This window comes from Lygodium microphyllum, chromosome 18 (genome assembly GCF_053477565.2).
Source record: "Lygodium microphyllum isolate KBCC chromosome 18, Lygodium_microphyllum_v1.1.10, whole genome shotgun sequence".
Lineage (NCBI taxonomy): Eukaryota > Viridiplantae > Streptophyta > Polypodiopsida > Schizaeales > Lygodiaceae > Lygodium > Lygodium microphyllum.
Genome location: NC_141152.1, coordinates 79,579,132 through 79,863,843, shown reverse-complemented (window position 1 = coordinate 79,863,843; position 284,712 = coordinate 79,579,132). Strand labels below are relative to the sequence as shown.

The following is a 284,712-nucleotide window of genomic DNA, read 5'->3' as shown; positions in this document are numbered from 1 at the left end:
ATGTTACAAGGTAATAATTTGCCTCTTTTTCTGAGCAAACCCATTATTTCAATCTATAGAGAGACAAATGCGGCAGGCTTGCACAGACAACATTGAAGCTCTGCTCATTAGAGCCTTTAGTGTGCACAGATGTATCTGTTAGAGTTCTCGTCCTGTCGGCACAAGTTTGAGGTGTAAGCAACTGCAACCTTACAAGTTATACCACATTTATTCAACCACCAAAAAGCTTTACATCTCCTGGATCTTGTTGTAATTAACATGGCTAGCCCTCAAAAAGTTTCACCATTGACCATTTTCCGAAAATAAATCCAGCAAGGCCAAGGTCTGCATATCCCAAACACTTAAGAAAGTCAGTCAAAGAAAATATTATACCAAACTAAGCTCTCCAACTCATGCTAGACATGTAAAATATTTCTACCTCAGGAATAGAAAGTTGCAGACGGAACTTAGGCCCATCATAATGATGAAGAACAGGCCTGAAAGAGTCCTCTTCTAGTGGTTTGGAGATCTTTCGTACTCGTATTCTAACCTATTTGGGGGAACAAATCATGAGCATTACGAACCTTGCACAGGAATCAAGACCCCTAACACAGGTAGAATAATAATAGACTCAAGCCCTAGACTAACCTGGGCTGGAAATCTAGATTCTCCCTTACTTTTCTTGTCCTCCCATGCAGTGGGGTCAATATTAGACCCTCCAAAACTTGCAGCCTGAATTAACAATGCCATCAAGACAATTAGACTATCTCTTGAAAATGTGAAATAACAGTTCATAAAGCCTAAAGCTATGAGGCATTGCCGTTCTACACAAACCTCATAGACACCAAGAAGCTGGTGTGTGGTATAATTGTAGAGAAATAAAGGCAGGCCTGGTTGAATAGCACGGACAGAATCCCTGTATCTTTGAGGCAAACCTGATACACAGAGCCGGACCAAAACAAAGAATAAGAAATGTAACAATGCAAAACAAGCTCTTGACAAGAAGCATACATGAAAGTAGAGTAGGGCACATCTAGAAACTGAGGACTTCAAATGCCTTTGTTCCAAACTTATAAAGAGGATGGCATATGAGGGACCATGCTAACTTTCTGCATCCAGCAGGTTTAGAGACATAATCGTGCATTTCCAAGTACATGTGGGTTGGGGTGGGCTGGGAACAGAAAGTGGAAAAAGTCTCGTGCTTCAGTTTTCTAAACCAATGCTTGCCAATGAGCAGGAAGTGGGAAAAGTCTCACGCCTCTGTTTTCTAAACCAATGCATGTCAATGGCCAAGAAATAGGAAGCATCCTCAACCTTCTTCTGCACGGTGAAAGCTCACATTAAAGAAATATAACGTACCAAATAGTTGCCGCTTGAGATCTTCAGCCATGGTGTCATTGTTGCATACAAAAATGTACCCACCCAGTGTTTCATTCCTTGGAAGAGCTTCTGCAGGTGGAAGGGACTTGAATCGTTTGTCAGCACTACTTCCAAGTTGACTATGAGAGGAATTATTGAATCCTGAGCCCAACTTCCCGAACTCCCCCAACTTTGAATCTCCAGCTGTATTTTTCTGATTCAATCCTTCCCCTTTCACCTCATCCAGCCTGTGCTTTGTCCGCCCTTTGAACTGTCGAATGCTCTTGTCATAAGAAACTACCCTGACATCTGACCTGGAATGATCAAAATTTGATCGCATTTGTGCAGCAATTGCCAGTTTTGATGCGGCAAGTTTCCAGCTATGGTCCTCTTGAACTTCAGTTTGTCCTTGTGAGTTGTCCCCAAATTGCCAATAGAAGGGATACAGGTTCTCCATTGCAACCTAGATCAAGCAAACCATAAGAAATGTGAGAAGGCTAAGTTAAAGCTGTTCAAAAGTGACAAAATGGGTATTTTTCGTATCAAAGTGTCTGTAAATGAGATAGTAATGTGGTAAATTTACCACCACCCCTCAGTCAATGAGACAGATCAGTCAATGTTCTGGGAAATGAGACAATGATTAGGCACATCTCCTCCTACGACCCCACACTATCTCAAGAATTGCCATGACAAAGAAAGTAAAAAGAATGAAGTTACAAGAACATATCACTGGCATGTCACTTCATCTCTTGGTGAGTATATCTAACAGCAAGGATGTGAGCAGGCTGAGTTGCTAGCCCAAAATTGCAAATCAGTCCAAGTATTCCCAATCCATTCTCAACATTAACCACATGAACTCAGCTGTACAGGCAGGCCTTAAAGATCCAAATGCTCTGCATTCGCTGCTTGCTTCAACCCAAACTCTCCATAGAGGGGAAAAAAAGTTTGCAACTGTACTATATAAAACGGGTGAATGTAGCCCACTGTACGACAATTAGGGCACGCTGCACCATATGGCCTCACAATTTTTGTCTAGATGTTTACATGCCCTGATTGTCAGAGAAGAGCTGCTTAGGCAAGACAAGCGTATGTTTTGCGCAGCCTTTGCAATTTCAGGTTAGCGCATATTCATAGATACAGAAAACACCCCTGATTACATGAGGCTTGCATTTTCTCAGTGATTACACAGGAATCGCATTTTCTCAGTGATTACACAGGAATCGCATTTTCTCACTGATAACATACGAGAACTCACCCAATTACATGAAGAATTGCGTTTTCTCACTGGTTACATAAAGAATTGCATTTTCTGACGAATTAATAAGAATTGGTCTGAGAGAGAGAGAGAGAGAGAGAGAGAGAGAGAGAGAGAGAGAGAGAGAGAGAGTGTGTGTGTGTGTGTGTGTGTGTGTGTGAGAGAGAGAGAGACTGACCAGAATGATGAGGCCGAATTGGAGGGACTCCTCGAACAGGATCGACTTGCCTCTGTCTCGGACAACCTCGGTATTTTCTTTTGTGACAGTAAATGAAAGCCTGAGTATACACGCAAGGGAGCAAAGGACGAAGGAGGCTGTGTGTGACGAGAGAGAGAGAGAGAGAAGCTGACTTGCTGAAGTTGGGGGGAAGAGAAGCCCCGCGGCGAGGGGGCAGTCGAAAAGAGAGAGAAATAACAAAGAAGGGCGGATTTTGTATTTGAGAGAGAGAGAGAGAGAGAGAGAGAGAGATGGGTCCCCAAATGGCCCATGAGACATGAACATATAACTCAAGTGAAGATGATGTCTCAGCATGACACTAGTAATAAAAAGTAAATCACATGGAAAAGTCCTGTCCCTCGAGCAACAAGTTGAAATTTCCATAATGGCCTGCCTTTAAAAAAAGGAACACAATACAGGTTTGCTTTTCTTTTGAGAGAAAGTGAAAGGGAATCATGTACAATTGAAGCAGGTTGGATGGAGGCAGGTTGGACACATTGAGAGAAGTGCAACCGGACAGTATGGACATGTAGTGTGGCTTAGACTATAAGCGCGCACGCACACACGCACACACACACACACATACATACAATACAAAGGAATCGTGCACATTGGAGCTAGTTGGATGGGGCAACATTGGACACATAGCAAGCACATTGGTGTAAGTTCAACATACTTGCACATGGACAGTCTAGACATGTAGTGTGGCTTAGGTTGTTAGATCACAGACACACATACCCATGATACATTTAGACAAAGCACCTTAAACAATATTATACATTTACGCTTTTCTTACAGAGGTATTATATCTTTACATACACATTTACACAAAATAATAGATTACACTTTTTTTAAAGCAAGCTTCATACTACAAGTAACAAAGAGTCCTTCTTATACAACCTCCTTAACAAATTATCCTATGGGCATTAGGTCATGAATCTTCTTTCAATGTTGCCACAAACAATATTGAATTATCTTTAACATCGTCTTTCTTCTTACTACTATATTATTTTTGTTGTAGGTTTGGAAAGCCCCGAACCCCCAAAAGGCTTCCCGAACCTACCTCCTTTTCCAAACCTCCCTTTTTCAATCAAAACCCCCTCCCCTCTTTCCCATGTGCAAACTCTCATTTTCTCTTCCCCCTTCCTTTTTTCATTAAAGCCCTCCCCTTCCCCCCCCCCCCCCCCCCCTCTCACTTATAATCTATTTCTTTCTTTTCCCCTCCCTTTTTTAATTAAATTCCTTCCCCCCCCCTCTCTCTCTCTTCTTTAAATCAAACTTCTTTTTCAATCAAAAGTTTCTCTCTCTCAATTTTTTAATTTAAATTTTCTTTTTAATTAAAAATTTTTAATAGATTTTTTAATTTAAAATTTTTTAAACATAGTTTTTCACACACTTTGAGAGGGAGATAGAAGAAGAGAGAGAGAGAGAGAGAAGAAGAATGATAAAAAGAAGAAGACGGAGAGAGGAGGGGGGAAAGAGTGAATAGAATAGTCTTTTTTAAATTAAACATTTTCCTTCTTCCCCTCCCCCCTCTCTCTTCCCTCATGTGTAGGGCCTAGGTTCTCTCTCTTTCTCTCTCAATTAGATTAAATTTTTTAATTTAAACTTTCTTTTTAATGAAATATTTTTTTAATTTAAAGTATCTTGAACATAATTCCTCCCCCCTCTCTCTCTCTCATGTGTAGGGCCTAGCTTCTCTCTCTCTCTCTCTCTCTCTCTCTCTCTCTCTCTCTCTCTCTCTCTCTCTCATTAAATCAAACTTCTTTTTTAATCAAAAGTCTCTCTCTCTCTCTCTCTCTCTCCCTCTCTCTCAGATTAAACTTTTCTTTTAATTAAATATTTTAAAAGTTTTTTAAATTTAAATTTTTTAACCTAATTTTTCACACACTTTGAGAGGGAGATAGAATAAGAGAGAGAGAGAGAGAGAGAGAGAGAGAGAGAGAGAGAGAGAGGGAGGGGGGAGAGGAAAGAGAACAGTCTTTTTTAAATTAAACATTTTTCTTCTCCCCTTTCCCCCTCTCTCATGTGTAGAAGAAGAAGAAGAAGAAGAAGAAGAAGAAGAAGAAGAAGAAGAGGGAGAGGGAGAAGGAGAGGGAGGGAAAGAGGAAAGAGAATAGTTTTCTTTAAATTAAACATTTTTCTTCTCCCCCTCCCCCTCTCTCTCATGTGTAGGGCCTAGGTTCTCTCTCTTTCTCTCTCTCTCTCTCTCTCTCTCTGTGATTAAACTTTTTAATTAAATATTTCTAAAAGCATTTTTAATTTAAAAAAATTTTGACATAGTTTTTCAAACACTTTGAGAGGGAGATAGAAGAAGAAGAAGAAGAAGGAGAAGGATAAAAGAAAGAAGAAGAAGAAGAAAGAGAAAAAGATGGAGAGAGGGGGAAAGAGAAAAGAGAATAGTCTTTTTTAAATTAAACCCTTTTTAATATAGTTTTGGACTTAGAGAGAAAGACTGAGAGAAAATATATAATTTGAAAGAGAGAGAAAATAGGGGGAGAGAAAGGAAAAGAGAGAATATAGAAAAATAGAGAGAGAAGAAAAAATATATAGACCGAAAAGAGAGAAAGAGAAAAAAACTTGAAAGAGAAAGAGAGAGAAAAAGAAAAATAAGGACAGAGGGAGAGAGAGATAGAGAGAAACCAATAGAAATATACAAAGAGCAAAAAAGAAAGAAGTGGAGAGGGAGGAACAGAGAGGGGGAATAGAGAGAAAGAAAATTATAGAGATGAGAAATATAAAATTTAAGAGAGAGAGAGAGAGAGAGAGAGAGAGAGAGAGAGAGAAAGAGAAAGAGAGAGGAAAAGGAAAAAGGAAAAAAGAGGAGAGAGGGGAGATAAGAAAAGGGGAAGAGAGACAAAGAGAAGAAAAAGATAGAGAGAAAAGAAGAAGAAGAGAGAGAATTTGAACATAGAGAGACAATTATAGAGAGAGGAAAGATAAAATTTAAAAGAAAGAGAAAAGAAAAAAATTTAAAGAGAAGAAAAAAAAAGAAAAAATAGGAGAGAGAAGGAAAAGAGAGAGAGACAGAGAGAGAGAGAGTAAGAAGAAGAAGAAGAAGAAGAAGAAGAAGAAATAGGAAAAGAGGAAGAGAGATGGGGAAAAAGAGAGAAAGAGATATATATATTTTAAATTTAAATCTTTTTTGAGAGAAGAAGGGAGAGAGGGAACACACACACACACACACACACACACAGAAGATATAATTTAAAAGAGAGAGAGAGAAAGGGAGAGAAGAAAAAGATAAAATTTAAAAGAGAGAGGGAGAGAAGAAAAAAAGGAAAAGTAGGAGAAAAGGGAGAAGAAAGGGGGGCGGAGAGAAAGAGAGAGAGAGAGAGAGAGAATAAAATGAGAGAGAAGAAAAGAAGAGAGAGAATATAAACATCAAGAGAGAGAAGTATATATAGGGAAAAGATAAAATTTACATACTTTAAGAGGGACTGAGGGGGGGAGAAAGAAAGTGAAAGAAGATGAAGAAGAAAGAGAGAGAGAGAGAGAGAGAGAGAGAGAGAGAGAGAGAGAGATGAAGAAGAAGAAGAAGAAGTTGCCGTGAAGCAGCCTAGTGTTCTATGCACACGGAACGCTAGTTAACTTTAAACGTCATCATTTAAACTCTTAGTTGTTGAATGTGTGACTAGGACATAAACTATATAATTTAATTATTCTAAAAGAAGTAATATGTACTTGCACTCAAATTTTGTGATTGATATAGTGCTTATATTTTGAAAAACAAAAGACAAGTAAATAAACCATGTGAGCTTGATACTTAAAACCTTTCCTTGCTATCTTATTTAAAAAAGTGACAGAGATAGTAAAAGAACATGTGGAGTCTATAGTCTAATAGATTCATTTTTAAAAAAGGTGTAGTAGTTCCACCAAAAATGTAATGAGAAAAGAAAAAGGTTAAGTCTAAGAAAAGAAAAAGATTAAGTCTAAATACTTATGTGGATGAAATAAAAATTCCATACTTAGATGACTATGCAATCAATTCACCATTGAAAGGTTCAAACATGAGACTTTGCCAAAAGAGATGATCTTCTCTATCATCGAATGAAGTCACTTTTCACAAGTAATGATTTATCTATTTTATCACAACAAAAATGTACTTCAACCCACCATTGGTAGAGGGGATCTCACATGAAAAGTTAGTGTGTTACAGATAGTACATAGCTATTTAAAACACATCAATGTGTAATTGAAATTGGTAACACACAATCAATTGGAAGCATGATTTATAGCCTTGGGCACTCTTATATCTACCAAGGCTTCAAGATAGTAAGCCCATATCATAAAACGAAGTTGAATGCATTGGATGTAGGGGTAGAGAGAAAACTTCAACAACATAATAAGCTAGGGGACACACACACACACACACACACACACACACACACACACACACACACACACACACACACACACACACACACACACACACACACACACACACACACACACACACACACACACACACACACACACACACACAGAAATAACATAACTAGCACAACCTCTCCCTATCTCCTCATATATGACATTCTCTTATGTGTTGTCGCTATATAATCATGTAGCTCATTATTTCCTAGATGGGAGCTCCCTTGTGTATATCTTGTTTCTTTTTCAATATTGCTCTTCATTTTGGTTTAAATAGCATGATTTTGGCACAATTTGTTGCCTCGATTGCCACTTCCTTATTGTAACACATAGGTGCGTGTGCACGTGCATGCACACACACACACACACACACACACACAAGATGATGATGCAATTCAACTGCACTATTGTGTTTACTTCTCCCAAATTGTTGTTTCTCCCTCATCTTGAAGCTTAGTGATGAACCTAAGTTGGAAAGTATTGTCCACCACATGGCACTAAGTACATTATCCAAAGACACTCGGATGGATTGGTTAAATAAACTTGATGTATTAGAATTCATAGTATTGTTCATGTGGTGATCACATCTAAAGGATATCTTCTTACATGTGTCTAACATATGTATGGTCTACCTACAAACAAAAAAATGTGCTTGGACCTTAGTGGATATTTTGAGGCTAAATTTACAAGTTATGAATAAGACAAAATAGTTCATGAATACATGATTTTGAAAGATTAATCATTATATATACTTGAATGTCAAAGTACGTCATTCAAAGAACAACATAAAAGAAGACACCAACTCTATGGGATTTATTGAAAAACGTATATTTTATGTGGATATATAGTAGATAGTTGTTCTTGACAAAAAATCAATATACAATAAAAATGTTAACAAATAACAAATTGGAAGCATGATTGATAGCCTTGGGCACTTCCATAGCCACCTAAGCCTTAAGACAATAAGCGCACACCACAAAATGAAGATGAATGAATTGAAGATAGGCTTAGAGAGAAAAAAAGGTTAAGAATAATGCAAGCTTTAATTAAGGAGGTAAATGTGAGAGAAATAAATACATTTGCCAACTAGTGGCGACAAGGCAACTAGGATTTTGTTGGACATCTTCAAAAAAGTATGAAAGACTCTAAAGTTGGACCTCCTCTTGCCAAGTTTGCTAAAGACCATCAGAATACTCTCCTTGTGTAGTGTAAAGTCTAGGCCGCAACATCTCTTCTCAAAAATCATGATATTTCTAAACCTTCATACTTGTTTGATTAAGACATCCCTAATTATATCCCAAAGTCATGCCATCACTAAGTCATTCATGCTTCCCAAAGAGAGCTCCTTTGCAATCTATTCTCCCATAGAAGCCCACATTCTCCACCCATTTCATTGCTTTATGCCAAAGGGGTCTCACTTTTAGGCACTCCCAAAAATAGTGTTGCAAGGACTCCACATACCTCTTGCATAAACCACACACAAGGGAGGATCTTCCTAACTTAGCCAACCTCTCCCTAGTTCACCATGTGTTCATGATGGTTCTCCACACCACTATATTTAGTCAATGTGATGGGGTCCAAATCCAAATTCTCCTAACCCTCCTTTTCCATGTCCTTGGCTTGGTTTTGGGATGACTTCGCCTCCCCACTGCTCACGAAGTTTGAAGATGAAGCGACCATCCCTCATTTGAAAATCCTTCCCTCTTCTGGCAACAACATTTTTGAATCTTTTTTTAGTCTAAAAGCATCTCAATAGCTCTAAATCCTTCAACATATATGAGATAGGCCAGCCCTCCGCGACTCTAGTCAAAACCCCCCCTAAACATGCAACATCTCCTTCATCTAGCCTATACTACCAAGACACATCCTACCTTGTGTGCCATTCTAAGGAGTGGGAGTTACAAATATCAACCTAGGTTGTAAGGCCTTTGATGTAAATGATGCACGTGTTGGGGGTAAAGGCGCATGTGCCTAGTTGTCAGTGTGTTACTACACTAACAGTACTCGCACACCTGTACACTACAAGTGGCTGGGTGCCCATCACTCTCACTTCATTCTTTATTCTTTCAGTGCCATTTGAATAAAGGGAAGGCCTGTCACACATTGTGATTGGAGTTTCCACATCTCATATGTGTGTGTCTCTCTCTCTTGCTCTTACTCCTTCCACCATAGCTCTCGCTTCCACTCACATGCTTCCACTTTGAGCTCACTCCCTTCAACTAGTATCAGAGCCAACTATTCAAGGAGCTTCTTTATCCTTTGCTTCAGTTTGGATTCAAAGCTTCAACTCAAGGTTTCATGGCATCCATTGTTTCTTCTCGAGATATGTATTGAGTCTTGCCTTCTTCTAACTCGTTCCAGCTTGCTCCATCTTGTTGAGGAGCTTCCCAAGGCTTAACTGAGCCTTGTTAAGTGCTTATTGAGATGAGGAATAGCCATTTTATCCATTTTTGAGTGGATACAGAGCATGATGTAGAAGGCATCGACAATTATGGCAGCTTGATAGCACTATCGTATTTTGGCCAATAACTTTTGCATACAATATTGAATTTAGACGTTCAAATAGCTAGAAACAAAGGGCATGATGAGATCTACGAATTTGTGCACTCAATCATAGAGTTGATTTTGTGCACTTTTCTATTCCCTATTTCACCTAGAATATAGCTTTTCTAGTTTGGAAGCAAACAGTAAAGTCCATAATGCATGTTTGATGCTTCACACATGCTATTTTGGTGCCTGAATGGTATGGTTATGCTTTTGGGATGATTTGACCACACATTTGGCTCAATTTTCTCAAATATTTCATTGTTGTAATAACAAGGCTAAATGTCATTTATCTAGAAAAAGCATATGCCTACTTGATGTTTATGAGGCTTGGTATTGTTGCCCAAATGTTTGCTTGATATTTGGGAATGCTTGACACATGTCTTAGAATGCTTTTGGGCTTCAATTGAGCTTGCCTTCACTCACTTTTGATTGTCATATTTCGTGCAATACAAATGATCAAAATGGAACAGTTACACACAACCTTTTCTCATAAAACATAAATCCATCAGAGTAAGACAGTGAATCAATTGGAATCCAGTTATTTGTAACTAATGTATTCCAATCAGCTTGAAAACTAGGGTCTTGATCAACAAGCAGTTATTTGATAAAGATTATGCTCATTATGCTTTGAAGCTACTTAGGTACCTTATATTGGATGTACTGACACTTTGGTTGTCATGTATGCCTAGGGATATGTTTATGACATGCTCCTAAGCTGAGATTGGAGCTTGGATGCTTTGACATTGGCTATCATTCTAGTCCTTGGATGCTACTTGAACACTACAATTAGAGTCTTGCAAACTATTTGGATTCAATGCTTCCGAATGTATGCTCTATGGATATTGGATACTCAAATGTCATTCACATGATGTTTTGATCTTTGCTTGCTCATTTGGCATTCGACATTTGCTTCAGTGGGAGCTACTTGGCTTTGTGTATTGAGCCACTTTGACATTTGGATGTACTACAAAGCATTTGGTTTTTGCAATTGAGCTTGAGGCTTATCATAGTGAGACAGTGCGACTCATTGTGACATGTATATACTCTCTTGACATTTATTGGATGCAATTGCCCTATTGTGGGCTGATTTGATCTCTTAACTTTGACTTGGTCCTTATGACTGTTAGCGTGTTGTTAGTGGTATTTATATGCTTCTGGGTTATATATTGAGCTTTTACCTAGTGGGTTATGCATCTGGCAGTTCTCTTCATTTACCCTTGGGACCTACCCTGTGCATGACGTCTATGCATGTATGGTTTCTCACACATTGTAGTGATAGTCTTCATTGCTAGTTGTTCTTGGCTTCTTCCTTCTTGATTGCTCACAGTTGGTTGTTGGCATATTGTTGCAATTTATTACAATACCCTATCATTTCAATTTTATGCATTCTATTTGAGGGCAGTCACTTGCCCTTGATAGTCTTTTTCTCCCAAATTATTGAAGCTCATTACTTTGCTAATATCTCTAGTGTCCCTCTTGTTTAAGCAGTGATTTTGGGGTTGATTTGTAGGATACTACAGTAGCTTGTCTTGCCTTTCTTTATACTTGCTTGGTCTCATTATGGCTAGTGATTCTCGCGACAATACTATCTTCAATATTGAGAAACTAGATGGAATCGATTATAGCTATTGGAAGACCCATATATGGCATGTTTTAGTGCAAAAATTACAAGTTTTGATCACTCAAAAATGGGGGTGCCAAACCCAAAAACATTGTGGCTGAGGATTGGGATGAACTAGATGAGCTATGCAAGTCCACCATCATATTATCACTCTCTAAGTAGGTTCACTACAATGTTGTAACTAGAAATCAAACTACATATGAGCTTTGGACACAGATTAAGAATCTTTATGACAAGTAGAGTCATGCATCTCAAATGTACTAGCCAAAACGGTTGATGGACCTTCACATGAAGGAAGGGACTTCTATGTATGCACGTTTGAATGAGTTTCACTCCATTATTAACCATTTAGCTTCGCAGGAGATTGAGTTTAAGGATACTTTACATCCTTTATTTCTGCTTGGTACTCTATTTGAGTTGTGGGACACTTTTTGTACTGCTCTCTATGCTAAGGATGGATTGAAATTGCAGGATGTTGAGAGTGCCCTCTTGACAGAAGATGTGAGCAGAAAGAATGTAGATGCTTCTCATACATCACATGCATTGACTGTGAGAGGCCGATTGGATGGAAATGGCTATGGTAGAGACTCTAACATGTCTCAGTCTAGGACATATGGATAGTCACGCAATAAGTCTTGTAGCCATAAGTCTAGTCTTACTTGTCATTACTATGGAAAAGAAAGTCATATTTGGTCACAGTGTCATAAAATGCAAGAAGGCAAGTGCAAGGAAAAGGGAAAGGGTAAAGTGCATGACAAGAGTGATGATTGCAGCATTGTGCCTAGCAAGTCTAGTATCAAGATTGATTAGATTAATATGGTGCAACCTTATGTATTTGATGATCTTATCTTGGCGCCTTTTTCTTTGGATGCTTCATAGCTGAATGATGCTTTGTCAGGATATACTTAGTGAATGATGCTTTGCCAAGATGTACTTAGTGTTGGTTGATAGATTCAAGGGCTTCCTTTCATGTGATCCCTCATAGAGAGTAGTTTCACTCTTATCGCAATATGACTGGATCTATTCATTTGGGTAATGACTTGGCATTGGAGATAGTTTGTATTGGTGATGTCCATTATGTTCACTCTTCATGATGTACATCATGTACGAGCTCTCACGAAGAGACTTATCTTTGCCAATACCTTGGATGATGCAAGTTATGTTGTCTCTCTTTTGGTGATTCCTCATGGAAGATCACCCATGAGAATCTTGTTATTGCATGTGATGCTAAGTCTAGTACCCTCTATCCTTTGCTTGTATATATGGGTCAGTTGACCATGTTTTGGTTGTGGCTGCATTCCACATGTATCTCTTTGGCCTCATCGCCTTAGGCATATGTCTTTAAAAGGAATGAAAATGCTTACCAGTTTGTGGTATCTTCTGCCCCTAGATTATAAGTGTTTTGAGTCTTGTGATCACTGTTTATATGGTAGGCAGACACCTAGTATGCATATGAAGTCTAGCATCAAGCACATGGGTGAGCCTTTAGCTCTTATTCATTTGGATGTATGTGGTCCCATGCCTTGTTGGACGTACTAGGTGGTATGAAGTAATTTGTCACATTCATTGATGATTACTCACATAAGATCTGGGCTTACCCTATTAAGCAGAAATCAAATGCCTTGTCTACCTTTTAGTGTTGGCTTGCCCTTGTTGAGAACCTGTTTGGGTATAGACTGAAATACCTAAGGTCAGATAATGGGGATGTGTATGTCTCAAAAGCTTTTGAGTAGTTTTGCAATGAGTAGGGTATTAAGCATCTAATGACCACCCCCTACACCTCTCCTCAGAATGGTATTGTCAAATGCATAAGACAATTCAAGAGAGAGTCCGGAATATGCTTAGCTAGGCAAGCTTACCACAACACTTTTAATCAGTCCCCGTGCAGTGGTATTGATTTCCAAGTTGCCGAGGAGGTATGGACTAGAAAACCTCCATTATATGCTCATTGCATATCTTTGGTTGTGAGGTATTCTACCATGTTCCCAAGGATAAGCGTAATAAGTTGGATCCTACGTCCGTGAAATGCATCTTTCTTGGTGGTTATGGGGATGACGGGCTATCACCTATTGGATCCACTGGCTCGTAAGGTTATCCGTAGCCATGATATTGTTTTCCATGAGGAAAAGATGCATAAGCAACTTGAGCATGTGGTTGAGGTACACAAGGTCATCTTTCAAGAGGAGCCTTTTGCTCCTATAAAACTAGCTAGATAGCCTATAGCACAACTAATCCTCCAGTGGCCCCCCAGGCCCCGCATGTTGTGCATGATCAGTTTGCTTTGAGGTGCTCTACTAGAGCTTGACGTCAGTGATGTTAGCCTGAGTGCTTTACGCCCTCCATGGATTATGTTATGGTGATAGATGTAGGTGAGCCTCTCTCTTATGATGAGGCTGTGCACAAATATGATATTCACTCATGGGATAGGGCTATGCAGTTAGAGTTTAGGCTAACCATAGATGGGATTTTGTTCCTTTGTATAATGGCAAGAAGGCACTGCCATGCAAGTGGTTATACAAGTTGAAAAGTATCCCTGGACATCCCAAGCCCTCTTATAAGGCCAAATTGGTAGCTAAGGATTTCAAGCACAAATATGGTGTTGAATTTGATGAAGTCTTTTCTCCTATGGTCAAAATTACAACCCTACACTTGGTACTAGCACTAGTTTCTCGGTTAGATTTGGACCTTTATCGGATGGATGTAAAGACAACTTTTTTACATGGGGACTTGCATAATGAGATCTATATGCAATAGCCTAAGGGCTTTGAAGAAAAAGGCAAGGAGCACCTAGTGTGTAGGTTGAGAAAGGGCCTTTATGGCCTTAAGCAAGCACCTAGGGAATGGTACCACAAGTTTGATGCTTTTATGCATTCACAGGGATATAGCCATAGTGCTATGGATCTGTGTTTATATATGAAAATGGCTCCTGATGGGAGCCTTATGATTTTGGTACTCTATGTGGACAATATGCTTATTATTGAGAGAGCTCATGATGAGCTAGATACCTTGAAACCTCAACTCAAGAAGAGCTTTGAGATAAAGGACATGGGACATGCCTTGCATATTCTTGGAATGCACGTCACACGTGATTGCTCTAAGGGGCTCCTTTATCTATCATCATAGAAGGAGTATATCCAAAAAGTCATTGAGCGGTTTCATATGCAGGATGTTAAGCCTGTTGGATGTCCTCTACCTTCTCATGTGAAGGTTAGTTAGGATGATTGTCCATAGTTTGATGAGCAAAAGGTTGAGATGGTCAAGATCCCTTATGCATCCACACCGTGGATAATTTGATGTATGCCATGATAGCCACTCATCTTGATATAGCGTTTGTACTGAGAGTTGTGGCATGCTATATGGCTACACCTGGTAGATGCGACATTGGGATGTTGTCAAGTATATTAAAATATACACCTTCATCAATGAGAGCAATGGTGCCATGCTTTCTTTTATCTATGAGTTAACCCTAATAAATACAAGTAGTTTTAGCTCTTCATCATCATGATCAATGGGAATGGCCTTGACCCTTCTTATCATAATATTAGCTCAGGGAAGTTACTATATGTATATCCTCTACATCACATGTGTTCAAGGCCTATTTATAAATATCCTTATTTGTGAATTTTTCATGAATAAAACATAACCCTTTTCTATTCAATCAGTAAATAACTCCTTTATATTACATGCTTGTATATGTAAAAAAATGTATAAAAATGGTATTTTAAAATACCTTATTTTGAACCCACATGATGCACACATATATTCGTGAGTAATTGACCCGAGAATATTAGGAACTATACACCCAAATGGACTAGTATTGGATTCTTGGCATTTAGGACAACCTTGATACATACTGATATAATGATGCACTCATTGCATCTTGAGTCTACCTTATCTTCTAATATAGTTTTTGCTTCTCTTGACACATGCCATGTAGTTCTAAAACTTGATCATTTCTCTTGGGTGGTGCATGCCTCTGAACCTAGGCTCCCTTTCTTTGCCTAACATCATCATTGGAACCATTTTGTATGGTCCACAAGTACTTCATTGTCCTCTTCATTGTATGACGTAAGTATTCATATCCAGTTCTTCATCAATGTCTCCTCCATGTATTTTGGAAAGTGTTACAATTGGTGTAGGGCATCTTGATATACCTATAGGGTTAATGTTCACCATGTTGCTAACTATCTTTGATCATTTGGCATGGGTAGAGCTAAAGGATCTCCTCTACCATAGTGGAACTATTGATACATTTGATAAGGGCTCGAAGGGTAGGGTTGAGGATACAAAATTCTCTTTGGAAATTGGCAGTTGGTTGTGTTGTTCCCAAACATAATTACTAGATGTCAATCGTACATAAAGACATTTCACTAAAAGGTGGTTGCCTCCACCATGCATGTGTTATACATTAGGCCTTGTAGGACATCCTCTCAAGGCCTCTTGGAGTTTTGCAAGCTAGTTTTCTCACTATGTATAGTGACTCTCTTGTTGTGGATAGTTATGATGATTGTTGTTTAAATTGTTTTACTATTCATTTCCTTAAACAGATCATTCACTCTTATCACTTTTGCATTTACTTAAAACAAGTTATCTCTTTTTAAATATGAATTGCTAGCTAGATCTTTATACAATTGCTTGTTCTTCATTCCATTTATAAAGACCACGGCAACAACCTTTTGATTTGGTCCCTCAATAGAGGGGATTCTTTTATAGAGGCTATGCACATGTGTAATATAATCACATATTTGCTCCTTGTCCCTTTGGCCCATGTTCATGAGCTTGACAATGAGGTTGTTAACATAGGTTACTTCTAAGAATCACTTGATGAAAAAATCCTTCACCATATCAAAGTCATTCATTTTAGCTACTTCTAGACTTGTAAACCAAGTCCATCCTTTCTCACTTAGAGCTAAAAGGATTTTCTTTCTTGTTAGTGTCTTGGAGGTTGTTAGCCTCATTAACCTACTCATAGTATTCAATAAAAATATAGGTTCCATTCCACACTCTATATTTATCTAATTTTTCAGTATCTATTGGATTCCTTGGTTGGTTACTTGTCCCAAAAGTCACATCTAGCCTTATGGGAATGTTGGTGGCTTTTTCAGCACTACTTGCCTTCATGGAGGTTCTAGTTCTATCTAGTAAACCTCCAAAAAGCCACTCTATTGTTGAATCTTGCAAGGATCCAAGCACCCTAATCAGAATCTTCTAGATGTCCTCCATCTTTGTATCCCTTCTAAGCATAGCTTCCCTTTTTTCCCTTGTGTCCAATTAAACTCTAAATCAAAGCTCTTTCTATTCTTCTTTTAATTTATGGGTTTGATATGATTTTAGCACTAGTCTTCTTGTATGCTCCACCCTCCTTTTTATGTCATGTTGAAAATTTAGGTATTGGATGTTTTGAGGGAAATATGTATTATCAATTCCTAAACCCTCCATTGCAATGTATGTTTCTTCAACTAGCAAAGCTTTAATGATGCTAATGGGGGGAAATATGCAGTATCAAATCCTAAACTCTCCATTGCATAGTGTGTTCGTTCAACTACTAAAGATTTAATGATGTTAATGGGGGTAGGGATGGTTGTAATTCCAAGGAGTTTCTATCTGCAAGAAGAAACTTCTCAAAGTTTGAATTCCTCTAATTGTAAGAAGGTTGGTAGCACTTCAAATGCTCCAGTAGTTGTGCATTTTTAGCTCTATTTTCTTAATTAGGAATTTGTAGTTCCCTACAGTCTCTATGTACTGATATATGTGAAGATTTTCTCATTGAATTCTGAAGTTGTAAGTTCTCAAATCTATTTCATTCTAAGGCTTCTCCTTGCCTCATTTAAGAAAATGTATCCTTTAACTTGGAACTCATTTATTTAAGGCTGGAAGCATCTAGGCATGTTAATTGATATCACAACTTGTGGATTTTGATCCTAGGCTCTATGAGTGTGTGTTTTTCTATATCAAGGTTTAATAACAACCTTGCCAACCTCAATGACATAAGAGGTATCATTTTCAAGCAAGATTCACAATCATCTAGGTCATAAGAGATCATGTAAGTCCATCTAGGACCTAAAGATACTTGCCCAAGGAGGAGTCCTCCCAAATGTTCAAGGTGCCCTTTTACTTTGAAATTTATGAGCCTAGGGATTTCAAGCATCCTCAGAATGTGCTTTTAAGAAAAGTTAACAACCATATAGGTCATTCATATTAGAGCTAGGTCCATCTAATACCTTAAAATCGCTGATTGAGCAGTATAATCCAAGGAAGAGTCCCACTATCTCAATAAACCAAGCTTTGCATAAAAAATATCCACAAGTGCATCCACTAAAGTGTATCCAACTTATTAGGTGACCAAGAAAAGATCAAAACATCAAGCATGCATCTAGGCAACCGAGATACAATAAGTATACATTAGGGAGCATGTAATCCAATAAGTTTCAAACCCACAAGTGAATAAGCATTGAAGCAAGTGGCAAGTGTTCAAATACATTCAATGTAGCTCAAAGCTAAGCCTCAAATGTCACCATAGACATGTCCAAGCACATATATTAGTACCAAGCATTTGCATACTCGAGAAGCATGTAGGCCTTCTATGCATAGATCTTTCCCAGTTAAATCCTTGCTGACCAAACAATGTACATAAGTAAAACCCTACAAAAATTGAGCTATTTGAGCTCAACACAATCCAATAATCACCTCAATGTATCCTCATGATATCCATCAATGATTCAGATACTAAATAGGCATCAATAGAAGCTTGAATGAGCTTCAAAAATTGAAGGGAAGTTGTCTCAAACGTGTACATAGCAAGTTTGTTGTACATAACAACACTAACAAAGATTGAAGAGCTCCCAAATGATGCTGAAATGCAAGCACCAATGCTAGGAAGCAAGCCAAAGTGGCCACCAAGTGCGGAAGATGCGCAAGGAGTGATTTAATGGTTGTTGCATGTCATGAAGAAGGCCTAAAAATCAGGCACAATTCACAGTAATTATGCTAATTATTTGCTGCTAATGTTGGCTACTAATGGTCTTTGAAGTCCCTTGAACCCCTGGAGCAAGGCTCAATAGTTTTTTTTAGAGTTTCAAAATTTTTCTTTTATAAGCAAGCCGGGAGGAAGTAGAAGCATAATGCATACCTTGGAGGGCTAAAGCAATGGCTTCCATAAAACAGTGAATGAAACTTTGTCATGGGTTGAAGCAATGCTAAGTGAATCTCCTCAAGTCCAAGCTTTGATACTTGAAAGGTAGAGTCCAAGTGGAAGCAAACAAGAGGAAGCAAGCATGAAGCAAGAGTTATGGCAAATGGACCAAGAGAGCAAGATACCATGTGTGAGAACTCTAGCAGCCACTTGAATGTGTGATCAATCTTTCCTTATTCAAAAGTCATTGAAAGAATAAAGAAACAATGATGGGTGCCCTCGCCACCTGCAAATGTAAAGGTGTGCTGTTACAGTGTACACTGAGTAAATGTGGGCATTTAGGCACAAGTGCCTTTACCCCCGACACAAGAGGGGACTTTGATTTTATAGCCTTTCCTTAGGCATATAACTATATCATATACACCTTGAAGTCCTAGACTCAAAGGATTAAGTAGCAATACTTGACCTTGACTACTTAACTAATTCAGAGAGACACCTTTGATACATCTTTGGGAGGCATACTATTTGAGTTAGTTGGTATCACACCTTAGAGCCACACTTCACAAATTAGTATACACCTCTAAAAACCTTGAGACAAGTCAATGCATGTGAAACATGAGTATAGGAGACATAACACATAGCCTAGAATGTGTGTGTATGTGCTTCAATACTTTTGTAATCTATAATATCTCACGTAAACTTTATGTATATACTCTCTTGTATGCTATTGGACGTAGTTACCTCCACTTGTGGGCTGATTTGATTCCGTATGCCTTGGATACTGACACTTACCTCTATCAACATTTTTTCATTGATGTATACAAAAAACGATTGAGGGGTTGAAGGTCTTTGTGTGTAGGGGGGGAGAGAGAGAGAGAGAGAGAGAGAGAGAGAGAGAGAGAGAGAGAGAGAGAGAGAGAGAGAGAGAGAGAGAGAGAGAGTGTGTGTGTGTGTGTGTGTGTGTGTGTGAACATGCCATGGGCTTTTTGTTCTGAATTCTACATGCTTGGAGAGAGTTGAAGATCAGTAAACTGAAAGTTTTTTGTTGTTTTGGATGTGATGGTCATGTCCATGGAAGTGGAGCTTTGGAATCGGGTCTATTGTGCTTCAATTCCTACATTCCATGTGGGTGATCAAAAGGGATTGCTCTCACCTTCCTTCCTTTTTCTACTACTTCAAGAAAACTAATTATCATGGAAGTTTGTTTGATGTATTGCTTTTTGTGAGTGGAACAATAGGAGAGATATTGTAATTTTGAGTTACAGATGGTGTATGGCAGGTGTCTAGCGATTTTTTTTTGTAAGAAAGGGAAATGAAGGCTTTTAGTGGTGGAGAGTCTATTATCATACAAAGATTGCATATTCTTGTCATAGGATGAATATGGAAGTTGAGTTAATGGCAATATAAGGAGTTTGTATAGCTGTAACAATTCTAGAGTATAAGTTTCTTTGAAACTGGAAAGATTTTATCTACAATTATCTCCAAATATTTTTTTCTACTATTCTATATTGTTTTTGTCAGAGTACCATGCTACCCGCAGACCCATAAAACCTACAATTTGTGTTTCTTGCACTTCACAGTTCCTACAGTCATAGGCTAAATATGGAATTGGAACTTATGGAAATATAAGGAGTTTGTAGTTGTAACAATTGTAGACTATAAGTCTCTTTGAAATTGGAAATATTTTCTCTACAATTATCTCCAAATATTTTTGTCTTCTATTATGTAGTGTTTTTGTCAGAGAATGCCATCCTATAATATTTGCAATTTCATATTGAATACATATCTAAATGTGAAAACAGCTTTCTACCCATGTAAACCTATAAAACCTACAATTTTGTGTTTCTTGCACTCCACAGTTCCTCTAGACTCGTGGTTCCTATAAATTTGCAAGTCTATGATTCTAAAAATCTAAATTGTCAGAAGCCCAAATAGAAATTTGAATGTAAATCAAGTGACATGAAGAAGACTTGTTGTGTTTGTTGTAGTGTCACCTTGGGTCCTTCATTATCAGTAGAGATCCTTGGTTTTTCTTCTATGGTTTTGTCTTGGGGGTTGATAGATGCCAACCACCTAATTCACCTACTAATGTTGAATATAATGTGAGGATCATGGAGATCCATATGTGCACCAAACTATGCCCTCAAAAGTCTAAATGAGCTCCCATAGCTATATGTACCTCAACCAACTAACTTTAGCCCATAAAACTTAGAGAATTTCAATGTGATAATCGGACTTTCAAGCCATGCATGATGACTCTCAAGATGGCATCCACCATCAGATCTAATTAGTGCCCTACAAAGCTATGAAGTAAACCAATATGAGCTAGGCCAAACTATGTCACACTAAAGCCCAATATAAATCCCATTAAAACCCCATGATAAATCAATTTAAAATCTACAACTTAATAGGCCTATTATGGTAGATTTGATCACCCTTAGTTAAATCCACATGAATGTAGGTACATGTAGGCTTCTAGTTGATTAGCTAGTGAGCCCCAAACTAGGTCATGGGGGCAATGATGGCCAAAGCATAACCTCTCAAGAGTAATGATTTAAGTACAAAATATTCATGTACCTAATATATGGAGTCCATTTACACATACCTAATATATGGAGACTTTTTCTCAAACTATTTGCATGATTAATCATATTTGTAGTTGTTAATATCATCATTCCTAGGGCAAATTTGTAGTTTATGATATGATAGTAATGTGTGAACATACCTAGGTTACCTCTTCCAATAGAAATGGTGCCTCAGGCTTTCCAATGGTGTGGTGGTAAGACAAAGAAAGAGAATCATTGAGAAGGCTTCTTTCAATATTGATGCATGGATGGAACATAAAGAAATAGAAATTTTGAGAAGGAAAGAAAAGGAAGAACATAAAAACACAAACAATCTAACAATAGAATATATGAAAAGAAAAAAGAGATATTTGAGAAAGTTAAGTTTTTTAAAAAATTATTACAATTTGAGGTGGCATCTAGTGGTCATAATCAAATTTTTTGGGAGACAGGATATTGTTTTTAAGGTCCTAATCAAAATCTTCAAAAAGGGACTCATTAAGCATGAAAGTAAAGAGAAGAGAAAGACAAGGGGGATCAGCCATTCTTATATAATATGAATGTAACCCAAAATTTGAGGAAATCAAGCAATTAATGAGGTATCCTTCCTCCTCCATTTTAATTTAGTTGAGATGTGATTAACAAATTAATCCAAATCCTCAAAGGGCCCTCTTCGATTCAAAAATTTTCCTAATGAGAGGAAGAAATAAACTCAAGTCTAATCAATCTAAGGTTTTAAAACTTCATGTAAAATATAAAATAGCTTATTGACTTTCAAGGAAGTGTCTAACAAAAATAATAATCCACCACTAGGCACTTTGTAAATATCAATGACCAATGATGCTCTACCACAAATCCGTCACTACATCTCCAAAACATATAATCTCGATGGCACCATAAAATATGAATATAATAAAATAGGTGAGAATCAATTGAATGCTCAACTTAATATTGTAAACATATCCACTACCTATCTTTGTATATCAACCGATTCTAACAATAAATAACATTAGTGTGATAAATAAATAAAATCAGTCATTTTCATCAACATTGAAAATATTAATAATAATCAATAATTAATAGATACTCCATGGATATCCCACTATTAAAGAGTACCTATAGGAAATCTAAGTGTGCATGTAACCAAATGATAGTACATGCAAACATCTATATTATGGAGTCACCCCATTGATAGTGTTACCCACATACATAAGATCAAGTGTTATGTTTGGAATAGTTAGATATCTCTAATACCTTTCACCCAAAAGAGAACCATCTAAGGTCATCAGGATCCCCTTGAGAATGTGCCCCACTACATAGAGGAGAACCATTTAAGCTTATCATCTCTTTGGCAATATTTCCTCATGCCAACATACCCTAGAGATGGAAAAGCAAGTCTCTTTAGTTGTTGCTACTAACATGATACATAGATAACAACTCTCCTTAGTTGTTACTAGTGTGTCGATACATAGATATCATGTCACTCGAAACTCTCCTCATTTGGTAAGGAACATGAGACATAGATAACAAGGTGAGATAGGAGCATAGACCATGAACAATCACCTATTGGAATTCATCAACTGGATTTAACAAGTTAATCATTATAGAAATTGTCACTGCAGGTAGTTGGTCTAGTCTAACCTTTTGGCAACTCTTTTTTATGAATGAAAATATGGATAGAGAAATCTCCATATGGTCCATATCTCTAATAGTTTCATGTATAAACTTTTAGTATCCTCATCAAGTAAAGAAGGTAAAAACTTGGATGGATAGTTTATACATCCTTTACTTGACGAGGATGTATAAACTGTCTTACACTAGTGAAAACAATAAGAAAATGAAAACTACGAAAATTGAAGAATATGATTTTATTTGGTTAAGAATTGAAAATCATTGATTGAGAAGTAAAGAAAAAGCCCAAATTTAAAACTTGCTCCTAGATCTTATCAACTTTTTAGAATCTCTTGGAAAATCAATGATCTAGATAATATTATTTTGAGGATAGTTTCATCTAGATAATATTATTTTGAGGATTAGTAGGAATATCACTAACAAAGTCTATAGAAATATGTTCATAGAGCAAGGTAGAAATTCAAAGAGATAGAAGCAAATCATATTTTTTCCTATTGTCTATTTTTACACTTTGAGAAATTTGGCATTAAAAAAGAAAGAAAGTAACATTCTTATTGATATAAGGGCAATAAAAATCATCCTTTGAAATTGCAAAGAGTAGAGATAATACCACAATGACTTATATAAGGAGGATCGCATACTTTTTAAATTAAAAAATATAAAAAAAGAATGAGCTATATAAGGTTCAAAAAAGACAAATCATCAACATGGGAAAAATAATGAAATAGAACCCAATTTCTATTGAAAATTCAAAGCCAAGGTTCATGTAAACCAAGACAATTGAAATATGTGTCTTCCATAGGATCTAATAAAAGAATGGATGTTATATAGAGATGGTTATGAATCAAAGCATCAAATACAACATTCTTACGGCCAAGTTGATATTGAATGAGGTTGAAAAGATTGAACAAAAGAATCCCACCAAATATAATGATCATAAATTTGAGGCTAGATGAGAAGATATTCAAACTTTGCATATCAGGTTTTATCATAAATTTAGAGTGCATTAAATAAATTTTCTATACACATAATATGCACAAAATGCATGGACTACAACCAAAAGCTCCTTATAAGTACTATATTTTAAGCTCATTAGGTTTAAGTTTACAAATTGAAAAGGTAATGAGATGTGAGTCTTACATTAAAATAGTACCAAGTAGATTGTGTAATTGCAAAGTGAGTCAATGAATTCAATTGAAAAGGAATCGAATCATTGCAAGGTAGGCTTATTTATTTTCCTACACTAAAGATTAAAAAGTAGGTGATTTTGTGGCTAGAAACAACAAGGATTTGGCCTATTTAAAAATCGCTTTTCATTAGTATTGCTAGCAAATTTTATTGTTTTCATTGCCTAACAAAGAAGCATGGATTCATGCATGCTTTAATAAATCAAAAGACTTTGTCACCTTTTGCCTAATTTAAAAAAAAACATTTCTTAAGAAACATTATTAGAGGTAAAGCAACAAAGAAATTTGCAAACAAACTTGTGATAAATGTATGCCAACCCTATGAAAGATCTAACTTCACAAACATTTTTAGGTCTTGGCCATGTTGAAATTGTATCAACCTTCTTTCAATTGACTTTAATGCCTTCTCCTAGAATAAGAGATTCTATTTCAGATTGAAAGCCATCACTCTTTTCTAAGTTCAAATATAATCAATTTTGTTTCAATAGCTTAAGGGCTAAAGATAAATCCTCTTTACGCTCTTCTTTGTCTTACTAACAATAAGAATGTCATCAAAGAAGCCAATTATATATTCTTAATGTTTCAAGAAAATTCGATTTATCATTTTGCTAGAGAAATAGATAGATTATTATGTATAATCATTATTGTGTATGCTCTATAATCAATTGAAATCGATTGATGTTCCCAAGTGTTAACCCCAATGCAAAGAAAGCAAAAAGAAAATTAAAAAGATGCAGGGCAAAGCAAAAAAAGGCAGTTTGACTGAAGAAATAGGAGGAAAAAAGGCCAAAAGCACAAGGACAACCTTAAAAGTTCAGGGCAAGTGCAAAATAGGAAAGGTGCATCCTAAAATTTTGTAATAGAGCATTGGGCTCCCTCTTATGCAATTTTTAAATGTAGCCAGGCATGGGTGAAGGCACAATGTAAATAGAGGGAATAGGAAAAGTGGAGCTAGAATAAAATGGCTGGTCATGTAAAAAAGGGATGGGTAGCCAAAGGGGATTATGGCTTGTATAAAAGGCAAAAGGGAGTGAAGAAGCTCATTCTTGTGTGTGGCTAAAACTAGCTCTCTTCTTCTTCTTCTTCTTCTTCTTCTTCTTCTTCTTCTTCTTCTTCTTCTTCTTCTTCTTCTTCTTCTCTTGTCTCGTGCATAGAAATGGAGCATGGAGCTTAAGGATTGAGCTTGCACCTTGGATCCTGGAGCTATCAAAGTGCTTCAGGGAGAAGGCAACTCGATTGAGCATGAAGGTAAGCTCACTATCCTTGTAGGTGTGAGAGTGTGCACGGCTATGTTAGAGCTAGCCATTGCACTTGGCTTGAAACGCTCAAAACAACAAGTGGTTTGTGGGTCTTGGCAATCGAGTGTGAGCTCCCACACCAAGGCATTCCCAAAATAATATCACTAGACTATAAAGTTACAATAAGAAAGTCTCTCCTTTCAACATAATAACCCGTATAAATTTATAATCCCTTCACTTCATTGGTGCCATTATGTTTGGAATATAAAAAATTCTCTTCAATTTGCTAATAGAAGGTTCAATTTTCTAATAGAATTTTTAGAAATAAAATATTGTGTTCTTATTAATCTCATAGCAAAGAATACAAAATCAAAGTCAAAGAAGTTGGCAAAAAATGTACAAAGCCAAGGGGGGTAATGTTAACCCCTAGTGCAAAGAAAGTAAAAATAAAATTAAAAAGATACAGAGCAAAGCGGGAAAAGGTGGCCAAACTGAAAAAATAGGAGGAAAAAATGCTAAAAGCACAAGGACAACCTTAAAAGTTCAAGGCAAGTGCAAAAGAGGAAAGGTACACCCTAAATTTTTGTAAGAGAGCATCAGGTTCCCTCCTGTGCAATTTGTAAACATAGATAGGCATGGGTGAAGGCACAATGTAAATAGGAAGGGAATAGGAAAATTGGAGCTAGAGTAAAAAGGCCTATCATGTAAAAAAGGGATGGGTGCCCAAAGGGGATTATGGCTTGTATAAAAGGCAAAAAGTGAATGAAGAAGCTCATTCTTGTGTATGGCCAAAAATACCTCTCTTCTTCTTCTTCTTCTTCTTCTTCTTCTTCTTCTTCTTCTTCTTGCTTGCTTGCTTCGGCTTGTGCGTAAGAGAGAGTGTGTGAGGGTGAGGGACCATGGTGGAGAAGCTCTCCATCTTCTCCTCTCTTCTTCTTCTCTTCTCTTCTCTTATCCTCTTTGGTCTTGCTTGCAACAACAATGGAGCATGAAGCTTGGAGCTTAAGGATTGAGCTTGCACCTTGGATCCTGGAGCTATCAAAGTGCTTTAGGGAGAAGGCAACTCGATCGAGCATAAAGGTAAGCTCACGATACTTGTAGGTGTGAGAATGTACATGGCTATGTGAGAGGTAGCCATTGCACTTAGCTTGAAACGCTCGAAACAATAAGTGGTCCGTGGGTCTTGGCGGCCAAACGTGAGCTCCCACATTTTGGTTCCATTGCTGGGACAACATATTCAAGCTTTGAGTGCTTGTGTGCTTCGAATCAAGCATTGAAGTAAGGTTTTCCCCAAACTGGTGCTTGAGATAGGTAGAAATAGAGGGAGTTGAAGAAGTATTCAATCTCCTTTGCAACAAGTTTTTTTGTTTTTGGATTTAGGTAAGTGGGTTAGATTAGTGTAAGTGGTTGCTTGTGATTTGGATGCATTTAGGTAAGGAAAAAAGAAAAACACACAATAGGATTTTTACTATAATAGCACGCCCAAAACAGGGAAAAAAAAGGAAAAAGACATCTTCAAGGCATTAAGACGGCAAATAGAGATAAGGGGGAGGTAAAAGACCAAACAAAGAGGGGTTTAAGAAGTCAAGAGGGCAGGGGGAGAGCTCATTTCTCATTTCTAAGTTGAGGGAGAGAGCTTTTGAGAGAGAGAGAGAGAGAGAGAGAGAGAGAGAGAGAGAGAGAGAGAGAGAGAGAGAGAGAGAGAGAGAGAGAGAGAGAGAGAGAGAGAGAGAGAGAGTGTGTGTGTGTGTGTGTGTGATTTGTCGTCTCACAATTTTTGTCGTTCTGGAACTTTCTGCACTGCGCTCGAATGGATTCACAGTCGTTCGAGTCCTGCTACAGTCTCGACAATTCGAGTCTTTAGTTTTTTCAACAAACCATACCACTCATTTGAGTCCTAGACTTGGACTTGGACAACGATATTTAGCCTTGGACGGCTAACGTTGGCCTTGGGCGTCCAATTCAGACTCCAAAAATAGTCCGCTCAAATGCATACACATTCACCCTCAGATGGCCGAGCGCCCATTCACTCTGACCGCTTCGAACTCGGACGTCCAAATCACATACTTGGACACTCACTCGGACAAACTATACAAAATCTAGATTCTCGCAAATTGGACCCACACCACGGTAGACAGAGCCCAAGCCCAAGCTAGAGAACACCCCCATCAGCCTCCAAATGCGTAGAACATCTCGTAGGGCCACCAGACTTATGAATCACAACCTAATGGTCCAAAAAACGACTGCAATTACTAACCCTCAGCCATGTGTCCAGATAGAGACCTGAACTAACTTACCAAACCTGCTACCCCTTAGACCACTCGTCTAGAGCATCGTAGAGACCAAAACGAACAAGCTAGAATAGCCATCACTCGCACGAGAAAGGATCAGGAAAAGTGTGTGCTACATTGTATTGTTTTCATTGAATTCACACACTACATCAGTTAAACATTTGACATGTACCAGAAAAGCTAAAAGCTTGATTTCGCACAATGCATATTATTGAGGAACACCCCACTAGCATATGAGTGCATGTAACATTGAGTATTGTTTTAAATAACAAGGAATCCATGCGAGATAAGATGAGCTGAATGAACCCACTAGTAATAAGAGAACCCTAGACATCGAATAATGGCCAAAGACACTAATCATTGAATACTACGGGACTTGAATTGTCGAGCCACTTAGGGAGCAGCAATAATAGGTACGATTAGGGATGCAACTCTACTCAACTTGATCAATCTGATTGACATCCTAGTTGCTCAAGAAATTAGTAACATATCAGGAGCCAGACCAACCCTGAAAATGACGAGCTTGACTTGGGATGATTCCCAGTTGACATCCAAAAAATGATAACTTGGTATGACCTGCAAACCAAAATGGAGCATCACGGTAGACCGCCGGCCAAAAGGACATCATTGCTGATCTCAAGGAAGAATGGAAGTTGGCAAGGAAAGCATTGTAGGGCATAGCTACCTAGAACTAAGAGCAACAAGCTCAAAAGTTGAGGCAAGTTATAGAAATGGGCAAAGTCCAACATGTCTTAGCGCTTGCCAACTGAAATAGGACAGGACCAAATGCTAAGAGGGAGAGAGTGCTAGAGGTCAATGAGCAAGCTTCTCATGAAGTGACTCTTAGACAATACAACTGTAGAGCAAAGCGGAGCAGACCTGGCAACTTCATTGCTAGCAAGACTCGAAATCACAATAGACCAACTGAGGACATCATAGCCAATGTTGAGGAAGAGAAGAAGTTAGCAAGGAAAGTGTTGAAGGGTATAGTTGCCTACAATCAAGATCAACAAGCTCAAAACTTGAGGCAAGACATAAAAATGTGCGAAGTCCAACATGTCTTAGTGCACTCACTAACTGAAATAGGACAGAGCCAAATGCTGAGAAGTTGGCAAGTAAAGAGTTGTAGGGTATAGTTGCCTACAATCAAGATCAGCAAGCTCAAAAGATGAGGCAAGACATAGAAATGTGCGAAGTCCAACATGTCTTAGTTCACTCACCAACTGAAATAGGACAGAGCCAAACGCTGAGAGAGAGAGAGAGAGAGAGAGAGAGAGAGAGAGAGAGAGAGAGAGAGAGAGAGAGAGAGAGAGAGAGAGAGAGAGAGAGAGAGAGAGAGAGAGAGAGAGAGAGAGAGAGAGAGAGAGAGAGAGAGAGAGAGAGAGAGAGAGAGAGAGAGAGAGAGAGAGAGAGAGAGAGAGAGCACTAGAGGCCAATCTCACACCAAGCAAGCTTCTCATCATGAAGCGACTCTTAGACAACATGGTTGTAGAGCAAAGTGGAGCAGCCGTGGCAACTTTGTTGTTGCTAGCAGGACTAGGAATCACCCCAAATTGTAAGAACTAGAAAAAGATACATGTGGTTCGTAAGCAACTAGACAAGTAAACCTGACAATCATCTGTATAGCTTTGTGGAGTAGTTTGAGCAAGTATGCAAGGTGAATGGCCTCAGAGACCTTGCTAAATGTGCACAAGCTTTCAGACTTTGCCTAGGAGACAAAGGACAGATTTGGTACACCAGTCTAGACAAACACAATAGCTTAATAATCTCAAGAGTCTCTCCACCAAGAGATTCTCTAAGGCGGGATACTCTGACAACCTCATCATTAGGCTAATGAATGTCAATCAAAAGAAAAAGGAGGATATCCAAGACTACGTCACCCATGTGTGGAGTCCCAAGTCCTAGAGCATGGATTGCCTAAGAGACCTATAGAGAAGGCTAGGCTAAAGCATCTTATCCTTAAGATTTAGCCCTATCAATTAATTGCTAGCCAGCTCTATAGACTAGGACATGATGGGTTATTGCAAAGATGCATGTGTGAGCATGAAATGCATGATGTGCTTGCCAAAGCACATGGTGGAATTGTTGGAGGATACTTCAACGGAGACATTATAGCACACAAGGTACTACAATCTCAACTGTGATGGCCACCCTATTCCGCGATGCTACTAAGTTTGTGAAGCATTATGACGAATGTCAAAGGACCAAAGTATCCATTCGTAAGGACAAGATGGAGTTGACCTCGGTAATAGCACAAAATTCCTTTAAAAGTGGGAGATCAACTTTATTTTACCAATCAGCCCTGTGGTGTAGTATTCACAAGTGAAGTACATCATTGTAGCAATGGATTATCTCATGAAATAGATTGAATCTTGGGCCATCAAGAATAATGATGCTAGGACCATGGCTAAGTTTCTTTGGGAGTAGGTGATCTCTTGATTTGGTTGTCCCATCGAGCTAGTTAGTAATCAAGGCATGCACTTCATTAATGAAGTGATTGCCCATTTACTATTCACATTCTTGATCATCCATAGAAAATCATCACTATACTAACCTCAAGCTAATGTTTAGATGGAATCCATGAACAAGATCCTAGTGAAGTCTTGACTAAGGTAGTATTTGCCTCGCATAGTGACTTGGGACAATTTACTCATGATAGCACTATGGGCCTATAGGATAGTCTACAAAAGACGATCGTAGGGCAAACACCATTGAAGTTGACATATGGGATCGAAGTGATCTTGCCTCCAGTGGAATTTTTATTCCAAGGTTGAGAGTGGCAGAAGAGAGATGGGATGGAAAGGAGGCATGGACGGAACGCCTGGTAGAGCTAGAATGCCTTTTTGAGACCTGACTCCTAGCTGCCCATGCACTAATTTGCGAAAAGGAAAGATGCAAGAGTTGGTTTGACAAACATGCAAACAACAAGGTGACCTAGTGCTATTGTACTTTGTAAAGGACCATAAGTAGAAGATGAAGTTCAGAGGATTGGGGCCTTTCAAAGTCCACAACATTAGTCGAATTGGCATCGTAGAGCTTGAGACCCTAGATGGAGAGGGTGTAGGCTTCTTCAATTGTAGTCACCTCAAGAAGTACTACCCTCCAATGCATCCACTACATGAGCCTCCAATGCTAGAACCATCTATGAACATAAGAGTAGCCTTCATCACTAAGATAGAGAACAAGGATGAGGAAGCAATAGCACCGGCCTATCTATGCATATAAGTGATTGCCCAAAAGACACATGCCTTTGATGCACTTATTGATGAGGGAGATGACTTTAATATCCTTGCACATGATAACTAGACCCTCATTGGTCAGCCCTAACTACACCATACTAACACTAAACTCAAACTGATGCACTTATTGATGAGGGAGATGACTTTAATATCCTTGCACATGATAACTAGACCCTCATTGGTCAGCCCTAACTACACCATACTAACACTAAACTCAAACCCGTTTGGGGGACAATCCTACTCACTGTTGGAAAAGTGTAAAATATCGGTCCATATTGAGACTAAAAGCCTACATATGATCTTCTATGTATTGCTTGACACTAAAGCCACCAGTCATGAATCCTTGTTAGGACATGCATTCAAGAAACAAGCACACTACAATGTCGACTATGACTCCCAGCGCATTCACCTTACCATTGGCAATGTTTGGATAGTGATGACTTTTAGCAAGGGTAGCGTGACTCCATCGAAGCAGCCTGCAATGCCATTGGTAGAGGAACCTAGTGTAAGGTCTAAGGAGGGGGGTTGTGACTTGTCCCACCTAGCCAAGAAAAACTGGCCACAACCCAAAGGAGACACACCCAAGACCACTAGGCAACAACTGAAATGGATGAACTAACGACAACTGCAGTTGCCTAGAAGCAAACTGCATGAACCCGTACAGAACCTCATGCCCTAGGCCTAAGAGACAAATTCGGTGCTACATAAGCAAATGAACAATCAAGCCACGATGGGTGCCCAAAGACCTATTGTGTACTCAAGGCTACTACGAAGGCAATAACTAGATTTGGTCTCCCAAGACTACAAGCGGCACACATGCCCCTCAATCCAAGCCCTCTAGCCCATCTCCACAAAATGGTAAGCCAACCAGGAATGAGAAATCAATTGACTCAAAAGGCACCAAACCTATAGAACCTCAACGAGTCTATTGACCAAAATCATAACCAGCTACCCCTAGACCACCAACTCAATCTGACACTCCCAATGTCCCAACTACTCCACAAGAAAAAAGCAACACATCACTTGAGCCTTAGGACCAGCCACGAGGGACAACTTAGTCACTTGCGTTAGATGATTGGATGTCACCTTCACCATGCTAGCTAGGAGCTATGAATGACTTAACTTAGGTCTCTTAGACGAGCTGTTAGTAGCAAATGTACGCTCCTTGCCATGAACATGGGAAGAATTTGAATTCATGTTTGTCAAGATTCCCATAGTAGAGCCGAGGAATTGATCACCAATAAGATCTCTCAAGAGCAAGCTCACAAACAATGGCTGATCACATCCTATATAATAGGAGCAAAGTCTCTATAACAAGCAAGATGCTAGAAGAGTTGAAAAAGCTAGTCGACTCTGACTCTTCTTTTCTCCACAAATGGTATGCTCTTTGTCTCCAATGGGAATAAGAGGGCTACCAAAGTATGACCAATGCTCAACAAAGACGAGGAATCAAAACCTCTAAGTATAACCTATGTGGCTCCTATCTTGTTCAGAGTATTGGCCATTGGTCACAATCGACCGTTAGAGGAACACATTATGGTCCACCCCTATTTTGACCAAACCAAGGAAGAACTACATATTGCTAGCAAGATGAACTCTAGTGACTTCCTAATTGATGTCCTAACCTACATTACACACATAAGGATTTTCACCACTCTCAAGGAGGAGGGGGTAAGGTGGAAAAGAAGTCAAAACTTGACCCTTAAACAAAATTTTAAAAGTGAAAAGGATGAACAAAAGTTTATTTATACTTAAGGAAAATTTTCATAAAATTCTTGTTTGGATTGTGTGTACTTGAAGTAAAAATTTTCATTCTGTACTTGAGCATTTCACATTTCCATAGCATATATTCATGATCCCCTTATCTTTTTGTAAAAATTCATTTCAAGTGAATTAATAGTGAGCTATTGCATCATGTCAGGAACTCGAGATGGTAGGGCACAACAAAGGCAGCAAGCTTCCATTCATAGAAGAAGAGTAGACCAGATACTACCTAACGGTGGAAACAAGGGCCTTTAATTGGCTTAAGTGCAGAAACATTTAGAACTTAGAAGATATGGCAATGGAAGATAAGTAATAAAATAGATTGTCGACCAGTGTAATCTTAGTTAATATGTGGAGAAGGTCAGCCAAGCCATTGATTACATAAAGTGCACGGAGTTCTTGCAAACTTTCGATGCTAACAGGAACCGTGGCACCATGACAGTGAGGCAAAGAGAAGAGACTCGCAGAGTAGAAGTTGAGTTGAGTCCCAAAATGGTGGAAAGAGCTCTAGAGCTAGTCAACAAGCCCAAGAGGCAGCCCAAGAGAGATGTTTATAGTATGCTATATAGTGATAGACAAGGCCCAAGTATATACAAATGATGGAGTCGAGTTAGCCAACATCCCTAAACTCGACATCAGTCTCTGCACAGCAGGAAAAAATAGTCCATGCTCTGTTCTCCAGTCAAAGGTACAATGCCTTAATGAGTAGGATTGGAGTGCCATTTCTCGAGAGCCTCATAGTGCAGCTAAGTCTCTGGATGAAATCAATTCAAATGGCTGTGTGCGTAAGACTATTGAATATTTAGCAAAAGTGCTAGCCACAGGAGCTAGAGCAATAGGTGGGGAGTCTCTTGCTTCCATAGTGGAGATGACAAGGAAAAAGCCATCAGCCAAGGCCTCCAATATGGGGTTTGGAGGTATGCTCACAGCCATCATTGAGGAGGCCATTGGAGACTTAGAAAGACAAGAAGTGGTGGAAGAAACCCCCAAGTGCTCATTGGCCCACAAATTGCCTGTGCAATCATCCATAAAGATGAGTAGCCCAGTCTCTTTCTCCAATGGAAACTTGGGGGATGAAGAGGCAGCGAGAGTGCAAATGGAAGAAGCAGAGTAAGCCGCAAAAAATAAGAAAGCTCTACTCCAAGCCCAGCACAGCAACAAGAGGCTTCGAGTGAGAGAACTATTAGTGGGGAAGGGAAGGAGGGCTTATTCCCATTGAGCCAAGGAGAAAAAGGAAAAATCAAGTTGAACATCCCAAGGAAGAAGAAGAAAACCATAGCAGGAGACAAAGAATTAGAAGCCGCAAAGAAGGAGTCGAAAGAGCTAGAAGATGAACAAAAAAGAAGGCAAATAGAGGACAAGGAAAGGATGAAAAGAGAAGATGATGAGCAAATGGACATAGCCTTGAGGTTGCTATTAGAGCAATCCTCCCACTGCATCTTGAAGAGTTGACAAGGAGAAGCACAAGTGATGAACTAGGCTCTCTAACACTTCAGTAGAGGAAAGAGCTCAAGGGCCCATTGTGCCAGGCAAAAGAAAGGTCCCCCACGTACCCACCACCACCAGCCCTAATTGCCACACCTACCACCACCTAGGATACCTCAAAAGTGGGAGTGGACCAAAGCAATGTGGTGGCATGGGTGTAGTACCTATGAAACTCGATGAAGTAGCTTGGCTGTGTGCTAAGTGGCGGGTCCCCAATAATAGGAACAAAGAGACCTGTTGTTGAGGATGCATAATCTAGAAAAGACCCTAAGAAGTCTAAGGTCAAAGCATAGACAATGTCCATGCCATTAGCCATACCAACAGCAACCAACTACGATGAATATGTGAGGAGCTCCTAGGCCAACTCCAAAAGATGAAGGAAGAACGGAAGGCCGCTATGGCAAAGTTAGAGATTGAGAAGGATATATTCGCGATGCCTACCAGCTAGAGAAGACAAAGCAGATAACCATCTATCACACGTAGGTGAATGATCTAAAGAAGGAACTAGAAGCAAGGAAGGAAGTGGAGGTGGAGAAGGAAGAAGAGAGTGCAAAAAGGAACTCCTAGTGGAGAAGGTAGAGGGTGAAATAGGGCTAGAAATGGACTTTTCAGCCTCATACAAGGGTAAAAGGACACGAAGATCACCTTAAATAACTAAAGAACCTCGGAGATGAGTTCGTCTCGGTGAGGAGCCACAAAGGGTGAAGACATAGGCCCATGCAGAGTCTCATAAGGAGAGACAACAAAAGGAATGGCTGTTTAAGGAATCGCAAGAGGCTAGGGCACAGAATGATGAGATGTCAACTAAAAGGCTGCTAGAGGAGGAACACCAACTCCTTGGGACCCTCCAAGAGCAGGAACGACTAAAAGATGAGGTAAATCATCATAGGCAAGACAAGGAGAAGAGGTCAGAAATTTGGAGAGAACAAGAGGAAGTGGTGACAATGGTATCATAAGAGCTAAGTGAGAGTCAAGGAAAGATGGATGAGAAGGCCAAGGCCTGAGAAGGGAGAAATATTAGAAGGTCCAAAAACCTATCCAAATGCCTTTCCCTAGCAAAGAGCGGGAGAATCATGGCAGAAGCAAGGGCCGAAGTAGTGAAGGCAAGGCTAAAAGTCCAGCAACATGCCTTCCTCAACATAGTGCTTCATGTAACTCAGGCTGGAGATGAGGACTCCATGGAAGGGCTAAAGAGGAAGGTGGAGATCTCAAGGAGAGCCATAAGGTATGGGCTCCAAGACCACACCCCTAGAACCAGCACTAGCCCAAGCTTGATGCAACCAAGGAAACCTATAATGCAAGTAGGGCTCTTGAGGGAAGAGTTAGAACGACTTGGAATTGGAGAGCAAGAGCACCAAGAGCAATCAACCACAATGGCCCAAGCAAAACCACCAAGGGAAGAAGGGCCTGGTTTTGAGCAACTTGATGACACCAAGGGAAAACCCACCCCCACCTCCATCAACAGAAGCGCAAGGCCAAGAAGAAGAAGGTCCGACCACCACTGCAAAAAGAATGATCAAGACCAAAAGAAAATGCACAGAGTTGGCTGAATTCATGAGGATGAAGTTCAATGCTAGACCATAAGAAGTGTTCGATGTCCAGAACTGCAAATTGAGAAACAAATGCCTATCAATTGGGCATGGGAATTGAACCATTGGGAGAATGGGTATAGGCTATTTGAATTTGTATTCTTCTATCCTTTTGCCCTGAATCGAGTGCTTTCTCCACAAGTAGTTAAAGTAGCCATCCAACTCTTAAAGAGGCTAGGGAGGTAGTGGCTAAAGACGAGAGGGTAAAAAATCGCACATTATGTAGAAGAGAGCTTGCAAAATACTAGGAGGATAAGGTCATGGAAGAGCCAAGAAAAGTCAAAGGCTATGAATCCCAATCTAAATGGCGCGGAAAGATCCGAGATAACAATTTTGAGGCATGGATGGCTTTTTGTAATATGCTACCATAACGAACAAGAAGACCCAACCTACATGGCTTACCCAAGGCGCCATGGTGTGGAATTTGACCGGGAAAAGCATGGTAGGTATGATTTCCCTTTGATCTACAACGTCAATGCCACCAAACCTAAAGAATGCCTAACCTTTGGGGCACAAGGCCTTTGACCCTCCATCACTTACTTCTTGGACGAGTTCATTGCATATCCCGATCCCACTTTCCTTACCACTTGTAATTAGCTCTGCCTCTTGCGAATCCTACTTTAAGAAAAACTTGTAGCCCAAGAAGAGTGCCTACCACTCCTCTATTCTGATATCAATGCAAGGATAGATAGCTCTGCAATGACCCGCCTGATGTTAAGGCCTATTCTCTTGCCAGCTTTTTGCATGAGCCTTTTGGAAGATATGAGTGACAGCAGGTTCTCAAAGTGTAATCATCCTTTCCTCTCTACTATCCCTCTCAATGTAAGAATTAACCAAAAGGGCTACATGCAAAGCCATGCATTCCTTAGCAAATCTATTAGGCTCCTTTGAAATGTAGCTACTAAAGACCATTAGGATGATGTCTAGTGTGCTCCCTCCCAATGTATCTCAAAAAATAAAAAATAAAAAACAAAGAAAAGACCCACGTGAAGTAAAATGAAAGGAACAAAGAGCTTTCTCATGTGACATTAGAGTGCCACAAACACATTGCACGTAGGGGTTCTCAAGTTAGGTGCATCCAGTGGCCTCAGTCGCGGGGCCTCTATGCCTAACCCCCTAGCCCTCCTTGTTCCCCCACTTCACACTTAGGGAACATTTAAGGGCAGGACACACCTAGGGAATTTGCACTCTAGACCAATCTCCTTAAGTCACACACACAACACCTCCCCTTGTATACAAATTGGGTCCTTAAGTATGCGACAACACCACAGGCTTCCTTGAGGTTTAGGCCCAGCTCCTAGTTTCATTGGCACGAACACCATGCACTACACGGTGAGGTAGGCACACCCCCCAAGTAGTGCACTTAAAATTCCTTTCTAGGTACATTTCACAATCCGTGATTGACCCACCGACTTTGGAGGCCCTCGTCACCCACTCAATCTACTCTTGGCATCCACAACCTCATATCCATTTTGTGATGCTTTTTCTCCACACCCAATCCCCACGAAGCCCCATCATTGACCCACATGTCGACTCTTCAATCACCCGAGCCCTCATCAACAACTGCCAGAAACGAGTGCCATGGGATTGACATTTAGCTAGGAGGGGGATAATGTTAACCCTAATGCAAAGAAAGTAAAAAGAAAATTAAAAAGACGAAGGTCAAAGTAGAAAAAGACAGCAAAAAACACTTTAAAAAATAGGAGGAAAAAGGCCAAAGCACAAGGACAACCTTAAAAGTTCAGGGCAAGTGCAAAAGAGGAAAGGTGCACCCTAAATTTTTGTAAGAGAGCATCATGCTCCCTCATGTGCAATTTATAAATGTAGACAAGCATGGGTGAAGGCAAAATGTAAATAGGAAGGGAATAGGAAAAGTGGAGCTAGAATAAAATGGCCGATCATGTAAAAAAGGGATGGGTGCCCAAAGGGGATTAGGGCTTATATAAATGTAAAAAGTGAATGAAAGCCCATTCTTGTGTGTGGACAAAACTAGCTCTCCTCTTCTTCTTCTTCTTGCTTGCTTGTGCTTGTGCGTGAGGAGAGAGAGTGTGTGAGGGTGAGTGATCGTGGTGGAGAAGCTCTCCATCTTCTCCTCTCTTCTCTTATCTCGTATGCGGCAATGGAGCATGGAGCTTGGAGCTTGAGAATTGAGCTTGCTTGAGCTTGCACCTTGGATCCTGGAGCTAGCAGAGTGCTTGAGGGAGGAGGCAACTCAATCGAGCATGAAGGTAAGCTCACTATACTTGTAGGTGTGAGAGTGTGCATGGCTATGTGAGAGGTACCCATTGCACTTGGCTTGAAACATTCGAAAGAATAAGTGGTTCGTGGGTCTTGGCAGCCGAGCGTGAGCTCCCACACCAAGGCATTCCCAAAATAATATGACTAGACTATAAAGTTAGATAAGAAAGTCTCTCCTTTCAACATAATAACCTGTATAAATTTATAATCCCTTAACTTCTTTGGTGCCATTATGTTTGGAATATAAAAAAGTTTCCTCAATTTGCTAACTAGAAGATTCAATTTCCTAATAGAATTTTTAGAAATAAAATATTGTGTTCTTATTAATGCCATAGCAAAGAATACAAAATCAAAGTTAAAGAAGTTGGCCAAAATTGTACAAATCCAAAGTCAAAGGAGACCAGCCAATAAAAATTCAAAGCTAAGGAAAGTAAGTTAAACATCCAATGAGATGCCAAAAAAATTTGGATGCCCATTGGAGTGACATGTGATACCTCCCTCCATTCCGCTTTTGCCACTAGTGTCATATATGCAAAGACTTGGTGGCCTAAGGAAGTCAAGTCTTGGTTGGGATTCCTCTTGGGTCTCCATTGAAGTTGAGTGGATGACTAGTGCAATTGGTTGCAAGTTCTTAAATTGAGTGTCCAATTGTTATTTTAGTAGAGTTTTGTTCGATTGCGTAATAAATTACTAAGGTGGAGGGTTATGAGTATTAGTTGGTGTGTGACGTATGGTTAAGTCCCCTAATCTAAAAGTAGGGATGACTCATGCATCTAAGAATTATAAATGAATTCGTTTGTCAACATGATTAACATTACAATTCGTTAGGTATTCTCCATTTCCCTAACAAGGAGGTGTGTTTTCCCTACAAGGGTTCATTTTTGTGTCAGTAAGAGTTAATTGCAATTGACCTAATTGCTTCCCAAAAAAGTGTAGAAGGGTATTGTAGTCAAAACCCTCAATTAGAGCATTTGCAGCAATAGCCTTGGCTCCATCACCTGGACTTGGAGATACGTTGGTGGCATTATGGATTCATCCTTAGAGTCTAAGTTACTAATAATGGTTGCTTTAACATTAATGTATACAATGGTGGGAGAAAGGTGTGCTTGATACAATTGATTAAGCTATGTTTGTTTCTTGAATTGTTCATACCATGCTCAATCAACCACAATGGACTTGATGGGGGACATCAGGTTCGTTCATGGGAGGTTCATGTAATTAATGTCCAAATGGATAATATTTTTAAATGTGACTTCCATTGAAGTGCCCAATGCTTTATCCATCCATGGATTTCAATTCCACATTGCCTATTCTAATAATGCAAATGTGGTAATGTTGGAGGCCTTAGAGTTTGAGCTTTTGCTTATGGACTTTGATTGAATAAAAAAACATTGAATCCCCTTTATCAAAGGTTCTCATAGCACAATGACAAGTTAGATTAAGGGAAAAATAAATTTTCTTTGATCATGTTTTACCACTCATAGCTATTATTGAGGAGGGTAGAATCCATGGAAGATGGATCTATTGATGCTTTATGGATTTTTACAAAGTTATTGATACATTCCCAAGAGCCAGATTGATGCACAAGTTAAATGACTTGGGAGTGCCTAGTCAAGATCCAAATTGATGTCCAAGTTACATGACTTGGGAGTACTTAAAGAGCTTATTTGAGGAATTCTAGCATTGTGTGAATCTCATTTTTCTTTGAGTTGCATTTCTCTCTTCTTCAATGCTAATGATGAGATTTCCAACTATATCTCTCCAACCGGGGGGGATAGAGGAGTCCAACTTTGGTAGGTGCTTGGATACCCTTCTTGCAATATATAGATAGCATTATGGTAATGGATAATTCTCCATAGCAGCTACAAAGCTATCTAGATGTATTCTATTCACATGTATAAGAAAATGGGCTTTCAATTAACCTTGGTAGAATCAAGGTTATGGTATTGTATACCACATCACACTGGGTTATAGGAGATCGCCACCTAGATTACTTATGGGCAAGAGGAGATGGAACATATGGAGTCTTATACATATTTGGCTATCTTATTCATGGGGTCCAGTTTCTCTATGAGGGAGGTAGCAAATTCTAGATTGGCATGAGCATATGTTGCATTCAATGTTTTTGAGAGGATGTGCTCACACATGTAGTTCGAAGAGCCTACTACACTAAGATATGGTTGTTTGATATATTAGTCACACCCACACCATTATACATAGTATATATATGGGGACCTAGTGTTGAGGCAAATGCACCAACAGTCGGGACTTTGGACGGACTTCTATTCTTTCAGAAGCTGGAACTCACGTTGGCGACAATCTCTCACCTTGTCTCTCACGCTCCGCTCTAACTAACCAAGCATTCTCCTCTCCAACCCAAGGAAGCAAGAACACAAGACTAGCTCGAGTTGTAGTGAACTCACCTAACTTACCTTTCAAAGGCTCGAAGATAGTTCCACGACCACGATCAACACGATCCGATGCCGTCGCTCCTTCGCATCCACCACCAAGCACACCAACAAGTCGAAGAGCTAGTAGAGATGACGAGAAAAGGAAGAAGACGACGAAGAGCTTCACCTTCCCTCAGTCCCTCGCTCAAAACACCTCTCACTCTCTCCCTCTCAGTCACTCTAAACACAATGGAAGCAAGATGATAGAATAGAAAGATTGAATGGTTGCACTAACAGAGCTTCCGCAGCATGAATGTGCCAAAGGGGGTGAATACAACTGAGACCTCCCACCCTTATATAGACATAGAATTAGGGTTAGGGTTAGGGTTAGGGTTTGCGCCCCTTTTGCGTTTAGGGTTTCCACAACTGTGAATTAGGGTTTGCACCCTCTTTGGGCATCCTACCCACATAGTGGGCTTTAGGCCGGTCAATCCTTGAAACATGCTTGAACCTTAGCCTAAATAGACCAAGCCTACACTATTCTAATCACAATTACATGTGCGCAACCCACGCAACACATGTGGGTGCGACAAATACAACTACGGGTGATAAATACAATATGTACGGGAGTGAGCCCGGCTCTCACAAAATAATACAACCATGATAGTCTGATGATGTCCATGAGTAAAAAGTAATACACAAGTGCCCAAAGTAATACAATGAAGCTCCACAAAATAGTAATCCACCAAAAAATAGTATCCAGCACTTGCGCTTTCTGCAGCCTTCTCAAAATACCGTTAACATTATTTCCCCCCTAGACGAGTGCCAGTCCCATGGCACTCACGTCGTAGGTAGCATGCTGTAGCTTGCACCGAAGACGCGGAATGCTGGGAACAGTCCTGATCAAGTAATAGTCCTGATGGAGAAGAAATGGATGTGGCTGATGAAGAACGGTGGTTGTTGAAGATGAGGATGTTGCCTACTGCGGGTGGTACAAATGATGTTGCTCAAATTGTGGTAGATGGTGAGACTGATGGTGTTGCTAGTGACAAATCCTGTAAAAGTTGGCTATGCTGAAGATACACTTGATTGTTGATCCTTCTGATGAATAGAACTTGAATGGTCATTGGAAAATGGAATAGAGGTCGTAGAAGATGGGAGATGCAATGTTGATGTAGAAGTGATGCACATGATTCTCCACAACTCGAATACCTGCAAAGTAAAACCTCACGTGCAGTCACTCCCTAGGGGAAAAGTGCTAGTCTTCTGATCGTGCATAGGACATATGATGATGTTGGTTTGGGAGATGGGTCGAACTCCAGGCAAGCCTGAAGTGTTGTCCCACACTTGAGGATCCAAAACCGTGAATAGATTATGGTGCAAATACTATAGTATGTGCACGTGCATATATAGTCTAATACATAGGTAGAAGACTTCTCCATGGGTGCTTCTGTTGATGATGATGCTCGATGATGAGGAAGCAAGGGAGCTTGATCTGATGAAGATGGAAAGAATGGTAGGTACTGTGAAAAAAAAAGGTTGTTGTTGAAGATGCAAGGGAGACACCTAAGTGGGATAGATAAAGGAATTCTTGAAGCGCATGGTTCTCCACTGGATCAACCACATGTGGTAGGTGACCTGAGGTGATGTGGTGTTACTGAGATAAATGAAGTAGAAATGAAAAGTGCACGTGACTCAGGGAGACAGGTCTAACCTAGGCGAGCCGAGACTCCCTAGGTATGTCCTGACCTTGATGTGCCCTAAGAAAATGTGTGGGGAAATGGAAAAAGGGCTAGGGGGTTAGAGACGGAGCCAGCCGACCAAAGCCACTGGACACATCCAACTTGAGGACCCCTAGGTGCAGTGCAGTGCATGTGAGTGCATATATATATATACTTTTTTTTTTGCTTTCTCTTTTTTTTTGTGGTTTTTTTTTTTCATCATGTGATGCACAAGGGAGTCACTCCTCAGGAAGTGGTTGCGAGGTAAGTGAAAGACACCGCTGCAAGGTAAGTGAAAGACACCTGCAAAGAGAGTCAAGGGAACAGTGGGAACAATAGCTTTGCTAGGGCTAGCTTTCCGCTTCGGGCAATCGGAATACATGTGAGTGATTCCACACTCAGGACACCTTTGACCAGATTCGTTCTCCTTTGATTGTTCTTGTTTTTGCGGGCAACGTGTGGAGATGTGACCAGGTTGGCCACAAGTCCAGCAGGCAAGAGTCTTGCGGGGTTGTATCAAGCCGCGCCCTCGACCTCGTTTCAACATCATGATCGGGATTGGTCTATAGTCCATGAGCACCACATTTCCTTCTTCGTCATAAGAGACAAATGGGTTGGTATAATCATCGTCCTCAACGGGCTCTTCAACATAGTGGACAGGGGGATCACTAGGTGGGTGAGTTATGATAGGGCCTGGAGGCCGTGGGATGCCGGATGGGTTAATGTCAGCTCGAGGAGCTACAGGTCTATGGTCAGGAGGAGCAGGAAGAGCCATCTGCTGAGGTCTAGGGTATGGAAACCCACGATTTGCGTAGGGTGCAGCATAGGGAAGCCGCCTAGGTGCTCTACAAGTAGAAGCTTCGTGACCAGAGAGCATTCGGATGGCAAGTGATCACCGCCGCAATGTATGCACTGCACGTTTTGTCAGTACGGTCGAGGCTGCCTGAATGAGTCGATCATTTTTAAGAGCTCTTGCTGTTGTTTCATCACATCAACCATGAGATGCTGAGTCTGGGTGTTTCCTATCTCAAGTTTGCCTCTACTAGATTGGGATTCAGATTCTAGGCTTTTTCCTTTCTTGTCGCGAGTTCTCTGCTTGTGTAGGTCTTCTATGCGGATTGCTTCATCTAAGACTCCATTGAGATTTGCTCGATCTAGCACGGAATTGCTAGCCAGTGCCTCATAGATCTTTTCATCATGGATACCCTTGATGAAAGCCTTCGTGACTGCTTTAGCAGCTGGTTTTTCAGCTAGTGGGATTCTCTTATAGAGGCCTTTTAATCGAGACACATAGTCTCTCATGCTCTCTTCGTCGTGTTGTTCAATATTCATGAATCGGACAATTAAATTGTCCCCGTAGCCTGCCTCGGCAAATCGCTTTATGAAGAGAGTCTTAAGAGCTGCGAAGGAAGCCTTCTCAGCTAGATCGAGGCCAGTAAACCAAGTACGACCCTTCTCGCCCATGCAAAGCCCAAAGGCTTGAGCCTGCTTGGCATCGCCTATAAGGTTATTGGCCTCGCAAACTTGCTCAAATTGCTCTATGAAGCTGTACGGGTCGTCGCCAGCACGATACTTATCAATTTGCTTGGCCACTAGGGGAACTTTGGCTTGGTCTCGTTGGGCAGGTATATTATCCATCCCAATAAGCAGTGTTTGAGCCATGTGAGCTTCCACAGTGAGCAAGTCGGTATGATCAAAGAGCCTGCGTTGGACGAGGTCCGTTAAAGTATTAGTGGATGATCCTGATGTTCCAGCATTCAGCAACATGTGCTTGATCCCATCCAATTCGGTTTTCATGTTCAAAAGTTCTTGCTTTGGGTCCATCATGTGTTCGAGGATCTTGCTAAAAGTACTAGTTCCTTGGTCTTTGAGGATCATGAGTTTTTTCCTCAAGGTCTGCTGGGGAGAGTCGAGCACGATCAAAGCGTGCAGCTATTTGGTAGCTATCCAAGGACTCTCGGACATCTTGTGGAAGAGAGTCTAAAAATGTTGCTTCATCCATTGTGAAGGTTGTTGGGACAGTAAGAGTCTCGGGGCTAGGGCTCCGCTCCCTAGGAGGAGGGAGGATCACCTTGCCATTTCGCAAGCGCATACAACTAAATCAATGAGAGGTTATCCTAGGTCTTAGCAATGGTCCTCAGTGAATGATGGTTCAAATGTTTCAGAACGTCCGAATTGGTTGTTTTGTTGAGTTGTTGAGTGGGAGTGAAAAGTACCTGAAGGGTTCTCTCAATATTGGTCAAATACACACATTCTCTTCATCGTTTCCATTTTTAAAGAAAACACACGAAGTATGAAATCAAGCTTTCTTCCTTTCAAATACAATGTGCATGGGGACAAGCAATTCCGCCAAGTATCACAACCAGGTCATGATGACAATATGGCAAGTAAGGACGGCACTTGATACCAATACTTAAAGCAAGAGGTTCAAATTTAGAATGTGAGTAAAACAAGTAGGAGTGAAGCTTAAGGCATAGATTAAGAGACTATGGGTGGGAATGTTAGTGAGAGTTAAGAGAGGATGAGTGAGTAGGGATGAGTGAGAGATGAGTGTGGAGAAGTAAGTGGGAGATTGTGGAGAAGTAAGTGGGGATTAGTGAGAGAGGAGTATGAGTGAGGGGTGATTGGTGCAAGTGATAATTAGGGTTTGTGAGGGATTAGGGTTGGGGTGGTACTAGTGAGTGATAAGAGGTGGTGCGAGTGAATAAGGTGCTAGGTGGGTGCGAATGAGTGTGACCTAGGTGGTGCGAATGAGTGTGACCTAGGTGGTGCGAATGAGGTGGTGCGAATGAGTATGACCTAGGTGGTGCGAATGAGGTGGTACGAATGAGTATGACCTAGGTGATGCGAACGAGGTGGTGCGAATGAGTATGACCTAGGTGGTGCGAATGAGGTGGTGCGAGTGAGTATGACCTAGGTGGTGCGAATGAGGTGGTGGGAGTGAATAAGGTGCTAGGTGGGTGCGAATGAGTGTGACCTAGGTGGTGCGAATGAGGTGGTGCGAATGAGTATGACCTAGGTGGTGCAAATGAGGTGGTGTGAATGCGAATGAGGTGGTGCGAATGAGTGTGACCTAGGTGGTGCGAATGAGGTGGTGCGAATGAGTATGACCTAGGTGGTGCGAATGAGTATGACCTAGGTGGTGCAAATGAGGTGGTGCGAATGAGTATGACCTAGGTGGTGCGAATGAGTATGACCTAGTGCAAATGAGGTGGTGCGAGTTGTAAGATTGTGCAAACCCTAGGCGGTTCAAGGATGGTGGTGCGAGTAAGTGAGGTGGTGCGAGTTGATGTGTTAGAGCAAGGGTGAGAAAAAAAAAAGAAAATAAAAAATTATATATATATATATATATATATATATATATATATATATATATATATATATATATCTTTCCTATTCCCCTACCGACCCTTCTGGCCGACTTCCCTACTTATTCTCATTAATCCGCTTCTCCTTCTCAACTGCTTCCACTTCCCTTCTCTCCTAGTCTTCTTCCTCAACTTCTCATATTCTCCTACGCTTCCTCTTCTTCGTACTCTTATCTTCTTCTATCCCCTTCTTCTTATTCTTCTTATTCACCTTCTTCCCCTCTTTCTTCCACTTCTCTTATTCTTCTTCCTCACTCCTTCTTACTTTCTTCTTCTCTTGTTTTTCTATCCTCCTCTTCTTCTTCTTTTTCTATCGTTCTTCTATCTCAATCCTTGCATCTTCTTCTTCTTCTTCTTGTATTCTTCTTCTCTTCTTCTTACTCTTCTTCTTCTAGCTCTCTTCCTCACTACCTCTTGCCCTTCCTTTTTCTCTATTTCACCCTTTTTTTCAATCTCTTCTTCTTCCCAACCATCTTCTATCTACTTCTTCTTGGCCTTCTTTGCTTTCTCCTTCCTCTACCTCACAAGCAAAGAACTTTAGAAGACGAGTACAAAGGCAAGCAGTATATTTGGTTAGAGCTCAACCATAAACATGTATGTAACCAATGACAAAAGCAAGAACGATGAACCCTCATCTCCCAACGTTCCCACACAAGATGTCCAACAACAAGAAGAGCGTTTTGAGTTTTGAGTTTTGAGTTTTCTTGTGTTTTTGTGTTTTTGTGTTTTTGAGTTTATGGTTTGTGTTTTCTTCTATTCTACCCTATTCCAATCTCAATCCAACAACCGGTTCCTTCCGATTTGGCCCTTCCTAACCTAGCCGCATGGGTTTCGGAAGCTAGCCACAAACGCGGACGATCGGAACCACATCGATCCTATCCACACCCATGCACAAGCCTCCTATTCTGCCACACGGTGGGAGTGTGAGAACCTCGGCGGTTGCACCATCCTAGGTCCCGGCAACGGAACAAAATGTTGAGGCAAACGCACCAACAGTTGGGACTTTGGATGGACTTCTATTCTTTCAGAAGCTGCAACTCACGTTGGCGACAATCTCTCACCTTGTCTCTCACGCTCCGCTCTAACTAACCAAGCATTCTCCTCTCCAACCCAAGGAAGCAAGAACACAAGATTAGCTCTAGTTGTAGTGAACTCACCTAACTTACCTTTCAAAGGCTCGAAGATAGTTCCACGACCACGACCACGATCAACATGATCCGATGCCGTCGCTCCTTCGCATCCACCACCAAGCACACCAACGAGTCGAAGAGCTAGTAGAGACGACGAGAAAAGCAAGAAGACGACGAAGAGTTTCACCTTCCCTCAGTCCCTCGCTTAACACACCTCTCACTCTCTCCCTCTCAGTCACTCTCAACACAATGGAAGCAAGATGATAGAATAGAAAGATTGAATGGTTGCACTAACAGAGCTTTCGCAGCATGAATGTGCCAAAGGGGGTGAATACAACTGAGACCTCCCACCCTTATATAGACATAGAATTAGGGTTAGGGTTAGGGTTTGCGCCCCTTTTGCGATTAGGGTTAGGGTTAGGGTTTGCGCCCCTTTTGCGTTTAGGATTTCCACAACTGTGAATTAGGGTTTGTACCCTCTTTGGGCATCCTACCCATATAGTGGGCTTTAGGCCGGTCAATCCTTGAAACATGCTTGAACCTTAGCCTAAATAGACCAAGCCTACACTATTCTAATCACAATTACATGTGCGCAACCCACGCAACACATGCGGGTGCGACAAATACAACTACGGGTGATAAATACAATGTGCACGGGAGTGAGTCCGGCTCTCACAAAATAATACAACCATGATAGTCTGATGATGCCCATGAGTAAAAAGTAATACACAAGTGCCCAAAGTAATACAATGAAGCTCCACAAAATAGTAATCCACCAAAAAATAGTATCCAACACTTGCGCTTTCTGCAACCTTCTCAAAATACCGTTAACACCTAGCCTTGATCATTGCAATAGATCTAGTCGTACATATGATGGATGGAGAGACCCTTAGTATCCATGATTTCTAGGATGATTAGATGTAAGGATTCATTTCCACATGAGATAACCAACTAAGTTGGGGTCTCATTCGATTGTGCTAGAGGCATTTGTCAAATCCATACCATAGGTTTACAACTTGTGGGACTTGCCTACATGTGCCAAGTTTATCAACAAGAGCCAAAGATTAAGAAGCATTACATCTACAATTTTTTTGCAAATTATGAAATTCAAGAGTGCTTTCATAGTGTGTTGAAGGATGTTTTTGGGCCACTATCAAGAGTCATAGAGTACACTGATCAAAGTTGTTGTAATCTCTTTCTTCTAGAGATATGAGGGTTTAGAGAGACTATCCTTAAAGGTAGAGCACCAACATGTTGGGGGCCTATCTAGAATGAGCTCATAGATTTCTTTACAAGACATACCTTGGAAAAATCAAAATGGTCACAAGCTACATCAAAGAGTACTAAGTTCCCTTGTACAAGCTCAATTTGTATCTATCCAAGGGATATTGATTGATCAAGCGGCTCAACTTGGCTAATCTAGACATCCTAGATCTCGAGATTGATGCATTGACCACACATGCATAGTAGGATACAAGAGATTATTGCTTGATAGGCTTCCCAAGTTCTTTTCTATAGGGGATGGAATTGAGGCTATGAATCAACGACCAATAATGAGGTGTGGCCAAAAAGACATAATTGAGACTCATAGTGTGAAATTATATTAAAGCCATGAGGGCCAACATAGGCTTACTTCAAAAGACCTTTAGATATAGGGATGTTGTCTTATACACAAAGACCATTAGAGCCCACGTGCCCACCTACCAAAGATGGGAGGTTTCAAATGGGATACGACTTGTTGTCCTCTAAAATGGTCACAAGGCAAGACCATAGAGTCAAGAGGGGTGGTAGTATACAAGGAGCTATGACACATTGTAAGTCACATCACAGCCCATGGAAAAAGTTCACATACTATGGAGATCATCTATTGGCTTTGGGAGGAATGCATCGACTAGACATTCTTAAAGTCTACTAGCTAGATGCCTAGATTGGATGCTCTCCACACAAGCATACATCTAGGCGATCCAGAGAAGCCCCCCTACATAATCTACATAAGATTCAGAGCATGCACAAAGGATTACGTGTTATGATCCTTACCTCTCACACCAAATGTACACTCTTTTACCATCTCCCCATAGTTGCATCATACCTCCGTTTTAGCATTAGCTATTGATATGATTCAACCCAAGGAGATGTCCTTAGCACAGCAAGTACCATTTTACCATGGAGGAATTTGTTTACTACGAGCTATATTGGGGTTTGTAGGACATAGACCCATACATCCATACATACCCATGGAGGAGTTCCTAACACAACTTGGTTTTACTCCATACCTCAACAACCACATTTTCCTCACATCTAACCTTCTCTCATCACGACGAACAAGAACACCCCACAAAATACATGGTATGATGATGGATGTTGAGTAACTCATACTTGTCTCTAGCAAGAGAAAGCATGAGAAAACCATACAGATGGCCAAGCATGTGCTATCTTTTGTCGTTCAATGTGGAAGAAGCAAATAACCTACTTAGCCAAGTTAGAGCGTAAGCTTTATAAGCTATTCTTGTGGGGCTAGATAATAAGGTGGTGTGGAAGGCATTCCCGTGGGCCTAGAGACTATACCCCTATTACCTCTCCAAATAAATGGCATACATATGCTTCCTCACTCAACCAAGTGCATGGACAACCTCCTCTCCCTCAACCACTAGTAAGAAAATATATAGGATTAGAACACCATTGATATACTCTAGAATGGTCAAAGACAAGACCATAATGGGCTAGTAGTAGGGCACACCTCACATGAGAGGGATGCGTTGTCACTCTCCTTGTCCACTCATTCAATAGAACCCTTTGTGAAAGCTTCCCTAACCATAGTGGTCAACTATGTGTGATAGCCAAGCTTGATGGATGTGTACTAGAGCATGAGTTGAGAAAATGGGCAAAGATGAACGAATATCAACAGGCATGTGGAGAGGTAAGGTTGAAAATAGTTATTCTCTCTCCACCACATCCTCACTCTAAGCTATCATCGAGGAGGATAGAGCCCATGGGAGACATATTGTTTCTTTGTGTATTTTCACAAAGCATTTCATACAATGCCAAAAGCCAAGCCCATGTGAAGGTTGTAAGAGTAAGGGGTCCCTAATAAGGTGCAAAACATTGTTCTAGCATTTTATGAGTCGATCACTACATAGGTTTGAGCTATAGGAGTGACCTTGAGGGAGATCATGAGCACTATTAGACTAAACTATGGATGCCTACTCTAAACTATTCTCACTTCAAGTTATAGATTAATGAGATATCAAATTATATTGATAGATTGGGAAGAGATGGGCTTGGCCTTGGGGAGTATTAATACCTCTGCTATTGAATGCTAGTGATACTACGCTTACCTCAAACAACCCAAAGGTTGTAAAACCATTTAGATGCATTAAAGACCTTTTGCTAGGATAGAGACCTTACAATCAACCTTGCTGAGGCCAAGGTTATGGAATTCGACACAACTCGATGGATTAGAAAAGTAGAGTCTCAAATCACATATGGTGGAGAGATAGTGGAGCTAGTCGAGAGATATGTCTACCTAGGAATTACTTTCGCTTAACTGAGATTTCCTTTAAGAAAAGCTACAGTTAGACACATAACTCTATGACATTAAGAGCCATGGAGAACCAATGTGCACACATACAAGTCCAAGAAACTTGTACAAAGCTGACTCTTTGACACATTGACTACAACTATTCTTATATGGAGCTCCTATTTGTGGACCCATCATCTACCATAGGAGGAGATCCGCAACAAAGTAGTGTTTACCGCAGCACAGAGGAGCGGGAAATGGGAAAAAAGAAAAGAAGGAAAAGGTGCCTTAACTGGCAACCAGACCCTGGAAAAAATTAAATGCATGGGCACGACCTTCAAGAAGTCTTAGAGTCGCCCAAGGAGAGTAAAAGAATAAAAAGCGCACCATTAAGTGCGAAAACACTTCCAAAACCTTGTAAGAGAGCGCCAGGCTCATTCCTGTGCAAATTGTATGCATTAGTTGGGGATAGGATAGACTAGAATGGTGGGAAATGAGAAATGGGCCTAGGCTAATGGCCAGCCATGTAAAAAAGGGGGATGACCACCCATGAAAAGTAGGGCATGTATATAAAGTTGAAAAGTGAATGGAAAGCTCATTCTTGTGTGTGGCCAAAGCTTCTTCTTCTTCTTCGCTTGTTTCTTGCCTTCTTGCTTGTGCTTGAGAGACGGATTGAGAGAGTGTGAGGGAGTGATTGTGTGAGAGTGAGGGATCTTGGAGAAGAAGCTCTCCGTCTTCTCTCTTCATCTTCTCCTCCTCTCTTCTCTTCTCTTGTCTCGCGCGTGGCTATGGAGGATGAAGCTCATGGGAGAGGGATTGAGGTGGCTTGAGCTTGCCTCAAGGATCGTGGAGCTATCGGTGTGCAAGAAAGAGGAGGGTACTCGATCGAGCATCAAGGTAAGCTCACTACACCCGTAAGGTAGGCATTGCACGTCGGCTATGTGAGAGGTAGCCATGGCCGCTCGGTTCGAAACACTTGAGCAATAAGTGGTCCGTAGGTCTCGGGGTAGAGCTCAAAGCTCCCCTCCATTTTGGTTCCATTGCCGGGACTGACGGAATCAAGCCTTGAGCGCCGCGCACATCAAATCGAGCATAGAAGTAGGGTTTGCAGCCTGAACCGGTGCTCGAGATAACTAGGAGATTTAGGAGGGTTTAATCCGTGAACCAAGTAAGTATTTGGGTTTGTTGGAAGCATTAGATTAGGACTACTATTCTGCATTTCTGTTTTGCATATTGGCTGCACTAGATTAAGGTTAGATTAGGGTAAGAAAAGAGATAATAGAGGTTCTGGCCGCTGCTGGAAACAGGGGACTAGATTCAAGTTTCTGGGTGAAACAGGGACAGAGAACTGACTATAAGGTTTTACAGTGCTGGGAAAGGACCTTAAGAGGCTTGGGAGGCTAGGAAAAACCTCATTTCTTTGGCTAGCCTTGTGAGAGAGAGAGAGAGAGAGAGAGAGAGAGAGAGAGAGAGAGAGAGAGAGAGAGAGAGAGAGAGAGAGAGAGAGAGAGAGAGAGAGAGAGAGAGAGAGAGAGAGAGAGAGAGCTTCTGGTTCACATGACGAGGAAACGCTACCCCGATTCTAGGCGCCATCGATTTGTGCTGCTCCAGGTGAGTCTGGTGTTTTCCAATAGTGCTCTAATCAGATATGGGAAGTCTGTGGTGATTGTGTGCAGCAGACATTAAGAAGGATTCAAACGCGCCAGAATTGCGCCTGCCGCCGACGCAGTCGGACCAACTCGCAGTGGTCCGATTCCTAGAATCGAACCACCCGAGTCCTGGAGTCAGACCGTCCAATCCCCAGAATCGGACCGTCTGACTGAAGGAGTCAGACCATCCCTGTCCGAGTCCCAGAATCGGACACCCCGATCGGACGTGCCACGTGGCACTCGAACTGCCCATTAAAGTCGGACCATTAGAGTCGCACCATCGTAGCCGGACTCGGACCAGTCCATAGTCGGACCACTTTGAAAGTAGGACCACCCTCCTGGTCCGATTCCCAAAATCGAACCACTAGGGTCGGACGAGTCCCAAAATCAGACCAACCCTGTCCGACTATTAGAGTCGGACCAGACCGGTCCGATTGCAAGAATCAGACCGTCCGACTCCCAGAGTCGGACCAGCTCTGTCCGATTTCCAGAATCGGACTATCCTGCTAGAAGGAAAAGATAAGGATCTTTTGCTGGGCTTGCCACAGACCTGACCCCAGGACGCAACCCTGAACACCCCCAAGACCCAGTTTGACCATTAGAACCTCAGAGACCAATCGAACTTAGGGTGCGGAACGACCGTAAAATAGCCGGGAACCGAGTTGAGAACTCAAATTAGGCTAGGAACGTGGGTAGAAACAAGGTGGAGTTTGCATAAAACGCTTTCCGCATCGGCACTTCACTATTGTGCTCCACTAAGTCTGCACAGCAAGAAAAGAGAAAAGCCTATTTTTGCACCAAGCACCACGAAAGCACTAAGCACAACGTGTGAGTAAGGATCCTAGCTGCTTTCAAATAACAAGGAACACACCTGGATATCTAATAACATTAAGGAACCCACTAGTAGAAGAAGACCCTAAGACTTAGACAGAGGCATGAGTGCCCTACTAGTAGTACTTGGATAAGACACGAAGACACGAGAAGCAACAAGATAGAGGAGTGGAAGCTGCCGGAGCTGATTGGATTCATTGACAACCTTGTGGAGCTGGAAGCGGAAACAATGTCCAGATCAAGAGGCGAACAAGGGGAAGACTAATTAGACTTAGGAGAATTTCCAACCTCAGTCCAGGAACTCGTCCACGACTATGATCTACTCACCAGGACCGTGATCCAAGGCAGATCTGTAGAGAAAGTGGTAGCTAACCTGGAAGAAGAGAGAATAGCTATCAAGAGAGCGCTGGAAGGCATAATTGCCTACAACCATGAGCAAAGGGCTAGAAGGCTGCAACAAGACGTGGATATGTACGAGGCTAGACAAGTACTAGACCTAGCTAGGGCAGCCAAGTCCGGACCGAACGCAGAGAGGGAACGAGCAGTAGAGGCTCGCATGACGTTGAGTGAACGGGCAGTAGAGGCTCGCATGACGTTGAGTGAACGGGCAGTAGCTACTCATGGACAATACATCCGTGGAACAGAGTGCTACTACCCTAGCCGCCGCGCTACTGTCAGGATTGGGAGTCATACAAGGGACTAAAGGGCAGGCTAGAATCCCCATAGTAGCAAAACAACTAGCTCGATATGAACCTAGCAGTGACCCTTAAAGCTTCATGGAGCAGTTCGAGCAAGTATGTGAGGCTAACGGTCTTGCTGACCCTACGCAGCGAGCTCAAGCCTTCGGCCTGTGCTTAGGCGACAAGGGGAAGACCTGGTACTCTAGTCTGGATGATATAGAACGTACAAACTTTGCTCGCCTTAAGGGCCTCTTCATCAAGAGGTTTTCGGAGGCAGGGTATTCAGATAACCTCATTGTAAGGTTGATGAATATCAGTCAAAGGGAGAAGGAGGACGTTAGCGATTACGTTACTCAAGTGCACAGCCTCTACAAGAGAATCCCTGCCAATGAGCGACCTACCGAGAGGGCAGTGTCTACAGTGTTCATGAATGGGATTCGGAGTGAGGAGCTCTACAAGGCTTTGGCCAGTAACTCCACCTTACAACGAGACGTGCTAGCTCGAGTCTTCCAGGAGGCAATACGCGTAGATGATCAACTCAGGGAACGTAGCATGAGGACAACCCTGAGAGATCAACCACCTTGGGGGAAAAAGCACCTGCTAGCGTGCAGGATAAGGGAAAGAGTGTAGACCACGACCAAGGGATGGCAGAGATGAGAATGGAGATTGCACGGTTGTAAGAGCTCGTGAGAAAGCCTGTGAGATCACATGTACAATGTGTGTACTGCGGCGGCAATCACCTCCCAGTTGAGTGCCAAGATCCTAGATCTCGGCCGAGCTCAAATTGCGGTAGGTTCGGGCATGATGCAGCGCATTGCAGAATGCCGAGGAGATTCCCATACACGCAACAGTACAACCCTCCATACTTAGGTAATAGGCGACCTAATTTCTTTGGCAGGGGAGCCCAGTTAGCTCTTCCAACACCAACTGACTCAAGACCTGCCGTGCCTAGGCTGGAGATGAACCCAACTGGTATACCCAGGCCACCAGGGCCTTTTGTGACTCACCCATCTAGCGATGCTCTTAATCACTTTGTGGAGGAGCCCAATGAGGAAGAGACATATGTCAATCCGTACATATTCTATGACGAGGAGGGCAACCGAGTCCTGATGGACTATCGGCCAATGCCGATGATGGCTTTAGGAAGAGGAAGAGGAAGAGGCAGAGGCTTTGGAGGACCCAGCCAGGATCCAGTCACATGCTGGACTTGCGGCCACCCAGGCCACATTTCATCACACTCCCCAGAGCGAGAACAAGCTAACAAGGACAAAGCGGATCTCCGATGCGCGGAGTGTGGAATCACACATCTGTTTCCTGACTGTCCTAGGCGGAAACCATCAACCAGCTCTGTCAACATGCCATCGGTGCCTTTGGGGCTCTTTGGAGTGGAAACTTTTGGTAGTGAGGATACGCCCATCCTACTACATGCTATGACGCGAGCTCAAACGAAACAAGCAGGCATCTCCTTGCCAGGGCCAAGTAACCTGGATGTAACCTCAATAGGGAAGAAAAGCCGGAGGAGACGGAAAAAGAGAACCGATGCAAAGATAACCCTTAAAACCGAGGAAATGACTATGCTAGTGACGGGAAAGAAGGTCACAGACGCAGAGGCAGAGACCTCGGCTCCTAAGACAGCAGAGCTAGGGTGTGCCAAGGTAGGGGAGTATCCCCACCCCAAACGGCAACTCGACGCTATAGCCAAGGTCAAGGAGTGGGTCAAGGATGCCCAAAAGCACCTCGAGGATGCTGAACCTATATTGGAAGATCCTATGGACGACTTCTCCAGTGTGAGCACACCAGTCTCACCCTCAAAACCACAGGCTGGGAGCATACCTGCACCACTGGGAGTGACTCAGCAGCAAGACCGCGGGGAAACTTACCAGGGCAGACAGAACGCATGGCCTAGAATTGCTAGCCTCAGAGAAAAACAAGGGTCCACTAACCTCCTCACAACCTTGCTGTCCACTCCAGTGACTCTAAGCTTGGAGGATCTGCTTAGGCAAAATCACTCCTTGTGGCAGGAGTTAAAAGACTTGATCGAGGGACACGCAGGACTTGCGGGTGCTGATCCGCCAGATCATGATGCAGTTACACGGATTCCAAGTCTAACTCTACACTCAAATCCTAAGTCTTTGCACATCAATGCTTTTTGGGAAGGCACTGAAATGCACGCAGTTTTGCCCGTCCTAGCCTTAGGAGACATGACTCGAAAAGGAATTGTAGACACAGGCGCCGGTGTTAGTGTGCTAAACCATGCAGTCGTAGAGGCATGGGGAAACCCTCCTGTAGAGATTGCTAGATTCAATGTCACGTTAGCAAACGGAATGAGGGTAAGACCATTTGGGGTCTTAAAGAATTGGCCGGTAAAGATTGCCGGTGTGCAATTTTCGGTAAACTTCATTGACATGAAGGGAGTGGATTATGACATACTATTAGGCCGACCTTGGATGAGGAACGCACGTGTCATAGAGGACTGGGGCAATGGATTGATTTTCCCAGGGAACAGAACTAGTGCAGTGAGGGTAGAGATGGACACTTGGACGACGACACATGTTGACCTAGCTGCCATCTCGGCTATACTAAAAGGCGATACTCAAACAACCAAACCTTATGGATCGCTCGCTAGATATATTCCTTGCCCCGAGGATGAGAGGGATTGGATGCACGTTTTGGCAACCATTGATCTACCATTCTCGGATGAGGCAGAACCACATCAGCAGGCTGCTAAAGCCGCAGCCATGCCAACTGAGGAGCCAGTTGTGCCACTTTGCATGATGGCAGGAAGTTCACTCAACCCGGGCAAACCGGCCTCGTCCCACATCCCCAACAAAAAATTAGAGCTTCAGGAAATCGTAGAGTATCTGACCAATAAATTGGACGGCAATTTGGCTGCTAACTTAAAACCCCTACGTGACCTTTTAGCTAAACCAGAATGGAAATGGACCAAGGTCCACAACCTGAACTTGTTATATAACTGGGCTTTAGTTACTGATGACAAGGAGATTGAAGAGGGAAGCTTAGGGGATGATGAGCAGTCAGAAGGACAGGACCCGGATGATGAGGAGTATGAGGACTGTCACTCTACGGGAGAAGAGAGTGAAGAAGAGATAGACACAAGTAGTCACCACCAAATACATGGGAGGTTATGATGAGTGGGAGTAGATGGAGACTGTAGTGATGATCATCTCCTATATCATCCCGATGTGATAATCAATGTAAATACGAGAGCACCATCTATCATGGTTTGAGACCCTCTTCTAAAAAGTGATTTTTATGTACAAGCTTTAGAGTCTCATGAGATACAGATACTCTAAACTTGTTCTAGAGTCATCCAAATAACTAGCATTGCAAAGTAGCATTGGCTGTTTGTATGCTCAAATGACTAGATAGCTACAAATACATGGGCTGCACATGGATAAGCTTCCATCTTTACAATATAGCTTAGATTCCCCTTTCCTACAACCCATTTGAGAAAATTTCAACAAGATCATCAACATGAACATTATTCGACTACATGAGGACTTGATTGACATTTATAGAGGATCTAGGGATGAAAATGGCTTTCTACCGATGGTTTTTTAATTTGACCAAGATATATGGACACACAAGTCCCACAGAGTGGTGTGCCATTGTTTAGCTCCACACATCTTCACATCCATGACAAGCAGAGACTAGTCACCATAGAGAAAATTCTCTTTGCTAGCTTTGCCACCTTAAGCTAAAGACTAAGGCGCACTACATATACAAGTGCCTATTTTACTATGAGATCAGAGGGCACTTCCACTACCTATTCTGAGAGAGATTTGGACATGTATTTAGAGTGATGGACTTTGAAACCACAATTGCCTTGGCCTATTCCTTTTGGAGCAATGCCAACAAAGAGACACCTCCTACAAACTTGGTGAAAGCACCTTGGGTATACACGATAGTACATCCTTACTAACTTTTTAATTTTTGTAGTCATATCCAACACTTTGATGCACACTATATTTGGTTCTACCATGAAGATCCACCATAGAGCCACCAAGAGATATAGACCTTGCCATGCACAACATATTGATCCATGTCCCTACTTGGGGCACCACCAAAGGATATAAACAATATTCCCACACCATTGAGTAGCCCTATCTTCATACTTCACCTCATCAACATTGGATAGACCCATGAGAAATATTATGGTATGATATTGATCATTTCAACTTCATATGATAAAAAATACTTAGTATTGTTAGTCCATCAAGTTGATTATTATTTCCTACCTAGATGTTTCTTATAGCATTATGCTTTGTTTATTTACTTTATTCTACTTAGAAAACATGATAGTTCTATAAATCCAAATATATCTGGCTTTGTCTCATAGGCTGATTTGGCCTTTTGACCTTGCCTTGTTTGTCACTACACTCACACAAACCTTAACCATGGTCATCAAACTGTTTCCATTCCATGGGGTTAACATGATCGGCCTTCGGACCCATCAAAATGGCTTATGCATTGATAGAACACATTTTAATGCACCGTGACATTATCCTAATGACTCATCTTGCCCCGTCCACTCTGTGTGTGTGTGTGTGTGTGTGTGTGCACCCCCCCTCCCCGTGGGCCTCCTACTCTCCCTCCTAGTCAACCTTGCTCTTCATCACAGCCATGCCCATCTCCCCACCACACCTAGCCAACGACAACAACTACAATAGCAAATCTTTGACCTATAGAGGAAGTTCATTCTTGCTAAAATGAAATTTTGGAGATAAAGTAATGAACCCAAAAATTGAAAACTCATTTTTGATGTATTTTGATGGATCATAGCATAAAGCACATCAAGCATCATCATGAGGAACTGTAATTTATGATCCACATGGGAAGTTAATAAGGAAAGAAACTGTTACACTTGAGGTAACCAATAACAATGAAACAGAATATGCGACCTTGCAAGTAGCTATTATACTTTGTTGAAGAATGGGAATTCAAAGATTGAGGATTAGAGGCGATCCACTACTATTAATCCTACCGCTTAATGTCTTTCTTCTAACTCTCTCTCTCTCTCTCTCTCAAACACTAGCAAAGACCAAGTCATGGTGGGAGCACCCAAAATGTGTAAGGTAACACACCATCTAGGAGCCGCACGCAAGGGGAGAAGAGTGAGAAGTACTCTACTATCTAGGGCTACCTCAATAAAATCAAAGATGTCCACGTGCATTAAAGTGTGGAAAAACTTCAAAAGGTGTGCAAAATCCAAGACCATGTTTTGGAAAATGTAAAAGAACTTATTATAAATGTGTGATGATCTCTAGGATGATCAGGGTAAGTTCTCAATGCCATATGAGATAGTTCGAGTAGAGATGGGAGCACCACCAATTGTGGTTCAAACCCTTTTCCAAAGAGTCATTTTTATGTGCAAGCTTTGGAGCCTCCTAAGTGAATGATACTCTAGGCTCGCTCTAGGGTCATCTAGCTAGCTAACACTTCAAGGTGATACTAAGTGTTGGTATGCCCAAACAAGACACATGGTTGCAACTACATGGCTACATATGGATCACCTTCAATCCCTACAATATAGCTTAGACTCCCCTATCTTAAAGCTTAGCCAAAAGGAGCTGAACAAGATCATCTGGATGGACAAAGATGACTTTCTATTGAAAGCATCTTCTTGGTACACCCTAATGGTTTTGTAGTCCGACCAAGATACATGGACATACATCTGTTACATGCAGTACAATGTGCCACTCATCAACTCCATACATCCTTGCACTAATTGCAAATGGAGATTGGCCACTATGGAGTAGATAACCTTCGCCCAAAGAGTCAGATTTGCCAGCTTTGCCAACTTGAGTTGAAGACTTAAGTGCTACATACACAGTTTCCCAGTGTACTATGAGATCAAAGTGTGCTTCAACAATCTGTTTCAAGAGGGATTTGGACCACTATCCAAGGATGTGACATCACGAATCTGCATTGCGCTGGACTCATCCTCTTGGAGCTACGCCATCATAGAGAACCCTTCTCATAGTTTCGAGGAAGACACCTTGGGAATCCACAACGCACCCTTACTGACGTTTTTAGAGATACAAATACACTTGATATCATACCCCACACCAACTCATGGTTCCACCATGAGGTCGTTAGACAGAACCATTGAGAGATGTGAAGCACGCTGCCCATGACAAGGCACCATGGGAGAGTACAGATGATACTAGCATGTCCTCAAGCAGCTCTACCTTGATACTTCAACCTATCCATGTTAGATAGACCCATGAGAGATATATTAAATCCCTAGCTTGAGGGCAGGCGCGCGCGGGGCGGGGGGGTGACTTAACTGGTCGTGAGCATTACCTGCCATTTTCATTTTGTATAATACTTATAAGATAATTAGAATAGTCATTGGCATAGTTTTCATTTCCATTTTGTAACACTCCAGAATAGTGTTAAAAGACTTTATCAGTAGCACAAAATTTACACAGAGAACTACAGCAGATTCCCTGTATTGGCTCTTTTGCTTGGTTATTAGCAGGGGTATGACCATATCATACCCAAAAGAATAGCCCTTTTACATATTGACCAAGTGTCCAGTTGATCCATGAGTTATAAGAGTGCTTCCAAACTAAAGTTTGTACAGTTTATTTGAGTGATGAGATTGTGTCCTCTCTTAAAGAATTACACTTTTATACATGACTCACATAAAGACTATGTCGAGCCACACTTATGTAGCTGAATCATTTGTAAAAACTGCACAACTCATTCTTCCTGTAGAAAAGCCAAGAGAACCCCCCAATATCAACTCTTGTCTGTCTGCTTACTACTCATGGCACGAAACAGTCCTATTCCCCATTTTTGCCCCAATGCTTCAAACATCCCAATACTCTGATTCGCTGATGTTGGAGGCTGCAAACCTTCTTGACTGTGTTGAGTCTCTGAAGGACCTGTAGCTACTATACTGCCTTGATCAAAGGCTACCGAAGGTGGTACAGTACTTGCTTCACTTTCCCTGACACCATCTTGCACACTGCATTGTTCGAGTGATGCAGCAATTGCTTCCATCAGCATCTGATACAGACAAACCTTTTGATGATCAGTCTGCAAGTACTCACCTGATCCTATAAACATCCAATTCTAACCACAGAAGCATTTTTATATTAACCACCATTGTTTCATTCTTTCTTTGGTGTGGTTAATGACACTTGTATATAAAGAAGGGTAAAGATAGCTGGCAAGCCATCTGCTACATTAGCACCATGCCCAGAAGTGAGAAAACCTAATTGTGATGGAAAAGCATAGCAAGACATTTGTACATGTAAGCAACCTTTGGAAAATGAAATTCCACAACAATATAATTGATAAATGATTACAAGAAACCCATTAATAATATTTACTGTTATGTGTCACTCCCAGTTTTAATACAGAGTTATCACTTTCAAAAATCACTATGCTACTCAAGAAATCAGGCACATCTATGGTAGGTATACTGGTCTTACCCGCTCTTCATCTTCTGCAGTTGATGGGACTTCCGCAAAACTGTTTTGAGATAAAAGATCTCTAGAGCCTGCCAAGTTTTCATGGAAGAGATTGTTCTGGTTCTGATGGATAGTTTCGTTGTGTGATGCCTGTACCAAATCATCACCAGTTTCTTTACTTCCTTGCATCTGTTTTTGAAAGTGAGGAAGAAGTGTTACAGTGTAGGCCAAACATGAACAAGTAATGAAGCCTCTACAAAACCATGAGACATTATACATTTGAACACCCTGCTGAATCAGCAAGCTACTTAATACTCATCAAAAATCCTTTTCAAAACTATATTCTGCACAAATAGATACAACAAATGACCTCAATGAAAGTGGATTTTCAGAATCCACACTGACATTAGAATCTCCAGATTGATCCTAAGCCCAAAATGTTGAAACAGAGTCATCTGCCTCCCTCTTAGAGGGGAGAGATGTCAGCTCCACATGCATATAGGTTCCAGGTTCCTCTATTAAGCACACACAAACTCCGGGGTATGAGTTGCTGAGTAGAAAAACCAGAAATGAGTTTGATCAATTGTGAGGTTTCTGCAATGGATGTGTCAAACAGAGGTGGTAAGGAGGACCCAGTATTCAAGTAGTCAAGAGACTGAACTTACAATGCAAACATTGGTTGAATCCACAAACTGACAAAACATAAGCCTGAGTTTCAACTGCTGATCTAGATAACCTTTAGGCTTTGGGACACACAAGTGCTTGATTCCAGATTAGAAGATGCTGATTTATAGAACATATTGATTTGGTTTAGATGCCTCGCATTTGCTAGTCCTCATTAAAAGGAAGGTCACATGCATGCATGCTTCTTCCAATCCAATTGATAATTTTAAGAAGTTTCCAACCGATCCTCATAAGAATGATCTCATTGTGGCAGAGGATCTTATAGTTGTGCTCATTCTATTTTACTTCATATTCCCAAAGGAATTACCAGAGCCTCGTTTCAGTTCCACTTCCAGATCAAGACTGAGCCAGAGTCCAGCCTATAAGTGAGAGGATCAATACAGTAAATTTTCATTTTAGAGTCAGTAGAACACAGCTTTTCAGATAGGGTGCTTATACTCTCTTCCATGCTCAACCTCTCGGGGCACCTTCATGGCAGATTTCCATTGTTTCAATGTTGAGATGCAGTTATTTCTTCGTGGCCAGCTCCAATATGGGCACACCAGTATTTTGTCTCAGGTGCCTTGCCACCCCATCACCTTGCATATATATCACTACAATCTACACCCAGTTAATGCAGCACTTTTTCCTTATTCCTCATTTCAGTTTTCCATCTGTGCCCTCAATCATTGTAAGTCAAGAGTGAGAGTTTCTATTCTTAGTTTTAAACTTCCCATTTTCTTGGAATTGTCTTGGTGGAATTTGAGGCATTAGAGAGAACAGGTGAGAGGAGGGAGAATAGGTGGACAGCAAGCATAGAGAAAATAGATATAAGATTTTGCCAAAGGCACAAAAGGTTGGTGGAGATAGGCCTGCTAGGCAGGAGGCCAGGTGGCTGTCGGCAGGGATCAGGAATAGCAGGTTCAAGTATGGCTAGACAGGAGGATGTAACTTGTGGGCTGAAGATTAAGGCTGCCCAATGTACTAAGAGAAGTGTGAGAGCAAGGGAAAGGGGGGAGGGAGCAGGAGCTAGAGGCAAGGATAGGAAGCACATATGTGGCAGCTCCAAGAGCTCAGTCAGCTGGCTAGTAGACTCTTTTCCCTACACTTGACTTCAAAAATGCCCTCATACATGTCCACCTGTATGACTCATATTAAGCCTTGCCAAATTGGATAGTGAATGTCACCTATGATGTCTGCTTCATTATTATGCTCCTCAGATGATGCCAAAACAACATAGCAAAATGTTTGGCTATAGTCGTAAGAATAGATTTTTCATAATACAAGGAAAAACTATATAGAATGATTGATATGTTTGACCTCATAAAGCATGATGTTCAATAATGCATTCGTCTTACACTACAGACAACATCAACAATATCTAAATTCATACAAAACCTGTGAAGAAGAGGAGGATGGTCCCTCTGCACTTAGCTCCTCATTTGTCAAAAGCCTTGAAATATCTTCTTGCAAGTCTTCAAGATGTGAAGGCACCTGTTGGATATACCCCAACAAAAGAGATCATAATGCAAGACAATTATAGCTGCTTTGAATACTGAAGGCTCATACTCATAATTACATAGTTGAATGCAGCCTAACAGCAAGAATACACGTCTTAGAACAAGTCCATCCTGCATAATACCATTATGTTTATGCCTCATAATCAAGGGGTGCATTAAAATATATGTGGAAAGTTCAAACATCTGCATACATGCACATTAGCATTTCTTTTTGGGTTATGCTTCACATTACTGGTAGGAAAGCTCAGAAGAGATGAAAACCCACAACTAAACCCAATTTATTGAGTACAAACTCTCAAGGTGCAAAACTTAAAGTCATGCAAGAAATCTCACAGAGATTGAGGAACATAAGAGTGTTTGTCAATCTGAAAGTTAGAAAAAATACTGTGATTTCTATCAACATAAAGCCCAATATCAGGTCCAACTTCCAAGCAAAAATCAGTCAAATGTGTCTCATCTGCCAGAGACATAGCACTATGCATGAAAAAGGCACTCATTGAAATCTCATTAAAGTATAGCATACAATCTTCACAAAAGATCTTAAGTATTAAAAAAACTCAGAGAAGATGTTGACTGTTCAAGGGAGGAGGAACATCTATGACAATTGGAAGAACCACTTCTGTTTGCTGAATCCCTCTCCGCAGCATTCCATAATGCATCTCTGAATAGAAGCTGAGAATCAAGGAACTAAACTAACTAGGCACATCATTGAACTGGCCAAGAATGTTACTATTCTGACAAAAGCACTGCAACATGAGGAGAAAGAACTGACTCAACTGAGGAGATGATCAGCCAGTTGACTAGGAGAACACACTAGAAAATGTATGCAATTAGTTTGCTCAAGAGATGAGATACTACGGGGGTCGGAGAAGACACTAGAAAATATGAAGAACAGGAAAGAACTTTCAGTGGAGCTTTAGCCCAAGTACTTTCCATACTTGGAATCTACTACTGCAGAATGTTGATATGACAGCAAAGCAGATCACCTGTACAAATATGTGGCCTTGCTCTGATAAGCAATGATCCATCTACTAACGAGTCCAGCCAGTGAATCAATGAAATTGAGGACATTTGGGCACAAAGTAAAGGATACCTTCAATGAAACAAACGGCATGCTGCTGCCTATGCATACATATCAGTAGTAAGGCACACTAATCTAGATAGCATTATGCCAGACCTTTACATTTCTCTCATTCTCATTGTTAATTGTTCTTCTGAAGGGTGGGCACTATTCACCCTTCTCACACAATTTGTTCAGCAGCATAGCATCCTGGACAATATCTACAACTTCTGGAAATCCACAGCTCTTGCTCATTCTAGGAATCCAGACTTCATTGTGCTATTTCTCCATTTCAAAAGACATCCAATATAGTAGCGGGAGAGTTTCTGAGGGTTCTATGGGTCCTCTTTCTCTTCCTTTTCATAGCAGAGGTCATCAGCTCTTTCTTGACAGATAAATCTGTGATAGTATACTTAGATGGAGATGAGGGCAACTTCACGACATTTGTAGCAGCCATTGAGGTCTTTGGGGTCAAACCTCACCAGCTCTCATTTTTGACACAAATCCTCTGGCCTTTGGGTGTCCCATACCCAACTGTACAATTAGAGACCTCATCAAGAGTCCAATATATATCAATCCCTACTCAGACTTCTTCAAGTCCTATATTGGCCAAGTGAAGCATCTCATGATGAACTTTATTTGGTCGAGAGGAGTTGGGAGCCTAGCCAGTGCAAAGGTAGCATCAGATATCATCATTCATCCCAGTTCTAGAGACAACATAGTTGCAGTAGTGCCATGTACAAAAGGTTTCATACTAAACCATACTTTAGGCTTTGCACCATATGTAATAGCACCATGAGGCACCATCTCAATGGATACTTCTTTTCTGGTCTGATCAGCACTTTGAGGCAAGTTAAATGCTTCTTAAACTAATATTATTCTTGCACGGGATTATGTTGTTTGAGATTCAAACAAGTTCTCTACTTTTTTGTTCCACAAAAAGAAGGGGGCAGGGTGGAGTAGCTTTTAGGAGAGAAAAGCATATTTCAATCGTATCATATCTTTGAAAATCATAAGGTTGTTGGGTTTGACTCAAGCCTACGCTCACAAAGGAGTGTCGGTGATCTTCAATAGGACATTGGGACACTTTGTACTCTCCGTACAAGAGGTTTTTTCCCCCACATTTATTTCTTTTCATTTATGTGCCTTTGTTACACAATTTTGGGCACTTATTGTGCTTTACACTCTTCGGGTGTCAACACCCTAAGGTTTAAGGGTTGTACTTTGTACTTGCACCTTACGCTTCAGACTATTGCATTGGGTGTCGTACTATCACACTCTCACATTGTCAACTGTACTCTTAGTTGAGCTTCAATCTATCCTTTCTTCTAATATTTGGTATGAGAGTTGAGTTCAGCTCAGTCAACACTCCATTGTCCTACTCAGGGGTTGTTACGTCCAAGGGCATCCAATTAGTATAGTTCGATGCTAGTATGGTACTAATCGGACTAATAAATCTTATCCGATGTTACATCCGATGAAAGAAAAAATGCATATAATATTGTCTATGCTTAATGTTCGGACTCAAAAGTTAAACATAAACTTAGAGATTCAAGTCAAAAGTGCAAAAGAGAGTTGAAACAAGACTCAAGAAGAGTGTAGCATGTATAATGAAACCAACAACTTTACTATGAGCCAAATGTGCAATCTCACACAAAAAGTATACAAAATTTGATTGAGATAAAAGCCATCATCCATGGCTCAATTCGAATCAAGATACATGATTACTCTAGGTCCTCATATCACTCTTGGCATCAAAGGTGGAAGCATCCTCGTCGCCGCTTCAGAAGCCATCACCCTCCTCAACAAAATTACCCTTACTAATAACATTGCCCTTATCATCATACTTGGGCTCTCTAAGCTCTAGGTAAGAGATAGTGATAGGCATGTCCTCCTAGGTCGAACTAGAAGTACTTCTCGAGCTACTCCCACACCTCATGTAGCATGTAAGGGTCCCACAAGCATCATGGGCAGCCGATGTGGATGCTGAAGTGGAAGCTCCATCACCATCGGCGCGAGGGTAAATAACACGACGAGCACGGTGTGCACAAGTGCAAGAGACTCACTGATCTATCTCCTTGAGCTCCAAGTAAAGCTCCCTAAAGATTTGCTCCTCCTCCAAGTCTTTCACACGAGTCACACTTTTAAGTGTGCTAGAGGAGAGCTTGAGTGAATCCACATTGATCTATACATTTAAAGGATGAAAAACTTAGATTAAACAAATGAAATTTCTCTAAATATATTTCATAATCTATGAATAAAGTTATGAACTAAAAAGTATAAAAATTAGATATATGATACTTGTCTTACCATAGACATTTCATGCATATTACGTAGCATGCATAAATTGGAGTGACAATAAATTAGTCACTCCAATTGTCATGTACTAAGCTTATTACAAATTTTGGTATGCACAAGGGAATATGCGAACCAATTCCTCTCATATACACCCAACAAACAATCCTAAACCATATAAAGAAAAAATAAGTTTAAACTTTAAACTTGCAAGTTGTAAGTTGTAACTAAAATTAAATAAAAAAACAAAAGAGATTTTCAAACATGTCCAAGAATGCGTAAGGCCACTCTTTAAGGTGGAGCAATTCACAACCAAATGACTCTTACAAAAAAAGGGGCTTCACCAACAATGATTCCCGCTTCCAACAAATGGTAGATGCAAAAGTGGTGCCCCTTTGATCGCTATAATTGATGAGCTCTTGGAGAAAGGCACCATGATGCTCTTTCGCCAGAGCCCTTGGAAGAAAAGCATCATGATCGGTAAGGACATTGGCATCCATGAAGAGGGAGGGTTTTTTTAAAGCAAGATGCAAGAGTACCGCAAATCTATGTATGGGTCACTTCATCCACTCCAACCTTTTCTTTGTCAAAAAGAGAATATCATCTCTTTTAGGGATGGTATCCAAGATATCACTACAATAGATGTAAGATGATAGAGATTTAGAGGGAGATTTACAGCTGAAATTTGAAAAGAAAGAGAGTGAGACAATATGATTTATAAATTCTAAAACTAAAAAGAAGCATGAATCATTTTTTTAAAAAAGAAATAAAAACAATACCATGAAGAAGAGGCCTCCCCAACCAACAAGGTCGACGATTGTATCTTCTCCATCACATCCGCCATAAGATGATAGAGGAGGGCAATAGTAGCCCCCTCCATGTCCATCATGTGAAGCACCTTGTAGATGGGAGTGACGGCAATGACAATGCCTCTCGCATCCATCCAAAATTCCTCCTTTGAGCAAAGCCTTTGAATGGCCTTTGCTTCCACTTGGCTTGATGTGGACTCCCCTTCAAGTCACTCCTTAAACTCATCTGACACGACCGTTTTTTGTAGCTTATTGCGAATATCATAGAGACACATGAGGAAAAGCCACATGACTGCAAACTGAGTCTTCGAGGGCTTCTCCAACTCCAAGTCCGAGTATGAGCGATAAATCGCAAGAACTCGGACCTTGAACTTGACAAAGCCAACGATTGTACAAGCATCGTTGACAATCCTTCCCATCCACTCCAACTTGCGTATATCTTCCATAAGAAGATCTAGACAATGTGTAGTGCATGGTGTCCATACTATGGGAAACTTAGCCTCAAGTTTCCGCCCCATAGATGCACAATTCGAGGCGTTGTCCATTACAACTTGCACCACATTTTGCTGCCCAACCTATAAGATTATACACAATGAAATTAAAATAAATTTGAAAAGTTAAAAGAAAAGAGAGATTACAAAATAATGGATTTAGAAGCATTACCTCAATGATGGCTTGCTGTATGTGCCGATACATGAACGAGCCAGTGGTTTTCCTTCCCCTTTTGCCCGCATCTATCACTCCTAGGAAGTATATGCCAAGTGGGCAAGAGACAAGGATGTTGATGATCCCCCTTTTCTTGCGGTCACTCTATCCATCGGACAGGATAGAGCATCCATATTTCACAAAACCGACACGCACGGGCTCAAGGGACATGTCAATTCTCTCTCTCTCATCATCGAGTTTCTTGGTACACATGTCATTATATGTGACACCGTACCATCCCTCACATGGACCAAGGACCGGAATGGCTTTCACCATCCGCTTCCATCGATCCACTTTGAGAATATGGAAAGAGATATTGCACTCAATTATGGTATGTGCAATCTCTATTTCCGCTTGCCTTTGCCTCTCCTTGAGAAAGGAAAGAGGACCGGAAACTTGTCCTGTTGCTTGGGCAAGAGTGGCTTGTCTCTTGGGAATAGGTGCACCACTCAAATGGCTTTTTCTAGAGGGTGGGATAGAGGAGGCCTATCCAACGAAGAAAATCAAGACAGTTGGAGACCGATCGTCTTCCGCATCTGAGACCTCATGATCGAGAGAGATCACCTCCTCACTTGCCCTTGAAAGGCCTTTACGTCGCTTCAATGGCAAGTATTTCTGACGACAATCTTCATAGATATCGTCGGGAATACCGAGGCATGGTGTGGCTTTCCCTCCTAATTTGCAAAGGTGGATGAGTAGGCGAGTGATAGATGAGATTTGGAGTTTTAGGCAATACTTGCATTGCCACTTGCAAGAGATTTCAAATTCTGAAATTTGAATGGTGGCCCATCATCCATGGGAGAAGATGGTTGCATTGTGCCATTGTGTATATATGAGGAGAGAGAGATGGATGAAATTTGAATCATGAGAGAGGAAGAGGCAAGGAGAAAGAGTTTTTAAGCTTGTTAGTTTAAAACTTTAATCTCTAATCTTTTCTCTTGAGTCTTTGTGTGAGAGAAAGAAAAGAAGAATAGAGAAGATTCAAGAAAGAAAAGAAGAAAAGAAAGCGGTAAGAAAGAAAAGAAGAAAAGAAAGCGCTGAAAGAAACAGGTTACGGGGGAAAACAGTAAAAAAAAGTGACCATTTGTTGGCCGCAGGCGTACAAGTAACGGTCGACCATCAAACATGGCACAGTCGAGCAACTAGGGTGGGGAACTGACCAGACGGGTCTCTCAGCATGACCGGACTAAACTGGACAGTCGAAGAAGTTGACCCACGGGAGTGGACAACCCTAGTCCTACTCGTGCTTCAGCTGGTGAGTTGCTGCCTTTGTCTGTAGCAGCAATGCATCACCACCATGTTTACCACCAGCTGCCAAAAGCCAACTCCCCATCGCCTGAAGTGCTCCAGTCAACCCAGCACACAGTTTGCCCCCAGCATTAGCAGGCGTCTCTCCCTTCGCCAACGATGGCATCAGTTCTGTGTGTTACCTCCAGGCATCGCCGCCAGCTGTCCAGCACCATGCGCCACCTGCAGTGCCTCAATGCTGCCCCACCCCTGACTGTCTGTGCCTACAAGGGGGCCCGCCAGCTCTAGGCACTACCGCCAGAGCCGCCCGCCAGCTACCTATGTGACTGCCAGCACCGCTGTTGAGCAGCGCTTCACTTGCCCAATTCGCTAGCTGAGCTGCCCGCACCACCACTTGCTCTATCAGGTCATCCAAGTCTGAGTACCAAGTTCGGCTCTGCACAAATTGCAGCAAAGGTAAAAAGAAAAATTAATTAATTTTTTATTCAAATTTACTCCTCTAGAATGGGCTTTTTCCCAAGCAGACGATCTTTATCTGTACACGTGTCTGGGACACAATTATTGCAGAGATTTTGTGAATTTTGGGTCAGAAATTTGGGGCTTTTGTTGTCAACTCAGAGATTGTTAAATGTAAATCTCTGACAGTCTGAAATAGACTGATTTTGTGCATTTTGGGACAAGAAACTTTGGGGCTTTTGCATTTTCGGTGATGCTGAGCATTTATTGCACCTTGGACAGCATGCATTTCAGACAGTTTCTGACAGAGCGTGATTAAATTTGCTAATTACAGCAAAGTACTTGCTGTAATTTCTGGAAATTCTGAGATTTCTAGGTTGATCCAGCTTGAGATATTGCTCTTTTTCTCTCTGATCAATGACATTTATCATGGCAATTCAAGGAGGTGATGTATTTACAGATGTATCCAAGGAGGATAGGTTGGATGGCAACAACTATTCCCTCTGGTCCTTTATGATGAAGAATGTGCTGATTACAAAGAATCTTTGGGATTGTGTCAACAGTGAAGAAATTAGGCCCGGAATTGTGACTCTTGCTGCTACTACTCTAAGAAGACGTGGACAACGGGCAACTGAGCCTCTTCAACCCACTCCAGCTCAGTCACTTCCCAAGAGATCAGCAACACAAAAGGCATGGGACACACCAGATGCACAAGCTTTGTCATTGATTGCATTGGCAGTTTAGTGGTCTATCATCCCTCACATTCAGTTTGCAGCTTCTTCACGAAAAGCATGGCTCATCTTAGAGCAGATGTTTGCCGGAAAGAATGAGACATGCATCTCTTTCTTGAAGAAGGATCTTGAGACTGTGAAGATGGATGAGGGTGATTCTATGCAAGATCATCTAAATAAAATTCAGGACTTGCATGAGTAGCTTATGAATGTAGATGAGAATTGCTCAAATGCACAGTTGATATCTACTACCTTGAATTTATTGCTGCCCTCGTACTTGGCCTTTTGTACGGCCTTTCTCACCATGAGGATTTCTCCACAGCCACTTACTGTTCTTCAATTGGTTAGTTTGCTCTTAGAGGAAGAGTAGACAAGAAAGAATAGTGGTGTGGATGTCATAGCCTCTGAGCATGCTTTGCTGGCACGGCAAAAGGGCAAGGGCAGCCAAGCCAAAAATGCTCTACAGAGCTCTGGGATATCAAGTGCTTCACAGAGTAGCAAGAAATAGGGGGACATGCAAGCCAAGAAGGGCGAGTGTCACTATTGCACAAAGCCAGGACACTACATTACTGAATGTAGAAAGCGCATAGCCAAGGAAAAGGAGTCAAGGATGTCCATTTCTGATGCACCTTCTACTGCCACTAAGTTCGCGTCCTTTGTTGCAGAAAGGGACTATTGTTTTTACACATGCAATTATGACTCTTCTTGGGCTCATAGAGCATTTAGCTCTACTGAGGATGCGAGCACATGGTTTTTTGACTGTGGTACTTCCGGCCACATCACACCTTGCAGAGATTTGTTTGCTTTTTTTATTGCAGCCCCGGTTGGCAAGTCTGTACAGTGTGCCAATAATGCATCATACCCTATTGGAGGCATTGGGGACATTGTGTTGACAGCCATTGATGGCTCTATTCTCCACTTGAAGGATGCCTTGTTCGTGCCAAGCACAAAGAAGATTTTGTGCCAACCACACCTTCTTTGGCAAGGTGTGGTTTGCAAGTCACCTTTGATAATGATAAATGTATGGTCAAAGATAAGGAACACATGACTTTGGTTTTGACTCATACTCTATGTCATAGGTGATATAAGTTTAATGCTTTTTCAATTGATCAATTGGTCTATCTAGCGTCTACTCTCACTCTTGCTATGTCACAGACGAAGATATGGCATACTCGCATGGGGCATGTAAACTATGGTAGCTTGATGGATATACAGCATACACAGATGCTTGATGGTTTACCTCTCTTGAGAGACCTCCTAAGCATATATGCAAGGGATGTATTTTGGGAAAAATGCATCATTTTCATTTCCCCCTGATGTTGCTTTTAGAGCGACTACTAGATTACAAATTGTGCACTCAGATGTATGTGGCCCTATACAGACAAAGTAATTGGGTGGCTGTTACTATTTTGTCACTTTCATTGATGACTTTGCTCATTTTTGTTGGGTCTACTCTTTGGTTAAAAAGTTTTTTTGGCTTCTGTAGCACTTGCTGAAAATCAACCTGGCTGCAAGGCATAGTTGCCTTCGTATGACGTACAATACAAACATCAATCTGGCTGCAAGGCATAGTTGCCTCCGTACAACATACGGTACTGTTCGCACTGTATGATGCGTATGATATTTTGGCCTATCTGGGCCACCTTGCCTGCGCGTCCTGCATCCCGCGTCCCGTGTTCCCTGCACCCCCCGCCTTTACTTCTACGTATTCCACTTGCCTCCGTGGCATTTTTTGGGGGGGTGGAAAGCCTTGGATAGGTCCCATCCCCTTCTCCGGCCATGCACTCCTCCCCCCAGCTCTTGATGACACCAAAAAAAGCATAAAAACAAGGCATAAAAATGTCCATGCATATACCATAATTTAATCTTTTGTAAAGGAAATAATATTTGCATTGTTGCAAAAGCACTAAAATACACCTTACATATGAAGGGGTCACATCCAATCCATCATAAATAAATGGTATACACAAAAGTATACATGCATGCATTTGCAAAAGGTTAGAAAGAATTGAAATGTGAAGGCTAAAGCCTTACGAATACAAATGTATCAAAAAAAATTTCAAGAAATAATAAAAATATGAAGGGTTGTGTGTCATTTGGGGAAAAGGTGGGGTGGAGTGCACAGCTGATTATGTGCCTCTTACTCTCATTTCTACTAAGATTCACACACTCTCCCTTTATGGTGTATTTCTCTCTTCTCTCTCCTCAGTCTTTTGTGCAGAAATTCCTCTTTTCCCTTTTGCTCTTTCTTTTTGTGCATAATGGTTGAAGCTATGGATGAAGATGATGAATTTTTTTATTATTAAGAGAGATTTATGGTTTCTTTTCAGTTTGAGATCAATGGCAGAGCCATACACATAGATTTTGTATGTTGTTTCCTTGGTTTTGTGGTTGTGTCTATTCGTGGGAGGGTTGCTGTCATTTTGGTGCACAGTCGGGGAATAAGCTGATCTCAACAACTACAGCCTCAAGAAGGAAGAAGCAATCTATTTATTAAACAAAATAGAGGAGGAAGAAGAAGCAACAAAAACAAGCTCATCTCATTCTATCTTCTTCATCTAGGCTGCTTCTACAGGAGAACATGAGAAGGGAAAGTGCAACAATAAATGGTAGCCCATGGATAATTGGAATAAAAGAAAGAAGATAAGATTCATGAATGCTACATTCGTATCTTCTTTGAGGCCCATGATTTGCTCACGGGAGCGGAGGAACAATAGCAAGCAGAAGACTATGGATTTGTGAAACTCCACCCCTCATCCCCACCAATGCAAGCCACCCTCATCATTTAGTGGTAGCAATGGCCATTGAGCCCCCCTTCAATGACCATCCAAAGACAGAAAAATAGAAAGTAGAAGAAATTAAGAAAGAAAGGATTTGAGAGAGATTGACAAGAATAAGGGGAAGAATCCAGTCAATGTATGTCATAATTTATCAGTTGTTCCTTCGTTGTTCTCCTCTCTGGTGGAGGCTGGCTATGGTGATCAGAATTCGTCCAGCAGTGTTTCGCATAGGCATGTGTGGTGATGAGGAGGTGTGGTGATGAGGCGGAAAAGGAGAAGAAGAGCTTGGTGTCTTGAAAATGGAGCAGCATTGGCCACAACCAAAAACAACCGCAACCTGCACAAACCCTCATCGATGTACCTGATGCATTGACCGAGCTACTTCTGATTAACGGCCAAGCATCGAAGCCAACCAGCTGTTGGCACCTCGAAAACATAGAAGAAGAAAAATGAGAAGCAAGAGGGGGAAACGAGATTTTAGAGAGAGAGAGAGAGAAAAAGAATCTGCAGAGTATCATAAGGGTTTTGTAAGAAAAGGCAGCAGGTATTCGGGGGTCAAGGAAAGCAAGGCACACATTATTAGAAGAAGAAGAAGATGTTGAAGAACAAGTAGTGCGACTCTTCATCGGCTACTCTCCTTGTCCATGGGTCTTTTGACAAGAACCAAAATCGTCCCACAGACAGAAAGAGAGAGAGAAGGTAGGTACTCATGGCCACCCCTGTTGAGCAAGACAAAACCGAGGAGAAAAAGAAGAAAGGAGAAGCGAGAAAGAAAGAACTAGGATTAAGGCTGCCATGCCTATCCGATCCTTTCCTCCTACTCCTCAAAAAGTCCTGCATAACTGTGGAAAATGGATCAGAAAGGACACGTTCTTGGAGAAGCCTCATTCATGGCTAAGAAATTCCATCAAGCGCATCTCAGCCATGGCGGCTGGTCAACCGTGCCTATGCAAGTTTTGGATCTTTTGGCCAGATGATTTGGAATGTTCAATGGCCATGTTCGTGTCATCATAGAAGGAGATTCGGTGTGTCAGCAGAAAGAAAAGGACGCCAACAGAAAGAGAGAACGGAGACAGACATAGAGAGAGAGAGAGAGAAAGAGAGGTCTCTTTAGAATCAAACCATGGTTCCCTTGTGCCCTACGGAAGAAACAACCAATCTTCTGCCTCACCTGCATCCCTCTCTCCTACCTATGTAACCCTAACCTCCCTGATATTTTCTTCCTACCTCAACTTCGCATTTGCTAGCATCTCAACGGGCCACGCTCCCGACCTCACGGAAGTGGAAAAAGACATTCCAGACACACAAACAGAGAAAGAGTACGAGAATGGGAGTGTGAGTAGCCAATCCTCACATCCACGCTAGTCCTGGGATCACACGTCAATGAAGGCTTCGAGTCACTCGGCCAGATGATGACAACATGAGAGAAGAAGAAGCCTGAATTGACAAGCAGGCGCACACCATCCCACATCGCACTTTTGAGGAGAAAGAGGGCGAGTGAGCCTATCATGGCTTCCTCTTGGCCTTCACATTAGACGATCAGCCTTCACAGTAAACGAAGATGAAAGGATAAGAAGAAGAGAAGGAGGCGGCAGCAACAATAGAGACACCTTCTTCCCTCTTCTCAGATTTTCAAACCCTTATCCCCTTTTAAAGAGTGCTTCCTTCCCTCTTCCAATCTGACAAAGAGTTAGATAGATAGAGAGAGAGCGAACGAAGCCAGTCTACCTGTCATCATCCCTTTTATCAATAGCAGATGGTGCTATGTCCATCGATGATTCTCAAGCACAGTCTAGGCAATCCCAACCCATTCTCCCTAACATTATAATTCCCTTATTCTTGACGGCCTAGATAAGCAAGATGCACAGCAACCTAGTAGGATGAAGGCCAGAGGCGGAAGAACGAAGCTAAGAGGAACAAGAAGAAGAGAGGTTCTTGCTGAGAGGATAGGGATAAGACAAAGCAAAAGAAGAAGAAAAGAAAAGATGCTCAACATGAGGCCACAGAAAGTGAGAGAGGTGGTCTCCCTAATTTCTGTAGACCCATCCTTTTCTTGGCCCTTTCCTTTGTCCCACATGTCTCTTCTCCTTTGCTATACCTCCCCTATCCCTTATCCACTTCAACATTTTCCATGTTCATTTAATTCCATAAACCCCTTTCTCAATAGGCTATTCATATGCGTCTCCTTCATTAGCCCCTCTTATACACCCCATTTACCCCTTGAATATCATTTTCGGTACCTCCCATTCCACTTCAACCCTATCTCATCTTAGTGTGGCAAGTCACGACAGAGATCACAAAGGACAGATAAGTACTTTTCTAAAATATTTAAAAGAACGTTTCTCAAATCTAATAACCCTCTCTCCCTATATAACTTTCCACAATTTATGTTAATTCAACCAGTATTTTCAGATGGTTTGTAAGATTTAAAATGAATTTATATGATGGTTTTGGTGCTTCAAAAAATATTTTTGCCTTTTATGGAAATATTTTTTAAGTGAAAAATTAGTAGAAAAAGGGTAGAGGGATGTGTGGAATTTTTTGAGATTTTTTTGAATTTTTTTCTGTATTTTTACTAATTTTAAATCAGCACCACTAATTACTTATGTGGTCCCCTCTTGTTTTTCCCCTCTTCCTTAATCATTATGAACATACAATACAAACACATTGACCTTTTAAATCAAGCTTACACCAATTACCATAGGAACATATCCTATAGAAAATCCAATGGAATATTCCCATGCTCTCCTCTTTTTCAATACACAAGTGAGCTTTATTTTGATGAGGTGCCCTTTAGAGCTACATGATGGAGGAAGTCATTCTTCTTTTTCCATGGGATGGAGAAGTTATACTCATGATCCCTTATTGAAGATAGAACCCTATCTTTTGGAGACTATACAAGTTTTTCAATGTGGGAGTGTTTGAGACACGAGTTCCCTTACTCCGGTGGTCATGGATTTGGAGTCCCCATACCCTACCATGGCTAGGCCTTGCAATCAAAGTTGTTCTACTAACATTTTTGGAAATGTTTTGTGTTAGAAAGTGGTTCTTCTTTGACAAGGTTCGCGAGGACGCTTCACATTTCAGTGTGGGAGGAATATGATGACACCAAAAGAAGCATAAAAACAAGGCACAAAAATGTCCATGCATATACCATAATTTTATCTTTTGTAAAGGGAATAATATTTGCATTGTTGCAAAAGCACTAAAATACACCTTACACATGAGGGGGTCACATCCAATCCATCATAAATAAATGGTATACACAAAAGTGTACATGCGTGCATTTGCTAAAGGTTAGAAAGAATTGAAATGTGAAAGCTAAAGCCTTACGAATACAAATGTATCAAAAAAAATTTCAAGAAATAATAAAAATATGAAGGGTTGTGTGTCTTTTGGGGAAAAGGTGGGGTGGGTGTACGGCTGATTATGTGCCTCTTTCTCTCCTTTCTACCAAGATTCGCACACTCTCCCTTTATGGTGCCCTTTCTCTCTCCTCTCTCCTTTGTCTTTTGTGCAGAAATTCCTCTTTTCCCTTTTGCTCTTTCCTTTTGTGCATAATGGTTGAGGCTATGGATGAAGATGATGAAGATGACGAATTTGTTTGTTAATTTTTAGAGAGAGATTTATGGTTTCTTTTCAGTTTTGAGATCAACGGCATAGCCATACACAAAGATTTTGTATGTTATTTTCTCGGTTTTGTGGTTGTTTCTATTTGTGGGAGGGTTGTTGTCAGCCCTCTTTGGATTCCTTCCAGCTGGCAGCCCTCTCTTTGACCGTTGACCCCTCTTTGACTATTTGAACTTTGACCCTTCGAATCTCATCTCCCATTCCCTCTATCCCACACCCTCTCAAAGTATTTGCCATTCTTATCTCCCGTCCCCTCTCTCTCACCCTTGCTCTTTCAAGTTTCAACTTTACCCCAACCCTCGAGCCTCTTGAGTCTCCCTCCCTTTCAACTTTCAAGACTCAAGTTTCAAGAGTCGAGACTCAAGCATCTCTCTCTCTTTTTTCGTGAAGATAATTGAATTAAGTAGTAAATATTTTACATCACACCATCAGGTCGGCTTAGAAATAACGGAAAATAATAGTCATGAAGGAAAGTCTACACACACTCTAACACAAAAATAATACTTTTCTCGAAATCATCCGAAATCACAAACATCCAATTGCGTTAGGGAGACGAGCTGTAATGTAGGCAAAGGATAGTAGCTCATAATTCTATCCTGTATGGCCGTCCAAATAACATGATACCCTCTAGGCATCCGAAAGTGCTGGCGAATACACCGAAATGAATAAAGACGTGCCTGTCCAGGAATGACACCATCCTGGACTAACCAAAACCCCAACCGAGCCATGCGGTTAAACTTGTCTCTCTGCGTATCTTTGTCTGGCTAGTCCAACAACCTGGAAGAGGCCAGTACTTCGCCTAGGAGAGAATTCTCCTCCTTGCAAGAATCGGAGGGGCGCCAAGCCGAAAAACATAAAATTGCCTTCCAAGATTCGATCATATGGGAAAGGAGAAAAGACTTGGAGACCTTAAAAAATATGTGGAGTTAAGCACATGCCACCAAGAAGCATGAATACACAAAGAGCCTACAGAAGAGCTAACCTCAAAGCAACCATATGAAAATTAACATCCAACAGAGCTGCTCCCCCCATCCTTTTAGGAGTAGTCACGTGCTGCCATGAAATCCACACCTGACCAAGCAATTTCCTTTCTTCTTCCATAACATGAATCGGATAGGTTGGACCAATTCCAATAGGGCCTTCTTAGTCTAAGGAAGCAAAGGCAAGAAAAACGAAATCATGCTGATCATAATGCATTGTGCAACTTTAAGTCTCATATGGAGAGGCTAGCCTTATGACTTCCAGTACATAAATAGATCATGAATACGAGATGCCATCCAATCCAACAAGGCACGAGGAGCCATCTCCACCCCAATAGGATAACCCAAGTGTCTAATTACATTCCCCTTCGGAATCACAATACCATTCCAACCCAAAGCCTGCAAATCACTTTCCGTATAAGAGAGCAGAGTGGATTTTTGAGCATTAATATGGAGTCCTGATGCCATAGCAAAAAGTTTCCACGCGACCATTGCCCATTAACATTGGAGTGATCAGTCTTAAGAACCATAAAGGAATCATCTGCCAAAGATTGACCCACAAGTTGGGCCTCACTAGGAAGAGACAAACCAATGATCTCACCTTGATTGGCCAACTTATCCAGCAAAGAAAGCACCGGGTGAGTAACTAATGCAAACAACAAAGGACTAAGAGGGCAGCCTTGAGAGAGAGAGAGTGGGATAAGGTAATTTCATCAGTGATGCCTCCATTAAGTGCAATACAGGTCACTGCCCCCTGACCAATAGTATCCACAAGAGAAACCATACATGGCCCAAAACCCATGGTGAACATTAGCTGCCTCAGAAAAGACAAGCTTACATGATCAAATTCCTTTTCAATATCAAGCTGGAGCATGACCACCTGCTGGCCTGAAGCTTTTGCAAAGTCAATCCCCAATTGAATATTCAAAATGTTATGCATTATATTCCGACCCTTAATGAAACCGTATTGGTGAGGATGAACCAAATGCGGAAATACTTTCTGCAATCTGTTGGCAATGATTTTTGAAACGATTTTGTATAAAGAGCCCATAATAGAAAAGGGTCCCCATTGTTTCAAAGAAGTAGGAGAGGGGGAACCTTGGGCAATAACCAAATGATGGCAATCTTCCAGTCTGAAGGCATTGCCATTGAAATGTCTGGCTAATAGGCTGGGGAGCTAGGTGAACATGAGTAGACCGAGGCTCCTGTCTAGCACTACGGCAAACCACCGTAACCCAAGAGTTATCCTAAGGAGACAAGTTCTAATCCCCCCGAAGGCGAAGCATGCTGATTTCCAGCTTGAGAAGCAACCTTCTTTCCATCTAGTTGTCCCTACTGGATAATCTGCTCAGAAGCGGCTTCAGGCTGCTAAGCTACCTGCTGAGGAAGATGGTCATGCATATCCAAATCACGATCCAAAGATGGCTGCATTACCTCATGGCTTCTATCACATTCTGAAATGAAATGTCCCAATTGTCCACACCTGAAACAGTGTACAGCAAATATGCCTCGTTTGAGCTCATAGACCAAAGTTTGCAACCCCGAAACCTGAAAATGAACTTTAGTCAAGCAAGGTTTCCCTATCTCCCAAAGCATGCATGCCCTATTCCTATTTACGAGAGGCAAAAAAATCAACCACCTCGACCCAAATTGGGCATGTCTACCTCAATATCTCCTAAAATTCGGCCATAGGCCTCCAAGGAACCATATGGACTAGCTGGCCATCCATGAACAACGGGATACGTCGCATAATATGAGCCCACACTTCCGGGAAATGGAAAAGGACCTCAAAAAAACCCCTCACGCCATCATAGATCTCTTCCACAAGGGATGCCTGGTCTTGCCTTAAAACATCATCCTAACACATCGCCACCTTGGCAAGCATGGATAGCAACCATGCACGGATGCTGGAGATCAATGGGGTCTTTCCCGTAAAGTAAAAGATGGCAGCCCTCTCATGGAAGGCAGCAATCTGCTGTAGAACCAGATCAGCACCCATAACAGTGACCACATGTTCCCCTTGTGGTAAAGAACTCACTTTACCCTCATTAGCTTGAGCATATTCCCACATCAGATGATTGGCAAAGGACAGCATAAACTGAAAGGACTCATTAGTCTGAGAGCACAAGGCATGAACATTTTGCTGAGGCAAATTCAGGGCACACAAGTCCAGTTCTTCAACCGACATCTTGCGACGTTTACCCATCTCGTCCCCTTCCATTAACTGCCCAGAATCCTCAGCGAACGAATCGCCATCTGATTCCACCAAGTCTTTGTCCTCCCCATTTCCAATATGCTGGTCTATAAAGGCCATGTCAATACCATTAGATTCCTGCAAGTTAGCCATTCCCAAGCTTTATGCTGATTACAGAAATTATCCAACTCTGGCTGTCTTTCACAGAACAGGACAAAACCTGTCTCCTTCAGTAGGCCGTTGTACCCCAGGACCTCAGGACCACAGCCCCAATCTATACACTGCTCTTCAGTGAAAACAGGCCTTTAACAATCTCTCTCACTCACACTCTGACTTACCCAGATTAGGGCAGGTCGTCACACCCATGTTGTCGGGCCCAGAACAGGGGATGTCAGATTAGGTCAGGTTGATACTGATTACCAGGAGCTGGGATAGAAGTCGCTCGTCCAGACGAAAGACGGACGTCAAAAGGGACAGGAGACGAATCGACAGGCAGGACGAGATGAGACCCCGCGCTGGTCAGAGCAAGGAAAACCAGATAGCAAGACAGGCTGATGTTCGCAAGGGCAGGACTCGAGCAGGGCGGAACAGACCCTGCGCTGGTGACGGAAGGAGTTAGGTAGAACGCGAGGCAGGAAGACATGACGTCTGATCAGGGGAAGCACATCCGCATGTCCTCTAGTCCACCTTCACCCATCACGAAGGAATGCCGAGAGGACCTCCAGGTATGCATTAAAACCGAAGTTGAGGCTTCGAGAGAGGGATGGGAGGAAAAAATCAAAGCAAACATGAAGGAAGAATTAGAAGGGAATAAGGAGGGGTGGATTGAGGTAGTGAAGAAGAACATTAAGAAGGAGGTCCAGGAAGAAAATAAAAAGGAGGTAGTCCGGGTTCAGGAGACCTTAGAGGAGGAGAGGCTCAGGAACGCGCGTAGATTGAACGTGCGTATTACCGGGCTCCCCGAAGGGGCCTCTCCGGAGGAGGACGCACGCGGGCTATGCACCCGACTAAGACACTCCTAAGGTATTGTTGCGTCTATCTCCCTTCTCAACTCCACTCTTCTCTAGCAACCTGGTACTCGTAGCAGGACCTCCGCATCCACCATCCTGTACACCTCCCGCCATGTCCTGATGGTACGAACGGGCCGGCCTCCCAACCAACTCACTGGATGTGGGGGTGCTCCCCAATTTGTGCCCCTTCTCAATCTCTAACCTAGGGGTTCCAAATCACTGGTTAACGATCTATCTCTTCCTAGTAGCCTGGGGGGCTTTGGATTAGGGCCTTACGGAAGCCCTACCACACACGGAGCAAGCTGCATAGAAAGGGGGATCTGGGGGGGGTGATCTAGGCTGTCATGAAGATCTATCTCAGGGACGGCCTCCACTCACCGCCAAGCCTCAGTCTACAATCTTGAAGACCCTCCTGCAATAGAATCTTCTAGGTCTGCCCTCCTAGTATGAGGCCACGGACTACTAGCTTGCCCAAGAGGGCCATACTCTGATACTCTGGGTCTATGATCCCAAGCCCTCTCTCTAACCAATGCCGGATGATGGTCGCCCATGCCACATTGGCCTTGAAATACCTGGGACCGTTTGACCCGGACCAAAGGAACTTCTACACTAGGTGGCGAAGCTACACTACACATGATGAGGAGAAGCACCAACACGAGATGTACCAAGCCGTCGCTAGGACGACCTCGTTAACCACCAGGGCTCGGCTTGCTAGTGAGAGGCGAGCAGTACTCCAGTAAGTTAGCTTCCTCCGAATAGAGTCGAGGACTAGAAGAAACTGATGGGCGGGAGTGATGTCGAGTCCAACCTAGAACCCTAGGTAGTGAACGGTCTGCCCTCTGCTCACCCATCTAAATCCCAGGTGGACGCCCCACTCTGTGCTAGAGTCCGGGTTTGTGAGGAAGCCAACCGACTTTCACAAGTTGATTTTCGCTCCCGCTGCAGTACAGAACACCTCAATAGCCAGTCTCACTCTCTCTAGCATCAACTCATCATCCTCTATGTAGAGTGTTGTATCATCTGCATACTCTGAGTCTAACAGCTCAGTCTCCTCTCTCACTGGAAGCCGGAGGCCGCGTAACCTGCTCACACGTGACCTGAGGAAGTAGAGACCCTAGAGGTTAGCAACGCAAAAGCATAGATTTACAAGGCATTGCACATGAAGAGCATGAGACCTAGAAGGCTCTCCTTTTCACAATTGGTTTTAGACATGCCTAAGGAGACTCCACCTTCTGCATGTGAGATACATCACTAGACTTGTCGGAGCTACATGCAGCTGCAAGATAGCAAGTGTCTAATCGCCCTATTGTCAATCTACCCAAGCCCACTGGAGCTTACCCAGCAGTGTCTAATCACCCTGTTATCAATAGCCTATAAGAAACTAGCAAAGATGATCAGCAACAAACTTTATCCACTCCTTCCAGATATCACAGTCAGTCAGTCAGGGATATCACCTACCCTACAGAGGTTAAGGTGCATGGCATGATCTTCATCATTGAGGCTAGTTCCTCTGCAGTTGTGAGCCTCACTGGGTGGCATACTTGGAAGGCCCACTCCCAGCTAATATTTAACAGAGAGAGCCTTACAACATGTGCCACATTTGCAGAGCTTTGATTGTCCATAATTCACTTATACAAAGCCGCTAGGAGAAACCTCAAAGGGACTCTTGGCATCAACAGGAGCTTCAACAGCAGTTCCTTCACAGTCAGAATTGCCATAGCCTATATTTCACTTCACGGCATGGCAAACCCCAAATGTGTTACACTCCACCATGGCTTCTTTTTCCCACCCCCCCAACCCGCCTTGAGAAGCCTTGTATTTAGATGTGATTTGCTTTCAACTCCAGCTAGACTGGAGAGCATTTGTGCTTCCATCCAAACAAGCCCAAACAAAACTCCCTATGAGGTGACGAAGCTGAGCCACACGAGGAAGAGAAATACCAACAAGAAGCAATGTACCATACTAGGCTGTCACCAAGAGCACTTGGCTGACAACTAGGGCCTTGTCTGCTAGGGAGAGCTTGGTGATGCTCCAATATGTAAGCTTCCTTCTAATGGAGTCAAGTACTGGGAGAAACTGCTAGTTGGGGTAATGTCGAGGCCCACTTGGTAACCAAGTTAACCCATCTGAACCCCAAGTAGATGCCCCACTCAATGCTAGACTCTAGATTTGTGGGAAACCCAATTGACTTCCGTAAGTTGATCCTCGAGACCATAGCAATCTCCATCACCTCCTGTGGACAAGAGTGGACCCTCTCATCGTAGTCATGAAGTCTCTCGATCTGCTCTCCAGAGGTTCGTGACCGATGCATCTGGAAGAACTCTCTGCACGTCGTGTCCCCCTTCTACACCCAAAATGCTATTGAGGTGTGGAAGGAGAACTCTGAGCACCTATTCTGGTGGCTTGCGAGGTTTGTCTATGTATTTTCTTTTGATTAATATAAATAGCCACACCTCTGTGTGCAAAAAGAAAAGACTCTCCCTCCATTGTATTGTTTTTATTTTGAAAGTCCCAGACAGGCTATCTTTTACTTTGGATGTTTTGTCCTGAGGAGATTTATTAATAGAATCGTTCTTATCTCTCAAAGAAAGATAAACCATCCAGCCTTGCCCACACATAAATTCCTCATCAATCTTCTTTACCTTGTATTGTATTGGATGAGCAAATCTAGTAGAAGAAACCCGACCTCGAGATTTCATGAGCTTGGAAATGTGTAAAATCACCATCTTTCCAGCATAGTATTGCACATGTTACTGAGAAAGGATTAATAGTTTTGTCAAACATCTTCAAACATACATGTTGGATAGACTCAAGAAAGAATTATATAAGAGCAGTAAACACAGTGACAGCTCTTGTCTCAAGATGGAACAATACATTGCTTTCTTCACTATAAGAAACTAGCTAGTAGGAAAAGTAAATACCCTCTTTCATACCAAGAAAGCCACCCACTTCATGAGAACTCAAACTTTTCAATGCATGTTTATAGAAGAATGCACAGAAGTTCAAAGACATAAAGCAGTTGCAAAACTAGTACTCATAAACCTAGATACATAATACATTCAGTTACCTCTGTACGACTCATGTGCCAACCAGAGCCCAATTCACTTTTGTCACCTAGTGACTCTACATTGAACCCTGTTCTACAACCATACACAGTGAAATACAAAAATCAACCAACTTCTTATAAAGAAATTCCTAGTTATGGAAATTTGGAGGCTGCATACTTCTAAACAAACAGCATACTTACCTTCAGCATCTAAATTGGATGACACTGAAGGTTGCATTGCCCTCAATACTTGAAGCCATACACTCTGCTTGTACAAGCACACAGGGCAATCACAGATTGTAAACACCAGATATAGCAAGTTTTCAAAATGACAATGGTATCAAAGAGAAAATTACAGTTACTAAGCTCAAACTATAGAGAGGATGCTACTACAGAAGAATGGAATCACAAGAAAACCTAATTATTTAAAGATCTCAAACTTACCTGCATCCTTCCATGTTTACTAAATGAGAATGCCATAATTAAAAAGAAAGTTTTATTTGCAGAAATGAGCCCAGAAGGTTCCCATTTATACAACAGTTAATTAGAAAGTGCAAGAACAAAACAAGAATATTACTTGATTGAAACAAAAAAGCAACGAGTGGGATCTAATCATGCCAGTGTCAATTACTGACCATTTACAGTCGATGGATAAAAAAGCTCACAAAATTTCGTTATTTTCTGTTTTGATTTCTTTGTCCTTTGAAAACTGTTCACATACTTCCCATATAATTGTCCATGACAAACAACATAGCTTTATATTACTCAAATGCTGGGCCGTGCAAACATTTGCAAATGTTTGTGAAAACTGAATAATGTTTGGCCCAAACACTCTTGACATTTTGGAGCATTAAAAAATAACATGACGTTTTAAAACGGACATTTACCTAGCCTTTTAGCCTTTCCCTAGGCTTTGTAATTATTTTGATGTATAAAATGGAAGGTCTTAGTGAAGCTCCATCGCTACAACTTATTGCTAAAGCCACTTCTTGATGTTGCCTATCAATCTTATGGCTCTGTACAGTTCAGCTCCAGACAACCAAACGTACTTGAAACTTTCTTCTAAAACTGTACACACATGTTTGCTGTGCATATGTTAAACCTTATATCTAAAAATAAACCTAGATAAGTAAGGGCTTGTAAGCAAGATGTATTGTGGAAGAATGTGCAAATGGACTGAACTGAGAAAATGCAAAGCATAAAGAATGACACAATGAGCAGAGAGCATGAACCTAAGAACTCATAATGAATCATGAAAACAACAGGTACAAACCACATAGGTATCAGCAAATGTGATGCCCAACAATGCCAACTCTCTCTCTCTCTCTCTCTCTCCCTCTCTCTCTCTCTCCCTCTCTCTCTCAAAGCTTTCCACACCCCACACACACTAGTAGATCCACCCAATCGCGCACCATGCCTCAAAACAGATGCTACAATGATGAATGCAAAGAGCTATATAGACATCTCCGAATTCTGACAAGATTAGGGACCATTACAAAGAGAGAAGCCCACCCACCACCCAAATTTTTTTTTCAAATAAAAGTGTGGCTAATTATATTACTTCAAAAAAAACCCCTAAATACAAAGAACTGCTCATGCACAACAGACTAGCAGGAGCTGATGCAGGGTCACAGATATATCAGATGTACCAGCCTCTCAAGGCGGTCTAAGGGGGATGGGGGCAAGAAGCCATGGAGGGGGGGTGTATCGTCATCAGGGGCTGCCTGCCTGCATCACGAGAACAAGTCCTCGCCGCCCCAAGTGCATATGAAATGGCAACGGAGCTCCTAACAAGCCCTGGACTCGCCCTGCACCTGGTCTTTTCTCTGCCAAAAGCCTCCTTACACCACGCCTTCCAGATTTGCCATCCAGTAAGACTCCCTATGATCTCCCATACCTCAAAGCAGTCTGTAGTGGGCTCCAGTACCTGGCAAATGGGTAGAGCCTCCAAACTGACCAATGTGCATGACCCTGCCTCAATAATGAATATCATGTCCTCCATCCTAGCCTCATACAGAAGGTGATGGCCCTACCTAACTGCCTGCTAGCAGAAAGCTCCCCATGAGATACATCCAAGGCTGGGTGCTATACGGCGAAGGATACGGCATGCTCCTCTCCACACGAGTTGCACCGCCTCACACGACCAAAGGCAATGATTTGGGGTTTCCAGAGGCTGCTGTGTGCAATGCTTACAACCTCCCTCATGCATTTGGGCTAGCCAACTTCCCACCGCCAAGCCTCCATGTGTCACTAGCCATAAGAAATACGGTACCCTCCTCGGCCTCCAGCTATCCCATAGGCGGCGTCAGAAAGTCCATCCGAAAGGCTCCATGATGGTGTGCTCTGCCCAGTGCCTACTATGTGACAGCACCCAATCCATGTCCTCCTGCATCAATACGTGTCTGCCAATCCTGGCAGTGTACTCCATGAATCTCGGTGGATTCTTGGCAACTGCAGTGGCCAGCCATAGCCACTCTCCCAGATCCCACTCCAACTCATCAAGTGGCCTGCCCTCCCACATCCAGAGGCCCACTCCCTGAGCTCCTTCCAGAAGACATAAGGGTCCAGCCGCCATGTCTTCCCCTAAAGGCCAATCACCCAAATCCTCCTCCATGAAAGGACAGCTATCCCCCCATCCTGTTGCCCTCTGTCAAGGGCCAGACGCCCCCTCCTGCACGGTGAAGAAGGTCCCAGGTGGAGCACCGCCCACTCTACCTGCCACCTGTAAGGGGATACTTGCTAGTGAGATCCTAGCGACCCATACCTCCCCGAGCTCTATCAGCTCTCGTATCGCGGGAGCAAGCCACTCCTGAGGTATTGCTATGTCTTATCTCTCTTCTCCTCAACTCCACTCCTCTCTGGAAGCCTGATACTCACTGTAGCACCCCCTCATCCACCATCCTGTAAACCTCCCACCATGTCGTGATGGTACGAACCGGGCCGGCCTCCCAACCAACCCACTGGATGTGGGTACAAGCTAGACCAGCCTCCCAACCAACCCATTGGATGTTGAGGTGCTCACCAATTTGTGCCCCTTCCTGATCTCTGACCTGGGGATTCCAGATCACCAACTGACAGTCTATCTCCTACTAGCAGCCTAGGGAGCTCTGGATTATGGCCTTACCGCAACCCTACCACACACGGAGCAGGCTGCGTAAGAAGGGGGATCTGGGAGGGGTGATCTGGGCTGTCGTGAAGATCCATCTCAGGGATAGCCTCCACTCATCGCCAAGCCTCGGTCCACAATCCTGAAGACCCTCCTACAATAGGACCTTCCAGGTCTGCCCTCTTGGTGTGAGGCCGTGGACTACTAGCTTGCCCAAGAGGGCCATACTCTGATACTCTGGGTCTATGATCCCAAGCCCACCTCTGCCAAATGATATTCGCCCATGCCACCTTGGCCTTGGAATCCTTGGAACCGTCTGACCCAAACCAAAGGACGTTTTGCACTAGGCGGTGATGGTGAACTACACAGGATGAGGAGAAGCACCAACACAAGGCGATGTACCAAGTCGTTGCTAGGACCTGGTTCACCACCAAGGCTCGGTCTGCTAGGCAGAGGCGAGCAGTACTCCAGTAGGTCAGCTTCCTCCGAATAGAGTCAAGGATTGAAAGAAACTCCTAGGCGGGAGTGATGTCGAGTCCCACCTGCAACCCCAGGTAACGGACGGTCTACCCTTCTCTGCTCACCCATCTAAATCCCACGTGAACGCGTCACTCTATGCTAGAGTCCGGGTCTGTAAGGAAACCAACCAACTTTCGCCAATTGATTTTCGCTACCGCTGCAGTACGGAACACCTCAAGAGCCAGTCTCACTCTCTCTAGCATCAACTCATCGTCCTCTATGTAGTGTTGTATCATCGGCACACTCTGAGTCTACCAACTCCGTCTCCTCTCTCACTAGAAGTTGGAGGCCTGTAACCCGCTCACACGTGACCTGAGGAAGTGAGACATCGCCTGCGCAAAGAGTAAGAATAGGTAAGGGGCCAAGGGGCAGCCCTACTGGACCAATCTCTCCAGCCGAAACTCCTCCCCGCGCCTACCACCTACGAGGACTCTGCTAGTAGCCAATCTATAAACTGCGGAGACCCCGCGGATCCATGCCTGGGAGAAGCCCAACCTCACCATGGTGCCCTCTAGGAAATCCCAGTCCACCCTATCATAGGCTTTGTCGAAGTCTAGGAGTAGTACGGCCAGTCCCTGCCCACTGTGCTAAGCCCACTCTGTTGCCTCAAATAAGGTGAATACATTGTCTGGGATGCTCCTATCTTGGACAAAGCCTGTCTGTGTGTCATGAATGATGTCTGGAAGCACAGGGCATAGTCGCCTACCAATCATATTTGCCAGTGTCTTATAGGCCACTGACAATAAGGTGATCGGTCTCCACTGGCAAAGCTCCAACCGGTCTCCCCCTTTGGGGAGAAGACTAATGAGGCCTGCCAAAAGCCTCTCTGGCATCTGTCCTGAAGTGGAAATCTCCTGGAAGGCTATCAATAAGGGGTCCATCACCGCCTCCCAATAGGTAGTGAAGAAACCCTTAGAAAGGCCATCCTCTACCGGGCATTTCTGCCCGTCCTGTGTATGGAAAGCCTCCTCTAGTTCCTTCTCTGTGAAGGGGGCTAGGAGGGAGCGTCCCATCTCCTCTGTGAGGAGGGACGGGATGTGATCCCAGACCTACTGTCTACATTGCTATCCTCTAGCTGAGGCTATCTCCTGCTAGAAAAGGCGTCTGTAGTAGTCGATGGAAATCTCCATCACCTCGTCTAGGCGAGAACGAGTCCTCCCATACTGATCCCGAAGGCTACCTATCTGCTCTCCTGAGGTGTGGGGCTGGTACACCTAAAAAAACTCCCTGCACATCATGTCCCCCTTCCGCGCGCCCAAAAGGTTATTAAGGTGCGGAATGAGAACTCCGAGCGCCTGTCCTCTAGGCCGTCGATGGCTATTCCCGCACGCACCTCCTATGCATGGAGGGCGGGATCCCCTGGTGCCTCCTGTAATAATCTCTGTGTAGCTGCAAGGTCCTGCCGAGGAGCTCTCCCCTCCTCCCAGCTCTGCTACCTGGCCTATAGGGCTGCCTCCTAGCAGATACTACTTGACTCAGCTAGGACCTCTGCAACGACCTGCTATGCGATCTGGTCCCTCCTGTCCCATTCCCTAGTCCAAATCTGCTCAATCTGTCTCTTCATCTCCTCCCTCCTATAGATCGAGTCAAGGATCCGACAAGATCGTGTGTCTAGGGCAGATGCTAGGGGATCAAGTGTCAGGAGAACTGGGCAATGATCAAACAACGTGGTGCCCACCAACCTAGCCTCCACAAGAGCATCCCCACTCTCCCACATAGAACCTAACCAACCGCTTCAGCAGGACTCCACCTAGTCGCCTCTATCCCCAAGAGAAGTCCAGCGACATCTCCCTCCTCTGAAAGTCAGGGTCTCTCCATGCATCGCGCGTGTTGGGAATAAAGGGCCATCGTGCCTTTTATATGTGCTAGGTGTGAACACACCCTTAGTACATTGTACTTTCATACATATATCTATCTAAAAACCTAAAGTGGTACACTCATCATTGTACCGAAAAACGTGTTCACTCTCTACTCTGCTCTCTTGCACTCTCTCTGACTCTCTCATAGGGTGCAACGACTGTCTACCTCGATCTCCGTGCCTAACCTTGCCCTAAAAACTGGTATCAGAGCTAGCAAGAGACAGCCAAGGTGCTGCAGGAGTTTAACGAGTAGCAATTGAGAGGCAGTCGACCGGAGCAACGGGCACTTGACGGGCTAATCAGCGTGCGACAAGCTAGGTGAACAGGCGACGAGCTGCACAGGTCAGTCGCGTGACCAAGCGGGCGACAGCTACACGAGGACAACAGTCGTCGGCTTCAGCGCGTGACGGCTGCGTGACTAGTAACGAGCGCGGCAGCTACGTGATGGGCGACGGGGGCGACCCACGCGAATGGCGAACACGCGGCGTGACGGTCAGGCGACGCAACTGCAGCGAGCACTGACAAGCACGACCAGCCGGTGGGATTCCAGGCTCACGCCGACGCCTGGTGGGTCAACGGACCCGTCAGAACTTTTCAAAAAAAAAAAAAACCTTTTTTTTTAATTGCTTATACCCACTAACGGGGTTTCGCGCGCGTAAGCATAAGATCTTAGATCTGTGTAAAATCGGCTCAAAAATTTGGGGCTTTTCTCAAATCTGGGAATCTCAACACAGAATTGGACAATCTGACTCAGAAATTGCAACGTCGGTACACATTTGCACAGGAATTTTGGGGCTTTTCACATTTTAGTGAAATTCTTTCAATTTCACTGAAATTAGTGTACGCAGGACTTGGAAAATTTGGAGATTTGTCCAGTTTTGGTGCAAGCAAGATGCAACAGTGATATTTGCCTCAGAAATTGCAGGAATTTGTAACATTTTGTCCCTGACATTTGGGGCTTTTCATGTATATGCACAAATTGGGCTGAAATTGACCCAATTTCTCGACATTGAGGCACATTGGACCCCGTGCAATTTGGGGCTTTTGCAATTTGGGCAAAATTTCTGCAACATTTGGTCATTTTATGTACATGCAGGCTGAATTCCGCGCAATTTGGACATCAACACTTAGTAAAATTTAGGGGTTTTGCTGAAATTGCTTTATTTTGGCAAAATTGGATAGTCCTATGCATGACAGAGGAAATCCATATGTGTGTTTGACGCTTTGAGCACAAACTCTTGGGGCTTTTGACCATTCGTGTCGAATTTTATGCCCGTGGGTACATGTACAACAGAAATTGCAGCTGAAATTTTGGGATTTCTCATGTAATGTGATGCAGATGCCCTTTGCAACAGTTGTAATCACTTGGATAATGTTGTAGCACTTGGTTTGGTGCTTCTGAAAACTTAATTACAGATCTGAAATCTGTATGCATGGTCATTTATTGCTGATTGGTACTTTTTTGTACCCTGGTCACTTGGGTTATAGTTTGGGCCTGCATTTACTGGTTTTTTGGTCACATTTGGGCCGAAAACCATGGCTGGCAGCAATGACAGCAGTAATTTGATGCATATAAAGAAGGTTGAAGGCGCACATGCTTTTGCAGTTTGGCAAAAACAGTGCTACAATATCCTGTTACAAAAGAAGCAGGCAAAGCCGATCAAAACTAAAGGGGCAAAGCCTGCGGACATGGATCAGGACGATTGGGATGAGTTGAATGCGCTTGCACGCTCAACCATAGAGCTATCGATTTCTGATGCCTTGCTCTTCAACATTGACGCTTTGGATTCTGCATATGCTATATGGACTAGACTGGAAGAATTGTATGCACAGAAGAGTGTTGCAAGCAAAGTGTATTGGCTGAAAAAGCTTATGGATTTGTGTATGAAAGAAGGTACAGCAATGTCTACTCACTTGAGTGAGTTTAACTCCATTTTCAGCCAGCTGGTTGGCTTGAAGTTCATGATTGATGAGGAATTTAAGGCTACTTTCTTGCTTTGCACTCTACCAGAAAGTTGGGATACATTCAAGACTACTATGAGCAATTCTAATGTGATCCTTTTGTATGCTGATGTAGAGAGTGCTCTACTTATAAAAGAGATGAATCGGCAGAACAATGCATCCGGTAAGTCTTCCAATGCTTTGCATACTAGGGACAGATCACAGCAAAAGGGCATATATGATGGCAAGGGACGCATTAAAACACATGGCAAAGATGTTCAAGGCCATCATTGTGGCAAGAAGGGTCACTTTAAACGTGACAGCTACAAATGGAAGAAAGAGAAAGAAAAAGGCAAGAAGACAAATGACTGCAAGAAAGAGAAGAAGGACAATCAGCCTAAGAAGAGCAGTGTAAAAATTGAAGAGGTGAATGTAGTCACTCATGACACTGACAGTGGGAGCGATGTACTCTTTAATTCTTCACATTTTGGTGCACATGCTCTACTTGCAGATATAGATGATGACATCCATACCTGGATTCTTGATTTAGGTGCTTCCTTTCATGTCACCCCTCATCGTGAGTGGTTTTCCATCTATACAGGGGGTCGACATGGTATTGTCCATCTTGGGGACAACTATGCATGTGAGATTGGAGGTATTGGCAATGTGCAGTTATAGTTTCAACATGGCGTTGTCTTTACACTTCAGCATGTACGGCATGTACCTCAGCTCAAAAAGAGCTTGATTAGCACAAGGCAGCTAGATGATGATGGTTTTCATACCACCTTTGGGGATGGAAAATGGAAGATCTATAAGGGATCTAGAGTTATTGCCAGAGGTTGCAAGAGTGATACGTTGTATCCACTTCATGTATCTTGTGTGCCTGACCATGTTGTTGCCGTGACCGAGCCGCCAAGTGTTTCTTTGTGGCATGGCCGGTTGGGACACATGAGTCAAACAGGAATGAAAGTGCTTTCTCGTTTGGGTTACTTGCCTTGTCTTCGTTATGCTGATTTTGAGCACTGTGATCATTGTATTTAGGCAAACATGCACAGACTTCTAACAAAAAGTCTCTTTCTTTGAAATCTTCTCCTCTAGAGTTAGTACATTCGGATGTATGTCAAACGCCAGGATTATCTTTAGGGGGAAAGAAATATTTTGTCACCTTTGTCGATGATGCTACACGGAAAGTATGGGTTTACCCTATTCGTTGCAAGGATGAAGTACTTGACAAGTTTAAAAAATTCTTGGCATTGGCTGAAAATCAGACAGATAAGACACTTAAGTGTCTTCGCTCTGACAATGGTGGGAAATATGTGTCCAAAGCCTTTCAGGCATTTTGTGACAGCAAAGGGATAAAGAGGGAGCTCACTGCCCCTCATAATCCACCCCAAAATGAAGTTGTAGAGCGTATGAATCGAACCATACAGGATAAGGTCTGTACGATGCTGTCTTATGCTACATTACCCCATGGTTTTTGGGTAGAGGCTGTTATGACAGCCGTTCACTTAATTAATTGGTCACCAAACAGGTCTTTGGTGGAAGGGGGAGTTCCCCAAGAAGCGTGGTCTGGCAAGCCACCTTCATATGCTCACCTGAAAGTGTTTAGCTGCAAGGTTTTTGTGCATATTCGTTAAGAAAAACATAGCAAACTTGAGCCAAAGTCCTGTAAATGTATTTTCCTAGGATATGGTGACGAGGGTGAAATGGGGTATAGATTGTGGGATCCCGAGAAAAGGAAAGTAGTACGTAGCGATGACATTATCTTTCAGGAAGATCGCATGCATAAACAGCCTGAAAAGACTAAGGAAGTCCGTAGGGTTGTATTCCGGGAAGAAATACCTTTTGGACAACAAAATGTGCCCGCTGTACAGCAGCAAATACCTGCTGTAAATGAACCTGTAAATGCAAGAAATGATGCTGGAAATGATCAACCAGCTATTGCCCATGAAAATGAGCCATTATATGTGCAGAAATAGCCAGGACAACAAGCTGTTAATGCTGATTTGCAGGCTGAAATGCTAGGACAGCATGCTGAAAATGGAAATTTGCAGGAACAGCCAACAAACAATGACCATTGGGTTAGGAGATCGTCTAGGGCTACTAGAAAACCTGACAGATTTGTTCCCGGTGCAATTAATGTGGCTGAGTACGTCATGTTGACAGACTATGGTGAACTGTCTTGCTTCAAGGAAGCAATGGACAAATAGGACAGCAAGAAATGGTATAAAGCCATGCTGTCAGAGATGGAATCTCTTGAAAAAAATGGCACTTGGGACTTGGTGCAATTGCCTAAAGGGCAGAACACCCTTCCATGCAAATAGGTTTACAAAATGAAGGTCACTTCTCGTTCCTCACCCAAGTACAAAGCAAGATTGGTTGCAAAGGGATACAAGCAAGAGCATGGAATTGACTTTGATGAGATTTTCTCTGTTGTAGTCAAGATGACTACATTGAGAACCATTTTGGGCTTGGTTGCAGTTGAGGATATGGAGCTCACACAGATGGATGTAAAGACTGCGTTTTTACATGGTGATCTGCATGAAGACATCTATATGCAGCAGCCTACAAGGTTTGTTGAACAAGGGAAATAAAAAATGGTATGTAAACTCAAAAGGAGTTTGTATGGGCTGAAACAAGCACCAAGAGAATTGTATCATAAGTTTGATACATTCATGCAGTCCCAAGGCTTTCCTAGAAGTCAAGTGGATCACTGCTTGTACACCAAGAAGGTAGCAAATGGCAGCCTGATTATCTTGATTTTGTATGTAGATGACATGCTGATTGTTGGCAGGGATACTCATGCCTTGGATTCACTGAAGCAAAGTCTTCATGGCAGCTTTGACATGAAGGATCTGGGTGATGCAAATCACATTCTTGGCATGCGAATACTCAGAGATAGATCTAAAGGCTTACTCTATCTATCTCAACAGGAGTATATCTCCAAAGTTTTGCAGCGTTTCAATATGGAGGGGGGGAAAACAACTGGGGTTCCATTGCCTCCATATGTGAAACTCAGTGCAGAGGACAATCCTACGTCTGATGATGAGAAGGCTGAAATGGCCAAGATACCATATGCTTCGGCTGTTGGCAGTTTGATGTATGCTATGGTTGCTACACGTCCTGACATTGCTTTTGTAGTGGGAGTGGTTAGCAGATACATGGCAACCCCTGGCAAAAAGCATTGGGATGCAGTGAAAGGTATTATGAGATACCTCAAAGGCACAAAGAAGTTGTGCATCTGCTTTGGAAAGCAGAAGGCATCTGTTGTTGGCTTTCTGGATGTAGACTATGCTGGTTATGCGGACTGCAAGAAGTCCACTTTTGGGTATGTTTTTACTTTCACAGGAGGAGCAGTCTCTTAGATCTAGGCTACAAAAGTGTGTTGCATTGTCTACTACAGAGGCAAAGTATATAGCTGCCACTGAGGCATGCAAGGAGGCTTTATGGCTTTCACGTCTGGTGGGAGAGCTTGGCATCACAGAGTTACCTATTCTCCATTGTGATAAGTCATAGTGCTATCATGCTAGCACTTCAGCTTTGTATATACCTAGACTTAGCTGATTCTTTTCTCCTCTTAAGGCACATTGCCTTTAGGTGGGAGGTTGTTGGGAATAAAGGGCCATCATGCCTTTTATATGTGCACGGGTGTGAACACAGCCTTAGCACATTGTACTTTCATACATGTATCTTCTCTATCTCGATCTCCGTGCCTAACCTTGCCCTACAACGCGCTCCTACTGACAGTAGAAAGACCTCTCATGCCTCCTGCTCCTCCCCAACCATGCTCTGGTAGTTTTTGCCTCTGCCTTGTTGGCCCTCTGGAGTCTACAGGTTGTTAAAGTCTCCTCCAACAATCCCGGAGTCCACCTCTGGGAAACTTGCCCACGATCTCCTCCCAGAACTTGCTAGGTGTCCTAACCTCAGTAGGGGGCATAGACATTGAGGACTCCAAGAAACGAGTCTCCAATATCCAATCTGATCCATAGAACCGTCCCTGCCACTATCGTCCCGTGGGTGAGACTCGAGTCAATAGAAGTGCGCACACCTCCACTCCTACCGTGGGCACCAATGGAGTGCTCCCAGTAAGTGTGTGAACCGCTCGGGAATACCTTCCTATCCGCTGGGCCTGGGCGGGAGTGAGTCTGTGCTCCTGTAGAAGTAGAATGTCAATCCGTTCAGCAAGGGCAAGCTACAGCTCCTGTGCCGAACAATCAACTTCGTGGAACCACGTGCCCCACTATAGTGGAGGCTATTCACATTCCAAGATGCAAGATATAAACTCATGGGGAGACGTGTGACTAACCAAACAAGCATATGTTCAGTGTAGAAGCTGTTGACGAAGAAGAGGAGCTATGAGGCATGCGGATACACTTTACCGCCGACCTAGACGGTGAACTCCAATCCCCCATGGTAGCCCTCGCGTGAGACCATGGGGATGATAGATGCGCCTGTTGATACCACTAGGGCATCTATTAGCCATGCTAAGAGGCGGGACTCTGTGCACTGATAGAACTGGGGCCGCCTGTGCCAGGGGCCACTCGATTACGTCCATAGGAGCTCTCCACTGCAGGGGGGCTCGAAAGATAATGCTCAAATGTGGGACCTCGGCCCCATCCCACCAGTTGATATCCATCATGCAACCTGGCCACTGCTAAGAGAAAAGTGTCAATCCTACTCCCATCCACTAGGAGATCTGATCTGCCACCTGGCTCTTCACCTCCTCTATCTGAGGCATCATCCAGTCTCCCATGTGAGAGGTCTAGGGGAAGAAAGCGTAATTTGGTGCATCCTGTGATGCTAGTAGATGGACCTTGCCGCTCCTTGACTTGCGAACCATGAAGATTTCCACTTCCAAGGGTAGTAGGAACTCTCTGCGCTCCGCAATTCTCAAGAAGGACCATGGCCCGTTGCAAAAAAACTCATGTGGTAGCAGCTATGCCTGTCTCAAGAAGGTGTGTCGAGTGGCATGGGCACACGAGCTGGTGGCTGTGTTTCTGTGTGAGGGGGGCAGGGGGGGGAAAGGGAGGCTAGACTGCCTGTGCGTGGAGGATGTCGGCGTATGGGGCTCCTCACCTCCTGTGGAGGGGGGAGGGGGGGCCGCCTCTACTAGATGGGGATCAGGGGTGGTGGTCGATGGTGGGGAGGGAAAAAGCCGAGGGATGGAGGGGTGGTCAGATGCACAAGGTGGGTGTTTGGGGGGGGGGGGGGGGGGGGAAAGAGTGGGGGGTCTTGAGGTGAGGTGGCCTCTGACGTCTCCGTGGGTGGTGGGTGTGTAGGTCTGTGGTTCTACCGGGTGGGATAAGGAGGGGGGGGGGGGGGGGGGTTGCGTGGCGTTCTACCAGGGGGGGACGCTCACCATCTTGCACCCTATTGCCATGGCTGTGTCTGAGGGCCTGACTGTGGTCCCCCATGCTGTCTCCCTCTCTATCGTCTTCCGACCCGTGTAAAGTCATCCACATCCACCTCTGGACCTGTCGGCAAGGCTGCCTTGACTCCGAATCGCATGCACTCTGCTGCTTGATGCCCAAAGTCATAGCAACGCAGGCACTGTCCTGGCTGCCCAATCACAATGACCTGCTGCCTGAAAGAGTGTCCGCCTACCTCGATCTCTAAAAACTATGGTATATTCTTTGTCTCTTTCACTGCCACCCATACCTTTGGAACTCCTACGGCCATCACTGGGTCCGCAAAAGAGGCGGGAAGGAAAATGCCGAAGAGCCATCTGAAGTCTTCCACTAACTGGCAATACTCTATCGCCAGTCCGGGCAAGGGTAGGGTGACAGGGTGTCTAAGAAACCTGTTGCAGAGCGCGAAAGCCTCCACTGTGAAACCATTGTACCAGGGGACCATGTAGATGACCCCCTTCGTGGAAGTATAGGGTGAACTGGCCAGTAGCTCACGAGCTGTGTCTGCCGAGGTGAGTCGTACCATGAAATGAAGCCAATCCCGAGGCTAGGCCTTGGATGGAGAGTGTCCTATTACCTGACCAAAAATCGTTGTTTCTTTAAGCTCCAGCTCTGTGGCACGGACGGCTAAGAGATGTTCCTCTTAGAGAGGACAACACGCAAGGTGTTTGACTTGGGGGCACTCGTAGAATGCACCAGCGTCTGGCCAGAGGTTTCCATTGCACAACCCTGCTAAGAACCTACCATTCACGCTATTATGTTGTCGGGGGCAGCGGGGTCAATGGCAGGGGGGGGGGGGGGGGGGGGGGGGGGGAGGGGAGATGCTTCTTTCTGGCGGTGGCATAGTTACCTTCGTATGTGGTATAAAACTGTCCGTACGGTACGATTTCGTACGAAAAAACTGGCCTATTTTGGCCACCTGGCCTGCGCATTCTCTTTCCACGTATTTTCCTGCATCGTGCGTCCCGTGTTTTTTGCGCTTTTCCTGCAGTGTGCACTTTGCACTTTTTGGGAGGGTGGGAAGCCTTGGATACCTCACCCCACCCCCCTTTTCCGAATTCCAACCATCATCCATGCAAAACTTAATGCTCCTCTTTGGATTCCTTCCAAGCTCCAGCTTGCAGCCCTCTCTTTAGAGTCTAGACTTTGGATTCCTTCTCTCTTTAGACTTTGACTGTTTGAACTTTGAACTTTGGCCCTTCTCTCATCTACAAAAGGTGCTCCTCTCCTCCACGCTTCCACACCAATTCAGCAAGCACTTACAAGTTACCATTCTCATCTTCCTCTTTCCCGCACCCTATTGAAGCATTTGCCATTCTCAAAGAGTCAAATCTCATATCCCATCCCCTCTATCCCATACCCTATCAAAGCATTTGCCATTCTCATCTCCCATTCCCTCTCTCTCACTCTTGCTCTTTCAACTTTACCCCACAACTTTATCCCAACCCTCGGGCCTCTCGAGTCTCCCTTTCAACTTTCAAGACTCAAGTTTCAACTTTCAGAAGTCGAGAGTCGAGACTCAAGCATCTCTCTCTCTCTTTTTTCTTTCGTAAAAGGTAATTGTATTAATTACGAAAAAAAGTACAAGTGTACTTGATTACAAGATACACGATGACACTAAGCCATCATGTGTAAAGGCTCCAGTACTAAACTACAAAAGTGTTACAAAAGTCATGGCAAAGACGTAGAGAAAATTGCCCTATGCCAGGGAAGTAAGTCCTCCCGAGGGAGTAAGCCCGAGTGCCAAATGAGATCTATCTGCCAATGCAAGAGACCTTTAAGCCTCACAATATGTACCGGGACATTAGAGGCCGAATCAAAAAGAAAGGCATTCCGAGTGGTCCAATTGTGCCAGCATCCCCAATATCTAAGAAAGTGAAACAAGATCTTCATATTCGGCTGTGCCGGTGTGGGGTATTTTGGTCGTACAAAAACCCAATCCAAAAGGGCTTAGCGAGAAGCCAACCACTGTGCGCCACCAAACTGCTGACAAGAGCGACCAGATATTCTGAGCGAGAGGGCACGAAATAAATCGATGACGGGCCGATTCCACAGTAGTGGTGCAAAAGAAACAATGGCCATTAGAGATTCGACGCTTGGAAAGGGCTGAAGCAAGCGGAAGACCACCAATCATCACCCTCCAAAGAAAGACCTTGCATTTGAAAGGTGTCTTGTTCAACCAGCCCTCCATCACAATTGTCTTCCACCATGACTGAGATTTTCGCAATCCCCATACAGTATTAGCTTTAGTAACCAGCCATTGATGATCTTTAATCAGAAGATGATACACCTGGTTAGCTGAGGCCTTTCCCAAATTCAACCGACCCGCAAGGTCCCAGTCCTACCAAGGACAATCCAAAGCAAGGGCAGAAAAGGGTTGCCTACTCTGGAGCACTGACAAAAGCTGTTCTGATAAATCACGGTATCCACGAGGGATTCTGAAAAGCCTCCTGGCTATTCGAAAGGATATGAAGACGTTGCGATTGGCAAGGGTGGCATCTGCAACTGAAGTCAAGCCCAAGCGTGCCATCCGGTTAAATTTTGGTCTGAGCTCATGTTTGCCTTCCCAAGAAAGTAATCCCGAAACTGCCAACAATTCCAATTGAAAAGAGTTAGTATGTAAGCGGTCCTCCGCTGGATGCCAACGCGCCTTCTGGAGAACCAATTTCCAGGAGCAAACCAAATGAACAAGCAGGGATGAGGAAGGGCTAGAAAACCGTGAGTCTGCATTAAGAACATGCCACCAGAAGCTCCGAATTTGTGTATTACCATGCAGAAGCCCGTGATCCTCAAGAAAATAACGGGCTAAAAGGACTCACGGGTGCTGATCCACGCACATGGCACGAAAAAGAGACCAACGAAGTGCCAGCATATGAGTTTCAGCATCCAAAATAGCCCCACCACCCATGCGTTTGGGGGTACATGTATGCAACCAAGAAATCCATGAAATGCCTGCCTGCAAGGAATCCTTCTTCAATAACATGAAACGAATGTGCCAAGTGAGAGCATTCAAAGTAGTAGTAGTCCAAGGCAGCAATGGCAAGAAATATGTAAGCATCGGCAACATAATTGTCTAAGCCACTTTGAGACGAACATGGAAAGGCCAAGCCTGCGACTTCCAATACAGAAACTTAGCTGCCAGTTTCTGTGAAATCCACTCGAGAAGTTGTTTTGGCCAAACATCAACACCCAAAGGGTACCCAAGATGCCGGACAATGGAACCACAGGGAACAACCTGTCCCTGCCAGCCCAACGACTGTAAATCGGACTCCGTGCAACTGAGAATGGCCAATTTGAAAGCATTGATATGAAGACCAGAAGCATGACCAAAGAGCATTCAAACATCTAATGCTTTGCGAAGATTGTCCCTGTCGGCACGTAGAATCATAAAGCTGTCATCAGCCAAAGATTGAGTAATGAAGTGTTGTCCAAAAGAAAGGGACAATCCAGCCAACTGAGTAGAAGCTGCCATGAAAGATAACATGGAAAGAACCGGATGAGTCGCAAGGGCAAAGAAGAGAGGACTCAAAGGGCAACCTTGTCTCACAGAGAGTGCAAGGACAAATGGCTCGGTAACACCACCATTTAGCATAACTCGTGAGGAAACCGCCGTACTAATGGTGTAGATCAAGCGGGACATCCGAGTACCAAAGCCCATAGTAGACATAAGTTGTGCAATGAAAGACCAGTCTAAATAATCAAAGGCCTTCTCCAGATCCAATTGAATCAAAACCACTTGCTGATTCGAGTGCCATGCGCAGTCGATAGCCATTTGCACATTTAAGATATTGTGCAGAATGTTTCGGCCCATAATGAAACCATATTGAAGCGGATGCACAATGGCCGGAAGATGCTTGTGGAGCCGGTTCGCCATCACTTTGGAAAAGATTTTATACATCGAACCCATCAAAGAAATTGGTCTCCAATGTTTCAACATTGACGGCGAAGGAACTTTAGGAAGCAGTTTAATAAGACCTTTCCATGAGGAAGGCATGAACCCCGTTTCCCAAACCTGCTCAAACATAGCCGTTAATGGTTTCACCAGTTGGGTAGCAAAAGTCCCAAAGAATTCATTGGTGAGACCATCCCAACCAGGACTTTTATCCTTGGGCAGGTGTAACACAACATCCATAACCTCTACCTCACAAATATCTGTCTCCAAAGTAGTTTGCATATCAAGTGGAACCTGATTGCGGACCAACTCATTGAAAACTGAACGTGCATGAGTAACTTGGTCAGAAGGCGAGGGAGAAGAACCAAGAAGGTCAATAAATTAATTCCTGCACATATTCACAATTGTCTGGGGATCAATGACCATTCGACCGTCTGGATCATGTAGTCTGGTCATATTTTCTCGAGCAGGAGATGCATGTAGAGCTCGAAAGAACTTATGAGTCTGACAAGCACTCTCTTGCAAGTTGTCTGTCAAATTTTGCAATATGACCCGCTGATAAGATTTCAACTGAAACTCTTTAATAAGATCAGCCAAACGCATCGCCAATGACTGCAGGAATACATCATCTGGAGTGTCCCCCAGCTGAGGACGAACCAAAGCCAGTAAGGCCTCCGCTGCATGCCGACGCCGCCGACAAAGAGAGGCATGATGGATCCCATATTGCCGAGCAACCCGCTGCACATTAGAGAGCAATCGTTCAAAAGAAGCATTGCCCTCAGCGGCGAAGTCCAATAAAAATCTATCAATCAATTGCTGCATATAACCCTGAAAGATTGGATGCTTCAAATACGAGGAGTTGAAGCGCAAAGGGAGTCTATCCAGGAATTGCTTAAAAGGTGCAATGGGTTGTGCAAGTATCTCAAGCTATAGAGGGAAATGGTCCGACAAGGCATAGTGCTGCAACACTTTCATTTCCAGCATCTCAGGAAGAAAATCATCATCTTGCATGATGTACATGCGGTCCAACCGCGACCATGTAGTTGCATACTGCACAGAATGGAAAGTAAACCCTGTAGAAGAGGGGTGTAGCCAAGACCAGAGATCTTGCTTAAGTACAACAAGAGCAAAAGCATTCCACACACGACTTTCCGGAGCGTCCATCACCGAATGTTCTGATGTGGACTCTGAAGAATCAACACACATATTGAAATCCCCCATCAAAAAACCCCGTCTGCCAAGTGACAAGGAGGTCTGCAACGTATTCCAAAGATCCTGACGGGATAACGGGTCATTCGGAGCATAGAAGCTCAGCAACCATAAGATCTCTCCTTCAAATAAAACTTCAATCACCACAAAATGGCCATGTACATCATTTTTAATGAGAACTGGCTGATATTTCTCATGTACAATCATAAGCACACCAAAATAATGCATGGCATGTGTCCCTACGTAAAACAAGCGAAACCCATGGCAATCTACAACTTTTCCTGCTTCACCATGACTCTTGTGCTCAACAGCACACAAGACATCCCACTGATTCTCATGCAATACGGTCCACATGGCATGTTGCTTATGGTGAGAACAAATGCCTCGCACATTCCACGTGGCTATCTTCATGTGTAATCCAAAGGAAATCAGGAACGAGGGACAGCTTGCCTCGATTTAGCCTTTTCTGCCAGAATGTCAAGGACTCCCTCATCCAAAAAATCAGCTAACACGGCAAAAGAGTTCTAACGGCCGACTTTAGAGGTAGAGGGAATATCCACTGTCTTGGGGATGGAGCGGGGATAACGATGATCCCATGGGGTAATCACATTACCTTTATTATCAAAAGCCAACTTAGCAAGTGAGCCCTTTGGACCGTCCGAATAGACTTTCCTAGTAGACTGTTGACGAGGTGCAGAAGAAACCATAGGATGAGCAGGATGCTCTGAAGACATCTCTTTCCGGCCCATATAAGTGCGCATGGAATCCTGTGAAGCATTAGGCCCAGTATCCGCCAGGCCAGCATCAAACCTTTTACCTTTTTTTGCACGTATATCCACCCAGTCATTGCCACGGGAATCCAAACCCGAAACATGTTGTTTACCTTTGTCCAAAACTTTAGGTGGCTGGGTGGCATCCTGCGACGGAACATCGCACACCATATCTTCCATGGGCAGCGCAACATGCTCAACATCTGAAGTTTGTTGCTTCTCTGGGCATTCAGCAATAAAATGCCCCAATTTTCCACACGAAAAGCAATGTCCTGCAAAGTTGCCCCATTTCAAACGAAAGTGCAAAGGGTGCATGCCAGAGCAATTGAGACGTAACCAAGCAAGCCTTTGCCTAGCAGTGTCCCATAACATACACAAATGGTTGCGATTCATGGCCCTTAGGCTCGGGGGGACCAGCACAGTGCCCACAACGGCCATGGCATCCTTTAACAGTGGCCAATAGACAGCCAGACAATTTTCCACTTCAACCCATATGGGGCATTCACATTGAAGCACGCACTGAAAATCTGCCATTGGGAGCCATGGCACAACATGGACCAAACGGCGATCAAAGAACAATGGCAGTTTAGACATGAGATCAGCACGGTGCTTCGCAGATTTCAACAGCACCTCATAGAAACCTCGGGGCAAAACAAAAATCTCCTCAACACACTCCCCTTGTAGTAGATTGTGCAACCACTGGCGAATATGGGAAAGCACTGGGATCCTGCCAGTGAAGAAGAGTATAACAGCCCGGTCATAAAATACCGAAAATAAGCGCAAGACATGTTTCGGGTCCACCGTGGCTTCCAGCACATCTTCAGTTCCAGAGTCAGAAAAAGCTTCATGATTATGTTGGACATAATCGCCAAGCAGAGTGTTGGCAAATTCCAGCAAATGCTCCCAGTCAACATCCTGAGAATCCCCAGAATCAGAGGCAACCTGAGCATAAGAACGTTCCTGATGATCCATTGTCGCGTCCGAAGTATGCTTGGTGTGTTTGCCCGCAGGCTGGAAATCAGGAGCAGGGGGCATCTCCTCTGTGCAAGGAACCATCTCCTCTGGTTCCTCTGTATCAGAATCCGGACCAAGGGCTACCACCGTTTGGTCGATAAAAGCCATATCCAGACCAGCCATGTTGTATCACCTCTTGTGCAGGTCAGATGCAGAACCACGAGCACACGCGAGGTAGAAACGAACACAGTTCAGTCACACAAAAGGTCACCGTAGGCTAGACGAAACCAGGAAGGCCGGGTGTGGCTATTGAGGGAGGCCGTTCGTATGCAGGGCAGACAGGCATCGCCAAGCAGGGGCAGACTACTGGCTGTCTGAGTGGCGTTGGTCCTCTCTCTATCTCAGCACTTTAGTGCAGAAGCACAGGAGCAGCGGGGCAGGTTACTCTTCAGCGAGTAACAGGTCTGGGTGTCAGAAAGGGCAGCGGGCTCTCTCTCTCTCTCTCTCTCTTTCTGAAGCGGCAGAAGACTGGTTACAACCAGGCGTGCAGGAATGGCGAGCGAGACGTCAGGCCAAAAACAGCTGCGCGTAGGTGGAATAGGTGAGGGTCTGTGTCAAGACGGCCAATGGCGACAGGTCGCCATCAAACCTACAGATCGCTCGCCCTTCTCTCTCTCTGCACGTTGACACGGCGCAGGACACCGCAAGCTGCAGGCGTCAACGGGTACCACGGAAGGTCAAGTTGCCATCGCTCCGCCCACGTCAGATCGATCCAACCTCTCTCTCTCTCTCTCTCTCTCTCTCTCTCTCTCTCTCTCTCTCTCTCTCTCTCTCTCTCTCTCTCTCTCTGTGGCCTCTTTATTCGTCATCGGCACCATGACTCGTGAAAAGTACGAGGCCTTCAATTTGCATGCGATCCATGTGGAGAGGGACACAAAAAAGTCCAACTCCCACAATTGGACATGCAAGTATTGCGGGAAGTGCTATACAAGTGGTGCAACTCGGCTTCTCCAACATCTTTCCAAGACGAGGGGGCAAGTTACTCTATGCAAGGAGATCCCTCCAAACATTGTGGAGGAGATTCTCGCCAAGATGAGAGGGGGATCCACAAGAGGAGGAGGAAGTGGCTTATCGGCACCAACTCCTATGCCTACTAACGAGGAAGCATCCAATGTGGGCGTATCTTCAACCGATGTGGGAGAGGCCTCTACCGTTGGTGGTGGGGGCTCCACATCCGTATCCGACTCCCGTAAAAGACAAAGAGTGGAGGCTCATGCAGTGCCGGAGAGACAATCGTCTCTCTCTCAAGCACCCAGTCATGTGCGTGGATCGGTTGCCTTTCTCTAAGAAAGGCAATGACTTACGGACATTGAAATTGAACACACGGTGATTGAGTGCAATCTTGCATTTAATGTCCTAAAGCAAGGGCAATAGAAGAAGATGGTAAAATCCATTGCCAATGTGGATCCCTGTGAAGGATGGACTAGTGTTACATACAATGACATGAGGACGAGAAAGATTAATGAAGAGAAGGAGAGGATTGATAGAGCCCTTGATCCTTTTTGGGCCGCATGGATAAAATATGGTTGCTCCATTCTCACCGACGGATGGAGTGATCGTAAGAAACGGGGCATCATCAACATACTCGTCTCATGTTCACTCGACACTTACTTTTTGCGGGCCGTAGATACCGGCAAGAGGGGGAAAAAAACGACGGCCGCATTCATCTACCGCCACATTCGACAAGCTATCATTAAGGTATACATTGCAATTTGCGTTTTAAATTTGTTTCACTTTCTTTCATAATGATAAATCATAATATCATCATTCATGATTCATAATTGAAATTTGATTTATACATAACTTGTAATTTGTAAATTGTGGTTGTAGGTGGGCCCCTCAAATGTAGTGCAAGTTGTTACCAACAATGCATCGAATTGTCGGCGCATGGGCCGTTTGCTTGAGGCCGAGTTCCCTACCATTGTGTGGACTCCATGTGCAAGTCATTGTTTGGACTTGCTCATGGAGGACATTAGGAAGCTCAAGTGGGTGAAGAGGGTGGTCTGCAAAGCTACATCAATTGTCACATTCTTCACAATAAAGGTAAAGGTGCTTGCAATGTATCGTGAGCATAGCGCACTTCAGTTGAAGAAGCCTTTTTCAACTCGCTTTGCTTACATGTGGTTATTGCTAGAGCGCCTTTATGAGGTGCGGTCCGCCTTGCGCCAGACAGTGGTGTCCACTCTATGGAACGAGTGGGATGAGCATGAGATAGAGGAGGCCAAAGCCATGTAGCGCTTGTGCCTTAATGAGCAGTTTTGGCAAAAAGTATGTGCCGTTGTCATTGTCGTGACTCCCTTTTATAGGGTGTTACGTATGAGTGATTGCGAGGGGTCCACCATGGGCCTTCTCGTTCACTTCTTTAGAGCGGCATTGGCCGAGGCACGTGCTTGTACAGTGATCACAGAGAGACAGCGTTTACATGTTTTAGAGATAGCAGAGAGGAGATGGACATGGATACATAAGCCCATCCATGGTTTTGCCGCATTGGTACATCCAGCCTACAAGTCACCAACGGTCATAGATGATAGAGAGTTCCGTTCAGACCAGCTTACTTATTTAAGTCGTGTGGTCCCTGTTGATGACCACAATGCAGTGCTAGAGAAGCTAGGATGCTATGCAGATCAGAGAGGGCATGTGGCTTTTGCTTCTCCCACTTGTTGGAGGAGAGAGTCACTTGTGAAGCCTTTATTTTGGTGGTAAAATTTTGGATACGCACTGGAGACCCTTCAACCCTTAGCCATGAGGGTCCTTGCCCAGGATTGCTCTTCGGGTGCATGTGAGAGAAACTGGAGTACCTATTCTCTCATTCACACAAAGATTCGCAATCGGCTTAGCACACGACAGTTAGAGCGGCTAGTCTATTGCCGCACTAACTTACGCATGATGAGGGCTATGATGAGCATGGGTAGTCCGAAGCAGGTAAAGTTTAAATACTTAACCATAACATTTAAAATTTGTTGTTTTAACTTTTAAACTTTGAACTTTGAAGTTTAAACTTTATACTTTACAATTTAGACTTTAGCATTTAGTATTTACAATGAATCATGATCACTCTTACGTGCATCACTACATTGATGATTGTGTAGGTTAATGTTGATACAATCAAGTTGACGGGCGACACTCTTCCGAGTGTACATAAGGAGGTGGACGAGAAGGAGGAGATGATTTTTGCAAAGCTCTATAGAGAGCTTATAGCAGCAGATACTCGTGACACTCGCAGTCAGCGTGCTCGTGGGCGAGGAGTTCGAGTAGGTGGTAGCAGGGGCATGGTCACTCGACGCCCTCCATCATTGAGGAGGGGTGGTTCGAGTGGCTTGCAGACATATGTTAGGCGGGGCTCTAGTAGCTCACATCCTGTGCCTCATGATGGCATCCCCCCCTTGCCTACACAGCCGCCACCTAGGGAGCCATCATTTGATGATGATAGTAACCTCATCAATGACGATGAGTATGAGTCTGTCTCATCATCGGATGCCGAGGAGTAATCTTCAGACTCTCTTGATGATCACTCAGATGGTTCTGATGATGATGATGATGATGATGATAGCGATGCCTCATGATTCATCATAGATTCATCATTCATATGACATGTCACATAGGTCTCTCTTTTTTTTGTACCAGATATACTAGACTACAGTTGTATCGCATGTTTTGTGTAGCCCATTCGACCGCTATGGTCACCCTCATGTATTCATCTTATTCTGTAATGAAATGGCTATTTCCACTTTAAACATGTATTTTATGATCTATCATTTAATGATTTTTGGTTTTTGTTATTTATAAAATCATCTTGATTTTTTTTCGTACTAATATTGTACCGTATCTTATAAAATCATAAGATACCAATTAGTACCGTATTTTATCGTACCGTACCGTATCGTACCTTTCGTACATGACAACTATGGGCGGTGGAGTAGTCACTAGTCTCCACAAATGGCTGGATCCCGACGGAATACGTGAGTGGAGGCTGCCGGATGGGGGCCACAGGGCTATGGAGGCGGGAGCACCCCGCGCGGAGGGGGGGAGGAGGATTTGACTAAGGGGGAATCGTATAGCGCATCAAAGTGGAGGGGAGGCACAACACTGCCGGAGGGGGCGACAGAGAAAGAGCTAGTGGAGGAGGGGGGAGCTGGGAAAGAGAAGGGTGGGCGCAGCGCATCTGCTGTAGGGCAACGGAGCGCAACTAGACTGAGGGGAGGGAAGGCTGGGCGACGGGAGGAGGGGGAGGCAAGTCCTGTGGGAGGCAGGGGAGGCTTTGGGTGGGCGCGATGGCAGCAGAGGCATGACGGGCTAGGGAGCAAGTACCCACCACCTAAATGAGAGGGGAAAATGTTGTAATCGAGACTGGAACTCAAGAAGCAAACCCTACATTAACTCAACATTGGTTGTGGCATTGGGGGCTCTCCATTGACGGATGTGATCAAGGTGAGCTAATCGAGAGCTTGGCATAGGCTCAATACCAATGACAAGGTCTCAAAGTCCTTGAGATTCAATCACTTGTTGTATGAAGTTTGACCAAGTAGTGAAATTCGACCCGTTTAAAAAAATGTGTCTCATCCATGAAGGCATTCTTGCTTGTTGCAACACAAGTGGTATTACTAGGAGATGGAGGTGTATAATGGGGATAGGGTAAATAGGGGGGATAGGGTGGGGGAGTGGAGTACACTTGGAAAGAAATCCCGGAGTGCCCACCATGCATACGAGAAGTGTGCATAGTGGATCCAAATGTGGGCAAGAACGGACTAGATATGGATATGGCAACTGCCTGTGAAGCCCAAGATGGAGGGACAGGGACATGGGGAGCAGAGCATGGAAATCCCTACATAGGAGTGACCCAAGGGATATGTGACAACAGTTCATAAGCAGAGGATGGATATCCTTGTATTTAAAAGATCGTGTGGGTGTTTTGCGAGTGTCTAGGGGTAGTGAGGGGGATGCCCATCACAGCCGTGCAGAGTGAAAGGATGTGGTAAAGTGGGGGTAGGTGGAAGGTATAGTGTTAAAGGGTGGCCTTCTCCCTAACAATGCACCAAGATTGCATGCTTTGCAGAAGGCATTGAACCTGTTGTTATGCAAGATGGCCAAGTTGTGGATTATGAGAGCCGAATTCTCCATGGTGTAGAGAAGAATTTGCAAGTCTATGAGAAAGAGCTCTTGGCTGTAATTCATGTACTATCTACGTGGAAACATTACTTGTTAGGGGCTGATTTTACAATGCAGATAGACCATCAAACTTCCATGTACTTTTTAATGCATACAAAGTTGTCAGAGAGACATTTGAGATGGGCGAATTTCCTCTCGATGTTTCATTTTCAGATTGTACATATTGATGGTAAAAAGAATGTTGTGGCTAATGCACTATCACATAGCCACAAATTTCAACCGTCAACATGGTTTAACACACTAACTTGGATGCCATGAAAGAGTACTATGCTGCTGATTCGGACTTTGCTAATGTTTATGATTAGCTTTGCAATAGCCAGAGGCATGAGCACTTTGTGCTTAGAGATCGATTTTCGATGATGCACGGACGACTGTGTGTCACAAAGCAATTGAGGCCTAGAGTCATCACAAAAAGCCATGCTCCTCCGTATGCAAGACACAAAGGTGTTGATGCCATAGTCAAGGCACTAGAGCATTTCTTTTAATAGCTAGCTTTGAGGCATATTGTAGAGTAGTTTGGCAAGACATGCATCATGTATCAAAAGGTAAAGTATAATAGAGCTTGGCTACATACCTACGGACACACATCGAGAGACCACAAATCATTATGCTCTCACGGATGATCCGCAACAAACCATCAGTACCACATGACATTATTAGAGCAGAGATTGTTGCACCCCCCATGATGATGGAGGTCCTCTTTAAGACCATCAGCTTCATACACATAGTAGGCGACATGCATCCAGATAGACTAGCTAGGAGGGCCTTCGAGGCCTCTAGGCACCCAACTCAAGCAAGATAGAAGACTTCATGACATGCATAGTTTGAGTAGTGGACCGACATGGACCATCTCCCCCCCTTTCAATATGATCATGATTCCCCCTTCATACACCTCTCCCACATAGAGAGGAACTTGGTCGTGACACAATCTCTACCAATTGTACATACAACATACATGACTATCACCCACGCAGCCCCTTCCCCCAAAGATGTCCTACTATAGAGACCACTTCATGAAGACTACCATGGATGGCTTCATTGAGAAAATTGGATACCTAGATGTCTACATGCCACATGAGAGGCAAGTAGCCATTGGCCAACTTAGGGTATCCTCTCACCACCTTGCGATTGAGACAGGGAGAGCAGCCCACATCCCTAGAGTTGAGCATATTTGCAGATTATGCTAGGAGGAGGTAGAGAGCAAGAAGCACTACATCTGCAAATGCAGAGTCTATAGCACAATCCCAGCTAGATACCCCACACTATTTGGAGGAGACACCTCGCTCAGACTAGGTCGGCCAATGCGCCCAAGAGCAAAATTTGCCACATTAAATATCCTAACTGGTGCCTAGCCTAGGGCCTAACAAAATTGCCCATGAAATGTACGTTGCTAATATCCTCTCTCAATTTAGGCATGATTAGTACAATAAACAATATAATATGCAATGTTGATAACATAGAAGCCCTTGTCAAAATAACATGAATGTTGTGATACCATGTCAAAATAGGTGATTGAACGGTATGCACTCATACCATATCAGAGAGACAGTATGGTTTGCAAGAAGAAACATAGTGTATAGCAAACACTAAGAGAAGAAGAAACTCAAAAATTCAAAAGAACAAGAGTGAAGAAGATTATGAATGATGAATCAATGAATCATGCTCAATGAATTAAGCTAATAAAATGAAGCCAAAGCTCAAAGATGAGTGCACTATCTTGGCTGATCAACCGGCAGTATCTAAAGGAGACTTGCACTATAGGGGGAGTGAAACGCAATCCTCTAGGCAGTAGGGTATAGAAGATAATGTCAAATAATGAAGGGACAGCCAAGTGTACAAGGAGCAAAACACAGTCCTCAGGGGCTATCAGCAATAAAGGATAAATCTCTCCGAGATGATGGTTGCTATCAAGGTGACTACTTTTCTTTGAAATTTTTCTAAATCTATCGACATTGAGGCCAATTCCATCATTTGCACAAGGACACTAGAGTCTTTTCGAATTTCTCTCCAACATTATCAATTGTGCATAAAATTGCAGGTTTTTTTTAGCTTTTCCTCACTTTTTTATATTACTACATGTACAAGTACACATTTAGCAACCAGTGTTGTGAAAATTCAATTGTACACAACAAGCAATTGCAAACCAAAATAACTTGCTAAATATATTTACGGACTAACAAATTGAATAGCACAAATTATCCAATGTGGGCATACAGGATGAAGCATCTTTTGGTTGCCACACAACTTTGAGGCTATATATTGGTTCTAAGGTTAGGCCCACAAGCACCATTGCACAAAATGTTGTTGATTCATCCACTGTCACAACTCACAAGTGGATCTTCCACTCAAACCCCTTCTACACTTCCCACTGTTGATCAATTGAGATGGGATGGGAGAGATGCCCGCGCACAAGCTTTGATTGTATTGTCATGCAAAAAATAATTATTCCCCACATTTAATCGTGCAGAACAACCAAGGATGCTTGGGATAAACTTGCTTCATTGTATTAGGTGCGCAATGAGGCTAGTGTAGCCTATTTATGCAAACAACTTGAGATGAAGCACATGACTAAGGGTGATTCGGTGGATGCCCACATTACATGTGTAAAGGATATAATAGAGCACCCTACAAATAATTATGAGATTATTCTTGATGCTTCTCTTAGTTCTAGAGTCTTCGCTAGTCTACATGAGTCTTATCAAAGTTTTGCCACTATACTTCTATCTCTTGGATGAGCAAGAAGCAATCTACAAGGGCAACATCCATCTTCGTATCAATCTCAATTTGGAGCATCAAGAGTCTTCTATTAAGGGGATGACCTAAAAGTCCACTCGCCGAATATAGGCTATTACTCGCTGGGTTCGCCACTATTGGCTCACCAAAGTCAAATGATAATTAAGTTACATTCTTTTAAACAAGCTACTTGAAAGATACTTCCACTTTATCTACCGTATCATTTCATTGCTCCAATTGCTGACCTTCTATGAGTTCGAATGTCAGTTCTTGCAATACACAAGGCTACATGCCCCAATTGCTGACCTTCTATGAGTTTAAATGTCAGTTCTTGCATTACACAAGGGTACATGATCAAGTCCGTAAGAAGTCCTCCCCACATTCTTATTCAAAGAGGGGTCTTGTCAACTCTTCTTTGCAAGGGAAAACCAAAGGTGACAAGAACTCTCAAGATGCAAAGACAATGCAAAACAAGCATAATACCCCATGAGGAAATTAGTGGAGTAGTTGCTAGGGTTTGCACTAAGGAAACACAAAATGTATGACCACAACAAAAACACGATGATACAAACACAAAGGTGCAAACCTCAAACCCTAAAAGAAAAACTCAAAACTCAAACACAGAAACAAACACAAGTAGGGGGGAGAGAGAGAGAGAAAGAGAGAGAGAGAGAGAGAGAGAGAGAGAGAGAGAGAACACAACTCTGGAGTGAATGAAAACTCTAAATGAATGAAGAGTGTAAAAAGTGCCCAAGGGTAGAGCAATAGCATCAGAGTGTGACATCAACCGGACACCGATCCCAAGCATTGTCAAGGGCAGCATGCTAGTCACCAAAACACAACAGTCGAAGGCTGAAATCTAGTAAACACAATAGTGTACTACTAGAGAAGGCTGAAAACTGATCACCCGAGGCAAAGAATTAGCAAGCAACAATAGGAGAGGTGTTTGCTGATATAGGTAACCTACTAGAAAGCAAAAACCCAAGTACTGCAACAGTCGTCTGGTGGGAGAGATGATCGCATCTTGTTGCCTCACACAAAATGCTGAAAATGCAAGCTAATCAGGTGTTGTGATGACGCAACTGATGGAAAACTCCAAATAGCAGGGCGATGGCTAGAAACAGGCCCGCCTAGGGTTGGATAGTGATAGGCTGCAACCAGTGATGGCTATATAATAAATGGTAGGTAGTTCATAGCTGAAATCTGCACGATAGAGTGAGAAACCTATACAAAAGGACGAAGACAAAATGAGGGCAGCCTATCTATTTATAGATGTGGATGGACCCTCCCAAATTAGGGTTTCAATGAAACTCTCTCAAACCACGTAGTGATTTTGCATTTTCAATTAATTAAATATGTTTTAGGGCTCTCTAAGAGGCTGAACAGTATGTAATGCGTTTTTTATCTCAACACTCCCTCTCAAACCCAAAACAAGGCTAGAAAGAAAGGCAAACCCAAGTTAACCCAAGGCGTCCCACCCCAAAGCAACCAGGGCATTGGACAAAGGATACATGGTGGCTGCCCAGTGGTCTACCAAGACTATAGAGGTGATGGTTATCTTACCGAGTCCAAGTAGACACCCCAAAGAGAACAGAGCATTGGAAAAAGGGTGCACGTCATCTACCCAACGGCCTACCAAAAGTCCTGCAAAGGTTACTGTGACCAAGTAAGCATCTATAGGCTCTCAACTTCGAAATGTAAACTGTCATAAGAGTAAAAAACTATTTTCAGCCAGTTAACTCTCTACAAGTCTGAGAGTTTAACTCTTCAAAGGCATTTCATTCCAGCCATGATGAATATAAGGCATCCCATGAAGTTTGTGTATGCCAGCTCTACTATCTAATGATAAGAACTGTCTGCTGGTATATTACAGATCTGTCACAACCTTACATACAATCCATGTCTGTATATGCAGGCTGAACATCGAGCTGCTAATGCTGCCCATAGCACTGACTTATTGCATAATCTCAATAACCTTCAACTAACATGCCCTTGTGTATAGATGGAACCACAATGAACTTTATTTTTGTTTTGGTGGTTTTTTTTTTTGGTGTTTTGCGAGATGGTTTATGGTCGATTAAGTAATTGTACCATATGGGAGAATGAGAAGAAATGGTTAAGTCCAACCCATCATAAAACACACAATCTACCCATCCATTCAAGGGTTTCAATGATGAGGGAAGGGTGATGAAGGAATGGTTGTGTGGTGTACAAACTACTGGCTTAGGATCCGTCTAGTTGTGTTCTACACAATGAGTATGCTACATGCTATGAAATGCTCATGAAGCAAGTGCTACTTAGACAGTGTCCCTCGTGGGAAAATTATTCACTTTCCTAAGTGCCCTTTACAAGATGATGAAATCATGCAATGCAAAAGAAGAAGGTACAATAGGGGGAAAGATCGACGTCGAAGACAAGTGCCAAAACCTATAGATTACCAAGAAGGGTAGCAACCCCCTCTCAACCTTGAATGTCAATGTCGAAGGAGAAAGAGGAGCCAAATGTCGGTCTTCATGTGGTGCCAAGAACCATGATGTCAGGAAGCATCCCAACTAGAAGAACCAGATAGAAGTCACCACCATGATAGCATCAAGAAAGATGCTACATAATCCGACTCAGGAGGGGAAGCCTCCATGCTGGTAGAAGAGCAAAACTCCTAGGATGATAAAAGCATGAATGAAAAGGTGCGTATCCCAAGTCTCCAGCCCAAGTAAAACTGGTGCAAACCTACATATTGGCCCTACACTAAAAACAAAACCCTGCAAAAGAAATGAAGATCTACAAGCACATAGGTCAATGGTGAGATGCTCCAAAAAAAAAAAAAAAAAAAAAAGACTGAATGAACAATGCAATGATACAAAGGTGTATGCATATGGAAGCAAATGTAGTGGAAGACTTAAGAATGAAAGCCTAGGGACAAAATGCTATGGGCCTAACTTAATAGCCTAAAGACTAAGAGTGCGAAGGGGGAGATAATCGAGGTAGTCCTAAAGACCTAAGAGTGCGAAGAGGGAGATAATCTAAGGATGCAGCTACCAAGGCGTACGCCCACTCACAAGACTCTACCAATGAAACACCTGACAAGATAGTGAGGTAGTCCTAGATGGGGGTGAATGTGAAGTGGATACGTAAAGTGCAATGGGATCGGAACTCGTAGACCAATTACCTAATCTCTCAAGGGTAGTGAAAGAGACTGTCTACCAAGGCTGACCACGTGCCACAGGTCCAGTAGCTGTTGGGACCGAAGGAGCAAACGAAAGACGTAGCCCCACTAGACTATTGTCCCGCTAGAGTGGTCGCGGTCGCAACAGTCTGCTGAGGTTTCTTAGAAGGAAGACCCTAGGGCTTGGTACAATATTCCTCATCCACATGGCTCAATCTTTGGCAACGTATATAAAACCTATTTTTTTTAGGGAGTTAACACGAGATGAGTTTTGTATCTTTGGTTCCATATGAAGAAGAGTAACCCTTGGTTTGGCTTGTCTTCGCATCTTGTGATTTCTTACCACTCCTAGTTTTACCTTGCTAAAAAGATTCAACTAGTCCTCCTATCTGAGTAAGTGCATGTGTAGCTACCACTACTAGTTTTACCTTGCTAAGAAGATACAATCAATCCCCTCTATGAATAAGTATGTGTGGATGATTTCTTGTGGACTTGACCATGTAGCCTTGCATAGCACAAGAACTGGCACACAAACTTGTAGAATGTCGGCAATCTAGGTAGTGAGATAATGTGTTGGATAAAATGGAAATATCTGTCAGGCAACTTGTTCGAGAAGAATGTGACTTGATCATCGTCTATAACTTCGAGGAGCCAGTAGTGGCAAACTTCACAAGAATAACCACCGATATTCACCCAACTTGATTTTCAGATCATCCCCTTTCTTAATGGAAAACTTTTGAAGCTCAAAATTGAGATTGATACGTTGAGTATGATCCCTTGCTCAAAATCGAGATTGATATGTTGAGTGTCATCCCTTGCTACATACTAGTCAATGAGATGACACCAATGCTTAGATGCGAAGGAAAAATGCTATAACTAAGAGTGGAACTCAGTAAGCAACCCCTACATTAACTCAACATTGGCTGTGGCATTGCAAGCTCTCCATTAACAAATGTGATCAAGGTGAGCTAAGCATAAGCTCTAGACCACGACAACATCCAAAAGTCCCTAAGATTCAAGTACTTGTTGCATGAAGTTCGACCAAATGGTAAAATTTGACTCATTGAAACAAGTCTTATTCATGAAGGCATTCTTCGTCGTTGCAACAAGAGTGGTAGTGCTCGAATAAGATGGATAAGGTGGGTAAGAATAATAGGGTGGGGTAATGAAGTATACTTGGGAATTAATACTAGAGCACCCACCATGCCTGAAACAGGAGAAACCAAAGAAGGTGAAGGCGCAGGTGGGGTGTCATCTTCCTCACCAAGTCCCATGATGCCTCCTCAGGGCCTCCAATGATGGAGAAGCCTGATAAGACATCATGGGGTCCCGAGAAGAAGGTGATTGAGACATTGTGATTTGGTTACGAGTTGTTCCTGTGCCTCACACAAAACCTAACAATCCATAATATCCGCAGGATACTCTTTACAAGAGCACCCGCTCTAATACGATGTGAAGAAAATTATGAAGTAGCTGCTAGGGTTTGCACTGAGGAAACATGAAGTGTACAACCACAACATAAACCCAACAATACAAACACAGAGGTGCAAAACTAACCCTAAAAGCAAAAATCAAAACTCAAACACAGTAACAAATACAAGCAAAAGGAGAGAGAAAGAACACAACTCTAAAGTGAATGAAAACTCTAAATGGATGAACAGTGTATAGAGTGCCCAAGGGCAAAGCAATAGTGTTTGGAGAGTGACATCCATCGGAGACAAATCCCGAGTACTGTAACCACCGGCCGGAGATGAGAGAGTGCTGAGTAATGAAGAGAAGCAGGCTGGTCACCAAAACACAGCAATCGGAGGCTGAAATCTGGTAAACACAGTAGTGTACCACCAGAGAAGGCTGAAAACCGATCTCAACTAGTTATAATATACATGATGCAATACATGCTTGTCTCAAAGATTGAGAAGGTCATTTATAGTCCTTGTAATAGATCAAGATTTTATAACTCTCATTGAATTTATAAAAAACTGGCCAAAAAGAAGAGATTTTGACAAGACGGAACATTGAGAAGATGGTAGAGCCAGAAATTTGATCAAAATCTCTCACTCCCCTAATGGAGCCAAGGAAGCTCACCTCTTGCGCTGAAGGAGATGCAGAAGAAGATGCATGCATGTCTTTAAGCAGTGGACCCAGTGCTACTTCATCTAAAAGGGAACTCATGTCTCGTGGCACTTATCATCATACCAGCAGTTTTCAGGCATGGTCCCAGGTGAGGGTCTACTAATGGTAAGAACACAAGAGGGAGTCCTTTACCAGAATGAAGACCCACCCCTACATAAAGTCATTGCCCAAATCAGAGCAATGACATACTGCCAGCCCACCACTTTACACCTACTCATCAAAAAGCAGCCACCTCTCTGTCATACTACAGTACCAATTCTTTCACAGTTGAAGGACAGGCAGAGAGGAAATATACATGCAATGTCCTCCACACCAAACCACTTGAACTAAGCTTCATGTTTTTAGTTATACTTTTTTTCCTTTTCCACATAAGATATTCAATAATACATTGTAAGTAGTTTTTACTCTGGGCCTCCCCCCTTCACTCTCTTTCACACCAGTTCTGGATTTAGAATGTACTTCCAAGATACATAGTTGTCCTGATACAACAGTGGACATATTTACCTTTGCCACATACCAAGAAATTTCAGGTCATACTTAGTTTCTTTCTCAGTGTCTTAGCAAACATCCTATTGTGTCAGCATTGTAAAACATTTAGATAAATGCTTTAGAAGTTACTAACCTCTTCCATAGCTTCATTGGCATCCAAATCGTCCAGGCCGTAGAATGCAGCTGGGTAAGCAAGCTCAGCAATAGGACTTTCTGGTGGTTGCAAAACATTGTGAAAGAAGATGTTGATTGAATCATAATAGAATCTAGGCCTTGGAGAATTGTGATCACCTTCAAACTTGATTATGTTTTTGTCTCCCTAGAAGGAAAAGTACAGAATATTCAATCCTGTTGAATCAGCTCATACCAAAAAGGAACTTCTAAGATTGGATTAAGACTTGCATACTCACCATAATCAAGAGATCAGAAGAACTAAAACAATCATCTGAGACAGCAAACTAAGCTACTAGCATTTAGTGTAAACTGCATATTGAATTAATCATCTAAACGTCAGCCTAGAGATTGGACTATGACTTTATATAGCCAGAATCAAGAAGATAAGACCTAGTGCAGGATTAGGAATATGTGTGTGACACCAAAATGTAAAGGTTAGTCAACCATCAGTATGAAAAGTACACAGGTGCACCATTCCATCTTGCATAGACCATACCAATTGTCAAAACAACACTTCTACTGCCAGCACCGACAGAGACAAGCAGCTCACCAGGTATGCCTCATAAATACGATCAGAGTGATGTGGTTGAATAAATGTATCTTCCGTAGCATGCCCAAACAATGCTGGAATGAATGTCCTTTTTGCTACCTGTTACAAGAGGAAACAGAATGCACAAACATTTAAGAAATGTGATCTGCATAAGCTCTCTCGAACTTTACATTATCAAATCAAGGTGTGAGAAAAAGAAAAATGTATCCAATTATGTGTTGAGATAATATATTAAGAAAAATCCCACCAAAAACCTCAACACCACATTTAATCTACCAGTGTCAGTTGTGTTCAGAAACTTAGGAAAAACCCTCAAAATTAAATATAGAAGGTTTGAAGCCTCCAACATTAATTTAAAATATTTGAAGCCCACAACCTCTCAGTAGAATCAGAGCTTCAATTTTAAAAATGAATAAACATTTAAGACCATCGAATCTGAAGGTAATCAAAATGGCCTATGAAATAACGCTGAAATAAGTGCACAATGAGACAATGCTAGAGTACAAGCATGCCTAGCATCCTCTCAACAGTAGAATTGAAAGAAGTCCTGATTTGACACTACGAGACTATGGGCTGAGGCTGATGTCAAGATCTGCACATGGGGTCAGCTATAATGCAGTCCCTAACCACTCGACTAATGTGCCTGGTGGTGAGTCTCCACTGTCTCATAATGATGGCTCTAATTTGATAGTCATGTGACCCCCTCAATCACGGGTGAAGTAGATGGGATCATCATGCTTGTCATTGCTCTTTGTGTGGATCCCTCTGGATGAGCTGGCCTCCTATCTCATAGTAGTGTTGAGTGACGTCATCAGAGCTCCAGGAGGCAAAGACCTAGGCTTCTCTAGTACACATACTCTACAACATGGCAAAGCAGTCCAAAGCCATCATGAAAGAGGCACTTGTACCATCTCCGTAGGTCAAAGTATCTATACATTTACATATGTAGTGCTCCTCGTCTCAAGCTCTTGCTCACAAAACTCACGAATCCTATCATCTGCTAGGGCTGTGAGAGGGGGTGAAGATCAAAGCTCTCAGCTGAGAGTACACAATTAACAATACGGAGTGAGAGGGTGAAGATACAACAGGACTCCCGATGAAATTACCAAGGGGGGGTGAAGATCAAAGCTCTCAACCAAGAGTACACAATTAATAGTAGGGAGTGAGAGAGTGAAGACACAACACGACTCCCAGTGCAATTACCAAGAGTGTAATGAAAGTACAAAGTACAACCCTTAAACCTTAGGATTGTTAATGTGCCTTCACACCTGAAATGCTTCCAATTTGTCGCAAGGAAGAGCTTTGGTGAAGATGTTTGCCACATTGCTGATGGTAGGACAGTAGACAAGGTGGATATCTCCTGCATGTAGCCTCTCTCTGACAAAGTGATAGTGAATCTCTATGTGTTTCATACGTGCCTGAAACACTGGGTTCTGTGCCACTACAATGGCACTCTAACTGTCAATAAACAAAGGAGTATGCTCTGTGACAAATACACCAAGATCAGCCTACAAACATCTCAACCATACACATTCAATTGTGGTAGTGAAAGCTACCTTGTATTCAGCTTCACAAGACAATGTGACAACAATGGGTTGTTTCTTGCTAAGCCAAGAGATGCAAGATGAGCCAAGAAAGAAACAGTTTTCACTCGTAGAGTGATGTGAATCAAGATCACTTGCCCAATCTGAATCACTCTAAGCATGTAATTGCAGTGGTCCCCCCTCAACATAAAGCAATCCAAGAGTCCTGGTACCTTGCAAATAATGAAAAACACGATTTACAGCTTGCCAATGTCACATGCGTGGGTTGTGCATATATCTGCTCACGGCTGAAACTGCAAATTGAAAATCTGACCTTGTGTTCCATAAATAAATGAGACATCCAACTACTGGAGCATATGTATGGATGTCAAACAAATCACTATCATCCTGCAAAGACAACTTGAGTCTAGTCTCCATCAATGTACTAACTGCCTTGCAATCCTATAAGCCAAACCTCTCAAGGAGTCTACCAATATATCTAGACTGTGACAATCCAATGTCTCTAGCATCATGAATGAACTGAATACCCAAATAGTAATACAAAGGCCCTAAATCTAACATTTCAAAAGTTTCCTACAATTTTTTCTTGAATGCTAAAAGCTGATTAGCATGTGTCCCTGTGAGCAAAAGATCATCTACATAAAGACACATGATCAGCAAGGATACCCCCCTCTTTGCATACGGAAAGAGTAGACTCTGATGGGCTGTTAATGAACCCTTGGTTGAGCCAAAAAGCATCAATTTTTGCATACCAAGCTTGTGGAGCTTGCTTTAAACCATACAAAGCCTTTTTCGATTTGCATGCCAAGTGTTCAGATCCCTCAACTGCAAAACCAATAGGCTGTTGTATATACACTTCTTCTTGAAGTTCCCCGTGTAAAAATGCAGTTTTAATATCAAGTTGGTGCAACCATGATGGGCACCCAAACCAGCCATACGTCGAATGGTAGTCATACGGGATGTAGGAGCAAATGTCTCCTCATAATCAATGCCCTTCTTTTGCGCGTAGCCTTTCGCCACGAGCCTAGCTTTATACTTATCAATGGATCCATCGGCTTTTCTTTTCAACTTATAGACCCACTTTGTACCAATGGCTTTCTTTCCAACAAGCAATGTCACTAAATCCCATGTTTGATTCTTTATGATAGAATCAAATTCAGCTTGCATTGCTGCCATCCAATGCACACTTTTTTATGCATCCTCGAAACAATCATGCTCCTCATCATCAAGTGTGTGTGTTGCCATAACAAACTCCATAGTATTAGCATGATCATATAAATGGGTATATCTTCTAGTGCGACCAGCAATACGAGCATCCAAATGACTATCTTTCATAGTCTACAAGTACCATCAAGGGATTTCCCTAGCTTCCTGCCTATGTACAAGCTCCTCAACCTTGAATTCAACATCTTTCTGAATATTCAGATCAGCCATAGGCTGAATTTCTATATTGCTCAATGGAGCAACTGGCTTAACATTGTGTTCATTTACTAAAACTCCAACTGTATCACCAAAAGAAATGGGCAGCAACCCTTCAAATCCATCATTTGCAACCTAATGTGTATCAAAACCAGCAAGGGATAATTCTGATTTTTTATCAAAAATCACATCCCTACTAACAAAGACTTTCTTGGAAACGGGATCATATAGTCTATATCCTTTGCTCTCATTGCTATACCCTACAAAAATGCATTTGATAACCTTGTTGTCCAACTTCTTTCTTAGTACTTTGGAAATATGAACATATGCGAGACACCTAAAAGTACAAAAGTGGCCAATTGAAGGTTTCTGGTTGTTCCAAGCCTCAAAAGGCGTGACATTTTTTAATGCCTTGGTAGGGCACCTGTTCAGAACATGATAAGAACATATAACTACTTCCATCCAAAAGCCATGTGGCAAATTCTTAGCTTTCAACATACACCCATGTCCATCAGTGACTAATTCTTCCTTTCTACAACTCCATTCTATTGTGGAGTATATGCAATAGTATACTGATGGACAATCCCTTTCTACTTCAAAAAATTATTCAAAAAAGAAGACATGTATTCCCCTTCTCAATCCGAACGGAGAGTCTTAATCCTGCAACCGAATTGATTTTCAACAAGTTCAACAAAAGCCAAAAATGCATCATACACCTCTGAATTTTTCACCAATGAGTAGACCCAACAAAAAGGAGTAAAGTAATCAATCAACGTGGCAAAATAATAACATCCACCCAATGACTTTATCTACATAGGTCCACATACATCTAGATACACAATCTGTAATCTGGTTGTTGCCTTAAAAGCAACTGCTGGACCAAGAGGGGGCACAGCAGAGAGTGATGGAGGTCGAGCAGGGGTGAGCGTGAGAGTGTGCCAAGCTAGAGTGAGAGTGTAAGCAAAGTGAAGTACGAGTGGATTAGAGTGTACCAACAATGTGTTGGTACACAAAGAATAAAATGTATTTATACTTAGGGCACGTAAAGGGTGCATTCACATGTGTACATGTACTATGCACGGAGGTTACTGGGCCTTTATATCCCAACAACCTCCCACTTAAAGGTCCAATATGAACCTCTAGCTAACCGACTCCCACTAGTCAAATGCAATGCTCGAACTGAGCTTTGCTTAGACTTTTATTAAGAACATTCGCAGGGTTATCTTGTGTTTTAATCTTGGTCAATGTGATTTGACCATCTTTCAGAATCTGTCTAATGAAGTGATATCGCATATCTATATGTTTTGTGCGTGAATGATACATGGTATTCTTAGCCAAATACACAGCACTATGGCTACATATCCCAAAACTACAATACCCATAGACATGTCGAGATCATCTGCAAGTCTACTCAACCATATAGCTTCCTAAGAAGCCTCAGTAGCTAATATGTATTCAGCTTCAATGGCACTTAGCGCAACAATATTCTGCAACCTGGAACACCAAGAAACAGCCCCACCAACAACTGTAAAGACATACCCGCTGATGGACCTACGAGTGTCCAAGTCACCTACCATGTCTACATCACAATAACCCTACAAACTAAGTGCACCCTGCCCATAGCAAATACTTTTCCTTTGTGTACCCTTAAGGTATCAAAGAATACACTTGACAGCCTCCCAATGTGCTTTGTCAGTATTTGACACAAACCTGCTAACAACTCCCACTGCATGAGCAATGTCTGGACGAGTAGCAACCATAGCATACATAAGAGAGCCACAAGTTGATGCATAAGAAACTCCTTTCATAGCATTTGCTTCCACGTCATCTTTCGGGCTGTTGGCTTTGCTAAGCTTGAGATAAGGAGATAAGGGTACCCCAAAAGGCTTAGCTTCAGCCATGTTGAATCTGTCCAGTACCTTTCCAAAGTACTTTTCTTGAGATAAAAACGGCAATTTCTGCATTCTATCTCTACGAATCCTCATGCCCAAAATATGTTCTGCATTTTCCAAATCTTTCATGAAGAAAGCTGATTTCAGCTGATTTTTGAGAGCATCTAAGCTAGTCTTTCTTTTCCCAGCTAGTAACATATCCTCCACATACAAAACAAGTATGATGGGGCTGCCATCTGTATCCTTTTTCATGTACAAGCAATGATCTGCATGCCTGCGTGTAAACTCATGAGATAGCATAAAGGTGTCAAACTTTTTGTACCACTACGTGGTTCTTGCTTCAGCCCATATAGGCTCCGTTTTAGCTTCCACACCATCTGCCCTTTTCCAGGAACTACAAAGCCCTCGGGCTATTTCATGTAGATTTCCTCATCAATGTCACCATGCAAGAAAGCTATTTTTACATCCATTTGATACAGCTCTAAATCCAAAAACAACAGTAAGAGCAAAAAGCACACGTAAAGTGGTCATTTTCATAACAAGTGAAAAGAACTCTTGGAAGTCAATCCCTTCCTTTTGTGCATACCCTTTGGCAACTAGCCTTGCCTTGTACTTGGGTTTCCCATCAACACTCTTTACTTTGTACACCCATTTCTTTGGAAGTGGCTTCCTTCCCTTGGGTAGTAACACAAGATCCCAAGTATCATTTGCATATAGAGATTTAATCTCTTCCTACATAGCTAGTTCCCACTTACTGCTGAACTCACATGACTTGGCCTCTTTGTATGTAAAAGGCTCACCCTCATCTGTAAGCATCACATAATGCAAGGAGGGGTCAAACCTATCCGGTTGCCTTCTTACGCTTGTAGACTTGCGTACCCAATGATCAACGTTTTCAGGAATTGGGTCTACATCTGGAGGTATATTATTTTCAGCATTTATTGGTTGCTATAAACCATTTTCAGAATGTTGTTCATGCTGTACAGCACCTTCATTTTCATTTCCAGCACCTGCATTTTCATAATCAGCAAACCTATCTTGCTGTCCATGACCTCCTTGTGCTTCTATTTGCTGTCCATCATCTGGCTCAAAAATAACCGGCTGATCACCAGTTTCAGTCTGTGGTACAGCACTTTCAGGCTCATTTTCTGAAGTAATGGGTGGCTGTAAACTCTGAAATTTCACCTTTTTCAGATCTTCATTAGTGGCTAAAGTGGCTTTCAGCGATTCTGCCTCATTGAACACAACATTACAGCTGCGAATAATTTTCTTGGACTGAGGTAACCACACTCTGTAGCCAAATTCACCCTCATCACCATAGCCCATGAAGATGCCTTTGGTGGATTTTGGGCCAAGTTTGTTCCTCAACTCATCCCTAACATGCACAAAAGCATCACAACCAAATATGTGTAAATAGTCATATGAGGCCGATTTGCCAGACCAAACCTCTCCAGGGATGCCATTATTTAAGGACCTATTTCGAGAGTAGTTGCAAATGTGAACCGCAGTTTTCAGTGCCTCTCCCCAAAATGCATGAGGGAGATTAGCACTAAACAACATGCATCGCACTCTTTCACATAAAGTCCTGTTTTATCTTTCAACCACCCCATTTGAAGAAGGGTTGTAAGGGGCTATAAGCTCCCTCGTAATACCATGCAAGTCACAAAAGGACTTAAATTATGTTGATGTAAACTCACCCCCATTATCAGTTCTCAAGCATTTCAGCTTTGTACCCGTCTGAGTGGTCACAAATTCATGAAAAGTTTTAAAAACAGCAAACACTTCACTTTTCATGAAAATTTTTAAAAACAGCAAACACTTCACTTTTCTTTTTCAGCAAATACATCCAAATCTTCTCGGAAGTCATCAATAAAGGAGACAAAATATGCAACACCACCCAACGATTTTAGAGGCATACTACATACATCAGAATGCACTAAGCCCAAGACATTGGACTTTCGTGAGACACAAGAGTAAAAGGAATTTTTTATTTGCTTTGCAAACTAACACTCATTACAAAAATCAAGTTTAGAGCCTTTTCCATCAATCCTCTTCAGAGAGGTAAGAACATCAAGTCCTTTTTGGCTCATATGGCCTAATCTCTTATGTCATAACTCCAAGTGGCTGCAAATTTCAACAACTGCAAGAAACTTGCCATTCAAGGCTTTACAATGCAAACCATACAAAGTGCCCTTCTTGGTTCCTTTTGCAATCAGCATGGAATCCTTTTTCACTTTCCACAAACCACCACCAAACAGTGTGGTGTAGCCATGCAAAGTCAAGCTGACCAACAAATAGTAAACTCTTTTTAATGCCAGGCACATATCTGACATCTTTCAACACAAGCTCTTGACCGTTGTCTAAAGACAAATGTACTGTACCAATCCCATCAATGCTACAAGCATGGTTATTTCCAATATACATCTTTCCATAACTACCTGCATTGAACATAGCAAAACACTCCAAGTAAGGAGTCACATAGAAAAAGGCACTAGAGTCTACAATCCAAGTCTGAGTGACACCATCATCAACTAACAAGAGTGCATCAATCACATTAGCCTTGGTAATTTGCATATCCTCCATATGACATACAAGGGCATCATAATCAACTACACATAATACATCAGCCTCTGAATCTAAAAGCTCTTCTATGACCACGCTAGAGGCCACATTGGCCTTCTCTTTGCCTTTGGTTGTCTCCGATGCATCTGTCTTTTCTTCCTTCTTCTTTTTATCTCTTGCATTCTTCTTTCTCTCTTGTTCCTTCTTGTAATACCTGCAACCAGGTTTCTTGTGGCCCTTCCGACCTCAGTGATAGCAAGTAATGTCACTCTTTTCCTTTCCTTTGCTCTTGCTCTTATTTCTCTGCCCTACATTTGCATTTTTCTTTTCAGCCCTGCCTCTTACATTATAAGCTGAGTTGATGCCTTCTCCACTAGACATACGTCTTATAAGCTGAGTTGTTGCCTTAGCCACTAGACATACGTCTAATTTCTTCATTCAAGATAGAACCCCTCACCCCATCATATGAGAGATTGGGGTTATTGCTGAGTGAAACCACCAAGGTTTCCCAAGAGTCGGGCAATGTCATGATCAAAAAGATCGCCCTCAACTTATCATCAAAGTCCAAGTTTGCATCTTTGAGCTGATTTAGAATCCCTGTAAATGCACTCAAGTGCTCAGCTGCAGGCTTTGACTCATCAGTCGCATATTCACCAACTTGCGCATTAAATGCACTTGTTTAACAGATGTGGTGATCTCATAAGTAGTTTTCAGCTTCTCCCATATTGGATAACCTGTGTCTAGACCCTTAATGTCTGTCAAATTGTCATCAGTGACACCCATCTTTATGTAAGCCACAGCCTTTTTATTCACTCTGGCCCAATCTCCATCACACATTAGTGCGGGTTTATCTTCCTGTAAAGCAGCCTCACAATCCTTTAGGAACAAAATGCCTTGCATACGGTCTTTCCAAAGGTCAAATCCATGACCATCAAACCGTTTAATCTCCATCAAACTCTAGATGTCTAAACTGGAAGAAGTTGCAGCCATTTTATCACGAAAACAAGAGTAAATGCACTAATCTGCGAAAGCACAAGCTGAACCAGCAAAATACACTATTGTTTTTCCTCAACTAGAAATAAATCTCTGCTATTTGTACATTAACCAACCACTGCACGGGCAAAAGATGCAGAAATTTACCAAATTCTGTGCATATCCCCAAAATTTCAAGTCCAAAATTGCATGAATGTCAGACAATCTGACCTAGCTGAGCAAAACTTTGCCAATACATGAAAAGCCCCAAATTTCTGGGATCCAATGTCAAGAAATTTTGCCCAAAAAAATGAAAATCCGACAAATTTGGCAAAATCCCCAAATTAATTGAGGTCACCGCTCGCAATGTAAGCAATTTCTAACACGAATGTCATTGTCAGGCCTAGATGAGATCAAATCTAGGAAAAGCCCCAAACTTTCTGATTCGAATCTTCACAGATCTGAGATCTATGTCTCTAGCGCGTGTGAACACCCAGTTAGAGAAAGAGTTTGAGAGAAGTTAATGAAAAAATTCTGACTTAAACAGAATGACGAACGAGGCGCGCAACGAGGGGGGGAGGGTCCATTGACCTGCATCAGTCACGCGACGTGACCTGACCAATGGCGGCCCACAGCTGGACCCATCGCCACGTGTGCCTATCTCACGCCCCTTCTCACGCCTGTCGGCAGTTCTCCATGATGATACTAGTCCCCTTTGTCACAACACAGCACCTCCTAGCAATCACATTTGACGCCTCGAGTCCTACCTACGTCCAATAACAGGCGCCTGGTCCACACCCGCTACCCAGTCGCAAACAACTGCCACTTGGTCCACGTTCCCGTCGACTTGCAGTCGCCCAGTTGTCACATCTTTTGCCTGCCATCAGCTGCTGCACGCCTGCTACTGCAAGCCCAGCAATCATCGCCTGAATCTTGAGAAGCGTACAGAGTCTTGACTCTGATACCAATTGTTGGACCAAGAGGGGGCATGGTAGAGTGTGATGGAGGTCGAGCAGGAGTGAGCGTGAGAGTGTGACAAGCTGGAGTGAGAGTATGAGCAGAGTGAAAGTGCGAGTGGATTAGAGTGTACCGACATTGTTGGTACACAAAGAATAAAATGTATTTATACTTAGGGCACGTAAAGGGTGCGTTCACATGTACAATATGCATGTACTATACACGGAGGTTACCGGGCCTTTATATCCCAACAGCAGCATCAAGAGAAACGAGAATTGATGCATTTTTTTCAAAATGCATCACTCACAAATATGCTCACAAGGTCTCTCTAAAAGAGGTAAGCCATCTAGCATCTGAGTACGCTGCATAAGCATCAAACTGTCATCGTTGACATGCGCCGTGCGAGCATGCCATAACTTTGCCTATGACATAGCGGGAATAAGAGTAAATGCTAAATAGACTAACTAGTCAATCCAATAGGCATCTAGCTCATAGAGTCCATAACATAATGTGCCAATCAAAACCAAATTCAACAATACTTTATCCCTGACCATGCATTTGTCATCATCAAATGTGACCTTCATACCACACTTTGGTAAAGAAGAAATGGACAACAAATTCTTCTTTATCCCTAGCACATATATGCATCCTATAAATGAAGAGTAGAGCCATCAATGGCTTTTAAGAGAATCTCTCCAACACCTCTAACAAGGTAAGATGCATTGTTAGCACATTGTATAGACTTGCCAATAGGAGCTGCAATAACAAAGGAAATGAAATCCCTATGGGATGTAATGTGCTTAGAAGCACCACTATCAAAGGACCAAGTGCTAGCATCCTCAATAGAGCTAAATGCTCTATCATCCCAAGAAGATTCATAACTACAAGTCTAAAAATAATAATCACAGTATACAATAAACGGTCTACAACAAAAGGCACGAACACTATAGCAGTAGAAGGTGCATCAAAAACAGACATCCCTAACTCCTCCTCCTTGACAATACACTTCTTATATTCCATGATGTAATGACTTGGCTTCTTATAATAGTGGCACTTGCCCTTCTTCGCTTGCGTGCCCCCCTATTTCTTGTCGCTATGTGAAGTACCTAAACTTCTAGAACTCTACAAAGCATTTCTAGATTAGCTGCCCTTGTCCTTCTATCTCTCCATTAAAGCACGTTCAGATGCTATAGGATCCATCCCGCTGTTCTTTCTTGTTTGCTCTTCTTCTAGAAGCAAACCAACCAACTGAAGAAAGGTAAGTGGCTGCAAAGAAATTCTCATGGGAAGATTTTAAGGCCGTGTGAAAGGCCAAATAAGAGGGTGGCAAAGAATTCAAAGTCGTAGAGGTCAACTATGCATCAAAATAATACTCATCTACATTCATTAATTGCTCACACAAGTCCTGAATTTTGTTAAGATGATCTTGCATGGCATCACCTTCATCCATCTTCACATTCTCAAGCTCTTTTTTCAAGAAAGAGATGTGTGTCTCATTTTTTCCAGCAAACATATGCTCAAGTGTGAACCATGCTTCTCCTAAAGAAGTTGCAGACCGTATATGCGGTATTATAGACTGCTGAACTGCCAATGCAATCAGTAACAATGCTTGAGCATCCCATGCATCCCAAGCCTCTTGTGTTGCTGATCTTTGGGGAAGTGACTGAGCTGGAGCGGGCCTTTTGGGCCTTTGACTACATCCTCCTGGAGGAGGTGTTGCAGGAGCCACAACTCCGGGACAGACTTCTTCACCACTAACATAATCCCTAAGATTTTTCGCAATCAGCACATTCTTCATCCTAAAAGACCATAGAGAATAATTATTGCCATTCAATGTATCCTCCTTGGATACATATGTGAATACATCATTTTGTCCCTAATTGCCCATGGTAAAAATCATTGTTTCAAAGAACACAAAAGCAAGAGCCAAAGCTGGAACAACCTAGAAATATGGAAATTTCCAGAAATTACAGCATGCACCACGCTATAATTGACAAATCCATGTCATACTTGATCAAAACTGTCCAATGTACACGCTGTCCAATGCACAAGTAGTGCTCAGCAATACAACCAATGCAAAAGCCCCAAATTTTTTGCTGTCCAAAATGCACAATTTCAGTCTATTTCAGACTGAACCTGTAGTACATGTACCAATGTCTGCTCAATACCCAAAGCCCAGAAATCTTCTGGCTTGCTTTCCAAGAAATCTCTGCAATAAGTTGGTTGTGACAGCTATGGAAGAGGAGCTGGCGGAGGGACAGTCAAAGGTGAGCAGGTTGTTCAGATGTCGATGCTGTAGGTGGTGTTGGCGGCTGCTAGGTGGCGCCACTGGACCAAGGCAGAGCTAGTAGCTGCTGGCGCAAAGAGCTAGCACTAATGCAAGGGGCGACTGGAGGCACTGCACGTGGAGCTGATCAGGAGGCGAGAGAGCTGCTGCTGGCAGCTGGCGGACCAGGGCAGCTGCTATAAGTGGTGTTGCAGAGGACTGGAGTTGACGACTAGCAGACCAGGAGGTGGACCTGGTGCAGGCGGAGATGGTACTGGAGCGATTGCTAAAAGGCACTAGCAATTGGCGTCAATGGCAGTCCTGGATGCAGCTGGTGGCGCAGGACTGGAGGCAACACTGGCGGTGAGACTCTCTGGTCCAGGGGCTGCACTGGAGATTGGCTACTGCTCGGGTACCAAATGTGAGAGGGGGTGAAGATTGAAGCTCTCACCTTTCTGAGAAGTACACAATTAACAATAGGGAGTGAGAGAGTGAAGACACACCATGACTCCCAATGCAATTACTAAGAGTGTAATGAAAGTACAAAGTACAACCCTTAAAATTTAGGGTTGCTAATGTGTGTTCACACCCGAAAAGTGTAAAACACAATAAGTGATTGAACTGTGTAACATAAACACATAAAATAGAAGATAAAGAAACTGGGGAAAAAAAACCTCTCATAAGGAGAGTAAAAAGTGCCCCAATGTCCTACTACGAATCACTAGCACTCCTCTGTGAGCATCAGCATGAGTCAAACCCAACAAGGGCATAGTAACGAGGATGGGGATGTGGACGAGAGTAGGAATTGTCATCCCCTATTACCATGAGAGGGGGCTCTAACATGGGGATGGGACTAGAACGATATAGGGACATGATGGGACTGGGACGAGATGGGAAGCTAGAAAATAGGCCATCTCCTGTTACTATGCACTAGGGTATCTATCCATCTCTGTGTCTCTATCTACAACCTATGAGAGGTGGTGCGAATCTATATGATACCAGCCCTCATGTCATGGGCATTGTTATCTACCTCCTACTCATTCTCCTAGGTCTCCTCAGCTTCCCTCACTTGAGGGGTGTCAACTAACTAATATGGGATCGACTCTAAGAGCACCTGGTGAGCAGAAAGTCTAGGAGATGGTGGTGCATCTCCAACCTTGTTACATCTCCTTGGGGGGCTACTGTCCTCGTTGCCTCCATGGGCTATGTCACATCTATTTTCAATGCTACTAGGATCAGGGGCTGTGGAATCTCTAGCTCTTGGGCAAAGGCAACTAAAGGAGTGTCTATGGGAGATCTACCAAGCTGATGTAGCCCTGCACGCACTAGTGGTCTAAGGTCCCTAACCACTCTCCATCATCTCTTTGTTTGTCTTTACAAATCTAGGCCTCTACTCCTACCCTTGTCCCTCATCTGCACACTCGTTGTCGTCACTATCTCCTCCTCTATCCAACATTATGCCATCTCTGGCGCTATACTTCACTCCTCTACAGCCTAGGTCTACCACCTCCTTCCTTCCTGAAGAAGGTCTAGCGCTGACATGTATTGGGGCATTCCACTACACGATGTTCAATTATCCTACATACAAGGCACTAGCCAAGGAGTCTTGTGTATGTAACCGGCTAGGTGAGAAAACCCCCATGGACAGAGGAAATCTTGATGGTCCAAGGGAGGATGTGCAGAGACTCAATGGGTACAATAACTCGAATAGATGGTTATCTCTATGGGCCTTCCGAGACTGCATTAGCCGAAATCCTATCTTTCTATATGATATGGCCGAAGGTCTTGTCAATCTTAAAAAGGTATAGCGTGGAGTCCTCATCAAAGACAAGAAAAGAGACAGTGATAGTGGCAATGCCATCTCCGAGTGATGAGTAGGCTTACCCTTGATCTATCTATCCAAGTATGCCACTGAAGGTCTAACATCAAGCAGGCTAGTAGTCAACCTTGCCTCCATCTGCTTGAGTGAGCTGAACAGGAGCTTCATGCACCCCTTTCCAAGGGATACTACTTGTATGACCGTGACTGGGGTGCCTGTAAGAGCCAATTGGATGGAGTCCTTAAGAATGAAAATGGGTGAGGGATCTCCAACCATTTTGCAGACCAGAGAAGACGCCTCAAGGGCTGTCACTCTGTCTCTTAGTGCGAACTTTGTGTTTAGACCAAAGCATGACGGACGTGTGCAGGGTGCTGCACCGAAGCCCCCTAGTGGTGGCAGACAACCGGCTGCAATTTCAGGTGATAAATGTGATGCAAACGCTCCTTGGTCGGACTGTACTGTAGTAACTTTTGTTGAGGTTGTGCAGGAATAGCTACCCGGGTGAGAAACCGTACAAAGGCTGCAAGGGTGGATGAGGAGGCTAAGGACTTGACCATGTTGCAAGGTTAGGCGGAAGGAAGCACCTATGTGTTAGCAGAGTATTTGTCAGCTCATGTGTGAGTCTGAGCTTGATCTGGGCTGGGCATTTTTATTAGGTATTTTAGGCTTTTTTCTGGTGTGGCATTTTATGCTATTGGGGCATTTTATACACCAGTCGGCCAGCTTTAATGCTGTCCGACCAGCATTATTGCTCCCCACTTTTTCAGCCTATTTATACTCAGTGGCTCCTCCTCAGTCAGTCACTTCATCACTTCACCATCTGCAGACTCTGTGGAGAGAGGAGCCAGTGCCAGTGCCCACGCAGCCAGTGACTCACTGTTGTATGCGACTGTCTCGTGTTCAGATATATGGATTCCATTTCCCGTGCATACATCTGAGTTCTCATCTGTATCGTGTTCTTTTCTTTTCTCTTTTTGTCTTGTGTTTCAGCAGTTTATTTCAGCACATGTTTATGCTTCCACCGCTGCTCCACTTCTGACATGGTATCAGTTTTCAGGATTTGTGTTTCTGCTGTGTTTTCTTGCTGATTTCAGGACTGTTTTGTACCCCTGCTGATCAGACGACTGCTGTCGCAGCCAGGCGACCTGTTTTGGGGCTGTTTTCAGCCTGCCTTTTTTGCAGTTTTGCCATTGCCTGCTGCCTCCGCACCCTCTGCTGCCTGCGTTTTTCATCTGCAGCTGCTGGCGACAGTCTTCTACCTGTTTTTCTCCAGTTTACAGCCTGCGTTTTGCTGATTCAGCATCTCTCGTGGCTGGGTGACTGTTACTTCAGGCCGTTTTTGCTGTTTTTGGCAGTTTTTGACTGATTTTTTGACTTTCTGCAGCAGATTTTGCCTTCTATTGATCAGATTTTGGGTTATGTTGCATGTGAACTCTCTTTTTTTGTAGTCTGTGCTTGTGTTTTGGCTGTGTTTCCTCTCTAAATTCCATCTCTTCTCTACTTCTCTTCTTATCCTCTCCATATGGCTCCTCCGTGTGTTAGAGATCATAGCCTGTTTAGGCAACTGCACAGTCAGCAGCAGCAGTCGGACCAGTAGCTGCAGTCGGACTGTGCAGTCGGACTGCCACGTGGCAGTCCAACTGCCTGCAGCCGTTTTTACCAGGCTGCGCCCTATTTTTGGCGCCCCGTTCTAGGTGGTTTTTCGCCTATTTATTGTCGACGACTTCTGCAGTCTACCTATTCTTCTCTGTCGCAGATTACAGACCGGTGCCGTGCAGATTTCTGTCTCTGTTCACAGATTTCAGACAGCAGACAGTGCAGACTGCAGCAGACTTCGAGGTGGACAGCAGGTCGCATCGTCGAGGTGGAGACACGCAGTCCAGCGCACTGCGCCCGTGTATATCTTTGTATTCAGCATTCTTTATACAGCAGATCTTCATTGTACACTGTCTCTTTCTCTCCCTTTTTCTCTCTGCGTTCTCTCTCTCTCAGTCCTACGCTTCCGCACCGCTGCACTCTGACATGGTATCAGAGCAGTGTTTAAGGGCTGACTGAGCGCAGAATCAACCTGAAAAGGAGTTTCCATCGCGACACAAATTTGCGTTTTTTGCGTTTAAGGGCAGACAGGAGGGCTGCGCCTTGGAACAAGGCTGAAACGAGTGTGGGCGCACAAGAAAGGAGTACAGGTGGTGGATTTGCTGCTGTTTACTGCTGTTTGACGCGGAGGAAGTTTGAGTTTTCAACCTAAAAGTGCAGGTTTTGCTTTTTCATCGCCTCCGGCGGGTGAAGAAGCTTCGGGACGCGGAAGAGCCTTAGCAGGCTGAGTTTACTCAGTCGGAGGGGGCTGCTTTTGCGTTTGAGAAGGCATTGCAGGTGAAGATGTCTACAGAGATGGACTTGGAGTTCCAGGCGATTATGGACCGGAAGGTGCCTGTCTTACCGGCTCTTCCTACAGATCAGAAGCTCGACGGCGACAACTACCGCATTTGGCGCGTTATGATGTTGGCCATTCTTGAGTCCTATGATTTGGCGGAGTTGGTACAGGAAGATATTGACCGGCCTTCGGTAAGAGATGAGTCCAAACTCTCTTCCGATGCTCGTGCGGAGTTGGCCAGGGCCCAGTCTCATTGGGACAAACTGAATGCCAAGATTCGATCCTTTCTCTTTCTATCATGCACTACAGCCGTGATCGCTCACATCGAGCACTTGACGGTGGCTCGTCAGATATGGCTGGAGCTTGATTAAATGTACAATCGGATGACCCTGATGAAGAGGGTTTCTTTGGAGGTACAGATGCGGACCTTGTCCGTCAATAAGTCTTCTTCGCTAAGGGAACACATTAACAAGCTAAGGCAGCTACAGATGCAGGTTCAGAATGCGGGGAAGCCAATTTCCTCCGAAGACATGGCGATCACACTCTTGTCCCAGTTGCCGCCACGATTCGGTACATTTTACTCTGCCCTTATTGCTTCGGGGCGAGAGTCTACTCTTCGGTGGGAAGAGTCGGTTCCTATGGTCTTGGACCAAGAGGAACAGTTAAAGGGACAGAATGCTTCCAAGACGGAGGCGTTGACAGGTCAAGCCTCTCAGAAGAAGGGGAAGGACCAAAAGAAGAAGAAGGGGGATAACAAGTCCAAGAAGGACAAGGAGAAGGACAAGGACAAAGACTCCACATGCCATATTTGTGAAAAGACTGGCCATTGGAAGAAGCATTGCCCTGACAAAGACTCGAAGGACACCAAGAAGAAGGAAACCAAGGATTCTGGAGTGGTGGTTGCACCCTCATCAGCTGCATTTCTACATTTAGTTGTCATTGAGGACGCTTCACCGAATGCTTCTGATGCTGCGATGGCGGCTCCCCAATCTCGAGAGTGGATTATTGATAGTGGTGCCTCACGGCACATGACTCCTTCATCAGATGGTGTTGCCCAGCTGCGACCTTCGCGTGGGCAGGTTCTCATTGGAGGCAGCTCTTCAGTTTCTATTACAGGTCGGGGTAAGATGCAACTTATTCCGGATGGACGAGGTGGCACCCATACCTCAGAGGTTTTGCATGTACCAAGATTAGGGTACCATCTCCTTTCAGTTCATAAGATTTGCTCCCTTGGTCTTTTGGTGGAATTTGACAGTTCTACTGTGCGAGTCCTTGATCGTGAATCAAGGAAGGTTCTATCATTTGGATATGAGGAGAACGGCATTTACAAACTGAAGTCTTCCACTGCCCTCTCTTCTCTTCTTCTTACCTCACAGTCACAGTCTGAATTATGGCATGCTCGGTTTGGTCACCTGAACTATGACTATCTTCGGAAGGCGTCACGTGGACAGCTTGTTCGAGGGTTGCCGGATATAGTGGTGAGCCAGCATCCATGTGTCTCCTGCATACGGGGGAAGCAGCAACGGGATGCCATTCCCCACACAGCTTCGCGGTGGTCTACTTCACTGATGGAGCTAGTATCTACGGATCTATGTGGCCCTATGAGGAATGAGTCCCTGCGTGGGAGCTCGTACTTCATGCTGATCGTGGATGACTATAGCAGGATGACATGGGCCTATTTTTTGACACTAAAATCAGAAGCTTTCTCGCACTTCAAGGATTGGCTTCTCTTTGAGGAGAACCGATCAGGCCGGAAGTTGAAGACCTTGCGATCCGACAAGGGAGGTGAATTTGTGTCTAATGAATTTGCTCGATTTTGTGCAGATAGAGGAATTCACCAGGAGTTTGCCAATACCAATACTCCTCAAGAAAATGGTATTCTAGAACGGAAGAACCGCAGTGTGATCGAGATGGCGCGCACCATGATGGAGCACCGACAGACCCCTCAGGTTCTGTGGGCCGAGGCTGTGGCTACTGCAGTCCACATCCTTAATCGATCCCCTACTTCGGCCGTGGAAGGGATGACTCCATTTTAGGCTTATTTTGGGACGAAGCCAGATGTTTCTTACTTTCGGGTCTTTGGGTGTGATGCCTATGTTCACATTCCCAAGGCTCACCGTGACAAATTTGAAGCGGCTTCCCGAAAACAGGTATTTGTTGGCTATAGCTCTCAGTCCCAAGGCTACCGACTGTATGATCCCGTCAAGCGGGATGTATATACTAGCCGTGATGTGCGGTTTGTGGAGGTTCCGGCTTCTTCAACGGGTGAGGAGCATCCCGTTCTTGGAGATCCAGGGGAGAAATTGGCTCCTTCTACAGTTCCACTGGAGCCTGTGCCGTTTGATTATGATTCTGTTTCTGACACAGAGTCTACTGTTCCACCGGATCCTTCTGAGGAGTTACCACCGGTGAACATTCCAGAGTCTTCTACTGATGGAGAACGACAAGGGGAGGTTCGGCCTCCTCCTCGCTGGGCCCGTGACACACTCCGTGATTCAGGGATCGAGGGGGTTCCTGAGGAGTGGGGACCGCAGGATGGTCCGCGGCGGTCACGGAGGCACCAGGCGCATTCTTCGGAGCTTGTTTGCTCCAATTATTGTTTGATGTCCCGAGTTATGCAGGATCGAGAGCCCACCTCCGTAAAGGAGGCTTTACAGTCCGCCCCATGGAAGAAAGCTATGGAAGCTGAGTTGGAGGCTATTGAGAGGAATGGCACTTGGTCACTTGTGCCACGCCCCCCGAAGAAGAAGGTGATTGGAGTCAAGTGGGTCTTCAAGACCAAATATCTCAGTGATGGTACTTTGGATAAGCACAAGGCTCGCCTTGTTGCCAAGGGTTTTGCCCAGCGCCCAGGGATTGACTGTCATGACACCTTTGCCCCTACAGCTCGTATGGCAACCATTAGAGCTGTTCTTGCTTTGGCTGGCCATAGGAGATGGCCTGTTTATCAGCTGGATGTGAAGTCGGCCTTCCTGAATGGTGATTTGAAGGAGGAGATCTACGTTGAGCAGCCTCCTGGCTTTGGTTCTTCAGATGGGAAAGTCTACAGGTTGAAGAAGGCCCTGTATGGTCTCAAGCAGGCCCCGCGAGCTTGGAACGAGAAGATTGATTCGTTCCTCCAGACTCAGTTGGGATATCGGCGGTCCAAGGCCGATCCGCAGCTATATGTTCACACTTCCGAGGATGGTTGTGTGCTGTTTGTATTATATGTTGATGATTTGATTGTCACAGGTGATGATGCACAGCAGGTCAAGGAGACAAAGTCAGCTTTACATCGGACGTTCGAGATGACGGATTTGGGGCTACTCCATTTCTTTTTAGGCCATGAGATTTATCAGTCTCAGAGGGGGATCTTTCTCTCCCAACAGAGATATGTACAGGAGCTCTTGGTGACTTTTGAGATGGAAGATTGTCGGGCCCTCTCTACTCCTATGGATCCGAACTGGAAGGCCACTTCCCATTCAGCTTCTCCTTTGGCAGATGCTTCCCGCTATCGACAGTTGATAGGGTCTTTGATTTGGCTTCTCAACACGAGGGTTGATCTATGTTTTGCTGTTGGGCTCTTGGCAGGGTTCATGAGTGAACCTCAGACGGTGCATTGGCAGGCTGCTCAGAGGATACTTCGGTATCTAAGGGGGACGTCTGATTTGGGGATTCATTACCCCGCAGGGACAGATGGGTCAGATCTTGTACTTGCAGGTTGGAGCGACTCGGATTGGGCTGGTGACGTGGACCACAGACGGTCTACAACAGGTTACTGCTTTACTTTGGGTGCAGGTGTTATTTCATGGAGTAGCAAGAAGCAGCCCACGGTAGCCCTTTCGTCTACTGAGGCGGAGTATCAGGCCGCATCTTCCACCACATGCGAGGTTGTGTGGCTTCGGAGATTGTTGGAGGAGCTTGGGTGCCCCCAGACTCGTCCTACATTGCTGCGATGTGACAATGAGAGTTGCATTGCCTTGTCAAGGAATCCTGTTTTTCATGCCCGGACGACGCACATTGAGATCCAGTACCACTTCATCCGAGAAAAGCTTCTGGATGAGACCATCACTGTGGAGTATTGCAAGACGGAGGATAATCTTGCGGATTTGTTTACGAAGGCGCTTCCTCAGGCTCTACTTCGGCAACATTCCCGATCCCTCAGGCTTCTGCCCTGTCCAGGCTCTGAGAGGGGGTGTTAGAGATCATAGCCTGTTTAGGCAGCTGCACAGTCAGCAGCAGCAGTCGGACCAGCAGCTGCAGTCGGACTGTGCAGTTGGACTGCCACGTGGCAGTCCGACTGCCTGCAGCCGTTTCTACCAGGCTGCGCCCTATTTCTGGCGCCCCGTTCTAGGTGGTTTTTCGCCTATTTATTGTCGACGACTTCTGCAGTCTACCTATTCTTCTCTGTCGCAGATTACAGACCGGTGCCGTGCAGATTTCTGTCTCTGTTCACAGATTTCAGACAGCAGACAGTGCAGACTGCAGCAGACTTCGAGGTGGACAGCAGGTCGCATCGTCGAGGTGGAGACACGCAGTCCAGCGCACTGCGCCCGTGTATATCTTTGTATTCAGCATTCTTTATACAGCAGATCTTCACTGTACAGTGTCTCTTTCTCTCCCTTTTTCTCTCTGCGTTCTCTCTCTCTCTCAGTCCTACGCTTCCGCACCGCTGCACTCTGACACCGTGCACTTCCACTGATGATAAGTTACATATGACCTCGATGCTTCTTGAGCATGAGACATCCTTGAGATTACAGGGGCTACTTCCGGCACATTATGGAGGTGAGGCTTATGTAGCTTCACAGAGGGGTGACGGGAAGAAGAAGTCGAAGGCCCAGTGTTACCACTGTGGCAAGAAGGGACATTTGCGGAAGGACTGCAAGAAGTTAGCGGCTTCCAGGAAGAAGGAGCAGAAGACGAAGCGGGATGCTGACTCTACCGATGAGTCCTCTCCTTCATCAGACTCCGACTCCGATCCTCCGACCAAGGTGAAGTCCAAGGCGCAGAAGGGATCCTCTTCTTTGGATCGCGGAAAGGGCTTGGTGGCCCCTTCCTCGGCTGCTTTCTAGTGGTGGTGATGAGGTCATCCCTCACGACTCTCTTGTGCCAGAGAGGGAGTGTGAGCGGGTGTTCAGATGGGGCAGCCGCGCCTCATCTATATTTTTATACAGGTGCACAGGTTCTAGAGAGGGACGTCCCTGACGCATCGACTTCAGTCTGGCGGAATCAAATCCTGGAGCTGGGATTGACATCCAGGTTCATGCTGAGCTGGTTATCTGACAGAGAGCGGGAGGCTTTCGTCTAGAGCTCACATGAGGGGACACTTTGGCGGTCTGGCCAAAGGCGGGGAATCCATGGTCACCTATGTTCAGAGGCATTTTTGACAGGCTGGTCTTGTATGCTACTGCGAGACATTGGTGATGGACACAGAGACATGCTATGATCTTCTCTATTTTCAAGTGTTTGGTACGATCGACATCGACATCACGTTCTCTCCGAGGCACCCTGGTGGTGGCTTGATCACCCACTGCTTGGGTATCCATGGTTCTACTTGGTGGTTCTATGTTGTATAGTTTCTGATCCCTTTTCATTATCCTATTGTATTGTATCAGATCACCCATGATCTGAGAGAGGGTGTTAGCAGAGTATTTGTCAGCTCATGTGTGAGTCTGAGCTTGATCTGGGCTGGGCATTTTTATTAGGTATTTTAGGCTTTTTTCTGGTGTGGCATTTTATGCTATTGGGGCATTTTATACACCAGTCGGCCAGCTTTAATGCTGTCCGACCAGCATTATTGCTCCCCACTTTTTCAGCCTATTTATACTCAGTGGCTCCTCCTCAGTCAGTCACTTCATCACTTCACCATCTGCAGACTCTGTGGAGAGAGGAGCCAGTGCCAGTGCCCACGCAGCCAGTGACTCACTGTTGTATGCGACTGTCTCGTGTTCAGATATATGGATTCCATTTCCCGTGCATACATCTGAGTTCTCATCTGTATCGTGTTCTTTTCTTTTCTCTTTTTGTCTTGTGTTTCAGCAGTTTATTTCAGCACATGTTTATGCTTCCACCGCTGCTCCACTTCTGACACTATGTTGACGGGAAGCGGTTGGGGCGGGGTGGGAAGGTGGACCATAGGGTGGTTGGTGCAGGTATGAATGGCGGATAGAAGTACCTATGTTGACAGGAAGCAGTTGGGCGGGGTGGGAAGGTGGACCATAGGGTGGTTGGTGCAGGTATGAATGGCAGACGGGAAAAAGGGGATCAACGGCAGGTGGGAGTGTTGTGCACAATGGTTAGGAAAGACAGGACTGGGAGGTTGTACTAGGCAGAGAAGCAGGGCAAAGGGAATTGGCAAGGCAGGCAGGTGGTGGTTGACAGGGAGTTGGTGACCAGGCTAGGCTAAGGTGGTGGGGTGGGTGGAATGGCAGGCAGAGTGTGGGCTGGTGGTGGCATGCAGAGCTGGCGGTGGGCAGGGCTGTGTTGGCCGGCAGCAGTTGTCAGTGCTTCACAGGACAAAACGTCACTTAAGAACAGGTCAGGGATCTGTTGCATCAAACACATGCGTTAACTCTGTTTTTCCATCAGAAGTCAAAGGCCTGCTTCAAGCAAGAGTGCTGCTTCCCAGCAGGGGGACCACTGTCCACAATCCAACTCCTTTAGTTTTAGAGATTCAAGTGTAGATATGTCATGTGGCAATGGAGATTTTAAGTTATACACGCATGATCCATGTTCAAGCACATGGGATGGTGAGTCTAGTGGCATAAATGCAAGTGCATTGTGCATGTGTGTGATAACCCAACCAAATTGAGTGTGTCTATAGATCTCTAAAAGTGAGAGAACATTTGATTGAACTTTTAGGGCTGGATTATAAACCTTAGAAATATTAGTTTCAAGCCATTATTTTATGAACTCTAATAGAATAAAAGAGGGAAGTCGAACAAAAATTAGAAATCCTAGCTTATTCTTGTTTTCCTTGAACACTCGCAACCTCTTTTGTGGTTAGAGGCTGTAAAGGCAAGAAGGGGGTTGCTGTCTATCAAAGTTGACTAGCTGTTTTCCTATTCCTCTTCACTGTTCCCTAATATCCTACCATTGCACCAACCTAGCTTTATAACCGTGGAAAGATTGTGCAGCACTTAGGCTTACAGCCTGTACCTCCGTTACAGTGTATGGACTGTATTTTAAAGGGCTATGTTGGACAGATTGTTGTCTGCACAATCTTTTTGTAAATTAAGATATACGAAGCATATGGGAACTTTTGTGACACTACACATCTGTTCTCCTTTGGTTCACTGTCATCAACAGCAGGTGCTGATCAAAAAATTTCATTATTTGTAGCCTGTATCTCTGCCCTCTATTAACTTGGGGGTAAGGATTGAAGAGCAGAATGTTGAAAGGATTTGTGTGATGCCATGCTTGGAGTTTGTGTGATCCTATCACCTTATGTCGAATAATACAACCCACAAGGGGATCACGTACTGATTGTGGCAAGTTTTTTGGTGCCTGTCTTTGACCTATGGGGTCACTTGTCACCATATGGATTCAGTCTTCAGTCATATTTATGGATCTTGTGGATTAAATATCCACTCCAAATTGTGACAGGATCACATCAGTTAGACTATCCAAACAGCTAGCTCCAATGTCTCTGACTAGATCTATACAGATTCGAATGACATCTAGAAGATCTTCAAGTGGGCACTCCATACTAGTTTCTATATACGATAAGATACTACTAGAATACAGAAAGCAATACTAGTCTCCACAGAGAGCTCTAGATTACAGTAAAATCTCTTAAGATCTAATAATACAAAGAAAGAAAGTATCCACTCCACAAACCAAGTGTCACAGTATAGCAAAGAAAGCTACATCTTACTGGTTCATTTTCACTATGCTTGCAGAATTGAAAACGATCGTAGGGAAAAGAGAAAGAGACAGACTTGAATAGCATCCAAATCCATAATGTCGAACCGCGCCTTCTTTTGGATCACTTTGCGCATGTACTGTATAGCGACTTTCAACTGAAAAAATAAACATGAACTCCTCGTGAAAACATAAATTAAGAGTTCATGGAGATTTTGACTTCTTTATGGGTGCTGGGAGAACATCGTACCGTAAATCTAGGAAGGCGAAACTTGTAAAGGTCAACCAGTTCCATCATCAGGTCAACCAAGTTAGAAAAGGGACTATCAAGAACCATTCCAGCAATTGAAGGGTCCTGAGCACCATACATCAGACTGCATTTTTAACAGAAAGAATTAACCAGTTAGCTGCATTTACTTATGAAAATGTAGTGCTTTTGCAAGGTAAGACTAGTCCAAACTTGTCTCTGTATGATTACAGGAATCTTACTTCTAATCTCCTGTATGATTTAGTTAAATTGCAATCAACAACTATTTCAAACTATCAATATATTCCAACCAAATACCATAATCAGATCTAACCTTCACAACTCCTGATTCCAATAAGGGCATGATTATTTTAGTGTAACTACAGAGAAAAAGAAAAGGAGTAAAAGTAAACTGAATGTAGTAATACCTTGTCACAGCACCCATTGACCTACCCCAAAGACCAATACACGATACTCGTTTATCAGTCCGCAAATGTGCAATTACCACCTTGAGATCATCCATCTAACAAGAAACCACAAACCTCAGGTAATAAAATTAAACCACATTAAAACTTGCCTCTGCAGTTCATTACTGCAGAGTCCTAACCTCAATCCATCCATAATTTCAGACATGAAAACAATGACCGGATTAAAACCTGCAGGCGAGTTAATTACTTCAAACCCTGACCTCATTCCAACCAAGCGTTACAAACTCCCCTTCTGAAAGCCCGGAACCAGAAAAGTCCAATGTGAACACTGTTATGTTGGATGGTAGGAGAACCACAGCTGCCTCACTAGCATCAGCACGACATCCACTGCAATAATATCACAGACATAAGATGCACATCAATAGCATGAAGCACAAACTATGACCCAAACAACATGTGTATGCCAATGCAAATTTTGTGCTCAGTTTCCAATAGCTGGACAAAATGGAAGAAACTTAAACACACAAAACATTACCAAAAGGATGCCTACCTTCATGCAAGAAGGCCAAAAGTCCTTTCCATTCTTTCAGATTCCTACATCATCTCTTCTAAAAGCACCGAAAATGTCTCCCTTGTGTACTTCAGAATATTTCATGAGTACAATAAGGGATATCCAGAAAAAACCCCCCCCCCAAAAAAAAACCCAAAACTAAAATCTTTGTATTAAAGAAAGAGAATATTTGTCTATGGGATATTCATAGTTGCCTCCGTACGATGTACAGCACCATCCGTATGGTACAAATTCATAGGTTAAGACGGACCTATTTGGGCCACCTGACCTGCACGTCCTCAATCCTGCAACCAACGTTCCTGCGCCCCCACGTCCCGCATTTTCCACGTTTCCTGCACAGTTGGACTTTTTGGGTGGGGGGGGGGGGGGGGGGGGGGGGGCCTTGGATACCCCATCCCACCCCCTTTTCCAGCCATGCACTCCCCCTCTCTTTGGATTCCTTGCAGCTTGCAGCCCTCTCTTTGGCCGTTGACACCTCTCTCTTTGACTGTTTGAACTTTGACCCTTCTCACATCTACAAAAGGTGCTCCTCTCCTCCATGCTTCCACACCAATTCAGTAAGCACTTACCATTCTCTGATTCTCATCTTCCTCTCTTGGATCTTGATTCTTGAATGGACTTGTGATTTATCATTCTTGAATCTCACGAGTCACCTCCCATCCCCTCTTTCCCGCACCCTATCGAAGCATTTGCCATTCTCAAATCTCATCTCCCATCCCCTCTATCCCGCACCTTATCAAAGCATTTGCCATTCTCATCTCCCATCCCCTCTCTCTCACTCTTGCTCTTTCAACTTTACCCCAACCCTCGGGCCTCTCGAGTCTCCCTCCCTTTCAACTTTCAAGACTCAAGTTTCAAGAGTCAAGACTCTCTCTCTCTCTCTCTCTCTCTCTCTCTCTCTCTCTCTCTCTCTCTCTCTCTCGCCTCTTTATCCGTCATCAGCACCATGACTCATGAGAAGCACGAGGCCTTCAATTTGCATGTGATCCATGTGGAGAGGGACACAAGGAAGTCCAACTCCCACCATTGGACATGGCCAGAGTGCTGTGTATCTAGCTAAGAATGCCATGTATCATTCACACACAAAGCATATAGATGTGCGATATCACTATATCAGACAGATTTTGAAAGATGGTCAAATCACATTGACCAAGATCAAAACGCAGGACAACCCTGCAGATGTTCTCACTAAAAGTCTAAGCAAAGCTCAGCATGAGCATTGCATATGACTAGTCGGAGTTGGTTAGAGGTTCACTTCGGACCTTTAAGTGGAAGGTTGTTGGGATAAAGGCCCGTTTTCACCTCCGTGTATAGTACGCACACATTATTCAGTTGTACATGTGAATGCACCCTTACGTACCCTAAGTATAAATACATTTCAAGTATTGCGGGAAGCGCTATACAAGTGGTGCAACTCGGCTTCTCCACATCTTTCCAAGACAGGGGGGCAAGTTGCTCCATACAAGGAGATCCCTCAAAACATCACGGAGGAGATTCTCGCCAAGATGAGAGGGGGATCCACAAGAGGAGGAGGAAGTGGCTTATCTGCACCAACTCCTATGCCTACTAACGAGGAAGTATCAAATGTGGCCGTATCTTCAACCGATGCGGGAGAGGCCTCTACCATTGGCAGTGGGGGCTCCACGTCCGCATCCGGCTCCGATAAAAGACAAAGAGTGAAGGCTCATGCGGTGCCGAAGAGACCATCCTCTCTCTCTCAAGCTCCCGGTCATGTGCGTGGATCGGTTGCCTTTCTTAGAGAAAGGCAACGACTTACAAACGTTGAAATTACACGCACAGTGATTGAGTGCAATCTTGCATTCAATGTCCTAAAGGAAGAGCAATGGAAGAAGATGGTAAAAGCCATTGTCAATGTGGATCCATGTGAAGGATGGACCAGTGTTACATACAATGGCATGAGAACTAAAAAGATTGATGAAGAGAAGGAGAGGATTGATAGAACCCTTGATTCTATTCGGGCCGCATGGATAAATATGGTTGCTCCATTCTCACCGACAGATGGAGTGATCGTAAGAAACGGGGCATCATCAACATACTCATCTCATGTCCACTCGGCACTTACTTTTTACGGGCCGTAGATACTGGCAAGAGGGGAAAGAAAATGACAAGCACATTCATCTACCGCCACATTCGACAAGCTATCATTCAGGTACAGCTATCTATCTCCCTATTCTAATAATTAATTTCTCTCTAGTATCTATGATCTATCTCGATTCTCTCTTTCCCTTCGGGTCGCAAGGCCCGCAACTCCCGGGCCCCATCTCTCTTCATTCTTGAAACTTGAAACTTGAAACTTGAAAGCCTCAAGTTTCAACTCTCTCTAGACTCTTTCTCTCTCTCACCTCCAATTTCCAAGTATTATTAGTAACGAGTATACTTACTATAATTTGTAAATTGTGGTTAGGTGGGCCCCTCAAATATGGTGCAAGTTGCTACTGACAATGCATCGAATTGTCAATGCATGGTCCATCTGCTTGAGGCTGAGTTCCCTACGATTGTGTGGACTCCATATGCAAGTCATTGTTTGGACTTCCTCATGGAGGACATTGGGAAGCTCAAGTGGGTGAAGAGGGTGGTCCGCAAAGGTACATCCATTGCCACATTCTTCACGGTAAAGGTAAAGATGCTTGCGATGTATCGTGAGCATAGCACACTGGAGTTGAAGAAGCCTTCTTCAACTCGCTTTGCTTACATTTGGTTATTGTTGAAACGCCTTTATGAGGTGCGATCCCCCACCTTGCGCCAGACAGTGGTGTCCACTCTATGGAATGAGTGGGATGAGCATGAGACAGAGGAGGTCAAAGCCATGCAACACTTATGCCTTAATGAGCAGTTTTGGCAAAAAGTTTGTGCCATTGTTATTGTCGTGACTCCCTTTTATATGGTGTTACGTATGAGTGATTGTGAGGAGTCCACCATGGGCCTTCTCATTCACTTCTTTAGAGCGGCATTGGTAGAGGCATGTACTTATACACTGATCATAGAGACATAGCATGCACATGTTTTAGATATAGCAAAGAGAATATGGACGTGGACACATAAGCCCATCCATGGTTTTGCCGCATTGGTACATCCGGCCTACAAGTCACTGGCGGTCATGGATGTTAGAGAGTTCCTTTTGGACCAGCTTGCTTATTTGACTCGTATGGTCCCTATGAATGACCATAATGCAATGCTGGAGGAGCTAGGATGCTATGCAGATCAAAGAGGGCATGTGGCTTTTGCTTCTCCCACTTGTTAGAGAAAAGAGTCACTTATAAAGCCTTTATTTTGGTAGCAAAACTTTGGATATGCACTGGAGACCCTTCAGCCCTTAGCCATGAGGGTCCATGCCGAAGATTACTCTTCGGGTGCATGTGAGCATAGTTGCACTAGTACCACATACAAAAGGTTTGATACTATACCATATTTTATGGTATCGTACCTTACGTATTAGTGCCATAAGGTACCAACTTAATGAATACATCTTTCCCATTCGAACTGCACTTTGGGACAAGCGAAATGCTCCTTATATCAATATGATTCTCCCATGAGATTAGGTTATTTGAGATTCAAACAATTGCTCTCAACCTTCTCTCTCTGAAGCCCACACCTCTCTTATTTGTATGATCATGCATGTATGATGTATCCACTCCCATCTATGTGGTTATAAGTTGTAGATAGCAATAGCGCATGTTGCGTATGCACCATTAGGTTTTGGCATGTTACCCTCAAATCTTATATATACTCTAATAGCATTGCTATTTAGACTTGAAATATCTATTCTATTATCTTTAGTCCAAAATAATCAAGTTTTTTTTTTGTACTAATATCGTACCGTACCTTATAAAATCTTAAGGTGCCATTTAATACTGTGTTTTATCGTATTGTACCATATCGTACCTTTCGTACCTGACAACTATGCATGTGAGAGAAACTGAAGTGCCTATTCTCTCATTCACACAAAGATTCGCAATTGGCTTAGCACACGACAGTTAGAGCGGCTGGTCTATTGCCGCACTAACTTACGCATGATGAGGGCTATAATGAGCATGGATAGTCCAAAGCAGGTAAAGTTTAAACACTTAACCATAACATTTAAAATTTGTTGTTTTAACTTTTAAACTTTGAACTTTGAAGTTTATACTTTACAATCTAGACTTTAGCATTTACAATGATCAATCTTACGTGCATCACTGCATTGTGTAGATTAATGTTGATACATTCAAGTCGACGGGCGACACTCTTCCGAGTATACATAAGGAGGTGGACGAGGGGGAGGAGATGATTTTTGCAAAGCTCTATAGAGAGCTTAAAGCAACAGATACTCGTAACACTCGCAGTCAACGCGCTCTTGGGAGAGGAGTTCGAGTAGGTGGTAGCAGGGGCATGGTCATTCGATACCCTCCATCATCGAGAAGGGGTGGTTCGAGTGGCTTGCAGACATATGTAAGGCGGGACTCTAGTAGCTCACATTCTGTGCCTCATGATGACATCCCCCCCTTGCTTACACAGCCGCCACCTAGGCAGCCATCATTTGATGATGATGGTAACCTCATCAATGAGGATGTATATGAGTGTGTCTCATCATTGAATGTCGAGGAGTCAACTTCAGACTTTCTTGATAAGCACTCAGATGGTTCTAATGATGATGATGATGATGATAGTGATGCCTCATCATAGATTCATAGGTCTCTCTTTTTTTTTATCAAATATATCATGTACTAGACTATAGTTGTATCGCATGTTTTGCACAGCCCATGCGACCGCGATGGTCACCCTCATGTATTCATCTTATTCTCTATAATGAAATGGCTATTTTCACTTTAAACATGTATTTTATAATCCATAATTTACTGATTTATGGTTTTTGTTATTTAAGAATTCATCTTAATTTTTTTTTCGTACTAATATCGTACCGTACATTATAAAATCATAAGGTACCATTTAGTACCGTATTTTATCGTACCATACCTTTCGTACCTAACAACTATGGGGATGTTAGCAATCAAGAACTATATCACAGATTTCTTTCCAGATATCACAGACTTAGGAGTTTATGTTGCCTTCTGAATCCTTTTGTTGCTCAATGGGCCTCCTTTAGCAAACAGAAAAGTCTATTCATAGGGAATCCCTATGTTCAATCTGCTATCACCAACCAGCTGTTCTGTTTCCCAAAAGAAAGATCCTATGGATAGTTTAAAAGCCTAATGGGCTACCAACTACCAATTATACATGCAAAAACAATCAAAAAGTAAAGAACTTGGTGCTCTCAAGCTAGTTGCTCCCAAGGTAATTTTGCCATACAAAAAAATTTGAGGCTATGCATGGCAAGGACAAGAGCCACACTAGAGGTCATTGATGCCAATGTATTTCGTGTCATGTTCAGAGCAAGAAAATCCCTCAATCCCAACTGCAAATTAAACCTTCTCAATTGACCTTCATTCTCCAAAAACATCTCAATGTAGCTCAATCCAAAACCTATCAAAGTGATAGCCATATGTGTTTGGATCTTCAGAGCTTTCTGATTTGAATGTCTTTTATTGGTGATCCACATATTTGAGAAATTGATGTGTGTGAACAGCCACTCATCATCACATATTTGAGCAGTTGTGTGTAAACAGCCACTCATCATGGATGAGTGTGGCATGTGCCCATAAGAAAATGTGAGTGAGTGAGATTGCCTTGTATTATTTAATAACACTCAGAAGCTTACATAACAATGGATTTGACTCACAATCTACAAGGGCCCAACCCCCTCCCCCTCCCCTATCCTCTCTCTCTCTCCATTCCCACCACATTTCTTAGTTTCTTATGCTAGGCAACATCCACCTAGAGTTTGTTGTACCTACATCAAATAATTTTGCTGATATATTGACCAAAGTGGTCAATCAGATGGTTCTTCAATACTTGTTACCCATGATCAAGGTGATTGCACCCTCCCCTACTGCTTCAAACTGACAGGGAGAGGGTGATTCCTTCTAGATTTTCCTTCCACATTTAGATGGATCGTCCTTCTTCTTTTGAGGATGACAAGATTTTGATTCATGTTTCCTTCATAGGCATTTATTCTTTTGTACATTGTATCATTGTCCACATCCTCTAGATGACTGTGATTGTAAAAAGGGCATTGGGACAAATGAACAATTCCCCCATGAAGGCATTGTCCAAGTTGCACCTTTGCATAGGATTCTGCATGAGTATGATGATATCCATTGCCTCTTGCATCATCCCATGCATTGGCATTTTGTTCTTGTAAACATGCATCTATGCACATTTATCCCTTTTCAGCCAAAGAGTGGGCAACTCTTGATCCATCATATTCACAACAGCTTACATGGCAGTCTCCCTTTACTACCACCTCGCTTTTTTGCTTTACCGGATACCCTCCACAGATTTCTTCATCACCAACACACACTGATCAAGATAGCTTGTTTGTTTTGTGGTGTATGGGGTTTGACCAACCCTCTATTCTCCCCTCAGGGAACAAATTACTCAATAGATTGGAAACTAATTGAAAACCTCTATAGAATGCTAAGTCAAACAAAGGTTATAAGCCCTTCACAAAGAAAAAAAGAGAGACACAAAGTCCACTGTGGTTCTATCTACCTTTGGAGATCCTAGTAGGCCACTGGGCAACCTATGAGCATCCTTTGTGCGATGCCCTAGTCTCTTTGGGGTGATCACTTGGGCTTCCTTTGGTAAGATTACCATCACCTATAGAGTCTTGGTAGGTCACTCGACAGCCAATGTGTATCCTTTTGCCCAATGCCCTAGTTGCTTTGGGGTGGGACACCTCGAGGAAAAGAAAAATATTTAGCCTTAGGCTAGTACAATCCATTTCTAGTTCCACTTTTGGACCTAAGAGGGGTGTTGAGCTAAAAATGCATTACATGTTGCTTAGCCACTTGAAATAGTCCCAAAACAAACTTAATTAATAAAATTACCAAAACTTTCAATAAAAGAAATGTATTCCTAGAGAGTGTTTGTGTCCCATAAGCCAAAACCTAATTTGGGAGGACCCAACCATCTATAAATACCTCGTTTTTGCAGCTTGCAGGTGCTATCTCTTTGGTGTCCGCACCATGTGCATAGGATAACTCAGCTGGAGCTGGCCACCATTGTTATCTACCATTCGGCACCTGCTATCCAAGCCCCTATTGCTGATTACGGAGGTTCTCAGCCTATTCAACGCCTATATCAGCTCGCCACTACTATTAGAGAATGTCCCAACCTGCATTTAATGCACACCCCACCTCTAGATGCTGCCACCCAGCCTGTTGACATCAGCATACAACTGCCTTTGCATCCAACTGTTGTGGCCCAACCTTCAAGCGACTCCAACAGACCTATGTTTTGCTGTTCGCGGCCCTTGTATATAGCTGCCACGTCATCAACCTGATCTGCGTTTGCACATTCTACACCTTCCTCTACTTGTTTGACACTGATGCTGCATCATACTGCTGTGTTTGCTGCTGTCAAACACATCTAGAGGCTGTCTATTGTGTTTCGGGATCCATCAAAGTACCATGCACTCTTCCCCTCCTACTCTCTACCCCAGTCCTCAAAACACGGGAGTTCATGTGAGAAATGGTGCAGCAATGGAAGCATAGACAAGTGCTGAAATAAACTGCTGAACACAAGACAAAAGAGCAAGAAAGAGAGAACATTGCAAAGAAGAAAACTCAGAGATGTGCTCAGAAAATGGAATCCATGTACCAAACACGAGACTGTCGCATGCAACAGTAAGTCTCTAATTGCATGGGCATCGGCACTGACATTGGCTCCTCTCTCCAACAGGAAGTCCACCTGATGAAAAATGATGACTAAAGAAGAGGAGGAGGAGCCCCACTATAAATAGGCAATAAATATGCCAAATATAGCTACTGATCAGCCAGTGTTAAATACTAGCCAGCTGGCCGCATGCACAAACTCACACATAAGCTAACAATCCTGCTAACACCCTCTCTCAGCTGATGAGTGACCTAATACAATACAATGATACAGTGATAATAACGCACCATAGTCCACATAACATAGAATCACCAGAGTAGAACTCCGGATACCCAAGTTGTGGGTGATCAAGCCACCACCAAGGTGCCTTGGAGAGAGCCTAATGTCAATGTTGATCGTACCAAGTCCTAAAAATAAAGAACCATAGCATGTCTCTATGTCTATCATCAACATCTTACAATAGCATACAAGGCCATCCTGTCAAAAATGCCTCTCAACATATGTAACCATGGATTCCCCGTTGGCCAAACCGCCAAAGTCTCCCCTCATGAGAGCACCAGACTAGAAGTCAATCCTACTCCATGTCAAATAACCAGCTCATCATGAACCTGAATGTCAATCCCAACTCTAGGATTTGAACCTACAAGACTTCCGTTGATGCATCAGAGATATCCCTCTAGAACTTGTGCAATTGTATACTTGTATAGATGAGGCTCTACTGCCCCATCTCACCACCCTCTCACACTCCCTCTCTAACATTAGAGAGTCATGAGGGATGACCGCATCACTTGGACTAGAAAGCAGTAAAGGAAGAGGCCATCGAGCCCTTCCCTCGATCTAAAGAAGCGGATCCCTTTTGCGCCTTGGTAAAGGCCTCACTGGAACCTCCATAATGAGACTGAAGCCTCCCCGGTAGACACAAAGATGCCTCGTGCTCGAGCAGCATCAAGGACATATGTGTGAAGCTCATAGGGGTAGAGGATGTCTCACCCTCAAAGCATTTTCCACTCCATCAAACTACAAGGAAAACTTATGGAGTACTATTTCCACTAGATGTGCCTCTGAAAGGGTAGACTGCATGCGTCGAAGTTGGTCATGTACTTATGTAGTACAAAGCAAAAATGACTGATAGTGTCCTGAGGCTCAAACTTCTGTGAGAGTAGGATTGGATCGAAGCTCAACTGAGAGTGAAGTAGACAACATGGAGAGTGAAAGCATGACACCCAATACAATAGACTGAAGCATAAGATAGTACAAGGTAGAACCCTTAAACCTTAGGGTTGTAAGAGGGTGTTTACACCCAAAGTGTGTGAAACATGATAAGTGCCTGAAAATATGTAACATAGGTGCATAAAATAAAGAGAATAAATCTGGGAAAAAAAACCTCTCGTACGGAGAGTAAAAAGTGCCCCAATGTCCTATTAAAGATCATCGACACTCCTCTGTGAGTGTAGGTGTGAGTGAAACCCAACAAACCCCCCTAGAGTAAAGAGTGATCAAAATACAAGGGTCATCCGCCAACAAAGAATATTAAATTTAAAGCATTGCGAAATTCTTCAAATTTGTCACGAGAAACAGCTTTGGTAAAGATGTTTGCCACATTATTGGCAGTAGGACAATAGACAAGGCTGATATCTCTGGCATGTAGCCTCTCTCTAACAAAGTGATAATGGATCTCAATGTGTTTCGTGTGTGCATGAAACACTAGGTTCCGTGCCACTACAATGGCACTCTGACTGTCAATGAACAAAGGAGTAGGCTCCATGACAAATACATCTAGATCAGCTAGTAAGCGTCTAAGCCATACACATTCAACTATGGTAGTGAAAGTTGCCTTGTATTCAACTTCACATGATGATGTGGCAACAGTGGACTATTTCTTGCTAAGCCAAGATATGCAAGATGAGCCAAGAAAGAAACAATTACCACTAGTGCAGTGATGAGAATCATAATCACCAGCCCAATCAAAATCATTGTAAGCATGTAAGTGCAATGGTCCCCCCTTGGCATAAAGCAATCGAAGAGTCCTAGTACCCTGCGAGTAACGGAAAACACGCTTGACAACTTGCCAATGTGACATGTATGGCTGATGCATACATCTACTCAAAGCTGAAATTGCAAATTGTATGTCCGGCCTAGTGTTGCATACGTAGATAAGGCATACAACTGCTGGAGCATATGTAGTACCCTGCGAGTAACGGAAAACACGCTTTACAACTTGCCAATGTGACATGTGTGGCTGATGCATACATCTACTCAAGGCTGAAATTGCAAATTGTATGTCCTGCCTAGTGTTGCATACGTAGATAAGGTGCTCTGATACCAGATGTGAGAGTAGGAGTGAATCGAAGCTCAACTGAGAGTGAAGTAGACAACATGGAGAGTGAAAGCACGACACCCAATGCAATAGATTGAAATGTAAGATGGAATACAAGGTACAACCTTAAACCTTAGGGTTGTAAGAGGGTGTTGACACCCGAAGTGTGTGAAACACAACAAGTGCTCCAAAATGTGTAACATAGGCACATAAAATAAAGAGAATAAATATGGGGAGAAAAACCTCTCATACGAAGAGTAAAAAGTGCCCCAGTGTCCTACTGAAGATCATCAACACTCCTCTATGAGCATAGGGGCGAGTGAAACCCAACAACTTCATCAGCTAAAGCTGTCCATAAAGGGTCGTTGCATGCATGGAGGAAGGTCCCTTGTACAACATCTAAAGCTTCGACCATACTACGGGAAATGCCCTGCAAGAGGTAGGCACCAAAAGAACTTCCTTAGAAATACATCAAAGAAGAACAGAATAGGCACGTGCATCATCCAAATCCCATGTAAGCACAGCTTCCTCATGGTTGTCCACATCAAAATCTTCAAAAAAAAGAAAACCACACTAAGGATGGGAAATAGCTTCATAAACAAGATACCAGATCCGCTTCTGCACAAACCACGCTTTCATTACAACACTCCATGTAAGATAGTCAAGTCCATGTAACTTATCATCTATAGAAGTGCACAGAGGAGCCACATGGAGAGGATAAGAAGAGAAGATAGAAGGTAGACAAAGAGAGAAGACAACCAACCAAACAACAAAGACTACACAAAAATAGAGGTCGCATGCAATATTTACATACTAATCACAAAGTCACAATGCTACGAGTACCAAAACCTGCAAGAAAACATTTGGGGCAGCAAAGGCAAGTAGTACGAGTAGCAAACAAATCATGGGGCAGCAATAAACGGGCACCTCATTAGCACATGGAGAAAAGACTTGTGATCAACGGAAAACCAGCGAAACACTAACCTAGATCCTGCAATCTAATACCATGTCAGAAGTGGTGCAGCAATGGAAGCATAGACAAGTGCTGAAATAAGCTGCTGAACACAAGACAAAAAAGAAAGAAAGAGAGAACATTGGAAAGAAGAGAACTCAGAGATGTGCCTGGGAAATGAAATCCATATATCAAACATGAGACAGTTGTGTACAACAGTGAGTCTCTGGCTGCATGTACACTAACATCAGCTCCTCTCTCCAACAACAAGTCCACCAAATGAATGATGATGAGACTCAGGAAGAGGAGGAGTCATCCCACTATAAATAAACAATAAATATACCAAATATAGCAGTTGTCTAACGGTGTTCAACTAGCATAAAATACCACAAATAAATCACTACAATAATGCCTAAAATAATGATAACATGCCCAGTCCTAATAGGCATGCACAGACTCACAAATGAGCTAACAATCCTACTAACAATTCAGGGGTTAGTTCTCACCTTGTATAGTGTGTTTGCTGCATTGAGCATTTTATATATCCATTCATTATTCATATTTCATTTTCATCAGTGCTCATTGTCTATGTGTTCACCCTAACCCTAACTGTGTTTCTTTATTAGTTTGTATGTTTGTCGCATGATTGTTTTTGTATTCGGTAGACGATCGTTTCTTTACATCCCCGAGCTAATCTCTTGATTTTTATTGGATATTTCTCCGAGGCAAAAATGTTTGGATACGATGACGAGTGTACTACTTTCGATTTTTTTAGATAGATAGATATATATATATGAAAGTACAAGTGCTAAGCGTGTGTTCACACCCGAGCACATTAAAAGGCACAAGGGCCTTTATTCCCAACAACCTCCCACCTAAAGGCAATGTGCCTTAAGAGCAAAAATGAATCAACTAAGTCTAGGTATGTACAAAGCTGAAATACATATATCTATCCAACTCCCACCATTTATTGGCAATGAGTAAATGGCTCTGCTAGAAGACCCTTCGTGAGAAGGTCTGCAAGATTATCATCTACCTACACTTTGACAAGCTCAATGCTCTTGCTGTCAAGTACATCTCTAATGAAGTGGTACTTCACCTATATGTGCTTCGTCTTCGAATGAAAGGCTTGATTCCGTGCTAGCATGATAGCACTCTCACTGTCACAATGGAAAACAGGTAACTCTGTAATGCCAAGCACTTCCACCAGACGTGAAAGCCATAAAGCCTCCTTGCATGCCTCAGTAGCAGCCACATAATCTGCCTCTGTAGTAGACAATGCAACACACTTTTGTAGCCTGGAGATCCAAGAGACTGCTCCTCCTGTGAAAGTAAACACATACCCAGACATGGACTTTCTGCAATCTGCATGACTAGCATAGTCTATATCTGTAAAGCCAACAACAAATGCCTTCTGCTTCCCAAAGCAAATGCACAACTCCTTTGTGCCTTTGTGCCTTTGTGGAATCTCATAATACCTTTCACTGATCCCAATGCTTCTTGCCAGGGGTTGCCATGTATCTGCTAACCACTCCCACTGCAAAGGCAATGTCAGGACGTGTAGCAACCATAGCATACATCAAACTACCAACAGCTGAAGCATAATGTATCTTAGATATTTCAGCCTTCTCATCATCAGATGTAGAGCTGTCCTCTGCACTGAGTTTCACATATGGAGGCAATGGAAACCCAACTGTTTTCCTCCCCCCCTCCATATTGAAATGCTGCAAAACCTTGGAGATATAGTCCTGCTGAGATAGATAGATTAAGTCTTTCGACCTATCTCTAAGTATTCGGATGCCAAGAATGTAATTTGCATCACCAAGATCCTTCATGTCAAAGCTGCCATGAAGACTTTGCTTCAATGAGTCCAAGGCATGCGTATCCCTGCCAGCAATTAGCATTTGTCATCTACATACAAAACCAAGATCATCAAGCTGCCATCTGCTGCCTTCTTGGTGTATAAGCAGTGATTCACTTGACTTCTATGGAAACCTTGAGAGTGCATAAATGTATCAAACTTATGATACCATTCTATTGGTGCTTGTTTCAGCCCATATAAACTCCTTTTGAGTTTACATACCATCTTCTCTTTCCCCTTTTCCACAAACCCTTCAAGCTGCTACATATATATGTCTTCATGCAAATCACCATGTAAGAATGCAGTTTTTATATCCATCTATACGAGCTCCATATCTTCAGCTGCAACCAAGCCAAAAATGGTTCTCAATGTAGTCATCTTAACTACAGGAGAGAAGATCTCATCAAAGTCAATTCCATGTTCCTACTTGTACCCCTTCGCAACCAATCTTGCTTGGTACTTTGTCGAGGAACCAAAAGTGACCTTCATCTTGTAAACCCATTACATGGAAGGGTTTTTTGCCCTTTAGGCAACTGCACCAAGTCCCAAGTGCCATTCTTCTCAAGAGATTCCATCTCTGACAACATGGCTTTATACCATTTCTTGCTCTCATGTCTGTCCATTGCTTCCTTGAAGCAAGACGGTTCACCACAGTCTATCAACATGATATAATCAGCCACATTGTTTGCACCAAGAACAAATCTATCAGGTTGTCTAGTAGCCCTAAATGATCTCCTAACCCAATGATCATTGTTTGCTGGTTGTTCCTGCAAATTTCCATTTTCAGCATGCTGTCTTGGCATTTTAGCTTGCAAATCAACATTAACAACTTGCTATCCTGGCTGTTCCTACACATGTGGGCTCATTATCATGGGCAATAGCTGGCTGATCATTTCCAGTATTATTTTCTGCATTTACAGGTTCATTTTCAGTAGGTATTTGCTGTTGTACAACGGCCACATTTTACAGTCCAAAAGGTATTTCTTCCCGGAATACAACCCTACAGACCTCCTGAGTCTTTTCAAGTTGTTTATGCATGCAATCTTCCCGGACAATAACACCATTGCTGCGTACTACTTTCCTTTTCTCGGGATCCCATAATCTATACCCCATTTCACCCTCGTAACCATATCCTAGGAAAATGCATTAACAGGACTTTGCCTCAAGTTTGTTGTGTTTTTCTTTATGAATGTGCACAAAAGCCTCGCAACTAAACACTTTCAGGTGAGCATATGAAGGTGGCATGCCTGACCACACTTCTTGGGGAACTCCTCCCCCCAAAGACCTGTTTGGTGACAGATTAATTAAGTGAACGGCTGTCATAACAGCCTCTGCCCAAAAACCATGGGATAATACAGCATGAGACAGCATCGTACGGACCTTATCCTGTATGATCCGATCCATGCACTTTGCAACTCCATTTTGGGGTGGATTATAAGGGGCAATGAGCTTCCTCTTTATCCCTTTGCTGTCACAAAATGCATAAAAGGTCTTGGACACATATTCCCCACCATTGTCAGAGCAAAACCATTAAAGTGTTTTATCTGTCTAATTTTCAACCAATGCCAAGAATTTTTTAACCTTGTCAAGCACTTCATCCTTGCTACGAATAGGATAAACCCATATCTTTCGTGTAGCATCATCGACAAAGGTGACAAAATATTTCTTTCCCCCTAAAGATTATCCTAGCATCTAACATACATCTAAATGTGCTAACTCTAGAGGAGTAGATTTCAAAGAAAGAGACTTTTTATGAGACGTATGTGCATGTTTACCATTGATACAATGATCACAATGCTCGAAATCAGCATAACGAAGACAAGGCAAGTAACCCAAATGAGAAAGCACTTTCATTCCTGTTTGACTCATGTGTCCCAACCGGCGATGCCACAAAGAAACACTTGGCTGCTCGGTCACGGCAACAACATCGTCACACACACTAGATACATCAAGTTGATACAAAGTATTACTCTTGCAACCTCTGGCAATTACTCTAGATTCCTTACAGATCTTCCATTTTCCATCGCCAAAGGTGCTATGAAAACCATCATCATCTAGCTACCCTATGCTAATCAAGCTCTTCTTAACCTGAGGTACATGCCGTATGTACTGAAGTGTGAAGACAGAGCCATGCTGACACTGTAATTACACACTGCCAATACTTGCAATGTCACATGCATAGTTGTCCCCAAGATGGACAACACCATGTCAACACCCTGAATAGGAAGAGAACTACTCACGATGAGGGGTGACATGAAAAGTAGCATCTAAATCGAGAATCCAAGTATGCATGTCATCATCCGTATCTGCAAGTAAAGCATGTGCACTAAAGTGTGAAGAGACAAAGAGTACGTCACTCCTACTATCACTGTCATGAGTGACTACATTCACCTCTTCAATTTGGACACTACTCTTCTTCGGCTGACTGTCTTTCTTCTCTTCCTTGCTATCATCTCTATTCTTACACTTTCCTTTCTCTTTCTTCCATTTGTAGCAGTCACGTTTAAAGTGACCCTTCTTGCCACAATGATAGCATTCGACATCTTTGCCATGTGATTTACTGCGTCCCTTGCTATCAGATTTGCCTTTCTGCTATTATCTGCCCCTAGTATGCAAAGCACTAGAAAACTTACTGGATGCATTGTTCTGCCAATTCATTTCTTCCATGAGTAAAGCACTCTCTACATCAGCATACAAAAGGATCACATTAGAATTGCTCATAGTAATCCTGAATGTATCCCAACTCTCTGGTAGAGTGCAAAGTAAGAAAACAGCCTTAAATTCCTCATCAATCATGAGCTTCAAGGCAACCAGCTGGCTGAAAATAGAGTTAAACTCACTCAAGTGAGTAGACATTGTTGTACCCTCTTTCATACGCAAATCCATAAGCTTTTTCAGCCAATACACTTTGCCTGTAGCACTTTTCTGTGCATATAATTCTTCTAGTCGAGTCCATATAGCATATGCAAAATCCAAACCTTCAATGTTAAACAGCAAGGCATCAGAAATCGATAGCTCGATGGTTGAGCGTACAAGTTCATTTAACTCATCCCAATTTTCCTTTTCCATGTCTGCGGGCTTTGCCTCTTTGGTTTTAATCAACTTTGCCTGCTTCTTTTCCAACAAGATATTGTAGCACTGTTTTTGCCAAACTGCAAAGTTATGTGCTCCTTCAAGCTTGTTTATGTGTATGAGGTTACTGCTGTCACTCCTGCCAGCCATGATTTTCAGCCCAAATGTGACCAAAAATTTCAGTAAATGCAATCCCAAACTGTCACACAAGTGACCAAGGTACAAACAAGTACCAACCAGCAATAAATGACTACATAGAAGCAGAATTTTCAGATCTGTAAGTAAATTCTCAGAAGCACCAAACCATGTGGTATAGAATTCCACAACTGATTACAGCTGTTCCAAGGGCAAATACATCACATTACATGAGAATTCCCAAATTTTAGCTGCGATTTCTATTGTACACCCACGGGCATAAAATTTGACATGCACGGTCAAAAGCCCCAAAATGTTTACACTCAAAGCATCAACCATACATCTACATTGTCTCTAATATGCATAGAATATGCCAATTTTGCCAAAATAGAGCAATTTCAGCAAAACCCCCAAGTTTTTCCAAGTGCTAGGTGTCCAAATTGCATGGAATTAAACCCGCAAGTACTTAAAATGACCAAATGGCGCACAAATTTTGCCCAAACAGCAAAAGCCCCAAATTGCACGGGGTCCAATGTGCATCAGTGTTGAAAAATTGGGTAAATTTCAGCCGAATTCTTGCATGTACATGAAAAGCCCCAAATGTCGAAGGCAAAATGTCACAAATCCCTGCAATTTATGAGACAAAATGTCACAAATCCCTGCAATTTCTGAGACAAATATCACTATTGTGTCTTGCTCACATCAAATCTGGAAAAATCCCCAAATTTCTAGCACAAATCTGCCCAAAATCTTGAACTGTGCTTACATGCACGAACGCCCGATCAGTGACCAAAGGGCTTGCTTGCAAGGAACCTTTGAAAAAATTTAAAATTTTTGCAAAGGAAAAATGACGAATCTTCCCCATTTACAGCTACTAGCTGCCTTCTCGCATGACCTGTGTCAAACCAGAAATGACGGTCCCCTGCTCGCGTGACCTGCGTCAAACCAGAAATGACGTTTTTTAACCTGCGCCTGCAGCCACATGACTGTGTCTGACCAGGAAGTGACGTTTTGACCTGCCCCTGCAACCACGTAACTGCGTCTGACCAGGAAGCGACATTTTGACCTACGGCTGCAACCTGGAACTGTCGCCTGACAGAAATGTGACCTGTTGAACTGTACGGGCTCCGAGAAGCGTGAACACCTTAGCCGCAGCTCTGATACCAGTTTGTAGTGACGGAGAGCACGAAGATCGAGACACGTAGGGATTGTTAGCAACAGAGAGAGACAGAGAGTGAGAGAGAGCAGAGTAGAGAGTGTGTACGATTTGTTTGGGTACAATGACGAGTGTACCACTTTAGGTTTTTTTAGATAGATATATATATATGAAAGTACAAGTGCTAAGGGTGTGTTCACACCTGAGTACATTAAAAGGCACAAGGGCCTTTATTCCCAACAGAAAGCCTATTCAATCCTTGGACAACAAAAGTAATTGTTGGAAGAGATCTAAGGCGGATCTACTACCACTCCTGATCCACCCACAGAATCTACAACACCCAAGCCCCCTTCGCGAGATCAATTACCTCACTAGTACCAAAAGATCATGCCACATTCAAGGATCCTTCCACCAAATTCCACTTCGAAGGGCCCTAGAAGATCTACACCGCTTGCATCTAGAGTTTCGTTGTCATACGTCTTTACAACAGATTATATAGCACATTCTGAGCTAGAGAGTTGGCATGAGGCTCTAAAGCATCCCAAATGGTGAGAGATCATGAAAAAAAAAACTTGAGAGCATTGACCAAAATAAGACTTCGACTTTCTTAAATCATCCGAATCACAAGAAAGTCATCAAGACCAAGTGGATTTTGAGGACTAACTTGAGAGTTGATGGAACATTGGATAAATATAAGGCTTGTCTTGCTATGCAAGATTTTCTACAAAAACATGGCATAGATTATGAGGAGACCTTTGCATCTACTACATGGTTGATATCACTCCGTCTATTGATAGCACTAGCTATTCACTACGGTTGGTCGCTCTATCAAATGAATGTCAAAAGTGCCTTCCGAAATGATCACTCATACGCTTCTGCGTTCACTGTACTCTGATACTCAATGCATGAAAATCCAATTGTATTCAGCCTGAAAGATTTCATACGGTCAGTAGGATCCAAAGTAGTTAGTCGGATCTCCACTTGTATGTGAATCTTTGGGAGTTAGTTGTGAGTACCACTCTTGTTCAATTGTTGGCATAGGTTGGCTTCAAGATTGAAGTGGTAATGAAGTTTTTTAAGTCATCTTCCTTTTAGAGTTATTTTTTCTCTCTCATGTCAAGCTTTCAAATCAAGGCTTAGGTTTCTTCAATGAGTACGTACCTCCAATACCATGTAAATAAATAATGGATCACAAAAGATAAACACAAAGTGTAAGACAAAATACAATGATAGATACCATGTAAAGAAATACTCAAGCACAAAGATAAAAGTGCACGACAAAACACAATGATAGAACAGTAGAACTCAAAGCTGAAGACTAACTAAGAATGAAGAAAGAACGAATGAATGAATGAATATCTGTTGTAAACACACTATGCATGAGTGAATACAAAACCTCAAACCTCTATGCCTCAAAATCGACAAGGGGAGAGAGAATCTGGAGGGTACGTTGTACTTTAAACACATCCCGAATCCCAGTAGGCAGCCTACAGCAAAGTGACCAGCTGCTGTAAATGACTAGAAACAGCAGTGCAGCCTGCTCTATCCCAAAACACAAGGTTGAATCCAATGTGGACTAAACTGACAAAGTCTGCAGCAGTTCCGAGGCAGGCAACAGCTCCCCAAGACAGTGTAAATGCAAGCCAGCAAACGCAGGGTGCTGCTGATCGGGCAACAGCAAATCTGATGACATCAGCAGTGTAAGGCACAGGCTCAGTGCTAAACACAGCCTCTGCTGCAGTGGTCAGGCTGTAGATAGCTCTGAACAGGCTAGACCAGGTCGAGATCAGCAAATGCAGCTGTGAAGGGAGGCTGGACAGAGCACCTGACTGATGGACAGCACCACCAACTGAGGTGCCCGCCAGATGAGGGGTGTAGACCAAGTGGCTGGGCAGCCTCCTATTTCTAGATGTGGACCCCCCCAAGAGTTTGGGTGTCTGCTTATGGGACACAAAAACTTTGGTAATTCTGAGTTTTGGGGCTGTTTTAAAGGGCTAACTAAGGTCTAACTGGTAATTCACCTTGTTTAACTAGTAATTGTCCTTTTTGAGCATTAGACTTTTTAGCACATTCTTCCACTATCATCTTTTGAAGCCTTGACCTGCGTCTTGCAGTCAGCCCCATGTTCTCTTGTGCACATCTATGTTGGAGCAATTGGCTTACACCAATGGCTGTCTTGTTTGTTACCAATGTCAAGGTGAGCAACAACAACTTCTAAATTTGGGAGAAAGCCATCAAATTGGTCATGAGAATGCATTCACATTGGTGGACAATCAAAGGCAAGATCCTGATCCCAAACAAGGATGATCTTGAAGGCCTTCGCAACTACATTGATGCTGATCAGGCAGCTTTGGTTGCCCTCATTTCACTCATTTCCAAGGTCATCTTTACTACAACATGTAAATACCAATTCGCCAGTCTCTCTACAATATTTGAAAGAAACATATGCTGGAGAACATACGACCTGCATGCTGCTGCAAAGTTTTGCATGTGGCCATGTCTTTCCCAGACACCTCTCCCCTTGTAGCAGTACCTATGTTTCAGCCTTCTCCATCATCCCCTTGTAGCAGTACCTGTGTTCCAGCCTACTGGCTGCATCTGCTGCAGGGCACCAGAGGCGGTGTTAATGCAGCGGCTAATGTTGTGGCAGCCGCTGCCAAGAGGCAACAGGATGCTGTGTTTTGACTGCAGCCAAAAGTAGATAATGTTGTCTGCTGACGTGGCAGCAATTGTACACTAAGGCCAGAAACAAAGATACAAGGGTGTCTAGTGAATAGACATAGGTTGACTGTCAAATGAGTTGGTGGAAGACTGCCATGCAACCAATTAGCCCCAAAGTGACCAGAACAAGATCCCCGACCCTAGGCACTTTCGTGCTGAAGCCTCACAGGTAGAGACTCCAAGGGAAACTCCCAAAAAATCCAACAAAACACCTCACCCTTAAATCCTTGAAAAAAAAACTGGATATAAGCTGCAAAGTAAACTGCAGAGACTCCTCTAATCCACAATCTAGGAAAGCCCATCCCTACCATACAAAGATCCAATCCAATCAATCATAAATCTTGATGATGAAGAAAAGCTAGCCAGGGACCAACATAGGGATCTCCTAATGAAATAAAGCAAGTCTTTAAACCATGTATTGCAGTCACAAATCTGTGCTCAGTATGTGTACCAACATTTCTGCCACATTAGTTGTGTAAAATACTCAACACCAAATCCTAGACTGCCACATATTGCTGTCACAAAATCTGTGCTTAAGCATGTGCACTATGTCCTCTCTGCACACTAGTCTGCAATATATTTGACACAAACCATATACTAAAAGGCAGTAGTAGACATTAATCAAGCCTTTGAACTGGATCTCATGGCTAAACTATGTATGACAAAATTTGTAAGTATGAAACTTGATCAAAATTTGTGAAACTAAACTATGTATGACAAAATTTGTAAGTATGAAACTTGATCAAAAATTGTGAAACTAAAACAACTGCCAATAGGAATAGCCAAGTGGCACTGCACAGATAAGTCAAATAGGTAGAAAAGAAATAAGATGTCATACAGCCCATTAGGCAATTTTTTTGGCAAATTGTATAATCATGGTACTAAGACAGAGCAGACAGTACTAGCACCACCATGAACATGAACTGGTAAATTGCAAGAAAGTAAACAACATGTCAAACCATGGAGAAAGAAAGATAGACCAACAATGACAAACCAGCATTGACAGAGCACTTGTAGGAACACTTATTTTACGACCAGCCCACTTCATTTTCATTAAGTAACATGTTTTTCATCTAGCTGCTATCCCTTCTATGAGTAAAACTATGTAACAGCTTCCTGCTACATGAAAGGATATCTCAACCATTCTGTTCAATATGGAAGGAAAATTCTAATGTTCACGTGTGGAGGTGTCAATAGCATAGCTAGTTATTTAATACAGAAGATTATGGAGTACAAACCTGTTCCCATGGCAGTATATTACACATGGCAAAGGCTTTTCTTCAGTTGTTGGAATGGGCATGTAATGGCTACACTGGAGTACATGACCTCTACTGTTTGTAATCTGCCATGAAGTTGAGTAGCTAGAAATCAGAGCACAAATAAAATTTCTATGGACCATCAAAACAGCGCTTAGTGAATATCATCAACTTGTACAATCACAGAGCAAATTTACTTCCTTACAATTCATTTCAAAATTTAACAGAGCAGCTCCTACTAAGATGGACAATATTTAGACACATATCCCTTAACTTGGCTCTCAAGCCAGCCAAATAGGCAACCAAGGACTTTCTCCTTTATTGATGGCACCACCTTTGACTCATGATCACCCCTTTGCCACAACCTGCAGGCTGCGACCTCCTGGCTCTTGCACCTCTGATCCTAACTTGACATGTGTGTGTCACGATGGATAGCAGCTCCCCAGTCAAGGCTTGGTCCCATTACCAATGAATAGATGTAAAGTAAGATATTACAGAAGCCGGATAAGCATTACCTTGGGGGTTTTGAAATTTCTGTACATATCTAGCTCAAATTCACGCACAAAAGAGAGAATGGAGGTTCTTGTTGATAAGCTATTTTGTTAGCCTATTGCAACGCAAGACACCAAAAAGCAAGAGGCATCTTCACAGAGAAATTTGGGTATCAAGAGTCCATAACTGATGGAAAACTCGTGACTGCTGTTACACAATGATACTTCATAAAGAATAAGGCACTAAAAATAGCCCGTTAGTGAGATATTACATATAAGTCCATCTAGAGACATCTAGTAGAAAAGTTCTCCTAGGAACTGGTCAGAGCTTCATTCATGCCTTTCTCTTGCTGAGAGTTGTGTCATTCCATCATCGAGAATCATAACATTGTTTGTTTATAGTACTGGAAGGAAAATAGCTGATTAGAGTGCTAGATATAGCATTAAACAATCCATATGGCCACAGATCTACTTCTCTGCATATACTCAAATTCTATTTACAAGAATTCATCAAGTCAGAGACTCTATTATGTTCAAGGTTTGAGAGCTTGCATGTCCTCTTGTGAAATCCTATCAAATACGTTTGCGTACAGCTAGACGTTTTGTTATATAGTTCAATCTTGCTGACACAAACAAACGGAGCACCTTGGCTTCAAACATTGCAAAATCCATATGAAGTACCTTCCTACTACAGCAGGACATGCATACCAGTTATAATTCCATTGAAGGGTGTAGAAAACATGGTAAAGAATGATGACCATCAAACTTTTGATTTATATGGTGACACAGCTTAAAATTCATAACAGCAAAGTGTTTTCTCGAAAGCATCAAACCTTGAGATCTTCACGCTGATATCGTCGTCCTTTAAGTGAAAATTCTGGTTGAAGAAGATCATGAACAGGATCATAATCTGCCCTGCAGGAGAGTTTTCAATACCCATGGTAAGAGTTTACATATACTTTCCTGTAGAATATTATTAACAGATCTTATCAAATAAGTAAGAACACTACTTGGAAAGGTGTTTTGCATAAAGACCTGTTACAATGAATGCAGTTGCTTACAAGCACTATCAACAACAATACTATAGTGTATCTTATGATAAGCCCATAAACCTAAATGTATCACCGTTCCCAAAACTGTCGATCTCAAGAGCAGCACATGGAAGTAAACATCAGGAGTAAGTTTCTGTTCAATGCTTTGAACATGCTAAGCTCAAGAGAAGTCGTTGCAAAACATCTTGCCAAAATGGCTGGAATAGACAAAACCACTTCTCCTGCCTGTATCAAAGCAGCTGATAAAGCCCCTCAACAGATACAAGTGGTACATTCCAAAGCAATAGGGATTCAAAGCCTCAGTAGACAGAGGCCTACATATTTTCCTCGTCTTGTTTCTGTCTTTTTCAAAGATAACTCAACCAAAGTCTACCTTGTATCCATTACAAGAATGCTCATAGATTCTTCCATTTCTTCTGGCCCATGCCTCCCTGTACCCCACAGAATGGGTAATAGGGCAGCTTTACCACTCACCGGTACTAGTTCACCAAGTTTTAGTGGTAAAGGGGAAAAACAGAGGGGCAGCAAGAGATTCAAGAGGCAAATTAGGGAAGAGACAAATAGATATCCATTGTCTGTTCTACAACAAGCCATACATGAGGTGACTTCCGATGGTGAAAGGGATTGCTATCACTATGGCTTCCTCCTATAAGAAGTTGAGCCATATCCAAGGTTTACAAAATGACACAGAAAAACCTATATGTAGGGCCAATTCTTGCACAAAGGCTTCTACTTTGAGTAGAGCAAATCCTAGAGTGGGAATTGTCTAGCTCAAAAGGCTTGGAAAGCCTTGGAGGTAGGCAAAGCAAGTTTCATAAATTTCTCCTTTAATTACCTTCTCTTTACAACAACATGAGGTTCTTTATCATTTTACATAGAAGTTCCCAAGCAAATTACGCCTTTAGTCCAATGTTTTGATCCCATTACAATGGACCATGTGAAGATACATTAGGGTTTGTAGAGAAAATCAGTGTGTATGAACACAATGCACATACACTCACACAAAATGAAGTTCAAACAAGAACACTAAATACAAAAGGCAAAGCAGAAGTGTATGACATAAATGAAGAAGGTTGATATGTCTAGGTGCTCAAGGAGTGAAGTTGTGTGGCAACCACTAACTCTCATGGGAGCTAATAAGGGACATCAAGCCACCAAAATTCAGGTATGCATTAGCATTAAACTTAATCCATAAATGCCTTAAAACAACCCCAGAAAGCACCTAAGAGCATTTCCAATAAGAACGGGGTTTTTTTTTCAATAGTAGGACATATGCCCATAATCCCCCCAAACAAAGACATGTTGTGGACATCCATCTTGATTCTATTGTTCCACACCATAGTCACAGTGACACAACCATTTTCTAGTTCTTGTCCCCGTTCCCATTGTTGAGAAACCCTTCACCCGCAGATTGTGTTTTTGCGTTTAGGGTTTGCAGCCCCAAAAAGGGGCACCATCGTAGACTGACTATGCCTATTTATAGGCCACTCTCTCATTCATTCCTTACCGCTGATTCATTCAGTCCGTCACCTCTTCCCTCCAACCTCTCCACTACCCTCACACCCCTTCAGGAGGACATTGCGGTTCATGGTTCGTGGTTGTCTTCATCATCTTCCTTGTGCTACAGCACCCTTGTTCCCTTGTATCACATTCATTCCATGATTCAGAACTTCATCATTCCATTCATCAGAGTTTCTTCCCTCTTCTCTTCTCTTCTCCATGTTTGTCGAGTTCACTCTGTGTTCCTCCCTGCAAACCCTAGTGTCTCGCTGATACGTCATCTTCTGACATGATATCAGAGCTGGATCGGCTCACCTAGCAGCGAAGATCCTCCACTCCAATGAAGGCAAAGACCGGTGGCGGGTTCGGCATCCACTTCTCTTCTTCCACTGCATCAAAATCTCGTTTTTGCAGGTTTCATGTGTTTTCAGCTTGCTGCCCACACCCCTTTGGCTAAGAACATCGCAGTCTCAGCTGTCCCTTGTTGTCATCTACAGTCTGGCGGCTGTTTCCAGCCTTCCACCCGCAGCTTGCAGCTGTTTACAGCAAAGCGACTGTTGCTGATCACTCTCCATTCAGAAACAATCTCGTTTTTGCAGATTTCAGGTGTTTCAGCTTGCTGTCCACACCCCGTTAATGGAGGACATCTCAGCCGAAGCTGTCCATTGCTGTCTCCATCAATTGGAGCCTAATTTCCAGCCCTCTTCATGCAGTTTGGAGCTGATTCCAGCCAAGCAACTATTGTTCCTGTGCAGACCTGCTACCGTACAGCCTGCCACATCATCAAGTCCTGCTGCCTGCGTTTTTAGTCTTTCTCTCTTCTGCAAGCTATCCTCCTTGCGTTTTTAGTCTCTCTCCTACTGCCTACATTTTTAGTCTCTCTCTCACCTGCTGCCTGCATTTTTAGTCTTTCTCTCTCCTCACCTGTGTTTTTCTACTCATAGCAATCTCCTACTACTGGTCACATCCTCCTCCCACTGGCAGCTCACTTCCAGCCCTTCCACTACCCTTCCACCCCTTGAGGCGGACATTGCAATTCGTGCTTCGCACTGCCCTCACACCCCTTGAGGCGGACATTACGGTTCGTGGTTCATGGTGGCTGACCTCTTCCTTCTTTAGCAAGGCACATTGGTATCCATGGCTTCTTTACCAACAGATGTCCAGACTACTGGATGCTCCTACTGTGGCATCACCGGACACACCACCGATGCTAACTTCGACCTTTGCTCCCCACCCCCCCGGAGTATATGTGTCTTCCACCAGGGACTCCTTGTGCCACCTCTCCTTTCTGAGCCACAAAGATCGTTCTACATCGGCTATCAAAGTACTATGCTCAAGGCAATAAGACGCATCCAATGCGCACTAAGTCCTTTCGAGCACATGGAGGATCGATTGGCACTACGACCTCCTGGAGATTGTCGCAATGCCAACGGCAGTCTTCTCCCACTTATTTTCAGGTACAGTGGCTTCCACGACCTACGGATCTGCAGTCCGCTCCATCGAGAGACAGTGATTGTTTGATACCGTCTCCTCGTCAATCTATTCCTTCGAGAGACAGTGGCTGCTCGACTCCTTCCTCTTCTTCGGCTACCCAATCTGCTCCATTGAGAGACAACGACTGTTGCCCACCTCTTGCTCATTCTAAGCCCCACCCTCCACTACTCAGGTTCGCGTGGCTACCTCTGGGACCTCTTCGACACCCCAAATGCCTTGTTGAGCACGACCGGCGGCACTTCCTTCGTCATCAAACATTTCGGAGTCCGTGATCCATGAGTTTTTGGATACCCTATCTACTTCAGAGGGGGATTTAGAGGGGGATGTTATTTCTTTGTCCTCAGAGGGGGCAACTACTTCTTCTTTGACTTCAATGGGGGCCCCTCCACCTCCCACCTCAAAGGGGGAACCTACTCCACATGAAGTTCTTCACCCATCCTCTACTTTCTTGGGGTGGCTATACTCGACCAGTCATCTCTTCTACTAATACCCAAGATCTTTAGGTACCACCTAGATCGGGATCTCAGAGGTTCAGCCGCGACTTGGTGACGAGGCCTTCGTATTCCTTCCAGCATGGATGCATGGGGCTAGTGGCTTCTCTCCCAAGGTTGTGTTTTGGGTTCTCCAGTTCACTCTGTCTATTGGTCTTTACTGTAGGTTCCCTTTCCCGTGGAAATCTTGGATCTTAGGGATCCTCTACATCTTCTTCCTCCTCTTCTCTTCTTGCCTTCGTCACTTGGTTAGCATGGAGCCACCTCCCAAGATCGAGTACGGGCATATCCTTATGGTTCTCGGCACCACACAAAGTCTGACATTCCTCCTATGCATTGCATGTTTTCATCATCTTTATACTAGGGCGCTTGGGCAAGTCAACAATTTCCCCACGAGGAACAATGTCCACGTGGAACCTGCTGCATGAGCATTCTTCAGCATGTAGCATTGCATCTCCACCTCACTCTTCTCTTGTTCCCCTTTTTGGGCCTGAGAGGGGGTGCTTCATCCTTCACGTGCAGTTTGCGTTTTTACGTTTCTACGTTTTGCGTTTAGGGTTTGCAGCCCCAAAAAGGAGCGCCATCCTAGACTGACTATGACTATTTATGGGCCACTCTCTCATTCATTCCTTACGGCTGATTCATTCAGTCCGTCACCTCCTCTCCAGCCTCTCCACTACCCTCACACTCCTTCAGGAGGACATTGTGGTTCGTGGTTCGTGGCTGTCTTCATCATCTTCCTTGTGCTACGGCATCCTTGTTCCCTTGTATCACATTCATTTCATGATTCGGAACTCCATCATTCCATTCATCAGGGTTTCTTCTCTCTTCTCTTCTCTTCTCCATGTTGCCGAGTTCACTCCGTGTTCCTCCCCGCAAACCCCACTGTCTCGCTGGTACGTCATCTTTTGACACCCATTTCCTATCCCCATGCTTATTCCATGTGACCATATAGTCATATCAAATGGCAATTCATGGCTAACCCCACTACCATTGCCCATCCCTGTTTGATGTCTCATGTGACTACGTTCCACACATTCAATGCCTTGCTGCCACCCTCTCCATCAACACCATTGCCTTGTTAGCCTGCCTATGTTAATTATGTCAATTTGTCATATCCTAGTTGTGAGCTCCCGTTAGAGTCTGGTGGAGACATGGAAGCTCTAGCAGTTTGGGTGCATTCTCATCAATTGTCATCTTCCTCTGTGCATTCCTAGGCGATTCCTACTTTCAATAGTCTGCCTACACCTATTGAACATCATCATTGTCATCTCGGATTTTCCAGGGCCTCCATTTTCTTTTCAGAATTTTTCATTGTGTGACCAGCATTTATTGCTGGTCAGCCAGCATTTATGGCCCCTACAGGTGCAAGTCGGCCAGTTTTCTAGTCTTTTGGCTATTTACAGCCACACCCCCCACTTGGTAGATACATACACTCTTCGGTCTTCACTCTTCTATTTGCAGATGCACGCTCCAAAACTTCGTGCTTGGTGCTGCCATCATCATCAGCCTAATTTCGTGCCCTCACTGATGCTTTGGGCTGCGTGCAAGGACTGATCAATCTATCCCCATTGTATCAGCATTCTTCTTCAATTGGTGCAGTATTCTTCCTTCATCTTCTCTCTCTCTCTCTCTCTCTCTCTCTCTCTCTCTCTCTCTCTCTCTCTCTTTTGTGTGTGTGTGTGTGTGTGTGTGTGTGTGTGTGTGTGTGTTCATGTTTCTCTTCCGTTTCGCACTCACACACGGTATCATTGCCTATAAGTGAGAACACAATCTGGAGATTTCTTGCAAAAGAGCAAGTTTTCATCACAGAGGAGCAACCAAGATTTCTTAAGCATAGATTTTTAGCTTGTGTTTGCTGCATTCACAACCTGTATACAAGTGGTCCAGTGCCCATTTGACCTTCTTGACAACCATGCAACTTTTCAAGGAGGCTAGGCGACAGCATCCAGGCGGCCCCTATTTCCTACATTTTACTGCAAATGAAAATTTCCTGCTATACACAACTGCTTCCTGGCTCAGACCATAGCTTTCTCGTGGCAGGCAACAGCTTTTCCCACATCTACACTCCATGTAGACGACTACCTTCTTTCTCCCACGCTGTCTCCATCAAAGCGCAGCTTTCTAGGTGATTGCAAGATCAAAGATGTCTTACCAATTCACGAGCTTTGATGACTCAAAGTAGAGGCTTCTTTCCAAACACTCTTCTAAGTAGAGACACCATTATCATGGTTATAGTCGATAAGAGGAGTCCCCCATTCGCACCCATCCCTCTTCTATTCATCTATCACAGAAGGCTACGTCAAAAGTGAAGATGCCATCCTTGATACTCTCAATGCAAGTGCCTGTCTTACCTTCATTACCCAAAGAAGACAAACTCGATGGTTCGAACTATTCGATGGAGTGCATACTCGACACCTTTGATCTTTAGGCTCTTGTTTCTAATTCTATACACCGTCCTAAGGAAGATCTAGTAGATGGGACATCTATGCACAGAGTAGCCTTGAGTTTGCACAATTCTATCCTTGTGCATGTTTGCAAGTTGAAGACTACGGTGGAAGTGTAAAAGAAGCTTGGGCCTTTGTATCAACACGACATTTGCCCACAAGATTTCCCTTGAGAAGAAGTTGTGGATGCTCAATGATGATGATTCCTCCTCTATGAAGGTGCACATCACGAAGATGGAGGACATGAGGGATGAACTTGCCTCTCTTGGTCGGATAATATCCTCTGAAGACATGGCTATGATCCTCTTGGCTCAACTACCATCTCCTCGGTTCAATGTCTTCTACACGAGCCTTATCACATCGGACCCACGAGACACTCTTATGAGAGAGAAGCTTTCACCACTTGTCTTGAAGCATGACAAGCGACTTAGAGAGGTTGGGGCCAGTGGTTCTCGCTCCACCAGGGCATTTACTATAGGTACAAGTGGAGGGAAGAAGAAGAAGAAGGTGCAGGCCAAGGACAAGAAGGATGAGAAGAAGAAGCAGCCCAAGTGCCCGCACTATGGGAAGGGCACTCATTTTGAGAAGAAGTGTTGGTAAAAATACCCCCATTTAAAGCCAAAGGAGAGGGATTTGAAGGATATAAAGGCTGCCCCCACGATGACAAAGTTTGTCTTTGTGCATATATTTGCCAAGTAGGATACAAATCTACCTAAGCGCCAGTGGGGGCACAATCACCATTGGTGACAACTCTACTATTCTTGTTCAAGGAGTGGGAACTATTCCTTTATTGCCAGAAAGGCAGTCTTCTTTGGCCACAGTTCTCTATGTATCCAATTCAGATTTTAACCTCTTGTCCATTCATGGTCTTACACGGCTTGGCACCCACGTGGTCTTCACACAAGATGCAACAACAATGGAGGATGAGTCTACAAGTGTTGTTCTTTGGACAGGATTCCACAAGGGTGGGCTATACACACTCACAGCCTTAGACACGAGGCCTTCCCATGAGCTTGGGCTACTTTGGCATGCTCACTATGGTCATCTCAACTTTGATGCTATCCAATGGGCTTCTTGGAAGAAGACGGTGGAGGGATTTCTTGATTTTCTTCATATTCACACTTTATGTCCTAGCTGTTTTAGAGGCCAGCAGCATAGGCTGCCACATCCCCAACTTGCCACTAGGAGGGCTTCTACCCCACTTGAGTTGCTTCGTACCGACCTTTGTGAACCTATGGGCATGGCATCCCTTGGGAAGGCCACATATTTAATGTTGATTATAGATGACTTCGGTCATTATGTGTGGCCTTATTTTTTGGAGTACAAGAGCAATGCGTACTCTCGTTTCCTATGAGTGCCAGGTATTTGTGGAGACACATACTACTTCTAAAGTTCGTGGCATACAATCATGGTGGAGAGTTTACTTCTAACGTCTTTTCTCAGTTTTGCAATGATCACACCATTAGGGTAGAGTATACCCATCCGAACACATTTTTGGAGAATGGTGTGGTGGAGCATGCAAATCGGACCGTGCTCAAGATAGCCCGATTGATGTTGGAGTATTGGGGTCTTCCTCATACCCTTTGAGGTGAGGCGATGGCTACTGCAGTTCACATCCACAGCTGCTCCCCAACTTTCGCGTTACCGGATATGACTCCCTATGAGGCTTTTATTGGTTGAAAGCCCTACGTGTCTCAGTTATGTATCTTTGGATGTGATGCATTTGTCCATGTGGACAAGAAGAAGAGAAAGACGAAGCTTGACTCGAAGTCCAAGAAGCTCTATCTTCATGGGCTACAGCATTGCCACAAAGGGCTATCAACTCTACAACCTGACAACACAAAATCTTGAGATGAGGAGGGATATGATCTTCAACGAGGTTGCAACCTCTGAGGATCCTATCAATGGTTGCTCTTATATCACAGATTCCTCATGACACTGAGCCTACTAAAATTGAGGAGGCTCTTGCTCTAGGATATTTAGCGTCAAGCCATGCAAGATGAGTTTGATTTTAATCACCCGAGCCCTCATCAACAAAGTCTCATAAGTGCCATGGGACTAGCATTCGACTAGGAGGGGGGTAATGTTAACCCCAGTGCAAGATAGAGAAAAAAGAAGTAAAAGAAAATTCAAGAAATGTTTAAAAATACAAAGCAAGAGGAAAAAGACAATCCGATTGAAGGATAAGAGAAGAAAATGCCAAAAGCGCAAGCAGAAAAAGGCGGCCCGAGCCGACAGAAGGATGAGAGAAGAAAATGCCAAAAATGCAAGGGAAATCTTAAAAGTCGAGGCAAAGGCAAATGCATATTTTAAAATATAAAGGCGCCTGCAATATTTTGTAAAAGAGTGCCAAGATCCCTCCTATGCAAGTTGTAAAAAGAGTAGATGCGCATAGGTGAAGACATAATGTAAATAGAAGTGAATAGGAAAAGAGGACCTTGGCAAGATGACCCGTCATGTAAAAAAGGGGATGGGTGCCCAAAGGGATAAGGGCATGTATAAAAGCCAAAAAACTGAATACAGAAGCGCATTCTTGGTGTGTGGCAAAAGTCGCTCTCCCTTCTCTTCCCTTGTTTTCTTCTTCTTCTCTTCTTCTTCTTGCTTGCTTGTACTTGTGCTTGAGAGAGGGAGTGTGAGAGTGTGAGGGAGTGAGTGTGTGAGGGTGAGGAACCGTGGTGGAGAAGCTCTTCATCTTCTCCTCTTTTCTTCTCTTCTCTTCTCTTCTCTTCTCTTGTCTCGCGCATGTGGCTATGGAGCACGGAGCTTGAAGGTGGAGGATTGAGGTTGCTTGAGCTTGCATCTTGGATCATGGAGCTACCAGTGTGCTTGAGAGAGAAGGGTGGTACTCGATCGGAGAGCATTGAGATAAGCTCACTACACTTGTAGGCTTGAGAGCATGTATGGCTATGTGAGAGGTGCCCACCATTAGCATTCAACTTGAAATGCTTGAGCAATAAGCAATCCATGAGTCTTGGTGGTCGAGAAAAAGCCCCCACAACACTTTTCATTATACCGCGTATATGTCACATGTTTTGTACATTAGACATAGCGAGCTTGACAACATGGCATACGCAAAATAGATCCACAAATGGAATCCAGTGAATATTAGGAGATTCACGTGTATGGAGTCACATTGACTCAATCTTTCCAAGCTTGGAATGAGAGCCAAGGAATCTAATAAGACTTGGGAGTTGGTTCCACACCCCCCAAGGCCGAATGCGACAAGTGTGAAGTGGATTTATAAGACCAAGAAACTTGCAGATGGTTCCTTGCACAAGCACAAAGCTAGGCTTGTTGCAAGGGTTTTCCTCAAAGGGCACATTTGGACTATTTTGAGACTTTTGCATCGATGGCTCAGATGTTTACTAGTTGGGCTATCTTGGATCTTGCCTATTTATTAGATGGACATAAAGTCTACCTTCTTGAATCGTGTCCTTAAGGAGGAGATTTATGTTTCACAATCTCCAAGTTTTCTTGTGCAGAGGCAGAGTATCGTGCATTATATTCTACACCTATGGAGGCGGTTTGGCTTTGCCACATGTTGCCTGAACCTACAAAGCTGCATGTGGACAACCAGAGTGCTCTAGCTTTGGCCAAGAACCCTGTATTTCATGCTTGCACAAAGCACATTGAGGTTCAGTATCAGTATGTTCAAGAGCGTATCATGGTTTCCAAGTTAGCGGTGACCTACTATCCTACGGCGAACAACGCAACAAATCTCTTCACAAAGCCTTTGCCCAAGGCTTCTATGCTTCATCACATTAGGTTGATGGATCTTCAACCACTACCAAGATTTGTGAGGGGGTGTTAGCTTGCCTATGTTAGTTATGTCAGTCTATCATCTCCACGTTGTGAACTCCTATCAGAGTCTGATGGAGACATAGGAGCTCTAGCAGTTTAGGTGCCTTTTCATCAGTTGTCGGCTTCCTACGTGCATTCCTAGGACAATTCCTGCTTTCCACAATCTGCCTATACCTGCCAGATATTATCATTGTCATCTGGGATTTTTTTAGGCCTCTTTTTTTTTGGCATTTTTCAAAGAGTGACCACCATTTATTGCTGGTCGGCCAGCAGTTATGGCCCCTACAAGTGCAAGTTGACCACTTTTTTGGTCTTTTGGCTATTTATAGCCACACCCCCCACTTGGCAAATACACACACTCTTCAATCTTCAGTCTTCCGTATGTAAGTGCACACTCCAACACTCCATGCTTGGTACTACCATCGTCATCAACCTGATCTAGTGCCCTCACTAATGCTTAAGACTGCATGCAAGGATTGATCAATCCATCCCCATTGTATCAACATTCTTCTTCAGTCAATGTAATATTCTTCCCTCTCTCTCTCTCTCTCTCTCTCTCTCTCTCTCTCTCTCTCTTTCTCTCTCTCCTTACACACACACACACACACACACACACACATACATATACACACAAATGCACACGCACATAGACTCTTAACATCTATGAGATATACAACTAACACCCTCTCTCAAATTATGGGTGATCACCACAATAAAATATAGAATGATAAGAACACATCATAGTACATACAACAATGACCACCAAATGGAACCATGGGTACCCAAGCAGTGGGTGAGCAAGCCACCACCAAGATACCTTGAAAAGACACTTATGTCAAAGTCAATTATACCAATCCTTAACCATAGAAAGTAGAAATAGTTGGATCTCGAAGCTTGTTAATGATGCCCTGCAAAAGCATTCATGACAATGGATTTTCCACACCTTTGTCCAGTAGATCGCAAAAGTGTCCCCTCTTGTGAACTCAAACTAGGAGCAAAGACTACACTCTATCAAACAAAAGAGCCCATCATGAACTTGGAAGTCAATCCCATACTCTGCATCAACTACAGCTACATATGGATGAGGTTAAAATGCTCCACTATCAGAATATGTGACAATGCAAAGACACAATAGGATTTGCGAGCAAAAATACAAAGTGTCTCTATGGCAAACACTAAGAGAGAAGAGAAACTAAGAAACACAAGAGAACACGATGATGATGCACTAAATCATGCTATGTAAAGCAAAGCTAATACAACGAAGCCGAAGCTCACAAGATGACTCCACTGTCCTCTCTAAATCAAGCAGCAACACTTGTGGGGAATCTACATAGTGAAGGGAGTAAAACTCAGTCCTCCGAGTAGTGAGCTATTGAAGTAATCACTAGAAGGTGAAGGACAGCTATCGAGGGAGCAAAGTGCAATCCTCAGATAACATCACAGATGATAAAGATGATCAACAACTATCAAGGATAGCAAAGCGCAATCCTCAAATAATAGGAAGATGGCTTGGGCTGCAAAGGAAAATCCCAGAAGCCAAAAGGCTGCAAACGCAAAGTGTAGCAACATGAAGAAGCTAACGTCTATGAGGGAGAGGTCACTAGATGTGGAGCAAATGCCTAATGATGGCAAACACAAAGTGAAGTTGCCACCCAAACCTTTGCATTATGCATTCAGGACTCTTACACTTATGAACTGGTTACATTCACATAGCCTTTCCTTTTAAGTAGAAATTGGCCCATATTGAGGTGTTTTATGTTTCAGGTGATCACATTACATAATCTTCTCATCTAACAATGCTGATCTTCAGACTTTGCACTTTGCAACATGCTATGTTGCATCTTTCTCGTTAGCTCATATATTGAAAGGCAACATTCGAGCAGAATCATCCACTTGCTAGGCACCTGTAGCTGGCCCACCCATCAATCTTCCGAAGATGTCTTCCAGGTTCTTAAAGCCTTCTGATGTAGAATAGCTTTAGCGGGTGCTTGCACTTTTTTTCGGAGTTTGGTAACGATCTCAAGCAGTGTGGTTGCTGTCTACAAGCCTTCTGTTTTTACCGAGAAAGATAGAAGTCTGAATTCAAGACACTGAAGAGCCTATAACTTTTTTGTCCGTACTGAAAAATATTAACCCCTTCAGGCTGCGTCGGATGAAGGCAATAGGAAAACTTCAGAGTGCACCATGCAGTATTGAGCACGATGAGTTTGCTTTAGCAAGCAATACAACACTTGACACTACAGCTGGAAATACAGAGTAAGACAGAGGTATATGAGAGAGCGGGGGCCGGGGGAAGGGGGGGAAGAGGGGGGAGAGAGAGAGAGATGCGCACAAGCACACGCACCTGGGAGGACGAATGACAAAATTGACAAGCTGCTCCATGGCAGGAGCTAGTCTGCACATGGCAAAACAAATGATGGACAACAAATAATTAGCAAATAAATAAATAAACAAATTTTGCCTCGGTCTGACTTCAAACCCATCGAGCCAATTCTAATGAGAAGGAGGGGGAGGAGCAGAGACTGACAAGAAGGCGTGCGTCAAAATGGATAGAAGCTTCTTTTCGTGGAAAGGACGCTGCCCTAGCGTTCTCTCTCTCTCTCTCTCTCTCTCTCTCTCTCTCAAAACACTGCTCTTCTTAATCTTCTGTGTCTTTGTCTTTGCGTTCCTGCTGCATTGAAGAATGGTCTACTATGTGTAGATCGCTCTCAAACACCATTGATGGCATGCTCTTCTTTTCCTTCTTCTTTGTGTTTGTCTTACATACACAAACTGTTCTCTTCTGTGCGGATCTCCTCACTTACACCATTGCTGTGATGCACAGATCCGTCAGGTTCTTACCTGTAGGACAGGGCAACACACATAGCTAACGTAGGCCCCCCTAGTAGGCAAAATGAACCAGTAAAAGTATATAGCTTTTGGGCGCATCCCTTCTATGGGCATAGGTGCCCACCCATGCACTCTCGGGTGGAGAGCCTCGAAGATTGGTTGGCAATGTCTTAGCTTGGTTGTGCATCAAATGGCAAACACCCAACCCGTACCCACAAAGTGGGCATGTAGTTTTTGGACATGGGCAAAAAGCCTTTACATACCAAAAGGACACATTTTGCAAAAATATGAAACATAATATGCTTATTATTTTTTTGATTGGTTACAAATGCAAAAGTGCACCCTTATTCGTCGCTTCACAAACCGAGTAGGGGAGACTTCTCGTCCAAAAGTGGGTGGGAAATTTACATGTTTAACAAGTAAACGACAGGCCATATCCTCTTTGGTGTGTAAAAAACTATGGACGCCTTACCCCTAAATAAGCACTTTGATTGGTTAACACTTACAAAGTGGATGTCTGCCGTTTTGATGTGTAATTAGTCCTAGAAGCTACACCAAAATTCTCACATTTCGGTCTAAACTCCATTGTGCACGAAACAAACAAGATCATACCATCATTGAAAATGAATTGTATAAGCTCTATGTAAATCTTCATTCATAGCTCGTCACCAATGCATCCATGTTGCAAGGGATTGTGTGTGTTGTAAGGGACCAAATGTTGAGTTAATTGTAATAGGTGTTGAGCACTCCTTGAAAATAAAGAATGTGAGCCAAGATTGGTAGATACAATATCAATTTAGTTAAAGAAGGCTAGTTTTCATTAGTAGGTTGGTTGTTCATTAGGGTGTTGGGCAATCCTTCAGAACAAGTCCAAGAATGTTACCCAAGGCTGTTAATGCAATATCATTTCTATTAAAGGAGGTTGGTTGTTCATAAGTAGGTAATATGATTTCATGGAAACAAGTCTCAATGATGTTGGTCCCTAGAACACATACATGTTGTAAGGTACTAGAGTGTTGTAAACGTGGAACCCAATTTCAAGGGTGTTGAGCACTCCTCAAGAACAAGCCCAAGAATGTGACCCTTCACCATAAACAAGATAGTAATTCATGTTGAAGGAGGTTTGTTGTTCTTCATGGGAACAAAATCTCCATGATGTTAGTTGTCTTCTAGTTAGCTGCCAACATGAACCAACTATAAGGGACTAAACATGTTGTAAGGAACCAAATGTTGAGTTAATTGTTGCCAAGGGAGTCGAGCACTCCTTGAGAACAAGTCCAAGAATGTAAGCCCCATATTGTTGATGTAATATCAATGTTGAACAAGGTTGGTCATTAGTAGGTAAGTTGCTTTTCAAGGGCACACTATTGCATGCTACATGAGAGAGAGAGAGAGAGAGAGAGAGAGAGAGAGAGAGAGAGATGTACATCTTTATCATCTCAAATTCCAACCTTCTATCACATTTTTCCTAGTAATCTCATTTCTCGCCATCACAATTACCATTCACTATCAACACATCATCCCCATACTCACTATTTTCAATAACTCACTTGTTTTTTTTCATAGTGATAGCCCATATTGTCCACACCATCACCACATAGTTTAAAGAAGGTTTCTTGGGATTATCTTGTAGTTTTCCATTTCAACTCTTACTACATCCTTCCTATTGCCAATGAAGTCCATTAATTTGGCCCAATCCTCTATCAATCTTACATGTGACATCAAAGGAACCTTCAAGGCCTAAGTCAAATTGAAGTGCATGCCCTCAATATATGGATTCTCCCAAGATTCAATGCTAGCTTGATTGACAATGTTAACTCCAACTCCTTTGTCAATGATTCCTCTTCTAATTGAGTCACCTAGAGCTTCTATTAGAAGGACGGCATGACACTCGACTTTCACTGAGAATGTATTAACTCCTAATGATCCTGAGGCTAGTGGTGGAGTCAAGCTAGGAGCTATTGCTAACCAAGACTCTTGTAGGGCTACTTCGACTATTTCTACTTCAATCTTACATGTGACATCAAAGGAACCTTCAAGGCATGAGTCAAATTGAAGTGCATACCCTCTATACATGGATTCTCCCAAGATTCAATGCTAGCTTGATTGACAGTGCTAACTCCAACTCCTTTGTCAATGATTCCTCTTCTAATTGAATCACCTAGCGCTTCTATTAGAAGGACGATGTCGGAGTGTTTGGGGTCGAAAGTCTACCGCGGGGGTAAGAGACAACAGGGTGAAGGGAGATTTAAGGAGAGGAGTAGACGCAAGAGAAGGGGTTCGAAGAAATATAAAACATAGAAGAATACTCATAGAGATGAAGCTTGTCAGTTTATTTCAACATTATGGGGAGATAAAACTCTTGTAGACAAAAATGTGTATAAAATAATACCTTCCTATATGCTGCTTAGATCGCCAATCTGATGCTTCTATCACTACAACATATAGACCCAATAGCGACGTTTAAAGCGACGGAATTATTCATGGAAAAAATTATCCCTGTCATCGCTATTCGCGTCGCTATTAGCGACGCGATCGATTCGTCGCTATTTGCGTCGCTATATGCGTCGCTAACCCAATTAGCGACGCAAATAGCGACGCATATAGCGACGCTAATAGCAACGGTTGCAGAGTAAATTTGCGACGCAAATAGCGACGGTTACAGAGGGGGGAAAAAATAGGTGGCAGGGCATATAGCCCTGCCACCCTTCTAGCTATATGTACTAAATATTCTTGCATAATTCATTTGCCAATGTCAGCTACATCTAATGTCTAAAAATTGTGTATCAGATTATTTAAAAAAAACTGAATCCTTTGACTGCAAAAGCAAGATATAATTAATTCGAAAAGGTATTTCGCAATGAGCTTTTTCATCACTTACTTAGGCTCGAGAAAAAAAAGAGATTGTGATTACAAAAGCTAGATATAATCAATTCAAAAAAGTATTAATCAATGAGATTTTTTATCACTTGTTAGGCCCAAGAAGAAGAGCTTCACTTCAAGCTTTCATTATAGTCCCATTGAATAAGTCCCATTGATCTTCTGCTTACTCCAGCTTATTCCAACATTGTTCAAGTCTTTTTGGGGGAGCATTTGGACATCTGTAAGAGTTATACCATGGTGTTGGAGCCAGAAACCCTTATATAGGGAGTGGTAGTGTCTCTAAGCTCTACTCCTTCCTTTTTGTTTTTACCTACGTCTAAGTCATCTTCTATCTCTTCTTTCTTGTCTTCACCCTCAATCTCAATGGATGGAGGTGTTTTAAGATCAAAAGAATCAAGCTCATCCTCCCCCTTCTCAAACTCCATTTTTTGAGCTCAGATTAGTTACTGTACTCCAAGTAGATCCATGAAACAAACAAAATTCTCTTTACCAAGTGATTTGGTAAAGATATCGGCTACCTGGTCTTGTGTCTTCACATGAAGTAGATCAATTTGTCCTACAAGTACCATTTCTCTAATGAAATCGTAATGAATCTCCATGTGTTTGGATCTAGCATGATAGACGGGGTTGCTAGCTAGTATCCATATACACCTCAGGTTGTATACATAACCCTCATGCTACTCCATATATACCTCTTCAAGCAAGTCACCATTCATGAATGCATTTTTGATATCCACTTTTCATAATTTTCAGCCCTTAGAAGCTACTAATGCAATGACTATTCTCACCATTTCCATCTTAGCAACCGAGTTGAAAGTCTCCTCATAATCTAGGCTGTATTAATGTGTATATCCCTTTGTAATGAGCCGGGCTTTATACCTTTCCAACGAACCATCTGACTTTCATTTCTCTTTATAAACCCATTTGCTTAAAGACATTGAGTACCTCATCCTTGTACTTCCGAATGTACAGCCATGTGTATCAGTTGAAATCATCTATCCAACCGACACTAGATTCTTGCAAATTTCGTTCTGCCATCTGTCCAATCGACAATATATTTTTGGTAATAGAAGGTACATGTAGTACATCATGTAGGCTCTTCTTTCTATTGTCATAGCTGTAGCTTTTTACCTTCCTACTGGTGGGCTGTCTCACACTCGTGCGGTCGTTGTGCTCTATGGGGAGTAGTTGTTGTTGCACTAGAGGAGGCTCCACCTTGTACTCCAGGTGGCGGGCTTTGGCATGAGGCCTCTCCATGGCCGAGAAACGAGGAGATGCTTGCTTGGTGCCTGTCATGCAAGCTCGAGGAGGCAAAGATGGAGAAGAGACAGAGGTTGGCTTCTCCTTTGTAGTTGTCCCCTCTCTTTTAGTGGATGTGGTGGCAATGGTAGTGGCAATGGCAGCTTCTCTCTCTCTCTCTCTCTCTCTCTCTCTCTCTCTCTCTCTCTCTATTTTTGTGGTGGCAATGGTAGTGGCAATGGTTCCCTCATTCTTCTTTGCATTTGTCCCCTCTATTTTTGTGGTGGATTGGCAGTGGTAGCGACCTCTCTCTCTCTCTCTCTCTCTCTCTCTCTCTCTCTCTCTCTCTCAATCTCCCTTGCGCACGTTGATCTCTCTCACTTTTTCTCTCTATACACTCTTCATCAACAAAAAGAAAGAGAGAAGTAAAGAAAAGAGAAAAACAAAGAGAGAATAGATAATGCACTTACCTCAAAGTTTGAAGAAGAATCCCTTCGCGCTACTCTCCTTCTTCTTCTTCTCCTTCACGGGTTCCCTCCTTCTTCTTTGCAGTTGTCCCCTCTCTTTTTGTGGTGGATTGGTGGTGGCAGCGACCTCTCTCTCTCTCTCTCTCAATCTCCCTTGTGCACGTTGATCTCTCTCACTTCTTCTCTCTATACACTCTTCATCAACATAAAGAAAGAGAGAATTAAAGAAAATAGAAAAAAAGAGAGAGACTAGATAATGTACTTACCTCAAAGCTTGAAGAAGAATCCCTTCGCGCTACTCTCATTCTTCTTCTTCTCCTTCACGGGTTCCCTCCTCCTTCTTTGTAATTGTCCCCTCTCTTTTTGTGGTGGATTGGCGGTGGCAGCGACCTCTCTCTCTCTCTCTCTCTCTCTCTCTCTCTCTCTCAATCTCCCTTGCGCACGTTGATCTCTCTCACTTCTTCTCTCTATACACTATTCATCAACAAAAAGAAATAGAGAAGTAAAGAAAAGAGAAAAACAAAGAGAGAAGAGATAATGCACTTACCTCAAAGCTTGAAGAACAAAGAGAAAAACAAAGAGAGAATAGATAATGCACTTACCTCAAAGAGAAAAACAAAGAGAGAATAGATAGTACACTTACCTTAAAGCTTGAAGAAGAATCCCTTCGCGCTTCTCTTCTTCTTCTTCTTCTCTTTCACGGGCTCCCTCCTTCTTCTTTGCAATTGTCCCCTCTCTTTTTGTGGTGGATTGGCGGTGGCAGTGACCTCTCTCTCTCTCTCTCTCTCTCTCTCAATCTCCCTTGTACATGTGTTGATCTCTCTCACTTCTTCTCTCAATACACTCTTCATCAACAAAAAGAAAGAGAGAAGTAAAGAAAAGTGAAAAACAAAGAGAGAATAGATAATGCACTTACCTCAAAGCTTGAAGAAGAATACCTTCGTACTTCTCTCATTTTTTTCTCATTCGGGAGTTCCTTCCTTCTCCTTTACACTTGTCTCCTCCCTCTTCATGGATGGTGGCAGTGGCAACGGCCTCTCTCTCTCTCTCTCTCTTGCTTGTTTACAAACCTGTAAAATGCCATGCTCGGGTTTTGACAAATTTTTATGAAGCCCCTCTCTCTCTTGTTTTTTATTTCTCTCCATCTCTCTCTTCCTTCCCCCTTCTTCTCTCTATTTCTCTCCCTCCTTCCCTCCCCACTCTCACTCAACTCATCTCATTGCAAAGACAATCAAAGATAGAAAATAAAAAGCTTAAGAAACAAAGATATTGAAAGAAATGTCACCCCACCTCTCTTTATCTCTCTCTCCCCCCTCTCCCTTTACTTTTCTTTATTAACCTTCTCTCTCATTCTCTCATTGTTTTCCTATTTCTCTCTCCCTCTCTCATGCTCTCTATTTTTTCTCTCTATCTCTCTTTCTCCCTCTCTCTCTCTCTCTCTTCTTTTCACTCTCCTTCCTCTCTTTACCTCACCCTTCTTTTCTACATCCTCCTCCTCTCTTCCTTCCCTCTCCCTCTCTCTATTTCTCCTCCCCTCCCGTCTCCCTCTCTCTATTTCTCTCCCCCTCTCTTTATCTCTCTATTTCCCTTTCTTTGTTTCCTCTCTCTTTGTTTTTTCCCCCTTTCTCTCTCGTTGTTTCTCTCACTCATCCTCTCCCCCTCCATTCATCTCTCATTTCTCTCTTCCTCTTTCTCTTTATTTCCTTTCTCTACCTTTTTCTCTCTTTCTCTCCCTTCATTCTTCTCCCTTCTTTCCTCCCTCTCTCTCTTTCCATGTATCTCTTTGCAAAGAAAAACAAAAAAAGAAAACAAGATAACACAAAAATAAAGCAAGAAGAGGCAATGTACCTACCTCAAAGGCCTGAAGATGAAACCCTTTGTACATTCTCTTTTCACCTTCCCTCCCTTCTCCATTGCACACTTCTCTTTTTTCTTCATATATAGCGGCGGCGGCATGGTGATGAGCTCTCTCTCTCTCTCTCTCTCTCTCTCTCTCTCTCTCTCTCTCTCTCTCTCTCTCTCTCTCTCTCTCTCTCTCTCTCTCTCTCTCTCTCTCTCTCTCTCTCTCTCGCAAAGCTTTAAGCTCTCTCGCTCTCTCTTTCATTCTTTCTCGCAAATGTTCTATTTGCATCGCTATTAGCGTCGCTATTTCTGTCGCTATATGCGTCGCTAAAAGCGTCGCTATATGCGTCTCTATTTGCGTCGCTAAAAGCGTCGCTATATGCGTCTCTATTTGCGTCGCTAAAAGCGTCACTATATGCGTCGCTATTTGCATCGCTATTTGTGTCGCATATAGCGACGCTTTTAGCGACACCGCTTTTTTGCGTCGCAAATGGCCGTCGCTATTGCCCCATTCCCTTGTAGTGTATCACGCGTTGTTCACTGCCTGAAAACATCAATCACGTGTCACACAATTTTGCTAATCTCTCTTTTTACATAAAATCATCTCAAATTGGCTGAAAGCTACATGCTTTCTTTTACATGTCATCCTAATCTAGAAATTGTCTACAGTTTTATGGATTTTTATAATATACAATATCAAAAATTGGCTAAAACTTGTCCAAAAATCTAATATTTTTAAACCATGGACACTAACATTAATGTCTAAAATGACATTGGCTCTCTAAATCAATAAGAAAGCCACACTCTAGATTTTTTTACACAGTGTGCATGTAGCGACACGACATCCACCCCCTCCTAACCTGCACATCCTCTGGCATGTGCCAAAGTCTTATGGGTCTGCAGTGTCAGAAGAAGTATCTTCTGCCATATCAATGTCTTCATCTTCTACCTCTTCTTCTTCCATATTCTCATTTTCATGTTGAGTATCCAGCTCCTTCAACTCATATGCTGAAGACTCTCTTCGTTTAAAGAGCTTGATACGTTTTCCAACCACTAGAATCTTTAGAGATGTCCCATCCATCTCATTTACTGCATAGGTAGCATTGTCAAAAACAAACCTTACCATATATGGACCAAACCACTCCTTTGTCATCTTTCGACTAGCACTATGCTGATTCTCCAAGCTGTTGTCATAAATCAACACCCAATCTCCTTCTTATATAGCTCGTAGTCAAAGTCAGTGTCGCTTGTCAAACCTCTTCTTGTTCTTGATCCTTGCAGTCTTCAGTTTTTTCATGGTAGTCTCAATGTCTTTAGGTCTTCTTTCTAACTGTCTAATGCATAGAACTAGCAACTCTTCTCTATTCAAACCCTCTTCCCATGGTAGAACACTCCAAGTAGCAATAGTCTCCTCAATAGGCATGATTGGCTATTGTCCATACATTGATTCAGCAAGCATATACCATGTAACTGCACTATGAGTGGTCCTATCAGCCCACAAAGCAAAAGGTAATATTCTTGGCCATTCCTTCATTATGCCCTTGCATGACTTTGCTAATGCCTTAATGATAGGCTGATGACCTCTTTCACTTTTGCCATTTGCTTTAGGATTGTAGGCTGAAGTTAAAGCCAGCTTGATACCCAATCGTGAAAAGAAGTCACGAGCCTCATCCACATCCAATTCTCCTCTAGCAACTACTTTACCAACACAACCATACCTACAAAATACTTCTTCCAATAAGAACCTGCAAACTGCTTGAGTAGTCTTTGTACTAAGAGCTCAACCTTTCACTTGATTTGTCAAATCTTCTCGTGCAAGCACAAGATATCTCATATTCCATAAACTTGTAGGCATGGTAACCAAATCAACTACCCATTTGTAATGCATAGACAATGGATAAGTTGGTTGCAACCCATCTCTATGCTTTATCATAGAATACATCTGACAGACACTGCATGATTCCACATAATGCTCCACATCTTTATATATGTTTTTCCACCAATACTTCTCCTTGATCTTAGCAAATGTGTCCCAAACTCCTCTATGTCTAGCCCATAAGCTTTCACAAAACCTCTGCATCACCTATTGTTGAGAAGCCCTATCTCCCAAAACACGTACTAGAGCTCCTCTCTTTTTCTTTGTATGCTTCCATAAATATCCATCTTTTAAGATAAACCCATAAGATTTTCTTTTAATCCTTTTGAATTCAGTTTCAAACCATTCAACCTTCTTTGTCATGAGGTTGAGATATTGGCCTATTTTCAGCTAATCATCCTTGTACAATTCTTCCAAGAATTGTGTTCTCACTAAAGCATAACACTAATTATGCTTTCTCTCTATTGCCCATCTCTTATTCATGGCTATAAGTTATTTTCTTACTGTTGAAATCCCTGTTATAACAATTGTATCTATAGTAACAGCATATTCATTCCCTGTTGTTACAAAGTCATTTTTAGTACCTATCACATCATCCTCTTCATCTTCCATCAGCTCCTCTTCATATTCAAATCTTGCTCATGAAAGCATGTCAACCATGGGGTTTTCTTTACATGCAATATGCTGAAAATTAGGGTTAAGTGACTTTATATATGCAATCCACCATAACATGGCAATATCTGGAGTTGAGCAATTTGCTATCGTGCCCAACAGAGGTAGACAATCAGTCTCTACCACTACATGAGCTCCCATAAAATACTCCCTATCACACTTAAGAGCTATCACTACACCCCAAAGCTATCTTTTGACTTGAGAATAACGCCATTGCCATTCATCGAGGACCTTTGCTCCAAACCGAATGGCATACCTATTCCCATTAGCATCATCTTGACCTACTGCCCAACCAATGCCAATTGGGCTTGTATCCACGGTGAGAATAATAGGTTGCCCATTCTCATAATTTGCTCTCTTTAATGTCGGGACTGAAATCAATAAGCTTTTTAACTTCCGAACTGCCTTTGTATGATGTTTTCCCCACCAAAACTTTTGCCATTTTCTCAAGAGCTGATATAAACGTTCAGCCACATGAGCAAAATGTCAAATCAATATCAAGTAAAAGACACATGCACCCAAAAATCTTCTTACCTCGGATACATTCGAACATGTCTTCTGCATCCTGCTTATGGCATCAATCTTTACCGGTGAGGTCTTTCTTTCATATGGTCCACACATGTGCCCAACAACCAATACTTCCTCCACTCCAAAAACTGATTTTTCTCTTGAGAGAGTCAAATGCACTTCTTCAAGACGACTCAAAATCCTATCACAATTGTCAATATGATCAGCCACAAATTTTCTGCATCCTTGCTCATTCAACTCTTCATTCTTCTCATGGATATCACATCCTTTGATTGGCACATCATCAAGAAAGGGTAAGGTTAACTGAGAAATGTACTCCCTTAAAACTTTATACATAGCATTCATCATATGCACCACTGAATTGGTTGCTCCCTGTGGAAGCATACACATCCTAACCAATCCAAGTGGTGTCTTCATGGTAGTAATATCTTGGCTTTCCAATGCAAGCTGGAACTAATCATATCCACCCAAAGAGCAAATTCCCTTGCCTACAAATGCTTCTACAAATTTATCCACTATCGGGCCTGATCCAACATTCCTTATGGTGACTTTATTAACTGGTTGCAAATCCTGTATAAATCTCAAAGAACCATTCTTCTTTGGAACAGTGAACCACCGATTTGAATATGGAGCTGAAGAGGGCTCCAAAATCCGCATCCTGATCTTCTCGTTCAAAAGCTCTAATAGCTTAGGCAAATATGCATGAGGTATTGGAATAGGCTTTAAATTCCATGGCACATGAGGTATTGTAAAGATCACCATAGGTGCAACTATGGCCAGATCAACACATCCAATTTCATCTGGCTAAAACGCAAAGGATTTCCCATGCCTTGCCATATATCTATAAGAAACAAGGTTTTTTTATAGGCAAAATAAAGCTTGTATCACCAATTTTCAGCTTTTGTAAAGTTTCAACTGCAAATTGATGTCCTACTCCATGTGGATCTCGTAAACTAGGTGGTTGTGTCACTTTTTCAGTCAACCCATCACTTTCAGGTAGTAAAGGCAAAGCCACAGGCTTAACCTTCTTTGCAATTGTTTTGTACTTTGTATCCACCCTTGCTTCAACCCTATTTTGTAGCCCATAACATTCATACTCAACAAACTCTTGAATGACTTCATAGATCTCTAAAGTGTCAACACAAATAACCTCTTTTTCTGCCCTGTTTTCAACATTAATTGCAACAAAAATTTCAGCCATTGTATCAACATCAACCATCCTTGAAAATAGCCCTGAAATACCTTCATTTGCGGCCATCAAACCATATGTCTTCAACTCTTTTTCAGCCCATCCTATATATTTCTTTTCAGCCCTGCACATGGCTGAAACATTTTTGAAATTGCTAAGACTACATGCTATCCATTCTTGCAATCCAGACACAAACACAATTTTCCCCTTTCTTGGAGGCATAATTATCTTCCTAGAAGCATTGCCACAGCATCCACTTATGGCAGTGCTATCTAAAAACCCTTAAACTCTCGTACATTAGGTGGCATAGGATTATCCTGCAACCTATCCCGATTGTGGGGATGATTCACACAAACAGTAAGAAATTGTACTACCTTTGTATTGTCTTTACTCCGAACATGAGCATATAAAGAACCATCATCCAAGGCTTTTGTTTCTAGCCTTGATTCCGAAATATAGGGATGTCCCAAAATCACAGGACAAGCCACATAAAGATCCCTTGACTAATTGTTTGTTGCCCGCATGTGCCATCCTGGATCTACATCAATTGGCCATCCTCCATTCTCATACAAGCTATGAGCCATAACATTGATTTCATAACCATGATCCAAGAGAGCTATGCAAGGTGTCTTTGTTTCTCCCACTTTAACAATTGTCTATGTTGTAGCACAAGCCTAATGCGTTCGTGAATAATGACTGCTTGGAATAAAATGACCATCTTCTTCTTTATGTGCTTGTTGATAGACACCCCTATTATACAAAGCCTTTTCTTTCTCCTTAGTGCTACCCATAATACTATTTTCAGTTGCAAGCTTGTTGTCTACACTTCCATCTAACCCATTTTTAGCATTAGCCTGCTCCAAAACAACATTATATACATCATCATATTCTCTCTAAAGATGTTTCTCTATATCTTTGTCAACCTGCATTAATGTTTGCAAAACTTCACCATCAAATTGTATTTTTCATTTCAGCATATCAATGATTGCATCATGAAATTCACGCTTTGCGATTCCAAGAACTTCGCCAAGTGTGAATTCCACTCTACTACCAAGTATGCGATCTTCCAAGACTTTTTTAAGGTTTGTGGTAGTTTCAAGATCTGATTGTAACCTGCAACTGGGTTGCTTGCCCCTTTTCTTCCCTTCTTGTTTCTTCTCTTGAGATGCATCCTCCATAACATGCTCAGGTATGGCTTTTTCAGCCTCTTTCTGTTGCTCCATTTTACTTCGTGTTATACGTTTAGATGGGCTTGAAGAGGAAGGACTAACAGTGTCCTCATAACTTCTTCTATTTGCTTCCACAAGAGCTTCTTAATTATGAACCTCAATCAAATAAACATAGGCTGAAAATGAGTCTACTGATACACTCCATCCTGTTCTCCCTTGTATACTTTGACTTGCATCAACCAATTCAGACTTTGTTGTTTTTCCCTTTTCTATGCAATCTAATACTTGCATCCAAACACGAGATTTTGCTTCAGCCATGTGAGCTTCATCAGTCCTTTTAATTCTCAACCCATATGTGACTGCATCTATGGTAGCAAATGATGTCCTTACAGCCATATCTTCCAACCTCTTCTGTATACTACTATTTCCAAAATTTGGCTCTATTGGAAGACCAATTTTTGTTGCATGTATTTTACCATCTTTCCAAAAGAGTAACCTTTTTGCTTCTGCTTCACGATAAGCTATACAGTCTCGCTTTTCATGCTATAAACTGTCACACCAAATGCATCTCCTCTTGTATCATTCTTTGTACGGTCTTTGGACTATTGTTTGAGCCTTCTCTTCTACCTTAACATCCAACTTTTCGACCTTTGCATAGATCTCTGTCAAATTCAGCCTCAAATCATGCATGCATTTGATTAATTCATCCACAGCATCACCTTTAAGAGCTAGACCAATAGGTACAACCGGTTGTTCCGCCTTAGCTGCAGGCACCTTGGCTGCAATTTTAGCCCCCTTTTGAGCATTGGTAGTTGTGGTGTTTGTACCCCATCTTAATTTCATCCTCTCTCTCTTCACCAACATATGCACTGCCTCAGTTATATTGGCCCAATTTGACTTCAGTCCCATTTCAGAAGAGGCATCTTCTAATCGATCAGTTACCTTCTCTTACAAAAAAGGATTCTCCAAGGATTGCTGGTCATCGGCATCCAAATGCATGTACCGACTTTCAAATTCACGGAGCAAAGCTGTAGCATGCAACCCTTATTGGGCTTTTCAATCCAATCTATAAATGTATGTTTAGTTACCAATCCTACATCTTCTAAGAAAAACTCTTCTCTCAAAGCTCTCTTAAAAGATGCCCAAACAACATCTCTTCTATGTAACTCATAAATCCGATCATGCAATGCATGCATGGCCAAACGGGAGAAATATTGACTCCATGCATATTGCGGTACCCCATGAAACAACATCTTTTCTTCATACAACCGGATGAAGGCTGAAACATTTTGACCTTTAAACTGCTTTAATTCTTGTCCCACTGCCTACAATGCATTTACGGCTAAGGAATAGATTCTTTCTGCTTCTTGCCGAGTTTGCATCTGTTGTTGTAATAACAACTACTGTTATTGTTGTTGCTACAACAAAGAAATCTTTGTTGTAAAGCATCACCACCACTTGAAGCTATAGAATCCCCCATCTTTACATACCTCTGCTACCAACTTTCACATCGGACTCACCACTGTCGAAGCGTTTGGGGTCAAAAGTCTACCGTGGGGGTAAGAGACAGCAAGGTGAAGGGAGATTCGAGGAGAGGAGTAGACGCAAGAGAAGGGGTTTGAAGAAATATAAGACGTAGAAGAATACTCACACGAAGAAATAGAAAATATAGAAGAATACTCACAGAGATTAAGCCTGTCGGTTTATTTCAACATTATAGGGAGATAAAACTATTATAGACAAAAACGTGTATAAAATAATACATTCCTCTATGCTGCTCAGATCGCCAATTTGATGCTTCCATTGGCTTCGAAAGGGGGTAAAATTTCAGCACACCTGACCAGAATTCTGCCAGATCACTCCTTCTTCATCTCCCACTTCGGAGTGTTGTTCATTTGCTGAAAACAGTAATCGTGCGTTGCACGATTTCGCCAATCTCTCTTTTTATATAAAATCCTATTAATTTGGTTGAAAGCTACATGCTTTCTTTTACATCTCATCCTAATCTGGAAGTTGTCTACAATTTTATGGATTTTTACAAGAGATAATATCTAAAATATAAAAAGGTGGCTAAAACTTGTTAAAAAATCTAATATTTTTGAACCATGGACACTAACACTAATGTCTAAAATGGTATTGGCTCTCTAAATCAATAAGAAAGCCACACTCTAGATTTTTTTACATGGTGTGCACATAGCAGCACAACAATGGCATGACACTCGACTTTCGCTTAGAATGTATTAACTCCTAATGATCCTGAGGCTAGTGGTGGAGTCAAGCTAGGAGCTATTATTAATTAACACTCTTGTAGACTATTTCTACTTCAATTTTTGACCCATGCCTTAAAGGTTCTCTAGACAATCGTATCCCCTTTCAAGAAAGTTCATAATGGCACTATTACATTAGTTCAAGCCATGCTTGGGTCTATTTCCTTGAATTGAAAATTCTTGGTTCTCTACACTTTGTAAGTATGCCCTTGTGATGGCATTGCTTGTGACCCCTCTTTGTTAAGTTGATCAAAGGTAGGTCTCCCAAATGTATCCCTACTAGATAAACATATGAATGATAAAGAGAGAGAAATAAATGGGCTTTAGTCTTTTATATCTTTTCACTATAGTGCCTTGAGTGATAGGGAACTAGCTTGGGATTTCTACTAATGTTAATGTGCCTTATGTAGGGGCATGATGAGTTTGTTGTCACCCTTGGTATTTGATATAAATATAAGAATTGACAAGGTGGCAATGGTCCATCAATGCAACATTTCTACCATCCTTTTAGATAGCCATGCTAAAGGGCATGATGGATAGTAGGTGTGCTAGGTGTGCACTCACCCTTTCTATCCATAATCATCTAAGGAGTTGTACATGAGGATCGAAGCATACAAAATGGACCCTAATAGAGAAGATTTTCAACACCACTCCCACTATAGGAACCATCCACATGCTAAGAAATCTAGGTTTTTTGAGTTCTTATTATTGAATTTCATGTGGACCTCAATAGAGAAGATTTTCAACACCACTCCCACTATAGGAACCATCCACATGCTAAGAATTATTATTGAATTTTACAATTAGACGAGTTAGGAGATTGGCTCTAAAACCTTATGGTTAGCAAAACAAGAATAGAAAGGTATTGTTTTTCAAAGACTAGATTAGATCCTTGCAAGTTAGCCAAGGGTACATTTGGATGTGCAAAAGTTAAAGTGTATATAGAGGTTAGAGTGGGGTTCTTTCCATAAGAATTTCCTAATAAAAGATTCTAGAACTGGATATAGAGCTACCTCAAGAGTTTTGAATTTAGGGGTAGAGATGGTGTAGTTTACGGTAAAATTAGGGAATGATCTGTGAAGAGAATTAAAGGATAAAAATGCAGCAAAAGAGTGTGCGTTAGATAATGATACAAATGCACATGAATCAAGAGAGGTTAAGGTATAAGCTTATTAAATGCAAATGATTAAGTAAACTAGTGGGTCAAATATGTATTTTAATAGAGTTCTTGATGTGCTTGTTTACATGCGAAGTACATTTACAACTTGTAGCATTTGTCTTAGCAAGACATGTATTGAATGTATGGTGAATGATCATGTTTAATTATGATTGTGAACTTTTAGGTAAGACCTTGTTAAATATAGACAAGCCAAGTAAAGTAGTGGTTAACATGATGTGTTTTGGTGACAAATTTATTGTAAGGACATATTCTTAAAGAATAAGAATTGTTTATGAAAATTATGAAAGATAGAGCCTGAGTGGAAGCACACAAGTGAGCTATGGTGGATGGAGCAAGAAAGCAAGAGAGAGAGAGATGTTGAATGTAGAAACTCCAATAGTCACAATGTGTGATTGACTTTCCATTATTCAATAGTCATTGAAAGAAGAAAGAACAAGGTGTCAATGATGGTGCCTACCACCTGCAGTGTATAGGTGTGAGATTAGGGTGTGTGAAGTAAATACAAGGTGACATAGATAATAGGCACCTTTACCCCCAACAACCTCCCACTTAAAGGCAAACATGCCTCTAGTGAGGAGAGGACAATAAAAAGTGACAAAGTACAAATGCACATAAAGTATGATAGGATGAGAAATAGACTTCATCTCATCCTATACCCATCATCTTCCTAAGGAAAGCCAAAGGTTCCATTGAGAGACTCTTATTGAGAAGATTTGCAGGATTCTCATTAGTTGAGATCTTGACAAGCTCAATAGACTTGTCCTCTATCACCTCCCTGATGATGATAGTGTACCTTAATGTGCTTTGTCTTGGCATGGAAGATTAGATTCTTGGCCAACTAAATAGCACTCGTAGAATCTGAATACAGTGTAGGAGTAACGATACTACCAAACTCTACCAGACGGCCTAATCATTGGGCCTCCTTGCAAGCCTCATTGGTGGATGCAACATACTTTGCCTTAATAGTAGTAGATAAGGTTGTGCATTAGTGTGCATTGGGACATTCAAGAAACAGGACCTCCAACGAAAGTGAAGACATAACCAAAGGTGGATTTTCTACTATCTGCATATCCAACATAGTTGAAGTCAGTGTAACCCACGACTGTAGTATCCTAACTATGAATGCTCATATCTATAGTGCCTTACAAGTACCTCATGATACCCTTTACGATGTCCCAATGTCACTGAGGTGTAACCATATAGCATACCGCAACTCCCACTGCAAATGTTGTGTCTAGACGAGTGGCTATCATAGCATACATCGAAACTACCCATTGCATATATATAAGGGATCTTGGCCATCTTGGTCTTCTATGACAAGTAAAGGAGTCTCTTAGAGCAATGGCTCGTGATATGCATGCCAAGAATATGTGAAGCTTGTCCCATGTCCTTTATCTCAAAGTTCTTATTGAGTTGACTTTTCAAGGCATCCAATTTATCACGAGCTCTCCTAGCAATGAATATATCATCCACATAAAGTACTAAGATAATAAGGTTGCCATCACGAGCATTCTTTGTGTAGACATGGATCCATATCACTACGTATATATCCCTATGAATGTATGAAAGCATCAAACTTGTGGTACCATTCCGTAGGTGCTTGCTTAAGGCCATAAAGGCTCTTTATCAACTTGCACATTAGGTGTTTCTTGCCTTTTTCCTCAAAGCCCTTAGGTAGCTATATATATGAATCTCATCATACAGGTCTACATGGTAAGAAAGTCATCTTTATATCCATGTAATAAAAATCCAAATCTAATTGAGCATCCAAAGCCAATACCAAGTGTAGGGTAGTCATCTCGACCATAGGAGAGAAGACCTCATCAAAGTTAAACATTGTACTCGTACTTCAAACCCTCGACGACCAATCTAGCTTTATATGCTAGCTTGGGGTATCTAGGGGTACTTTTAACTTGTATACCCACTTGCTTGACAAAACACACTTTCCACTAGGCAAATGAATCAAATCCCACATATGATTTTTGTACAATGAGTCATTGGTGCGTAGATCGGTCGCTGTATGCTCACGTAGTGAATCCCGGAAGGTCCCCAAGAACAATGAACTCTACCTTTTTGCACAAATTACAATGTAAAAAGCATGAACGACAAGAGCAAGAGACCAATTGGGTTCAATCTCCCCCCATGCCTTGTGTGAGCGCTTCAAAAGCATGTATTTTATGTATATTCCATCTTCATGCTCAATAATAGCCCAATTTACAAAAATATATCAAGCTTTTAGCTTTTGAGTTTGCTTTCACAAAAATAGAAATAAAGCTAATGGGCGGTGCCCAAAGAGTCTGGCACGCCCAACACAATGTCCAAATAGAAATAACATATCCGTGCGCATAGGCGCATACAAAATAATAATAAATAATCGATGCCTCAATAGACATGACAAAATATAGGCGTGGCGCCTATCAAAATATAATCCATAGGTCGAATACTCACTAGACTCCAATGCTTTCCTCCGCCACTGCTGCTATCTCTACACATCAACTGAAGCATTCACAATCGTTAGTAAAATAATACAATTAAACCGACAAAAGTGAATACCTAGCAGTCTTCAGCTACATAAATAAATCAACTGGTTAGAAATAAATCCTAACCTTAATTTATTACGAGTGCGCACTCTAAACTCATAAACGTTTATTAATTTAATATGCATTTTGCGGAATCACCCGCTATGGAATCACCAATGTACACACTAAATTAATGAAACGCCTGAAAAGGACAGGCGTCCCCATCAACTTCTCGCACAAAGAATCCACTTTGTGTATGAGCCCCGGTTATCAAAGTTTACGGAATCCACCGTAAAACCTCACAGAATCCACCGTGGCATATGCCTCCTGGCATCAGTCATACTCCGATTGCACGGTCCTCTCCCAAGAGCGACTATCACCTCTATGCATGGCCTCATCATAGGTAAGAGACTTACTAGCATCTGTCACCATAACATAGTCCATGGAGGGTACAAACTAATTTCTATCTCTAGTAGACTATCACAAAACAAGTTGTGGGGGCCTATACATCCTATCCAATATCATGATCATGGACCACTAGAACATCATCGGTAAGGCATGTTATCTAGCTAGTTTTATGGTAACAAGAGACTCCTTCTGAAATATCACTATGCATACCTGAACTACCTACTCAGGTTACTTATGCATCTTCTCCTCATGGAAAACAACATTATGGCTATGGATAACCTCATTAGCTTGTGGATCCTATAGCAGATAGCCCATCTCACCTACATCCCCATAACCAAGAAAGATGCATTTCACTGAATTAGGATGCAATTTATTGTGTTTGTCCTTGGGAACATGGCAAAAAACCTCTCATCCAAAGACATGAAAATGAGCATGTGATGAAGGTTTTCCAGACTATCCCTCCTTTATAACTTGACAACCAATAGTAGTGCATAGGGATCATTTTATCAAGTGTACGGTAGTAGCAACTGCCTCACCCAAAAATGTTGTGGTAAATCTACCTAGTTAAGCATACTATGGACTCTCTCTTGAATCGTCCTATTCATACACTTTGCAACACCGTTTTTGGGTGGGGTGTAAGAGGCGGTCAATTGATGCTTCATATCCCACTCATTGCAAAATTGTTCAAATGCTTTAAATACATATTCACCCCCATTATCTCACCTTAGGCATTCAACCTATATCCACATTGATTCTCAACAAGAGGAACCCAACATTGAAAGATAACCAATAACACCATATTGGGGAATATGGGAATTTCCCATAAGTTTGGGACATGTGGTCAAATCTTTGGATTTGTCATAACTTGAACATTTTAACTCCAAATTGAGCGCTCTATAGCTCAATAGATTCCATTTTTCAAGTGCTTTCCAATGATAGGTTACATCATATGGTTTTAAGAGACTTATGGGCATGCTATCCGAGTGCCACCTTTTTAGTATTCAAAAAATGGGAATTGGGAGATTCCCAAACTCACTAATATTGTGTTCAATACATCCGATCTTTGCTTGATAGGATATGCCTAGACCTTATGTGAATAATCATCAATGAAAGTCACAAGGTGCTTTACGCCACCTAGTGATTGACAGGGCATGGGACCACCTAAATTAGAATGAATAAGAGCCAGAGGCTCACCCATGTGTGTAATACTAGACTTTTTATTCTTCTTCACATTGTGGTTTGGCACATTAATTCCCATTAGACTATGCAAAAATTATAATCTATTCACTCTTTGCACCACCCTCAACCTCCATTCCTAATTTTGTACCTCACCCACAACAAGGACTCTAGGGCAAGGAATGGAGTTTAGTCTCATGCAACAACCCCACAACCACACATCAAAGCTCTAATAAGTGGCAAGGAGATTGGACTCTTCTAAAGAGAGAAAAAAAATCCTAACAATCCTCTCTCTCACAATTATTTTGTTAAATAACCTCAACTAACCTTGATGGTTCTAATTTATTTGATTTGCATGTGTAACAATCTTGTGCTTCGCATGTTTATTGCTAGTGCTTACCAACATGTTTAGTGGTTTTTTGCATTGGAGGGGACTTCTATGTTGATTACCTCTCCCCTCCTTGTTGGTGAAGGGATCAATCCCTTACTATACAAGTTGACTTTTTAATGCCATTGATATTGTAGTTGCCAAATGTGAAATCATAACTTTTTTCAAAATAATAAAAGTTTATTTATAAGGTGCCAAGGCACCTCTTATGGTGAGTCAAAATTCGTTAGCTATATCATTTAAAACAACAATGCATTGATATTGTATTAACCATAGAGAAAAATAAAAGGAATCACGACATTGCATACAAACAATGCACTAAGGTAACATCCCAAATACTAGCCATAGTTGTATCAGAGTGATATTTCTAAGGTATACTAAGATACCTTGGCAACCACCATAAATATGAGCTTCAAGGCATATTTATGTCATAAGATCTTATATAGTTAGGCTCTTCCTTTAATCGAACCCAACAAGTTACATATAGATAACTACCTTAAGAGCTGGATATCGTAGTAGTCACCAACAATATGAGCTGTAAGGCGTTTGTCTTATATAAGATATTTAATAGTTAGGCTCATCCTTGGATTGAACCCAACCAATTATACACACTTAGCTGCCTTAAGAGCTCATCATTAAAAAAATAAATACGACTTCATTTCTAGTAGTGTATTGGATACCCTCACAACACGTCATAGGGGTAGAGCTTTGAAATATATCAATTCGTCCATGTGAATGAAACGTGCTTAAAGGGATGCCTTAAGGACTGCTCTAAACGCTAACGGGTTACACAGAAACACAAAGGTACAGGTACACATAATCTAGAGCGGGAGATGCCAACTTCCTATTGTGTCCTCAGGGGGGAGAGAAGAGAACAGGCAGAAGAGGAGAGGGAGAGTATTCAGTGTTTACGTTGTTGTAGAAACAATGTCTCCCTCCCACTCCCTCCCTCTCTCTCTCTCGATATCTATGGAGGCCGAGACGGAAGGCCAGAATACGCCCCCAGAAGAAGATGCAGCTTTGAAAGGACCGAGCTCTGCAGAAACAGATCAAGTTCAAAATGCCGATGGAGAGAATGCAGAGCGACCGACCGCCATGGAAACGGAAACTGAGAAAGTCGAAGAAACTGAAAAATTTGCAGAAGAGTTTCAAGGCCAAGGGCAGGAAGAACAGGAGAATGAAGACGAGAACGATGGGGAAGAATTTGGCATGGAAATGGAAGCGGAGAAAGCTGAAGAAAGTGAAAAATTTGCGGAAGAGAAGCAAAGCCAAGGGCAGGACGAACAGGAGAATCAAGAAGAGAACGATGGGGACGATGTTGATGAAGATGACGACGATGAAAAAGAAGAATCAGAGAGAAACGAGGATAATGGTAGCAAAGCAAGTCATGACCGCCGCCGCAAGAAGCAGATAGTAAGGCTCGGTCCCAGGGAGTTCAAAACCTCGAAGACCATGCTCCATTTCTTCTTGGACCTGTTTCGAGGTTGGCCTCAGAACTGCAACGTGAACAAGGTAGCCTATCTAACATGCCTTTGATGTTTTGTCCTTGATTCTTATATGGTAACAGCCAAGACGGTAGTGTCTCAAGTCATGTTTGAGATCTTGTAGTTGGGATTGGTAGAGTGAAGAAGACTGCTCAAAAGCAACTTGATATCCTTTATTGGAGATAACCTCACGAAAACTTAGTGGATGCCAAGACAATGGAGCTGCTGCTGTCCCATTTGGTGCAACATGGAGCTGTTTTCATCTCAGATTGGCGGCCGTCCAGTAGCTGCCTGACATTGGTAGCCTGCTGCCAACCTGCGTTTCTGGCAGCCCAAACCTTCTCCTACATTTTTGTTTTGTGTTGCTGATCCTACAGCAGGCTGCTGCCTGTGTACAACTGTCTTTCTCCACAGTATTGTGGCTGTCATCTTCATCTTTAATTAGCAGACAATTTTGGTTCTGCTGTTGCTGCCCCTGGATATCTCTTTGGAGGCATTCCAGCCAGTAGACATTTGCTACAGGTCCTTCCATCAGCAGACAATTTTGTTTTTGCTGTTGTTGCCCTGAAGACCTTCTGGAGGCATTTCTGGCCAGGAGACATTTGCATTTTAGCTGCTACAGGTCCTTCCATCAGCAGACAATTTCCTTTTTCCTATTGCTGCCCTTGCAGATTATCGTCGTCATCAGCCACAACAATGGAGGACTCCTTTTCGTCCCCTTCACTGCTGTCCAACTTTATCTAGTATCTTCTTTGCATCCCCCTGCTCAGATGACTGCATTTTACTTCCTCCACAAAGCATTCTCCTTCGAAGTGCTGTTGCCTGAGTAGTGAGGACAGTGCAATTATCTCAAGCCACTTTATCAACTCTAGACTTTGTGGTTCATGCCTCAATCTGTTTGTCATATAGTCTATTGTCTCCATTGCAAACTCCATTGTTCCTTTAGATACTAGGATACATCTGTCCTTGCATTCCATGCATTGCTGGCTGAGAATCAAATATATTAGTCCCATGTATACCAAGAGAACCAATAGTATGCCCAACCATAGTATGAAACGCAAAAGCACTACAAATGTACCTTAGGTGTCCTACATTTTGAGACACAGCTTGCTGCCCTGAAGTCATAAGAGTATGCATTTCCATATTCCCATGCCTGTTTGGAGGTTGTCCTAAAGGAAACACTTACATTGGCTCATTAGATGCATTTGGTGAATTGTGACTTTGTGCCATGTCCAATTATGGGGTTACATGTTTCTTGAAGCATTAAAAGTTGCTTTCTCCTTTTTATCCTTGCTGCCTGTCTTCAGGGACTGCATAAATTCAGCAAATTGTGGGACCTTAGTAAGTTGAGACAAAGTCTCCATTGCTGCGTTGAGTCGAGCTTTGAATTGGATGTCATTGTGGATGGCATCGAGTTATGGCATGCTTGATTTGGTCATCTTAATTATGGTAGTCTACTTCGCCTAAGAAGCAAAAATATGGTGCTTGATCTCCCTTTGTTGAAAGCAACTACTCATAATGTATGTGAAATTGTATACTTGGCAAAATGCATCGTGCTTCATTTCTCAAAGCTGGATCTATGTGTGGTGATGAGATATTATAGTTTGTGGATTGTGATGTTTGTGGACCCATGTGTATTAGATCTATCGAAGGATACTTGTATTTTACTACCTTTATTGATGGCATGATCATCATTGTTGGGCATATGCATTGATTAGAAGTGCTTGTATGCTTTAAAACCTTCTTGGCCTTGGCTGAAAATGGCAATGGATGCAAGCTAATTACACTCTGTAGTAATCGAGGGAGGGAATACATGTTTTGAGAGTTCGACTCCTTTTTGGTTGAAAAGGGTATTACACATCAGCATCCTTAACAAAATGGTGTGGCTGAAAGAACAAATTGCGCTTTGATGGAAATGGCACATTGTATGCTTTCACACAATAAGTCATCCCCAAAGTTTTGGCTTGAGGCTATTATGTATTGAATCGTAGCCTCACTAAAGCATTGGTTGAGTGTATGCCTTATGATGGTTGGAATGGCCAGAAACTAGTGGTGTCGCATATTCGTGTTAAAAAATGACAGAGACCAGAGAGATAGTAGGGTTTGTGGGGAGAAACATAGTGCATGTATGACAAACACTGAGAGAGGAGAGAAACTTAGAAACACAAGAAGAATACGATGATCATACACTAAATCATGCTATGAGAAGGAAAGTTGATACATTGGAGCCAAAGCTTAGAAAATAACTGCAGTGTCTTGTCTGAATTAGTAGCACCACTTGTGGGAATCTACATAGTGAAGGGAGCAAAATGCAATTCTCCAGGCAATGGGCTAATGAAGTAATCACCAAAAGGTGAATGATAATTGTCGAGGGAGTGAATTGCAATCCTTTGATACTGTCAGAGATGTGGAAGACGGTCATCAGGTGTCTAGGGAGTGAACCGCAGTCGTTAGATGTTGAGGGGATGGGTTGGGTACCAAACCCAAATTCCAGATTGTGTCAACATTGTCCAACATAGGGAAAGCAGCCTAGATGTTGATGCCAAGGGATGGGTGACGACGCCAGATGAAGGGACAATCACCAGGAAGGTAAATGCAGCTTGTGAAGGCTCGTCAATCCAAAAACGTAGGTATTTGGGGCGTCAAAGATTGATGCTAGATGTGGGGTGACACCAAGCAAGAAAACGCTAATGCCAGGCTAGGGAAGGTGATGCTAGATGTGGAGGTCATCTCTAGGCAGCCCAACACAAATCTAGTAAAGCCTGAAAGGAGTGGAAGAGGTCGCCAATTATGGAGCTGATGCCAAGGTAGGAGTGTTGTCACCAATTGTAGGGAAGATGACCTAGTTGAAGATGGTGGAAGAAGGCCATGAACTGCGATGCCCTCAAAAAGGGGTGAGGGCAACAACAACGTGAGGAGAGGAGTGTCGTAGTGACGGAAGAAGGGGTGAAGAATAATTGGAGTGGTGTTGGTGGTCGCAAAAAATGAATGAAGTAATTGTCTATTTATATGTGTAAGCTGTCTAGGGTGGCGCACCATGGTGTGGGTGCCCATTGAAAAAGTCACTTGAATGTGGATACTAGCTCTTTTTGGGGTTTTTAGTGTGAAACCCTAATTGAAGTGTGTAAATTGAAGAAGTGGTTTCTCAACATCTCCTCTTAGGTCCAAAAAGGGATGAAGAAAGAGGGGTGAAGAGAGATACGAAGAAGATGGAGAGGATCTTGGAGATCCAAGATGTTTACTTGAAAGATAACTCGTAGAAAGACACAGTGGATGAGATGAATTGTAGAAGCTGACTCCACCTCGGAAGAGAAGCCCCTAGTTCTGTAACTCCATGTTGGAAGGAATTCGAAGGCCTCGTCACCAAGTTGCGGTTAAACCTCTAAGGCCCCGATGTAAGTGGTACTTGAAGATCTTGATTATCAATAGGAGAAATGATTACTCGAAGATAGCCATCTCCAAATAGTAAACGGTGGGTGAGGAACGGCATGAGTAGGTGTCCCCTTTAAGGGTGAAGATGCAGGGGCCCCCTCGGAAGCCGAAGGAGGAGCCCTTGTAAAGGGCTAGCAAAGTACATCCCCTCTCTAAATCCCCTTCGACGAGAGAGGGAATCTAAAAACTCATGGATTATGGGCTCCGAATCATTTGATGATGAAGGAAGTGCTATTGGTCATGTTGAAGAAGGTATCTAGGGTATCAAAGATGTCTAAGAACTCCCAGAGGTGGCCTCTTGAACCTGAGTAGTTGAGGACGAAGAAAGATGAGGCGCAGGCTGAGGCAACATTCAGTCTCTTAGTGGAGCGGACTCCCAAGGGGATGGTATTCAACAATCACTGTCTTTTGGCAGAGCGGATTGTAGAACCGCAGATTGTTGAGGTGGCATTCTTGAAATCTTGAAAGAAGTAGAAGTAACCTCTATAGCGCATTGTAGCAATCGTGCGGAGGCCGTGGTACCAGTCGATCCTCGTGGCTCGAAAGGGCTTAGTGTGCATCAGATGTGTTTTATTGCCTTCAGCATAAAAATCTAAAAGCCGAAGCCATTGTAGGATAAACTTTGTTTTCCAGAAGGGAGATGTGGCATGAGTACCTGGGGATAGATATATATACTCCAATGGGGTAGGGAGCAAAGGTCTATGTCGACAAGCATCGGTGAGGTTTCTAGTGATGCTAGAAGAGGAGCGCCCAATGGTCTGTTCATTTGTGTGTGGAGTTAGAGCATTAGAGTGGCAACCTGTAAAAGGAAGGTTGGGTGAGAGAGGAAGAGAAGGGTATCTTTGTCTTCTAGTGATGTAGTAGAAATGAAGGGGAAATTGCCTTTGGCTTTGATACCATGTCAAAAAATGACAGAGACCGGAGAGATAGTAGGGGTTGCGGGGAGAAACATAGTGTGTCAAATACCGAGAGAGGAGAAACTCAAAAACACGAGAATATGGTGATGATACATTGAATTACGCTATGAGAAGAAAAACTAATATAGTAGAGCCGAAGCTCAAAAGATAACTGCATTGTTCTGTCTAAATCAGGTGGCAACATTTGTGGGAATTTGTACAGTGAAGGGAGCGAAATGCGATCCTCTGGGTAGTGGGCTATCGAAGTAATCATTGGAAGGTGGACAATTGTCGAGGAAGCAATTGGTATTCCTTTGATGCCATTGGAGATGTGGAAGATGATCGCCAGCTATTGAGGGAGCAAAAGGCAGTCCCTAGATGTCAAGAGATCGCTTGGGCAGTAAAATGCAAGTCCTAGAGTGTTTTAGATCTGTCAAATGTAGGGAAAGCAGCCCAGATGCTGATGCTAGGGGATGGATGATGATGTGTGATGAAGGGACAACCATTAGGAGGGTAAATGCAACCTGTGAAGGCTTGTCAACCCAAAAACGTAGGTATTTGTGTGAGTGTGCGCAACGGAAGAAGAACATGAACACAGAGGAGAGGAGAGAGAAAGCAGAGAATGAAGGAAGAAAGTCTGCACTGACTGAGATGAATGCTGAATACACTGAAATGGACAGAGCAGTCCCTGCACGCAGCCCCGAGCGTCAGTGAGGGGACCAGGACAGACTGGAAGCAATGGCAGCACCAATGCCGGAGACGGAGATGGCGGAGGCAGCGCTGAACGTGCAGAGCACAATGCTGGAATGACTGGGGGGACTGCTATATATAGCCCCCAGGCCAGAAAACTGGCCGACCTGCCAATCTGGCCGACCTGCCCAGAAAATGGTCCGACTGCAGAAAAACAGCCCAGTTTGGGCTGTATGACACCCAAGGCTGCAGACTAACCAGGACAGCCACTAAAATGACTGACAGAGCTCCTCAGTCTCCTGTCAGACTCTGACAGGAGCTCACAACCAGGAGATGACAGACTGAGAATGATAAAGAGCAGGCTAACACCCCCTCTCAGATCCTGGGAGAGTCTGAAGACCCAAGAACCGCATGTGATGAAGCAAAGAAGCCTGAGGCAAAGGCTTCATAAAGAGATCAGCTGCATTGTCCGCCGTAGGACAATAGACCAACACCAGCTCCGAATCCACGATCCGCTCTCTAACATAGTGATATTGAACCTCAATGTGCTTCGTGCGAGCATGAAACACCGGGTTCTTGGCCAGAGCAAGAGCACTCTAGTTATCCACGCGCAGCTCCGTAGGTCTGGTCTGGGAAAAGCCAATCTCCGCGAGTAAGCGACGGAGCCAAACTGCCTCCATAGCGGTCGAACATAGGGCCCGATACTCAGCCTCTGTAGAAGAAAGTGCCACAGTAGGCTGCTTCTTACTGCTCCAAGAGACAGCACCGGATCCAAGGGTGAAAGCATAACCTGTAGTGGATCGTCGCGAATCCACATCACCAGCCCAATCAGAATCACTCCATCCAGAAAGGGTAATCCCATCTCCATACATGATCCCGAAGGATCGAGTCCCCTGTAAATAGCGAAGAACCCGCAAGGCGGCCTGCCAGTGATCTTGGGTAGGAGTCTGCATAAAAGAAGACAATAAAGCCACCACAAAAGAGATATCCGGCCGAGTGTGAAGCAGCCAGATAAGAGAGCCGACAAGGCACCTGTAACGGGTGGGATCTGGAAGGGGAACTCCAGCTGTCAAAAGCTTGGACTCGGGGTCCATGGGGCATGAGATAGGCCGACACTCAGCCATATCAAACTCCGAAAGAAGCTCGGAGATGTACCTGTGCTGCGAGATAAAAATGCCCTGTGCCATCTGATAGATCTCCAGGCCTAGAAAGAAGTGAAGGATCCCTAGATCCGTCATGTCAAACTCCTGCTGAAGAATGGACCGTGTATGCTCCACCTGCTGAGTGTCGCTCCCTGTAATGATAAGATCATCCACATACAAGATAAGGAACACTGAAAGAGAATCCACAACCCGTAAGTAGAGGTTGGGATCATAAGCGGAGCGCGCAAAGCCACTCTGTAGAAAGAAGCGGTCAATCCGTTGGTACCAAGCACAAGGAACCTGCTTCAAGCCATAAAGAGCCTTCCGCAGCCTGTAGACATGATCCTCCTTCCCCCGCACAAGAAAACCAGGAGGCTGTGAAACATAAATCTCCTCCTCAAGAACGCCATTCAGAAAAGCAGACTTGACGTCCATCTGATAAACAGGCCAACGGTGGTGAGCAGCAAGAGCCAAAAGAACTCGAATGGTGGACATCTTGGCTGTAGGAGCAAAAGTCTCGAAGTAGTCCAAACTTGCACGCTGTGCAAAGCCCTTGGCAACAAGCCTCGCCTTATGCTTGTCCAAGGAGCCATCTGCAAGATACTTGGTCTTAAAGACCCATTTCACACCTATCACCTTCCGTTTCGCGGGACGCGGAACAAGCTCCCACGTATGGTTTCGCTCGATGGAATCGAGCTCGGCCTGCATAGCCTGTCTCCAAATATCCTGTGCAAGAGCCTCCTCCACAGTGGAAGGCTCGGAATCCTGAAGAATCTGTGACATAAGAGCATAGTTCACACATAGTGAACTATCCCGCTGGGCCTGTAAACGTGCTGATCGACGTGGACCTGTAGAAGAAGCAGGAAAGTGAGTAACACCTGAATCCTGCATGAGCCGGCGATACCATAAAGGAATCCTGAGAGATTCGTGCTGCTGTGAGGGAGACCGGGGGGTCTCCGGAACGTGCAAAGCACCCAAATCGGAGAGGGACTCCCCCTCACGGAGTGAAGGTAGATCCTCCGCATCTAAAGAAGGCTGTGTATCCCGTGAAGATCCCGAAGTGGCGGTGGAAGAGCTCGTAGAAGACGGAGTCACATCCACCAAAGGGGAAAGGGAAGCCGAAGGCGGAGGAATAGGGGGGGTGCTAAGGGGTATCCTGGAAGGAAGTGAAGGGAGAGAAGGTGGGGGAGGGTCCGTAGATGACGAAGAAACATCTGTAATGGAACCATCAATCGGATCCTCAGAGGCCGAAGCCTCATCAAAGATCACATCCCTGCTCACCTCAACCTTCCGCGTCGTCGGGTCGTAGAGCCGATATTCCTTTGTGGTCGTACTATAACCAACGAAGATAAGCTTTCTCGACTTAGAGTCGAACTTCGTCTTCCTCTTCTTCTTGTCCACATGGACAAAAGCATCGCACCCAAAGATGCGAAAATGGGACACGGAAGGCTTCTTCCCAAAGAAAGCCTCATACGGAGTCATGTCCTGTAATGCCGAAGTCGGAGAGCGGTTGCGAATATGCACCGCTGTAGCCACCGCCTCACCCCAAAGGAAATGAGGAAGACTCCTATGCTCCAGCATAGATCGGGCCATCTCCACCATGGTCCGATTCGCACGCTCCACCACACCATTCTCTGATGGTGTGTTCGGATGGGAATACTCCACCCGAATACCATGATCCCTGCAAAACTGAGAGAAAAGGTGAGAAGTGAACTCGCCACCGTGATCACTCGAACGCCACGAACCCTGTGTCAAAGTGCAGCGGTGCGGAAGCGTAGGACTGAGAGAGAGAGAACGCAGAGAGAAAAGGGAGAGAAAGAGATAGTGTACAATGAAGATCTGCTGTATAAAGAATGCTGAATACAAAGATATACACGGGCGCAGCGCGCTGGACTGCGTGTCTCCACCTCGACGATGCGACCTGCTGTCCACCTCGAAGTCTACTGCAGTCTGCACTGTCTGCTGTCTGAAATCTGTGAACAGAGACAGAAATCTGCACGGCACCGGTCTGTAATCTGCGACAGAGAAGAATGGACAGACTGCTGGAAACGTCGGCAATATATAGCCGAAAAACTGCCTGAAATGGGGCGCCAGAAATAGGGTGCAGCCTGGAGTAAGTCGGCTGCAGGCAGTCGGACTGCCACGTGGCAGTCCGACTGTGCAGCAGCCTGCTGGTCCGACTGTGCAGGCCTGCCTGCCCACCAAACAGGCTATGATCTCTAACACCCCCTCTCAGAGCCTGGGCAGGGCAAAAGCCTGAGGGATTTGGAATGTTGCCGAAGGAGAGCCTGAGGAAGCGCCTTTGTAAACAAATCCGCAAGATTATCCTCCGTCTTGCAATACTCCATAGTGATGGTCTCATCCAGAAGCTTTTCTCGGATGAAATGGTACTGAATCTCAATGTGCTTCGTCCGGGCATGAAAAACAGGGTTTCTCGCCAAGGCAATGCAACTCTCATTGTCACATCGCAGCAACGTAGGACGAGTCTGGGGGCACCCAAGCTCCTCCAACAATCTCCGAAGCCACACAACCTCGCATGTGGTGGAAGACGCGGCCCGATACTCCGCCTCAGTAGACGAAAGGGCTACCGTGGGCTGCTTCTTGCTACTCCATGAAATAACACCTGCACCCAAAGTAAAGCAGTAACCTGTTGTAGACCGCCTGTGGTCCACGTCACCGGCCCAATCCGAGTCGCTCCAACCTGCAAGTACAAGATCTGACCCATCTGTCCCTGCGGGGTAATGAATCCCCAAATCAGACGTCCCCCTCAGATACCGAAGTATCCTCTGAGCAGCCTGCCAATGCACCGTCTTAGGTTCACTCATGAACCCAGCCAAGAGCCCAACAGCAAAACATAGATCAACCTTGGTGTTGAGAAGCCAAATCAAAGACCCTATCAATTGTCGATAGCGGGAAGCATCCGCCAAAGGAGAAGCTGAGTGGGAAGTGGCCTTCCAGTTCGGATCCATAGGAGTAGAGAGGGCCCGACAATCTTCCATCTCAAAAGACACCAAGAGCTCCTGTACATATCTCTGTTGGGAGAGAAAAATCCCCCTCTGAGACTGATAAATCTCATGTCCTAAAAAGAAATGGAGTAGCCCCAAATCCGTCATCTCGAACGTCCGATGTAAAGCTGACTTTGTCTCCTTGACCTGCTGTGCATCATCACCTGTGACAATCAAATCATCAACATATAATACAAACAGCACACAACCATCCTCGGAAGTGTGAACATACAGCTGCGGATCGGCCTTGGACCGCCGATATCCCAACTGAGTCTGGAGGAACGAATCAATCTTCTCGTTCCAAGCTCGCGGGGCCTGCTTGAGACCATACAGGGCCTTCTTCAACCTGTAGACTTTCCCATCTGAAGAACCAAAGCCAGGAGGTTGCTCAACGTAGATCTCCTCCTTCAGATCACCATTCAGGAAGGCCGACTTCACATCCAGCTGATAAACAGGCCATCTCCTATGGCTAGCCAAAGCAAGAACAGCTCTAATGGTGGCCATACGAGCTGTAGGAGCAAAGGTGTCATGACAGTCAATCCCTGGGCGCTGGGCAAAACCCTTAGCAACAAGGCGAGCCTTGTGCTTATCCAAAGTACCATCACTGAGATATTTGGTCTTGAAGACCCACTTGACTCCAATCACCTTCTTCTTCGGGGGGCGTGGCACAAGTGACCAAGTGCCATTCCTCTCAATAGCCTCCAACTCAGCTTCCATAGCTTTCTTCCATGGGGCGGACTGTAAAGCCTCCTTCACGGAGGTGGGCTCTCGATCCTGCATAACACAGGACATCAAACAATAATTGGAGCAAACAAGCTCCGAAGAATGCGCCTGGTGTCTCCGTGACCGCCGCGGACCATCCTGCGGTCCCCACTCCTCAGGAACCCCCTCGATCCCTGAATCACGGAGTGTGTCACGGGCCCAGCGAGGAGGAGGCCGAACCTCCCCTCGTCGTTCTCTATCAGTAGAAGACTCTGGAATGTCCACCGGTGGTAACTCCGCAGAAGGATCCGGTGGAACAGTAGACTCTGTGTCAGAAACAGAATCATAATCAAACGGCACAGGCTCCAGTGGAATTGTAGAAGGAGCCAAACTCTCCCCTGGATCTCCAAGAACGGGGTGCTCCTCACCCGTTGAAGAAGCCGGAACCTCCACAAACCGCACATCACGGCTAGTATATACATCCCGCTTGACGGGATCATACAGTCGGTAGCCTCGGGACTGGGAGCTGTAGCCAATAAATACCTGTTTTCGGGAAGCCGCTTCAAATTTGTCACGGTGAGCCTTGGGAATGTGAACATAGGCATCACACCCAAAGACCCGAAAGTAAGAAACATTTGGCTTCGTCCCAAAATAAGCCTCAAATGGAGTCATCCCTTCCACGGCCGAAGTAGGGGATCGATTAAGGATGTGGACTGTAGTAGCCACAGCCTCGGCCCACAGAACCTGAGGGGTCTGTCGGTGCTCCATCATGGTGCGCGCCATCTCGATCACACTGCGGTTCTTCCGTTCTAGAATACCATTTTCTTGAGGAGTATTGGTATTGGCAAACTCCTGGTGAATTCCTCTATCTGCACAAAACCGAGCAAATTCATTAGACACAAATTCACCTCCCTTGTCGGATCGCAAGGTCTTCAACTTCCGGCCTGATCGGTTCTCCTCAAAGAGAAGCCAATCCTTGAAGTGCGAGAAAGCTACTGACCTGTAGTGCCAAAAAGTAGGCCCATATCATCCTGCTGTAGTCATCCACAATCAGCATGAAGTACGAGCTCCCACGCAGGGACTCAGTCCTCATCAGGCCACATAGATCCGTAGATACTAGCTCCATCGGTGAAGTAGACCGCCGCGAAGCTGTGTGGGGAATGGCATCCCGATGCTGCTTCCCCCGTATGCAGGAGACACATGGCTGCTGGCTCACCACTATATCCGGCAACCCTCGAACAAGCTGTCCACGTGACGCCCTCTGAAGATAGTCATAGTTCAGGTGACCAAACCGAGCATGCCATAATTCAGACTGTGACTGTGAGGTAAGAAGAAGAGTAGAGAGGGCAGTGGAAGACTTCAGTTTGTAAATGCCGTTCTCCTCATATCCAGATGATAGAACCTTCCTCGATTCACGATCAAGGATTCACACAGTAAAACTGTTAAACTCCACCAAAAGACCAAGGGAGCAAATCTTATGAACTGAAAGGAGATGGTACCCTAATCCCGGTACATGCAAAACCTCTGAGGTATGGGTGCCACCTCGTCCATCCGGAATAAGCTGCATCTTACCCCGACCTGCAATAGAAACTGAAGAGCTGTCTCCAATGAGAACCTGCCCACGCGAAGGTCGCAGCTGGGCAACACCATCTGATAAAGGAGTCATGTGCCGTGAGGCACCACTGTCAACAATCCACTCTCGAGCTTGGTGATCCGTCATCGCAGCATCAGAAGCATTCGGTGAAGCGTCCTCAATGACAACTAGATGTAGAAATGCAGCTGATGAGGGTGCAGCCACCGCTCCAGAATCCTTGGTTTCCTTCTTCTTGGTGTCCTTCGAGTCTTTGTCAGGGCAATCCTTCTTCCAATGGCCAGTCTTTCCACAAATATGACATGTGGAGTCTTTGTCCTTGTCCTTCTCCTTGTCCTTCTTGGACTTGTTATCCCCCTTCTTCTTCTTTTGGTCCTTTCCCTTCTTCTGAGAGGCTTGACCTGTCAACGCCTCCGTCTTGGAAGCATTCTGTCCCTTTAACTGTTCCTCTTGGTCCAAGACCATAGGAACCAACTCTTCCCACCGAAGAGTAGACTCTCGCCCCGAAGCAATAAGGGCAGAGTAAAATGTACCGAATCGTGGCGGCAACTGGGACAATAGTGTGATCGCCATGTATGTCTTCGGAGGAAATCGGCTTCCCCGCATTCTGAACCTGCATCTGTAGTTGCCTTAGCTTGTTAATGTGTTCCCTTAGCGAAGAAGACTTATTGACGGACAAAGTCCGCATCTGGACCTCCAAAGAAACCCTCTTCATCAGGGTCATCCGATTGTACATTTGATCAAGCTCCAGCCATATCTCACGAGCCACCGTCAAGTGCTCGATGTGAGCGATCACGGTTGTAGTGCATGATAGAAAGAGAAAGGATCGAATCCTGGCATTCAGTTTGTCCCAATGAGACTGGGCCCTGGCCAACTCCGCACGAGCATCGGAAGAGAGTTTGGACTCATCTCTCCCGAAGGCCGGTCAATATCTTCCTGTACCAACTCTGCCAAATCATAGGACTCAAGAATGGCCAACATCATAACGCGCCAAATGCGGTAGTTGTCGCCGTCGAGCTTCTGATCTGTAGGAAGAGCCGGTAAGACAGGCACGTTCCGGTCCATAATCGCCTGGAACTCCAAGTCCATCTCTGTAGACATCTTCACCTACAATGCTTTCTCAAACGCAAAAGCAGCCCCCTCTGACTGAGTAAACTCAGCCTGCTAAGGCTCTTCCGCGTCCCGAAGCTTTTTCACCCGCTGGAGGCGATGAAAAGGCAAAACCTGCACTTTTAGGTTGAAAACTCAAACTTTCTCCGCGTCAAACAGCAGTAAACAGCAGCAAATCCACCACCTGTACTCCTTTCCTGTGCGCCCACACTCGTTTCAGCCTTGTTCCAAGGCGCAGCCCTCCTGTCTGCCCTTAAACGCAAAAAACGTAAATTTGTGTCGCGATGGAAACTCCTCTTCAGGTTGATTCTGCGCTTAGTCAGCCCTCAAACACTGCTCTGATACATGTCAGAGTGTAGCGGTGCGGAAGCGTAGGACTGAGAGAGAGAGAACGCAGAGAGAAAAGGGAGAGAAAGAGACAGTGTACAATGAAGATCTGCTGTATAAAGAATGCTGAATACAAAGATATACATGGGCGCAGCGCGTTGGACTGCGTGTCTCCACCTCCACGATGCGACCTGCTGTCCACCTCGAAGTCTGCTGCAGTCTGCACTGTCTGCTGTCTGAAATCTGTGAACAGAGACAGAAATCTGCACGGCACCGGTCTGTAATCTGCGACAGAGAAGAATGGACAGACTGCTGGAAACGTCGGCAATATATAGCCGAAAAACTGCCTGAAATGGGGCGCCAGAAATAGGGTGCAGCCTGGAGTAAGTCAGCTGCAGGCAGTCGGACTGCCACGTGGCAGTCCGACTGCACAGTCCGACTGTGCAGCAGCCTGCTGGTCCGACTGTGCAGGCCTGCTTGCCCACCAAACAGACTATGATCTCTAACATCTTGGAAGTTGTTTGGGTCTCCACAAACACCTGACACTCATAGAAACGGGAGTACGCCTCGCTCTTGTACTCCAAGAAATAAGGCCACACATAACGACTAAAGTCGTCCACAATCAGCATCAAATACCTGGCCTTCCCAAGGGAGGCCGTGCCCATAGGTCCGCAAAGGTCGGTGTGAACCAACTCAAGCGGAGAAGTAGCCCTCCTAGAAGCAACCTGAGGGTGAGGCTGCCTGTGCTGCTTGCCCCTCAAGCAGCTGGGGCACAAAGTGTGAAGAGGAGGGAAATCAGGAAGTCCCTCCACCATCTTCCTCCTAGAAGCCCGGCGAAGAGAATCGAGGTTCAAATGACCATACCGAGCATGCCAAAGCAGCCCAAGCTCATGGGAAGTCCGTGCAGCCAAGGCTGTGAGCGTATAAAGCCCACCCTCCTGTGTACCTGTCCAAAGAGCATCACCGGTAGAAGCATCCTCCACTGTGACTGCATCCTGTGTAAAAATGACTCGGGTACCTAACTGAGTAAGGCCATGTACAGATAATAGGTTAAAACCCAAATCAGGGACATAGAGAACTTTGGCGGAGGAAGACCGCCTGTCAGAAAACATAGGTAAAGTCCCCACGCCTCGAAGAGGGACTGTAGAATTGTCACCAATGGTGATTGTACCCCCTCTGGAACGAAGATCCTGAAGCCAATCCTGACGGAAGGTCATATGTGAAGATGCTCCACTGTCGACGAGCCAAGGCTTCTCCTGTGTGGTAGAAGCTAGGGCTGTATCCTCCTCAACAAAGACATGCACAAACGCAGATTCTGTTGTGGCTGGGGCCGCCTTCGAGTCCTTCTCCTTAGGCTTCAAATGGGGATACTTCTGCCAACACTTCTCCTCGGGATGAGTGCCCTTCCCACAATGGGGACACTTGGGCTTCTTCTCCTTCGCATCCTTCTTGTCCTCCTCCTTCTTGTCCTTGGCCTTCTTCTTCTTTTGTTTCTTCTTCTTGCCGCCACCTGTGCCGGCCGTAAATGCCTTGGTGGAGCCACTGGCTCCCACCTCTTTGAGCTGCTCGTCATGCTCCAAGACAAGCGGGGAAAGCTCCTCCCATAGAAGTGTCTCACGGGTCCTCGAAGTGATGAGGCTGGTGTAGAAGATATCATATCGGGGTGATGGCAGCTGAGTCAACAGAATCATCGCCATATCCTCAGATGATATCAGACGACCAAGAGAGGCTAACTCGCCTCGCATATCCTCCATCTTCGTGATGTGCTCCTTCATGGAAGGAGAACCATCAAGACTGAGCATCCGCAACTTCTTCTCCAAGGAAATCTTGTGGGCAAATGTCTTGTGCTGATACAAAAACGCAAGCTTCTTCCACACTTCCGCCGCGGTCTGTAACCTGTGAACATGTACAAGAACGGAATCATGGAGACTCATAAAAAGAAAGGAACGGGCTCGAGAGTTGAGCCGATCCCATAAGGCTGCACGGTCCATAGAGGTGCCGTCTGACGAATCCACGGAGGGACGGTCGATGGGTGAAGAAACAAGCTCGAAAAGGTCAAATGTATCAAGGATGCAGGCTGCCTTGCATGACCAGAGGGAGTAGTTGGAACCATCCAACTTATCTTCCTTTGGAAAGGAAGGGAGAATCGGCACCTGAATAGAGGGAATCAAGGAAGGCATCCGCACATCTGAAGCAGTCTTCACGGAAGAAACCTTCGCGGTAGATGGAACCCTCTGAGATGCATGGACTAAAGAAGGACGAGTGCGAGGAGGTTCTTCCTGACGTCGAACCTCACGATAATCCCGCCTCCGCTCAGAGGAATGATGAGAAAGAAGTTCATCCTCTGAGTCTTCAAAGCCTGAAAACTGGTAAGACATCTTCCAATCTGCAAAATACCAAAGAAAGTTGTGCCGATGTCGAAATATGACCAGCAATGTGGTCACCAACCACCAAGACGCAGGCAGAGAATGCGTACAAACACCTGGATCTGCAAAACACAAAGATAATTGATATCGAGCACCAGAGAAGAGACCACCAGCACCAGGAAACAGCCCGGACAGAAGTCGCCAGCAGGAAATGTGCCGCCTGGAGTGGTAGCGACCAGCAGAACAGCAAAACGCAGCCTGTAGGGAGGTCGCCCAGCAGAAGGAGGGACAGCCTGGTGGAAAACGCAGGGTTTCTGCGTCGCTGGATGACGTGGCAGCCTCTGCAGTCAGCGTGGGCAGCAAAATGCAGGCTGAAAGGCCTCCTGTAGAAGTCGCTAGGCAGTTGTTGATCAGTTGGCAGCAGCAGTAGGGTATCTCACTCCTGAGGGTATGTCCTCCGTGCTCTCAATCAGGCGATGATACCATGTGAGAGTGCGCAACGGAAGAAGAACATGAACACAGAGGAGAGGAGAGAGAAAGCAGAGAATGAAGGAAGAAAGTCTGCACTGACTGAGATGAATGCTGAATACACTGAAATGGACAGAGCAGTCCCTGCACGCAGCCCGGAGCGTCAGTGAGGGGACCAGGACAGACTGGAAGCAATGGCGTCACCAATGCTGGAGACGGAGATGGCGGAGGCAGTGCTGAACCTGCAGAGCACAATGCTAGAATGACTGGGGGGACTGCTATATATAGCCCCCAGGCCAGAAAACTGGCCGACCTGCCAATCTGGCCGACCTGGCCAGATTTGGCCGACCAGCCAGATCTGGCTGACTTTGGCCAGATCTGGCCGACCTGCCCAGAAAATGGGCCGACTGCAGAAAAACAGCCCAGTTTGGGCTGTATGACACCCACAGGCTGCAGACTAACCAGGACAGCCACTAAAATGATTGACAGAGCTCCTCTGTCTCTTGTCAGACTCTGACAGGAGCTCACAACCAGGAGATGACAGACTGAGAATGATAAAGAGCAGGCTAACAATTTGGGGCTATAGAAATTGACGCCGGATGTGGGGTTATGCCAAGTAGGAAGATGTCGATGCTAGGTTGGGGAAGGTGACGCTAGACTATGGATAACTGATGCCAAGGTAGGAGTGTTGCTGCCAACTGAAGGGAAGATGTGCTAGCTGAAGAGGGTGGAAGGCGGCCACGAATTGCGATGTCCTCCGATAGGGGTGTGGGTAGAAACGATGTGAGGAGAGGAGTGTCAGAGTGACGGAAGAAGGGGTAAAGAATGATTTAAGTGGTGGTGGTGGTGGTAAAACATGAATGAAGTGATTGCCTATTTATAGGCATAACTATCTAGGGTGGTGCACCACAATGTGGGTGCCCATTGAAAAAGTGACGAGAATGTGGACACTAGCCCTTTTTGGGGGTGTTTGTAACTGCACGCTTATCGGCTGTCCAGGCACGTTTTTAGCGGTCCATCGATAGATAAGTCTAAGCGACGCCGCCCAGCACTCCCATGGAATGTCACCGGGTTTGTCGCCTAGGGTTTCTTGAGTCCGCCTTGCAACGGAACATCCACGACCGAGCCCACTAGGACCGACTTGAAATTTGGGTTTCTAGTAGACAAGGTCTCTTGACAGCATCCGAGCGTCGGATTCTGGACATCCTACTTTACGCAGGGATACCCAATCCGAAGTGGATGCATACCACACTTGGTTCAAAGAGAATGGGAAAGGAGAGGGATGCGTGGCTTAGTCTCTCTGCCCATAGGGCATAGTCCCATTTTGGTCCCCTAAAACAGCATGAATCGGGTTCTAACTTAACCATATCTTAGGGTCGAACGACGGTAAAACCTTGTGAGAAGCCTCCCAATTCTTTGGGACCACCCTACCGTAGGATAGACCCGTCGGGGTTTTACCCACCTGCTTCCCTTGATGGCTTTAGTTTTCTAATTAGGTCCTACCACATTCATGTGCGACACTTAAAATCAGCTCCTTAATTAACCCTTTTAGGGAACAGGGTTCGTTCGCATAATTTACAGCACCAACACGAAAACAAAAACAAGCAGCCTTTTTTAAAAACAAGTTCTTTAACTTATCTTTAGGTTAATCTTTCTCTCCTGCCCATACATGAGAATTATGTATCCCTTCTGTTCAACAGAAGTCCTGGTCCAAATCACATGGCACCATAATTTTTATCTAGTATCTAGAATAAGATCTTTCAATGCCCCAGATGTTGGGCTCAGGCAGTCTACAGCTTTGTTTCGGACTCGGCAAGGGGTGTCCAGAGCTCCATTGACCCCAAGTGACCTAGGAGTGAGGCACACTTTCCGTGGTTGGCCTTTTCACCACTCGACCTTCGGTCCGCGAATCGTGCAGTGCTCTCTTTGGTTGAAACGCAGTGTAACCTTGAAGATGATCCACCTGTGCAAAATATCATTCCTTAATTATTTTAATTAAGAATCAAGCACAATCAAGGCAATCAGTCTAATATCATCTTCCAAGAAGAACATTCCTTCATTCCCATGGCTCTTGTCATTATAGACCCCTGCCATGCATTTACCATCAAATACAAGCACTTGGAATAATCATCCAGATCACATTCCAACAATCAGTTTAATGCAAAAGCATTTAGAATGTTATTCAATCAATCAACTCAATCAACAGAAGCAATGGTGTCCTTTTCCAAACATTGCAGGGATAGTCGCGATAACTATCCATCGCATATTCGCTCTCCGCCTTGGGATCAAGAGTGATTCCATATAAAAATTATTTAACACACCCTTCTTTCAGCTAAGGCATTTGTTAGGGGTTTTAACACTATACAAGACATAAGTTCCATTAGTCACTTATATTGATGGATAACCTAGCCTTCTTTCAAAGGAGTAGTGGTATTTCATTGTGACTTGATCTTCTCAATCCCTTGACCTCTCTACTTGCCTTTGGGAGCCGAAGCCATGTTCGGATCTAGTCCAATCCAAATAGGATTGATAAACATAGTCACTATCGGACGGATATCAGGGCATCATAGTTATAGTCCTAATGAATGTTGTTTGTACTAGCTACGCAACTTCAGAATTCCAATGACTAATAGTTAGTGATATTAGCAAGACTTTAATGCAAGATCAATTTGTGTACCATCGAAGCATGTGTCATATAATCTTTTCCATGCATGTATCGCCTACGTGCATCTGCGAGCCTTAACAATATTGTCCTAGGTACAGAATAATGGAGGATTTATTGATGCTTAGTACTTTAGAATTACTATATGCCGCTTACGATATGCATGGATTTGTCGCATAGCAACTAGGGCAATGGATTCGTCGCATAGCAAACTAGGGCAATTAACTTCCCTTGATTCAAACACTTCGCAAAATTCATCCTCGAATGTTTATGACGGACTTTAACCTTTTAGTTAACCTAATCTCGCGCGGTATAGTACGGCTTAATGCACTTTGTTGTGGAAATCGAAGCAAGAAGTCCTTTAATTCAGAAATATATTACTTACGACTGGTAGTATCGTGGTTGGATTGGCAGAGATGTCCTCGCTCGAAGCTTTTGTTGCGGGATTGCCATCTGGGTGCGACAATTTCCGCTTGGGTGCCATCCCCGATCTCCTCTTTTAGACGCGCTTTACACAGGACTTAGCGAGGGCCAATTGGGGAGCGAGATGAGCTTGCGGTCTAGGGATAATCATGTGGAAACGGGGTATCACTCCGCGGCCAACGGGGGAGAAGGTATGCGTGTGGACACCCTCTACGGAGGGGAAAGGCTCCTTCTCCTTCTTATTCCTCTCTTCTTCTCCTTTCTCTCTCCCTCTCTTCTTCTCTTCTTCTTCTTCTTCTTCTCTTCCTCTTCTCTCGCTTGTTAGCCTGCTCTATTTCATTGTCAGTCTGTCATCTCCTGGTTGTGAGCTCCTGTCAGAGTCTGGCAGGAGACCGAGGAGCTCTGTTAGTTTGTGTGTTGCTGTTTTTGTTGTGCATTCCCTTCTCGGGTGGCAGTCAGCCATTTTAGGCCTCCTTTTGGTGCAGTCAGCCAGTTTAGGCCAGGTCGGCCAGTTTTGGGCCAGGTCGGCCGGTTTGGAAGTTGGAGGGCTATATGCATAGCAGCCCCCCCATCAATCCCATTGTCTGTCCTGCAGATTTCAGCACACTTTCCCTCCTCTCCCACTCCGGCACTGGTGTTGCCATTGTTTCCAGCCTGATCTGGTGCCCTCACTAACGCTTCAGGCTGTGTGCAGGGACTGATCGGTCCACACCTTTTTATTCAGCATTCATTTCAGTCAATGCAGATTTTCTTCCTTCATTTTCTGCTTTCTCTCTTCCTCTGTGTTCGTGTTTTTGCTTCCGTTGTGCACTCTCACATCTCTCTCTCCCTCTTCTTCTCTTCTTCTCCTCTCTCTCTCTCTCCCTCTTCTTCTTATTCTTCTCCTCTTCTTCTTCTCTTCCTCTCCTCTCTCTCTCTCCCTCTTCTTCTTCTTCCTCTTTTTCTCCTCTTCTGCTTCTCTCTCTCTCTCTCTCTCTGTCCCTCTTCTTCTTATTCTTCTCTTCTCCTCTCTCTCTCTCTCTCTCTCCCTCTTTCCCACACTAGCCAAGGGCAAGGAGTGGTAAGGCCCTCCTTTGCCCAAGGGGGGAAGAATAAGGTGGCCTCCCTCTAGTCGCTTAAGGAGGGGGGGGGGGGGGGGGGAACTCTAACTGAAGTGTGGAAACTAAAGAAGCGGTCTCTCAATAATTCGCGTCTTTGGTAGTTTGACATATGCTTTGGTGCCACAGCCACGAAGACATAAATTTCACGACAAGGCTTTCAAATGCATTTTTATTGGTTATAGTGCAGGATGTAAAGGGTACCGCTTGTGCTTGTACCAACCCTTCACAAATAAGATTTTTGTAGGTAGAGATGTGGTGTTCGTTGAACATGCTAGTTAGCTTTCCATGGATTGTAAAAAGTCGCCCAATGTGGGGCATATAGGCATGGTTGATAGTTTGTTGCCATTGTTTCAGCAAAGTGCACTTGATTTTGGTTAATTTGAGTAACCTATTGAAGTTTTATAGCAGAAAAATTAGCAGCAAGCACATGCTAAACAATAGCTTGATTGTTAGCGCAGTGATTAAGGCATTGTTGATGATGAAGTGGTTGATGAGAGGGCTGCTATTTGGGAAGCTAAAACCGTTCCTAGATGGCTGTTAGATACATTATGGGATAGGAAATAGTCCGCTCCACTTCTCGACAGAACTACAATAGCCATTCGCCATGCATAGGGTAGGTTGGTTGTACAAGCACTCATAGTTGGTGCATGCAATGAGAAACTTGTCTCTTTACATGATGCTTTACAAGATGAACATTGGATCGCAGCTATTAAATTAGAAATGGACTCTATTCATAAAAATGGCACATGGGAGTTATGTGAGTTGCTTGTTGGCAAGCGTGCTATAGGCACAAAGTGGGTTTACAAGTTAAAATGTAGATTTGATCGTAGCATTGTTCGTTACAAGGCATGTATTGTTGCCAAAGGGTATGCCTAATACCACGGGATTGACTATGTTGAGACATTTCCACCCACTTCATGTATGACCACTATTCACAGTGTCATTGGTCTGCTCATTTGAAGTGGCATGTTCATTAGTTGGATGTTAAGAATGCCTTTTTGAATGGTGAGCTTCATGAGGAGGTTTATGTCACACAACCTCTTGACTTTATTTAGAAAGACTGAGAAAGCAAAGTATGCCGATTGCATAAGGCTCTCTATGGTTTAAAGTAGGCACCTAGGGTAGGTATAGTATGAAAAGATACATGCATACTTGATAGCTTCAGATACAGGTTCAAAATGCGAGGAAGCCCATTTTCTCCGAAGACATGGCGATCACCTTACTATCCCAGTTGCTGCCACGATTCGGTACCTTTTATTCCGCTCTTATTGCGCCAGGGCGGGAGTCGACCCTTCGTTGGGAAGAGTTAGTTTCTATGGTCTTGGACTAAGAGGAACAGTTGAAGGGATAGAATGCTGCCAAATCGGAGGCATTGATTGGTCAAGCCTCTCAGAAGATGGGGAAGGACCAAAAGAAGAAGAAGGAGGACAACTAATCTAAGAAGGACAAAGAGAAAGAATCGACATGCCATATTTGTGGTAAGACCGGCCATTGGAAGAAGAACTGCCCCGACAAGGACAAGGACACCAAGAAGGAGGGCATGAAGCATTTTGGAGCGGTGGCTGCACTCTTATCAGTTGCTTTTCTATACTTAGCAGTCATTGAGGACTCTACATTGAAGACTTCTGATACTGCGATGACAGCTCCCTAGGCTCGAGAGTGGATCGTGGACAGTAGTGCCTCACGGCACACGACTCCTTCGATAGTTGGTGTTGCCCATTTGCGACCCTCGCGCGGGCAGATTCTCATAGGAGACAGCCCTTCTATGTCTATTGCTGCATGGGGTGAGATGCAGTTGATTGCAGATGGACGTGATGGTACCCACACTTCCGAGGTGTTGCATGTGCTAGGTTTAGGGTATCTTTTGCTTTTGGTACACAAGATTTGTTCTCTTGGTCTTTTGGTGGAGTTTGACAGTGATGCTGTTCGAGTCCTTGATTGTGGATCGATGAAGGTTCTCTCTTGAGAGTATGAGGAGAATGGCATCTACAAAGTGAAGTCTTCTTCCGCTCTTACCTCTCTTCTTTTTACCTCTCAGACAGAGTCTGAGCTATGGCATGCTCGATTTGGCCACCTAAACTATGAGTATCTTCGAAAGGCGTTGCAAGGATCGCTTGTTTGAGGTTTGTTGTTTGAGGTTTGCCGGACATAGTGGTGAGCCAGCAGCCATGTGTCTCTTGCGTTCGTGGAAAGTAGCATAGGGATGCAATTCCCAACAAAGCTTCGAGGCGGTCTACTTTCCCTATGGAGCTTGTATCTACGGATCTGTATGGCCCTATGAGGAACGAGTCCTTGAAGGGGAGCTCGTACTTCATGTTGATCGTAGATGACAACAGGATGACGTGGGCCTATTTCTTGGCGTTGAAAATTCACCAGGAGTTTGATAATATCAACACTCCTCAAGAGAATGGCATTTTGGAGCGGAAGAACCAAAGTGTGATCGAGATGGGATGTCTACACAAGTTGAGATGTGCAGCTCGTGGAAGTTCCGGCCAAAGAGGGGGTGAGGAACACCCCGTACTTGGAGATCCAAGGGAGAGTTGGCTCTCGAGCCAGTTCCTTTGGAGCTAGAGCCTCTTGACGAAGATTCTTATTCAGATTCCGAGTCTTCTCTTCCACTAGATCCCCCAGTGGAGATTTTGTTGGTGGATGTATCCGAGTCTTTAGTAGATGGAGAGCGACGAGGAGAGATCCGTCGGCCTTCTCGTTGGGCCTATGACACCCTTTGAGATTGAGGGATCGAGGGGGTCCCTGAGGAGTGGGAACCGTTGGATGGACCACGGAGGTCACAGAGGCACCATGCACATTCTATGGAGCTTGTTTTCTCTAACTATTGTTTGATGTCCTGTGTTATGCAGGATAGAGAGCCTACAATAGCAAAGGAGGCTTTACAGTCTGATCATTGGCGGAAGGCAATGGAAGCCGAGTTGGAGGCTATTGAGCGAAATGGCACTTGGTTCCTTGTGCCTCGTCCCTCTCAGAAGAAGGTGATTGGTGTCAAATGGGTCTTCAAGACCAAGTACCATAGTGATGGCTCTTTGGACAAGCACAAGGCTCGCCTTGTTGCTAAAGGTTTTGCACAACGACCAGGTGTTGACTTCCATGATACTTTTGCCCCTATAGCTCGCATGGTGACTATTCGTATTGTTCTTGTCTTGGCTGGTCATAGGAGATGACTTGTTTTTCAGTTGGATGTGAAGTTGACCTTCTTAAATGGTAATTTGAAGGAGGAGATCTATGTAGAGCAACTTCATGGCTTTGGTTCCTGAGATGGGAAGGTTTACAAGTTGAAGAAGGCCTTGTATGGCTTGAAGCAGGCTTCGCGTGTTTGGAACGAGAAGATTGATTCGTTTCCCCAGGCCAAGTTGGGGTATCCGTGCTAAGGCCGATCCACAACTTTATGTGCACACTTTCGAGGGGGGTGGTGTGTTGTTTGTTTTGTATGTTGATGGCTTGATTGTTACAGGTGATCATACCCAAAAGGTCGAAGAGACGAAGGTGGCTACATGGGAAGTTCAAGATGACGGATTTAGGACTTCTCCATTTCTTTTTGGGCCACGAGATTTATCAGTCTCAAAGGGGGATTTTCATCTCTCAGTAGAGATATGTATAGGAGCTCTTGGTGACTTTTGAGATGGAGAATTGTCGGTCCATTTCTACTCCTATGTATCCGAATTGGAAGGCCACTTCACACGTAGATTCTCCTTTGGCGGATGCTACCCGCTATCATCAGTTGATTGGATCATTGATCTGGCTTCTCAACACACGGGTTAATCTATGTTTTGCTGTAGGTCTCTTGGTTGGGTTTATGAGTGCACCTTAGCAGGTGCATTGGCAGGTTGCTTAGAGGATACTTCGGTTTTTGAGGGGGACCTTTGACCTCAAGTTTTCCTATCCAGCAAGTACAAGTGCTTTTGATCTTGTGCTTGCAGATTGGAGTGATTCAGATTGGGATGGTGATGTGGATCAAAGGCTGTTTACTACAGGTTATTGTTTTACCTTGGGTGTTGGTGTTATCTCTTGGAGTAGCAAGAAGCAGCCCATAGTAGCCTTATCTTCGACTGAGTTAGACTATCGAGCTGCCACATGTGAGACTTTGTGGCTTCGGCGGTTGTTGGAGGAGCTTGGCTGCCCCCAGACTCGTCCTACTATTTTGCAGTGCGACAATGAGAGTTGCATAGCCTTGGCACGGAATCCTGTATTCCATGCCCGGATGAAGAACATAGAGATCTAATATCACTTCAGTAGGGAGAAGCTTGTGAATGCGACCATTGATGTGGAGTACTGTAAGATTGAAGACAATCTTGCAGATTTGTGTACAAAGGCAGTTCCCCAGGCTTTACTTCATTGACATTCAAGATCTGTTTGTTTGTTGCCTTGTCCACGATCTGAGAGGGGGTGTTGAGAGTCATCTCTTGCCACATCAGCAGTGCCACGTGGCAGCAATTGCAGTCGGCTGCAGTAAATGTAGCCAACTTGATGATTTCAGGTATTTTTTCAGGCATTCTTTTTAGCCTTTATAAGGCTGATTTGTGAGAGAGAAGGTACTTATAGGTGAGATCAACTTCGTGTACATCAACACATAAGATTAAGTAGCTGATAGTTTTATGAAAGCATTGGGTGTAGAGAAGCTTCAAGGATTTTAAAGCTTACTTCGAGTTGTAGTTAAGCTTTAAGGGAAGTGTTGAGATGGCGTGCTCAATATATGCAAACATTGATGATGAACTGCCTAGCTAGATGGGCCCTCACATCTACACTCAGCACGTCGGTGGTCATTATAATCTTGACATGGTTATTGATTCATCACTTATTATTCTTGGTTAGTTACACCTACCTATAGGTGGCATAGTTATAGTGCCAATCAATTAGTATATTTAGTTTTTCATTGTTTGACTTACTGACTACTTTTCTTTATGTTGTGCTGTATCTATACTCTGTTTACATTGTATAGTGTGAGGAAGTAGAAAGAAAACCAAGCAAGTAAACATTTTGGTCTCCATATGTCTTCCTGTGTTTTTAAGTAAGCTTCTCCTTGCATGTAATGTGCGTGTTTGGTGCAACAGTTCAAACAAGTTCCCCTAGCACCAGATTTGTGTGACCACCAATGTTACTAGTGTTAGAGATCACAGCCTGATCAGGAGCAGCAGGTGCAGTCGGACTGCACAGTCGGACTGCCACGTGGCAGTCCGACCTGTTCAGACAGTCGGCTGCTGCAGCCGACAGGCTATTTCTGGCGCCCTGGTTTTCGCCCAGATTCTGGCTATAAATAGCCGAGTTCTCCAGCAGTCTCCTACACTTCTCTGCTCGCAGATTACAGACTGGTGGCACACGCAGATCCCGTCTCTGTTCGCAGATTTCAGACAGGAGACAGTGCAGACTGTAGCGGACTTCGAGGTGAACAGCAGGTTGCATCGTCGAGGTGGAGACACGCAGTCCAGCGCACTGCGCCCGTGTATATATCTGCATATCTTTGTATTCAGCACACTTTATACAGCAGATCTTCTTCTTCCACTGTCTCTTTCTCTCTCTTCTCTCTCTGCGTTCTCTCTCTCTCTCAGTCCTACGCTTCCGCACCGCTGCACTCTGACATGGTATCAGAGCAGTGTTAAAGGGTTGACTGAGCGCAGAACCAACTTGAAGAGGAGTTTCTATCGCGACACAAATTTGCGTTTTCAGCGTTTGAGGGCAGACAGGAGGGCTGCGCCTTGAAACAAGGCTGAAGCGAGCGTGGGTGCACAGGAAAGGAGTCCAGGTGGTGGATTTGCTGCTGTTTACTGCTGTTTGACGCGGAGGAAGTTTGAGTTTTCAGCATTCAAGTGCAGGTTTTTGCTTTTTCATCGCCTTCGGCGGGTGAAGAAGTTTCAGGACGCGGAAGAGCCTTAGCAGGCTGAGTTTTTACAGTCAGAGGGGGCTGCTTTTGCATTTGTGAAGGCATTACAGGTGAAGATGTCTACAGAGATTGACTTGGAGTTCCAGTCGATTATGGACCGGAAGGTGCCTGTCTTACCGTCTCTTCTCGCAGATTAGAAGCTCGACGGCGACAACTACCGCATTTGGCGCGTCATGATGTTGGCCATCCTTGAGTCCTATGATTTGGCGGAGCTTGTACAGGAGGAGATCGACCGGCCCTCGGTAAGAGATGAGTCCAAACTCTCTTCCGATGCTCGTGCGGAGTTGGCCAAGGCTCAGTCTCATTGGGACAAACTGAATGCCAGGATTTGTTCCTTTCTTTTTCTATCTTGTACTACAGCCATGATAGCTCACATCGAGTACTTGACGGTGGCTCGGGAGATATGGCTGGAGCTTGATTAGATGTACAATCGGATGATCCTTATGAAGCAAGTGTCTTTGGAGGTACAGATGCGGACCTTGCCCGTAAACAAGTCTTCTTCGCTGTGGGAGCACATCAACAAGCTAAGGCAACTTCAGATGCAGGTTCAGAATGCGGGGAAGCCGATGTCCTCCGAAGACATGGGGATCACACTATTGTCCCAGTTGCCGCCACGATTCGGTACATTCTACTCTGCCCTTATTGCTTCGGGGTGAGAGTCTACTCTTCGATGGGAAGAGTTGGTTCCTATGGTCTTGGACCAAGAGGAACAATTAAAGGGACAGAATGCTTCCAAGTCGGAGGCGCTGACAGGTCAAGCCTCTCAGAAGAAGGGGAAGGGCCAAAAGAAGAAGAAGGGGGATAACAAGTCAAAGAAGGACAAGGACAAGGACAAAGAATCCACATGTCATATTTGTGGAAAGACTGGCCATTGGAAGAAGGATTACCCTGACAAAGACAAGAAGGACACCAACAAGAAGGACACAAAGGATTCTGGAGCGGTGGCTGCACCCTCATCAGCTGCATTTCTTCATCTAGCTGTCATCGAGGACTCTTCACCGAATGCTTCTGATGCTGCGATGACGGTTCCCCGGGCTTGAGAGTGGAGCGTTGACAGTGGTGCCTCCCAGCACATGACTCCTTCATCAGATGGTGTTGCCCAGTTCGACCCTCGCGTGGGCAGATTCTCATTGGAGATAGCTCTTCAGTATCTATTGCAGGACGAGGTAAGATGCAGCTTATTCCAGATGGACGTGGTGGTACCCATACCTCAGAGGTCTTGCATGAACCAGGCTTAGGGTATCATCTCCTGTCAGTTCATAAGATTTGCTCCCTTGGACTTTTGGTGGAGTTTGACAGTACTATGGTGCGAGTCCTTGATCGTGGGTCGAGGAACGTTCTATCATCCGGATATGAGGAGAACGGCATTTATAAATTGAAAGTCTTTCACCGCCCTCTCTACTCTTCTTCTTACCTCTCAGTCATAGTCAGAGTTATGGCATGCTCGGTTTGGTCACCTCAACTATGATTATCTTCAGAGGGCGTCACGTGGACAACTTGTTCGAGGGTTGCCGGATATAGTGGTGAGCTAGCAGCCATGTGTCTCCTGCATTTGTGGGAAACAACATAGGGATGCCATTCTCCACACAACTTCGCGGCGGTCTACTTCACCGATGGAGCTTGTATCTACGGATCTATGTGGCCCTATGAGGAACGAGTCCTTGCGTGGGAGCTCATACTTCATGCTGATCGTAGATGACTACAACAGGATGATATGGGCCTATTTCTTGGCATTGAAGTCAGAAGCTTTCTCCCACTTCAAGGATTGGCTTCTCTTTGAGGAGAATCGATCGGGCCGGAAGTTAAAGACCTTGCGATCCAACAAGGGTGGTGAATTTGTTTCTAATGAGTTTGCTCGGTTTTGTGCAGATAAAGGTATTCACCAAGAGTTTGCAAATACCATCACTCCTTAAGAAAATGGCATTCTTGAACGGAAAAACCGCAGTGTGATCGAGATGGCGTGCACCATGATGGAGCACCGACAGACCCCTCAGGTTCTGTGAGCCGAGGCTGTGGCTACTGCAGTCCACATCCTTAATCGATCCCCTACTTCGGCCGTTGATGGGATGACCCCTTTTGAGGCTTACTTTGGGACTAAGCCCGATGTTTCTTACTTTAGGGTCTTTGGGTGTGATGCCTATGTTCACATTCCCAAGGCTCACCGTGATAAATTTGAAGCAGCTTCCCGAAGACAGGTATTTGTTGGCTACAGCTCCCAGTCCCAAGGCTATCGATTGTATGATCCCGTCAAGCGGGATGTGTACACTAGTCGCGATGTGCGGTTTGTGGAGGTTCCGGCCATACCAACGGGTGAGGAGCATCCTGTTCTTGGAGATCCAGGGGAGAGTTGGGCTCCTGCTACAGTATCATTGGAGCCCGTGCCTTTTGATTATGATTCTGTTTCTGACACAGAGTCTACTGTTCCACCGGTCACCCCTGAGGAGTTACCACCGGTGGATATTCCAGAGTCTTCAGCTGATGGAGAGAGACGAGAGGAGGTTCGGCCTCCTCCTTGATGGGCCCGTGACACACTTCGTGATTCAGGGATCGAGGGGGTTCCTAAGGAGTGGGGACCGCAGGATGGTCCGCGGCGGTCACGGCGGCACCAGGCACATTCTACGGAGCTTGTTTGCTCTAACTTTTGTTTGATGACCTATGTTATGCAGGATCGAGAGCCCACCTCCGTGAAGGAGGCTTTACAGTCCGCACCATGGAAGAAAGCTATGGAAGCCGAGTTGGAGGCAATTGAGAGGAATGGCACTTGGTCACTCGTGCCCCGCCCCCCGAATAAGAAGGTGATTGGCGTCAAATGGGTCTTCAAGACCAAATACCTTAGCGATGGTTCTTTGGATAAGCACAAGGCTCGCCTTGTTGCTAAAGGTTTTGCACAGCGCCCAGGGATTGATTGTCATGATACTTTTGCCCCCACTGCTCGTATGGCGACCATTAGAGCTGTTCTTGCCTTGGCTGGCCATAGGAGATGGCCTGTTTACCAGTTGGATGTGAAGTCGACCTTCCTCAATGGTGATTTGAAGGAGGAAATCTATGTTGAGCAGCCTCCTAGCTTTGGGTCCTCAGATGGGGAAGTCTACAGGTTGAAGAAGGCCTTGTATGGCCTCAAGCAGGCTCTGCGTGCGTGGAACGAGAAGATTGATTCGTTCCTTCAGTCTCAGTTGGGATATCGGCGTTCTACGGCCGATCCGCAGCTTTATGTTCACACTTCCGAGGATGGTTGTGTGCTTTTTGTGTTGTATGTTCATGATTTGATTGTCACAGGTGATCATGCACAGCAGGTCCAAGAGAGGAAGTCAGCTTTACATCGGACGTTCGAGATGACGGACTTGGGTCTACTCCATTTCTTTTTGGGCCATGAGATTTATCAGTCTCAGAGGGGGATCTTCATCTCTCAGCAGAGATATGTACAGGAGCTCTTGGTGTCTTTTGCGATGGAGGATTGTCGGACCCTTACTACTCCTATGGATCCGAACTGGAAGGCCACTTCCCATTCAGCTTCTTCTATGGTGGATGCTTTCCGCTATCGTCAGTTGATTGGATCCTTGATTTGGCTTCTCAACACTCATGTTGATCTTTGCTTTGCTGTTGGGCTCTTGGCAGGGTTCATGAGTGAACCTAAGACGGTGCATTGGCAGACTGCTCAGAGGATACTTCGGTATTTGGGGGGGACGTCTGATTTAGGGATTCATTATCCCGCAGGGATAGATGGTTCAGATCTTGTCCTTGCAGGTTGGAGCGGCTCGGATTGGGCCGGTGTTGTGGACCACAGGCGGTCTACTACATGTTAGTGTTTTACCTTGGGTGCAGGTGTTATCTCATGGAGTAGCAAGAAGCAGCCCACGGTAGCCCTTTCGTCTACTGAGGTGGAGTATCGGGCCGCGTCTTCCACCACATGTGAGGCTGTGTGTCTTCGGAGATTATTAGAGGAGCTTGGGTGCCCCCAGACTCGTCCTACTTTGCTGCAATGTGACAATGAGAGTTGCATTGCCTTGGCAGGGAACCCTGTTTTTCATGCCCGGACGAAGCACATAGAGATCCAGTACCACTTCATCAGAGAAAAGCATATGGATGAGACCATCATTGTGGAGTACTGCAAGACGGAGGACAATCTTGCAGATTTGTTTACGAAGGCACTTCCCCAGGCTCTACTTTGGAGACATTCCAGATCCCTCAGGCTTCTGCTCCACCCAGGCTCTGAGAGGGGGTGTTAGAGATCACAGCCTGATCAGGAGCAGCAGGTGCAGTCGGATTGCCACGTGGCAGTCCGACCTTTTCAGACAGTCAGCTGCATTTAATGCAGCTGACAGGCTATTTTTGGCGCCCTGGTTTTCGCCTAGATTCTGGCTATAAATAGCCGAGTTCTCCAGTAGTCTCCTACACTTCTCTGCTCACAGATTACAGACTGGTGGCATGCACAGATTCCGTCTTTGTTCGCAGATTTCCGACAAGAGACAGTGCAGACTGCAGCGGACTTCGAGGTGAACAGCAGGTTGCATCGTCGAGGTGGAGACACGCAGTCCAGCGCACTGCGCCCGTGTATATATCTGCATATCTTTGTATTCAGCACACTTTATACAGCAGATCTTCATCTTCCACTGTCTCTTTCTCTCTCTTCTCTCTCTGCGTTCTCTCTCTCTCTCTCAGTCCTACGCTTCCGCACCGCTACACTCTGACAACTAGTACCCCTTCAAATATCCAAGGGTATAACATACATAGTGTATAGGTCAAAGAAATCTCTCTATAGAATGAAGTAGACTCTTGCGGTGCGGAATGAGAAGATCGATACCTTTCTTAGTCAAAGGTTGAGCTAATGCAATTAGACTTTGTTCCCAATCTCTATGTCCACATCTTGGGTGTCAAGACGACAATGTTTGTGCTACAAATGGACTCAAATGGGGACCTATGTGGTCTTCAACAAGATCAAATAGATATTTTTACGAAGATATTGGGTGCAAAGAAGCTTTGAGGATTTTGAAGCTTAGTTAGAGTTGCAGAGATGTAGTTAAGCTTGAGGGGGAGTATTGAGATGGCAAGCTTAACATGTGTGGAGATTGATGATGGACCGCTTGGTTAGATGGACCCACATCTCTACACTTAGCATGTCGGTGGTCATGAACCTCACATGGTCATTGACTCATCGCTTATTTGTATTTGGTTAGTTGCACCTACCTACAATTGGCATAGTTATAATGCCAATTGATTAGCATGACAGGTGACTTACTAGCCATTTTTCTTAATGTTGTAAATTATCTATACTTTGCGTACATTGTATAGTCTGAGGAAGGAGGAAGAAAAACCAACAAAAAAATGTTTTGGCCTCTCTCTCTCTCCTTGTGTTCTTGAGTGAGCTTCTCCTTGCATGTATTGTGTGTTCGGCATAGTAGCTTGAACAAGTCCCCCCACCATGTGATTTATGACAACCAACGGTACTAGTACACATCCAATTGTCCAAGGCTATTATAGGCATGGTATATAAGTTGAAGAGAAAACTCTATGAATTGATGCATGCTCTTGCAATATGGAATGAGAAGATCGATGCCTTTCTTAGTAAAAGGTGGGACTAACGGAAATCAAATTCCATTCCTTGTGACGAGATGCTCTAAATACAAAAACACAATATCAATCGTACGACAAAGCACAAACTGATAATGTAGAACACAATTAGAGTTAGGGTATCTAAGAGACAATGAACATAGATAATAATGAAATGAATGACTGCTGAATATACAATGCTCATGCAGCAAACACATTGTGCACAGAGTGGATATTGTACCACAAACTCCCGTATCTCGAGGACTAGGGCAAGGGTAATGAGTTGGAGAGAGTGTCATACTCCGAACGGATCTTGAAAAGCAGCAAGGCAGCCTCTAGATGTCGAATACCAGCAAATGCAGCCAAGGAAGGTTGGATCTGATGCAAATGGCAATGTAGGAGAGAGAAAGACTAAAAACACACTTGAGGAGAGAGACTAAGAACATAGGTGAGGAGAAAGATAGACTAAAAACGCAAGTGAGAAGACCAGCAGCTACAGTCAATAGGCTGAAATAAGCTTCGAATAGTGTGTGGTAGGCTGAAAATACGTGCTAGATTGTTGTAGATAGGTGCAAGTGAGGAGACCAACAACAATAGTCAACAGACTATTATCAACTCCAAACAGTGTGTGCTAGGTTGGAAATAGGTGCTAGATTGTTGTAGACAATAATGGCCAGCTTGGACTGTGATGCCCTCCGCGTTTGGGGTGTGGGCAGCAAGCTGAAAGACTTGAAATATGCAAAAACTTGATTGAGGAAGAGTGGTAGGCTGCATGCCTATTTATAGAAAGTTTGGGGCACCCAAATTAGGGTTTTGCATATAGGACACAATAACTCTCTAGGATCACGTTTCTTTTTAAAATAAAAGGTTTGATTAATCAATTAAGCATATTTCGGGGCTTTTTAAGTTGAGCTAATTCATTTTTAGCTCAACATCCCCTCTCAGGCCCATAACAAGGCCATGAGAAATAAGCCTTTAACATGTATAGTCTTTTACCCCAAGGTGTTGTTAGAGTGAAGCGGTGCGGAAGCGTATGATCAAAGATAAGAGTGAACAGAGAGAGAAGAGAGAGAGAGAAAGAGAGTGGAACACGGAAAATTTACAATGAAGAATGCTGTATAAGGAAGCACATATATACACGGGTGCAGAGTGTATATCTGCGTATATCTCCACCTCGAAGATCTCACAATCTGCGAACCTCAAAGTAGTCTCCGCGATCAGCAATTTGGAGGCTTGTGATGACTTAAAGTGTGTGGAGGTTGGGTAGAATAAATAGGCCAAAAGAAATGCTAAAAATAATGTAGGTTGGTTGTATTAAATGTAGCCGACTGCACTTGTTGTGCCACGTGGCACTTGTGATAACTGTTGCTTGCTGACATCACCTGTTGTACGGCCAGACTGCCACGTGTCTTGCCTGTTGCGACTACACAAAAACTGCCATGTGGATATCTTGTCTACTCCACCACACAAAACTGCTCGCGAATACTGTTAACCCAACACGAAGAAAGCAAAAGGAAATAAAAAGACGCAGGGCAAAGGCAGAAAAAGGTAGCCCGACTGAAGAAAGAATAGGAGAAAAGGCCAAAAGCGCAAGGGCAACCTTAAAAGTCCAAGGCAAATGCAAAAGGGAAAATGCGCATTTTAAAATAAAAAGGCGCACCCTGAAATCTTGTAAAAGAGCGCCGGGCTCTCACCCGTGCAATTTGTAAATGTAGACGGGCGGTGGAAAGGAATCTAGGAAGATAGGACAATGGGAAAAATGGCCTAGGCTATGACTGGCCATGTAAAAAAGAGGAAAAGGGGATGACCGCCCAAAAGGGAATTAGGGCTTTGTATATAAAGTTGAAAAGTGAATGAGGAGCTCATTCTTGTGTGTGGCCAAAAGTAGCTCTCCTCTTCTTCTTCTTCTTCTTGTTCTTGCTTGCTTGAGCTTGTGCTTGAGAGAGGGAGTGTGAGAGTGTGAGGGAGTGAGTGTGTGAGGGTGAGGGACCGAGGAGGAGAAGCTCTCCATCTTCTCCTCTCTTGGATGGAGCTTGCTTGAAGCTTGCACTTGGATCGTGGAGCTACCGGAGTGCGCAGGAGAGAAGGTAACTCGAACGGCATGGAGGTAAGCTCACTATACCCATAGATATGGATGGCGCGTCGGCTATGTGAGAGGTAGCCATTAGTGCTCGGCTTGGAACGCTTGAAACAATAAGCAGTCCGTGGGTCTTGGCGGCTGAGTGAAAGCTCCCACATTTTGGTTCTGTTGTCGGGACCAACGGATTCAAGCCTTGAGCGCTTACGCGCTTCGAATCGAGCATCGAAGTAAGGGCTTTCCCCGAACCGGTGCTTGAGATAGGTAGGAAGTGAGGGGGTTGAAGATGGTATTCGATCTCCTTGGCAAGTAGGTTTTTTGCTTTCTTGAGATTTATGTTGTGGAATGAAGTAGTATAGGTATTTACTTTGTGATTTGGATGCATTAGGGTAGGAAAAAACAAAGAAAAAAGAATAAAAATAAGCATCAGGGTTTCTGCTGTTATAACAGGGCATGAGGGTTTGATTCGTTTGCCGATTTGCATTTTGGAGTTTATTGGCTATCCCAGGTAGATAGATCTCTTCCCCATCACTCCAACATCATTCCCGTTGAATCTTGTAGCTTGTAATAATCAATATCTTAAGATTTTGAACGATTCCATGCTCGAAAGTGCGTTCGGGTCGGCGGGATCGGACATTCGATCGAGTGTCCGATTCCCAGAATTGGACGTCTGATTTTGACAATCGGACGCTCGGACAACCGTCCGATCGGACCAACCTGTCTGACTCAGACACTCGGACGCTCGGACCACTCGGGCCAACCCGTTCGATTTTGAAAATCGGACGCTCAGACCACTCGGACACTCGGACGCTCGGACAACTGTCCGATCGGACCATCCTATCCGATCGGACCACTCGGACCAGCCCGTCCGATTTTGGAAATCGGACCACCTAGAATCGGACTACCTAGAATCGGACCACCTAGAATCGGACCAGTCAGAATCGGACCAGTCCAGAATCGGACCGTCCGATCACTAGAATCGGACCACCCTGTCCGATCCGATTCCCAGAATCGGACGTGAGTAAAATCGAAGCACTGGACCGATCGGACCAACCCAAAATCGGACGTCCGATTCTGATAATCGGACTTTTGAAAATCGGACATCTGAGAATCGGACAGAAAACTATCAAAATCGGACAGCTATCTAGAACACAAATTTTGACACATCTAAACCTCGAGATTGACCCCAAAGGCTACGTAGAGCTAAAGGCACATCACAGATCCATCACTGGGCTAAAATTTAAAGCATGTAGTTCAAAATTTGGCTATAAACGGTCCTTCAAATTGCGTATGGCATTTACCGTAATGGCCCTGCGGGCCGGGGTGGACTGTCCCCCCCCAGACCCCCGCAGAGGGGGCTGTGCCCCCTCCGCACCTCCCCTAAGTAGATTGGAGGGAAAATGCGCGTCGTGACAGGTCCTCCAAATTAGACCCTAGTTGTAGTAATGGCTCTACACGAGCATGGATCCTCACTTGTAAAAGAGCAACCAAAAGCCCATACCTGAACAAAGAGAAACAGAGACCCTAGAACCTCAACGGGCCAATCTAGCCATCCAGGGCAAAAAGGCCACACCACAAGAACACATGTATATTGTGTTCATACCATGTCTAGTCAGAGCGAAATGCAACATCAGCAAGCTACAAATGCGAAGATGACTAGACGTGACACTCTTGACAAGAGATGTGCCTTGAATAGCACTGCACTGACGATCCAAGACATCAGTGGAGAATCCACATCTGGTCGTGCAGTTGAGAACTCAAGGGCATTTGTCAGAAGGCTTAAATTTACAAGCCAAGACCCGGAAGACGAAGACATAGTACCACCTGCTTATCTTAGGGTCAAGCTTACCGCGAAAAGAGAGCATACTATCGATGCTCTCATTGATGAAGGAGCAGATTTCAATATCTTGACTTACGAAGCATGGACTCTACTAGGTCAACCAGAGCTCAAATCGACTGATGCAACTCTTAATCCTTATGGGGAACACCCACAAGCACTTCTAGGGAAATGCAGGATCCTTGTGACTATTGAAACAGAAAGCTTGCCACTCTTGTTCTATGTTCCTCCCAATAGCGAGAATGGTGGAAAGGAAATCCTCCTAGGAAGACCTTTCAAAAGGGCGACCAAGTGTGAGGCCGACTATGTAGCACAGAGGATACACCTGACACTACCGGGTGTGAGGATAGTCACAACCTTTAGCAAGGGTGACCTCATCAAACCTCGAGGGAAAGGCAAGGAAGGTGATGACATAACAGTCAAGCCTACAAACGAGGGCAAGGACTTGTTGGAAGAGTCGATACAAGCACAGGTCGAACAACGAGAACCAGTGAGTGAGGCCATACTTGAGACAAAAAGGTTAGGAGACAAGGCCAAGGATAGAGTTTGGACTCACAAATATCGTAGAAGACCACGAAAGAAGCCCAAGCCTTATAGGCGAAGGCATCGATGGAGAGCTAGCACAACGCCACGATGGATATCCAAGGCGTTGCTCCATGCTCAAGGGTATTATGCAGGCAACCGATGGATTTGGGTACCAAAACCTCCTGCTAAACCACCTCTGTCAGACGCCCAAATTATGTCAAAAGCAAAGAGGCGTAGGAGGAAACCTAAACGAAAATCCAAAGTCTCGAACCAAAAATATGGGAGTGATTGAGCCCCTTACGATTGGAATCAAGAAACCAAACATGACCTATCAAAAATTAGATCCTCAGCCTAGCATGCTTAGCAAGCAGATGTCAGAGGTAACTGTCAAGTGTGCACAAGGACCACTAGTGCTTAAGGAGCCTTTGAGTGCCCAAAAGGATAATGAGCACCATAGGCACAACATTGTTCATGATAAGGCTGAATGCTCAATAAAGCAAATAGCAAAATCATCTAACAGCCACACGAGCAAATCTCCCAGCCAGTGTCAAAGCCAATTAGGAGTTCCAAGTCTCCTACACCCTCTTTCCCTAAACGGACACACGAAGCACAACATTCGTCAAGTGAGGCTACTCAATCCTAATCTCTACCTACATTAGAGCTTCCAAATACCCAAGAGGGGGAACATGACACTGGCCACAGTCCTCGGCCCAAGGATATGCCTATGCAACCCAATGTGACCAGATCAGCTCATGCTTGATCTGCACAAGTGAATGCGCAAAGGGCAACAAAAGGCAAGACCACTTCTGATCTGCCTAAGGACTTGACACCGCAGTCTACCAATGGTAGCCAATCCACTAAACTAGCTGCTACTACTTCCAATCAGGGATCACAGCAGTCACAACCCTTGGTCGTAACAATGTCCCTTGTGGAACGTGTCCTTAGTAGTTTACTTGTGGAGGAGGTGTCGCAATCAACTTCCTTGACAACTCCAGCACTTTCAAAGTGCCTAAAGCTTAGGACAGAGGAGTTAAACGCAAGGGAGTTGGTTGAAAAGCTAGACTCTCCGAAAAGAGCGGCAGTTGTGCCCTCACAACCGGGCAAGGCTATTCAGCAGGCCACGGCTATGTCCTAGAAGGACACACTAGAGAAGGGAAATGCTGAGGCCCGACCAAGCACATCAACGGTCGATATAGCCTAGGGTCTTGAGGTGTTAGATGCACCTGCGTTGACCAAGAAAAAGAGGAGGAAACAACGAAAACAACAACAGTTGCAGGTGGTTGTGGACCCCAAGAACATTGGGACGAAGAGCGCCGGAGAGCTGACGAATAAAGCATCGAGTCCATCCACCAATGGACCCATTAATGCCTCTCTTAATAGCGGTGAAACCTCAGACACATCCGTAGGCTCTGAAAAAGCAAAGCAGTCGCTACCATCAGTGGCTGCTTGCAACACTCTATCCACTAACAATAGAACTCACATTGACCAATCAAGAGTGGATATAACGCTGTCACAACATGGTGACAAGATCATACCAGTCACACCCAAGGAGAACCATGACGCAATAACGAAGCCTCAAGAGAAACAAGGAAACCCCAAGAGCATGAGCAATCCTAGCGTTGACCAATCTTGCTCATACAAGCCTGAACCCCCAGCTATGCTAAAGCCTAGGCAAACTCCTAGAACCTTGCATGAGATGGCAATCGAGCAAGCCCTCGTTGAACATAGAAGTATTGGAGAATGCTTAGTTGAGTTGGATGCTAAGCTCAAGGTGTTCGCACGAGTTTATGTCCTTGCGGACGTGGGCACAATCCCCAAGGAGCAGCTTGGAGATTACTTGCCCTTTTCTCTATCTTGGGAAGAGCAAGAACATCTTGACGAGCACTATAACAAGCTCTTACATGAACGCATGCGACTCATCTTTGACGAGGAAGCTGATGAACTGCGCTTAACCGTCACGTTCAATGAAGTGCTCTGCCAACCGAATCTCGTAGACCTAGAGCAACTAAAGTGATTGTCAGCAGACTGAAGTCAATTTGAACAGCGTTGGTGTGAAAACCGCGTTGTAATGGCCGAACTAGGGGCTCAGATCATGACAGTCTCAGAGGAGCGATTGGTCAAATGGCAGTCTCAAAGAGACCCAACCTATGTGGCACCAACTTCCCTTCGAGTGCTGATTGCCATTCGGGGTATGGACTTAGCTGGAACTAGCCAAGAGAACACTCTGTTTAATAAGGTTCTCACTGAGGAGGAGTTACATATTGCCAGTAGACTCGGACAAGGTTCCATGCTACTCGATGTGGCAAAATATCTATCGGTATTGAGTAAGCTGCCACAAATACTAGATGCGTGTGCCACGCTCCAGTACAATCCTGAGTTCTATAATTGGTTTCTATCCTCGTGAGGTGACATGGATTCGTATATGTATAGATGTATATATAAACAATGATTTTTGTGTCACCCTGTATAGATACTATCAACACACACAAGCAATGATAGTCAAGCGCAGGGAGAAGAGTTGGGTTTGACAGGCTAAGCTCCTCAGGTCCTCCTCTCATCACACTTTTAAAAGTCGTGTGACCATTCCCACCTCCAAGTGAAGGGCATGCAACCCTCATTACCGCCATAGGAAGCCTTGACCAACGACTCTGATGGTGTAGATGGGGTACCGTCCCTTTCTATATACCTTTCCCCCTTCCTGGTTTATCCTTCCGAGGAGGAGCCCTGCCCAAATCCATGACTGCCAGCCGACGTAACTCGGCGTGAACCAAGATCTGCTAATGGCAGGAGGCTAAATATACATCACGGGGGCCATTCCTCTACAACAAGCTCTGCATGCCCCACCCCTCCCCTTCTCGTCCTATGCACTTGATAACCTGCACTATAATCCCTTACATATGAATGGTCTTATCATGTAACAAATCCTAATCCTTGATTCGCATCTTACAGGCCCCCGCGAGGAAAACATGGATAACCAAGGGCAGCTAGCTTGCAAGGACACTCTCTGCAGCCGACGGGAACATGCAGTACATGCCCCTCCGCCGGTGCACTACGTGCCCACTCTTAAAAGATACACCAAGAAACGCGGCCCTAAGCGATACCGCCTCGGACGAAGGCCAAAGAATCCGCAGGCCAGGGGAGCGGACGCTCAAGGAGGCGCACACAATGTGGCAACACGAGTGGCACAAACCCCCAACGTACGCTCGGGTACTAGATCCTCAAGGGCAGAAAAGGCGGCCCAAGACAAGGAAGAATTTAATGAACTGTTTAAAGACATTTTGGAAACGATCGCGACCCGGGATTACACCATTCATGTCTCGGCCGACATGTTCCCTGCGCAACCCCACGGGAGCCCCGCACCAGCAGAGCCCCAATCGCCCGACTACCCAGACTCGCCCTGCCTCGTACAAATAGAGTAGCCCCATGTTGTATAAAGTCTTATTAAAAGCTACCTGGCCAGGACTCTTTGTCTTCAAATGGTTAAGTGTTGACATGTTTCCCAATTGTACGAACTTTTCATATCTGCGTTTAATGTATTTCACGTCTTTAGCAAAAGAAAAAGCTAATCAAGCGCAGGTGATAAATATCTAAGTCAACACCATAGAATTCAGATAAGTGATGTCTCCTTGCGTTGCATTGGTTTATTATAGTTGCGGCATATACCATGCATGTACTCTCATGAAGTGACAAGTGGATGCAGTATGATATAGGTCTTTGTGCGAAAGTGTTCAATGCCCAATCACCGCAAGACCATCGACCCCACAAAGAGCCGCATCAAAGCCACGTTGCCAAAAGCAAAAATCACCCTTGCCGACTACCCATATCGCATGGCCCAAAGCATATTCATGGGCTACGCTCTCTTTCTGGGTCAAGCTCTATAGTTGGCTCATGGCAGTCGTTACCTCAATTGTACCAACATCGCGTGTGTCGCAAGGAGGTTTGCAATATCTCAAGTGTATCTCCCCATCTCAACAACAGTTCCTCTAGCATCAAGGCTGGTGACACAATCATATCTGTAATATCAATTCTTCATAGCCTTTGAATCCCAACATTTCTCAATCCAAATGAAAGGCTAACAGCCTCAATGTATGGCATTGATTGTATTCATTTTTCCCACCAAAAAAGAAGAAGAAGAAGAAAGAAAGAAAGAAAAGAAAAGAAAAGGAGAAAAAGAAAAAGAAAGAAAGAAAGAAAAAAAGCACACACGATCACAGCATCACACCTAGGGGTCCTCAAATTAGGTACGTCCAGTGACCTTGGTCGGCTGGCTCCGTCCCTAATCCCCTAGCCCTTTGTACATCCCCCACAATTGTTCAGGGCACATTAAGGGCAGGACATACCTAGGGAGTTCGCCTCGCCTATGGTTAGTAGACCTGTCACCCTGAACCACTTGCACAATTCTTTTGCACTCCGTCTCAATGCCATTACAATCAACAGTGGTAAGCAAGGCATGAAAGACAATGGAAAAGTACACCATACTTTTCAAGCACTACAAGTAGCCACTAGCTACCAAAAGCTAAGACATCAAGGAGCTCAATTACGCTACATTGCCTTGACACGACCATAATGATGTCTCAAGCAATCTTCCAGTGTACTCTCCGTCTTCATCGACAAATTTTTCCATAAACTTAGCCCCTTGCTTCACTGACCCATTGCTATACAAGGAACCAGGCGGACAGTCTTCTAACTAAGTAATATCTAAGTATACACAAGCACTCACATAATACCTGCACCGAAGTATATACACAGTTTGGGTCCTCAAGTGCAGGGCAATACTCTCAGCTTGCTTAGAGATCGACCTATCTCCCAAACTAATATCACTATGTCTTGTGCACAATAGAGAAGACTAGCACTACCCTTAGGGAGAGACCACATGAGAGGTTTTCAATTGCAGGTGTTGAAGACTTCAACGAAAGTGTCGTTCGCTCTTCATCAACACCCAACTCTGAATGCTTATCCCTTACCATCCGACAAGCCCGCAAAGAATCGTCATGTGCAGAATCCCCAACAAACCAACACTTGTGCTGGCCATCAATGCAATCCCCAACACAGAATAGCCCTACCACCAACTCCAACAACCTTCCACCAGCCACCTTGGCCACCAACAGGCCCCTAGGATCTTCTGCTACACCACCACCAACACTCCTCTACGGAAACCATAGGCGTCCTTGTCACCCACGTCTTTGGTGCATGCTAAACTGCTACCTACGACGGTGAGTGCCATGGGACTAGCACTCGTCTAGAAGGGGGGTAATGTTAACCCCAACACGAAGAAAGCAAAAGGAAATAAAAAGATGCAGGGCAAAGGCAGAAAAAAGGTAGCCCGACTGAAGAAAGAATAGGAGAAAAGGCCAAAAGTGCAAGGGTAACCTTAAAAGTCCAAGGCAAATGCAAAAGGGGAAAGACACATTTTAAAATAAAAAGGTGCACTCTGAAATCTTGTAAAAGGGCGTCCGGCTCTCACCCGTGCAATTTGTAAATGTAGACGGGCGGTGGAAAGGAATCTAGGAAGATAGAAGAACAATGGGAAAAAGTTGTGGGTTGGCCATGGAATGTTGATACCCCAATCTCTCTTGAAGGAACAAGTCAATCTTCTCATTTCAAGCACGGGGAGCTTGCTTAAGGCCGTAGAGGGCCTTCCTCAGCGTGTACAGCTTACCATTAGAAGAACCAAAGCTTGGAGGCTACTCAACATAGATCTTCTCCTTCAACTCCCCATTCAAGAAGGCAAACTTTATGTTGAGCTAATAGACCGGCCATCTCCTATGGCTAGCCAAGGCAAGAATTGCATGAATAGTAGCCATCAGAGTTATAGGGCAAAAGTATCATGGAAATCAATGCCTGGGCGATGTCCAAACCTTAAGTAACAAGGCGGGGCTTGTGCTTATCCGACATGTGGTCACTGCGGTACTTGGTCTTGAAGACCCAATTGAAGACCCATTTGACTCCAATTATCTTTTTATGAAAAGGCTTAGGCACAAGGTACCAAGTGCCATTCCTCCCACTCTTACTCCATCGCTCTCCGCCAATGATCATGCTGTAAAGCCTCCTTCACGGAGGTAGGCTCTCTATCCTGCATGGCATGAGTCATCAATCAGTAATTAGTGTACACAAGCTCGGTGTGGTGTGTCTGGTTCCTCTGAGAACGTCGTGGGGCATCCAGTGGCTGCCACTCCTTAGGGATCCCCTCAATCCTTGTGTCATGAAGAGTGTCATGTGCCCAACGGGGAGGAGGCCAGATCTCTCCTTGTTGCTATCCATATATTGAAGTCTCTGGAAGGTCCACCAACTACTGGGGCTCAATTGGTGTGTCCGGTGGCCAAGAACTAAGCTCCTTATCCGAAGAAGAATCCTTAGGAGGTATAGGCTCTCGAGGGATAGTCATTGGCGCCCAACTATCATTGGGATCTCCAAGAACGGGGTGTTTCTCACTCCCCTCAGAGGTTGGAACTTCTATGAACCGAACATCATGGCTCGTATAGGCATCCTGCTTAATGGAATCATACAATTGGTAACCATGAGAATGCGAGCTATGGCCTACAAACACCACCCGTCTTTTGGAAGCCGCTTCAAATTTGTCACGTTGTGTTTTCGGGATCACCCAAAAACCCTGAAATAAGAAACATCTAGCTTAGATCCAAAATATACCTGATATGGTGTCAAACCAACAATGACGAAAGTAGGAGGTCGATTAAGAATGTGGACAGCAGTAGCCACAGCCTCAGCCCATAGACATTGAGGTGTTTTTCTATGCCCCATCACAGTACAGGCCATCTCGATCACACTGCGATTCTTCCGCTCCAAGATGCCATTCTCCTGAGGGGTGTTTGTATTAGCAAACTCTTGGTGAATACCACAATTTGCACAAAAACGAGCAAGCTAATTAGAAACAAATTCTCCGTTCTTATTTGATCGTAAGGTCTTTAGTTTTCAGCTTGATCGGTTCTCCTCAAAGAGCAACCAATTCGTGAAGTTGGAGAAAGTCTCCAACTTCAGCTTCAAAAAATAAGCCCATGTCATCTTGTTGTAATCATCCTCAATTAGCATGAAATACAAGCTCCCTTTAAGGAACTCTGTCCTCATTGGTCCACAAAGATCGATAGAAACAAGCTTCAAGGGTGCTGAAGATTGCCTTAAAGCCTTGCTGGGAATAGCATCATGAGTTGCTTCCCATGGAGGTAGGATACACACGACTACTGGCTCACCACAATATCTGACAAACCTCAAACAAGCTATTCCTTAGACGCCTTCCATAGGTAATCATAGTTGAGGTGGCCAAATCAAGCATGCTAAAGCTCGGGATTGTGTCTAAGGGGTAAGAAGAAGAGAAGTCAAAGCAGAAGACCACAACTTATAGACTCCATTCTCCTCATAACCTAAAGCAAGGACCTTCTGTGATTTAGATCAAGAATCCGAAAGGAATCCAGATCAAACTCGACCAAGAAGCCGAGGGCACAAAGCTTGTGCATTGAAAGGAATCCACATCAAACTCGACCAAGAGGCCGAGGTCACAAAGCTTGTGCATTGAAAGCAGATGGTATCGCAAGGCGGGCACATAAAGCACCTCTGATGTATGGGCACCACTTTGCCCATTTGGAATAAGATGCATGCGACCCTGTCCTTGAATAGGGATAGAAAAACTATCACCAATGAGATTCTGTCCATACAAAGGTGGCAAATGAGCAACACTTGTTGGAGGAGCCATGTGCTAGGAGGCACCATTGTCAACAATCCACTTGCGAGTGTATGGGGCCATCAATGCAACATGAGAGGCCTTCAGGGTTGATGCCTCAACCACTTCCAAGTGGAGGAAAGCACCTGATGAGAGAGCAGCCACCACTCGAAAATCCTTTGAAGATTTCTTCTTTTCCTTTTCCTTTTCCTTCTTCTTCTTGTCAGGGCAGTCCTTCCTGTAACGTGTCTTGCCACAGATTTGACAAGTGGACTCCTTTTCCTTGTTCTTCATTGATTTGTTCTCCTTCTTTTTCTTTTGGTCCTTCCCCTTCTTCTGAGAGAATTGACCTATCAATGTCTTCAATTTAGAAGCATTGGTTCTTTTCAAGTGCTCCTCTTGGTCCAAGACCATAGGAACCAACTCCTCCCAATGAAGAGTCTCTGACTGCCTTGAGGCAATTAAGGTGGAATAAAAACCATTGAAACGAGGCAATAACTGGGAAAGAAGAGTTATCGCCATGTCTTCAAAAGTGATCACCTTCCCCGCATTGTGCACTTGCATCTGAAGCTGCCTTAGCTTGTTGATATGCTCCCGCATAGAAGATGACTTGTTGACACTCATGGTCCTCATTTGCACTTCCAAAGAAACTCAATTCGTGATGGTTATGCGATTATAAATCTGATCAAGTTGCAGCCATATCTTCTAGGCCACTGTCAAATGCTCTATATGGGAGATCATAGCTGTAGTGCATGAGAAAAATAATAAAGAGTGGATGTGAGCATTTAGTTTGTCCCAATGTGCCTAAGCCTTTGCCATCTCCAACTTATCACTTGTAGAGAGTTTGGACTTGTTTCTCTCAGAACGATGGTGGATAGCCTTCGTAACAAGCTCCACCAAATCATAGGACTCCAAAATGGCAAGCATCATAACATGCCAGATGTGGTAGTTCTTGCCATCAAGCTTTTGATTTGATGGAAAAGCTGGTAACATGGGCACCTTCTGGTCCATGATCGCTTGAAACTTTGTCTCGGCCTTAGAAGACATCTTCACCTAAAATGTGTGCAGAAAACACAAATAGAAGTCCCCTCAGACTCTTGTAATACAGCTTGATAGGGCTCTTTTTCGCTCATCTTGCTCCTTTACCCACTGGAGGCGATGAAAAGGTAAAATCTACACTTGAAGGCCCAAAACGCAGCCTTCTTTCTTTTCAAACAACAAAAATTAGCAGCAGCTCCAGCAACTCTACTCCTTTCTCGTATGCCCATGCTTGTCTCAGCCTTGTTCTGATGTATAGCCCTCCTGCTCGCCCTTGAACATTGAAAACGCAGCCTTGTGTCGCCTTGAAATCTCCTCTTCAGGTAGGTCCACCCAATCCTTGAAGCTCTGATACCATATCAGAGTGAAGTGGTGCAGAAGCGTATGACCAAGATAGAGAGTGAACAGAGAGAGAAGAGAGAGTGAAACACAGAAAATCTACAATGAAGAATGTTGTATAAGGAAGTAGATATGTACATGGGCACAGTGCATGTCTGCGTACGTCTCTACCTCGAAGATCTCACAATTTGTGAATCTCGAAGCAATCTCCTCGATCAACAATTTGGATACTTCTGCTCGACTCCTTCCTCTTCTTCCACTACCCAGTCCGCTTCACTGAGAGACAAGTATTGTTGCTCACCTCTTGCTCATTCTGAGCCCCACCCTTCTCTACCCTCGACTACTCAGGTTTGAGATGCTACCTCTGGGAGCTCTTGTGCACCCCAGATACCTTCTTCGGCACAATCGGCGGCACTTCCTTTGTAATCAAACATTTTGGAGTCCGTGATCCATGAATTTTTGGATTCCCTATCTACTTTAAAGGGGGATGCTAATTCTTTGTCCTCAAAGGGGGCATCTACTTCTTTAACTTTAGCGGGGGCCCCTCCGCCTCCCATCTAAGGGAGAGAGCCTACTCCACATGAAGTTCTTCACCCATCCTCTACTTTCTTGGGGTGGCTGTCTTCGACCAGCCATATTTTCTACTGATACCCAGGATCTTCAGGTACCACTTAGATTGGGACCTCAGAGTTTCAGCCACGACTTGGTGACGAGGCCTTCATATTCCTTCCAGCACGGATGCATGGACCTAGTGGCTTCTCTGTCGAGGTTGAGTTTGGGGTTCTCTAGTTCACTCTGTCTACTGTTCTTTACTGCAGGTTCCCTTTCCGATGGAAATCTTGGATCTTAGGGATCCTCTACATCTTCTTCCTTCTCTTCTCTTCTTGCCTTGGTCACTTGGTTAGCATGAAGCCACTTCCCGAGATCGAGTAGTACAGGCATATCCTTATGGTTCTTGGCACCACACGAAGTTCGACATTCCTTCCATGCATTGTATGTTTTCATCATCTTTGTACTAGGGCGCTTGGGCAAGTGAACAATTTTCCCACAAGGGACACTGTCCAAGTGGCACCTACCGCATGAGCATTCTTCAGCATGTAGCATTCCATCTCCATTTCACTCTTCTTTTCTTTCCCTTTTTGGCCCTAAGAGGGGGTGTTGAGAAACCCTTCACCCTTTACCCGCTCAGTCCATCACCTCTTCTCTCTAGCCTAACCACTGCCCTCACACCCCTTTAGAATGACATTGCGGTTCGTGGTTCGTGGCTGTCTTTATCATCTTCCTTGTGCTACGACATCCTTGTTCCCTTGTATCACATTCACTCTATGATTCAAAACTTCATCATTCCATTCATCAGATTTTCTTCTCTCTTCTCTTCTCTTCTCCATGTTTGTTGAGTTCACTCCATGTTCCTCCCCGCAAACCCTACTGTCTCGTTGGTACATCATCGTTTGACAGATCATAGGGGGTAGAATGGTATCTATGAGTTTGTAAGAACTCGTCCATCCTTTCGAACCAAGACCTCAGAGCTTGCTTGAGCCCATAAAGAGCTTTCCGCAAATGAAACCCGAGTGGCTGCTCCACATAGATTTCCTCCTCCAAATAACCATTCAAAAAAGCACTCTTGATATCCATTTGGTATAACGGTCAACCGTGGTTAGTGGCAAACACAACTAGCAAACGGAAAGATGTTATCTAAGCAGTGGATGCAAAGGTCTCCTCATAATCAATACCTTGCTTCTAGGAAAAACCTTGCACTACAAGGCGAGCCTGTTATTTGTCTAGAGCCCCATTAGCTTTAGCTTGGTCCTAAAAATCCACTTCATCTCGATGACTTTTTTGTGACTAGGATGATCCACCGAGGTTTAAGTCTCATTTTGGTCAATACTATCCAGCTCCTTCTCCATGGCCTCACACCATAAATGGTCCTGGAGAGCCTTTTGTCAATTGTCCGGCTCGAAATGTGCAATGTAATCAGCCGTAAAGAGAAGCATATGAAGCTTGGGAGGCAAGCCGAGAGATCTTCGAGGGCTCTTTGGAGAGCTATCCGGTGGAAGGATCTTTAAACCCTGCATAGTTTGCTGGTACCATTGAGGTAATGGGTCTCACAGAGGGGCCCTGGGAGCGGAAGAAATTGCAGGAAGGTTAGGGGTGGGCAGTAGACTTGGCTCAGAAGGCACAATATCTGATGATGTGAGCTGAGGTAAGGATGATGCATAAGACTACACTATGTCCCTCTCATCAAAGACGACATCCCTCCTAACGATCACATTGTTTGCCTGAGAATAGACTTTTGCTTCAGAAGAATAACCCACAAAGATTAGCAGATCAGCTCAGGGAGTGAGCTTTTTTGTCATGTCATTAGATATGTGTGTGTATGTTCGATTCCCGAAGACTCTGAAGTGGGAAACAAGAGGCCTCTCGCCAAAGAATGCTGCTTAGGGAGTTCACTAAGGGACGGTTGTAGTTAGGCATCGATTGAGGATGTACATTGCAGTGCTAATAGCCTCAACCCATAGACTATCGAGAAGCTCTGCTACGAACATCATAGTGTGCCATGTTTAAAACTGTTTGATTCCTATGCTCTACGACTCCATTTTGGGAAGGGAAGTTGGTAGAGGTAAGTTGGTGAGAAATGCCATGCTCCTGTAGAGACTCAAAAAACTCGTGAAAGATAAACTTGCCACCGCTATCACTCCTCATGGTATCTACATGATGTCTAGTTGGTTATGAACCAATAGCACCTAAGCATTGAAATAGGTGAAAATTTGAAGCTCATGGTCAAGATTAATGCGATGGGTCCTATACGAGCCACATAGCGGTTAGTCAAGTATGCCCAATGCTCTGACGCTAAGTTGAAATGTTGAAGTCGAGAATGAAACTTAGGTAATAAGCCCTGGATTAGCTCAACTATAGCAGAGATATTACAAGCCTTCCATGAGCGGACGACTACATATGAAACAAGTGCGGGATTGGTTTGGGGTTCTAACCCCTACACAAGATTCCTTAGGTTCTAGGAGTCTAAGACATGTCTTATCAAATTAGATCAAGTGGTGTAATTAGACCCGTTGAAACGAGTCTTGTTGTTGAATGAATTTTTAGTAGACGAGGAGCTAGAACCATGAGGTATTGGTGGAGGTGGATACGTGTGATGTAGTGGTGGATAAGATGGTGGAGGATAAGGAGGGGGAATAAGAAGTAGGGTAGGCAGAAATAGGCTATTGATGTCCAATGAGTGCTGATTGCTGTGGAGGTATTGGAATAAAAGTGTTTCCATAAGGTACAGACTATCTAAGAGTCGGTTGGGGCACAACAAAATGACCAAGTGATCCACTAGGTAAAACCATAGAGACATATTGTGGTACCAAAGGATCCACACTCAAAGAATGCCCTAGAGGGGAAAAACTTGAAAGTGTGTGTGTGGGAGGATGATCTCCCATCACAGGTACACCACTGGAATAGGAGAAATAAGTCCTAAAGGCTGTGCCTAATGGAGGACCCCTTGGTGTGGTGTGTGGTGTGTGGTGAATACATAGGTACACTTAGTGGAGTGCAACTAAAGATGAGGGAGAGATGGGTGAAAGCCCAGATGGATTTGTGATGGGTGAAGATGTGGGAAACATCGTTGGTTCCTTTTGTCCATTAAATGCAACAAATGAGATGTACCTACTCCAGTATGACCATGAGAAACAAAATTATTTGAGGGAAAAGGAAGAGACCGGATATTTACAAGTTCTTGCTTCTTTTTTTCACCTTGTCTGGAGTTTTGAAAGAAATATCTATCTTCTTCATTACTTCCAAACCAAAAGATGTTATGTATTACCCCTTTCTTCAAGAGGATCTCCCGAACCATGAGGAATAGAATAATCAGATAGCATGGAATCAGAAATGAGATTGTGCATATCTCGCACTGGAGAAAAGAAGTAAGATGGAAGTGGTATGTAACTTGTGCCGGTTTCCACTTGAGGATGGCCAGATGTATGCCATGATAGCCACTCGTCTAGATATTGCCTTTGCAGTTGGTGTTGTGGCACGCTATATGGCTACACCTGGCAGGAAACATTGGGATGCCGTGAAGGGTATCATGAGGTACCTGAAGGGCACAATAGATATGTGTATTTGCTATGGCAGCCAAGATATAGGGATACATCCATCACATCATGATTGGAAATGACCCACTATACTTGCACAGACTCACCCATGAGACGTTCAAAGTCTACCCACATGCAATCACATCATGATTGGAAATGACCCACTATACTTGCACAGACTCACCCATGAGACGTTCAAAGTCTACACACATGCACAAGGACAGAAACCTGTGAACTCATAAAGAGAAAGGGTTGGGCTCTAGAGTTGAGCTGATCCCTAAGGGCTGTTTGGTCCATTGTAGAATCAATGTGGGGATCTATCATTATATGTGGGATTGGGGTAGTAATAAATGGCTAAAGGTCAAAGGTATTAAGAATACATTGCACTTTGCTAGACCAAAGGGAGTAACTTGTGCCATCAAGGTGATCTTCTTTGGGCAATGGAGGAAGCATGGGCAATTGCAATAGGGGTGCTAGAACCACCATATGGGGACGTGCAATAGGGGCCATGTTAGAGACATCTAGAGAAGCAGGGGGAAACAAGGCTGCTCCGATCTTTTGTTGGAGTTTTGATCTCTCGAGCATCTTGACTTTGATCTTTAATCTTCAGGTTGCTCTTTGTGATGCTTAAAGAAGAATGAATTGACGCATTGAATTGATAGTCCATAACTCCTCAAAGAAACCTACAAACACACAAGAATCAATTGGGTTTTGGCGTCAGGCTGGCCAAACAGAGGAGAAATCAGCTACATCTTGCAAAAGGAACTTGTAGATTCCCTCCACAGTTTGTAGAAGGCTCAAACAATGCAGAAAAGCTATGTTTTTTGTGACAAATGTGCACCAAAAAGCAAGTAGTATGGTGTCCTCTTCATAGAACCTCAGAGTCCTCTGTTTTGGCTCTAATACCATGTGAGAATGTGGAATAGGAGATCACATGGAAAGGGAAGGGAAGAGAAAGATTGCAATGAAAGAAGAGAATGGAAGTGTTAAATCTGCACTATAATGCATGCGTTAGAAAGGCTGCCTCCTCCGTCAAACACATGAAATGACAAACGGACAGAATATGAGAGCTCCTAATGTCCTCATTTTACTCAGACTAAGGCTCACAGGTAGGGGATGATTGGGCAAGGCACATGACTGCCAACACTACCAACATGAATACAACACTTGAACTCACAATAGAAATAATCTCAAGCATAGCCATTTACATGTCCTTCTGCATAAAAAGTAGTAGTGAAAATTGGGTTCAAAACTCAGAATACCTCCTCCAAACACACAATCTGAGTCCTGACATCCCTGGTAGAGTTAGATGAACGTATACTATATACATTTATAGTTAGATGAATATATAACATATACATTTAGACATCCCAATATGCTGAGATTTGGGGGTCGTGGGTTGGGCCATTGTCTTGCATGTCTTTCTCATATTGACTTTTCCTCATCGCAAGATGCCATAGAGTGGTTGAAAACTCACAGATAGTGAACTGATTATTTTTGATAGGCAGATGCAGATAGCCCTCTTGACACCCTATAATGCCTTGAATCAAGAATGTAGACTAGGATAGTGCTCACCAACTGAGACTTGTTGACAGTCTGATCACCTTGTTGCCTGCCTCTCTGCTAAAGAAGATACATGATTTAGACACCCAGTCCTGAATTGGACACAAAAACTGTAGGTCCTATGGATAGTTTGGGTCCTTGTTTGTAGCATGTAATATAAGACCGTTTCTAACATTTGTTCAATGTTTGTGAAGTTCTGCAGCCTGGCTTAGTGGTGGTGAAAACTGTATGAAGGCTTAGCTTTTATTCGATATCTCTTCTGCTGGTTTGTGTAATCTCACGAATTTGCTGCCACAAATAGGCTAACTTCCATCAGGAGCTCTATTGTTGTCCGCAGGTTCTGGAGCATTTTAGGTAGGTAGTCATCTTCACTCGTGTCAACCATCAAACAATCAATTTAAGCATCCAAAAAGGCTCATTTTTTCTGTTTGAACATCGCAATGCTTATGCTAAAACTATGCGACAACTGAACTTGTCTATGAATCATTTGATGATTGAAGCTGCACGTAGCAGCACTGTCAACTCTTTTCTTTTTCTGGAACGTAGATGTATTTCTATATTTCTTTTTGATTTAGTTATAACTTCTGATTATAATTTTTATATATTTTGTTGTCATCTGAATCTCTATTGTTTTTAGATGCCACAATTCTAGTCAGAACGAGGATATTCATTCGTTTTCAAGCAACATCTATGCTATAATTTTTATACACGATCTTTCCCTACATATTAATCGGGATTTGTTCTTATTCAGTATGAACATATGATGCTGGAAGATTTGCTTATGAAGGGTCATCCAGAGGCCCAGAGAAAAATAGGTTCTGGAATTGCAGCTTTCCAGGTGCGGATAAATCCAGAGTATGGTTGCCCCTCCTTCTATGTCATTCGGAAGGATGGCACTGCTGAGGATTTCAGCTACAGAAAGTGTGTGGATAATTTATTACCTCTACCAAGTCATTTGAAGCCTCAACAAGATAAGCTGAAAGTCAATCGTAGGGACCAAGGTGGTGGGAAAGGCGGCCATCGTAGTAAGGGTAGAGGAGGTGGTTTTGGTCGAGGTGGTGGTGGTGGCAGAGCTAAACGGTGGCATCATAATCGGAAAGTTTAAGCTACTGCTTGATGTTGGCTGTTGCAAGGAAGGAACTATGATTTCCTCGTATCAAGGATTTGTATGTTCCAGCTTTCTTGCAGAGGCACACAAGAAGCTTTTGAAAGTGTGATCATCACCCATTTTGAGGTATTAAGCACTTTGCTGCCTTACTCTGAAATAGTGCATTAATATCAAATAACCATGGCAACTAGAGGTGGGTGCCAAACGTTTTGAGGATGAGCCCTTCATTCAAGCTTAAGCTTTCAGTCTCCTCTATATACGGCAGGGCTTCAGTTTGATTAATATGGGCAGGTGGTCATAGTTGTATATATTTTCTGATTTTAAATATGGTGTTTGCTGAGCTACTGGGTTTCATCTACTTGGGCATCCTATTGGTCCGGTCATCATGTTCTCCATGTAATTTCTGTGGAGGTGAAGTGTGGGGTGCGCATGCAGGCCATGTGGACTACTATAGAATTCATTCAATTTTACTTTGTTTTCAGTGACCTTAGTAATATTTTACTTTGTTTTCAGTGATCTTAGTAGTAGTAATCATGTGCAGATTGATGCCCCTTATTGCCCATGGATTCCAATCGCAGCCCTGATGTATGTCTCTAAAATGGTAGCATAGATGGCTAGGGTGTATAAAACAACTACAATGCATTCTATTTTACATTCTTTTCATTGACCTTAAGTAATTCACATTATATATAGGTGAATTCCCCTAATGCCCATAGAGCCTGTTTGCAATTTGCAATGTCACTATATGGATACTTCTGAATGTTTTAAGGCCTTAGAAGGCTTGACAAATAGGCTAGCTCATGTCTTGCAAAGGCTCAAGGTGAAAATGCTTAGTTTCTCACCCTTGTAAACCATTAAAATTTTTGCCACTCAAACACAATCCCATGGTCCTTAATCTATCATGCCAACAATTAGTTACATTATCTTTTCAACTTTTTGTCATGAAAAAAATAGGACATTCCCTATAGATAATTAGCAATCACCAAATAAAGTCTTAGGCACAATCATAACAACTATTTCACATTCTTAGCTCTATTGCTTCTTGAACATCTATAACATCTATGCAAAGAGCATGCAGAAATGTCTTTAGGATAGACATAAAAGCTAACAACTAGCTCAAAAACAAATACATTTTGGAGAATATATGCAACCTTAACAAAATCAATCTCCAAAAGTTTACCTATCACATCATAGTCAAAATCTTAGTATTGGTTTCTTATCGGTTTATTTCTCATATCATTTGGCTTGCATGTTAAGATGATTTTATTGTCAATTATCAATTCGAACTTAAGATTGCCATCTTTCTAAACAAGAGTAATTAGTTACCTAATATGTTTTGGATGCTAGGCTTTTCTCAAAATCATGTCTCATAGAACTAACTTAAAAGTAGAATAGGTAGTTTTATTCAATACCAACTTTTTTCATTCAATTAAGAGAGAACAATATATTTTTTGCATGCTTACCCAAGTTGTGTTTGATGACAAGGTAAAGCAATCCACAAGTGTCTTGAAAGGATAATGTGTCAATGGCGATTTACCATTTAGAGTCAAATATATCATTTTGTAGGGAAAACCTTCTACTGCTTGGGAGAAATATATGATATTCCTTCCATCTTTGACCTCATCAAGGAAGAGATTTTGTTAATATTCTCATGAGCCAATTATCCCTTTATCATATCAACTTGAAGAATCTTTCGAAGATGATATTTTCTTTCATGCTATTTCAATATCTTCAATGAAATAAAGTAAGAGATTTTTCACACGAGTTCTTGTGAATCAATCATTGAACATTGACAAATTTTTTTCAAAAAGCATTGGTGAACATGTAAATGATATGCTTTATTGTTGATTTCTATTTCTTGCTTTGGTCAATACAATTTATAAAATCTATTAAATTAGGATATATACATTAAGCCAATTTCCTAAATATAAATGAATTACATGAAGAAGGAAAAATAAGAGGCAAAATGATCAAATTTCTTTGACAAGTTAGACATATTGTTTATTGGTGCCACATGTTTTTGATTATTCTTGGTCAAGAGAAAAGGCCTACTTGAATCAAAGTGGACTTGTGTAGGAGAAAAGAGAAGTTGAGGATTTTCACAAAGTTGTACTTGATGAATTTATTCTCCAATGAGACTTGTTTAGGTTGGGATAAACTTTACCACCTATACATAATGAATTGGCCCAATTCAAATAAATGTGCATGGTTGACCAAAATATGGGAGAAAAGATTGCCTTAGAAAGATGAAGAAATGTGAAAGAAAAGTCTTGATAGCTTAGAAAGAGAAAATACAAATGTTACATGGTACATAAATATGTGCAATGATACATAAAACAAATAATAAAGATTGAATTTGAATAATGCAACCATGGTGAGCTTGGATTTTTGCTATGCTACACTGTGGATCTCTTGATTTGCCCATAAATCTTCATGCACTTCTCTTTTGCCCATTGTTGCTTTTGCTTCTATGATATTGCAAATCGTGTATCTTCTTGCCCATTTTCTTTTGATCAGAAAAATTGTGCTTTCTCTTAGGATGTCGCACTAGTGAAAGCTGCCTTCAGAGATGGTCTTTCACTCTCTCCCTATCTTTCCCTCTTATAGATCGACTCCCCAGATCGCATTCTCTCTCATCACCCCTTCATCCTGTTGCAACCGTCTCCTTCCAAAATTTTTATCATTTCATTTCATTTTAGTCTCTTTGATAGAACCAGGTTTTGTGCAAAAAGAAGGCACTAAAATGGACTCTGCATGGACACATGCCTAGCATTTGGCCATCTTCTTGGTAATATTTATGCTCCTAAACATAAAAACATTATGAAAAAATGGCATGAATTTCTACTAGATTAACATAATCGTGAAATGATGTGAGGCTTGAAGGAAGTTAAAATTTGATCTAGTCTGAAAATGCCCTTAATGGCCAGATGGCGCTCTGAATTTCTTAAGCCATTTCGAATTGTATTTTTTGGTCCATGTGATCCATATAACCCGAATAAGGGTGGGGAAGCCCAACTCCTTTCTTATTTATCAAGAGATGTGAAGTGGCAGATCCATTGCTTTGAACTATCAACTCCCTAAGTTTCTGACCATCCCTAGAGGAGCTGTAATCTCTCTCCACCTCTTACTTGCCTTACAACTTATAATCTCTATGAAAATTAGCAATAACCCCTTATTCTCCACTATAAATCCTAGAGCACTACACTCAATATAACATTCTTTGTTTCCCTCTTGCTGGACTGTTGGACCGTTCTTCGAAGACAATAACTGCGACCGCATTTGCATAGAATTAACATTAAAATTTGGTAATATTGTGCTAATTGTATACAATTGTGTGAAAATTTTTACAATATTTGGTATGTTTCTAGGTGTTGTCACATGTCCTTCATCTCAAAGCTCTTCTTGAGCCAAGTCTTCAAAGAATCTAGCTCATCATGAGCACTCACCACAATCAACATATCATCAACATATAATACCAAAATGATAAGGCTACTATCTTGAGCCTTCTTCGTATAAAGTTATGGATCCATATTACTATGTGAGCAACCCTATGAATTAAAAAATCATCAAACTTATGATACCATTCTCTAGGTGCCTAATAAGTCTATAAAGGCTCTTCCTCCTCAATTTGCACACTAGGTGTTTCATGCCCTTTTCCTCTTAGCCCTTAGGCTCTTGCATATAAATGTCCTCATGCAATTCTCCATGAAGAAAAATTGTTTTCATACCCATCTAGTGTAATCCCAAATTCATCTATGCAACCAAGGCCAATACCAAGTGTGGGGTAGGCATCTTAACCACATGAGAGAATATCTCATCAAAATAAACTCCCTTCTCCTACTTAAAACCCTTAGCACAACTAATCTAGCCTTACATGTTGGCTTGGGGTGACCAAGGGTATTGTTCAACTTGTACAACCTCTTGCATAACAATGCATATTTCGCATTGGGCAAAGAAACCGAATCTCGTGTATGTTAAAGAAAAAAAAACAGTGAATCTTACTCTGATTGCATGGCTCTCTTTCAAGAGTGACTATCACTTTTGCACATACCCTCCTCATAAGTGAGAGACTCACTAGTATCTATCACCATGACATAATGCATAAAGAGTCAAAGCAATCAAGAGGATATTAGGCTATAGTGGAGTGTCTCAAGACTGATTATGGGATCTATGCATCATCCTCTCTATCTAACATCATGATGTTGCATAGCGTGCGAATCTTGGGCCACTACATTATTAATAGCTATAGCAGAGTGTTATTGGCTATATTGTAATACGAGGCTTCTCTTGAAAGATCACCTTGCATACCTCAATCACCTACTATAGTCTCATATGCATCTTTTTCTCATTGACCATAGCATCATGGTTGTGAATAACATACTGAGCTTGTGAATCCCAAAGGCAATAGCCCATCTCAACTATATCACCATATCCTAGAAATATGCATTTGCATATTTGATGAACTTCAAATCCAACTTATTGCACTTGTCTTTGGGAATATAGTAGAAAGTCTCATATTCAAAGACTCGTAACTGTGCATATGAGGGAGGTTTACCAAACCATTCCCCCTCTACAATTGACCCACTAAGAGCAATGCATGGGAATCTATTAATGAGATGAGCAATAGTAGTAACTACCTTAGCCCAAAAGTATTGTGATAAGCCTACCTAATTAAGTACACTATGAACACTTCCTTGAATAATCCTATTAATGCGCTTTGTAATACCATTTTAGGATGTGGTGTATGGGGCGGTCAACTAATGCTTAATATCTTTCTCATCATAGAGCTGCTCAAATGCCTTAGGGACATATTCACTCCCATTGTTAGATTGTAGCAACCTATGCCTAGACTGGTTCTCAACGATAACAAGAAAGCACTAAAATGTAAGTGAAACATTCGATTGTTGCTTAATCAAATAGGCCCAAACCTTATGCGAATAAGCATCTATGAATTTAACAAAGTACTTCCTGCCACCCAATGACTAATAGGACATGGGACCACAAACATCTAAATGAAGAAGAGCCAAAGGCCCACCCACATGCATAGAGCCAAAATTGTAATGAGAGTTATGTGTCTGTCTACCCCCATCACAAAGACTGATCACATAAATCAAAACACGAGTAATCAAGAGACGGAAGATATTGCAAATAAGTAAGTACTTTCATTCCTTTCAAATTCATGTGCCCAAGGCGATGATGCCATAAAGATATATCTGGAAGAAACATGGTCAACAAACCTAAAGACAAGTAAGCGATACAGACTGCCAACCTTGGCACGTCTACCAAAAACAAGGCTACCTCAAGTGTTTTTTTTTGTACAAAATATCCAAAAGATACATGGTACCTATCATCATCCAATTGCCCAATTGAAATAAGATTTTTAGTCAAAGTAGGTACATTATGTATGTCATGAATCACAAAAGAAGCACGAGTATCAAATTGCAATCTAACATACCTATACCAATGATATCCAATGAAGTGTCCTTAACAGAACCTGTAATAGTATGGTAGCTATGAAACCAATGATGATGTGGGGAAACATAGAATGAAGCTCCCAAATCAAGAAGCCAATACTAGAGTAAGAAGACAAAGCATCAATCTACTAGAGGAGTATCAACAACACATATGTAATCATCGAAATTGTACCCCAAGGCATTTATCTCCTCTATCTTCACACTAGACTTGAGCACAATGATGTGATCATTAGAATATTTGGCATGATCCTGCGATTTTCCCTTGCCTTTCTCATTGCACTCATCATTGTAAATTTTATGGTAGTGTGGCCTAATGTGACCTTGCTACCCACAACAATGACATGTCAAAGAGAACTTACAACCATGGGACTTAGTACGTGCTTGCCCATGAGACTAAGGCTTGTCCATGTTAGGTTGTAAGTCTCTACCATGGTTATTGTTCCCATTTCCACCATGTTTGCCTCTCATTGCAAGTTCATGAAGAAGTGTTCGTTGCATCAATATTCCTCCTATTCACTTCTTCTATAAGTAAAGCATTCTCTATATTATTTCATTTAAAACAACCTTCAGGAGGATTAGCACTCATAGTAGTACATGATGTATCCCATGACTCTTGCACTGTGACAAGCAAGGACAATGACTTTATGTTACCCTTAAATTGAATGCCGTGCAAAATAAGCTAGTTGAAAATAGAGTAGAACTCATTTATGTGAGTAGACATAGGGTTTCTTCCTTTGTGCAAATATCCACAAGTTTCTTCAACCAATGCAACTAACATGGATGACTCTGCTTATCATAAATATCACATATCTTCTTCCATAAATCATATGCATCACCATCAATCGAAATAACATTGAAGTACACGTGCTTAGACAAAGACAACATGATAATAGACATGCATAACTCATCAAGCTCATCCCAACCATTTCTATCCCAAATTTTTGGCTTTATGCCCTTGGCTTTCAATTGCCTAACCTCCTTCTTTTGCACCAATACATCCCATGTTTACGTCTTCTAATATTGAAAGTTATTACTATCCAACTTCTCAATATTGCAAATAGTAGTATTATTTGATGCTTTTGAAGTACATGCCATTATGTTTGCAATTGTTTGTAAAGCACAAGAGGATGGACTACCATAATCATAGCAAAACAACACCAAGACTGAGCCAAAAGTGAGAGTAAGAAGTGAGGAACTAAAGAATATATAGTTGTCCTCAACTTTTAGGAATTAGAGTGCTCAAGCAAGACATTTACTCTCAAAGAAACTTCTCATAAATAGTTTTCAACATTGTTGTCTATAAAAAATGTAGTAAATGACTATATAATTGTAGGCAAATGACCAAATGAGTAAGCTCTCACTACTAAGAAATCTGGGTAACAACTAGGATATATAAGATGCAATTAATAGTGTAGCAATCAAGTACTAGGAATGATCAAAATGTACGGACTGTCAAATACATAGATGCATACAATCATGCGTATCAAGCATGTATCTGCCAATAACAACCCAGTAACAATGATAGGTACAAGGTATCCAAGCTCAAAAGCAGATCAACCCACACTCATGAATCTTTGCAATGTATAGTGTATGCATAAACCAGGACCATCTAAAGAGTCTTCGATTGACTCAAAGAACCAAGATATGCAATGTTAATATAAGTGGATCCCACTAGAAGTGAATCAGGAATGTTCAAGTTCCAAGAAAAGCTGGATACATAATGCTCATAACATTTGGGCAACCAAGATACATTCGAGAGCATAAACATGACATGAGCATCCAAAGCCCATATATGAGAAATCTTCACAGCAAATGACCATTGTATGGATGGAAGTAATGGAGCTTGGAAGCAATGCTCAATGGTTCGCAAGTGCAGATCCATACATATAATCAGTAGCAAGCATCCATAGAAGCATGTAGCATTCCCAAATATCCTATAGACATTCAAAGCATAAGGCTCCATTGTTGTATGCTTGTTATCTAGACCTTGCTAAATCAACAAACCCTACTGAAACTAAGCTAAATAAGCTCTATCCAAACCAAATAGTGAAAGGTGAGAAGGATCAAATCTTGCTTGGAAGTGAGCTATGGCGGAGAGCAAGAGCAAGAAGAGAGAGAGACACAAAAGTGGGAATTCCAACAACCACAATGTGTGGCCGCCCTTCCTTTATTCAAACTGTCACTAAAAGAATAAAGAATAAGTGACTGTGATGGGCGCCCGCCACCTGCAATGTGCAGTGGTTGGCGGGTACTGTCAGTGTAGTAATACACGGGCCGCTAGGCGGAGGTACCTTTATCCCTAACAACCTCCCACTTAAAAGCGAATCTGCCCTAGTAAGAGAGAAAAAGAAAAGACAATACAACATGTACACATGTACAATAGGATGAGGAAAAAGACATCATCTCATCCAATGCCCATCAATCTCCCGAGGAAGGCAAAGTGCTCGGTAGTGAGGCTTTTTATGAGCAAGTCTGCAGGATTTTGCTCAGTCAGAATCTTGACAAGGTCAACAGACCTATCCTCAACGACCTTACAAATGAATTGATATCTTACCTCAATACGTTTCATCTTCGCATGGAAGACCAGATTCTTGGCCAACTGAATGGCACATAGAATCCGAATGCAGTGTAGGCATAACATCTGTAACCAAGGTCTGCAATCAAACGGCCTAACCAGATAGCCTTCTTGCAAGCCTCTGTGGCTATAATATACTTGGTCTCTGTAGAAGAAAGAGCCGTACACTTCTACGTCCTAGACATCCAAGAGATAGCCCCTCTAGCATAAGTGAACACATAGCCAGAAGTCGACTTCCTACTATGTGCATGTCTTGCATAATCAGAGTCAATGTACCCCATGACTCATGTATCCTAGCTACCATAGCAAAGGCACATGTCTGCTGTGCCCTTCAGGTACCTCATGAAACCCTTTACATCATCCGAATGTTTCTTGCCAAGTGTAGCCATTTAACATGCCACAACCCCAACTGCAAAAGCTATATCTGGACATGTGGCTATCATAGCATACATAAGACTGCCCACGGCTGATGCATAGGGAATCTTGGCCATCTCGGCCCTCTGCTCATCTGTCTGCGGACAATTGGCTTGTGAAACCTTCACATGAGAAGGTAATGGACATCCAACAGGCTTAACATCCTGCATGCGAAAGCACTCAAGGACTTTATGAATGTACTCTCTCTATGAGACAGATAGAGTAGTCCATGAGATCGATCACGCATAATGCACATACCAAGTATATGAGAGGCCTGTCCTAGATCTTTCATCTCAAAGCTTTTCTTGAGCTGAGCCTTAAGAGCATCTAGCTCCTCATGAGCTGTCCCCGCTAAAAGCATGTCGTCCAAATAGAGTACCAAGATCAGTAAAGAACCGTCACGGGCTTTCTTCGTGTACAAGCACGCATCCGCATTGCGGCTGTAGCCCTGTGACTGCATGAATGCATCAAACTTATGGTACCATTCCCTACGTGCTTGCTTCAAGCCATAGAGACTCTTTTTTAACTTGCACAATAGGTGTTCCCTACCAGGGTCTGCAAAGCCCTTATGTTGCTCCATGTAAATCTCATCATGCAAGTCTCCATGTAAAAAAGCTGTCTTGACATCCATCTCGTACAAGTCCAGGTCAAGCTGTGCAACCAAGACCAAGACTAAGCATAGGGTGGTCATCTTGACCACATGAGAAAAGACTTCTTCAAAGTCAACACCATGCTCTTGCTTAAAACCCTTAGCAACCAATCGAGCCTTGTATGCCGACTTGGGGTGTCCAAGGGTACTTTTCACCTTGTATATCCACTTGCATGGCAAAGCCTTCTTACCCTGAGGCAAGGAAACCAAATCCCAAGTCTTATTCTTATGCAATGAGTCAAGCTCAGACCGCGTAGCCCTCTACCAAGAGTGACAATCACCCCTGCGTATAGCCTCAATCATAAGTAAGAGGCTCTCCTGCATTTGTAACCAGTATATAATCCATAGAGGGCACAAAATTGTTAGGATGTTGTCTATCTCTAGTAGAATGCCTCAACCCAGGCTTTGTTGCCCAAATGACATCCTGTCTAACATCAACATGTCTAGCATTTGGGCGATGAGCATTAGGTGATGCTACACGCTGTCTAGCTAGCCGTGGAGTAGGCTGTACGAGAGCACATGGCTCCTACTGAAAGATAACTCTACACACCTTAACTACAATCTCAGGCTGCTTATGCATTTTGTCCTTATGAAAGATGACATCATGGCTGCGGATCACTTTCTGTGCCTGCGGATCCCATAGACGGTAATCCATCTCTCCTACATCTCCATAGCCAATGAAAATGCATTTGACACTTTTAGGATCCAGCTTATTGCGTTTGTCCTTGGGCACATGGCAGAATGCCTCACATTAAAAGACATGCAAATGATCATAAGAGGGGGGCTTGCTTCTCCATACCTCTTCTGCAACTTGAAAGTCAATGGCACTGCTAGGCGACCTATTAATGAGATGCACTGCAGTAGTAATTGCCTCAGCCCAAAAGTACTCCGGTAAGCCAGCTTGGCTAAGCATACTACGGACCCTTTCCTAAATGGTCCTATTTGACCATTTAGGGGTGGGGTGTAAGGGGCGGTCAACTGACGCTTAATACCCCTCTCATCACAAAACTGCTCAAAAGCACATGATACATACTCACCCCCATTATTTGACCTTAGGCATTTGAGCCTTTTCCTAGATTGGATCTCTGCCAATGCAAGCCAACAATGAAATGTGTCTAAGACATCCGATTTTCTCTTTTTGGGATAAGCCTTTTAGAATTAATTAATTCTAAAAATAAATTTTACTCCTTTCGACCTTGCCTAAAATTAAATGTGCCCATCCATAATTAATTTGGCTTGGCCATTTGCAACTTGAAGTGGTTCCCAACCTCTATTGACCCTTAGACTGGTATTAAGTAATTAATTAATGATAGTCCTTAGCGTCACTACTTATTGGCCAAATCCTAGGGTCAAAACTGACACCAAAGGACCACCAATGTCTAGTTGATATAACTTATCACAACACATACATCTGAGTGCACAAGAGCCAAGGGCTTACCCATGCGTTTCTTACCAGACTTTTTATGCGTATTTCTAGTCTGCCTACCATACAAACAATGATCACAAGAATCCAAATGCAAAGAGTCAAAAGGTAGAAGATGTTGCAAAGCACAGAGCATTTTCATTCCTTTAAGAGACTTATGCCCCAAATGAGGATGCCAAAGGGATACATGGGGAATTGAACCCACAGACAAAACATGAGCCAATGTAGCTCCTGATACAAGTAAGGGATAGAGGCTGCCAGACTTGGCACCTCTTGCAAGTACAAGCATGCCACGAGTAATGTTTCATGCAGAGTCTCCAAAAGACACAAAATACCCTGTATCATCAAGCTGTCCAGCTGACATAAGGCTGCGAGTCAACGCACATACATGGCGTATATCATGAAAAATAAAAGAACTACTAGAAGGAAACTGCAGCCTAACATCTCAAATGCCCACAATGTCAAGAGTCTTGTCATCACCAAGACGCACAGAACCAGACATGGTACGATATATATGAAACCAATCTCTATAGGGTGTCACATGAAAGGACGCACTTGAATCCAAAAGCCATCAATGCGCACACATAGAATGTATCTTAGAAGCATGTAAGGCATCGCATGAAGAAGCTGCAAGTATGTAAACATCATTTGAATCAGTGGCCTACATGACACTAACCTCTTCTATTTTCACCCTGGACTTTGCAGGTACAATACTGTGCTCAGAAGACTTTTCCTGTACTTTTTCTTTTCTCTTTTCCTTGCACTTATCATTGCGCATTTTATGGCACTGCGGCCTAATATGTCCTACTTTCCCACAATAATAACAGGTAAGATCAGAATTCCATCCACAGAACTTATTGCGACCATGTGACTTGGACCTGGACTGCCCTTATGATCATTATCATGCCTGCCATTTCTGCCACCTCTAACGGTCAATGCATGTGAAGAGCGAGAAGCTTCATTGTTTCTCCTATTGATTTCCTCAGTCAATAAAGAACTTTGAAGATCTTTGATTTTCAGCCCATCAAGCTTGTTTATGCATATGGCAGTACAGAAGACATCCCATGATTCACACAAGGTGCCAAGCAGAAACAATGGGTGCAAGTTGTCTTTGAACTCAATACCCTATGACAACAGACTTTTCATGATAGCATGAAATTGACTGAAATGAGATGAAAGGGAGGTCCCCTCCTTCATGTGAAGATCCATTAACTGCTTCAGTCAATACATCTGTGACGTTCTGAGAGTGACAAAATAATGGTAGACTTGCATAGCTCATCAACTTCCATCCAAACATCATCATCCATATCCTCAAGTTTGACACTCTTGAAATGCAAGGCTTTAATTTGCAACTTTTGCACCAAAACTTGCCATATTTGGGACTTCCAATACCCATAGTTGGTACCATCCAACTTGGAAATGTTAAAGAGAGTTGTCTTTTAAATGACCAACCATACTGTCCCAAATCAAAGCAAAAAAGTAAAATTGCAAGTTGCTGTAATTAGTAGAAAATGCAGTAAAACCACTGCTAAAACTGGCTAAATGGGTGGATTTCACCAAGAGAAGCACCTGTCCACCAAATATAAACAAGACAACATAAAATAGTAAGCATTACCCTCATAGAAGTGCTCAAAATCTTTAGATTTCAGCTTGCTATAATAAATGACAGCAGTATGTAAAACTGTCCCAAAATGAAGCAATCATTGATACATATGCCACTGCAATTGCCAGGTAACAAGATACATCCAACAGTGAGTTTTCCAAAGGCAAGAAGGTACCAAGAACCATAAAACCAATAACCTGTTAGGCAATAGACATCTCATAGGTCCAAAAGTCATGCACGTAATGGGTCTCGGGGTAAGAGAAGAGACCAAGCACAAGCAAAACTGATAGAGCAAGAAGCTAAATACATAACCATCCAAGATGCATACAAAATTGACAAACCTGTGATAGAGATAGGTGCCTGCCTCAATAGCCGTATCAAATCAGCCCACTATAGACAAACTGCAGACATAAAGCTCTCAAGAGAGTAAATGCATGTAACTGACAACCAAATGTAATGCCCAGTAGATCCAAAATGCTCAAATACATCTGAAGATGAAGCTCCAAGTAACTATCAAGCATGGGCAAACCAAGTGGCATCCATATCTAACCAAAGTATAAATACAAGAGGCCTAAATGTTAAGCAGTGACAATAGGCATAGAGTGGTCCAAAGCATGCCAACTGAAGCCAAATGCCAATGAAGAACAACCAAGTCAGAGCTTAGTACAAGCTCAAAAGCATTCTGGAACCAAAGACAAGCTCGATGTTGTACCCCGAAGGTCAAAGGCATTCTGGAATCAATAGCATAACCAAACATGAGATAATAGGCTTCAGCCCATTGTGGTTCAACAGTGATTTACTATTCAAAACTGAGTATTTTCAGTAAGAAAATGAGTTCAAAGTGATGGTATACCATGTGCCTTGCATCCCCCAAACAATCGGGCATCGATAGGTACAAAACCGGTTAAGTAGAAGTGCCTAAACAAGCATAGCATTAGATGCCAATGTTACTTCTACATAACATGACTGTGGGACTATTGTAAATAGTCATGGTAATGTATAGATCAGAACCAAAACTGATGCCAATGATCAACGAGGCTTCAACCAAAGTTAGAGACCATTGCCAAGCCTGAAGAAGCATGACATAGCCATCCATGAGGAGTAGGTGAGCTGTTGTAGTGTGCTGTCCAGAACAGCCAAAAAAATAGTGCGAATTTGTTAATCCCTTCTTCTGCTCTTGTGCATTCATGTGGCCTCAATGGTAGTGGTTGGAGGCTCCGGGGGGTGCTAAGGAAGGCCCACAACAAGCCTCAAGTGCCCAAATGCAAGAGGGAGCAAGATCCAAGCTCCAAGGTTGAGCTATGGCTGCCCTATTTGACTGCAAACTGAGAACTAAAGAAAAACACTAAAAGAACGCTTCAATACCTCTATAGCAATGCACTGAGGGTGCCTCAATAGGCCGGGAAGGTGCTCGGGAAGTCGAGGAGTGACGAGAGCTCGAGAAGGTCGGTTATGGCTGCTGGAAAGGAAACCCAATGTTGTAGGTATTTGAATGGAAGCTAAGAATGCCAGAACCAAGCTTGGGAAGTTGGGAAGCCTCGCTCTAATACCAGTTGAAAGGTGAGAAGGATCAAAGCTTGCTTGGAAGTGAGATATGGCGGAGAGCAAGAGCAAGAAGAGAGAGAGACACAAAAGTGGGAACTCCAACAACTACAATGTGTTGCCGGGCCTTCCTTTATTCAAACTATCACCAAAAGAATAAAGAATAAGTGACTGTGATGGGCGCCCACCACCTGCAGTGTGCAGTGGTGGGTACTGTCAGTGTAGTAATACACGGATGGCTAGGCGAAGGCACCTTTACCCCTAACAAATAGCACCTCAAAGCATTAATATAACATCTAAAACCAATCAATCGGGAGCTCATTGTATGATGTCCCATAAGGTATACAACAAACCTAACCTGTTTGAATAGCCAATGGCTAAGGAAGATATCTCCAAAGAGTGCTCAAGAGTAATTATAGGATGGATGTTAAAAGTAGTTTACCAAGTGTCAAGAGTAAGATAAGAACCACTGGATAGTTGGGATAGGTGTTTCCAGCCAAGACAGGGTGCTATCCTGGTAGTATGAATTATGCTAGCAACCTTCTAGGTTTGTGTAGCAACTATAAACCATATAGGGCCTCAACCAATGCTCAATCCATCTCGTTGAAGCTCCGGAACAAGCTTTGACAATCCTTGAGAAAGATGAGACCTAGTATATACCTTGGAAGGATGAAGGGTGGGCTGCCATGAAAATAGGAAATGAAACTTCTTCATGGGATAAATGTAATGATCGATGATGCTCCTCGAATGCCCATTCTGATACCAATTGAAAGGTGGAGCAGGAGTGGATGTACGAGTGAAAGTAAGAGCTATCTAAGCTTCAAGCAAAGAATAGTGAAATCAATGTATAGGAATCCCAAGAGTCATAATGTGTGACATGCCTTTCCTTATGATATTGTCATAGTAAGAATAAAGAATAAAGTGTGACAGTGGAAAATGGGCGGCTGTCACCTATGGTTTACAAGTGAGCAAGTGGTAAGTACAAGTAAATGTAGATGGCTAGGCTCAGGAGGCCTTTAACCCCCAATACAAGCTCCAAAGGAATGGTATCATAAGTTCAATGTCTTTATGCAATCATAGGGGTACACTAGAAGTGAGAGTGATTGCTCCCTATATACTAGGCAAGCTAGGGATGGTAGCCTTATGATATTGATTCTTTGATACGAATCCTTTAAAAAAAAGGTTTGCATGAAACCTTTGACATGAAGAACTTGGGGGGAATGTTGGTCACATTCTTGGTATACACATTATGTGAGATCGAGACAAAAAGATACTTTATTTGTCTTGGAAGGAATACATTGGTAAGGTATTGGAGCATTTCAATGTGAAGAGGACAATCCCAAGTTAGTGTTCCATTGCCTCCCATTTTTTGAGACTTAGCCAAGAAGACAATCCCATAGATGAGGAGAAGGTTGAAATGGCCAAAGTTTCTTATGCATCCAAAACTCATAGCTTGATGTACAACATGGTTGAGATATGTCCAATTGCATATGTAGTGGAAGTCATTAGTAGATATATGGAAAACCCTTATAAGAAGCATTTTGAGGCAGTAAAGGGTATCATGCAATACTTGAATAGCTCTAGATCTATGTGGATATGCTTCAAAAGGAAGGACATGTCTATTCTTGGATATGTAGATATTGATTTTATAGGGAGTACATACTCTAAGAGGTCTATACATGTTTTGCCTTCACTTTCACAAGTGCTGTAGTCTCTTAGGTCTCTCTATTGTGATTTGCTTGTCTAGTGGAAAACTTGGGCATTATAGAATAGGTGCCTTCACTATACTATAAGAGAAAGTGCTATCCAATTGTAATGGAAAACCCTACCTTTCATGCAAAGACAAAATACATTGAGGCGAAGCATCACTTCATCAAGGAGGTGCTTAAGGACAAGTTCATTAAGCTTGTCAAACTCCATATGGATGATAACTTTGTAGATATGCTCATAAGACTTTACCTTTTTATCCCTTTACACATTGTAGAGTACTAATGGGTATTGGATAGTATCTTTACCTTCTTCTTATACGCCCCATAAAGATGCAGTGGCCTAATTGGTATTTGCATTGTTTTAACGGTTATATCAATATTGATATCGACAAGTATTTCAATTGTTATTCCAACAAAAAAAGCATCAATGCAAACTTTAGTCCTAACATATCGAAATGTGGCATTGATCAACCCTGCATCTGTTGTAGTGAAAGTAAGCTATGTAATACAGTAGTTTGGAGGTGAAGTTTAAGAAGATGAATCCATTTGTAGAATATGCATATAGAGATTTATTGTGGATAATGAGCTATAATGACAAGAACAAATTTTGATTTGAGAAATATGATGATCTAATCTACGTGTAGAAGATGTTTTAGGCCAGAATAAGCTATACAGACTCCTATCTTTGATGGGAACAAAGAAATAGAGAACTTTTGGAGTAAGGTTTGAAAACACAAATGTGAAAATTTGGAAAAATGCCAAAAAATGGTCTTTTGGGACACATTCAAAAACAAGGTTCCCTTTTCTAGGGTTGGCCAACGTTCCCCAGAAGGTAGTCTAGATGTGGTAGAGGTGAAAATCTCTAGCCAAACAAAAAAATGTAGTGGAATTGTGACACTCACTAATGTGCACCCAACCTTCCTCCTATTCGTCATTTTTTTCATTAGCACAAAACTATTGTACTACTTATAAGGCCCTTGTTTAGCCCAAATTTCTCCTAGTAATTATTTTTTCTTATTGCCATGGATGTACTTGAAAGCACCACCAACACCTTGAGAGCTGAAAAAAAGGTGATGGAATTGTGGCGATCACCAATGTGCACCCAACATTCCTCCTATTCATCCTTTTTTTCATTAGCACAATCCAATGATAGTAATTATAAGGCCCTTTTTTAGTCCAAATTTCTCCTAGTGATTGTTACTTCCTATTGACATGGATGTACTTCACCAACACCTTGAGAAAAAGGTGGAGCTACACATTTTCACCCTCAACAAAGAGTTGTAACATTGAAAATTTATCAAAGGAATCACAATGGCGCTAAAAGTTCTTCCACTCTAATTTGGATCAAGTGGAGAGAAAAAAATATCTAACTTTGGGTGGTTGGTATGTATCATACCTAGTAGCTCCTTTGACCTAAACCCATCCACCTTTTCATAAGATGTCCACTTGATGTCCTTTGATAGAGAGAGCACACAAGCATGTGTGGATTATTACGGTCATTCGGCAATGATAAAATGGATCACCTTGTTGCAATCAAGGCTACAATCCATACTGAATAGATGCAAAACATAAAACATCCTAACTTTACAAAAAATAGCATGTCTCAAGTGGTGACCCTTTTGAAAGACATCCATGATGAGCAAATCATGGGTCAATTTTGAATCTCTCCAACCAACATACAAAAAAGACGTTGAGAAGGTCAAGGGTCTTTAGAGAATCTAAGAAACACTTGGCAATATACTTTTATATTCACTTGATATCTTATTATTTAAACAAGACAGGATTCCAATCGCTATGTCAACTACTAGACAATGTATGAACAAATAACACCTACATAACTGCATGTGCTGAAGCTTGGAGTCATGGGATCAAACCCTTTTCAGCAAGTAGGGACCAATAAACTCTTCACTACATCAACCTACCAAAAATCTCAAAACATCCTTTCCTTGTGAGCATACTATACTCATTGCAAATATGCCTTCTTGATTGTCCCCTCGTAATAATCAATCATACATTTTTCTAAAATTTGTGACAACCTCTTTGTTTTGTGATTGTTGAAAGGATCCGCGTCTAAGACGACATTCAATACCATATATGGTCATTTAGAATTCACAGTAATGTCTTTTGGATTGACTAATGCCCCTGCCACCTTTAATAGGCTAATGCAAGGCATTTGTAGACCATATCCCGATGATTTTGTAATTGTCTTCTTTGATGACAACTTGGTTTATTCCAAGGAAGAGGAGGATCGTGAATCTCAAGTCTGCATCATTCTTAAGACCATGAGGACTCATAAGCTCTATGCTAAGAAGAAAAATTGTGCCTTCCTCAAAAGGAAAATTGAATATCTTGGATTTATTGTGTCAAATGAAGGAATCTGTGTAGACCCTACAAAGGTTAAGGATGTCCAAGAGTGGTTTCCACCAGCTACTGTTAAAGAAGTGCGTAGCTTTCTTGGATTAACATGTTGGTACATGATCTTCATTAAGGACTACGCCTTAATCCCAACACCCCTCACAAATTTGCTGAAAAAGCAAGGTGCCATAGTGTGTACGCCCACTGAAAAACCAAGTTTTAATCAATTCAAGCATAGCTTGGTGACAACATCAATTCTAAAGCTCCCTTACTTAAGCAAGGAATTTGAAGTTGTCATGGACGCTAGCTCACTTGCATTGGGCACTATACTATGCAATAATGTCATCCTAGCTGCTAGCAGTTATTGATGCTCTCAACCTTTGGCGATATTTCTTGCTTGGTAACAAGTTCTCTTTGGTCACGAACCATAAGAGCCTTAAATGGATCTTCACCTAGACCCCGATCTCAACATGAGGCAACATCGATGGATTGAAGTTCTGCAAGAGTATGATTTTGAGATCAAGTATCGACTCGGCAAAGAGAATGTGGTCGCTATCGCCTTAAGTCGCAAGGTGTTCCTCAACTCTCTTGTCATGGAGGAACCCTCAATTGCGGAATCATTGGCAACTATGGTGTCATGCCTAGCAACCCTATCCTTGAACTAGCTAAGGAAGAAGCTAGTCATGACTCAGAATATCTGAAGATGATAAAGGAGATTTTGGAAAAGGACAAAAACCCCAGACTTAAGGTCAAGTATCAAGAATTCTCCGTCAATGAGGGACTTGTCTATTTTAGGACAAGATTATGCATACTTTCGAGCAAGAAACTCAAACAGAGAATACTTTGGGAAGCACATGACTCCCCCTTTTCAGGTCATCCCGGATATGTCAAGTCCCTCAACACGGTCAGAAAGAGCTATCATTGGGAAAGGCTAAAGGGAGACGTACTCAAATATGTAATGGAATGTTTGCCTTGCTAGTGCATTAAGGCAAAACATGTCAAGATGCCTGGGAAGCTGCAACTGACATTCCCCAAATGAAGTGGGAATTAGCATGGACTTTATTGTTGGGTTACCCTTAGTACAAGGAGGCTACAATTCAATTATGGTTATAGTAGACATGCTCACCAAGGTTGCACATCTCATTGTAGTCAAGACAAACTATAAAGCTTCAGATATTGCCATATTATTTATCAAGGAGATATTCAAACTCCATGGGTTGCCTAAAAGGATCGGTAGTGACCGCAATTCCCTCTTCACATCTCACTTCTGGAGAGGGATATTCGAGGTCATTGGAACTCAACTCCATTTCAGTACAGCCTATTACCCTCAAATTGATGGCCAAACGAAGAGGGTCAACCAAGTCATTGAAGATATTCTTAGAGCATATTGTTGTCATGAACCTAGGAAATGGATCCAATATCTATCATTGGTAGAGTTCGCCTATAATGCTTCCTACCAACAAAGCATTCAAATGACACCTTTTCAAGCATTGTATGGACATGATTGTCATACTCCATTGAATTTTTTAGATTCTACCTCAAGGGTAGAAGCTTCCATGAAAATGCTCGAGGATATGGATGACCAGGTTAAGGCCATCAAACAGGACATTAGAGCCGCCAAGGATAGGCAAAAAACCTATGCAGATCTAAATAGACAAGAGAGACTCTTCAAAGAAGGGGATATGGTTTTTATTCATGTATGACCCAAGAAGAGTTCCTTATCATTGGGAGAATTTAAGAAATTGAGTCCAAGGTAATGTGGGCCCTATAGGATCCTCAAGTGCCTGGGGCTCAATGCTTACAAACTCCAACTCCCTGAGAACGTAAAAGTTCACAATGTATTTCATGTTAGCGTACTAAAGAAACATGTATCCAATCCTAGCCATGTACTCAATGATCATTAAGTTGTAATGTCAAGCCAAGAAGTCCTTGAGCTCTGGCCAAATAGAATCCTAGATATTTGAGAAAAGAGATTGAGGAGTAGAACCCTTAAAGAGTGCCTCATCCAGTGGAAAGACGATCCAGAAGAAGATACCACATGGATTAACGAGAGTACTCTCAACTAACAATACCCCAATTCCTTTCGAGATGAGGACATCTCGATTCCTTAAGGGGGGAAGGATGTAATATTTCCCCTCGCCCATGATCGTAAGACCCCCCTTTTATAAATTAATGAAATTTTCAAAAAATAAAGGACGGCCCCCCTATTTGCGCAACCAGTAGGAGGAGGGAGGGGGGGGGTTGCTATGGGATGACATCCATGATGATAACATGAAATGGTGGAGGGAGGGGGAGCTGCAATGGTGGCCGACAACTCCAAGAGAGGATGGGTCGATGTGGTGCAGTGAGGTTGCAGAGGAAGGCAATGACTATTCCTTCTCTCCCCCTCCATCTTATCCTACATGGCGACAAACCACATGGACGACTAGATAGAGATAGGGGGACTTCATGCCCCGCCATTTCCCCCCCCCCCTTAGGCAAGAGAGAAAGGATATTATCATCATTAATCTCCCCTATTGTCGGAGGGAGGGAGAGAGAGAGAGAGAGAGAGAGAGAGAGAGAGAGAGAGAGAGAGAGAGAGAGAGAGAGAGAGAGAGAGAGAGAGAGAGAGAGGGAATCTCCTTGGAAGCTTCAAGCTTCCTCTTCCCCCCCCCTTTGAGAAGGGTTCCCATGGCTGTTTCTCCCCCCCACGAGGAGTCAACTCCTTTGTAGTTGTGCGCACATCCGCGAAGAAAAGGCCACACTATATGATGTCTCCCAAGCGAAGTAAGGTCCAATCAAGTGTGGATTCTGCATCAACCGATGGAGCTACGGGTCAAGGAACCCGAACACTTGGTAACCACGTGCATCCCATAAATCTTACTTTGATAGGAAACTTTTAAAACGAGGATCAACTTCATTAGGAAGGGATAAGTATTCTTGCAAAAATCCATGATAGCTAACCACCAATTGGGTTGCAATATATAATCATGTTGGAAATTGTGTTTTATCACATTATGACATGTTATAGAATGAACAATTTGCACAAAAGATTACGCTTTGGTGCACACTGAAATCAAGGGCTTTATTGATCGTGTTCATAGAACATTAGATTTATGCACTAGCATTGCCATGCTTGAGAGGTAAAAGAAATTGAAAAATGGGTTATCGAGTATAAACACTAATTAGACACTCTAGGACCGGGTACCGTTATGATGTCGAGTCCTATGAACGGGACGGAAAAGCATAGTCCTCATTAGAAAGAAATCATACTTTTGCATCGCGAAATTTGCATAGTTGGAAAGGTAGGTATAAAGGCTTGAATCAGGTCCATGATGATCATGAGTTGCCTTGAAATAGTTAAGTATTTATGGGTTGTTGCAATACTAGGCAAAGTATTAAGCTCCTATAAACCTTTAAAGAGAAGTAGCTCGCATGTGCATTAGGCATGATGATTTCATGTCACTATTTATGAGTTGCATAAGTGCATTGAAATGAATTTCCAAGATTAGAAGCTCTGCATTGAATCATCAACTTAGCAAAGACTCATTGCGTAGCATCATGGTCAGTTTCAGTTGCACTACATATAAGAGATTCATCTTAAAAGATAGATTTAAGATGCACTTGTGGATTGCTAAAGTTAATTGCTCGAGGTAGTTCGATAAATGAAACCCTATATGATACGTAAGGCTAGTGTTTAGTTTGACTTATTTGGGGTTTAAATGTAAATAAGCCAACCTATTGTTACAACCATAGGTAGACATTGAGTTGAGTAAACCACTCATTGACCCCTATCCACCAACAAAACTGGCCGCGATAAATCCAAAAAACCCATGGAGATATCACCTTTAACCATGATACAACTCGATGTCAATACAAGAAAACTCGAACTAGCAAATTAGGGCTGCTACCATCCAAAGACTAATAGATACAAATCCAATAGCGTAATTGCTCGCTCCTATCACATAGGAACGAGGTCAAATCAAGGGTATTCTTTATCCCTCAGATGGTCATGGCAACTCTCGCCAAGGCAAGAAAGACCCAAGAAGGGTGAATGCTAAGCGCTCAAAGATGGGAACTCCACTTTAGCAGATGTCCCGAGCACTCACCTTCACTATTGTTTGTGCTTGAAAATTTAGGAACACCGTTTGTTAAAGGATTGTATGACTCCAAACTCACAGGAAATTGGAATAATGAATCAGGTTGAATTCATGGAGGATGCGCCAAGCCACCCCCAGCTCGCCGCCAACCCTATCTTAGGGGGTTCTAATTAACAATGATGGAAACGTGGACCGAACCTGCCACGAGAGGTCTCTCGGTGGGTTAGTTTAATCGTAGGAGGACGCTTGGATGCCAGAGGGGTTCCCTGCCTACTTGAACAATCTACATGACTCGAGATGGTTTCTTGAGGCCTTATTACTAGTGCAAGGGCAGAAACTTGGAGGGAATAAGACACTTCCTCATAGATTGTGGGAACCGTCCTTTTTGGACAAGACTTGTATCTAAGTTAAAATGCTAATATAAAGTTTGCTTCCAAGGAACCTACTTGAATTGTTTTTATGTCAGTGCCATAATTTACATGAACAAATAAATGTGGTAGGGCCTAATTAGATAACTAAAGAATGCCTATTGAGGGAAGCAAGTGGGCGGAACCCCTGACGGGTCTGTCCTACGGAAGGGTGGTCCCAGAGAACTGGGAGGCTTCTTACAAGGTTTTACCAACATCCGACCTTTGGGCAGTGTTAAGTTAGAACCCGATTCATACCGTTTTAGGGGACCGGAATGGGACTATGTCCCACAGCAAAGAGATTGAGTGGCTCATCCCTCTCATTTCCCATTCTCTTTGAACCTAGTGCGGTATGGATTTGCTTCGGCTTGGATATCTCTGTTTAAAGTAGGATGTCTAGGACCCGACGTTAAAATGCTGTCAAGAGACCTTGACCATGAGGAACTCAAATTTTAGGTCGATCCTAGTCGATTTGGATGTGAATGTTCCGTTCCGAGGTGGACTCGAGAAACCCTAGGCGAGAAACCCCAAAACATTCCACGGGAGTGCTCAGGAGTGCTTAGACTCGTTTCTCGATGGGCCACAAAAACTTGCTTGGACAAGAGTCGTTAGGCAGGCAGGTTACAATAATCTACTTTTCTTTAGGTACATGCATAAATACCTCACAGCTAAAGATACATAGGTGATCATAACTAGAACTCTTTCCAAACCATAACTCCTTTAAAATATTGCCATCCAATGTGCTGGCTAGGAGACCTATTGATCAAATGCATTGCTATTTTTATAGCTTCGATTGAAAATCCATTAATAAGACCAACATTAGAGAACATACTATGGACCCTTTCTTTAACGATCCTCTTCACCCACACCATTTTGAACATGATTCTTAGTAGTTCTCAACTCTCCCTTGATACATGGCTTGTACGAAATTTTGTAAAGGTATGTGAGATATAATTTCCACCATTATCAATCCTTAAGCACTTAAGATCTTTGCTTGATTGATTCTCTACAAATGTGAAGAAATTTTGAAATGCATCCACACACCACTCTTCTTATGAAGAGGATAAGCCAAAAAATTTCATGTGGCATCAGCTATAAAAGTGACAAAGAACAATGCTCCACCCACCATAAAATTGTGGGCATTGGTCCATATAAATCAATATGAACTAAATTCAAACATTTAGATCCTCTACTACAACTCTCTCTCTTATGAAACATTTTAGTTTGCTTTCCAAAGGAGATAAGAAAAAATTTAGAGGTGGTAGATAATGCAAATGGTACAAATATTTCATTCTAGTGATTGATATGTACCCCAAATAACAATGCCATAAAGAAACAAATGGTTGTTTCATCAAGAGCTACAACATGATCTTTAACTCCATAAACATGCAAAGGATGCAAAGCACTAGATTTAGGCCCTTTGGCCACAACAAGAGATCCCTTGCAAATCTTCTGCCCTTGATCCATTGCAAATCTTCTACCCTTGATCACCAAAGATCACATTGTAACCACAATTATCAAGATGTCATGTAGTAATACAACTTTTAGCCAAGCTTAAAACATGCCATACATTGACAAAGAAATTTGGTAATGACATGTGTATATCCCAAACTCCAACAATGTTGCATGTTATTTCCAAGACAAAGACATCCTCTCTTTGTAGCAATATATGTAGCATTATATGTGAAGTGACATGAAATTATGCTCTAGAATCAAAAAGCCATTTTTGAGATATTCCATTAGCAATGACAACCAACAATGCATCATCCAAAGGGGATACATTTTTTCATTGATTTGAGCACCTCTTAGCGGTGGTGATTGAAGCAAAACACCTTGGCTTTCGATGTCAAGAAGAGATCTTGGGACATGGTTTTGATGTAGGTAAGCATATGGTCTACTTAAGTAAGGGGAAAATTATCACAAGAAAGTAGAGGACCTACTTGATGTAAGAAAGGGGTTTAAGGAGGGGATCAAATTGGGGCCTTAAGAAAAGAGTTGGTTTTTTTGTCAAAAATAGAGAAGAGAAAAGTTGGAGTTTTTTTAAGATTTGTGGCTTGATCCGCAACTCCAAAATTCATTTGGCTATTGATTGATATAGATCTAGAGTAAAATGACTTCATTTAGAGTAAACCCAACCATCATATGAAAAAAAGGTACCCTATGGGGTGTGAAAAGCTTCAGAAGCATTCCTTTACATATCCTTGGCCATCTCTACAACTACAACCCGCTCATAGTTAGTGAATTGTGTATCACTTTTAGGTTCAGATTATACATAGATTTTGGCAAATCCATTGTCCTAGAGGCATTGCTTGGCTTTATGGGGCACTCATTTTACATTCAATTGGTCTATCTTGAGCTTGTAGTTTGGCAAAGCTTGCTATATTTGGTGTGCATGACAGAGTATTGCCATTATAGCTTCTTCATCGATGAGTTTAGAAAATGTCTATATGTGATCAAGAAGAAATCTTAGGGTCTTTGTAAATTGTCACCTATGAATACTATATCTTTGTGATCCTATCTCTAATAGCTCCATGAACACTATCTCTTTGGTAATTAAGAAATATTATTCAATTATGATAAACTCAGCACATGATGTCAAAGAAGTTTCATTTCATTTAGCAAAATTCTACATCTACTTCACTTTTTCATTCTTTAATCATTAAACATTAAGGCACGAGTGTTCATTATCATCACTCTATCTATTAATTTCTTTCATTGTTTACACTCCCAAAATTGATGTATGGATCCATTTCTTGAATTGAATATCTTAAACTTGTTGTATGATGCTTGAAAGTGACTCTCTAGTATTTTGTAATGTTTCTTGATTTTGTGGTTTTAATTGATTTTCACTCAGTTAGAAGCGCTTAATTCTAAGCATGCCCCACAAAAATTGGGGTTGAAACTTTTCAAGTGGTATATATACTAGATCTTTTTGATATCTTCATATGTGTCAATATGCATGCAAGATAGTATAAGCGACCACAATATAGTGTTGAGATATCAAGCTCTACATGAGTTGGCACCCACTACATGTCTTGGTGATGCAGCATGATATTATTCAATGGTGTGTTAGGTGACCGACATGAGGATATGCTAGTGATTCTACAACTGGATTACACCCATGTAGTCCATCCTTGGTTATGACACATTTGTTCTGTCACCTCTTCTTTCCTACGGGGTTCACACTTAGTGACTATGTGTACATACATTGTGGTACTTTCATATTGTTGGGGATAAAGGCGCTTGTGCCTAGCCACCTATGTATTACTACATTGACAGTACACCCACACCTGCACACTACATGCGATAGGCATCCATCATTGTCACTTCATTCTTTATTCTTTTAGTGGCATTTGAATAAAGGGAAGGCTAGTCACACAGTGTGATTGTTGGAGTTCCCACATCTTAGCTCTCTCTCTCTCTCTCTCTCTCTCTCTCATCCGCCATAGCTCACACTTCCTTTTCTTCCGCTTGGTCATGCTTCTACTTGGGCTTCTCCCTTCAATTGGTATCAAAGCCTTCTTATCCATGAGCTCGAGCTCAATCCGGCATTGCTTAGCTCTCATTTGAGAGTTATCTATAACATGGTTTTACCATTGGTAGCCATAGCTACACCTCTTGAGGTTCATATTGAGCTCTCACTGCTCTAGGACTTCCTCAGGACCTATTGGGGCTATCTTCGGGCATTCTTAAGCCTACATTGAGCTGATTTTAGGGATTATTTAGCTCCGTATTCAAGGTTGGAAATACAAAAACGTTTTTTGAGCTGTGGCCATTTTCAAGCACTTGTGCTTGCTCAACCGGCATTGGATAAAGGCTTTGGCATTGGTTTACCACTCCTTTCGGCATTGACCAATTAACATTGAGCATTTGTTTTGAGTCATTGAGCTTTAGCTATTAATTGTGCAAATAGGGCAACATGCTGTCATAAAATAGGGACATCCATATCTTCAATGTTTAGAGCTCGTACATGCTTTCTGGGATGCCTGTATACTTATGTTTTGTTGTCAGATACTTGGGGGATTATATGCCATTGGTTTGAGATGCTATTGGATTGATTTGAGCACTCTTTTAGCTCAATTTTCTCATAGATATCCTTGATGTCATAACAAGGCTGAATGCTATTTGTTTGGAAAGTGTCATGATGTTGGCTTATGTGATGCTCTCGGATGCTCATTTGATACTGGACACAGGGAATGTTTGGCCAATGTATTGGAATGCTTTTGGAATGATTGAAGCCCATATTTGGCTCAATTTTACTACCATTTTACTATTGTAATAAGCAGGGCTAAATGCCATTTTATCAGTGAATGCATATGCCTATTGCTTGATGCTTCTCGACTACTTGGGATGATACATTGATACATATGGTTGATGCCACATGCTTGGCCATGCTCCTGGAAGGCCTTTGAGTTTGATTGAGCTCACCTTTTTCTCAGGCTTGACTGTCATTTTACAGTTGTACATACAATGGCAATCAAGATTATGACAGGGACAGTCTATGCCTAATGCTCATTCATGCTATTTGGGCATTCTATCAGATATATTAGTGCATGACATTGAAGATCTATGCGTGATTATGCTATTGAAAGCATTTGAGCTTTGATTTGAGATTAGGACATTTGACATTGGTTGTCAATTACTTCATTGGATGCTTCAGAGATCTACAACCTTATGGGCTTGAAGCTTTTATTGGGTCTTATGCTCTCGGCTATGTACTTGATGTATCTTGGATGCTTGGATGCCACTCACACGAGGATTTGAGTTTGCTTGTTTGGCATCAGACTTTTGTTCTAGTGGGAGCCGCTTACTTGACACGGATGCTACATTGAGCTTTGGATTTTATTTGCAGTTGAGCTTGAGCTACTCCAACTTTTACTCACATGCTGCAGGTTGTTTTGTATTAGTGATTGCCCATGTTTGGCATTGATTTCTTACTGTTGTACCTCATTTTTAGAATGTTGTAATTGCAGACTGTTGTATTATTTATGAGAGCAATCCCCTCCATGATGGTATTTTGGTCATAGTTTGTGGACAACTCATTATTTGGTATGTACCTCTTGTTTTTAATTGGATTCGTGTGTGGGCTTTTTAGTGCTCATTAAAAATTAAAAATTTTCCTTTAGAGTTGTTCATCAAAAAAATTAATACACTATTTGGCACTCCTTAGCATCTCATTATTATCAGGTTGTGAGAGAGGCATGTTCTTGATCAGCACTTACTTAATATCTCTTTTTTGGTGCCCCCGTCGAGGAGCGTCAAAAATTTTGACTTTGTGTGTGATTTGTGGATCAATGTCTTATTTGAGATTGTTTTTTTATGGCTAGTTTATTAATTCTTGAATTTTATTGGAAAAAAGGAGAGGATCCTCGGTGATTCCTCAAAAATTGGAGCTTGGATGTATAATCTAGCCAATAAGTGACTCGACTCTGAAACTCCAAATTCTAAAATTTCAATTGCTGGATGAAGGTCATAATTGGTTTGAGAACTACGAGAGAACTCTCAAATTGAGAAATCCTCTTGTTCCTATGGAATAAAAAGCAACCAAGCATGTGTTTCTTGACCAATTTAAAGAAACCAAAACTTCCCAATATCTTTGGAGAAAAATAGAAACTTGTGAGAGAAAAGAAGACCAAAATTTTAGAGAAAAGAAACTTCCGAAGGTCTTTAGAGAATCATTTAGAACATCATATATTTGTTAGTGTTAGAAAAACACTTAAATCTCCCAATTTTGAGCTCCATTCGAGTTAATGGTTGAAACATGGGAAATCTAACATGCTCTATATATGTGAAACATAATAAAGAAAGAGAGAAAGAGAGAGAGAGGGAGGGAGAGAGGAGAATGAATGGATAAAAAACAAAGAGAGGATAAGATCTTGTTCTTTAATTTCTTCTTTTCTTGTTTGTGGTAGTAGTAATAGTAGTAGTAGTAGTAGTAGTTCTTGTTTTGGGAGTGGCTTTGGGGCTATTTATAGGTATTACAACAGCTTATTTGGTCTGTACTATGCCTCTTTTTCCTATAGTATGGTTGGTCATTCAAAATGATAGTGCCATCTTCAACATTGAAAAGTTGGATAGCAACAATTATGGCTATTGGAAGACCCAAAATTGGCATGTTTTGGTGCAGAAATCTTAGATTAGGCGGATCAAATGCAAGAGCATTAAGCCTAAAGGTCAAGATCAAGATGTATGGGATGACTTAGATGAACTTTGCAGGTCCATGATTATCTTATCAGATGTATGGGATGACTTAGATGAACTTTGCAGGTCCATGATTATCTTATCCCTCAACAAGTAGGTTTATTATAATGTTGTCACACAAATGGGCAGTTTGCATGGGATCTTTAGGAGAAAATCCATAATCTCTATGATAAGCAGAGCCCTGCCTCATATGTATTGGCTAAAGTATCTTATGGGGCTTTGTATGAAGGATAGTACTAGTGTTTCTTAGCGTTTGAGTAAGTTTTATGCTATCATTGGCCAGCTGTCATCATAGGGTATTAACTTTAAGGACAATCTTCTACATTTGTTCTTGTTGGTCATCACACTGCCTAAGACTTGGGATACATTTCTAATGCTATGTGTGAAAACAAGAGAATGGGTTGAAATTGTTTGATGTAGTGGGTACACTCCTCTTGACAGAGGAGATAAATAGGAAAAATGTGGATGTTTCTTGTACTTCTCATGCTTTGATTTTTGTTGTTTTTGTGGACTAAATGGTTGATCTTTGATGGATTTTGAATTATGTTTAGTTGTTTTGGACGTGTTTAGGAGTATTTTGGATGAGATTGATTAGTTTTTGAAAGTTCATGATGTTTTATAATGGAGATATGATGTTTTAACATGTTCTATTAATGTCATGATAGTGTTTGATTGATTTTTGGGTCGCCATGATGGTAAGAGTGGGAATGACCGCCGTGGTAGAGACTCACAAAAGTCTCATTCTAAGTCCCATGGACACTCTTGCAATAAGTTATGTGGACATAAGTCCAATTGACATGCCATTATTATGGAAAAGCAGGACATATCAAGCCATAGTGCCATAAAATGTACGATGACAAGCACAAGGAAAATGAAAAAGTAAAAGCACAGGACAAGTCTAATGATTGTAGCATTGTCCTTGCTAAGTCTAGTGTTAAGATCAAAGAGATTAATATAGTGCAGCAACCTAATTCTGATGTTGATTATCCCACAATGGAATCCGATATGGAATGAGCCGAAGTACATGCCTCTCTCCAAGTTGCGAATTCTTAATAATTCAAACACCAACAAATTATCAAGGTAAACCCTTTCATCGATTGTGGAACTACCCACTCTTTCGTATCACCAAAATGTGCAAAAAGGCTAGGCGTAAACATTACTATTGCACCTAGTTTGCTTGTGGAGTTAGCAAATGGCAAAGAAGTTCTATCAACACAACAAACTAGCAAGGTAGAATTTAGCTTGGATGGCAATTCTTCCAAAATGAGCTTTCGAATTATGAACCTCGGGGCTTATGAATGTCTGCTAGGTATGGATTGGTTAATTCTAAATAATGCCCATATCCATTGCAAAAAGGGCCAAATCACATTCCAAAACTCAAAGAGAGAACAAGTAACCACTTAGGGAGAAGTAGGGAACCCTAAGGTTTAGCTGGCTAAAGCCTCCCAAAAAGGACTGAAGAAAGGATTACTCGTCTATCTAATTAAACTCAATAAGGCCGAGTACGATAGTGAAGCCAAGGATCAACCATGTTGGCTAAAAGAATATGCAGATGTTTTTCCAGAAGACCTAACAGAGCTCCCACCAGCAAGGGAAGTAGATCACAAAATTCAACTCGTTCGAGGCCCTGCCCCCATCGCCAAACGGCCCTTCTGAATGTCAATTCCTGAAGCCATTGAGCTACAAGAACAACTCAAGCAGCTATTAGATCAGGAATACATTCATCCAAGTAAATCACCATGGGGAGCCCCAGTACTATTTTAGAAAAAGAAAGACAAAACATTCTGTCTCCATATTGATTACTATGGATTAAACTAGGTGATAGTGAAAAACAAATGTCCAATTCCCAGGATAGATGAGTTGCTTAACCGACTTTAGGGAAAAAATGTCTTTTCAAAGAGCGATCTCAGATCAGGATACTATCAAATAAGAATTAGGGAGGAAGATATCCATAAAACTGCTTTTAACACAAGGTACGGTCATTATGAGTTTATTGTGATGTCATTTGGGTTAACAAATGCTCCTACCACCTTCAACAAGTTGATGCAAGATATTTTCCGACCCTACCTTGCCAACTTCGTCCTCGTCTTCTTTGATGATATCTTAACATATTCCAAGAATGAAGAAGACCATGGACCACAGCTCTACGAATAGTTCTTGAAATAATGAGAGCCCACAATCTGTATGCTAAAAAGAAGAAATGTGCCTTCTTCAAGAAGTAGATTGAATATCTAGGATTCATAGTATCGGAAGATGTAATTTCACTGGATCCTACCAAGGTTCGAGATGAACAAGACTAGCCATCCCCAACAACGGTCAAGGAAGTGCAAAGCTTTCCAGGGCTAATGTGTTGGTATAGAGTCTTCATCAAAGACTATGCCTCAATCGCTGCACCTCTCATCGACCTTCTCATAAAGCAAGTCTCCATTACAAGGATGTCCGCCGTCGAACAATCTAGCTTTGAGAAGCTTAAGCAGAGTTTGGTAATTGCCCCCATCTTAAGGTTACCTCAGACCATACAGTCAAAAGAAGCTTCTATTGGAAAAGACTCAAGGGTGATGTACTCAAGTATGTCACCAAATGAATTGCCAACGAATTAAGACCAAGCGTGTCAAGTTGCTAGGAAAGATCCAACAATAGTGCTTTATGAATCGTGCTACATGTCGGAAAAGAGTAGGCCACCATAGCTGAGATTGCAGCACCTTGCAGGCTATTATGTCTCCACTGAAATTCCCTCCTACTATTCCTCTATGTGCCTTTGCAAGTGCATCATGCATTTCATGCTCGCACACACACCCACGCAGCAATCCATCTTGCCCTAGCTGATAGAGTTTGCCTGCTATCAACTGATAAGGTTGGACTTTGAAAATGAGTCGCCTAAGTCGAGCTTTTTCTATTGGTTTGTTCAAGGAGTCCATGTTCAAGAACTTGGACTATGTCATCTGCCCAATAAGGCATCAAATCAACTCTAAAGGGGAAGGGCAAGAAGCGAGCTTTTCTAGTGAGCTTTTCTAGGCAACCTCCATTTCTTGTTCCACATATTCCACTTATTCCTCATATTCTCTTGTGCACATATCAAGCACCACTACCACCCCTACTTGCCACCACCATCTCCACCACCACCACTAGCACTATCGCCACCAATATCACCTCTACCGCCCCCTCCACTATTGCTGTCATTACCACCTCCACCGCTTTCACCACTACTGTCCCCTCCCATGTTTCTCCCCCCATGTTAATTAAGGCTCTCTCTCTCTCTCTCTCTCTCTCTCTCTCTCTCTCTCTCTCTCTCTCTCTCTCTCTCTCTCAAATAGCAACCTCTATCTCTCCCCCCTCTCTCTCTCATACACACTCAAAATTAGCAACTTCTCTCTCTGTCCCCCCTCTTGATTTTGCAAGGGTCATCCATCCGTTTTTCACAACCATCTTATTATTACAAGGGTCAAGGGTTTGCATGAGGTAAATTATCTTAAACACTTTTAGTTGTTAAGATCAAGACGAAAAGAATATCACGTTGTTATCCCACATGCATATATACATTTACGTACCTCTCACTTTTATGTGCATGATTTGATATTATATCTTGATATATCACTTCCATTGTGAACACATAGGCAAAACTATATTGCACATGTTTTGGCTACTTTCAATCGAGCATTATTGTGTGGACTTACTACAAGAGGATAGGGTATCGAATAGTTTGTTACACTCACTGCAGTAACGTGAGATATCTATTGTTTTTCACTTTGTTCAAATAGTTAATATCGAGACAACAATATTACCTCATTGTTACTCAATCCACTGTGCACACATACATTCACATGCATGCATGTTCCTACACTCCACCCTTCCCTAGATATTTTACACATGCTCTGTTTGCACATTTTGTAGTATTGCAATTAAGCAAATGCCTATACAGAATCTCCTTGACTTGCATATTCCTCTCTCTTTCTCCTCTTCCCTCTCATCCTCATTTTATTGCGCTTGTAAATAAAAAGAATCTAATAATTTTGAAAGTACATATTTATCATGCACATCAAATATCAATCGAGTTCCATTTTTGGGGGGTGGAATTGGTGATCCCTAACAAAGTCTAGGAATGAACCACGGAAGCACGCTAGCTCGGTCAAGTAGGGAAGCATGTGCTCCAGAAGAATTGTGTCCATGGGGTTTCCCTCAAATGGGGGTGGGTATATAAAGGTATTGGGTGGGTTCATCTACATCTTCTCCATGCTATCATCCACAAATAGTGTTGTCGTTGGGATGAAGTGTGGCCAATCAATGTTGTCAAAACATTTCATGAAAAGGGGCTTTGTGTAACTCCTTCTAGCAGAAGTTGTTATGGGAATTGCTCTGCACTTTCCTTGTCCATATTGGAATACAAAGGTTGGTGCTTCCTTTGACGACTTCATACATTCACTTCTAGCCAATTGGAGCAGCTCACTTAAGTTGTCTTCCTTCATGGAGCTCAATATGGCGATGTTAAACAATGTGGATATTTCCTTCAAAAACCTGGCGAGCCCTGGTTGCAAAATCACCCAATACTTGCCCACTTCTAGGGGCTTCACTGGTAATGATCCCTTTTGCTTTGGCCGCCTATGTGGAAGCACCCCATTCATATCAAACATGATTAATTTTCGGGTTGTGGGAGGTAGCTGTACATGCACACATGGAAGGGTGAGCACCCATGTATTGGTATGACAAAAAAGAACACTACATTACAATCAGATATTGTACAAGTTTACATAAAAATGTTACCTTTGCTCTTAGATATCACCCATCTTTGACGAAGTAATAGAGACATGCAATTAGTCGATTGGAATTTAGCTCTACCAATGCAAAGTCACCACATCTTGCATTGCAATCTAAAATGGTGTCCCCTTTTTTTGTGTATGTTTGCAAGAACAAGCTCCAAAAATCTCTACCACATTGCATGCCACCTACAGTATTTGGTAGTCATAAAATGTATTAGGAATCTACTAAATGTTTACAAAACATATCAACAATAGTTTAACAACATTGGATCTCATATTGACCTCTCATTGGGGATCCTGATGTATCTCGCACCCACTCATTCGCAGTAATGTTATCTTTTGTGAACTTCGGAGAGATGATTCCAATGTAAATGATATCTGAACACATGTACAATAGAATATATAGCACATATACCTGCATTTACAAATTGAAATACTAATTTTAGTAATTATACTCACTAAATGGAGCCAACAAGTGTGATACATAAACAGTATCTAGCATGAGCATATCATGACTTTAAAACTCTCACCTCTCTACCTCTAATGACACATACATGTGTCTCGCAATGAATAACATGTGCCATGCGTAAGGCTCAATACTTCTGCCCTGGCTCCATCCGTTGGTGTCCATCCTCCACAACTTGTTCAATAATCTCTACCATGGAGTGTGTTGTTACAAGGAACAGTAACATCCCTGCGTCCTTGAGAACACGATCAACTAGATACATGGCATCGATTGACTCTA

At 43.1% G+C, this 284,712-nt stretch overlaps 4 protein-coding genes across 7 annotated transcripts in view; 2 read left to right on the top strand and 2 right to left on the bottom strand.

Annotated features, from left to right (window-relative positions):
• Nucleotides 1-3,007, bottom strand: part of LOC148021064 (B2 protein-like) — a 3,279-nt gene extending 272 nt beyond the window's left edge. Inside the window, exons 1-6 of the mRNA XM_087698918.1 lie at nucleotides 2,772-3,007; nucleotides 1,339-1,801; nucleotides 814-914; nucleotides 628-711; nucleotides 419-529; nucleotides 1-324 (exon numbers count right to left, since the gene is read on the bottom strand). The exon at nucleotides 1-324 is cut by the window's left edge and continues 272 nt beyond it. Coding sequence (XP_087555044.1) covers nucleotides 280-324; nucleotides 419-529; nucleotides 628-711; nucleotides 814-914; nucleotides 1,339-1,795 — 798 coding nt within the window. The 5' untranslated portion in view covers nucleotides 1,796-1,801; nucleotides 2,772-3,007 and the 3' untranslated portion in view covers nucleotides 1-279. The remainder of the gene's footprint in view (nucleotides 325-418; nucleotides 530-627; nucleotides 712-813; nucleotides 915-1,338; nucleotides 1,802-2,771) is intronic.
• Nucleotides 3,008-59,373: 56,366 nt separating this feature from the next.
• On the bottom strand, nucleotides 59,374-178,069 carry LOC148021062 (uncharacterized). Of its 4 annotated transcripts, XM_087698917.1 has the most exons (16): nucleotides 177,593-178,069; nucleotides 177,398-177,460; nucleotides 165,114-165,195; nucleotides 163,772-163,875; nucleotides 142,275-142,401; nucleotides 142,015-142,109; nucleotides 141,590-141,713; nucleotides 141,417-141,497; nucleotides 117,693-117,791; nucleotides 117,260-117,287; nucleotides 117,102-117,181; nucleotides 83,768-83,831; nucleotides 83,588-83,655; nucleotides 62,501-62,596; nucleotides 60,461-60,628; nucleotides 59,374-60,032 (listed from the first exon to the last, which is right to left on the bottom strand). In XM_087698917.1, exons 2-16 carry the CDS (start codon nucleotides 177,445-177,447, stop codon nucleotides 59,763-59,765), a joined length of 1,536 nt encoding a protein of 511 aa, XP_087555043.1. In that variant the 5' UTR covers nucleotides 177,448-177,460; nucleotides 177,593-178,069; the 3' UTR covers nucleotides 59,374-59,762. The 4 variants fall into 4 exon arrangements, with proteins under 4 accessions (XP_087555043.1, XP_087555042.1, XP_087555040.1 ...); XM_087698916.1 differs by having other exon boundaries at nucleotides 60,461-60,589; nucleotides 117,102-117,287; XM_087698914.1 differs by having other exon boundaries at nucleotides 117,102-117,287; nucleotides 177,593-178,067.
• On the top strand, nucleotides 106,066-111,673 carry LOC148021063 (uncharacterized). Its single transcript, XM_087699371.1, has 3 exons — nucleotides 106,066-106,206; nucleotides 106,374-106,556; nucleotides 111,512-111,673. The coding sequence occupies exons 1-3, from the start codon at nucleotides 106,168-106,170 to the stop codon at nucleotides 111,671-111,673; spliced, it is 384 nt and encodes a 127-aa protein (XP_087555497.1). The 5' UTR covers nucleotides 106,066-106,167.
• A 20,381-nt stretch (nucleotides 178,070-198,450) lies between the features above and the next one.
• LOC148021061 (uncharacterized) lies at nucleotides 198,451-251,282 on the top strand. The gene is made up of 2 exons (XM_087698912.1): nucleotides 198,451-199,209; nucleotides 250,426-251,282. The coding sequence occupies exons 1-2, from the start codon at nucleotides 198,625-198,627 to the stop codon at nucleotides 250,777-250,779; spliced, it is 939 nt and encodes a 312-aa protein (XP_087555038.1). The 5' UTR covers nucleotides 198,451-198,624; the 3' UTR covers nucleotides 250,780-251,282.
• Nucleotides 251,283-284,712: the final 33,430 nt, after the last annotated feature.

Coding starts and splice junctions, on each gene's coding strand:
- LOC148021063 (XM_087699371.1), top strand. CDS start 106,168: ATGATGAGGGCTATGATGAGCATGGGTAGTCCGAAGCAG. Junction 106,207..106,373: donor GCATGGGTAGTCCGAAGCAG/GTAAAGTTTAAA, acceptor ATGATTGTGTAG/GTTAATGTTGATACAATCAA. Junction 106,557..111,511: donor TAGGTGGTAGCAGGGGCATG/GTCACTCGACGC, acceptor TTTAAATGTCAG/TTCTTGCATTACACAAGGGT.
- LOC148021062 (XM_087698914.1), bottom strand. CDS start 177,447: ATGGAGCAGCTTGTCAATTTTGTCATTCGTCCTCCCAGGTGCGTGTGC. Junction 165,196..177,397: donor CCTCCCAGGTGCGTGTGCTT/GTGCGCATCTCT, acceptor ACTCTCCTGCAG/GGCAGATTATGATCCTGTTC. Junction 60,033..60,460: donor CTGCAGAAGATGAAGAGCGG/GTAAGACCAGTA, acceptor TGTCTGTATCAG/ATGCTGATGGAAGCAATTGC.
- LOC148021061 (XM_087698912.1), top strand. CDS start 198,625: ATGTCTCCCTCCCACTCCCTCCCTCTCTCTCTCTCGATATCTATGGAG. Junction 199,210..250,425: donor AGAACTGCAACGTGAACAAG/GTAGCCTATCTA, acceptor GTTCTTATTCAG/TATGAACATATGATGCTGGA.